The sequence below is a fragment of the Spermophilus citellus genome (genome assembly GCF_964194105.1).
Source record: "Spermophilus citellus genome assembly, chromosome: 3".
Lineage (NCBI taxonomy): Eukaryota > Metazoa > Chordata > Mammalia > Rodentia > Sciuridae > Spermophilus > Spermophilus citellus.
In genome coordinates, this window is record NC_138184.1 from 80,488,871 (window position 1) to 80,777,228 (window position 288,358).

General features: G+C 41.1%; 4 protein-coding genes across 8 annotated transcripts; 2 read left to right on the top strand and 2 right to left on the bottom strand.

Annotated features, from left to right (window-relative positions):
- Positions 1-16,716: 16,716 nt before the first annotated feature.
- Positions 16,717-49,328, bottom strand: SUDS3 (SDS3 homolog, SIN3A corepressor complex component). Its single transcript, XM_081284680.1, has 12 exons — positions 49,080-49,328; positions 47,073-47,142; positions 44,568-44,623; positions 42,760-42,831; positions 39,722-39,741; positions 38,177-38,333; positions 30,310-30,422; positions 29,061-29,117; positions 28,888-28,909; positions 27,539-27,644; positions 21,279-21,363; positions 16,717-18,262 (listed from the first exon to the last, which is right to left on the bottom strand). The coding sequence occupies exons 1-12, from the start codon at positions 49,219-49,221 to the stop codon at positions 18,164-18,166; spliced, it is 999 nt and encodes a 332-aa protein (XP_081140806.1). The 5' UTR covers positions 49,222-49,328; the 3' UTR covers positions 16,717-18,163.
- Positions 49,329-52,956: 3,628 nt separating this feature from the next.
- Positions 52,957-242,971, top strand: TAOK3 (TAO kinase 3). 5 transcript variants are annotated; one of them, XM_081287950.1, is made up of 23 exons: positions 52,957-53,219; positions 54,532-54,543; positions 85,010-85,040; positions 142,173-142,275; positions 160,014-160,220; positions 165,843-165,914; positions 166,580-166,681; positions 170,632-170,677; positions 171,571-171,667; positions 174,149-174,262; positions 175,808-175,899; positions 186,697-186,790; positions 187,902-187,983; positions 194,552-194,719; positions 197,836-198,042; positions 209,503-209,637; positions 218,060-218,296; positions 219,913-220,041; positions 225,367-225,570; positions 232,402-232,641; positions 234,016-234,228; positions 240,603-240,785; positions 241,718-242,971. In XM_081287950.1, the coding sequence occupies exons 5-23, from the start codon at positions 160,101-160,103 to the stop codon at positions 241,877-241,879; spliced, it is 2,697 nt and encodes an 898-aa protein (XP_081144076.1). In that variant the 5' UTR covers positions 52,957-53,219; positions 54,532-54,543; positions 85,010-85,040; positions 142,173-142,275; positions 160,014-160,100; the 3' UTR covers positions 241,880-242,971. The 5 variants fall into 5 exon arrangements, with proteins under 5 accessions (XP_081144076.1, XP_081144074.1, XP_081144077.1 ...); XM_081287948.1 differs by lacking the exon at positions 85,010-85,040; XM_081287951.1 differs by lacking the exons at positions 85,010-85,040; positions 142,173-142,275.
- An 11,604-nt stretch (positions 242,972-254,575) lies between these two features.
- PEBP1 (phosphatidylethanolamine binding protein 1) lies at positions 254,576-261,475 on the bottom strand. Its single transcript, XM_081287953.1, has 4 exons — positions 261,233-261,475; positions 260,071-260,180; positions 259,303-259,403; positions 254,576-255,504 (listed from the first exon to the last, which is right to left on the bottom strand). Exons 1-4 carry the CDS (start codon positions 261,365-261,367, stop codon positions 255,287-255,289), a joined length of 564 nt encoding a protein of 187 aa, XP_081144079.1. The 5' UTR covers positions 261,368-261,475; the 3' UTR covers positions 254,576-255,286.
- Positions 258,361-258,986, top strand: LOC308645654 (NHP2-like protein 1). The gene has a single exon (XM_081287954.1). The coding sequence runs from the start codon at positions 258,376-258,378 to the stop codon at positions 258,859-258,861; it is 486 nt and encodes a 161-aa protein (XP_081144080.1). The 5' UTR covers positions 258,361-258,375; the 3' UTR covers positions 258,862-258,986.
- Positions 261,476-288,358: the final 26,883 nt, after the last annotated feature.

Below are 288,358 nucleotides of genomic sequence, written 5' to 3' on the forward strand. Positions count from 1 at the left end.
CCTAGGATCATCTCCAAAATAAGATAACTTGTCCCCGGGGATGCTTTCAGGGTAAGTAAGAAACACACCCTGCCACGTACAGGGACCCATCCTGACGTCTCTCTCCTCCCACACAGTCTGCACTTGATTCAGGAGGGAGAACATTTGAGAAGCTGGACCCGGGTCCTAGATTCAGGAGCTGACTCTGATCCACGACAGCAACCGGTGTTTTGTGGGGAGGACACTTTGAATGGGAGTGAGGCTGGTGCCAGTCCTGATTCTCTTGTTTATTCTCCTCCTTGTGAACAGAGCTGGCAGGGGAAGGAGAGACAGCCTATTCCAGAAAACCCAAACAAAACACTTTCCACAAAGCTCTCTCCCTTTCCCATTAGCCCTGTGCTTGTGCTTTTTGTGCCTGAGATGAGCAATTGTGCAGATCACCTGGGGAGGGCCAGCCTGCCTCCCGGGAGCATCAGTGACCGCCCCAGCCCGGGTCCTGCTGACACGGCAGGGTGGTGTGGGAAGCGCCGAGCAAATGAACTGCAGCTTTCAGGATGAGCATAAACCCAGCCACCACTCAGTCCTTGAAAACAGGCAGTTAAATCAACCAAACAGGAACATCCAGGAAATCACCTCAGTGCCCCAAAGAACTGACACTTTGGCAGAACTACCCACTCTTTCCTTTGTTAGTCCCCTTTGTAAGAATGAAACCTTAAAAACAGAAGTCCAGAGCCAGCTGTGCTTGAAGAGTGTTTGCCACAGTGTCTAGAACAGGGCTGGGCACACAGTCATATTCAACCATAAGTGTCTGTTGAGGAAAAAAAAAAAAAGACTATGCCAAATAAAGTACAGTCATGTGTCCATAATGCCATTTTTTTGGGGGGGAGGGCATTACCAGGGATTGAACTCAGGGGCACTCGACCACTGAGCCACATCCCCAGCCCTATCTTGTATTTTATTTAGAGACAGGGTCTCACTGAGTTGCTTAGGGCTTCGTTTTTGCTGAGGCTGGCTTTGGACTCACAATCCTCCTGCCTCAGCCTCCAGAGTCGCTGGGGTGACAGGCATGCTCCCCCACTCCCAGCCATAATGCCATTTTGGTCAACCATGGACCACATATACAATGGTGAGTCCATATTTACTAATGAAACTGTGAAATTCCTATCACCTAGGGATAAATCAAGGCCCATGTCTGTGGTGATGCCAGTCACATAAAGGTACAGCACACATAGTCAGGTAGGGCGCCTAACACCTGACCAACTACGGTTACTGTTTTATGCCTTTATTATATTATACTTCCTATTTTAAAATGTATGCCCACTTATCAAAAAACAGTTTTACTGTGAAACATTACGCCACTGTGATGCAGCAGCCTCATACACTTGTTTCCTGGGTCTCTCTGCTGCATCAAGAAGCCACCCTGAGGGGCTGGGGTGGTGGCTCAATGGTAGAGTGCTTGCCTCACATGTGTGAGGCACTGGGTTCAATTCTCAGCACCACATATAAATAAATGAATAAAATAAAGGTCTATTTAAAAAATTATTTAGAAAGAAAGAAAGAAGCCACCCTGAGTGACTGACCTGCGCCTCCTAGATATGTTTGAGGACACTCCTGGGATGTTCACACAACAGCAAAATGGCCTAGTGACGCATTTTTCAGAGTGCGTCACAATTGTGAAGTGGCACATCGCTGTGTTTCCCCTACAGAAGATCAAATTCAAGAAAAAAAAAAACCAGGGTGCCGGCCAAGGAGCCAACGGTCTTCTTGGGGGGCCCGGCTGGAAGTCGTACCCGACTCGCCCTTGACCTTAGGCAGGATTCTGCCCTCAGTGAGTCCTCGCAGTCTGTGATGATGTATGGGTAGGTTAAAGAGCATTTTTGTCATTTATTCTTATTTCAAAGGTCCTGTTATGATTTCGAGGTAAGTTCCCTTAAAATACATAGAACCAGGGAATTTAGGTTTACTATCCATTCAGTTCAAGGGATTGGGAAGCACATTTTCTGTTGATGATGTTCTTTCTCATGACCAGCTCAAATCTCTCCTCCTTCAATGTGGAAGTTCAAATTCAAATGTCTACAAGGACCAGAGTATCAAGTAAGTGACTAAAACGGGACATTTTAAATAGCAGCTGACATGGATCCAGGGTAAAGAAAAAACAGACCCCAGAGGTGACAGGAAAATGTGCTCCCCTCACCCCATGTGCCCAGGACAACAAGCCCCAGGTTACAAGGGGAGCTAAGTATTCAAGAGAAACTAGAAAATCCCAACATTTAAAACTTTTTAAATTAATTCACTTTCTTAAAATCCACAGTGTTAGCCAAAGAAAATATCTCTGGGTTGGATCCTACCCTCAAACTGCCACATCACCACCTCTGTTTAATATAAATTCCCTTGTTCAAGATCTCATACACTCTGAGAATCAGAAGATGTAAAAATGGGTATGCTTCAGAGATAGGGAAACTGAGTTACAAAAAACATCTAAGATTTCAAAACCATTGGAAAGTTGAGAAATCAACCCTAATCAATCTGTTACCGTGTTCATTAAATTGAAAATAAACTTTAAACAGTTTGTGAGCTCTTGGAAAACAAATTCACTCTAGATTGAAAAAAAAAAAAAGAAAGAAAGAAAAAAAAAAGTACCATGAATTAGGAGCAGTATCTGATAAGAGTGGTGCTCTATAAACGTATATTGGCGGAAAATGCCATATGAAAGTCAGCTCAGACACAGGTCACCGGGGTTTATCACAGCAGTGCCCTATGAAGTGTTTTGCAATCAAACCAACTTGGAATTACACTAACTAGCAGCTTAGCCGAATGGCCATCTAGGCCTCAGTTTCTTCACCTGTAAAACAGGCACAATATCTAACCTGACCATCTATCTGTTGGGAGGATGTGAGGTAATACACTACCCCCCCACCCCAATAGGTAGAGATAGAGATATACATTTGACCCTCCACATCTGCTAGTTCTGCAGATTAACTAGCCACAAATCTCACACTGCATACTTAGGTTTATAATGGTATCTGTACTAAACACACACACACCTTTGTTTCTAGTCATTTCTCCCAAAACAATACATTGCAACAACTATTTATTGAACATTTACATTGTATCAAGTATTATAAGTAGCCAGTGTGATCTAAAGTACACAGGAGGGTACAAACACTGGCATTTTACACAAGGGACTGAGCATCTGCATGTTCGAGTGTCTGAGGCTGGTCCTAGAGCAAACCTCCTCCAGATACTGAGGTGTACTTGTATTTATATAACGCCCATTGTTATCATTATTTGACAGATTACTACACTGGCAAGTCAGAAGAATATCCTAGAAACAGAGATGGCTGAATGAAAAGACACCAAATTTCTGAACCCATCCGAATTGAGTTAGAATCTACTTGTGCCACTTACCTGCTTGCCTACTCTGATAAGCTACTTAAAACTCATTGTTTCATAATACCTACCCCTTCCTAGGGCTGCAGTAAAATTTAAAAATAATCACTGAGTGCTCAACCGCCTGCCAGGCACTAGGCCAAGCAATTCAATGACTGTTGTTCCCTTAATTTATGTGGAATGCTTAGCGTTGCCAGGAATATAGTAAGTGCTCAACCAATAGTGGGGTGTGTTATCATTAGCATCTCAATGGCAATGGGGCACTTTAGGTTGCTCAGGAGGCCTTGAGCAATGGAGAAAAGCAGGCTGGAGGAAAGGATAATTAAGTGGGTTAGTAGAGGAGTTCAAAGTGCACGGAGTAAATACTGGATGACAGCTAGGAGCAAAAGGCAGCTTGATAATTTTGAAAGAGACCAGACAAACCCTTTCTGTAAAGAGGAGGCAAATATTTTGTTTTGGGCTGGACACTCTTTTGCTACTCTGCCCTTCAGTGTGAAAGCAGACATAGACAAAGCATGTGTTTCAATAACACATAGCTGTTCCAATAAAACTTTATTTACAAAAGCAGGTAGTGGGCTGAATCTGGCCTGTGAGCCATGACCTGATGACCCCCTAGAGTTCAAAGATGACAACATCTCAAGGGTAAATCTCAAGTGTCTTGAAGTTCAAGAAAGTAACTCTACACGCACCTAGACGCAGGGAAATCATGAGATGTGGGAGCATAAAACGAAAACTTAAAGCTATTTTAGGCCACAAAAAAAAAAAAAATTCTACTCTCCTCTGTTCTGGAAGGATCATGCCTACATCAGGTCTAGGTATAGTGATGTGAGCTGCAATATGTCCACCTGAGGTTGGTGATAAAAGACCCACCAGAGATGGCTAGAGATGGCTTATATGCCTCTTCTGCTATGCCCCCCACCCCCTGGGCAATTGCTCCCCACTGCCAAGGAACACTGTGGAAAAGGATTCAGAGATGGCACATCTGAGCCTGGAGAGGATGAAGGCCATGATTGATTAGTAATGTCTGCCATGGGTACAACCAGGAAGAATTGTGATTAGTGTGCCACATAATTGCCATCCCTATCACATGAGGAAGGCTGGGAGTAAATGCTAATAAAGGACATGGCAAATCCAAAACAGTCTTTATCACAGTGGCGGCAGGGGGCTGGATGAGGTCACCTCTGAAAATTCCTCTGAGCCCTGCTTAGGACTCTGATTTTCCAGGATGCCTCATTGTGTTAGAATAGTTGTGTTCCAGGTGGCTTAGCCTTTTCAACAGTTTGGCTTTGAAGACATCATGAATATGTAAATATACTTTAGGCTAAACATTTTTCATGCTTCTCAATTCACCCACAGTCCAAAGGTGGGTTTTGTTTGTAAGAAGCTCATTTTGGAGATGTGCCTATTGCACATATATGCATCTACACCCACAGGCCTTGTGTTAGATACACACATTCAGACCTTCAGTGTGTGTATGTACATTCCTCTCTTAAATCCTGGCACTCAGCTCTGAAGTCAAAGTCTGTAGTTAAAGGCCACCAACATGACTTCAGGCACACATCGGTGGCTTTGCAATAAGTAAAGATGTACTGATTACTAAGGAACCATCTACTAATGTTCCCACTGCAGTTATTCATAGACAATGACCTCAGAACCACAGTGACTCTAAGACAGCCAATGTCCCCTTTATTGTCTTGATGAGCAAGGGCTGGATGAGTCACAGCAGGTCCCGCAGAGATGGGGACAGGCAAGGCATTAATGAATAAGGTAAACTGGGTCAAATACACATGTGTTTTTTCTTTTTTCTATGAAATCCCACTAAAACCAATGCAAAGTTAAAAACAAAAATTAATGTCACTGAAATGGAGAGAATTGGAAAACAAACTGTAGAAGCTGCATGTAAATTTTAAAAACACGACTGAATCTTCAGCTGACAGAAGAGAAAACTGAGAACTGTGCATCAGCAGCACCAGGTCCCTCTTGAAAAGTAGGTAAAAGGGGCTGGGGAATGTGGCTCAGCGATAGAGCCCGCACCTACTGTGCCCTGAGCTCAACCCCCAGCACCAGAGGGAGACGGACCAGGTGATAACTAACCTGGCATAAAGCCGGGAGGTTTCATCCCAGTGTGATGGTGCATACCTGTAACCCCAGCGGCTCGGGAGGCTGAGGCAGGAGGATCCCAAGTTCAAAGCCAGCCTCAGCAAAAGTGAGGTGCTAAGCAACTCAGTGAGACCCCGTCTCTAAATAAAATACAAAATAGGGCTGGGGATGTGGCTCAGTGGTCGAGTGCCCCTGAGTTCAATCCTGGGTACCCCCCCAAAAAAAAAAGACTGGAGATTTCTTCAGAGAGGATAAAACAATGGGTTTCTGAATTAAAAGACTTAAGAACAGGATAATACTTTTAAAAAGAAGAGATTTAAAAGTAAAAATAACTTCTAGCAATTTTTTAAATGCAAAAGCAAATCTCAATATAAGGATTAGAAAATAAAGTTGAGAAATCTCCTATCACATAGACTAAGAAATGGAAAACAGATTTTAAAAACTGTGAAGACTGTTAAAGGAGGTCTAAAACCCATATAACAGAAGTGCCGAAGCAAAGAGAGGGAAAACTGAGAGGGAGAAAAATCACCTATTACAGGAGTTACCCATTGCTGCATAACAAATGATTCCAATTACTCAGTAGCTTCTAATAAAAAGCATTAATTAATCAGGCCCAGTTTCTGGGGGTCAACCTGGCAGCAGCTTGGGGGGGGGGGCAGGAGGGGCTGTGGTCCATCTTCCGGCAGGGACTGCAGTGTCATCCGAGGGTCGACTGAGGATGGAGCATCTACTCCCAGCTACCTGCTCACATGGCTACCAACAGGAAGCCTCAGTTGGATACTGGCAGGAGGCCCCAATTCCTCGCCATGTGAGCCTCCCAAAGGTCTGCTGAACATGGCAGCTGACACCTTCTAAAGCAACTGAGTCAGAATCTATCCTACAACATGCTCCTGTTGTAGGATATTGTAACAACAGCCAACCCAATCTAGGGTGAGCACAAGGGTGTGAGGCAAGGATCACTGGGGGCCATTGGAGGCTGGCTGCCACATCCACAAAATATGCACAGTCATTCCCCAGTATCTGCTGAGCACTGGCTCCAGGATGTTCCCTAGCCCTACCAGATAACCAAATCTGCAGGATGCTCAGACTCTTCTTAGCTTAGTGTTTGAATATAGCCTGCACATTTTTCTGTGCAGGCGATATTTAAATAATTTCTTGATTACTTATAACACCCAATATCATGTAAATGCCGTGCAAATGGTTGTTACACTCTATTGTTTAGGGAACGACAAGAGAGAAAACCTGCACATGTTCAATAATACAGCTATAACTACTGCAGACCTGACTACATCCTTACTATGTGCTTGGCTAACTCTGGATGCAGAACCCACAGATTCAGAGTTCCCAGAACTTAAGGTCACAAGTTTCCCAAATTGGAAAACCCCTAACTGCTTAGCACACAGGGCCCTAGTCAAGGCCCACCGTCACGAAATCTCAGTACACTAAAGATCTCATGAGCTCCCAGCGACGGTAACAGTCAGACCAAAGACTCAGTCATCAGAATGGCTCCCGACTTCTCAACATTGGAGCCAGAAAGCAATAAGCAACACCTTCAAATCTTGAAGGAAAATGATTTCCAAGCTAGACGTCAACCAGCCAGAATGGAGAGCATTAGGGGAAACGACCAAACATTAGAAGCTGAAAAGTAGATTCAACACAGACACATACACACGCGGGCGCACACACATACACACGCACACACTCTCAACCGTAACACTGACAATGGAGAAAGGCAAGAATAGTAACTTAGCAGCCCAAGGAGCCTTTAGAAATGGAGGTGAAGCAATGGGGTGCTCATTAAAATACACATTGAGGGCTAAGCACTTATGAGCCTTTTCAATTCTGCAATGTAAGGACCTACCTTTGGGGAATCACAAAATGCAGTTACACCAGCCAAACTTTCAATGAAGCAAACAGAATAAAGTATTTTTTTAAAAAAATTTTTTTAAATAGATAAGTAGATAGACACAATACTATCTAAAGTAGATAGATACAATACCTTTATTTATTTTTATGTGATGCGGAGGATCAAACCCAGTGCCTCACACATGCTGGGCAAGCACTCTACCACTGAGCCACCACCCCAGCCCCAGAATAAAGCATTTTAATCATGCTTGGGAAGGTTCTAGAAGATGTGTTCTTCCACACCGGGGGAGTAAGGCACAGAAAGGCACACCAATGAGAAATGGGTGATCCCAACCCCAAAGAGGGAAAAGGACATCTCCAGCAGGGTGGTGAAGGGGGACCCTGGTGTGACAGCTGGGTGTAAGCCCAGAGCAGAGCAGCACAGGCCCCCAGGGAAGAGGCTTTTCCAAGGTGACAAGATCGATGGAAAACCTGGCACGAGGCAACATCTTGGGGGAAATGTCAACACGTGGGGGTTGAATTAGCCCTAAATACACAGAAAACTAGGCAAATGACAAAAAAGACAAAAACCCAGAAGAGTGATCAACTCCTGGGAGAGGGAACAGGAAGAGCTTCAAGGAAAGAAAAGCAACCGTGGTTTACAATGTAACTCGGCTGTGACCGCAGTTGACTTAGTCAGAACGTAAACACTGAGTATTGCCCCGCTCAGAGTAATGAAATCAATGTTGGGTGGAGAAAGTGGTGGGGGACTTGTACGACAGGAACTGACCAGGTGGCACCTAGAGCTGAAATACCTAGCTTTCCCAAAAAGACTAGACACAGATGCTAAATCCCAGAATAGTCAGGTTAAAGAAGGAAAATAATCCCCAGGAGGGGGGGGGGACAGGGACAGTAGATCATGGCCACCCTTCACAGTTCACTGTGTGCACCCCTTCGATTTTTAGAAAGATTAGCAAGCCCCTACGACAGGGCACGAGGCAGTAGCCATTCATTCATTCACTTAATGTGTACCAACAGCATACTGGGGTCCCTGGGGATTTGCGGTCACTGGGCCAGTACCTCCAGAGAGCAGTTCAAGGTCTCCTCCAAGGTCAGCGAGGGGAACAGATGCCTGCACAGCTGCTTGCCTTGGATTCGTCAGCTTATGACGGAGCCTCTGTGGGCTTCCTCGGGTGGGGACCCTGGACGGCATGATGACCCCAGCGGGTGGGACAAGAGTGATCACAACCCGGGATAATGAGGGCCACTAAGCCTGGGCCTCTGCAGCAAGAGTTCTACTTTCTGAAGCACTCACGGACCTCGGGCTTGCTTTAAGCATGACAGTCACTGTGCTGTCAAACTTATGACCTCATCGAATCCTCACAGGAAACCTGACACGGGCACTATCATCCCGCTTTCTAAATGAGGAAACTGGAGCCCAGAGAGATTTTGCGATTTGCCTAAGGTCACACAGCTTACAAGCAAGCAGATTAGATGAAATTCAAACCTCAGTCTACCTGGCCATGGGTACACTCTCAACACTGGTATTTTTCTCCATTTTGAGTTCCTTGACTTGAGAAGAACAAAAGCTGAGTTCTAGCTCCAGCTCTACCATTAACCTCTGTGACTGGGCACATTCCTTTCTTCTAGGTGTTTCCAGGTGTAAAGATGGGGACGGCTGGCTCAGATGACAGCTGAGCATCCTAGAGCCTTGGCAGCATGCATCAGGACGAGGGAGCCAAGGACAGAAACAACGGGTGAATGTGGTGCATGGTTAACACTCTTTCCTCCTCCTGAGCCTCAATTTCCTCATCTGTGCAATGGAAATCATTCAGACCCACATGGCATGGTAGTCGGGTGTATTAAACAACGAATGGAAAGTAGCCCTTGCCCAGACCCATGACCCTCCATCCACGGGAGCCCCAATTTAAATTCCAAAGCGGATGCTTGCAGAGCCCCACTGTGGCTGGATTCTGGGAGCTTCCGTGTCTGGAAAGGGCAAATCACCAGGCCTGAGAGAAGAGTGGCGACAGAGGGAGAAGAGAGGCAGCCCAGCAAAATGACTGTCTAACAGGGACGCGTGCTGTCGCCCTTTATTGGTTTTACATACGAGTCAGTTTGCGAATACTTTCAGGAGCATGTAAGTGTGAAATTGGAAAGCGTCACTGCAGGACTGCCACAAGCCACCACGCTGGCGATATGAGAGGGGAGGAGGAGTGAGCCGGTGGGCCGGGGAAAGGGAGGAGAAGGGAGAGGGGCAGAAAGGAACAGCAAGGTGAGCCTGGTGGAAGGAGGAAAGGACACTGACTGGGAGAGAATGGATTTCCAAGTTCAAAGCTGGCCAGGCCGGCTGGGTGCTGAGCACACCTTCAAATGACTGTGAACACACCCCACGCGTTGTCACCTTGTGCTTTGCTCCTGACACCTCCTCTGCATGGAATTCCCATTCCTGACCACAGACAAGGCTCAAGGTCTGCCTTCCTTTCTCTGAATCCCCCAAAAGAACCTAGGGCAGAGGCTGAGGCAGGAGGATCGCAAGTTTGAGGTCAGCCTCAGCAATTTAGCAAGACCCTGTCTCAAAAAACAAAAAGGGCTGGGGATGGAACTCAGTGGTAAAGTGCCCCTGGTTCAATCCCCAGTACCAAATATAACAAATAGAAGAATCCAAGACAACACCATGCACAAGTATTCAATAAACGTGACTGGAATTGAATGCAATGACTAACACACTCTTCAAGTTCACGATGAGTTACCTTTTCAAGTAGAAGAAGAAAAAACCTAAACAATTGGCTGCCGGTGACCAAAGATGGTCATGCAAAGGTGTCTATTTTGTTTGGGTTGACAGTTAAGTTCTCCGAGATGTACTATGTAGTGGAGATTCTTTGCTCCAATAAAAATGGAAATGATAAATATGTATTGAGGGCTTACTATGTTCCAAACACTACTTCTTTTTTAATATTTATTTTTTAGTTTTAGGTGGATACAATATCTTTATTTTATTTTTATGTGATGCTGAGGATCAAACCCAGGGCCTCACAGGTGCTATGCATTATGCGAGTGCTCTACCACTGAGCCCCAGCCCCAGCCCCAACACTATTTCCGATTGCTTAGCCACAAGCATTTAATCCTCAAATCAACTATGTGGAAAAGTGGAAATCCTCACTTCCTTCTCAGGAAGGAGGAAACCGAGAAGTTGGTCCACCAGTTTCCTTTTTTGTTTGGGTCTAAAGGGTTCCTGGGATGCAAGACTTTTGGTGCTGTTAGTCGGCTTTGTGTCGCTGTGACTGATGTATCTGAGAACTTAGAGGAGGAAATGTTTATTTTAGAGGTTCAGTCCATTGCTGGCTGACTCCAATGCAGAAACATCATGGCGGAAGAGGGTGGCGGAGGAGAGCTGCCCAGCTCATGGTGGCCAGAGAAGCAAAGGGAGAGGCAGGGGCCAGAGACAAGAAACACTCATCCGGGGCACACCCCCAGCGACCTACTTCCTCCTCCCTTCCTGCCTACAGTTACCACGCAGTTAACCCATTCAAGTGGATTAATCCACTATGAGGTCACAGCTCTCATTATCTATTTCACTTCTGAACATTCTTGCCGGGTCCCACACATGAGCTTTTGGAGAACAGCTCATATCCAAATCATAACAGGTGCTAAAACAGCCCAGTGTGCATCACCTGGACTTGGGCTCCCGAACCCTTCTCTCCTCTGCCCTGGGACAATCAGAACCCAGCTGTCGGAGCTGATGCCTAGAAAGACCTCCAAAGCCAGAAGCTTTACCTTCATGGCCTGTTGGTGTTCAACCAGCTTCCTGAACCTGTTCTGGTCTCTCAGGATTTGGCACTCAGACTAACAGCAACTGTAATTGTGGGGACAGTCTCCACAGACTGAGCGGTCCTGCATTTCATCTTTTCCATGTATGCTTCAAAGTACAGCACAATGAAGACGGACAGGGACTCTGGAGAGACCATCTGGGCTTAGAATCTTGGCTTGCCATTTACTAGCTGTGTGACCTTGGGCAAGTGACTTCACCTTTCTGTTTCCTCAACTATAAACTGAGGATTATTATAGTACCTAACTCAAAGTGTCATAGGGATTCACTGAATATGTGCAAAATACTTAGCACATAGAGTTGTTTTATATTACAAGACTCCTCAAAAATATACAAGGTAGAATTTAACAGATGAGAAAAGTCAAGTTCCAGGAAATTAAATTGCCAAAGGTCAAGTTAGGCAGCCAAGCCAGATTCACATCCTGCCTTTGCTCTCGGCCGCATCACACTGCGTCTCAGTGAACACAGATCATTAGGAGAACCCTTGGTGAGAGAGGTGATTCCTGGTTCCCTGCAGGGGCTGCTGGCCTGAGCTGCCTTCGGTGCCTCCTGGGGCCAGGCCCTGGGGAGCTGGTTGGCCTGGCTCTGGAAACCCGCCTGCCTTAACCACCCCCTGCCCCTCATCATGAGCCTTTGGAGGGGAGATTCCAACAGATCCCAGCCTCCCCCACAGGAGGGACAACACTCTGCCAAGTCCCCAGCTCCTTCAGAAAGGGACAGGGTGGGGCGGGGCTCAGATTCGGTTATTGGTCTTCTCATATCAGCAAAGTGAATTTTGTTACTTTACAGATCTGTATCTTTAAGGTAATCGAGCAAATGCAGATTAGAGAAAATGGGCAAAGGGATTAAGCACCTGTGCTGTATCTTATCTCCTCCTTTCCCCTAGCGTGTCTCCTGAAACATAGATATCTTTCTGCCTTAATAACCAGTTATTTCGAAAAATGTGTGTTCTGGTAAACACCAAAGTCTCTAAAGGTAATATATTCCTCACTCTGATATTATGTCCAAAGAGAGTGACATGGTACCCATGTTTCTAGCTCTTTCTTTTAAGCAGGAGAGGTGCCCAGCCTCACCAAGGACAGGTCTTGGGACATCTTTAACAAATAGAGACTGGAAACAGGTTTCATCCCTGTCTTTGCCCAGCACTGCAAATCCCAGGCGTGGCTCATAAGCAGGTCTCTGATGACCTGAGCAGACGGTCTGAAGCAGGTGACCTAGAACTGGGGCACCACCAGAGGAGGACAGGACGTGAAAAGGCCCCTGACATCAGGTGGCTCTGTCCAGCTCTCTGCCTACACTTTTAGAAACCAGTTCCATGGCACCACCCTCCTCCCTACTCCCAGATAGATAAGGCAGAAGTGACCTAGAAAAATCTGGATGTGTCTTCCAAAGGCCCTCTCATTGTTCACTGTATAAGTAGGTCCCAGGAAGACCAGCAACTGTGGACAAAAGGGCTTCTCTTTCTAGAATGGTCATAATTATGCAATGTCAACAAAAGCAACCTCCTGCTGACTCAGTGGCCCACACCTGCCATCCCAGGGGCGTAGGAGGCTGAGATAGGAGGATTGCAAGTTCAAAGCCAGCCTCAGCAATGGCGAGGCCCTAAGCAACTCAGTGAGACCCTGTCTCTAAATAAAATACAAAATAATGCTGGGAATAGGCTCAGTGGTTGAGCACCCCTGAGTTCAATCTCTGGTACCCAAAATACCAACCTCCTAACCGGCTGGCTATTCTTCCAAGGGAGAAACCAGAGCCACCCAGCAGAGAAACGGCTCCAGCACACTCCACCTCCAGCACTTGCTCTGTGCGTGCACGGAGAAGAGGCAAAGGCAAATGTTTTCAGCTACCAGGCTCTTGCTTGGCTTGTGCCAGCCGCTGGTTCCATCTCCAGACCCAGAAACCAAACCAAACTTTCCCCTCCTGGGGAGTAGCTCACGAACCACGGTGGGCAGGCTGACAGGATGTGTGTGCCTTTGAGATGGGGGTCTCCTGTGTTGCCAGGTTGATCTCAAGGGATCTTCCCGCCTCAGGCTCCTTAGTAGCTGGGATTCCAAGTGGCACATCATTGTCCCCAACTCCAATGTAACTTTTTTTTCCTAATATTTATTTTTTAGAAGTAGTTGGACACAATACTTTTATTTATTTTTATGTGTGCTGAGGATCCTACCCAGGGCCTCGCAGTGCTAGACGAGCGCTCTACCGCTGAGCCCCAGACCCTCCAATGTAACTTTCACCAAGGGGTGAGGAAAAGGACTGCAAAATACAGTGGTGACGGGAAACAGTGTGGGATTGGAAAGATCCAGCTGTGGCTCACCCCTTGGACAGTCACTGAACCTCCTCCTGTGACTAGCCTTGGTCCTCCCCCCGCTCGTCCCTGAATGCTGGCTGGAAGGAGGTCTCTGCTCCTTAGGGCTGTTATGAGACTTCACAGAGAATGCCAGCAAGGACCAGCCCCTGGACCTGGCTGTTACTACTTAGCCGCTGGCCTTCACACCTTATTTATTTATTTAATATTGGGGATTCGGCCCAGGGGCCCTCACCCACTGTGCCACACCCCAGCCTTTTTTTTTTTTTTTTTTTAATTTCAAACCTAGAAACAGGGCCTGAGTTGCTCAGTGCCTTGCTAAGTGGCTGAGGCTGGCTTTGAAGTCTCGATCCTCCTGCCTCAGCCTCCTGAGTCATGGGATTGCAGTGCCACGGCACTCAGCTTCATACCTCATTTAACATTTATGGTGTACGAGGCACACTGAGTTTAAAGGAGAACTGAGTTCCAGGCTTCACTATATTAATTATTACATTAATTCATGGGGCAGTCTTGGATCGGAACATTAGGACTTTCACCCATTACTGTCAGGACCCCCGAGAAAATGTCTCCCATGGGAGGTTTTGCACAAGCCTGGCGCACACACGGTGCTCAGGGAAAGGGAGGCCTCTAACGTCAAGGGCAAGCCTTGCTGGTCATCCAGGAGGGTGGGAGGCTCAGCCTGAGTCAGCTTTGTCTGCTCTGCGTTCAGCCACATCCCATGTTCTGCCACTTATCACATCCCTGCCCATTCCCGGTGACAACAGGAACCTGGCTGTCCTGGAATTACAGGAGGAAAGAGTCCTGTGTGAAGAGATTTACTTACTGAGGCTCCCAATTCTGGAGCTTTTGACCCACTTCCCTGTGAGCCTTCAATGACTCAGCACACCCAGGTCTGAAGGACACCAGGGTCCTTGCAAGTGGGAGCAAGTTGCTCACCTCTGGGCCACCAGTGTGGGGGGGGGGCAGGACCAGTGACCCACAGTCCCCTTCAACACATGGCCACAATGATCTAAACTGTGGCACCAGGCCCCACCTCTTTGAAATCCCACCAACCTCTCAAGAGTACCAAGATGGGGACCAAGTCTTTAATACATAGGTCTCTAGAAGGACACTTCAGAGCGAAAGAGCTTTCTGGTTCAGGTAATTAAAACAGAAAACTTGGGGCTGGGGCTGGAGAAAAGATAGCCTCTTCCACACACGGAGCTGGGAAAACCGGAAATCCATCTGTAGCAAAAGGAAATTTAAACTCCTCTCACCACGCACAAAACTCAACTCAAAGTGGATCAAAGCCTCAGGCAGAGAACAGAGACTCTGCACCTAACAGAAGAAAAAGTAGGCCCACATCTTGGCCACGTTGGCTTAGGAACTGACTCCTTCACAACATCTCTCATCCTGAGCTAACTTCAAGGTCTTCCACCTACGATCGATTTCATTTACTCAATTTTAAATTAAATTATTTTATCATTCCCAGCAAGTAATGGAGAACACACTACTTTTAAGGGTCTACAGCCCTCTACTGCTCTTTAAAACCTGAGACATCAGAACTCGCCTTCCCGACATCATGACCTCACTCTTCCCTGACGATGAGCGAACATAAGTGTACTCCTCCCCAGCCCAACGCCTCTCCCTACAGTCCACAGGAGGAGAACCTAAACACTTTCAATCATCTGTCAGGCCAATGGATACAACAGACTACATGCTGGTTTCCTCTTTGAAAGTTTATTTTTAAAAAAAGAAAAAAAAAAACCTATACATTTTACATTCACTTCTCGGAACATTTAATGGTACCAGCTAATAATGTTTTATAAAAAGCCCACCAGCTGCTTGAAATGGCTGCAATTTTACCATGTTCTGGTATTAAAAATGGTTTGAACCCTTTGGGGAAAAAAACGGTATAACACAAAGTACCAAGATGTCAAATCCCAAATGAAACAAAAAATTTAAATAAGGAGGAAATTATTTAGTAAAGATTCAAGGCTAAAAGGAAACATTAAAAGAAAAAAAAATACTGTAAAAAATAAAGTATTCCCCCTGCACCGAGTTAGGTAAAAAATGCAATCAACCCCACCCAGACCAGCCCCTGGATCTCACACTGGTCCTAGCTGGAAGTTAGAACTGAGCTGGGCAGGCAGACACCCTCGAACACGGGCACCCGCAGGAACGCAACCACCTGGCTTTGGCATGGCTACAGAAATCTCTCTGGGAACTGTGTAAGAGGACATGGACTTGGAAAGGAGGGCAGACTCCCAGGCAGAGGGAAAACACACACTGGGGCACCCCCCAGTGAACACTGAGGCCAGCCACCAAAACCCAAGTGCAGCTGCAAGGGCCAAGCTGCGCGCACCACCCTGTCTCAAAGGGTCACCTGCAGGCCCTGGGACTGGAGTCCAGCTGGTGTGCTGAGGTCAGCTGAGACAAAACACTGTAGGTAAGAACCGCCACCTGGGTGGAAAGCCAGCCTCCTCCTTACACAGGAACCTCGGCTCCACTCCCTCTTTAGCGTCCGTCCATCACAGAAGGACCTTGATGTACTAACAGTGTTTATCCCGCCCCTGGTCACCACAGAGGCCTGTCAGAAGGGTCCAACTGCCCATTTTTCACCTCTGAGATGACTAAATAAAAATTAAATCTGGGATTAGGAATGTGATTTCCTGTGCTGCGTCAAGTCTCCCTCGCCTCTGCCCGTTCTCACCAGATAGTGATTAAGGGCTCAGGACGTGTAGAAGCCAGTGGCCGGGCCGAGACCAGGCTTGTCTCTGTGGGTCTCAGACACCCCAAAAGTGAACAGGAGAGAGAAGGCAAAAGCACTACACCTTGGTCTTCAAATAAATGGTTACTTCACAAAAGCGCCCCAGACAAGGCAAGGACAAAAGGCAGCTGGACGCCTCGGTGCAGAGCCCCAGTGGCCACGGACACGCCCTCTCCGTTACACACACTTTGGTACACTGCTCCTAAGGACAAGGGAGGTATCAGCTACAGAAAAGCTCAATGGCCAAACATACTAAACGTATCTGAGTTAGTTTCCATCACAGGGCACCTGAAGATAAAGCACAGCTGCGTGACGGAGCTGTCACACACCAGCAGTGAGCCAAGCAATCCTCCTTCAAACCAAAGGCCCGCGAGGACAGGTGAGGCCCACGTGCCCTGGGCTGGGGTCACTGTAGTGAATGTCGTAACACTGGGGGGCTGGAGGGCAGGGAAGAAACAGAACATCCAGACAACTTTTCAAAATAGACCCCAACACCAGAAAAAATGAGAAAAGTGGATATAAAGACAAAACGGTCTCTGTACAAGTCTTTACTCGGAGTCAGGAGGGTTTGCTCCTTGTGGCAGCTAGAACCCAGAAGGTGACTGATGTCATCATAGCCCCAACTTGCTGTGGGTTTGTACATCAAGAGACAATATGGAGAGGACCCCGGGGACCGAGGCCAAGGGGATTACTCACAAAGATTTCCTAAGATGGGTAAGGTCTAGTCACTGCCCAGGAACGCTGACCGTGGCTCCAATCCCATGTTCTAAACATCTCAAGATGGCAACTAGACCAGACAACCCCGCCACCCATGGAAGCCTTTTTCCAAACAAAGGAACAAGGGGAAGGAGCAGGGAGCACAGGGAAGGGTTTCCTGGAGCGCATCAGGACAAGCGCAGGGGTCTGGCAGCGGCCACAGCAGCCCTCCTGTCTCTAAAGCAGACCAGGTCTCCCAAGAGGCTGTGAGTGCCCAGGGCCTGACAAGGTTCCACAAGTGTGGAACGGTCAATCTGCAGTAGTGGCATCAGCAACACGAGTGACCCTTGAGTCACGTGAGTCTACAGATCATCAGCGCTGCACTGTCATCTCCACGCCCCACCCCAGGGATGACCCAGATCAGCTGCCTACGCCATGTGCTCCCTCAATCTACTCAGGAAGTGGGGGGAGAAAGAAATTATGAATAAAAACTTCCGAAATTACCACTTCTCATTCCAGCCCGAGTTGGAACAAATGTGTGCAGATAAATCGCCTGCATTAAATAACGTTTAAAATATGGTAACTTCAGCACATTATGACATGAAACGTCCCATCCCCCAGCCCCATTTACTTCAACGCAGTCTCCCCAGCAAATGTTCCATAGTTCAGCCAGGGGAATGGATGGCATGTGCCAGATGTCACACAGGCATTTCTCTCTCCAAGAAGGCCGAGAGCCAGGAGAATTCATCTCCCTCTGCTAGGACCTCTGCCCCTCGCTTCTGGGGAAACAGCGGATGGGGCTCGGCCAGGTCAGTAGCTGTGTGATCCACTAACCAGAATCAAACATGAGAATGTAGCACAGAGTGAATTCCTTCCCACTCTTCTTCATGGCAGAAAGACCTAAAGATAACTGACAGGAAGAGCTGTTTCTTCAACCTCAGAGGAGGTTTAAAAAAAAAAAAAAAAAAGGACAAAGGATAAGCAAAAAAATAAAGAAATAAAAAGAAACTAAATCAAACACCCTAAATACTCCTGAAAATGAGCGTTCCCTGGTGACTGCTGACTGGGAAGAAGCTGAGGCAGGGAAGAATGACACATAGGTGGACGTGACCAGCCACAGAAGTGCCCCACAGAATCCACACGGTGTTCTTCATGTCCAAGGCCAAGTAGTTATTCCCAGTAAGTTAAAATTTTTCTATTAAGAAGTAAACAAAACAAAAATAAAAGCCACTGCAGAAAAAGGGTCAAGGGCAGAGAGCTCTGCGGGAGGTCAAGCCGCTGACCGCCGGCGAATCACGAAGAGCCCGCGCTGCAGCTGGCCCAAGTAGATCCTCATCTTGGTGCTGTCGCTGGTCTTCCTCACCCAGATCTGCAGGGACAGGAGAGAGCAAGGTGAGAGGCTGAGAGACGCTGAAGGGAAAACCTCCCAGGCATTAAAATAGCTGCATGAATTAGGTATGGGCAGAAAACTGGCCACCCCAGCCTGAGTGAGCTTGTCCTTGACCACTATAAAGGCGCACCTCCAGACAGGGAGCAGGTAATAGCCCTGAACTTATTTCTCCCCACCATCTCCCCCACACTCTGACAAAGAAAATGGAAAGCACACCAATCCTGGGTCCTCTTTTTGCCTGGACTACAAGGACTCTTGATTAGGTTTGATTACAGCACTATCAATACACAAGAGACACACAGTGAAAATAGACCTTTCAAATCTGGAAATACTTTTCCTCACCCCATATCATACACTCTCTCCGTACTCTGGGGTCTTGACAATTAAGGCTAACAATGAAGGTTACTGTAAGGGAACAAAATGCCATCCATAAAAGGTGTCCCTGAGGCATCTGGGCCCAGCAAGGCCTCTGAAGAGTGGAGAGCTTCAGACAGGGTATCCCTCCCACAGCCTCCACCTCCTGCAGGTGGACTCGGACTTCCCTCGTCCACAGGACAGCTGCACTCTTCTGTGGACTTGGGAATGAACTCTTGCAGCAGGGGGACTGCCAGAGCTGACAAGTGCACTCAGTAAGTGGCCTCCTGTAGCCACGGACGGGGAGAGGAGCTGCCACTGCTGTCACCTGAGCAAACGAGGAAGGGCTACCGGCGCTCACTATGCCACTGCGTCGATCCTACTCGGCTGCTTCCCCTCAGTCCTGGAAGGAAGCAGCACTGTTGTGGGCCCCATTTTGCAGAGGAGAAGACCAGGTTCAGCAAGGCGGAGCTACCTGTCCCCATGTGACGCTGGTGCCTGATATCACAGCCCTGGCTGTTCTCCACAAAGCCTGCTCTCTGAAGGAGCAATTAAGTGGAGCTGAAAGCACCATGTTTTGAAAGGTCTGCACCTCAGCCATACGTAGAAGTTTATAAATGGATCTCCTTCCCCGACTAGGGTCTCAGGTTTTTAAAAAAGTATATTCTCAGCTTCATCTCAACTTCTTCAATGTGATTATTAAACACGAGAGAGAGAGAGGCTTTAAAGTCAAACACACTGGTTTAAAAATGAAACAAGTTGGGCTGGGGATATAGCTCAGAGGTAGAGCTCTTGCCTTGCATGCATGAGGCCCTGGGTTCAATTTCCAAACTAGGATTAAAAAAAAAAAAAAAAAAAAAAAAAACAGGCACAGTGTCACCCACCTATTATCCCAATGACTTGGGAGGCTAATATAGGAGGACCACAAATTTGAGGCCAGCCTCAGCAACTTAGCAAGACCCTGCCTCAAAAATGCTGGGGATGTAGCTCAAGGGTAAAGCACCCTGGGTTCAATCCCTAGTACCCCCCCCCAAAAAAATTTTTTTTTAAGTGAAGCAAGTTAAAGATTTCACATGAAGCTGAGATTCTAAAGGACCTTGAGGAACCATTTTAAACTGAAAACTGATTCCACAGAGGGCTGAACTGGCAAGGTCACCAACACATTCAGACCCACCCACCAAACCTGCCCAGAGCTGAGCAATGCAAAGCCACAGAGCTCAGTGTCATTTAGGCTTTGGGCTGAGAAGCTGAAACACTTCTAAGCAGGGGATGTGAACTATTCCCACCATAAGAGTCACACACCTCCAACGCCTGAGGCCTCTCCCCTCCAGGACACAGCTGCAGTGCTACCACTCCATCAGACCTTACCGTCACTCCCTTGTGACACAAAGTGCCAATCCTGAACAAGGGATAGGGTGTCAAACCTGAATTTCTATTTTTCTTGAGGCATCACAGAAGAGAATAACAGACTGGTTCTGAAGCTGGGCTTGGGACCAGGAAGCCACATGTGCTTTCTAGCTCACCCAGCCAGCCAGGGACAAATGCTCTGTGGTGAAGTGGTGACGCCCTTGGACAAGGAACACTAGGCCTCTATTAGATGTCCTGGTTCTGGTTTGGCTTGGCTTGGGCGAATCTCACAGATCCTGAGCCCAAAGAAGAATGACATTCACTTATCTGGAAGGCTCTGCCTAACTTCTAAGTAAATAATCATTTTGCAAACTAGTCACATTTGAGGGCATTTTCAATTCAGAAAACTGGGAGAATACAAGAGGCTTAAGTTATTTCATAATCCAGTTTCATTAGATTTACTGCGCATTGGCACGAATAAGTTACAGAGAATGGACATGTGAAAATCAATTTCTTTGCAGACATCTGTGCCTGATAAGAGATCAAGCCAATCTAGCTATTAAAGTTTTCAACTTTTTAACTACCAACAAGACAGACACTGTCAACATCCTCTTAATGAAGGGCCAGGGGAACTCACAGGCAGCCACGTCATCCTCGGGTATTGACCACATAACTAAAACTGGACCCGATCCTGCCGAGTGTCTCAAGGAGACCAACAACCAAGGGCACAAGCCTGGCAGCCTGCTGTTCAGAGACGCAGCAGGACACCTCAGGAGGCTACCAGGCAGAGAGCTGCATGCTGGCTGGACCAGCACCAACGTATTGAGTACTTAACTCAATGCTGGCCCTTGTGCATTCTCATATTGAGAAACAAACCTGTTGGTGCATATCAAAGTCCTAGAGAGGCAGCAAGGCAGCAACACAGACACAGAGTAAGTGGCACAGCCTGGTCCGTTCTCAGTGGACGACAACCTTAGAAAGCAGCCACAGATGAACATACTTGCCCTGCTCAGTCTAGCTCGGTGGCTCCCAAATCCATCACGGCCTGGGGAGGTCACCAGCACCACCAGGAAAACACAAGGTCGCAGGCACCCTCACAGCAGACGGAAGGCATTTTTCAAGGGTGTTTCTGACTGCGTAATTTCTGCCTGAAAGTGCTGACCTCAGAAGCTTGCTCACATGAGACGTGACTTCACCGTGCTTTGTTGGTGGCACCTTCATTTTAGGTTTGTCATATTTTCCACACTTCAAAGAGCTCATTTGTCTTTCCTCAGGGTGCAGAAATTCGCCCTACCTCATTGGCTCCGACCGAACTGATCACGCAGCTCAGTTTCTGGTTGTCCTTTGACTCCAGATAGATGGCCTGGCTCTTGTGGTACCTGCCAAAAACAGGGCACAATGTGAAAAGGGTGGGGTGGAGGGGGGAGACAAAACAAAACGCTATCACTGTAAGAAATGTAATGCAGGAGTCCACAGAATGACTCGAGAGCCTGGATTCCAGGTGTCATTTACATCCTTGGATGGGGTGACCTCCTAATCTTCTGGATCTAAAACTTAAGTTCCTTGGCCCCTCTGAAAAGAGGAAAGGGGGATGAGGAAAGGGTCAGAATATGATTTACTTTTTGATTTGGACTATAGAACCCAGTTCAAAAAGCAAAATAAAAATTTTGAGGTAAAATATCTCTGTTCCCACTTTATAGTGATAGAGAGGCAGAGTGACTTTATTTTGTTTATTTTCATGTGGTGCTAAGGATCGAACCCAGTGCCTCACACTTGTTAGGCAAACTCTCTGCCACTGAAGTACAGCCCTCTGTTCCCACTGTCTGGACAAAATAAATACATGGGCTTAAACATCTGTCATTTATTTTGTATTTGTCCAAATTAGTCATCAACAAGAAGGTTGGATGAACTCAGCCCTTCTTTTGTCATTCATTCAAAAGTAATCATTAAGGGGCTGGGGTCGTGGCTCCGTGGTAGAGCGCTTACAAGCATGTGTGAGGCCCTGGGATAGACTCTCAACACCACATAAATAAATAAGATAAAGGTATTGTGTCCATCTATAACTAAAAAATATATTTTAAAAAAAATTTAAAATAAATGAATAAAATAAAGGTACAAACATTTTAAAAAGTATATATTAAAAAAAATACTCATTCAGCTCTGACTATGCAACACTGACTATGCCAGAGGATAAGGCAGACAGTGCATGGGCCTCAGGTCCCTGCTGTCACAGAGCTTCAAGTGCAGTGGGAGAGGGAAGATCAAGTGCCACGCCTGCAAATGCTCATTAGGTGAAGTGCCCGGTGTCCTGACATTTGCTAAGGGACCCCGATCTGGCCCAGACAGTGGGGAAAGCTGCTGTGAATGGAATAGGTAAGGCACATGCCCCCATTCCGGCCCCCACCATTACTCTCTTGGCCTACTGTCGCACAGGGCCACTTCCAACTGACGGACAAGGCCGAGGATGGAAGGTAGGAAGCCTGGACCAAACCCAGCTGGACAACGGGGTGGAAGAGCAGCCACCAGACTGCAAGAGCTGGATATATCAGCTGACCCGCTGCGGGAAGCCCTGCCCAGGGCCGGCTCCACTTGAATCAAGAACATAATCTTGGGGCTGGGGATGTGGCTCAAGCAGTAGCGCGCTCGCCTGGCATGCGTGCAGCCCAGGTTCGATCCTCAGCACCACATACAAAGATGTTGTATCCACCGAGAACTAAAAAATAAATATTAAAAAAATTCTCTCTCCTCTCTCACTCTCTCTTAAAAAAAAAAAAAAAACCATAATCTTTGGTTCATGCTGGCTCATATGTCCAGCTAAAAAGATCCACAAATTCTTGTACATTCCACCAAAACTCATCTCCCAGCAGAGCGCTGTGTCTTCTTATCCCTCTGGAGGAAGAAGGCAGATTCTGTTTTGCTACTGCCAAGCTATCTCAGTAAAGGCTGTACTTCTCTCCCACAGTGAGCTCTTTCCAATCTAGGTGCTAAGTGCTCTCTGACCTGCTACTTAAGAGCTGAAAACTCAGGTTTCCAAGTCAATTCACTTTCTGAAAACATTGTTAAAAGAAAATAAATCATAAATGCAATTACAGCAGTGAGACAGGGTGAGATCCAAGACATAAAGTTGCCGTTGGCCATGTATTAGTTGGTAGACTGGGTCAGAGGACCTTCGTTATGCTAAACAGTTAATATCACAAGATCAAATTATACAATGCATGAGGAAAGGCTGAATGATCCACAACACAAAAACTTCCCTTGGTTTCTTTCCCACATTTAAGCCAACTCTCATGCGTAAACAGCAATGTCTTGAATTATGGTTTGAATAAAAATCAGAAGAATACTCAGTTATCCTATGAGGATTATGAGGTACTAAAGAGAAACACATAACAACATGCAACTAGCCTCAAGCCATTCTGATTCTACTTTCTCAACACTTTAATGAAGAAAGGTCAAGGGCTGGGGGCCTAGCTCCATGGTACAGCCCTTGCCTAGCATGCATGAGGCCAGGGTTCAACCCCCAGCACCCCGCAGTACACACACAGAAAGGTCATGGTAAGGAGGAAATGTGCTCAATATAAAGCCAAGTGAAAAAAAAAAGTCCCCTTTGTTCCTTTGTTTGTAATAAAACACACGTTTGATGTGCACTCTATACTCAAAGAAAAAAATGGTAAATTTACAAATTAAAATGTATATTAAATGCATATAAAAATGTAACACTAAATGAAGAATGTTATTTTTTTATGGCATATCTTTCTTTTTCCTAGGATAAGCAAGTATTATTTATATTTTTAAAAAATAATATAAGTTATGGTATTAGAAACAAATAAGATGGATGAGCAAAAAAAAAAAAATGTTAGGAAACTCTGTCAAACAGTTAATTCTGTAACACCATTCAAACAGTTCTCAGGAGATGTGTTGTATTTTCCTTCAATTATGCTTAGAATCCAAACATCTAACACCCTCAACGGTGAACATCAGGAGTGAAGGTGGCAGCGTGGCTGACATCTCTGGTCTCTTACTCCACGGTGGTGCTTGGCCGGCCAGCACGCTTCCCAGGGCAGCCAACTTCCAAATCAACTGACCCGCAGTCTCCAGGACATTCGGGGGATTCTCATGCACCACACAATGGTCTCTGGGAATTATTAACCCCAGACAGCAAACCTATTCAATTATTTGAATTCTCTGAAAATTCTAGGGTTTTTAAATATAAACCAAAAAAAACAAACAAAAGATAGCCTTAATGTATAAATTTACTTTTCAATTTCTAAAAACTAATAAAGGGGGAAACAAATTCAAAATAAATTTAGAAAAAAATGTTAAAAAGCATTATCAATAGAACTAATTTAGTGAAAATGTACGTCTTCTCTTGCCAGTTAGCCCATTTTACACGATACAACTCACTTGCTTGGCAAAAAAAAAAAAAAAAAAAAATTCTTAAACAACCTCAGAGAATAGAACCTAAATGTCCAATTGACTTTATTACTAATGAAAATTCTGATCTGGGAATCCCAACAATTAAGCTCTTGAAGCTCTGTGCCTCTACTATTAAACCCAACGAACTAGAATGACTACCACTATTTTGAAAGAAAGCAATTTCTTTAGCAGGTAGATCTGAAAGTGGAGCAAGGTGGGAAGTAATTGGATTCTGAATCTAGGAGCAATCCTGACATTAACACTCCACTTCCCACAACTGAATCCACATCACAGCTATAGAACCTCCAGGGGTCCCAATGCCTGTTGGAAATATTCACTGTTCGGAGTTAACATTCTTTTTTGTCAGCTGAGAGCTGGAGGGTGAAATCTACTTGAGCAAGTGGTGACTTCATTTATGATTCACATTAGCAGCTCCAGCACCAGCAGTTAGCTATTTAAAATAACAGCTACTCCACAATATTTCCTGAGAGGGGTCATTAGCCCATATCAAAATGGGAGGCAAAGGCCTTAATCTCAACTGAAGATCAGGCAAAGAGAAGATGCTTATCTTTCAAAATGAAAGGTAGCTTGATAAGTGTTCATGCCAAGATGGGAAGCCTGACTCTAGACTTATTTTGCTAAAATAAACTCAATGAAACATGTTTTGCCAAAAATACCGTTATACCAAAATATGCCATGTCAATGGACACAGCATGCAAGAAATTCACCTCATCTCTCCACCATGGGCTGTGCCTGCAATAAAGATAAAAAAAGGATACAAAAGCCCTGTGAAAGCTTTGGCCAGGACCCCAGGAATCCTTTCAACAAGTCTCAGGGAAGAAAGGGACTCATCATGAACTGTGACTCCCAAGGCCAAAGAAGAAAAACACACAGAATAATGAAGAAAACAACATTCCCAAAATATATTTAACAGCAGAATGAGTAACTAAAAATTCACTGAAAAAGTAAAACACTTCCAGAGATATTATTCTGCAAATGTCTTCTGCTAACATGGGCAGGGTGGTGAAAATTCCTTTACACTGCTTAGTAGTTCTGACACATCATCAAGCCCAATCACTTTGTTTACATTACGAAACACCAGTCACTGGAGATCTTTGCCAAAAAAAACACCAAGCATTTTATTTTACTGCATCTTTACCCTCAGGACACATCTCATAAAGTCGTAAGGATTAAGTCAAGAAAGAGAAAGATCTGAAGCAACGTAATTATAAAATGAACATCATTTGAAATATCACATGGCTTTAAGACTCATAGATCCATAAAAATGTTAGTGATAAATCTCATCATTTTCAAAGGCAGTTCCTATATGTGGGCTTGATCTTTAAAGGTTATTTGGTTTTCATTATTAGAAACATTTTTCATCTGATCTTGACCCACTGTGATGAGCAGCCAGGGCCTGCCACCTAGTGGTGATATGTTCTGATGAGCAACATTAAGATACCACACCAACTGAAGAATGCCCAAGAACAGCCAAATTACAGGGGCAGAAGTCACCAAGGTCAGGCTTACAGACAAAGCAAGCCTCCTTCATCTGCTAGGTAATTGACTCACTGTTATTTACTAGGTGGAAATGATTTATTTCAGGCATGACCAAATCTCCAAGCATTTCTGAAGAACACTTAACCCTCTGGTTCTGCAGGTTCCACACCCGTGTTTCAATCAACTACAGATCAGAAATATTTCGGGGGGGGGGGGGGGGGACGACAACAACACTGTGTATGGAATGAACATTTTTTTTTTCTTGTAACAATACATTGTAACAACTACTTTCACAGCATTGATATTAAGTATTATAAGTGATCCTGAGAAGATTTAAAATATACAGGGGGAAGGATTTAGGTTATATGCAAATTCTATAGTACTTGATTTAAGAGACCTGACCATCTGAGAGGGTTCCTGGAACCAATCCCCCCGTGGTTACAGAGGAATGTGTATTCAATATTGTATTGTGATCAACTAACATAAAGTAACATAAAACTCAAAAAAGTTGCCGGGCATGGTGGCGCTTACCTATAACCCAGCAGCTCAGGAGCTGAGACCCTAAGCAACTTAGCAAGACCCTGTCTCAAAGCACAAAATAAAAAGTGCTAAGGATAGAGCACCCAGGGTTCAATGCCTAGTAACAAACAAACACAGTCAAAAAAGTCAAAACAACCACTATCCTGATCTTTGGAACTTTTGGCTACACAAAAGTATTAAAACTCGGCATTATTACTAGCCATTAAAAATGATAACTACAGAGGGCACAGAGGGACTGAGAAAAAGACTCTCGACATAACCAACTACAAGAATACCTATAACCTGAGCTGAGTAAGAGGCTATCTGCAGAGGGACAACAAATAGGAAGAAATATTGTCTCCGAGTCAAAAGAGCCGAGAAGATGGCAGGGCCCAGGGTGATCCAACGCCCAGTGGACGCCTCACACAAGGCTGGCTGAATGAATAAATGCATGAGCTCTTAAGGTTCTACGCTTATTGCTTTGCCATTTCCTTTCCAATGAAAAACACTGGCAGTCTAAAGGTTTCAACAGTCTTCAATCTAAATGAGTCAGGTTTTAGGATACAATTCCCCCAAGAAAGTTTCCTGGAACACTTTGGCAGCAGGATAATGCATGAGAAAACAGTACAGCTGTCAAATAAAAACCACCCAATAACACCTTGGAAATTCACAGCACACATTAGCATGTGACAAGACCCAGAGAGTGCGATAAGAAGGGAACTCATTTATCTTAATTAACATGATCATCCCTAAACTGATATGACCACAATCTTTTATCCACAGAACACCTATTAACCTTAGCACATAGGACCAAAGTTTATAGGAGGCAGAACAGAACGCGTACCCTGGCTCCACGGGCCAGGGACACCGCAAAAAAAAAAAAAAAAAATAGGCTTCAAATTCTAGTGTGATGACAGCAGCACGGAGAGGAAGGGACCGTGGCCACCCACATTTTGGGAAACAGTCTTCAGAAACCTAACAGAGGTCTATCAAACGGCTGGTGACACACAGGACGAAAAGTGGAATCCCATTTAAAAATTTAAGTAGCAGGCATGCTCTGAAACCACCACAGGAAGCCCCAGAATGGCTCTTTGGAGTGGTCCCTGTTTTCTCATAACTTACCATCTCTTATCATAATACAGTTTACCATCTTCTATCCGAGCCTCAAATCTCTGGGCTGGAGACTCCGCAGGGGTCGCAGGCAAGTGTTCAGGAGAGGATGGGGATGCTGGAGGAGTCAGAGACAGTTAAATGACTAAGCGTGCAACAAACGTGTACGTCCACCAGCTACCATCCTTTAACTGAGACACATTAGGGTGTGGTGATAGTCATCACCATCAAATTCTTACAGTGATAACTCCTGGGAATTAAACACACACAAAAAAACATTTTAAAGAGATGGGGGTCTCACTATGTTGCCCAGGTTAGAGTACAGTGGCTGTGCACAGGCGAGACCCCAGTACTGATCAACATGTGCACTCCTGGGAGGTCACCACATTGATGCAGACCTTAGTGTGGACACCTGATTAGCACAAACAAAATTCTTATACATCACACCAAACTTTGTCCTCAAAACATTCCCAGAGACAGGCAGGGCACAGATTAACCTCACTGAACAGAGGAGAAACTGGAGGCTTAGGAAGGCCAAGGTCAAATGCACCAATGCACAAGACCACTTAGAGGTGGATTAAATCCTATTGACCATCAGAAGCCCAAAAGGGCAAGTATCATGATTAAAAATTAAATCATTTTTAGAGATAAAGTAGGTTTAAATGATCTAAATGTACATACTTACTCACATAACCCTCCCCATCATGCCTCAGAAGCTCAGGACTTCTCTGTGGACTACAGGGGCCCACAGGAAGACATTATCTAGAGAAAGAAGAATCTGGGTTTTTCTTCCACAAGACTAAGTAGAGGAATGTGTGACTTATCACAGCACTTAGTACAAGAAAAGACATTGCTAACTTAGAATTCCAGTTTGCAACTAGCGTTGACTCTCATGTGCTGCTCTGGAAGGAATCACTGTGAACAGTGACTGGGCCTTGGCCTCGTTTATACCTAGGGACTTGGCACAGCCTTACCAGAGAACCAGGCCATGAAAAGTCACTGGTATAGCAATACCTAGGATTTAATTCCAGAAAGTAAGGAATACTGAAAAATTCTCTGGTTTCATTTTCAAAACTGGAAACTTTAATCTTGTGCCTAATGCCTACACAGAAGGAAACCTTTAACAGCTGATCAAATGTCTATTTTTATAATAAATCCCAAGGAAAAGACAAAAATAACAGGTTGAAAAAATAAAATAAAGCGGGGTGAGGTACACTTAAGATTCCCTTCAATTTCACTCATAGGCAAATGACAAACACTTTACTTCTGAAAACTGCAACAATTCCCTGACAGGTATTCACATGCTTTTCCAACAATATGATAAAAAGATTGTACAAATGTCAATAACATTAAGCACTTACCTGGTCTCTTGGGTGACTTAAGCTGTAGGAAGAACAACAACAAAAAAAATCTTAGAGAAAATCATTTGGATAACTGTAGGTGTCAGAGGCATAATGACTTAACAAGGATCATGTGAACATAGTGAAGAAACCATGTCAAGCCTGAGCTTTCAAATAAATGAATAAAACTGTACCTTATTTAATGTTCTCAGATCCTCCATGATCTGTTCGTCTGTTAACAAATAGTTTAGCTGAGGTGTTGAGAGTTAATGGAATGCATCCAAACATGTATGGTTTCCAAGGAAACAGAAATCAACAAACTGGTACCAGTAGTTCAGAACTGACAAGGTATGACATTTTTGCAATAACTTATTTCTCAGAAAGCTGACTCTCCAGCTAAATGTCATGGTGACCAAGTATATTAAAGAATTCACACACCCCACCTTACAAACTACTAGGAGGAGGTAGAATAAGACTCATTAGGTCTCTACAACAACAGCAAGAGCACAGAAAATAGAAAACAACTGTGTCCCAAATTTATAAAGTGCTTTTGTTCCAAATATCTTGAGACTTACACACACACACACACACACACACACACACACACAGATTAGTTTTTCACAGCAAATAAAATTCTGTTTTAAAGCTGAAGGAACCTGAAGTTATGTCCTTTCCTGGTGGCAGACAAGTGACATGACCAAACCATTCTGAAAAAACACCCATTTATGATCTCTTTTGGGGGAGGCGAGGGAGAGTACTGGGCATTGAACTCAGGGGCACTCGACCACTGAGCCACATCCCCAGCCTTTTTCTGTATTTTATTTAGAGATAGGGTCTCATTGTTGCTTAGCATCTAGCTGTTGCTGAGGCTGGCTTTGAACTGGTGATCCTCCTGCCTCAGCATCCCTAGTCACTGGGATTACAGGAATGAGCCACATGCCTGTAATTTATTATCTCTTGAATAGAAAAAACTTTTCTTCATGTGTCCCATTCTCATTAACCATTTTTAAAATTAAAGAACTTTGTTCTTTTAATTGTTGATTAAAATATCATTTGCTTTCATTTAAAAAACAGTTTGCAACTCACTATTTTAGGGATGAAGTAACTGAGATACCCAAAGTCTGATACTACTGTCCTCATTTGACAGGTAGAAAAATTAACACACATCAAGTTTTCAACTGCCCTTGAATCTTGAAGTGTTAAACCCAGGTTCAACATCGGACATAAAGTATCTTTCCAAATGATACCTTGGTATAAACATCTCCCACTAAAAGAAGTAGCAGCTGAGGACTCCAATATGGCCAGCCCTTGACCCAGTCATAAAAATTTTACATATGCTTTTCCACCAAATATTTTTTTCTGCAGGACAATGCCCACATATACTCTATCAGATGGATCAATAAGAGAGTCAATAGTCTTAAGGGAAAAAGAAGTGATTGAAACTTGAAGCAAATGGATATCGGGAGCAGGTTTTCTCCTCTTGTCTGGGATGGGGACAGGATCATTTGGTCGCCTCCGCAACTTTCTGGTCATGATAGGTTTCACTTCCATAGAATCTATGACAAAAACGGAATGGGTCAATATATCCAATTCCCACTGGAGGTCAGTAAGAATTCCTACAGTGTAAGAATATCTGCCCTAGGCCACCCAATCAGAATCACTTTATTTCAGATGTCCTGTCTACACCTGGCCCAAGCCAGACACCCACATCAGACTTTAAAGAAGGTCTGTGCATATGAAATTCAAACCAGCAGTACTAGGTCCACATCCCTCCCAGAAATCCAGCCCTGGAGTCTAACATTATGGCCACTGTAGAAATCTCCCCAGCACCCTCAAAAACTAGGGGTTATGCGGCTGGGGCTGAGGCTCAGTGACAGAGCGCTTGCCTAGTATGTGTGAGGCACTGGGTTTGATTCTCAGCACCACACACACATAAATAAAATAAAGGTCCATCGACAAAAAAAAAAAAAAAAAAAAAAAAAAAAAAAATCTAGGGACAATTGCTCCTCTCAAATTAGGAAGCCAGAGTTGTGAACTCTTGGGAAGAGGAACCTCACCATCACCTCACGGGACTGATTGCCGCTGTTCCCAGAGGGTGGATGCGCACAGCCACTAGCACAAAAGGCTCTTTTAAGGCCACTGGCCTTGATGCCAGCATTTTTTAGTAAGTCTTTATTTACAAACTTAAAACTTTTTTCTTTTATAACCTTTGATGGCTACTTGACTTCAAAAATGATACAATGAAGGCACATTACAAAGACTCTTTTCACTCTTCTTAACTTTCTGACAGGCCTTCTCTCTCTTCTCCCAGAGAAGAAGATATGGGCCTGCTCAGTAGTCCCTCCTGTGACCCGCTCATTCCCTCTCCCAGTACCAGGGCATTTGTGCAACCCTCCAGCGCACCAAGTGCCACACCATGTGGAACTTGCTCCCCATCAGATGCTGGGATTCCGCCACAGCATGAAATCCATCTCCACCCCAGCACCTAGCAATAGTCCTGGCACACAGCAGAGTCGGCACAAAGTCTTCTTCAGAATGATCAGAATGATCATGAGATAAGGGTGCAGGGCCTTAGAGTGAGGCGTCAAAAGCATTTCAGCATGCTGCTCTTCAAAAGAAATGGGTGACACTGAATTATTTCTTGTAGTGGAATGGAGGTGATATAGGAACCCTGGCCTAATGAGATGGGGGAAGAAGGAAGAGGATGTGCACCCACACCCCTGGGGAGGGTGGAAGCTTTCTTCCTAAAAAAAAGTCCTTTCTCTCTGTTCAGATGCCACCTTTCTCCTCTAACTCACTCACTGGCTGGTGGCACAGCACCGTCACAGGAGCAGGGCTACCACCCTAAATGGGCTTGAGACCCTGCAGCAGCCGAGCACCCAGAAGCGGGCTGTGTAGATGCTCCACGTCCCCAGCCCCCTCATCCAGAGGATGGAAACACCAGCACATCCTCCCTCGTGGGGCACCGTGACGAGTGCATGAGAGGACACAGGAGAAGCCTGAGCACGGTGCCTGAGGTGACAAGAACTGAAAGGAGGCTGGCTCTTCTTATCATATTTTCAAGGAGGAAAAAACTACAGAGGTCTTTTTTAAAAGACAAGGTGCAAACAGTCAAACAGAAGCCACCCACTACACCAAGCATCAGTATCCACTGTGAGGCTTGCAACACGCAGACCTAACTTGGAAACCAAAGTATGAAAAGAACCCAACCCAAGAGCGAGCCAGAGAAAGGAGGAGGCAGCCCACGAACATTAGGGAACATCCTGTCCACCAGAGAGTGGCCGAGTGCACCCTGCTCTGCGGGCTGCCCAGACTGCAGCGTGGGGAGGGTGGGCAGCACCCAATGGAAAGAAGCCAAGAGAAAGGGGGAGCCGAGGGGACAGCAGTTCAATCAGGCCACTAAACTCAGAAAATCATAACGGCATCGGGCACAAACCAGAAAATACAATTAAATTCTTCTTGTAAAATGTGAAAATAGCTCCACTGAATTAGCCTGGTCATGGCAGTGACCTGAAGAATTCCATACAAGACTACCCCTGCAGAACCAGGGTGCTCTGGAGAAGCCCTAAAATCCATCAGCAAATCTCTCACACCACCTAGGAAAGGGGGGACAGCAGAAGGCAGTGCTGGCCGGTGGCCATGAGGAAGTGATTAATGGAGAGAGCAAGCTATGCATCACAACTCCAATAAGACACACTCCACCAAGTCACCTTGCTCCAATCCCAGCTTTGCTTAGTTGGCTTTGAAATTTTTCAAAAAAGGAGAGGGGCTGGCCTGGCCAGCAGGGCCTGAATCTACCTGTCAGTTCTATTTCTACTGCATGCAACAGAGGGCTTACTGAGTTTACAACACCAGCCTCCAATGAGTTCAGTTGATAAGAATCTTAGGGGTTCAAGCTGAGGACGCTGATGAAACTCCCACTTCCAGAAGTGAAGCTCAGATCCTGGACTCTGACCACCCTGGAGAAGATCCCTGAGCAGGGAATTTCAGACACCAAGCACCAACCCCAAAACACCTCCAACTGGCCAAAATTAAAAAGTGTCTCTGATCCAGAGGACTCTTCAAAGATCTGCTTAAGAGGAGATACTATCTGTAGAATCCCACAGAACATCTAACAATCAAGCCAGTCTTGGGGGAAGTTTATGTGGGAACCATTCCTCTCCACACTACCCCATAAAGGACCTTTAATAGCACAACTCCTAGAGCTCTGCTCACCAGAAAACATGACAAACACGGGCATCCTCACACCCACCTGGGTAGCACCGGGCCTGCCTGCTAAGAAACGGGAGCACAGGTTGGATTAGAGGTAGGCAGTCATCACAACACAGTCCCTATGGGGAGAGATCCCTGACGATCATTTCCTGCAATTGACATGTGATTACCAGTTTACCGACTGGCCTCTTGTTCTGCACTTTCTTAGGCCTGTTCACTCATTTCCAACAACTCACCTGCCTACAGCATTCAACTGCAATAAAAGCTTCATTTTAATACAGCCTAACCACTAAAACAAGCTCCTATGGACCTCACTCAGGTGGAATCTGAAGAAGCTGACCTCAAGAAGCAGCGTAGTGCAGGGGAGGGCATCACCAAGCTCCAATTGGACAGGGGAGTAAGCTTTGGGGTCCTACTGCACAATAAGGCGTCTACGATTAACAATATTATATGGAGTATTTCAAAACAGCTACCAGAATGTCAGATTTTAAATGTTCTTTACCCAAAGATAGTGTGAGTTGATGGACATGCTTATGACCTCATGTGAGTACTACCCAATGTCAATGTATATATCAAAACATTCCTGCACCTATAAGCATGTACAATTATGTGTAATTAAAAACAAAAATTTAGGAAAAAACAAGCTCATATCTGTTCAGCTATTGGGGGGAAAACGAGCGGCAGTGATTCAAAGAAGGATCCATAAGAAACAAGATGTGTATGGTAGGAAAAAAAGGCACTGCAAGCAAACCTGCAGCCGATTGGCAACCCCTCCAAACCAGGGGCATCGCAACACGGGGTCAGTTTGAGGCCCAGCAAAACCCTGGCCCTCGACAGGCTCACCTTGGGGTCACAAATCAGTGCTGCCGTGGTGGAGACAAACGGGAGGTGAGAGCATGCAATGACCATCCAGGTCAGGATCTGGGCATGGTGGCACCTGGCTGCAATCCCAGCAGGATGGCAAGTGTGAGACCAGCCTAAGCTACTTAGCATGACCCTCAGCAACTGAGCAAGATCCTGAATCAAAATAAAAATAAAAGGGCCATGGATGAGCTCAGTGGTGGAGCACCCTTGGGTTCATTCCCCAGGGTCAAAAAGAGAATCAAGGTCAGCTCCTTGCAATTCAAATCGGAATAGGAATTAAGGGACCAACCTCCATTAGGCCAAAGTTGCCCACAAGGAAGGGATGACAATTAAAGAGCGAACCAACTGAGCCCTCCTTCTTACGTCTCAACCACCAGAACACCCTGGATTCCACAGTCAGCAGCAGAAAGAATGTTCCAAGGAGAACCCACCCCATCCCAAATCCAAATCTCTTCCTCCCTTCTCCCTTGCCAGGTATTGTGCAGGACCTCGTCCCCTGGCCTTGACTCAGGGCGCTCCTCACTGGCATCTCTGTGTACTGTAGTAGACTCTCCTCCTGCACAGTCCAGCCACACTACCTTACAGTTTTAAAATCACTCGGTCAAATCTTTACCTTCGTTTGGGGGCCCTCTCTCTCCAAACCACCTTACGCTGGGAAAGACGTGGAGGCTGTGTCGGTTTTATAACTATCAGAACATAAGCCCCTTGAGTACAGGGACCTTACCCATCAGCCAAATTCTGTGATTCACTTACTATCACATGTACTGTTACCAGTAAAAGTCAGTATAATATGGTGGTAAAGAGAATCCACTTGCAGCCAGACAAATCCTGGCTTCAGCACTACGTAGCTCTGTGGGGGACTGAGCAAATGGCTCCACCTCTGAGTCAGCTCTGCCATCTGTAAACTCAGGATGACGACACCCAAGTAGAGCTACCCAAACTAAATGGGCTGCACTTCCCAAGTCCTGCCAGCCACTTTCCCAAGCACACCTCACCTCCTCTCTGGCCCTCTCCCCATAACAGGTTCTATCACCTCTTTGCTGAAGGAGGAACTCCCACTTCAACTAAGTTAGTAGACAAAGCCAGGATCCCCCAGGTCTGTCAGCCTGCAGCGGTAGGTAGCTCTAAGGTTTTTACACAATGCCTCACTGGATAAGTGCTCAGAAAATGAGACTTCTAATTTGACATCATAATGAGTCATGTACTAGTTATGAATCTAGTATTTTGCGGGGGGGTGGGGGGCAGTTCTGGGGGTTGAACTCAGTGGTACTTGAACCACTGAGCTATATGTCAGTCCTTTCTTTCTTTCTTTTTTCTTTCTTTTTTTTTGAGACAGTCTTGCAAAGTTGCCCAGGCTGATCTCAAACTTGCAAGCCTCCTGCCTCAGCCTACTGAATGGCTGGGATTACAGGTATGCACCGCCATGCCTGGCTACATCCAGTTTTTTCCAAAAGAAACTCACAGGCTTTAATGAGGTTTGAGTAGCTTCCACAAGGGCCTCAGGGTTCAAAGAAGTCCCTGGTGAGCAAGAACTTACAACAGAAAATGAAGTGGCAGTTAGCAAGCTGTTGGAAGAAGGGAGAAAAGGAGACCACTCTATAATAAGAAAAATGAATTAAGTATGACACATTTCAAAGTTCATTAGGTTCTCATTGATTGAGTGGGTTACTTATAATCTTGGCCTCAACATTAGAGAAAACTCACTCTCAGGTAATTTTATCTACAACCTCACTACTCAAAGTGTGGGGCGACCAGCATCCTCGGCAGCCCTGGCAGGTGAGTGCTTGCCCCTGTCTGCCTGAAACAGAGTCTGCCCATCAAGACCCAGGTGCACGCTGAGGCAGCAGCAGCAGTGACAGACAAGCATCCTGGAGCTTCTCCACCACGGTACACCACGTGGCCCGCAGCCCAGATTTCCAAGAGGTTTGGGTTCTGAGAGTACCTTCTGCTATTCCCAGGAAGGCTGTGACGGCTCCCGTGCCACTGGATAACAACCATTTTCAATGGGTTCCTGGGACAAAGCTTCACATCTCATCAGCCTCTTATTCTACTTCTTGGGGAGGCTGGGGATTGAATCCAAGGGCACTTACCCATGGAGCCACATCCCCAGCCCTTTTTACTTTTATTAATTTTATTTTGAGACAGGGTCTCACTAGGTTGCGTACAGCCTTGCTAAGTTGCTGAGGCTGGCTTCGAACCTGTGATCCTCCTGCTTTGTTTTAAAGAGATCTTCATGTTGAAACAGAAAAAGAGACTTTAAGAAATGTCTTTTCTGGGCAGTGCTGGGCAACACTGATATTGGGCATCAATCCACCAAGGTGAAGTGAGTCACTCAATTAGAGGGAGGAAATCAGCCTTTAATCCAGCACCATAGCAGCACCATCTGTGGAGAGCTCATTATCCTCCCAGCTCCAGTGCCTTTTCTTTCCACACCTATCATTACCTTGGCAGCACTTTCCATACCAAGGGTACCAAATGGCTTGAGGAAGGACATTAGCACCATTGATGTTCATGGCTAGCTTTAGACACTTCTGTAATTTGTGTGTGTGTGTGTGTGTGTGTGTGTGTGTTACAAATGATTTCACTGCATATATTTGTCTTCTCTACCCTTGCAGGTTCTGCTTCAAGTCACTGAGGATGTCTCCTGCCCCAGATAAGATTCTGGCTGTAAAACTAGCTGGCTAAATAATGTCCATTGCTTGTCAATAATTAGGATGCCAAATCACAGGTAAGGTGATAATACCCTTCCCTGCAGATGGAAAGGGAGCAGCTATAAACGGACAATATTTCCCACTAGCCTAATGAAGACTCCCGAGCATCTGGTGGCTCTAGCAGAGAGCGATGAGGCATCAATGCCAGTCACAGCCACCATCAAAGAAAACAGTGTGTGGGTCAGGAAACAGGCAAGCAGACTGGTACTAGACAGGGCACTGCAGTGCTAGCCATCTAATTAAAAAAGCATTTCAACAGGAACAAGACAGCGCTGTCTGAAGATGCTGTTTTCACATGTATTCTTGCCAAAACGACACACACAAAAAAGCATTTTTGAGCTGCTTTCAGAGGTCTTCAAGGAACTCGCTCCTTTTGCCAAGTCTCCACCAGAGGAGAGATCTGTCACAAGTCGGACCCCCCCCAGCTCCAGACACAGTCTCATTCTCATCAGGGTATCATGGGGACTGGAGCCAAAAGACTGTGTCAACTGGAGGGCCAAGCTGGTTCATAGAACCCAAAATATATAGGGAGGTTACTTCTTAACTGGTTACATTGTTTCAAGTCAGCTCAGAGGACTTCCATACAAACACTGTACTTCCTACGGAACCCCATTAAAATAAGACCTGGTAGAGCCCCAGGACCTTCTGAAAATGACTGTGGAAGTTAAATTCTGGGGTGTGCAGAAGGCATGCCACCTACTTGTACCCAGGTGACAAACTCACTGCTGACTTGCTCTGTGGTATTTGCCAGGTTCAAAATAGGCGGTTCACGCCAATTCCCCGCATCCTTCTAGGACTCATCAGACTACATATGGCAACAGAAGAGTCGGCCATATTGCCTCTCTCTGAAACTTGCCTCCAACCTGCCGAGCTCCCATATGCAGATCACTGAATCCTAGAAGGCTAGGGAGGAACTGGCACCGAGTCTCATGTAACTTCACTCCCTTTACAAGAGAAGAGTTAAGTTTAGCTACCCTACTGGAATGGCACAAGCGCTTTCTGAACACTAACACCTGAGGGCAGAGATCTAATAGCACAGATGATACAGCCCAGAGCCACTGTTCTCACATCGAGGTCAAAGGAATATGATGTCCTTGCTATAATTAAGGTGACTGAAAAAAACAGCAGAGTGAGTGCCCCCATCACCACAGGTGGACGGGGGTAAGTGATTCAGGAAGACCACCAACTGACAGCCAACCCAGGCATTAAGTAAAGCACAAGCCAGAGCGTGCGATTACTATTAAAGGTCTGCCATTTACTGAACACCTGTCATGCAGAGGTCACTACGTTAGGCACCTGTATTTCTACCCACAATACTATGAGACGAGATTCGATCAGCCTCACCTTACGGCGTGGGGAAGAGCTTGACGAAGGTGGAGCCAGAACTCTGATCCGAGATGTCAAAACCTACTCTCCTCCCCGCGCTCTCTTCTGGAGGTCTGAGACCTACGTAATCACTAGAGCACCCAACCAGGGCCCTCAAGGTCCCCAGGGATTATTATCCCATCCCTTGGGTTTCATACCTCCAGTCAGTTCCATTGTTAGCTTTTCATTTTCAATCATTTTCTTCTTTTCTTCTAGTTCAGCAATTAGGTTCTCTTTCAGCTCAACCTTCTTGTCTTCAAATTCTTTCACTGCTGCCTTCTTTTCCTTAATGTAATTTCTTTCCACTTGCTCGGTCTAAGTAAAAGAGAAACACAGGCTAGGGGGACACAGCCAGGCATCCAGGGCTCCAACTTGAAGTCCAGCTCTGTCCTCAACAGCAAAAAAACCCCTTCCCCAGAAATACAAGTGGTATCTCACTGACACACGAGAGCAAAGGGGGTCTGAGGGCAAGGCCCGGGGAGGGGGGAGGGAGGACACAAGACCACCACTCGCATGTCAGTATCCACACTTGCTATGAGGTAACTCCCCTCTCCCACGCCTCAAATTTTATAGCTTTTATGTTAATACAACATAAATTTCTCAAGGACAGTAAATAATCCCTTTTAAAGTCATAATTTTAAGGAAAATAGTTTATTCCAAATGAAGTAGCTATCTTGAAAATTACTTACACAATATAATGGCCCGATGACACAAACTAGTAACAATAAACGTGGACGAGGATGCGAGAAAAGGGAGTATGCATACACTGTTAGTGAGACTGCAAGCTAGTTTCGACTCTTACAGTGAGAAATGAACAAGTACAGTAGATCATTGATTAGGAGACTGAATCCTGCAGGATTCAGAGACGTTGAGATAAAAATTGCAGGGCTGGGGCCAGGGCTCAGCGGTAGAGCACTTGCCTAGCAAGTGTGAAGCACTGGGCTCGATTCTCAGCACCACATATAAACAAATAAAATAAAGGTCCATCAACAACTAAAAATAAATATTAAGAAAAATTGTGTAAGCAGTCACTTTTACTATCTCACCACTGTGCTGTGACAAGGGGCCTGCAGGGGGCATGGTCTGGGCTGTGTGAATCTCTAGGCTGTGGCCGCATGCGCTGAATTTACTTCATTACTACAATGGTTTCCAGTAATACAGCTCTGATAAACCGTGACCTTCTCCAAAGCACCCCCCACCAGCCACCAGCAGCAGCACAACATCCGATACCCAGCCTCGTCCCGAACACAGCACTGTGCCTGATGTGGCGGCAGCACTGGGGTCTCTGTGGAGTGAAAGAAAACATTCAAAATATTTCCTATTGGCCCAGAAAGTTTCAGCTGTACATGGAACTGTTGAGCCAATTCAGAAGCTGCACTGAGGACCAATAACAAATTATCCGTCCACCACAACTCAAGACATACTCTCAAAGGGCTTTGGCAGAAGCTAAAAGCCAGCAAAAAAGCAGTGGAGTGTGAGTGTCCCCAGTTCCCTGTGATGCACAGAGGCTGCCCAACAACAAAGAATAGACGGAACATCTTAATCAGGATCAAGTGTCCTTCAGTCAAACCGAACGGTGGCAAAGGCTTCCAAGCCATCTACTTGGTGACAGAAGGAAAGGCCACCAGATCGGCAGAGTCAAATTCCAGTCTCAGACCACAAACCCGGATCCCGACTACAAACCCGGATCCCGTGGTACTCACTTCCAGCTGGAGGAAGAGTTCTGAAAGAGATGAAAACTGCAATTAGATTCCCGAGGCTGTGTCACCTTTTTAGACAGGGATGTTGGGTTCATTTAGAAGCAGTAATTGCTTTCTGAAAGCAAATTACACAAAGCAAATGTTTTCATCAGTAAAGTGCTGATATACATGAAAGGACCCAAGCAGCACCCGTGTGGCGTCAAAATGTGGCCCTCAACAGAAATAGCTCTGGCAGCTCTGCCTGAGGGCCAAAGCCAGCTGTGGAACCAAACTGCTAAATAAGCCACTCCTCCCTCCACTCGGCCCTCCCCATCCCTCAGTCCCTGTCCAGAGACTGCAGGACAGGCCAGGAAGAAGCAACACGACTCCTGGACAGAGTCCACGCCCATGGTCCCATGGGGTGTGAAGCTCTCTGTAACAAGGGAAATCCAGACAACAGAGGTTCTTGGGCTTTCTGGGACTTTACTCAGGCCTCTACACTCTGCCCACACCAATGCCTCCGCCAACAATACCACCAGGCCTCCCCAGTCACATTGCCCAGCTCTGATCTAAGGCAGCCCTTTCACTCATCAAGCCCCCAGCAGACACACTCAAGGTACCCCCAGCAGTATCCAGTGACTTACTCAGCACCTCTCTGCCGGCGGTAGTAATCGTCTACCCAGCAGCCTATCCCCCCTAAGCCCCTCTACAAACCCCTTACTTTAAACAAAATAGGTCTTTGGCCTCTGAGCTTTTCTGGGTGACAGTGGTCCTGCTACATATGGTCCACAAGGACTGCTGGAGGACCAGTAACTCCAAGGCTGCTGTCTTCCGTTTAAAATGGTCCCCTTTGCAAACCTGATATATCCTTTAGACCCATTCTCAAGAAAAAAAGCACACTCGTACATGTTCTAGAATTTTCAGAGTTCCAGGAACCCCAGATTAAAAGCCCCAACCTGTTAAATGGAAACAATTAACTGAGGAAATTTTCTGACCCCCAGAAGTCCTTATCACTTTGGCCCTGGGAGTCACTGGGCACCGCAGCCCAAGCACACCTAGCCCAACATGCTCACTCCTATGCCTGCTTCGGACTGAATGGGCCAGACATTTCCAAGTCCTGGGCCACCCGAGAAATCACACCTGAACCAAGTCAAATGACACTTAGCACTTAATTGGTGGTGGTTGTTTTAAAGCAGCCAGAGACCAGACACAACAAAATCAGGTGGATTTTCTCTGCATGCAATGTGCTTTTTAAAGCTCAAGTCATGACTGATTTAGGAGCTCTTCTGCATGTTCACCTGGGAGGAAGAGGTGTTTACGAAATAACACAAGGACAGCTGCTGAGGGCCATTGCCAAATAGGAATGATGCATCGAAATTTCCTTGCCAGCGTACCCCATGTTAAATGGACTTGCCTTGGAAATTCGCTGTGACATTGCATGTGTGTTTGAGAAAGGTGACCCTGCTCAAGGATGAGGGTGGATCCAGGTTTAGGGTGTATCCTGCAGGTTTTAGGAAGTATCCCGGTTTAAGACAATCTGGGTTTAGGGCAGTTCCAGGTTTAAGGTTATTGCTGCTGGGAATAGGGTGTATCCTGCTGCCCGAGTTCCCATTGAGTTCTCGTGGAATTGAGAAAGTATTTTGGGACGTGAATTGTGCGGCAGAACTTGGATTTCCCCAGAACGTGTGTGTAGAGGCCGGTGTGAGTTCGGGAATAAAGAATTGCTGTTTGAATCTACAAGGTGTATGGTGGCTCGTGATTCTGTGTCCAGCCAAGACTGCGGCAGACAGTGCTGAGAGTCGGTATGAATTAAGAAAAACAACTCAATACTCACCCTGCTGTTCCAGCTTAGGAAAAATGGCTCACTTCAATTTTTTTTTTCCTTTATTTATATCCTAAGCCAATTCCCTGGGCAATTCGTACTCCCCTCTACAGACAGGGAAACTGAGGCTTCAAGAACCAATAACCTGTTTAAAGGCACTGACCCAGCGTGATGAGGGTGGCCTGAACGTAGGCCCTTCTCCTTCCACAATGCCACCTCCTCCATCTGTAAAGGGGAGCCCTAGGAAGACGGCTTCCAATTCTAATGCTATCCCAAGGAGGTGCCTGGGAACTCAGAGTGGACAGCGCCAGCAGCAGGGACAGGCAGGATGTGGGTGGACAGAGGGCTAATGGCTGCAGCTCCATTTTCCCAGCACCCACCCTCTTCTGTTCCCTTCCTATCTGCTGGTGCACACCGCACACCTTCTTGCTAGGTGGAGAGGACAAGGGTTTCCACAACAGGAAGCTTGAAAGTCACTGGATGGAACTCAACAGGAAAGCACAAGGAGTGGCACTCAGACCTTCTTTTAAAACCCCAAACTACTTCTCCCACGACGGGAACAAACACCTGCTGGCACTCAGAATGCTGGCTGGTGACGCACTTTTAAAATTTGGCACACATAAAAAAATTTCCTGTAAGCTCAAGAATTGTTCATACAATTTAGAACAGTTGTCAAATCTTACTTTCTTACTTTCTTTATTCCTTAACTGCTCGTGTGGATAGCTTTTGTCAATGAAACAGCAGGTTCCCTAAGTCAAGGACAATGTGTTACAACTTCATGCTGCTCACGGTGCTCCCATGCAGATGTCCAACAGACAGGCTGAGTGAGTACACTCGCCCTGTCCAACAGACCAAAAGCAAGCTCCTCCTCCTAAATGCTTAGGATATTTGGGGAAATAACAAGAGGACACCTCCCCACCCCAAAGCACAGAACTCCAGAAGAAACATTTAAGTGGGTATGAAATGACCCACAATCCTTTCCCCTCTGACTGTCTGTTAAGTCAGCCACAGAAATAAATGCGAAAAAGTGCAAGACTACTCTTGGGGCACCCGGGAGAGCCACTTGACTACAGGAAGCCACCGACTAATTCCTGTGACTACTGGCAAAAAAGGTGAACCAATTTTATAGAGTCTCTCCACCCCCATCCTGTCCCAGCAGTGAAATGTCTAGGATACATATGGAAGATGCCCTTGGGGCCACATGGCAGGGCTGACGAGGTGTGAATCTACAGAGCCTCACCTGCATTTCGGATCCTCTCTTTGTACTGCTGATCCAGCTTTCTCATTCTCTTCTGATACTCCTGCAACGTTCCTGATGGCCATTTATAAAGCAGAAAGTGATTTTAAAGATCAATCTACTCTAAATTTTGTCTCTTAAAATTATTTTCTCACACCAATCATGACAGTTTTAACTCCCAAGAAAGCCACAGCTGAGCAGAGCTTACTGGCTTCTGGTCCTCAGCTAAGGCACACAGCAGGCCCTGCCGGGGGCCTAAGCACATCGAAACTCCTAGTGAAGTGAGTGCACTGGCGGCAGCCTGGAATCCCAATAACTCCAAGACTGAGGCAGAAAAATCAAAAGTTCAAGGCCCACCTGGGTAACTTAGCAAGAATCTGTCTCAAAACAAAAAATATGAAAAGGGCTGGGGATGCAGCTCAGTGGCAAAGTGCCCCTGGGTTCAAGCTGTGGTACCAAAACTAAACACAACTCTGAAGTGAAGTGGGGGGAGACTGGAGGTGTGCAGACACTCCACCATGTGATTCTGGTCGCTTGCTCCTATAGTCCAAGGCGATAGACCTCCCTTTCCTGGAAAAAGTACCTTCTGCAATAGGGTCTAGGCCGAGGCCGTCCAGCAGAATTTTCTGAAATGGTACAAATGTACTATATTTGTACCATCCGCCGGGTAGCAGCTAGCTCCATGTGGCTCTTATAGCACTTAAAATATGGCCAATGCCACTGAGAAACCAGATTATCAATTTAATTAAATGCAAAAAGCCACATGTGGCTAGTGACAATACCAGAAGGCTTCTGAAAATCTCGCTCATTCACTGTTCTTCTCCAAAGCAGCTCATTATCAGGATCCCAAATTTGTGGGGAAGTGTCTCCTGATCCTAACACCTGCTCACAGGCTAGTCCAGGTGAGTGCAATCCCCCCAGCAATAAAGTGCCTAGTGGAAGGGCTGGGATGCAGCTCTGCGGGAGAACACTTGCCTAGCATGCCTGAGGTCTTGGGTTCAATCCCCAGCACTTCGGGGTGGGGAGTGGCAGTACCACTGACAGGGGACAGCGCAACAGAAAATCAGAGTGAATGGCAACAGCGCACCATGCCCAGGTCCTCATGCTGCATCCAACGTTCAGTTCCACACGCTCCCTCTTGTTTTCATTTCGCAGATTAGAAAACAGATTGAGAGAAAGGGCCATGCCCAGAGTCACATGCTGGACAGCAGTGAAAATGGTTCCCATTATGGAACCTGAGTGCCTGCGCTCATCCCCACGCCACCTGGGCCTCAGCAGCCAATGACTCAGCCCACTTGTAATTCAACAAACAAAACAGAAAACAGCATGGCTGGTCCACAGTCCATTGAAGCTTTGTTGAGAAGAGGAATAAAACTTCATTCTTTGATAACATCTCCCTCAAAAACACACAGCCTGAGGCACAGAGGTTTTCAAATTGTGCCCTACAGACAGCCCCAAATGAGAGTTCACTTAAAGAAATTGCTACATGTTGAAACTAAATTTAAAATAAGAATTTGAAAAATCAACCCTTTACTGATAAAAGAGAGCAACATGTGTACTGATTAAAATCAGTCAGACTAGGGGCTGCAGTAATGCTCAGTAATAGAGCATTTGCATAGCACATGAGAGGCACTGGGCTCCATCCTCAGCACCACATACCAATAAATGGAACAAAGGTATTGTGTCCATCTACAACTAAAAAAATTTAAAAAAAAATAAAATTTTCAATCATTCCCACAAAGAAGTAAAATACAGATTTCAAGGATGTGTAACACTAAGAATGTTTAGGAATAAAAAAGCTGGTCACCAACCTTCCTGCAGCTGTTGCAGCTGCCTCTTGAGAGAAGCCAGTTTGTCCTGATACATCCTGAAAAAAAGAAAAGCCACACTGAAAGACAAACACTCAGTACTCTATTCCGAAACATTCTACGCACAGGAACGGCCTAGCTTGTTGGATTTAGCAGAAGGAACACACCCATAACGAGGACATATAAATGGCATTAAACACAACTCTTACATCAACTCTGTAATTAGACTCTAAATGGCAAAGGAGTGAGTCTATGCCCCCAGCCTGTCTTTCCATACAGACAGCATAGCTGTCTGAGCACAAGTCAATAAACCTTCATGTGATTGCTGAAAGCACTCCTCTTTCAGGATCAGAAAAATAATACACATTCAGAAACAAAAGTTAAAACGCAGGATTTACTTGCAGCCCCAGCTGGGTGAGAACACACAGCACACAACGGCACAAGAACACCGCATGGTATTTTTTGCCTCCCATACCCAGTGGATTAAAGGCAATTACACACTCTGGCAAGTCTGCCTGAACCATGGATTCTACACATAAATTACATTTTGACAATATTTTTGCTTCTACCTGAAAAACACCTCCCTTTTCTCAGTGACAAAAATAGGATCTGCAACCCCCCAAAAATACTGTCCAACATATAAAAAAGGATCTGCACCCCCCCAAAAAAATACTGTCCAACATATAAAAAAGGTGCAACAAGCTGTGGGGGGGGGGGGGCGCGGCGGTGGCAGTACTAAGGATGGAACCCAGGACCTTGCACGTGCTAGGCAAGTGTTCTACACTGAGCTACAGCTACAGCACCCCTTTTCATTTTATTTTGAGACATGGTCTCACTTATCCAGGTTGGCCTTGAACTTGCCATCCTCCTGCCCCAACACCCTCCCCCAGTAGCTGGGATGACAGGCACCACCAAACCCAGCACAATGGCCCTTTAATTGTTCAAATAACCAATTCTCTGTAGGTGGAGGAAAGGATAGGAAGAATCTGAGAACCCCACAGAAGGTCTGCCCTTTACAGCAAATTCCGAAGTACTCCTCAGGCTCACCTTAAATCACAGGAAGCAACCAATTTTAATCAAAATTATTTTTTATCTCACTAAATACTAAGGAGGCACTTTCAATCAAAAGATTGTCTCTAAAATTGATGCTCAAAAACATCAAGTACAGGAGGGATGTATGAGCCACACATGAGAAGTCAATATTTGGAACCCAGGGCATTAAATTTTTTACCACATGGAGGGTGCCAGCTGGTACTCATGTCTGAGTATGTCTTCGAAAGGGAATACTAGCAAATTGAAGAAGGAAATAGAAAAAAAGAAAATCAGATTCACTGAGATCATGTACAGGAAAACGGACAGATGTATAAGAATACAACTCAAACAGGTCAAGTAAAAAGCTTGCAAAGAAAAAACCTAGCAAAAAGAAAAAAAAAGGGAGGAACTGGGATTGTGGCTCAGCAGTAGAGTGCTCTCCTAGCACGCACAGGACCCGGGTTCGATTCTCAGCACCACATAAAAAAATAAAAAGGCATTGTGTAAAAAAAAAAGAAAAAGAAAAAGAAAAAAAAAAAAAAACAAGCAGTTTCAGGGATGAAACAGCACACAGGGGCTGGGGATATAGCTCAGGTGGTAGAGTGCTTTTGCCTCACATGCACAAGGCCCTGGGTTCAATCCCCAGCACCACAAAAAAAGTAAGTCCAAGAGCACGTGAATTTTTAATCCTTCATTCAACACCAGTCAGACTTAGCTGAACTACCCCTTTCAGGTTCCAAAGCTTGAAAGGGATGACAGAATCCAGAGGATGGCCACAAACATTTGCACACAGGACTGAAAAGGGGAAGAAATGTGGATCATCTAGTTTAAAAATAAAGATTTTTAAAAGTTACATCAAGATCCTTAAAATATCTCCAATAAATACTTATTGAGCATGTATCTTGATACTGTCTTCTGTATGATAAAAGCAAGTAGGGGGCATAGGGGTGCAGGCCTGCAATCCCAGCTACTCAGAAGGCTGAGGCAGGAGAATCACTTGAGCCCAAGAATGGGGGGGAGGGGTGGCGGGCTTGTCTGGCTGGCGGCAGGGTTTGGTGAGGATGACAAAGACCTGTGTGAACATGCACAGGGCAGAGGGACAGACAGCAGCAGCCTGCTCTGCAATCCAGTTTCCTTGGGCCCACAGAGTTGGCCCTCAGTGGTTCACATCCATTTGAGAAGACAGTTGTTTTGAGACACCTCTCTGAACATTAGTTTTCACATCTAAAAAAAAAAGCATGGTAAAATATGGCCTTATTTCATCCTCTGTGATTACCTCCACCAAGGTTCCTTTGAGACTACCCTTCAAGAGCATCTTAGGAAAACTAATTAAATTTGATTAATTTAGAGGTAAGAAATTACATATATACACAGGCTTTGAAAGCACTAATGTCAAAACCATGTACACATGGCGGCTATAAAAAATTTTCTTATCAATTCTACATTTCAGAAAAGACATACAAAAGTCATACTCACTGTTCCTTCATTTCTACATAGTCTTCTTCGTCGTGCTTTGCCAGGTCAGTTTCACTAGCATCCTCAGTGTCTGAGTAATATTAAGGAAAAGGGGTTACATAAAAATCATAATTCATAGACTTGGTATCACCTGACAATATAAGTACTTAATAAGTTTCTGTAAAATGAATTTCTTCTCAAGGCAGGCCTGCATGAGCAGTCAGTGAAAAAGACAAAATATTGTTAAGACAGGAAAGAAAATGCCATTTCTAACTTACACAGAGTCATATTTACAGAGAGCTTGCCTTTACCTGAAATGCAGCCTGAGAAGAGGGTGCATCAGACACAGGCAGTCATGATCAAGGCTGCTACTCTTCAGAAGCAACAACACTGGCAGTTCAGGCAAGGAGGTGTAAGCTAAGACTGGACACTGTAGGCAGTCAAGCCCTACTCGCTGTCAAGAAAAATTCAGTGGGGCTGGGACGAGGCTAGGTGGGAAAGTGCTTGTGTAGCATGCACAAGGCCCTGGGTTCGATTCCCCAGCACAGAAAAAGGGAAAAAAAAAAAAAAAGAGAAATCCTAGCATACACATTCTCTTCTGATACTTGCTCATTTTTAACCCCCTCTAACATTTTACATTAAAATATATACAATAAAAAAGGAGAATGCCCCCCAAACAAATTGAATTCTAAGAACTGAAGTGCAAAGTTACAATCAAAGGAAGCAGGACAGAGGCAAGAATATAAAACAAAAACATTTTAAAACACCGTTCTCAGAACAAGCAAATGGCTGGAGTATCTACATAATTTTCACAGCCCCTTATACTTTCAAGGAGGAAAAATAAAATAAAATTTAGCTTCATCACTCCCCCTGGTGGGTATTAAAAGCATTACATGTATTTCACATTGTAAATCTCTGGTTCAGTCTTGCCTTGGGATGTGGTTGAACCAAATGTAAGTTTCTTCAACTTTATTTTCCCTATATGCAGCTGCCTTTGAGAGGCTGTTGTAGATCCGATTCTCCACAAACTCTTCTCCCTTCCTTCAGCGGAAGAGACCTTCACCTGTCATGTGCCAGCCTGCCACATTATTTGGCACTGGGGAGACTGAGATGATTAAAACAGACTTCATTCCAGACAGCTGGTCTAGCTCTTGCTTTTACGGCCCTATTTTGTGCCAGAATATTCCACCGGTTCATCAGTCTCTCTCCATCTCCTCTTTCTTGCTTGCCCTTTTTACATTTCTTCACCTTTCTCCTCCTGCAGACAGTTTCCTTCCTCAATGCCTCCAAAACAGTTTTGCTCACACTTGCCAATAGGTAAAGCCCAATTTGAAAAGCAAGGCTGAGAGGCAGTATATGATAATATAAAGAGCATGGAACCGAAAATACGTCTGGGCGCCATAAAGTAAATCCCTACCTCCTCCTGTGCCTGTTTTTCCAGTGGTGACCGGCCAAGTACTTGATGCACGTTATCTCATTTAATCCTCACACCTTCCCCAAGAAAGGGGGACGACTTGGGACACCACTGCAGTTGGTTCAAGTTGTCTACGGTTACGAAGCTGGTTTAAATGACAGCCAAATTCAAACCTAGGCTAGCTGATTGCAGGTCCCGTCCTTTTAACCTGTATTCTCTATCGCGCGCTGTACCGCGTAAATAAAGCTCATTTAAGCATTTCAGGGGACTTGGGACCCAAGAAGCCAAACTGGCCTCCACTCTGATCCTCGGGGTGGGCGGGGGGAGTACTACTCAAGGAACTCAGTGGATGACTTTCCCATTCCAACCCGCGAAGACTCTGAGGTTCAATCAAAGACGGTTGGGCTGGGGGGTGGGGGCTTGTCTTAAAGGGACCTGCAGCTCTCACTACCTCCAGCCCCCTCCTCTCTTGACTGGAGGGTACGACGCACCCGGGCTGCCCCGTCCCCCCACAGCGGCCCCTCCAGCCAGCCCCAAGCCCCGGAGGCCGCCCCGCCCCTCTCCCGTGCAGCCCCACCCCAGCCCACTGCCGTCGGACGACCTAGAGGACGCACCTTCGTCAGACTCGCGGCCCCGACAGCTGCGCTCGTCGTCCTCGGCGCTCTCCAGCTCCTCGTCCTCCTCCGGGTAGTACTCCGGGGCCGGCGGCGCTCCAGCCGGGGCCGGAGCCGGAGCCAACAGCCCCGCAGCACTCATGTCGTCTTTAGCTGCCGCTGAGCGTGCCCCCGGGAGATCACGGCCACCGGCTCTGGGGACTCGACGCCTGCCTAGCAGCGCCGGAGGGAACCCCTAACCCAAGGAGCTGGAGCCCCGGCGACCCCTTCCCCGTCTGCGCCGAGCTCCGCCCCCCGCGCCCGCGCTCGGCAACGGGGGCCTCGCGCCGCAGGCGACTTCCGGGTCGCGAGCTGCCCGAAGACGGCCTGACTCCGCCATCCTTGAGAGGGTGGGGAGGACGCCAGACGCCCCTTTTGCGGGAATCCCTGCCCTTTCATCGCCGACTTAAAATCATCAACAGGCAGTGGAGGAAGGGCGGAGGCCGGCTCCCTGGAGTTAGGCAAATATACGGACAGCCCTACCCGCAGCCAGGACCCCGAGTCTCCAACGAGACTTCCGGAAACAGCCGCCAGGCGGCGCCCGGAGCCAAACCTAAAACGAGGATAGTAAGCGACCTGAGGGGCGGAAGGTTTGCCCCGCCTTGGGCAGGTGGAAGTGGACTCTGATTTTAGCAGGTGAACAACATGCATATCCTCTTAATAGGTCAGGAATCTGGACGGCCAGAGTATGCGTTGTCTTGCAGGGGGCGTGGTGGGGGAGCCTGGCTCCTCCCCTAGATGAAGAACTGAAATAAAGACAAGGATGCTGATATTCGGTCCTGGGTCCGCAAAACCGTACTTTCCCAGTCCTTGGGAATCCTTTCTGTTGCACAGCTGGACTCCACACGGTCTTTTCCTGATTTTACGAATGGCGAGAAGAGCTGTCATTTGTCTAAGGGGAAGAAAATGGCAGCGTCCAGTGTGTTTGATTTATAAAGACCACCAGACCCATGCTTCTGCCTCATGTTTCCTTGAATATTAATTTTTAGAAACCGTTTTTGCACCAGTCCAGTAGCTTACTAGCCGACTCTCAACTGAATGAGCAGAGCATTTGCCTACAGGAAGCAATTTGGCTAAAACTCTGGGGTAAAAAGCTGAGTGTCTGCATGAGTTAATTTGTGTGATTCCCTCTGACTAGAAGGGGAAGACAGTGTAGCAGATTTTGCTTAGCAAACGAATTTAGGGTATCCCTTTTGCTGAGAACAGCGTGGTCTAGTTGTTTGTAACAAGAAACAAAAATAAAGAAAAGTGCCCAGAGGTGTTTAATGGTCTGTCCAAAGTAACCTCATTCTATTTTAGATACAAGTCTTCGTAGAAAAAGTAATAAGTAATAAAACCAAACATAGATGTGAAAACCAGGGTGGAGCCTAACACAGCATTCTGATACTTAGAACCCCTGTGATCAAATTTATCTCTAAATTGGCCCCCAGAGCCTTCTAAAAATGTATAATTTTATTCTCCTACCATTTATTTTGATGTTTCTTATTTACTACCTTGTTTTAATTAAAATCTTGGCTCTCTCTGTAAGGGATAATTCCTCCCAACAAAACACAAGAATTTGCAGAATGGAATGCTGAGATGTCTTTCCAGGAGTTCAGCAATCTTCTGAAGGTCCTTCTCAATAAGAGGCATTCTCAGCTCACTGTAGGTCTGCTGTCTATATTTAAACTAGAATTTCAGGATTGTCTCTTGTCCAAAAGATGAAGTCATTTTCCTTCTCTTTTTTTTTCCTTTTTCTCTCCGAGTTTTAGCCAAATTTTTTGGATCCCATCTAAATTATTTGTAATCAACTACATGGAGCAACTAGAGTTCCTATCAGTAACAATATTCATAAAGCAAAAAAGGACCACCATGTTAGAAGTCAGAGTTCATTGATATAATGAATCAGAAAATAGTTGATTTCATTGCTGAATGTTGACTGTTTTTTTTTTTTTAAGAGAGAGTGAGAGAGGGGAGAGATTTTTTTTTTTTAATATTTATTTTTTAGTTTTTGGCGGACACAACATCTTTGTTTATATGTGGTGCTGAGAATCGAACCCTGGCCGTATGCATGCCAGGCGAGCACACCACGCTTGAGCCACATCCCCAGCCCCTTGACTGTTTTTTTTTTTCCTTCCAGTCAGGTGCAGTGGTACATGCCTATAATTCCAGTGACTTGGGCAGCTGAGGCTGGAGGATTGCGAGTTCAAAGCCAGCCTCAGCAACTTAACGAGGCCCTAAGCAACTAAGTTCATGAGACCCTGTCTCAAAATAAAAAATAAAAAGGGCTGGGGATTTAGTTCAGTGGTAAAGTGCTGCGTTCAATCCCCAGCTGGGGGGTGGGGGGCGGAGAGAGAGACAGGGGTTTTTGTCTTGTTTTTTGTCCAGAGAGAGACTGGGGTTTTGTCTTGTGTTTTGTCTTCTTGGTTGCAAACAGCATCTGTTAATGGTCATGCATTTTTTTTATATGTAATGCAAAGACACAACTAAACTCTTGGGTGGTGAACATTTACCCCATTTTTTCTATTCAGTCTTTCCAGCTGCAAAGCTGATGGGATGAGCTCTAAACTAATAAATGCTCTTTGGTGAAGGGAGAACCTACTCAAAAAAATTCATGGCTTTAGTCTTACCCATCCTTCATGGTGGTTTAATATGATTTTGTTCAGTCTTTATGCCTGTAATAATCAAGTTATGTCAAAATCAAGTTTGCCACTTGAAATCTTCTACTGCATCTGTTCCCAAAGTGGTACTGGGCCACACAACTCTGGAAACATCTGGTTCAGAACCTGACTGAAGCAAAAGTCCTGCCAGCCCCACTATGGAATTTAAAATGCCAAATTGTCAAAGTCCACTAACTTACTCTGGGTGGGTGAGGAAAGCAGTTTTCAGTGCCCAGTCCTGATTTAATCAACATATCCAGTTTCACAAAAATGTAAGAATGGCCCTGAGTAGCATGGTGCCCTTTCACCCCTGGCACTTTCATTGTGGGTCAAGATGGGTATCTGATTATCACAGGTTGCACTTGGGTCAAAGCTCGTTATCCTTTGGCCATAAATTCACACAGAATCATTAAAACCTGTGACCCTGAGAAAAAGGTTATGTTGAATATGCTTGCTGAAATCTTGCTGAGCTAACAAGGATGCCCATGCCACAGTTCCTAGTTCTACTGTCATCAAAACCCACAAACTGTTTATTTCCTTTTTTTTTCCCTTGAACCTATCAAAGTGTGCCCCGTCCGCGTTGAACGTTCAGTGTGCACAGTATGCACCTAGTACATAACTTTTCCCCAAACAGCATTAAACTGACGTCTGCTGAACGCAGTACAAGGAATGGCAACTCCCTGTCAAGAGATCCAGGAAATATTTGCAGGACCTAAGCAAATAAATGGTGCACAAATTGAGGGCAGAATGACTAAGAAATCCGCTCAAGATCTAGCGAGAGAAGGGCGTCCTCTCCCGACGCTCTCACGTGGTGGTCTCCGGGAGTCTCCCAAAACAGTGCAGGCGTGGGGAGGAGGGCTATGAACTTTGACCCCAGCGCAGCACAAACAAGACGGACCGCGCCCCAGGCGGGCCCGCGGGTAACTAAAGTTGCAAGGTCTTCCAAGTCCGAGGAAGCCCCGCCCCTCTCCGTCCGGCCCCCCGTCGACTCTGCCAATCCTCGGGCCCCATCGACCGCTCGGCTTCCCAGGCACTTCCAATCAAATGACTATATCCAGCCTCGGCCCCGTGCTTCGCGATCAGGGAAGGTCAGTAGAGAGCCTATCGGAGCCGAGTGGGGGCGTGGTCAGGGGCAGGGGGCGGGCAGGCTAAGGAGGTGGGGCGGAGCGCGCTCGGCGCAGTCGGGTGCGATTGGCCACCCCTGGCAGGAGCCGCACCTCGGACAGCAGCAGCAGCGGCCGCGGGAGGGTTGGTGTGGCGCGGGGCGGTGGGGTCCTGTGTGGAGAGTGGGGCGCGACTCCGAGACCGCGGGCGGAGGCTGCGCGCAGCCGGATCCGGCACCCATAGACGCTACCCGTGGGTCCGCCAGGGTTCAAGCCGCAGGAGAGCGACTCGGGAACAAGTGTGCGAGAGGAAGCGGCGGTGGCGACGCCGGGCCCGGGGTGGTGACAGCAGGTCTAAGGTGAGAGTCTCCGGGTGCCGAGTGGTGACAACGTGAGCCCAGGCTTGGGGACCCCAGGCGGAGTGAGGTCGGGGGGGGACCCGACCGAGGGGAGTTCCGGGAGAGGGTTGACAGTGCGGTCTGTGGGGAGAAGACCCCCAGAGGGACCGGGACAGCGGGACGAGCGGGGACGTCGAAAGGGGCCAGGGCAGTGGGGCGAGGGGAGAGGTCCCCTAGAGGGCTCGGGACGACCGGGTAAAGGATGGAGACCCGACGGGGACGGAACAGGAGGGTGAGGAAAGGTGCCCCCGAGGGGGACCGGGACAGCGGCGTGAGGGGAGTGGAGCCCGTGTGGACCGGGACAGCGGGGCGAGGGACGGGCACCCCTAGAGGTCCAGGACAGTGGGGTGCGGGGTGGGGACCCCCAGAGGGGCCGGAACAGTGCGACGAGCGGAGGAACCCTGAGAGGGACCAGAAGAGCCGGGAGAGGGGTTGAAAAGATCCTTTTCAAACCCGAAAAGGGTCCAGAGTGAGAGTATGAGGGAGGGGACCCAAAAGGGACCTGGACAGGGGGTCCGAGAGAGGGGACCCCGAGAGGGGCCAGCACAGAAGTGTGAAAAGGACCCCAGCAAGGCTTAGGACGACGGGGTGAGCGGTGACTCCGCAAGGGGCCCGGACCGAGAGGCGAGGGGCGCGGACCCCCAGAGGGGCCTGGGCGGCGGGAAGAGAAGAGGGGACGGGGCCAGCGGCGGAGCGCGGCACCCAGGGTCGACCTGGCACGGAGGGGCCTGGGGGTCGCGCCGACCGGGTCGTGACACCCCGGGACAGCGCGTCCTGGAGCCTGGGTCGGGGTCGCTACGTCGGGCGAGTGGGGACCATAGGCAGCGCCCAGCGGGCTAGAGACGCTGCTCCCGGGGTCTGGAATCCGCGATCTTCCCTCAGGAAGAGTCCTGGGGACCCGCGGAGCCGGGATTATGTAACGAAGCATCTCGGAGCAGAGCGCACCGGCTGGAGGGCAGGCGGACCGCGGTGGGAAGGATGGAGAGTCGGGCGGCCTCGCCTCGGCCCGCCCGCGCCCACTCCTTTCCTAGAGTCGCAAGTAGATACCTTGAAAGTGGGGGATTCTTGACCCTAAAGAAAAGGTCCGGTGGAAAGTTGGAGGGGCTTCCTTCAACCCACCCCCAAGAAGTTGGAAGGGAAAGGGATGCTTGCGGAGATCCAGCTTTTGGTTTAATTAAGTTGTTTATTTTGACTCTTGTATTTTCTTGGATTACTATTTGTTTGGGGCGGGGGTGTTTGACTGGGTTTTGGGTTTTTTTTTTTTCCATTTTAGTTCAGCGAAGAGGTAAGAAACTTTTTCGGATTTGGCAGCATATCGGTATCCATGTTTACAATGCAGATTTAAAGGAGCTACATACCAGGTTTGGAATTGGGGTTGTTTAACTTTGATGAGTTGGAGATAGTTGGAAGGTCAAAATAATTAAGAAGAGATATTGGATTCTCTAAACTAAATAGTACTTTCCAATTAGATCCCAAAAGCTACCAGGACTGAGGTTTAGGCATAATTCCAGGACAAACTGGAGAGAGAGATAAGCCTATTTAAACCAGACACTGTATGTCCTGGTGGGAGGCAAGTGTATGTCTATTAACATGCTGAAACTAATAGTGGGAAGCAATAAGAGGAGGCAATTGAGGGGCAGCCTCCTACTTTGACAGATGTGAAAATTAAACTAATGACCAGGCTAATTGTTCACAGTAGTTGGGATATGTTAATATTTCCCTAACTACCTTTCAAATGTTCTCTCAAATGCATATGCTATGTTCTAACCAACCATTTTGTATTTGAATTTTTAAAAATCTTTATTTGTGTATTGCTTCTCCTCACTTCTTTTCTTTTTTTCACTGCTTTCTTTCTTTTTTTTTCTTTTTTTTATTGGTTGTTCACAACATTACAAAGCTCTTGACATATCATATTTCATACATTAGATTGAAGTGGGTTATGAACCCCCAATTTTACCCCAAATGCAGATTGCAGAATCACATCAGTTACACATCCACAATTTTACATAATGCCCTATTAGTAATTGTTGTATTCTGCTACCTTTCCTATCCCCTACTATCCCCCCTCCCCTCCCCTCCCATCTTCTCTCTCTACCCCATCTACTGTAATTCATTTCTCTCCTTGTTTATTTTCCCATTCCCCTCACAACCTCTTATATGTAATTTTGTATAACAATGAGGGTCTCCCTTCATGTCCATGCAATTTCCCTTTTCTCTCCCTTTCCCTCCCATCTCATGTCTCCGTTTAATGTTAATCTTTTCTTCTTGCTGTTCCTCCCTGCTCTGTTCATAGTTGCTCTCATTATATCAAAGAAGACATTTGGTATTTGTTTTTTAGGGATTGGCTAGCTTCACAGAGCATAGTCTGCTCTAGTGCCATCCATTTCCCTGCAAATTCTATGATTTTGTCACTTTTTTATTGCTGCATAGTACTCCATTGTGTATAGATGCCACATTTTTTTTTATCCATTCATCTATTGAAGGGCATCTGGGTTGGTTCCACAGTCTAGCTATTGTGAATTGTGCTGCTATGAACATCGATGTGGCAGTATCCCTGTAGCATGCTCTTTTAAGGTCTTCAGGGAATAGTCCGAGAAGGGCAATAGCAGGGTCAAATGGTGGTTCCATTCCCAGCTTTCCCAGGAATCTCCAAACTGCTTTCCAAATTGGCCGCACCAATTTGCAGTCCCACCAGCAATGTACAAGTGTACCCTTTTCTCCACATCCTCGCCAGCACTTGTTGTTGTTTGACTTCATAGTGGCTGCCAATCTTACTGGAGTGAGATGGTATCTTAGGGTGGTTTTGATTTGCATTTCTCTGACTGCTAGAGATGGTGAGCATTTTTTCATCTACTTGTTGATTGATTGTATATCCTCCTCTGAGAAGTGTCTGTTCAGGTCTTTGGCCCATTTGTTGATTGGGTTATTTGTTATCTTATTGTCTAATTTTTTGAGTTCTTTGTATACTCTGGATATTAGGGCTCTATCTGCTGCTTTCTTTCTTTTTCTTTTCTTTTTTTAAGAAGCAATTTGGAAAATGGTGGCATGAGGTGTAGGGGGTGGGGGTTATGTAGCTCAGTTGAAAAGCACTTGCCTGGCAAGTGTGAGGCCCTGGGTTCAATCCCCAGAATGAAAAAGGAAAAGAAAAAGATAATGGACCATGTAATACCATTTCAGTTATTTAGAAATCTTTGTTTCACGTTTAGAATGTGTCTTAATGGAAATCTTTTGCCTGTGTTCTGTAATGGACAGCTTCAAGTGAAAGGAAGAAAGGAATGCTGTAGTGTTTCCCAAAAACATAACTTATACAGCATTTATTTATTTATTTACTTAGGTGCTAGGGATCAAATCCAGGGCCTCACTCAAGCTAGGCAAGTGGTCCCAGGCCCTAGATTTGCTATTTAAATCCAAGTCAAAAATTACTGAAGTCATTTTTATAGATGAGAAGTAGAGGACAGGCTCTGATTAGGGATTTAATTTGACATTACGTGATGCAGTTCTTATGTGGCTACAGAGAGTGTGGAACTTGATGCAGTTATGAAAATTCCACTAACTCCAAGTCCTCCCCTGAGAAGAAGTTAGGCCAACATGAGAAATAAGAGCAGCAAGGACACATTTAAAATATGAGATATACTATAAGATGTTTTGAGTATAATTTTTTTATATTAAATTTATTATTCCAGAAAGCTAGGTAGAGTTCAAGTAAAAATGAGGTCAATTAACTTACAAGGTTATTTGGAGGGGGCACAGATTCATTATGAAGTTCATATAATGTGGAAGGACTGGTGATCTCAGCACCAACAATCCTACAAAGTAATAGAAATGTTTGAGCAGATAAGTCCTTTCACTGTCTTGTTAGCTCATTTCTGACTGGTATAAATGGTCATTTCTGAAGACAAAACATTAAATTTATTTCCTTGTAAGAAAAGAAAGTGCTCTGATACTCCCCTGAGTGATTACTAAAGCAGTCATTTTAACCACATTACGTTATGGTATTGATCCAAGGATGATGAAGAGAGATTCATTGTAATAGAATTTTTTAGTGATAAGAAGGGCCTATAATAACTTTATTCCCTGGAGGGGGAGGGGATAGGAGGGTAGGGATTCGGTGGGAATTTTTTTTCATTTGTTTCAAAAACTAAAATGACACTCCAAGAAACTATGTGAAATCTTTATACTCTGTTCTTTAAATTATTTTCTATCTAAAAACAGGATCACAAGAAGTTGGAGCTTTACATTTCCATATGAATGGTGATGGCAACCACAGAATTTAAGTTCTTTTTGGTTCTTTAAGTGTTCTCAGTCTTAGTTTAGCAGGATGCTAGGATTGCCCAGTAAATACAATAACCCATTTTACACTTTCTTTACCACTTGAGTCCTATACAGTCAAACCATTGTAGTCTCAGAAACTACCTTGATATCTAAATTGGTTTAATGTTTAAGCCAACCTGAATAAATGTTCTCATTGCTTGCCAATATCCATGTTCATTGGTTTTAGTAGTACAGGAGAATGCATGAAAGCTAACTATTGATACTTTTTTTCTACATAGTCAGCTGAAACCTCTTTCCTTTGTAGTTTTTCCAGTCTTCATTTCTTCCCTCTCCACCCCCTCCAAAATACAGACACAGGAAGGAAACAGTGAGGAAGAGAGAGAGGGGGGAAAAAAAAAAAAAAGAAAGATTCCATCTAAAAGTGTTTTGTGGCTGGACTTCTTTCTTTTCTTTTCTCTTTTAAAAAACATTTATTTTTTAGTTGTAAGTGGACACAATACCTTTATTTTATTTTTATGTGGTGCTGAGGATTGAACCCAGTGGCTCACGCATGCTAGGTGAGCTCTCTACCTCTGAGCCACAACCCCCACCCAGTGGCTGGACTTCTTTCAATAAGAGATTCCTATCTGTCAGATTGCTTTTTTTTTTTTAAGAAAGAGTGAAGGGGGGGGGGAGAGAGAGAGAGAGAATTTTTAATATTTATTTTTTAGTTTTCAGCGGACACAACATCTTTGTTTGTCTGTGGTGCTGAGGATCCAACCCGGGCCGCACGCATGCCAGGCGAGCGCACTACCGCTTGAGCCATATCCCCAGCCCCCTGTCAGATTGCTTTTTAATTATTATTTTTGAGTTGTGGGATATTATATAATGCATTTTTTTCTTACTGAAGCTTTATAATGTCTTGATATCTTATGTAGTTCTAACTTTTCAATTTCAAAACTGTCTTGGCTTTTATTGGCAATATACATTTTCAATGTTTATTTTATTTTATTTTTTTTAAGAGAGAGTGAGAGAGGAGAGAGAATTTTTTTAATCTTTATTTTTTAGTTTTCGGCGGGCACAACATCTTTGTTTGTATGTGGTGCTGAGGATCGAACCCGGGCCGCACGCATGCCAGGCGAGCGCGCTACCACTTGAGCCACATCCCCAGCCCTATTTTTTGTTTTTTAATTAGTTGTACATTGCAGTAGAATGCCCTTTGACACATTATATACAAATGGAGCACAACTTCTCATTTCTCTGGCTGTACATGATGCAGAGTCACACCAGTAGTGTAGTCACACATGTAAATAGAGTAATAATATCCATCTCCTTCCACTGTCCTTCCCAGTCCACACCCACTCCCCTCTGCCCAATCCAGAGTTCCTTTATTCTTCCCCTACATGCTCCCCCTCTTGGCATTATGGATCAGCATCCATTTATCAGAGAAAGCATTCTGGCTTTGGTTTGGGGGATTAGGCTTATTTCACTTAGCATGATATTCTCCAGCTCCATCCATTTACCTGCAAATGCCATAATTCATTCTTCTTTAAGGTTGAGTAATAGTCCATTGTTATACAATGCATTTTAACTTAAAGAAAACAATTTAAACATTTGTGACTTGTCTAATTTTCCATTTAATTGGTTGCTTTACTGTTTGTGAGGATTTGTTAAAAGCTTGTTCCTGTTTCTTAAGCTCAATAAAAGAAATAAAAGACATTTATTGATCAACTATACTTATCATTTAGTTATAGTTAAGGTAAATTTGTGGATCAAAATGTAATCTAGCTCATTTCTAAGCCATAATAACCAAATTTAAAAAAGAACTACTAAATGAGTTATAACCAGTAAAAATTAAATCAGTTTTTATTGTTCCGGCTATATGTTGTTAAAGTTACATAAATATAAATGAACCTAAAATGTTTTTTTCTGTCCAATCTGAGATTTGTTAGTGATATTAAAATATAAAGTCTTCATAACATTTTTTTTTTTTTTTTTTGGTACTGGGAATTAAACTCAGGGCCCTCAACCACTGAGCCACATCCCCAGCCCTATTTTGTATTTTATGTAGAGACAGGGTCTCACTGAGTTGCTTAGCACCTCACTTTTGCTAGAGCTGGCTTTGAACTTGCTATCCTCCTGCCTCAGCCTCCCAAGCCACTGGTATTACAGGCGTGTGCCACTGCACCTGGTACTTATTTCTATTTTACAAGGTAAAGGGCTAGTTTTTTGGCAACAGAATCACTTAGAAGCCAATTCATTTGTTACCATAGGTCAGTCTTCCAAGCATTGTCAGCTGTTTCACAAATAGACATTTTTCATCCATAGAGTGAGTAAAAGAGGAAGATGGCTTGCAATAAGCGTTTAACACCTAGTGAAACCTACTGCCTTTCACCAAAGAGGTGTGCACCACGGGGCGTGATTCTAATAGTGGGAATTTACCCGCCGGAGTCAGGTGTTTAGGCCCTTTTACTTCACCTCTGGCCTCATTGAAATGATGGCTAGCAAAACCAACCCCACCTTATATGTTTTGTTTTAATATTGTAATCAAAGTACTCATTGGAAGAGCTCAATAATTTCTTTCCAGATCAAACTGGGTCTCTAGGCAATGAGTATTTATTGTTAGATGTTTCACTTTCTGTCTAATGACACTGGCTTCCGTCCATAGAAATCAAGGGTTATGACAATTCAAACACATTTTATTTACCCATTACAATAGATGGCACTAATCAAGACAGAATACTTTCTTTCTTTATTAATTTTTAGTTGTTGATAGACCGTTATTTTATTTATTTATATGCAGTGCCAAGAATCGAACCCAGTGGTTCACACGTGCCAGGCAAGTGCACTACCACTGAACCCCAGCCCCCAGAATATTTTCTTAAGTAAACTAGTAACCTCATTAGGCTTGTAAGTAGATGTACTGAACAGAATCATAGTTCATTTCCAATTTTCCATTCTGTTGTGAACATTAGCCTTTATTTTTTGAAGGGTGAATAGATAAATACACAAATACTTTCCAAAACCATATGAATGTGGTTTTAAAATGATCTAGGTTAAGATTTAATAGTAGAGAGATGACATTGCAGTAATATGCTTTCTATACTTTTATGCCTCCATTGTCTCTGCAAACTCTCTTCAGCCATTCTATCCCAGTCCCCTATTTACATTGTGTTTGTCATTTACTAGCTTGTGAGCACGTTGAGAACAGAGATGGATGGGTCTTTTCCACCTTTGTGTCCCCCACGCCAGGTATAATGAAGCACAAAGTGTGGAGATTGCACAGTCAATGTGAATTGAATGAGTGAATGAATTAATGATCAACAAATTAAAAGATGGTATTTCTGTGCATATGATTTCTAATCCTTATTGAGAGCTTATAATTCATCAAAAGAGTATTAAGAGACTGGCATTATCTCTGGAATAGAAGAATAAATGTCAGCACTATACATCTCCCACATGAAGCACCAGGATCCAATGGAAAGAAAAAAGAACCTGAGACCCAGAGACACCTATGCACCTTTTTTTAGCTCTGTTACTATGTCAGCTGCCTGACCCTGAGTAAGTTAATCAAGGCTTGAAGCTCTCAGTCATCTCCTCTTTAAAATAAGAATATACAGCCTCGCAGGCACAAGGCCCTGGGTTCAATCCCCAGCACCAAAAAAAAAAAAAAAAAATATATATATATATATATATATATATATACATACATACACACACACACACACACACATATACTCACACACACAAATATATGTATACATATATATGTACATACACACATATATACACACACAAACTTCTTGGGATTCTTGGAAGTAATGAATGAAGTGATTTATGTAAAGTGCCAAGCACAGTGACAAACATATAGAAATTGCTTAATAAATGGTCACTGCTTCTTATTTTACTTACTTGAAATAGTTGTTCATTGCTATTTTTCCTCTACTTCCATTTCTAATGCTTTGCTGAACCCCATGGCTTCTGACTCCAAAAAGAAAGATGAATAGATTCACACAAAGGTGAACCGAGACTCAGAGGGTAAATGACTTCCCAGAGTCACACAGACAATGGCCATCAAACACATGACCACTATGACCTAGGTCTTCTTTTGGTTTTTGTTGTTGATGTTGTTGGCATGCTTGAGGTCAAAAACCCAGGGCCGGCTGCATGCTAAGCATGTGCTCTACCATAGAGCCACACCCCCAGCCTATATCTGGTTTTCCAATGAAGCACAACTTCCACCCTTTGCTATCCAAGTAGGATCCAGTGAAGGCCTTAATAGGTGCTGTGGAAGGATGACTGTGACAGTTTCCCAGTCTCCTCTTGTTTTTTGTCCTTTCTATATACGCTTGTCTTATTCTCCCTAAAGTACAGCTCTGATTTTGTCGTTCACTTGCTCAAAGTCTTTTATAATTTCTCATGGCTTACTGAATTCAGTACAAATCTATCAACCCGTTTTTTAGGTTCCTGTCACCCCAGTTTATTACACACACACACATATACTCACTCATATATGCACATATCCTAATATAGTCTTAGATATACTCATGCATGTGAGTGTATATGTACATGTATACATATGTATTTATATGTGTGTATGTGCATATATTTGTGCTATATATATATATATATATATATATATATATATATATATATATATTTATGTATGCATGTCCTTTGCCACAATCAGAATGACCTGTGCGCCTTTGTTCCTGCCCTTTCTTTTGCCGGGACACCTTCTGTGCCTCATTCTGGAGGCATGCCTCTAATGCCATTTTTTTAGGATCCTCCTCTGATCATCCTCCTGATGCTTCTCCTTTAGATTACCTAAATATTTAATCTGTACTTCTTCTCATTACGTGCTGTTCTCCTGACAGCACACTATAGGGTTCATACTTGTCTTAGCCTTCTCAGACATCCATCTTCTTTTTTTTTTTTTAAAGAGAGAGTGAGAGAGGAGAGAGAGAGAGAGAATTTTTTTTTAATATTTATTTTTTTAGTTCCCGGCGGACACAACATCTTTGTGCGCGCTACCGCTTGAGCCACATCCCCAGCCCCAACATCCATCTTCTTGATGCTAAAAAGAGTGTCTTAACACACATTTAACAAGTGCCTTGTAAATGGTATCTTAATTGTTGAATTATGTTAAATTTAAATACTCAGTTCAAAATAATATTCAATTATATTTATACAAATAATTATAAAACAAAGTTATTGCTGCCAGTGAACATAACAAGGATAATTCCTAAGGGAAGAATTCACTTCTGACCCTGACGGTTGGTAAATTGATGCCTGTGGTATTAAATATACGGAAACTTGTATGCTCTGTTTAAGCATCAGTGATATTCCCTAAAGTGCATTTTGACTCTAATATTTAGGATTTGTTATTTTATTTCCTTAGGTGATGGTTTTATTAGATGGGTCTTTGGAATTTTGCTTTCCTTCCTGTGGGTATTAGCAACAAATGAAGTAAGAATCTATCATTTGCAAGAGAGATAGTCGTTCACTTGAGTCTGTCTGGAAAAAGCTTAACACTCTGATCTTTCAAAGCAAAGCAAGTGCCCCACTTTGTAGTGGAAGCAATTTGCAATCACACACAGATAAACTTACTGTTGTCTCCATCTTTCATATTGAATTCTTCTGCATAGCACTTGCCACCTTTTGACATACCAAAATACATTGTCTGTTTGTCTTAAATTCCTGTGGTGGAATTTAGGGTCCCTGAAGATAGAAATTTTTTGTTTCATTCATTGCCATAGCCCTAACTCACAGAACAATTGACTAGCATGTAGTAGTCACTTAGTAAGTATTTGCATGACTAGCAGAGAAATTTGGCTTTGGGAATTCCTCCAATTTGTTAACTAAAACAGGTTTTGTTATTTTAAACATAAAGAAGTAAAGTTCAAGGCAGTTGACTTTACTGGCTAGGAAGAATAGAGTATATTTATATACTTTACTCGGGGTTTTACTTTTTTTTTTTTCCTGTTTATTCTTGTAGGAGAGATTGAACTAAGGGCCTAGCCCATGCTAACTAAGCAAGCGTTCTACCACAGAGCTGCATCTCCAGCCCTTTTTATTTTATTTTGAGACAGGGTCTTGCAAAATGGCCCAGGCTGGCTTTGAAGGTGTGGGTCTCCAGCCTCAGTATTCCAAAAAGCTGGGATTATATAGCCACCACACCCGGACTACATTCATTTTCCTTGAGCAGCCTTGAATTTGCTGTATTATTATTTAATTGAATGCAAATAAAAAGTCATTGCTACCATCATACCATATGTCCAAGCTGATTGTGTCTCAGTCTAGCTAAAACCTAAGAAAACTATTCTTTGGAACAAAGTCTAATGGAAGCTCGCTGACATGGCCTTAGGCATTAAAGACTCATAAGACCAAAATAATAATAAGATTCGGTACAGGAGCATTATCCCTTTAAACATTTCACTTGTTTTTCTTAGATGCTAATATTGACCCTGAAAATTGGTCAGATCAAGCTTCTGATGTTAATTTGGGGTTGTTAACAGTTTTCTGCATGTACTATTAATTGGGTTTGAAATGTGTTTTAAGCCTGAATTAAAAGAAATTAGTCACTGGTGACTCATGGTGAGAAGTTTTTCCCTTTCCCTGCTGGAGCATATGCCATTGCCTCCAACATGCTTTTTTTGAAACATTGAAAATGTACAAATTCTTATTTTTATGTACTAGGTTCTGGAAAAGTTCTTTTTGGCTTAAAGCAGCAGCGTTCATTTCAATGCTTTTTAATAGTAAGTGCTAATTACCATTGACTTTCCAAATTTCCATCCAAATTTCTTTAGTCTCTGCTTTTATGAAAGTGTTCTCATTATATACAAAGTTCTCAACCACCCACTACGTGAATGACCACCACCAAGACTCAGTTTTGTTCATTATCATTTTCTAGTGTCTAGAACTGCGCTTTGGGCAAAGACGGGAATAAGTATCTGAAGTCACATACATTCTTGATAATAGTGCACCTTGAAAAAAAAATCAGGAAACCCTGTTAAAGTAGGATTTACTCTAGCCCTTGAATTGAGGTAATCACCAATTCCTAACCAGCCTAGTTTGGGAAGCTCAAAGCTCTCAGCATTCTCCCAAGGTAGTTCTGTCTTTTCTGCTCCAAATGTTCCAAACATGGGTTGTGTCAACCTTCAAATCCCCTTTAGCGGATCACTTTTGGAAGCCTAGAGAGGCGCCGCCCATAGGCACTGCACCTGTGAGAGCCAATGGGCGGTGCGACAGGAAATGCTTCAGCTCACAGGGCTGATAGCAACGTGCGGCACCCTCATGCTCTTTTTATCTGCAGTTCCTTATTGTAGGAGGTTTCTGGAAGTTGCTTTTTTTAAAAAAATAAATATATAAACTTAAGAGAGAACTGTAGATTTGAAAGTTAAGATGTGAATGGTTATTTGCCTTTTCTTCACTATCAAGGAATTGGTGAGTTGTCCTTTCATTTCTGTTCTTTTTCTTTCTAACATTGTATCCTGTGAAATGTTACTCTAGCGCATTGGGCAGGGGAGCAGAGAGTGCATAAATGTAAAATAATTGGAACTTAAACCGATATTGTTATCAATAACAGTAACCCATTCTGATTTTATATGCTACCATAGCGGTAAACACTGATAAAATATCATAGATTTTTACAGGAGATTTGTTTAGCTTGAGCAAGTTTTTCTCTTTTAAAGGGACTAGGAGGAAAGTTCTGGAAAAGGTTTTCAGAAAATTCTTTCCAAAATGTTGAAATATAAAGCTGCATAAAGTGCTGTTGACGTTAACTGTCTGACCAGGAAGTACTTTAAGTCTCACTTACAAAAAACTAAGTGTCTATAATAACTTCCTTTCTCGGGATGAAGGTGCTTAATAGCCTAGTGGTGTTCTCATAACTTGAGTGTAGTTCAATTTTATCTTTCCTGTGAGTAAGAGGCAGCTGTTTAAAGAAAGCCATCTCTGGGGCAGACTTAATGATTGCAATGGCTAAATAAAGAATTTTTACAGTTTTTAATGTGTTGGATTGGAAATAATAGAACATGCATTTGAGAAGATCGACTGTGAGTAAGCATAGTTGGAATTTTTACTTTCAGTGTTTTACTGTGAATATGGTTTGTGTGTAAGCATTGTGAATAAACAGGAGTAAACCCCCTGTTGAATTTCATGTGAATATTTATGGCCTTAACCCAAAGTCCCATTAGGCACAATCAGTCTTGAAAGGCATTGGATTCATATCCTCTATTTTAATTTGTAGCCTGATATTCTACAAGTGTCAATTTTTTTTAAAAAATCAGGCTTTTAAAATTTTTCCTTTCTTCTGGATAAGTAAGGTAAATGCTGTGTTGCCAATAAAATATCAAAATCTTAGCAGAAGACTCCTTTAAACAAAACAATTTTTAAATGCTAAAGGTTCATCTTTATTAGATGGATGCAGTTTATGCTAATGAATGATATTATTACTTTAAAACATATTTCAAAATTAAGCCTCTCAAAATGGCCAACTATCCATCCTAGAGATCTTTAAAAATATTATAGTTAATATTTGTATTCTCTCACAGAAAAAAAGAAAACAGGAGAGAAAGCAAAGAAATTTCTTGAATATAATACCAAATTACATTCAAAAACAGACAAAAAGATCAGAGCGTCTACTCATATTTACTTTGCTTTGTAATTTTTTTATCATTTTAATACATAGGGTCAGTTACTAAAGTATAAAATATTATATATGATTATAATGCACCAATAAAACATGTGGAAAGTGGGGGGAAGTATGAAAATAAAATAGCCATGAGGAAACTAATAATTTATGGGGACTACTCTAATTCATAAAATGAAGTTAGATGAAATAGACAAGTAGAAGACAAGTAGATGATTTTTTTTTAATTTAATATCTCATAGTTTGTACATTTTTAAAAGTCAATGCAAAACATTCTATAAAGTGGAAAAGCTGTTTTAATGGTTTCTCTGCCAACTTTGCTAGGCTCTTTGAACAAAGTTTAAATGAAATGTGTAAGCTAATGTAACCCTGATGTCCAGACTCCTAATATTTTACATACTCTATGTGTAAATTAGCTCTTAATATTATACATAGGATGAGTTTTTCATTCAGCCGTCATTACAGTGGCTGCTACTCATTGGGAGGGGGAGGAGCTGTCTAATACATAAAAAAGGAAATTTAACATTTCCAATAATCCTTGAAATGTGGAGCAGGTAGCATGTGCTTTTTCTCTCAAGATTTATGACTGTCAAAGACTGAACAGTACAAATTATGTCAATTTCAGTTTTCCTAGAGAGAGGGGCCTTTTGTGGTCATATGAATGTTAGACTCCCAGTCCAGAGGATCCCAGTCATAGTTTGGGTGGGGGTGGGGCAGGGGCAGAGGAAGTGGGTGGTGCTTCACGGTGACAGATTATTGCAGATTATCTGGATGCCTGCCAAAAAACGCCACCAGTCAAGGGAAAAGTGGAAGTTACTAACTGCATCCTATTAATTTGTGCATGTTTATTTAACCAGTCCTAACAGTTTCCTGGTTGCATACGCTCCTGAGTGACTTGACATGTGCTTAATCTTCTGTTCTTTAGTTTCCCGTGGTCATATTCCTTATCTCTGGTCTGCAAAGATCATACTGACCCTTTTGTGGAAGGCCACGTGTTAGCTGAAAAAAGAAGGGGGAGGGGAGGCAGAATTTAAAACCACAACTGCTTTATTTTTTATTTAAGAATGTTGTAGAACTAAGATGTAAGGATGTCCCATCACATTCGGACTATTACAGAAAATACTCAAAAAAAAAAAAAAAAAGTGATCCTCTCCTGTGAAGAAGTAAGTAGCTCTAGATTGTTCTGGTTCAGTTAGAAATTGAGATTCTTACTGTTGCAACATAAAAGGAAGCTTTGTAGAGGAAATATGACATCTGTGCCCAGATGCATAAGGAGGGAATTACAGTGGAGAGTTATTTTTAGAAGTGTCTTATGAATATATTTTTTGTACTGAGAAGTGCCTTTAGAAGGTTAGTTTACTGGCAGGAGTTACACAAGTTGCTCAGGTCACTGAATAATCTAAGAAAATACTTTTAAAAGAATTTTCATGTCACCAACTAGCCTAGTTCATCTGCTAATCTAAGTAGCAACATTTTTTTATTTAGTTATTTTTTGATACTATCGATTGAACCAAGGGGCACTTAATCCAGGAGCTACATTCCTAGCCCTTTTTGTTTTTTATTTAGAGGCAAGGTCTCACAGAGTTGCTTAGGACCTTGCTAAATTATTGAGGCTGCCCTCCAACTTGCTGTCCTCCTTGCCTCAGCCTCCCCGGTTGCAGGGATCACAGATGTGCACCACTGCACCTGACAGTGTATTTTTTTTAATATAACCAAACTGAGGATATGGAGATTCTGTGGATATCTTCAAATAGTATACGTCATATAAATTGTCCTGCTGAAAGAAGGGCCTGTACAACTCCCAATTCATAGTGAGATCCCACTGCTCTTCCTGAAGAGAGTGCAGTGTTTTCAGCTGAAGGAGCCAGGCAGCCTACCATTTGTGTCACTGACAACACAGCTCTTGGATCTGGTACCCCTCCCTAACCTTACACGGTGACAGCATGCCCAGCTTCCTTATATTTCCTACTTTTGGTTTTGATCACTTATATTTGGAGTTGGCACCATAACAACTTACAGGAGCAGGACAGATGAACGTGTCTGCCATCTACTAGTTTTATGACCTTGTACAAATCCTTTAATGTCCTCGAAACCTCAGTTTCTTCAGCTATTAAGTGGACATTAACCACAGCATCCACCTTACACAATTGTTGCAATGATTAAATGAAATAATGTGTGAAAAGCACAAAGTTGGTCACACGTGACAAAGGAGTAATAATGGTGATGTTCCCTGTTGTTCTTTTTGGCTATTCCAATCCTCATCCGTGGCTCCACCAGAAAATGATCATGAGCAGAGAGATAATAACACATGAAACATGCATAGGCCATAGAATCAGTGTTATAATGACAGAAATTTTCAGCAAATACCGCAGGGCCACATGAATGACATCCACTGAGTGAGCCACTCCTCTAACTATATTTTGTGCTACCCATCCTAAGGGGGTGGCAGAAAAGGGGCCATTGGCTGTAGATTTAATAATGATTAGTCAAAATGGTTCCATGTTCCAACATATTTAGCTTTAGCAACATTTTTCTCTGTTTCACTTAAGAGAATTTCCTCGCGGTTGGATAGAACTCAGGAAATCAACGTGGCAAAGTGTTGATTTTCTTTTTAAATTCATTTTTCCTAGGGTATGTGCATGTTTGTGTATTCATTTTCTTCTGAGCAGACCACTATCAGAAAAAGTTAGGACTGTGTCTTAAGATCAGCTAAAAAAGACAAGTTTTTGTTCTTTGCCTTGGTGAAACCAGACCACAGAGAATATATATTTGAGCATAAAGAAGAATATTTTTCTGTTTCTGCTCTGCATCCCTGGGGGTTCACTGTCCTGTGATGGGTCAGCTAACTTCAGTCATGAATTGAAAACAGTACAGCTAATTCTTACACAAGCAAATTTTTATGGAACGTGTTAGCGAAGCAGATGTAAAATTTGAGGGACACCTGCAATAAATTGACTAAACCAAACACTGAAAATGCCTCTATCCTACTTGAAAGATGTTTAGCCTTTGTGAACATATTTCTAGAGCTTGAAGTTTCTGGGTGTTAATCTGTAGCCCAACCCTTCTGCCCTGTGGCCTGCTCCTGAATTAGTCTGTCTTCCCCATTTCTGGTAGCCCTTAACTTTATATTCACAACATTGTCACCTAGATACCCTGTGTGTTTGGGTCCCTGTCCTGTTTCTAAAGCTCCCCGAAGATCCTTCTTTAAAGCTCCTTCCAGTGGGCCACTCCCCTGTGCAGGGAGCTTCAGTGGCTGGCAGTTTTCCACTACATTACATCCACCTCCTTCTGTCTTACTGTCAACACCCTTCCTAATCTGTCCCCACACTGTTCATCCCGCTTCATTTCCTGTGTACTTGGACTCATCCTTGCTGGTCTCTGAAGTCAGCCTCTCAAACATGGAGTCTCTCAAACTTGGAATCCGTGCTTTTGGTGCTGCTATTTACTGGATCCAAAAAGCCCTCCTCCGGAGCACCTCTGCCTGCTCCTTTCCTTCAAGACCCTGTGACAAGTTCACTTTCTGTTTGAAGCCTTCCCTATTTCATCTCTTACTGTTTTTGCTGCAAACTTCCAGGGAATTTTTAAAAAATATTTTGTTGGTTGTCCATGGATCTTTATATATTTATATGTAGTGCTGAGAATCGAACCCAAGGCCTCACACATGCTAGGCAGGCGCTCTAGCACAGAGCCTCAGCCCCTGCCCTGCAAACTTCCAGGTGATTTTTAATTACACAAAGCAATGAACAAAAATGTGTGTGGCGTCATATATTATTCACTGTTATATCTTCACTCATGTAAAGATTTTGAATATAGGACCTTATCTTACAGTTATATCTTTCACAGTTCCTATCATTGGTATCTACCATCTGAAGGGAAAGAAGACAAATTAGATCTGTTCCATCATGTCTTCCGAAATCAAGTCAGTAATCCTGGTGATACTGAAGGGATCCGGATATTTTTCCAAATGGGGCCAAGTTTAATATAAAGGAAAATGATTTTGTTTTTGGTTATAGATTGATATGTTTGCTTTTCACTATGAAAAACTATGTGTATTATGCAAATAAGTATATATACACATACATATGATTTTTTTCTTTCTTTATTTCTTTTATGGTGCCTGGGATTAAATCCAGGGCCTTATACATGCTAAGCATGTGCTCCACCACTGAGCTGTACCCCCAACTTACTGTCTATGAAGGGATACTGAAATTAATTGCAAAAGAACACTGCTTTCAAAAATTAAAAAAATAAATAAATAAAAAGAAAAAAGAAAAAAAAAACACCCAATCTGCTGGAGAACTCTACTAGGGAAGATGAAATATAGCTTAAACATAGGAATGCTTGTTACTTAAGTTGGGTGTTTTTTGCTTCAGTTGTCAATCAGTCATCTATCTTTTGAAATACATTCCTTTGTGTTGATTACAAAGAGCATTTAGGACACCCAAATAAACATAAAAACCTTGAAGTGCAAAATGGATAAGAACATAGAGACACTGTCTAGTTAATGCCTTGATTTACATGAATGTTTGGTTTTGGATGCAGCCAATAATACCATGCTTCTTGTACATTTATTCAGTAAATAGTGACCATTTATTTGTGTCAAGCTGTGTACTAGTTCTGAATAAGACTGTCTTTTACTTAATTAATAAGCAGAAAATTAAACTATTTGGCTAGTGCAATGCTGTAAAGACCCATATGATTGATGCTAGGAAAAACATACAGAAAGCGCACTTAATTGAGTTAACCTAATATAAAAATGCCTTTTTAAAAAAATTCCTGGTTAGCCTTAAACATACCTTGTAAAATAAAACCAGCCATTAACTCCACAGTTTAGACCACAACAATAACAGTTGCTGATTATCCAGCGCTCAGTGATGCCAGGTGATGCCAAGCGTTGCAATTTGTGCTTTATATGCTAAAATATCTCAGAAGGTATTGATGGCTTCTTCTATGTATGGACACAGGTGTGCTTGCACACACACCCACACTCTAAGGGGATGTGCCCTGATGTTCAGAGAGGTTAGGTGTTTGCTCAAGGTCAGTAGCAGAATCTAGACTTGAACTCAGTCCTGACCTGTGTTTCAAACTATTGTACCGTGCTTCCTCTGTGTTTTAAAAATCCATCCATGTCGTAGCATGCTTCAGTACTTCACTCTTTTTACTGCAAAATAATATTCCATTGTATGGACATACCACATTCTGTTCATCTCTTCACCAGTTGATGGACGTTAGAGTTCTTTCCACTTTTTGGCAATTTCTGAATAATGTTGTAGTAAACATCCATTTACAAGTTTTTGTGTGAACGTGTTTTAATTCCCTCGGGTATAATTCAAATGAAAATGCTTTTAAATGGTTTCTTTTGAGTCATTTATTCAGCATCTCTTCACACACACACACACACACAAATACACACATGCAATATTGTTTATTTAGCTGATTTATTTGCTAGTCCTTTTCCTCAGAAATAAAGCAGAGGCAGGCTTAGGCTTAGATGCTGGCCAGGTAGTCCTTCATTCCAGATGAACAGTCTGAATTTAACTGCTACCTCGAAGGCACTGTGGAGCACAAATAATAAAGACCCCGACTGCTAGTCATATTCAGTTAGTGAAATTAAGAAGTGAGCATGCCCTTTAAAATCAAGGGGGACATCAACACCATCAAGAAATTGTCACGGACTTTCTGTATGTGAGGAAAGAAGCCATGACTTCTGTCACTTGGAAATGGAGTCTGAATGAGTCTCGAATGCCCTCAGTTTTTCTGCAGATAGGGTGGGACATAATCGGTATATTTTTTAGCCCTGTTCAGACGTTGTGAACAAGTGCAGAATACTTAAGGACAGGGACAAATCAAAGGCCTTTGAATCACATACCAAGAGTTTGAACTTTGGACGGTAGATAGTGGGGAGCCATTTAAGATATTTGAATAGAAGAGACAGATGCCATCAGAGCCTTTGAAAGACTACTCCATGGACCGTTTGTAGACTGACTTAGAGGAAGAAAGAGATTGGGAACGAGAACTTGGACTGGCAATGAGTTTCCAGAACTAGGCCAGCCTCAGTGGAAAAAAAGAAAAGCAGCTTGGGAGAGATTTATCGAGAGCATTAAGAGCTTGGGAGCTAAAAAACGCAGAAGTGGATCAGATGAACCAGAGAAAGCCTAACGAGCTGAGCCCAGCACGGTAAGAGGGGAGGGGAGGAGGACCAGTAGCCAGCAGGTGGTTGGAAAGGAGCTCAGGAGCACCAAAGCAAGAAGCAAGAGCCTCGCAAGGAGGTGCTGCCTCCAGGTTACAGGAGAATCCTCTTTGCATTTGGAGCTGAGGAGGCTGGAGCTGGGGAGCTTGCTTCCCATGAGGGAGGCCGCCCCCTCCTTCCCTCAGCAGACCAGACCTTGAGCAGACTCAGGCCAGAAAGGAAGCGTGGGTCAGGAGAAAAGTAAAGATTTAAGAAAAACAATGGAAAGAGAAGGTCAAGGGATCAAGAATTAAGAGGCCAGTTGTTCTTGTTCTTTTGAGGTAGTTAACCTGAAAAGAAGAGGGAGGGATGAAGGTAAGTATTGCAGGGATTTCAAGGTGAATGGAGAAAAGCTGAGGAAACTTATGTTGAAAGGCTTACTTTAGAATTTATGCTATTACTGCTGCTTGGTTTTTTGGAGTTTAGTTTTGATTTGGTACCAAGGATTGAACCCGGGGCGCTCAACCACTGAGCCACATCCCCAGCCCTTTTTTATTATTTATTTTGAGGCAGGGTCTCAATAAGTTGCTTAGGACCTTGTTAAATTGCAGAGGCTGGCCTCAAACTTGGGATCCTCCTGTCTCAGCCTCCCAAGCCACCGGGATGACTGGTGTGAGCCACCACACTTGGCAGTATTATTGCTTTTTAGTAGTACTGCAGATAGACTAGTGAGAATTAGAAAATACCTTGTATTACCTCAAGGATATATAGGAAGATTAATCTCTATCCTCCCATTCTCTATAAATATTTCATTCTTGGTGATGTATTGAACATATCTTTGCTCATTCTTTTAAATGCATCGGCTCCTAAAAGCAGTTACATGGTGTAATTATATGGACCACTAGTTAGGCCCATTGAGTCCAGGTTTCTTGTGATTATTCAAGGTGTGCATTTTGAGGGCTAATATTAGTGGGAAATCAAGTACAGTATTTTGTTTCAAAGTTCATAATCGTCAGTTTAAGTATTTTTATAAATTTTAATACAAATGCTTTTCTCTTTCTAAAAGATGCCCCAAATAATATTTTGTATTTTCTGTAGAATATTAATTTATTAGTAATCTGTTCTATAGTGTAATAACATCTGCAGAAGTAATGATGACTATGTATCACTTTGAAATTATAAATTCCCTGTCTTCAGAAGTGATAAAAGTCAGTTCTTTGTTAGTCCTGGAGCTGGGGGTTCCCAATAATAAGGCCTCGAAAATGCAGATGTGGAAGCAAAGATCTCCCTTCTTCTTCTTAACTCTTTTTTTCCTCTCTGCAACCAAAGACAGGAAGTCCTAGTTCTTTTGTGTGTGTGGGGGGGGGCAGTACCAGGGATTGAACTCAGGGGCACTAGACCACTGAGCTACATCCCTAGTCCTATTTTGTATTTTATTTAGAGACAAGGTCTCACTGAGTTGCTTAGCACCTTACTTTTGTTGAGGCTGGCTTTGAACTTGGGATCCTCCTGCCTCAGCCTCCTGAGCTACTGCAATTACAGGTATGTGCCACCGCACATTTTTTTAAATATTTTTAAAAATTTAGTTGTAGATGAACACACAGTATCTTTATTTATGTGGTACTGGGGATTGAACCCAGTGCCTCACACATGTGAGGCAAGCACTGTACCACTGAGTTACAGCCTCAGCCCCTCTTATATCTTTTTTTAACAATTGTACAAGTAATGCATTCTTTTTTTGCAAAATTATCAACAGAAAACACATGTGAGCAATTGAAACATAAATTATATTCTATTCCCAGATATATTTAACATGTAACTTTCCAGACTTTTTTTTTAGATAAAGTATTTTTAAAAATAGTAATTAGGATGGGTTCTCTTGCATATATTATTTTATAAGTTGCTTTCTTTCATTTGAACAGAGTACCACCATTTCAACAAATATTCGTCTTTCTACCTCAAAAGATACTTCTTCCAATTCATTTCAAGCCTGCAGTATTGTGGATTTTTTTCACAGTCACTGTTCTTGCAAAGGGTCATTCTTTCTATCTCCAATATAGACTCTAGGTTTCTCTCCAGTCACAAGAAGATTCTACAGCAGATAGACCATGACAGTGTGGTTTCTAGGAACTTTTTTTTTTTTTTTTAAACAAGGGCGAGTAAATGCCATTATTTCCCTGGGTGTGGTAACAAAGGCACTCACTGTATCTCCTTTTTTCTCCACCCTCCAGAAACACATTCCAGTTTCTAACAGTCCCATCCAGTAGCAAGGACTTGCCTCCTTATCTCCCTGAGCACATGGCTCTCTGCTTAATCTTCATTGTGCTCCAGACTAGCTTCAGACCAGCTCCAGCTACACTTCTCCTAGACTGTCACCAGCCTTCCTTCCTTCCTACCTCTCCTATTCCAATCTATTCTGATTCTTCTGTTGTTAGTATTCAAATTTTGCACTCAAATCTCATGATTTGGAGCCCTTTAAGAATGTCACTCAGAAATGAGAAATGTTAGACATATCCAAAGTAACCAATAATGCAGACTTTTAGTTCATGGATATTTCTTGTCCATTATTCTAAGGGCTGTATTTCAGCCTCCTTAATCTAATCTGCTTTAAGTTTTACGTTTCTAGCCTGATCTGACCCTCAAATATAGATTTTCATTCTCATATTCAGTCGAAGCTGCTTTCGAAAAATATAGATATGGCTCACTTTTGCTAAGTTTTAGTTAGTGACTAAGTGATTGAATATGCTAAGCTTACGAAATTTGCTAGTGATCCTTAACTAGCCAGCACCTTGGAAAAGCAGATTAAAGTTCTAATTATCCTTGACAAGGTGAAAGGGTAGATGGACATTAACAAAAGAAAAATCACTAAAGACATTCGATGAGTGATTTAATAAAGGACTAAAGAAATATATATATACACACACACACACACACACACACACACACACACGCAGGCTGCAAACTTTGATAAAGCATGACAAAAAGTATAGGAAACTAAAATATTATCATTTCTAAAGCCATTTAACAGTATTAGTATTCATTTACCATGATTTGTTTTGCAGTTAAGAGGATTCTTTGATTCCGCTGTTTCAAATATGCATTGAGGGAGAGGCATGTGCAAATGGTAAAAACAAGACCGTAAGACCAAAAAGTTCGAATTGCACATATCCTTCGTGTTATTGAAAAAAAGTGACCCTGTCAATACTGCATTTCTTAGCTGACATTTCCAAAACTGTCAGAATATGCATAGGTATTTATGTGAACACTATTTCTCCTTTATGAGCCAGGTAAGATGGATAGATGTGTTAGAATGTGGTATCCAATTTACCCCTGTGTTTTTGTTTGATAACTGAACAAATCAACCCTGTAATGGCCTCACTGGAATCTAGTGGATTCTGTTTACTATGACTCCTGCTTTCACTTCGTTGAGGTTGACTTTAAAAACATTTTTTTCCTTTGTCATAGATGGACACAATACATTTCTTTTATTTATTTATTTTTATGTGGTGCTGAGGATCTAACCCAGAGCCTCACACATGCTAGACAAGTGCTCTACCACTGAGCTACAGCCCCAGCCCCTCGAAGTTTTGTATTTTGGTAAATCAGGAAAATAGACAGTACACAGGATAAAAAACAATTCATACATTAGGGGTTTTAGGAGAAAATGAGTGAAGTCAATCTAAGCAATAAAAATGAACAGGATTGAAATCAGAGCATTGTTGGTATTTAAATTTGTTAGGTTTATACTGGTTTGTGTGTGTTTGGGTTGTTTAGGATTTTGTTTATATTGTAGAGCTTGGAACAAATAAATTCTAGGGAATTTTTTTCACATGACAGTAGAGTATATTTTGAAATATTGTACATACATAGAATAAGTATAACTTGTTCCAATTAGGATCTTTAGGGAATTTTTACAGGACTGCGTTTAAAAAACTTTTTCAAAAATCCCCTTTTCTAAATTGCTACCTTTAAGTATTTCCTGTAAGCTAATTAATGCTTTAATTTGGTGTCATTTTAGTTATTTTAGTGTGCAAAATGTTCCTAATACAGGTTCCTACATATATGAAATACTCAAGAAGTATTTTTTAATTGTTTTACTGGGCATTCTAATTCTTAGGTTTAATGTAAAGTGTCACATACGTGGATTGTGCTCAGACTCCTGATTTTCCATTCAATTTTTTTTTTTTTTTTTTTGCTTCTAATTAGTTAATTTACTGCACTGTGAAGTGCTACCTAGAATTTACCAGTAGATGTGCAAGGAACCACTATGTAATAATTTAAAAAAAAAAAAAACCTAAGAACTACTATTTAAACTTGATATGCACATTTCAGAAGACCTATTAATTCCTAACTAAGGTTTAGAATGGCTTATACCAGTGTACCATCACATAGTTTATATTGCATGTTTTACTTGTTGATAGCCCACAAGGCCATTTGTTCTAGTATTTGCTGAGGAAAGACTCTGGCATGCTTCTGTACATGATAGGTGTCCAGCTTTATTACTTCAAATCTTGAGCTAAATGTACTACTTTATTACTTGTAAAATAAGGTCATTTCAACACGTCAAAGGAAATACCAACTTTACCAACCTTTATAAAACGATCAAATTCAAAGTTATTTCCTGTTACACTACTAAAACTGCTCCTGATCATATTTGCAGGGAGTGTCTGAGAACCAATGAGAACTTGGTCTGCAGCATTAGCAGGTGGTATCCTCGTGGTGCCCTTCTCACTGGGAGCACCTAGATTACCCTAATATCAAAGCTGCCTACTTTCTGAGATCAGAAAGCCACGTGATCCCTTCCAACTCTGAAATCCTGTGATCTCGAGCTAATTTCAGATGAAGAAACAAGTATTGGGCCAAAATAAAAGAGAAAATATGAAGCAAGCAAATGAGAGATCACAGAAGGGTTTTGTTAGCAGGGTTTATTAAACTTCCTCAAAAACAATGGTATTAAAAACTATGAGTGTTAAAGGAAAGGTTTTGAAAAAAAGACAAAAATGAAATCACCCCCACTTTCCCTAAGTGTGCTTAATTTGACCAGGTGTCTAGGCTTTCATAACACAGCAAGTCAGCACTGCTCGTCGAGGGTGACTTCCTCTGATTCTTTACTCCTGTTATATTGGATATAAGTATTTAAATTTCATTAGAACATTTACTTTTTCAAATATGTTGAATTATTGCTATTAAAACAAAAGTCGGACACATTAACTAGCTGCAACATTTGGACATAATTTAGACTTATACAGAAACAATAGAACAAAATTTATAAGGCATTCTGGAAAATGTGAAATTTTGATTTTTGTATTTGGTGATGTTAAAGAATTCTTGATAAATTTTTAGATGTATTAATGGTGTACTTATGTTTTTAAAAAATCGTGTGGGGTGTGTGTGTGTGTGTGTGTGTGTGTGTGTGTGTGGTGCCTTGTAAGTGCTAGGGAAGCACTCTACCACTAAGTGTCTTTTAAACATACATGCTGAATATTTACAGATGAAAAACATACTTAGGATTTATTTCAAAACATGGGTGGGGTGGGAAATGGGTGGGCCGCGAGGCCACGGCTGGTAAAGGTGGGCATGAGGCAGTCCATCCTGCTTTTCTGTTTACTTTTCCTTATGTTTAACATTTTCCATAGTAAAAAGATCTCAAAAATAACATTTAATATCCATCTGTGAGGTTTACAAAAGCTATTTAAATGTCTCTGTTCCTTGTAAAATGAAGCAAAAAAAAAACCTACAAAAATGATTTTCTTTGCATAGAAGAATATGTTCTTTTCATAATCATTTTCTCTTTGTACTTCGTACTCCTGAATTTCTCTTTGCTGTTAGAAATTTGTCATGTGGAGCCAGGTACGGTGGTGCACACCTGTAACCCTAGCTACTCTGGAGGCTGGGGCTGGAGGATCACAAGTTCAAGGCCAGCTCGGACAAATTAGCAATACCCTGTCTCAAAATTAAAAAGGCTGGGCATGTGGCTCAGTGGTAGAGTGCTTGCTAAGTATGTGTGAAGCCCTGGACTTAGTCCCCAGTACCAAGAAAAAATATTGTCACATGGTGTGAAAAGAAAGCCAGGGGAATAAGGAGTCACTTTATTGTATCCAGAATTAATTGTTTATTTTTAATTTTTTTTTGGCGGGGGATACTGGGTTTGGAACTCAGGGGCACTCAACCACTGAGCCACATCCCCAGCCCTGTTTTGTATTTTATTTAGACACAGGGTCTCACCGCGTTGCTTAGCATGTCACCTTTGCTGAGGCTGGCTTTGAACTTGCGATTCTCCTGCCTCAGCCTCTAGAGCTGCTGGGATTACAGGCGTGCACCACCGCGCCTGGCTGTTTTGTTTATTTTTATGTGGTGCCAATGATCATACCCAGTGCCTCACATGTGCCAAGGCAAGCACTCTGCCACTGAGCTACAGCCCCAGCCCCCAGAATTAATTATATTTAACTCCTTTGCTCTTCTTCCCACTCCAACCTGCTAGAGTTTATTGTTTTAGGGGAAGAAGAGGGGTAGCACTGCCAACCTATTACATTATAGAGTTACCATTCCACTGGTTCTACATGTTGTCATAACCATTGCATTTATAGAAATATACAGAATGTACGGAAAATATTTAGTTATTCTCTATAGTTCAGGTTTTCAATTCATTGTCTCTGGAGGTCAATATTTTAATTACTGAAACTCCATGTTTTTTCTTGCTAAAATAGCCACTACATTTTTAGGGGAAATGAGTGCAATTCCTCAATATCATGAATAGTATGTGAAAGTGATAATTTTTGTAAAGCTCAAAATATTAATAAAGTTGACCACTACCTTGCCAGATTTCATGAACTTTGAAGAGTTGTTTATTTTTCAAGATTTAAAATTGTTTAAAACTGGGAAAAGAAGATCTGAAACTAAAAACTGTAAAGCAGTATGCTTGTATTGGAAGACTGCAAAAAAGAGCAACCAAAATGTTCAATAAAATGTTCTACTTCCCAGCCTTATGATATGATTCATTATGCAGACTTAAAGATAACCATGTTGCAAACCTTTTGGGTCAGGACTTAGGAAGACCTCACTTCCACTAATGCAGTGCACTTGGGGATGGAGTTTTCTGGTTAAGTTGAAGGTTATGAAGAGCAGACTTTTCCTTCCCCTCCAGGCTCTGCCTTTGTATCTCAGCTCCTCTCTCCTCCCTGCTGTGCAGCCATTCACTGGCTTCAGAGCTCACTTTCTAAAAGACAAATGGGATCATCCTTCCCTGGCTTCAGAAACTCCAGTGTGGCCGCATGCTTCACTTGTGAGTCCAAATTGCTTTAGTGTCGCATCCACAGTCAGGCTTCTAGATTGATCCTCTGCCACTTCAGTAGAGAACTGTGGGCTCCAGACTGCCACTTCAGTAGAGAACTGTGGGCTCCAGAACACCGGGCTCTTGGCTGGTCCCAGGGAGTGCTCTGCTTTTCCTAATCCCCTGTTATGTCCAGCGCTCTGTTCTCTCTGCCTGGAATGGTTTTCCTCCTCTTCCCTCTCACATCTTCTAAGACCCAGCTGACCCCCATCATGGAGGCCTCTCCAGACATGGCCAGTTGTGCCTTCCTCTGTTTCACAGACATTCTTCATCAAGTCACAGTTTTTTTCTATTATATTATAACTATTTAGGGCTGTTTAGCACCTCTTCTGTTGATTCAGTCAATCATTCATGCATTTATGAGGTGTTAACTGAATGTTCCAGGCACTCTGTGTGATACTGTAGATAGAGTGGTAATTAAAATTGTCACCATCTTTGCCCTCTGTTAGTGAAAGACACATATTTTAAATAAACAATGGCAACAACCCTCCCCACAAAAAAATAAGGCAAGCCAAAGTGCAGCAGGTGTGTCCTGCAGTTCCAGTCACTCAGGAGGCTGAGGCAGGAAGACCACTGGAACCCAGGAGTTGAGGCCAGCCCAGGCAACACAATGTGACCTATATAATCACCACTGTGACATTTGTGAAGGTGAGATCCCTAATCAGTACCCACCCTCTGTCTCCCCACCACTCCACTAATACAAAAAACAGTGTCTCACACATGAGAGCAACTGAAAAAAATGGTTAAAGGAGTGAATGATAGCTGGGCATGGCAGCACATGCCACAATATTGGCTACGGGGACTGAGGCAAGGAGGGTTGCAAGTTCAAGGCCAGCCTGAACAATTAGCCAGACTCTTTCTCCAAATGAAAACTGGCAAAAGGCCTGGGGATGATGAATCTCAGTAGTAGAGCACCCCTGGGTTCAAACCACAGTACCCACACACAGAAAAAGGAGATGATAAGTATGTAGCCATATGTGAACTACATGGTTTTTTTTATATTAAACTTTTTAGTTTGAAATAATTGTAGATGATTCACACAGTTAATAAATAAAGCAGAGAGATCCCATGTACCGGTTACTTGATTTCCCCAACAATAACAGAGTGCAGTATCATAACCAGGATATTGATATTGCTACAATTTTCTGGTCTTGTTTGAGTTTCTTGTTTTATAGTGTGTGTGTGTGTGTGTGTATGTATATGTGTTTGTTTAGGTCTATCAATTTTTCTCATGTGCATCTATACCACAGTCAGGATTAGGGCAGTTCTATCACTAGACTGCGTCACCATACCTACTTCCTTCTCATCTCCCATCCCCCACCATCTGTCATGACCCCCTGGCAATCGCTGATCAGTTCTCTATGTTCATAATTTTGTCATTTCAAAAATGTTATACAATTGGATAAATATAGTGTGAAACCTTTAGGAACTGACATTTTTTCACTCAGTAAAATTCTCTAGAGATTTATCCAAGTTGTTGTATGTAGCAATAGTTATACCATTTTATTGCTGAGTAGCATTTCATAGGATGGATGGATGATAATTTATTTACTCATTTATCCACTGAAGGACATCTGGGTGTTTCCACCTTTTGATTATTGAGAACAAAGCTTCTATGAACATTTATGTGCAAGTTTTACTGGGAGCATAAATTTCCATTTCTCTGGGATACATGCCTAGGAATGCAATAGTTTGATCATGTGGAAATTGCATATTTAGTTCGATAAGAAACTGCCATACTGCACCATTTCACATGTAAAAGAAAGATGGAAGAAAGAACTAGTTTCTCATGGCCTCACTGGTATATGGTGTTGTCACTTATTATTATTTTTTTTAATTTTAGCCATGCTGATAGGAATGCAGTAATATCTCATTGTAATTTAACTGTTTTTGTGGTCCTGGGGGTTGAACCCAGGGCACTCTATCACTGAGCTACATCCCTTCCCTTTTTCATTTCTTTATTTTGAGACAAGGTCTCACTAAGTTGCCCAGGTTGGCCTCCAACTTACAATCTTCCTGCCTCAGCCTCCCACATGGCTGTGTGTCACTGCACCCTGGTCCACTGTAGTCTTAATTTATTTTCCTAATGGTTACTGAAGTTGAACATCTTTTCATGTGCTTATTTTTCATTCAGATGTCCTCTTCAGTGAAATTTCTACATACATCTTTTTCTGATTTTCTAATTGGATTTTTTTTTTTTGCTTTTATATAGTGTTGAGTTTTGAGAGTTCTTATTCTACATACTAACTCTTGATTAAATATGTCTTTTGTAAATATTTTCTCTCAGTCTGTAGCTGTCTTTTCATTGTTTCATGGGTGTTTTGCAGAACAAGGGTTTTAAATTTTTATTTGGTACAATTTACCCGTTTTTTTTTTTTTCTTTAATGAGCTCATAGTTTTGATGTTAAGTCTAAGAATTACCTGTTGCTAGATCCCAAAGATTTTTTCCTATTTTTGTTCTAAATACTTTATAATTGATGTTCATATATTTTAACTGTAATAATTTGGGGTTAATTTTTTATAGACATGAAGTTTCAATCAAGGTTTATATTTTTTGCTTATGAAGGTCCTATTGTGCTAGCAGCATTTGTTGAAAAGGTGTCCTTCCTCCATTAGGGACTCCTTTGTCGAAAATCAAGTGGGTGTATTTGTGTGTATCTGATTCTGAGTTCTCATTCTGTTCAATTGGTCTATGTATCTGTCTCCACCAGCACCATACTGTCTTGATTACTAATGCTACATAGTAAGCCTTAGAATTGGTTCAAACAATCCCTGATATCTAGTCTTCATTTCAGAATTGTCCAGCTATTCTAGTTCTATTGTCTTTTCATTTAATTTTTAGAAAAAGCTTGCCTATGTATACAAACATCTTTACTAGGATTTGGATTGAAATTGCTTTAAAATAATCCATCAATTTGGGGAGAATTGGCAGCTTTTCTGTGTTGAGGCTTTTGATCTGTGAATGTGGTGTCTCTTCATTTGCTTAGGTTTATTTCTTTCGTCAACATTTTCTGATTATCAGCATGCATATTATGTATGTGTTTTGCTTTTGGTTTTTCTTGTGTTGCTACAGATTGAACCCAGGGCCTTGAGCTAGCTGCTAGGCAAGGACTCTACTGCTGAGCTATCCCAGCCCCTAGGTACATGTTTGTTAAATTTATAACTAAGTGCTTAAATTTCTTTGGAGTGATCATAAATGGTATCATCCAAAATTTTCAGCTTTTGCATGCTTATTATTAATATATAGAAATGAATTTTTATGAGTTTATCTCACATCCTGTGACCTTCTTCAACCCACCTATTAATTCTAGTGTTTTCAGACATCTTTGAGATTTTCTATGTAGTAAATTGTTATATGCAAATAGGGACAGTTTCATTTATTGTTTCAAAATCTACATGCTTTTTTTTCTTTTTAGTTTTTATTTATTTTTTGTTTTGTTTTGTTTTTTGCCTAATTGCCCTGGCTCAGACTTCCAATACAATGTTGAATACAAGTGTCAAGAGCAGACACCCTTATCTTGTTCCTGCTCATAGGTGGAAAGCATCCAAATTTTCACCATGGAATACTGTGAATCTGATATGATAATCCAATGTTATCATTTTTTGTAGCTGTTCTTTATCAAGTTGACGTCATTGTCTTGTGTTCTTTACTTGCTGAGAGTTTGTGTGTGGGTTTGGGTGTGGATGTTCTGCATCAGTTGAAGTGATCATATGAGTTTTCATCTTTAGTCTGTGGATGAGGTGGATTACATGAGTTGATTTTCAAATACCGAACCACTCTCACATACTTTAAATAAATTCCTCTCCTTTATGGTCTGTAATTCTTTTGATAGAGTGTTGGATTAAATTTGCTGATATTTTGTTGAAGTTTTGGGGGGTTTGGGTTTTTTTGGGTTTGTTTTTAGTTTTTTTGCAGTACGGAACTAGACCCAGGGCCTCACAATGCCAGGCAAGTGCTTTACCGCTGAGCTACGCCCCCCCCTCCCCAGCTCAGTATTTGTTGAGGATTTTTGTGTCTAAGTCCATGAGAGGTTATTAGTTTGTAATTTTTTTCTTCCTTTTTTCTCTCTCTCTGTACTGTCTTTGTTTAGTTTGGGTTTCATGGTGATACTGACCTCATAAAATGAGTTGGAAAGGGTTCCCTCCTGTTTTCTGAAGAAGATTGTGCAAATCTAATATAAATTCTTCGAATATTTGGTCAAATTTTCCAGAAAAGACAATTGGGCTGGGGATTTCTCTTTCAGGAGGCTTTTCATTACAAATGTAATTTGTTTCATGGTTATAGGATTATTCAAAGTATCTATTTTGTGTTGGTGGATTTTTTTTTACATTAGTAGTTTCTAAGTTGTCATATGTGAGAACTAAATTATCAAATTTGTTAGTTGTTCTAGTAATCCCTTATTGTCCTTTTAATGGCTATAGGAGCCATAATATCTCCTGTCTCGTTTCTGATATTAGAGATTTATTTGTTCTATCTTATCGTAACTTTATTTTACTGTGACAAGAACTGTTAGCGTGATATCTTTTGACTCTCCATTTCTTCCTACTCCTGGCAAACTTTGCTTCTTCAAGTTCAAATATTGTATTGCCTCTGCTTTTGATCATTTCAGATGCTTCATATAAAGGGAATTGCATAATATTTGACATTTGGTACCTGGCTTACTTCACTTAGTGTGATGTCCTCAAAGTTCACCCACCTTGTCACATACTCATGGATGCCTCCTGTTTTTTTTTTTTTTTTTTCCTTTTTCAGTACTGAGGATGGAACCCTTTAACCCAGGGGCACTTTGTGTGAGTGTGTGTGTGTACGTGTGCTCATGTGTGTCCATGCATGCTCACATGTGTATTCATGTATACAATTTTTAAAAAATCTATTAATCTGTTGAGGCACCCATAGAATTTTCACATCTTAGCTATTTTGAATGTTGCTGCAATAATCGTGGAATTGCTAGTATCTCTTCAAGATCCTGATTTTAGTTCTTTGGGACAAATATCCAGAAGTAGGGGTTGGGGTTGTGGCTCAGTGGTAGAGCACTTGCCTAGCCTGTGTAAGGTGCTGGGTTCAATCATCAGCACTACATAAAAATAAATAAATAAAAGTATTGTGTTAAAAAAAATCCAGAAGTGGATTGTTAGATCATATGATTAGTCTATTTTTAACTTATTGATGACAATATGCATATTGTCTTTTATTTTAGTCAAAAAGATTTATCAATTTTATTGTTTTTTCCCACAGAGCAGTTTTTAATCTATATTTTTTCTTCTGTTTTCAATGTTATACATTTCTGCTTTTGTTGTATTATGTCCTTCCCACTGTTCACTTTGTTTTTTTTCCCATTATTTTCTAGGTGGAAGCAGATTATTGAGACCTTTCTTAAGGTATTTATTTAGGGCTATACATTTTCCTTTTGGTGCAGCTTTAGTTGCATTCCACAAATTTTGATATGCTGCATTAATCATTTTCATTCAGGTCCGTGTTTTTTAATTTCCTTTGAGACTTTTTAATTCATGCATTATTTAGAAATGTGTTGATTTCTAAATATTTGTAGATTTCTGTCTTGTCTTTCTGTTATTTCCAGTTTGATTTCATTATGACTTAAAAACATATTCTTTATGATTTTTAGTTGGCTTACATTGGTTGAAGTTTGTTGTTTTCTGCCTGAGGTTTGGTTTATCTTGGTGAATGTTTCATGACAGTTGATAAGAGCCTGTGTTCTGCTATTGTTGGAAAGAGTGTTCTGTAAATGTCATATAGATCCTCTTGGTTGATGGTATTGTTTAATTAGTTTATATTTGCTAACTTTTTGGTCTGGTGATTCTATTAGTTGCTGAGAGTGGGGTGTTAAATACCCCAAGTAGAAGTGTGCATTTGTCTATTCTTTTAACTCTATCAGTTTTTAAAATTAATTAATTTACTTATTCTAACTTGTTATATATGACAGCAGAATGCATTTTGATTCATAGTACACAAATGGAGCACGATTTTTCATGTCTCTGGTTGTACACAAAATAGAGTTACACCATTCATGTCTTCATACATGTACCTAGGGTAATGATGTCCATCTCATTCTACCATCTTTTTTACCCCCTAGGTCCCCTCCCTTCCCCTCTTTCCCCTCCAAAGTTCCTCCATTCCTCCCACATCTATCAGTTTTTGTTTTGTGTATTTTGAAGCTATTTTTGGATGCATGCATCTTTAAGATTACCATGTCTTAGTGACTGATCCTTCTGGGTAACATCTTCAATGTCCTGAGTAATTTTCTTTTCCCCAAATCCTACTCTATCTGATATTTATGTAACTACTCATGCTTTTTTAAGTTCAAGTTTGCATGATCTTCTTTCCATTCTTTTATTTTCATTCTCCTTATGATGTTACTTGTGAATTGAGTTCCTCACATTCTGCGTATTGTTTTGTGGTGCATTTTTATGCACTCGGCCGGCTCCTATCTTTTATGGTAGCCTGGTTTAAAATCTTTTTTTTTTAATATTTATTTTTTAGTTGTAGTTGGACACAATACCTTTATTTATTTTTATATGGTGCTGAGGATCGAACCCAGGGCCTCGCACATGCTAGGCGAGTAGTCTACTGCTGAGCCACAACCCCAGCCCTGATTTAAACTCTTTATCAGCTCCAATATCTGATTCATTTCAGTAAGTTGGCATTCATTGAATGTCTTCACATTCAAGTTGTGGTTTTCCTAGTTCTGGATATGACAAGTGATTTTTAAATTTTAAAAATTATTCATCCTGAATATTGTGGATATTATTTTTTCAACCATTGATCCTCTTTCTGTCTTTTCTTAGCCAGCTAGTTGTCCTACTTTAGGTTTAATGTGTGACCCTCCGCTCCGTGGGTGGTAGGTTCAAGGGCAATTTAGTTTCTGAGTGTTCTCAATGCTGTTTTAGTCTACTTTGTTGTTCTGGCTGTACCTGAGCTTCCCCTGGATCCCTGCTGGTGCCATCAATAAAGGCAGATGGCACTTCCCTGGTTCTCCTGGACTTCCCATTGTCAATAGTAGAGGGGTGAATGGTGGTTCCCCTGGAGTTTCCATGCCAGCTCTTATAGTGCCAGGCGAAAGGGAACCACCTACCTGTACCACCATCTGCCGCTGCTGCTGAAGAGTAAGTAGCCAAGGGGTCTGGGTGGCTCTCGCTGCTGGGTAGAGAGCAGGTAGCCCTGGGCCTGCTTCACCTTCTGCTGAGGGGGAAAGACTGGGAGATGCCTGGTCTGAATTATATTTTGCCAGTGAGTGGATGGCCAGGAATCACCAGTTTGAGGTGGTTCCCTGTTACTGGTTTGAAGACTGGGAAACATTATACCTCCAGGCATAACTAGGGTGTGTGGCAGGGCGTGCCTGCAATCACCTGATGGGGGACAAGAATGGGGGTCCATCTGCCCAGGTTCCACGGTTGCCTTTTCTGCAGCAGATTGCTTCTGCCGATGCCCCTGGAATATGGGTTTTCCTAAGACACTGCTGCACTTCTCCTTCTGCATCCTTGATGAGAGAGAGCATACTTTTTAAAAAAAAAAACCCTGTTTTTTGTGTGCCAGTTGGTGGTTTAGGGGTGCAGATCTTTCTCATGCTGAGTCTGGGATGTAAAGGAGATAAAGTAAAACCCCTGGGAACTAGTCAAGGTGTCTACATCCTGAGGTTCCTGGCCAGGCTACCTCTTCTTTCTGCAGTTCAGAATGCTTCTGATTGTCTATTGAATTATTTCCAAGTTATTGTTATGTTTAGAGGGGAGGAATGAGGAATATAAGGCAGCTTGTTGTGGAACCAGAAACCTATATAGATTTTTGAAGAAGAGGAATATTAATTAATTAACACTAAACAATACTGAAATAATTGAGGTTCTGATAGTGTATCTGCTGCTTCAGGATTTTGGGGGATCTGGATCATCATTCTGTGTCTTTTAATCAAAGTAACTGTATTAAAAGAAGTACATACAAAGGATATTTTTAAGTATGAAACTTAGAAGGGTTTTTGTTAGGGTTTGTTGGCTTTCTTTCTTTTTTCAACAAATAGCATAGAAAATGGTGAGCTTACAAAACACATTTTTCTTATCCAAAGATTTCTTCATAATTTCTCCGGTTTTTAGTATAACAAATCTGGAGTTCCTCCAGCCTCTCAGTTCTTTCTCTACAAGTTGAGGTACAGTAGCCTCGTCAGCATTGTGTGTCTCGTGGAAGTCCAAGGTGCTCCCTAGTCCTTCCCAACACAAGCCCCTCCACCCCAGGGTCAGTTTTCACGTGCAGTGTAGAGTAGAGCAGGAGCTTTAGTTGAATTTGTGATGATCAGTTGTTGTAATCCGTAAATTAGTAATATCCATTCATTTAGTATTTATCTTGGTTTTATAGAAGTAGAGCTCAATTTTTAAAAATCGTATTTTACATTTTCTGGTTATATGCTTTAGTTCAGATGAGAATTTAGTGTACTTGGTGATTTCAAATGGTTAATTTAAATGAAGGAATCATTTCATACACCATTGTGTAAGAGAGGATGCATGCAGTTCCTCATCGTTTCTCTCTGTGAACTCTAAAGAAGGAATACACCAAAAAGGAAAAAAAAAAAATCTGTTTAGTCTTTATTTATTTATTTATTTTTTATCTAACTATAGCCTTATGGGAAAAAAGAAATACAAAGTATGTGGGTGCTACTGAGGTGCTGGTTGGCCTGCAAATAGAGTATAAGGTTTTATGTAGTGACACCTTAAAAAGAATGGCTAATTTTTTTTTATTTATTCATTTATCTATTGATTGATTGATTGATTTTGTGAGAGTCTCACTAAGTTGTATAGGCTATGCTAAGTTGCTGAGGCTGGCCTCAAACTTGTGATCCTCCTTAGCCTCTTTTGTTGCTGGGATTAATGAGCCACCGTGCCTGGCTGTGACTTTTAATTTTTTAAGTTAAAAAAAAAAAAAGATCCTACAGGGCAGGTTTATCGCTGAAAAATGGGACAGGGGGAATGAGTGAAGAGTATCTGAGAAAAGATAAATTGTTAAAACCAAAGTATGAGATAATAAAGTATCATATAGTGGAACATGAAGGCCGCATAGTGGGTAAGGGTGGATAGCAAGAAGAAAATCCATAAAGAAAGATTATCTGTGGTTTTTAAGAAATAAGAAATTAGTATTACTACTAATTATAAATACTAGAAATTCTTCCTAATTTTTTAGATTTCATAGATTTTAAAAATAAATATATTCTTTCATAATGTGATAATTGTACCTTCCTAGGTTTCTAAATGCCCTTATGAGTAGCTCATTGTATTTGGTTGCAGTTATAAAGCACCTTTACATGCTTATTTTAAAATTTGGTCCTCAAGATTACCATAAGGTTGCCATCGTGGTGGTGCACACCTGTGATCCCTGCAACTGGGGAGGCTGAGACAGGAGGATCATAAGTTCGAGGCCAGCCCCAGCCACTTAGCAAGACCCCATCTCAAAATAAATAAAATGGACTGGGGATGTAGCTCAGTGATAAAGTGCCCTCACATCCTGTCCCCAGAACAACAACAAAAAAAATTACTATTAAAATCGGATAGTATTATCCCCATTTTACAATAAATGATAGACCTAGCATCCCAGGGTTACCACGTGTTGCGTCCGGGGGCAGCACCTAGCTCTTTGCTTCTGAATTCAGCATGGTATTATTTTCTGGAACTCCAAGCTGTCTACTTGGTACATTCATTCCCTTTCTACATTAATTTTCTTATCAAAAGTACATTATACTTCATTCTGAAGGAAATGGAATTGAATTCCAAGGTATTTTATATTCTCTAGTAGTTGCTCTTCTAGAAACTACCAATCATATGTAGTGCAGGATGTTCACGAATTTCCCCCCCTTACAAAAAAATGAGGCTATTTTAGACCTTTGTGTACCATACCTAGACCTTTGCTTGACTTGTTTTCCTCTTGGTTTTGGTAGTGGCAGCTAGGCCCAGAGGAGATCAATTCCATATTCTTGTTCTTCATACCAAAGGAAACAGATGTCTCTCATTTTTAGGAGGTCTGTGTCCGTGTCAGACTTAGGAACCTCATGAGGTGATGTATACTGTCTAGCCAGGGAGCATGGCTGACCAAGGCTGCTTTCTGCAGCTCTCTATCCCTTTCAAGCTTTCCTTCTCCCATTTTACCTTCTTTTCTCTTTTTTTCCCTCTTTCCCTCTTTTCCTTTTTGAACTTTTAAAAAATCTTGGCTTCCTCTCTGTTTTTTCTTATGCACTAACCCACTTAAAATGTAAGGACCAGCTGTCGTCTTCTGTAATCCAAAGGAGCTGCCGTGCAGGGTCCTTCCCTCTGTGGCAATTTCCTCTTTGCCCAACTCTCACATGGGCCCTGGTCTCCACCACGCTGACACGCATCTTAACCAGAGGGCTGGCACCTGGGTTTGTGGCACTGTAGTTTGGGTCAAGAATCTGAACACTACCTAAAAAAAGCATAAGGCTGCCTTGACACATTTATTTATTAATAACTTTAATAGACAAATAAAAACATAAAATTGTATATATTTATGGGGTGCCCTGTGACAAGGCATATTTGAAAGTTCATTTGGAAACTAGGCACTTTTTTCTATCCCCAGTAGATCTATTTAGTGTTAGAATATATAAAAATATATACTGCTGTTCTTTGTAGACAGGAAAAGGGGATAAAGACTTTTCTGATTAACATCACCTAAGCAAACCACTCTGAAATAGTTTTATTCTTGGTTGAATAATCTTTCCATTTGATTATGATCTTTACATTTATTTTCTCATCTGTTATTCTGACTTTTCATAGTGAAGGTTTTATTTTGTTTTGTTTTCCCTGTTGGCCTCTCTAGAGAGAAATAATTTGTGAAGAAAAGGGACAGGAAATGAGAGTTTAGATTTTATTCTAGGATTTTTGTCATTATTTTCTAGAAAGCACACACCATTAAATACCTTATATGTTTTTCTCTCAAAATATGGAAAATATCAAATATTTCTCTGTTGTTGTCTACCCAGAGTTTTGATTTAATGCCAGTGACTGATAGTGTATTGTCATTCTTCTGTCACTATTCATGACAGATAAAAGCAAATACCCAATTGATCTACCTTGTGTTTCTGGTTAGCCACATACCAGTGTTCCCCTTTTAAGTCATGGTGGGAGTAGTTGTAGGCAGATACTTATGCAAATCTTTATTGCATTTTTTTTTTTTTTACCAGTATCACCTCAGAGAAATTGTCATGGATCCATGTGTGAAATATCAAAATTCAGGGACTATTTGTGTTCCCAGGACCCTTGTTTTCATTTTGCTTTGCAGTAGTTAGTTGAATGCTACTTCCCATTTTTAAAGGGCAGAGAGAATGCCCTTCTCGAATGTCTAAGTCGTAGAATATAGAAGATTTTTTCCATCTGCCAGCCCCATTTTTTTTTTTTTTTGATGGTCTTGCTTAGTTGCCCAAGCTGACCTTGAACTTGTGATCCTCCCACTTCAGCCTCCCAAGTAGCTGGGATTACAGGTGTGCACCACCATGCCTAACTCAAGGTTTGTGTCTTGATGTAAAGAGCATACAGAAAATGACTCATGATGTAGAATACAGTCTTGTTGCTCACCATGATTCTAGCAAATGTTTAACATTAATCTTAGTTGTTTCTTTTTTTTCCTTTTTTCTGTTTTTATATTTTCTGATTATATTCTGAAATAAATGGGTTTTTTTGTATGTTGCTGGATTTTTAAAAATTGAGAATAAATTTGAATTGCTTTGGAATTTAGTTCTTGGGACACAGAATCCTGGTACTTCCACATTAATTTTGGAGAAAATAGTCTGAGTTCCAGTAACCAAATCACCATTCCTACTAGAACCAGCCATTACACATCACATAGTGTTTGAAGTTTCAAGGTCCAAATATTGATGTTGTATAATTTAGCCTGTCAGTTGTGTTTATTACTCATGAATTGTCTCCGGCCTTTGCATTAACTGACCTCCCTCCCACAAATACTTTTTGGTGTCTCTGAGTCTTTCTTACCTCCTGTCCTCAGGAAACTGGGTTAAATATCTTTTATAAGCACTACAGTGTTCTGTTACTGCCTGTATTTCAGGCTAGCTTTCTCACTAGATCTAATCTCTTTGAGGACAAGACCTTAGCATGTTCACGATTATTATCTTTGCTATTTGGCATGAAGCCTGGCACATCATAGATATTAAATAAGTATTTGTGGAAGGAATAGATAAAATTACAGGGAAAAATTGTTACTTAGTTTCATATTTCTTCCAAATTTAAAAGCCACTATAAATCCCTTATGCCAAAATATCCACTTGTTATCTTGATTAACATTATACTTCTTTATGTAAGTGGAAAGTTTCAATTATTTGGTTACATTTTGAATTTGGGACTAGCAAAATGAGTTCTTTAGTGAGAGACTTCTAGTTTCCCTTGAAGAAAAAAATTTGTAGCTCATCTACCCAGAGGAGATAATTAGCATCACATGTTACTCATTAATGTAAATTTCTGAAATAGCTGTACTTATTTAAAAAAAAAAAAAGATGCAGAGTTTTTGTACTCTATTTGTAGAGCTTTGAACTTGAGGGGGAAGCAGGGTCCTGTGCTCCCTGCCCATGTAAGTAAACTTGTAATGTAAAGATTCCGTTAATTAAGTGTTTATTCTGTAGACTGCAAGGTCCCTGAGAGTAGGCTTTGTGTCGCTTGTGTTTCTGTTTGCCACCTAGCACAAACTCTGGTTATTTTAGGAACTCAATAATGATATGATGAATAAATTCCTGGAAGAGGAAATACTAGAGTGGAGGTCTTTGATCTGCATGTGCCCTGTTAATGGTAGAATGTATCACGACCAATTTAATAGGTGGAAGTTACTGTCTACATGTCATATGCTTTCTGAAAATGAGTTAAAAATATCCTATTGGGGTTGGGAAAATCACAGTTTGGGGGTTTCTTTTACATAATGTATCATACTTTCAGTTAAAGTGGGTTTAAAATTAATCCATACAGATCAAATGGACTTTTCAAATTTCATCTAGCAAAAGGAATTGAGAAAGATGGTGTTTGTGGCCTCTAAGTAGATCTTTATTCTGGAAGACCTAAGATAAAAACTCTAAATGCCAATAATCCTGAGGCTTATTTGTGAGAATTATATTTTAGGATTTTTATAGAAGTTCCTCTTCTGCCAGAAAGGAAACTTGAGTTTGAGAACCAATCTCCAAGGACTGGAGAGTGAATGAACTTAACTCTGTCTTACTCGGATTGATTTCAGTATTTTTGGCAGAAGATCAAAATAGCTTACACATAGCATTTCCATGAATGTTTGAACCTTTTCCTTCACTATTATTATTTCTCAACACATGTAAGTGTTTTTCTTTCAAAGTGACACATGCTTATGTTATATAAACAACTGGTTCAGACTTGTTTAGACTTTAGCTTTCATGCTATGATTAGAAAGTTAAGAAATTAAACTTTCTCTAGTCCTGGTTCTCAGCCTTTTCAGAACATCAGCTTCTCTGTAAAATTGAAATAATAGTGACAACGACTTGGGATTCATGGGGGAATTAATTGATAGCAGGTACATAAAACCTCCATCAAAGTGACTATATTGCAGATGAGGGCGAGAGGGTGGAGTCAGCCATGGTTTTTATTATTAAAACCAGATGGAGAGACTGAGTTAGGTATTTGGCTTGCTTGCTTGTTTTTGATCACTGTGATCCCAAATTAGTCCAAACGTGTCTTTTAAATAAGAAATACTATTAAGTATTAAGTATTACTGTTAAGTAATACTATTAAGTTATCAATTTAGACTGATATGTGTAGTCAGCAAGTTATTGATCATTATTATACTATGACTTTATTCATGCAATAGAAAGGGGATGATTATTGTATATATTTATAGAAAAATTATTGAAGAATACACAATGGTTTCTTAGTAATACATCTGAGGAGTGGGAATGGGAAGGCCAAACGGAGAGGGAAACTTTTTCTATCTACACCCTTATTGTACTGCTCGAATATTATTGAGCACATATTACTTTTATAAGAAAAAACAAAAAGACAGTTGAAAGTTTTTAGCAGCAAGTGGTATAGTGAAGGTTGTAAATGGAGCTAATAAACTGCCTAATATGCTGGCAATATCTAAGAGTAAATTTTTTTTGTCATTACAAGTAAATAGAATTATATCCATGACCATAAAAATGAAATAATGCAGAGAGGTTGCGTTAAAATGGTAATTTATTTTTCCCCAGTAGCTGACTCAATTTTGGATATATTCAAAGTGTATCTTTGAAAGTTTTAAGAGTACAGAACCTGCAGATATGCAGGACCATCTGTAAGGGACACAGGTTTGTTATCCAAGGGGCTCCTCAAACCAATCACCCATGGATACCATAGGATGACTATAGTTTCTTATCTATAAAAGAAAAAAAGCAAACAATACATAAAAGTTAAAAATGAAATTCCTTTATGGTTACACGCCATTTCTGAAGTTTGTTTATTGCAAGTGATTTGGTGTATTTTTTAAAATGGAACTCTCCCTATGGAAATGGACACACCCACACACAATTATATGCATATCACTTCATTTCTTTATTTCTTTTTTGATGTTGCTGGGGGTTGAAACCAGGTCCTCACACATGCTGAACACGTGCTCTAACACTGAGCTACATCACCAGCCTCACGTATCATTTCTTAAATAAAAATGGGCTTTTATTATATGCACTGTTCTGCAACATGCTTTTTCACTTAATGTTAATATATGATCATTACATATACACTTAGTTGTTCCATAATTCACTGTTACTGAAGTTCAAGTTCAAGTTGTATGCACACTTTGCTACATTGTACATTCCTGGATAGCCTTCCTTCTCCACTTACATATTTCAGTAGGGCAAATAACTAGAAGCAAAATTGCTAAATGAAAAGATGTCTTGATTTAAAAATGTTGATAGGCAGTGCCAGATTGCTACCAATGAAATTACGTTGTTATACTGACACCCAGGCCAAATTCTAGTAGTGCCTGTCTTTTTTTCCTCCCACCCACCCCCCAACCTTGCTCCTGCAACATGAAAAAAGTATAATTCAATTTATGTTTCTTTGATGATTACTGTCGTTGAAAATCACATTGCATATAATAATATAGATTTAAAATTATAGTTATAAATGTTGGATGTTTACCTTCTTTTGCCTATTTTCATATCTCTTTTCACTTTTTCTTTTTGATTCATAAATACTTTATATAGGATTTTTTGGTAATATAAAAGCTAATATTTCTCCATTTGTGTCTTTATATTAATAGTGTTTTATGCAGAAGAATCAATTTATTGTAATGTAATTCTGATCAAAATTATACATATCTATAATTTAAAAAGCCAAAATTTTCTTCAAAGCTGATAACAAAAAACCACGGTCTCCTGCCTTACATCTCTTCTCCCATTCCCAATTGCTGCTTCCCAGTGGTAACCACTTTAAAGTTTTATCGATGTATAATGGTCTCTTTTTTTTCTCTATATACATTTCTAAGCAACATTTTTATATTGCTATCTGAATATTTCAATTTTAGATGAAAAATTAGACTTTAGCTTTCTTACATACACAGCTCACATTTTACCCCCATCTTCCAGAAATAGTTATATCATAATTTTTGGTTAGCTTAACAGACAGTGCTTGCATTATTATGATACATATGTTATTCACAGCTCTGGCTTTTAGAGGACTATGACTAAGTTCTCTTTCTGAGTAACATTTTGTTTTCCCTAGAGTCAATAATTGCTTCATTTCTTTTATTAATTCACATAATTCATTCTCATTTCCTACCCCACAATTTTAAGTATCCTCTCAATATGTTCACATCTACTAGGTAATATATCAAGTTAATCTTTTTCTTGAAAACTCTCTATAGAATCCCTGTGTTCTGCAAAACACAGTAAGATACCACTTCTCTCTCTCTCTCTCTCTCTCTCTCTCTCTCTCTCTCTCTCTCTCACACACACACACACACACACACACCCATATGCAAGTATGTATATGTCCTTTCTTAAGTAAAAGTGGGATTTGATCATATATACTGTTTTCCAACATGCTTTTTTTCATGCAATATATTTATATAAGATTAGTGCATATGTTCTTTTTCATCATTAAACTGTTATTCTCTCAGGCTCCTTTTTGCAGTTATTATCCTGGTTATTTATCTTTAACATCATCCAGGAGGTATATATTTTTGCAGCAAAATTAAAGAAACTTTAGCTTTCTTACATACACAGTAAGTGGTGTTTGTTTGCTTTTTAGTTTCTGCATTTTGTGTCATTAAAAATTATGAGATTATAAAAATATTTGACCACATTTCTATTGGTTGAACAGTTCTAATTTTCTATATAAAATTATAAATTATTTTGTTATAAAGAATGAGATATGGAAGCTTCCTTTGTTTTTTTTTTTTTTTCAATCTTTGAATGACTGTCCTGTGTCATTGTATTAAGTAGTTCGTCTTCCTACACTGATTTGAAACACAGCCTAGATCATATATCCATGTGGACTTGTTTGGTTTTGAGACCCTTCTGTTCTGTTTCATTGATCTGTCTATTCCAGTCCCAGATTTTAGCCATTCATTTGCTCTGGTTTTACAACTAATTTTAATTCCTGACTGGACAAGTTTCTTCAAGGCTCCTTACCTTCGCTTGATCCAAATTTCCCTGGCTACTTATTGAATGTTTGTTCTTCTAGATCAGGAGTTGGAAAACTTTGAACCTACAGATCAAATCTGTCTGTTTTTAATAATCTGGAAGCTAAAAATGATTTTTAATTTTTTACTAGTTGGGTGGAAAATAATATATCTTAACATGGGAAAATTATATGAAATTCAAATTTCACTGTATAAGTAAAAGTTTATTCTAGCACATGCTCATTCATTATGTTTTATCTGTGGCTATTTTCATGCTATGAGACAGTTGAGCAGTTACATCAGGCAGTATTGCCCACAAAACCTAAGATGTAGTAGAAAATTTACAAAAAAGTTTTGCTGGCCCCTGTTCTAGACCAAATTTTGAACAGTTTAAAAGGAATCCTATTTGAATTTCATGTAATATACAGATTTAAATTTTAAGGAGAAATAACTTTTTCAGTGTTGTCACCAAAGAACAAAATAAGTCTTTCGTTTATTCAAATTTTCCATTAGCAACATCGATTATATCCATTAACGATAACAATATAGTCATTATTGGGATTTTTTTTTTTACTCTATTTCTTCATATATATTTAATTCATATAATTCTTTTAAGATAAAATATATCATAAAACAGTCAAGACATATCATATCTTCTGTTACCATCTCAATCAGATAAATGAAACATAAAATAACATGGAAATTATATTCTTGGCAAAAATATAAATGAAGATAGAAAAATTATTTTCCTATAGTTTTCATTTACATTTTTTTTTTAGATATCATGCTGCTTGTTGCAACATACACTTTAATTATGGGTCAAAGGCAAAATGACGCACTTATTAAAATTTTTATTAAAATATATTCACATATATTAAAATTTTAAACAGTACAATAATGTACAATATAGAACATAAATGAACTCAATCAAGATAAAAACTACCAGTCAAGCTGGGTGGTGTGGTGCACACCTGTAATCCCAATGGCTCGGAGGTTGAGATAGGAGAATTGCGAGTTCAAAGCCAGCCTCAGCAATGGCGAGGCGCTAAGCAACTCAGTGAGACCCTGTCTCTGAATAAAATACAAAATAGGGCTGGGGTTGTGGCTCAGTGGTTGAGTGCCCATGAGATAAACCCCTGGTACCTAAAAAAAGAAAAACCTACCAATCATACACAATATAGTAGCAAATTCTTATCATATACCTTGAAACTGTTTGGGTATATGCTTCTAGGTTTTCCTTTATCTTTCCTAATGTTGTTCATATTATTAATATTACTTTAAAATGTAATGACATTACATATATTACATATGCATATTACATTTTCTTATTACTTATCAATACTTTAGTAGGACATCCTTCTTATAGATCTGCTTCTACAGTAATCAAGTGTAAAATTCTACCTATTTTTATTTTTCTTAATACTTTTTTAGTTGTAGATGGACATAATGTCTTTATTTTTATTTATTTATTTTTATGTGGTGCTGAGGATTGAACCCAGGACCTCACATGTTTGAGGCAAGTACTCTGCCACTGAGCTACAACCCCAGCCCCCTACCTATTCTTTTTTGATGGACTTTTGGGTTGTTTCCAGATGTTTTCCATTACAAACCATGTTGTAATTATCATTATAAATAGCAGTAGGATTCATTTTCAGTTCATCTACTCTGATTCTAGACTATTTCAATTCTGGGACCCACTTTCTTCATATACTCCTAGCAATGTAAAGGACCTCTCATTTTAGTTTAAAAAAAAAAAACATTATTTAAGTAGTTACTATTTATAAAGCAGTGTGCTTCCCAGAAGTCCTTTTTGGTTTTTGTTTCTTTAATAATGAAATAGTCCTGATCTCTGTGAGCTTACAGCCTCGTATGGCTGGCCAGCATGTACCCAATCAATCATAACTATTACTAATTATGTAGTTTGTAAAATGTTAGTTATGACTGTGTGCTGATAAACTTATTTGCCTTGGGCTTTCAACAGATTACAGGGAGATTACACTTTAATTATGGTCAAAGGCAAAATGACGCACTTATTAAAATTTTTATTAAAATATATTCACATATATTAAAATTTTAAACAGTACAATAATGTACAATATAGAACATAAATGAACTCAATCAAGATAAAGGGGTTGATAAAGGTACGTGAAACAAAGTGCATATTGAAGAGTAGCAAATTCTATTTATTGGTGGGCTTGTGCCACCAAAGCTCTCTCATCAGGTAGACAAATTATAACACAGAGAAGAGATTAAAAGATGTAATGTCCTATCCTGTATCCTATGTTACCAACATGCTATCTGGTTTCACTTTGCATGTGCTGAAGTTGCATTAGCTATAAGAAATACTGGTAAAAATTAAGTTATATAAACCTATTTTTTAAAAAAATTCATAAAACTTCATAAGATCACTAGATTTCACTAGAGCTTCCACCCTATATGTTACTAGATGTGATAAAAAGTGATTACAAAAAGTTAATCAGTAAGTGGGAAAATGTTAACCTTTATTAATGACGTACCATGTAAATTGGAGTATTGTTCCATGTTCTATTGTATACCTTTTGATACATTGGGTTCACTTGTGGAAATTTATCATAAGGAAATCATTATGGGTACATCACCATGATCTGTTTACAGAACTCTTTCATCATCACAAGCAGAGGAATCTCTATACCCATTAAGCACTAACTCAGCATTCCCCTGCTTTGCCAAGGTAATCTGTCACCCTTCTGTCCCTATGAAAGAAAAGATTGTTTGTCTTGTTATTGAGTTGTAATTAATGTTCTGAACATTAAACCCTTATCGGACACATGATTTGCAGACGTTTGCTCTCACCTCTGATAGTGTCTTTTGATGCAAATAAGTTTAATCTTATTGAGGTTCGGTTTTTTCTGTTTTGTCTTTTATTACCTGTGCTTTTGGTGTCGTTTTGTTGGAATTTTCATTGTTGCTGTTCACTTTGAATTTTTTTTGTAATTGACAAAATATATATCTGGTGTACAATTTAATGTTTTGATACATGCACACATTGTGAAACTATTAAATCAAACTAACATACCTGATTTCAACTGAAATTTTGTAACCTTTGGTACGTGTCCTCACTGCCACTGGTCCCTGGTAACCAGCATTCTATTCTACATATTCTGTTCTGAGTTTGACTTCTTAGACTCCGTATATAAGTGAGATCATACACTTTTGGCCTTTCTGTACCTGCCTTATTTTACTTAACATAATATCCTTTGTGGTCATCTTCATTGATGCAAATGACAGATCTTCTTCCTTTTTGTGGGTGGTGAGGGAGGAGTACCAGGGATTGAACTCAGGGTCACTCGGCCACTGAGCCACTGAGCCAGCCACTGAAACACATCCCCAGCCCTATTTTGTATTTTATTTAGAGACAAGGTCTCGCTGAGTTGCTTAGTGCCTCGCTATTGCTGAGGCTGGCTTTGAACTTGAGGTTCTCCTGCCTCAGGCTCCTGAGCTGCTGGAATTACAGGCGCATGACTCCTTCCTTTCCCCTGTAGTGCTGGGGATTGAACCCAGGGCCTTGTGCATGTGACACAAGCACTCTACCAACTCTACCTGAGCTATAACCCCAGCCCAGGCTCCTTCCCTTTTTTTTTTTTTTTCCCAAGGCTGGATAGTATTTCATTGAGTAATGACCCACATTGCTTTCATTCATTCATCCATCGTTGGACATTGAGGTTGATATCACAGCACAGCTATTTTGAACAATGCTGCAGGGAATGTGGGAATGCAAATATCTCTTCACTATACTAATTTCATTTCCTTTGGATATGAAGTCCCGAAGTGGAATTGCAGTTCTTATTTTAATTTTTTGAATAACCTCCACACTGTTTCCATAATAGCTGTACCAATCACATACTCACCACCATCTTACAAGGGTCCCCTCTTGCTAACATTGGTTATCTTTTGTCTTTCCCTTCCCCCACCCCCAATCCAGGGAGTGAACGAACCCAGGGCCTTGCACATGCTAGGCAAGTACTCCACCACTGACTCTGTCCCCAGTCCTTATCTTTTATCTTTTTGATGAGCACCATTCTTACAGGTGTGAGATGGTATAATAGTTTTAATCTGCATTTCCCTAATTATTTTGATGTCATTTTTAAGAAACCATAGCCAAACCCAAGGTTTATTACTATAATTTTTAAAGAGTTTTATAATTATTTAGGTCTTTTACATATATATTTAATATTTATTTTTTAGTTATAGGTGGACACAGTATCTTTATTTTTATGTTGAGGATTGAACCCAGTGTCTCACACCTGCTAGGCAAGCACTCTACCTTGAGCCACACCCCCAGCCCAATATATATTTTGAGTTAATTTGTGTATATGGTATAAAGGTCCGGTTTAATTCTTTTGTATACGTATGTAGTTGTCCTAACATGGTTTTTTGAAGAGGCTCTTCTTTCCCTGTTGAATGTTCTTGGTGCCCTGTTGTGGATTTCTTAGCTGTAGAGATAGTGAGGGTTCATTTCACAAGCTCTCTCCATTGGCCCGTGTGTGTCCTCTGTTGGCAAGTATGGCACTGTCCTGTCTGCCCTAGCAGTGTTCTAAGCCACAGGAAGTATGGGGACCTCCAATTCTGTTCTTTTTCAGTAGTACCTTGGCTTTTTGGGGTCCTTTGGAATTCTATATAAATTTCAGACTGAGTTCTTCCATTTTTTGCACACAACACTTTTAAATTTTGATGTAAATAAATATTAAGTTTTCTAGTCCTTGAACCCACACTATCTTTCCACTTATTGTTGTCTTTGTAGATTTCTTTTGGCAAGGTTTTGTGATTTTTATTGAATAAGTGTTTTCCTTCTGGGTCTGGGGCTTCACAGGTGCCAGGCACACACCGTACCATGAGCTACATGTCCAGCCTTCGTTGTTCAAGTCTTTGTGCCGCCTCAGTGAAGTTTGTTCCTAAATATTTCCTTCTCCTGATGACATTGTAAATCAATTGTTTCCTAATTTCCTTTTTAGGTTTGTTCATTGCTGTATAGATAAATGCACTGATTTCCTGTGTTGGTTTTGTACTCTGCCACTTCGTTAAATTCATATAAGCTCTAACAGGTTTCTATGTGCATGTGAATTCCTTAGGGTTTTCTAGATATCAGATGAGGATATCAAGGCAGAACATTTTAATGTAATGTTTTTTCTGAATAAGACCAAAGAAAATAATTTATGACTAAGAGTCCTTTCAGGTTTATGTTTTTTTTTTTTGTTTGTTTTATTTTGGTTTGTTTTTTGTCTGTTTTGAGTGGGAAATCATTTCTTTTAAAATAAGGATCACTAGTAATAAACAGTAAAATTTCTAAAGGACAATTAGTAAACTAGTACACTTAAATAAATTCTAATGAGTAGAAGCAGGTATGCTATAGTTAAAAGGACATTAAAGGATAAGATTTAGGGCTGGGGCTGTAGCTCAGTGGTAGAGTGCTTGCCTAGCATGAGTGAGGCAGTGGGTTCCATCTTCAGCACCACATATAAAACAAATAAATAAGCAATAAAGGTTAAATTATTTTTTTAAAAAAGTAAGACTTATGATAACAAATCCATGATCAAGATTAACTAAGTAAACCTTTTTTTGATTCCTTTAATTGAGCATTTTAAAACCTGACACTGCTTATCAATCCATGTAGAATGCAAGTCTTCCATTACCATTAGGAATTAATTGAGGGTGATCTGAGAAATCAAACAATTGGAGACAATCTCCATGTCACGCATCTGGATGTCCATCCCGTCCCCTGTTGGAGCTTGACCTGTGTGCTTCTTGGCATCAGTGCCTCCTAATAACTCCTCTCCTCCTTTCCTCCTGAAATTATCCCAGCAGCTACTGGACAATTTGGGGTCAGTATCATCACTTATGGTGTAACCTTAGAGGACTATCTGATCCAAAATTCACCCTCTTCGTTATTTACTATTTCTGCTTCCTTTGTCATTTATACTTAAAGCTAAATTCATTGTACCACAAACAAATCCCACCACCCCCCTCATGTGCATTTACATAGTCTTCCTTTCCCCAATTCTCAGAGTTCCTTCAAATAATTGTTCAATCTGGTCTCTTCTGTTTTTTTAGTTCCTCCTCTTTTTGAGGGAGGAGAATTAGCTTTTTATATATCAACAAAATATTTCAAGCTTGTAGTCTATAACCAATATTCAGGTCGGTCGCTCTCAGAATTTTTTTAAACATTTTCTTTTTAGTTGTCAGTGGACACAATACCTTTATTTTATTTTTATGTGGATCGAACCCAGTGCCTCTCATGCCAGGCAAGTGCTCTTCCTCTGAGCCACAACCCCAGCCCCATCTCAGAATTTTTTAAAGAAATACACCACATAGGTAAAGTATCTTTTGTACTCCTTCCAGGTCCCATTACTTCCCATTTACCCCCAATGCATTCACTTTCCAGAAATTGGTGTGTATCCCTTTCTTTACCAGTTGAACTTTTATTTATACATCCTTCTACAAACAGTGTCTTGTTGTTTGTGATAAATTTAGATTGAGTTCATTGATTTAAAGTATGACTTTTTATCATGTAAGTATATTACAATTATCCTTTCTCCTTTGGATGTATTTAAGGTGTTTCTCATTTTTAAACCATTACAAACAATGTCTCAATTCATGTGCCCGTGCAGGAATCAAGAATGTACATCCTCAACTTTACTAAATATCGATAACTCATGCTGATAGTCTTTATAGTAATGTTTCCTTCTACTTTATTTCTGAGCAAAAATATGGTCTTTATAATGGCTGGTGAGCATTGATATAATGGATGAAATTTAGGATGGGATTTCACCTTCAGAACCAATTGCTTAGATAACTTGAGTCAAGTCATTTCATCTCTCTGAGTCTCACTTTCTTCATGTCCAAAGTAAGGCCAGATTAAATATGACCTCAGATGTCCTTTCTAACCTTGATGTCCTGTAGTTTTAGTTCTAATGATGTGAATATCAAGAGAAAGAATTTAAAATGAAATTATATATAATAAAGAACTTATGTAACCAGTCCCTAAATCCCGAGGTCTCTCTCTCTCTCAAAATCCAAAAGTTCAGTTAAGAATATCTTCAAGTCTGTATTCACCAAGTCATTTTTATGTATTCTATAATCAAGATAGTTTTAAAATTATTTCTTAATTAAATGTATTCTGATATACATAATTAGTTGTATTTTAATGACACTTTTTAAAAGATAATTAAAATACAAAATAAAGTATTAAATCTTCATCAGAGTCAAAAAACTCTTTTGTGGACTAACCTGAGAACCTAAATTCCATATGAAACATTGATTTGTGGCTAAAAACATGTTCAGAGTTGCAGATATGTAACTTGGAAGTGAACATTTGGATCCCAACTCATTTGCAATTTGGAGACTTCCTGTAATGTTAATTTCAGGAAATCCCAAGCAAATATGCAGTTACTGCTCTGAAAGATATATATGTGGTGTGTACTGTGGAAATTAAAATGTCACTGCTAAATGATTTGCATGTTGTGGGTTTGGAAGGGCCTAGAACTTCCTTCTTCGGCTTTTTCTCCAGTAGTAGACTGCTTCATCTTCCTCCTCCTGGAGAAAGGCAGACAGGATAAGAGGCATCACAAGGAGAAACTTTTAACAAACTTTTTGCAAAAAGGCAAAGACAATTTCAAGGCACTGATGGTCAGTAACATCTCTGGCTGAGTCCTCAAATAAAATAGAGCTTAACTCTTCCAGGTTGATTTCTTCATGAGAAGTTGCTCTGGTTGTCCTTTAATATAAAAAGGTTGGTTTTCATTTCCTTAAATGTTGGCTACAGATTTCCAGGCAATTTAGTCAATCCTGTTGTATAAAAATTTACCGCTGATTATCTGACCCAGTCATAATGCTGTTGATTTAAAAAAAAAAAAAATGCTCTTTAGCTATTAGAGGGTCCTAGTCTTAGGTGAAGTACAAGAGGCAGCTTTTCTCTTTCTTTGTAATGGAGCTGAAAATACCTTCTTTACTGCCTTGCCCAACCTTCCTGCTAGGATCCAGATTACCTTGAGTCGGTTGTCTATGTATGAGTTTTCAGTTCTCATTTTTTAAAGATTTCATTTTGTTTGCTTTTAACTCTTTTTAAATGGCTGCTTAGACTCTTTTCTGGATTGTTTCCTGGTAAATTATAGGGATTTTTTTTTTTTTTTTTGGTCAGTTTCATTTTCACTCTAGATTTTAATACAAGGCTCAGCAGAAGAGAGCCTCACAGATAAGCACTTTTGATTGATGGCTGCACATCTGCTGTGTTTCCCCAAATGTATTTTTTCCTCCACAGTCTTTTGGCGCTCTTGTGATGATTTTTTTGTGCTAGATCATGATACTACAAGCCTCCGGTTAAGATTGGTGTTACTCAAAAGCCAAAAATAATGTCTGAGTGCAAGGTTGTGACAAAAGCTGTTAAGGACAAACAAAAAACTCATAGTTGAAGTGATACTCTCCTTTTTCTGTTGATTCAATATGCAACTGTGGGCGATTAGTTTCCTTAAGCTTGGCTTTCATTTCTTCATTTGTACAATCAGGCGAACATAAGCTGTCTTGTAGATTTTGTGAATAATTCCATGATAAAACATTTGTAGGTTGTAATACTTGTTGAAATAGATATTAGTAATAAACCTTATTTGGAGAAACTATCTCTTTGCCACTCACCACCTCCCTAACCCCAGAATAATATCTGACTTTATTATAATTGTGCAGAGCATGGCTAATTGTATGTTTTAATCCAAAATTACAGCATTGCTGTATGTTTTTTGTTTTTTCTTTCTTCCTTCTTGTTCTTTTGTTATTTTCTTCCTTTCCCTTTTGTAGTACTGAGAATTGAACCCAGGGCCTTACATGTGCTAGACAAGCAGTAAAGTACATCCCCAGACCTTTTTGATTTTGAGACAAGGCCTCACTAAGTTGGCAATGGTGGCCTTGAATTTGACACCCTCCTGAATCAGTCTCCTGAGTTTCTGGGATTACAGGCATGCCTGCTTTGCTCACCACCACCCCCATCTTGCTGAGGATGGAACCCAGGGCTTGGTGCCTGCTAGGCAAGCACTGTACCTCTGATCTAACCTCCAGACTTCGTTGCTGAATATTTTCAAAATCACAATTGCTTATTTAATTTAGACAGACTTCTTTCGTAGACTTTTAAGTAATGCTAATAAATGTTAAATTATAAATTAAAGCACTAAATTAAAAAAATTTAATTCTTAATAGTAGGGAATCCCTTAGTATTTAATCATCTCATCGGTTTTGATTTTTCCATAGCTATAATTTTTATCTCAGGCTTCTCATATGAAATAAGTAATACACACATGGAAAATATTTGATGATAAATATTAATTTTAAACTAGTAATTGAAGCAGAATATTGGAATCATGGTATTTTTAGGTTGTAAATATTCTCAGATTTGCCCTTAAACTTTTTTTTTTTTTTTTTTGCTTTCATGACTGAAGTATTTATTTTTAGTCTTTGGAATTCATTAACTTAATTAGGATGTCTCAGTGCTTAATCCTATGATCACTGTCCTTGGAATACTGTGTTATTTTCTGTCAATAGTGTCAAGTCTTTTCTTACTTCTAGAAAGTTTTTTAATTACATATTTTAAAATTACATTTATATTATCTTCAAGATACTGATTATAATGTGTCCATTTTTACATCTAAAACTTTCTGTCTCTCTCTCTCTCTTTTTTTTTTAACTTTGTTTGGGGTCCTCTTCTGTTGCTTTTTCAGTTCTACACTGCAGGTCCATCACCATGCTTTTTTAACCTTTACCAGATCTTTGTGCTACTTCCAGTGCATGCTTCATTTCATTTGATTTAGTAGTGATTTTAATTTTTTTTCTATAAATCTCTTATTTTCTATAAACTCATATTTCATTTCCTGTTTTGGCTCATGGAATCTTTTATTAACTTTTGGTTTGGGGGGCTGGGATTGTGGCTCAGTAGTAGAATGCTCACCTATGAGGCACTGGGTTCCATCCCCAGCATCACATAAAAGTAAAATAAAGATATTGTGTCCACCTAAAACTAAAAAATAAATATAAAAAAAAAAACTTTTGGCTGGGCCCCATACCCACATTATTAGTTTTTTTCAAAATTTTCTTTGTGCATTATAATTTTACATAATGGTGGAATTTGTTGTTAACTATTTGTATCTGCACACAGTATAATGAATCCCCTTGTCCCTGTCTCTGGCCCTTTTTCCTTTCCTTTACTGATCTCCCTTCAGTTTGCATGAGATCCCACCACTATTCTTTCCTTTTTCCTCTCCAACTTCCACTTCTGAGAAAAAACATATGACCCTTGACCTTCTGAGTTTGGCTTATTTTGCCTAATAATGTTCTCAAGGTTTTATCTATTTTCCTGCAAATGACATAATTTCATTCTTCCTTATGGCTAAATAAAACTCCACTATGTACATATACCACATATGTTTCTGTTCATCCACTGATGGACACCTAGGCTGGTTTCATAGTTAGGCTATTGGGAATTGTGTGCACTAATCATGGGTATGCATGTATCTCTATAAGTATGCTGATTTGAATTCTGTGTGTGTGTGTGTGTGTGTGTGTGAGAGAGAGAGAGAGAGAGAGAGAGAGTGTGTGTGTGTGTGTGTGTGTGTGTGTGTGTGTGTGTGTGGTGCTGGGATTGAACCAGGGCCTTGTGCATACGAGACAAGCATTCTACCAATTGAGCTATATCCCCAGCCCCTGATTTTAATTCTTTAGGATAAATACCCAGGAGTGGTACAGCTGGGTTAGATGGTGGTCCATTCCTAGTCTTTTAAGGAACCTCAATTCTGATTTCCATAGGGCTGTACTAATAGACAGCCCCATCAACAGTGTAAAAGTGTTCCTTTTCCTGCACATCCTCTCTAGCATTTATTATTATTTGTATTCTTTAAAAAAATTTTTTTTATTTATTCTAATTCGTTATACATGACAGCAGAATGCATTTTGATTCATAGTACACACATAGAGCACAATTTTTCATGTTTCTGGTTGTATACAAAGTAGAGTCACACCATTCATGTCTTCAAACATGTACTTATAGTAACGATGTCCATCTCATTCCACCATCTTTTCTACCCCTATGCCCCCTCCCTTCTTCTCCTTCTCCTTTGCCCTATCCAAAATTCCTCTATTCCTCCCATGCACCCATCCCAACACCATTATGGGTCAGCATCCATTTATCAGAGAGAACATTTGGCCTTTGGTTTTTGGGGGGATTGGCCTTCTTCACGCAGCATGATATTCTCCAACTCCATCCATCTACCTGCAAAAGCCTTGATTTTACTCTCTTTTAATACTGAGTAATATTCCTTTATGTATATATACCACAGTTTCTTTATCCATTCATCTGTTGAAGGGCATCCAGGTTGGTTCCACAGTCTAGCTATTGTGAATTATGCTGCTATAAACATTGATGTGGCTGTGTCATTATAGTATGCTGTTTTTAAGTCCTTTGGGTATAAACTGAGGAGTGGGATAGCTGGGTCAAATGGTGGTACCAATCCAAGTTTTCCAAGGAATCTCCAAACTGCTTTGCAGATTGGTTGCACCAATTTGCAGTCCCACTAGCAATGTATGAGTGTGCCTTTTCCTCCACATCCTCGCCAACACTTATTGTTGTTTGTATTCTTAATAGCTGCATTCTGAATGGAGAGAGATGAAATCTTTGAGTAGTTTTGATTTGTATTTCTCTAATTGCTAGAGATATTGGACATTTTTTCATATATTTGTTGATCGATTCTATATCATCTTCTGAGAAGTTTCTGTTCAGTTCCTTAGCCCATTTATTGATTGGGTTATTTGTTTTGTGTGTGTGTGTGTGTGTGTGTGTGTGTGTGTGTGTTAAGTTTTTTAAATTCTTTATATATCCTAGAGATTAGTGCCCTATCTGATGTGTGTGTGTGTGTGTGTGTGTGTGTGTGTGTGTGTGTGTGGTAAAAATTTGTTCCCATTCTGTAGGCTCTTTCTTTACCTCACTGATTGTTTCTTTTGCTGAGAAGAAGCTTTTCAGTTTGTTGATTCTTGATTTTTTTCTTGCACTATAGGAGTCTTGTTGAGGAAGTCAGGGTCTAATCTGACATGATGAGGATTTGGGCCTGCTTTTCTTCTATTAGGTGCAGGGTCTCTGGTCTAATTCCTAAGTCTTTGATCTACATTGAGTTGAGTTTTGTGCATGGTGAGAGACAGGGGCTGCATATGGATTTCCAGTTTTCATAGCACCATTTGTTGAAGAGGCTATCTTGTCTTCAATATGTTTTTGGTACCTTTGTCTAGTATCAGATAACTGTATTTATGTGGGTTTGTCTCTGTATCCTCTATTCTGTACTATTGGTCTACATGTCTATTTTGGTGCCAATACCATGCTGTTTTTGTTACTATTGCTCTGTAATATAGTTTAAGATCTGATATAGTGATGCCACCTGTTTCACTCTTCTTGCTAAGGATTGCTTTAGCTATTCTGGGTCTCTTATTTTTCCAGATGAATTTCATGATTGCTTTTTCTATTTCTATGAGGAATGTCATTGGGATTTTGATTAGAATTGCATTAAATCTGTGTAGTGCTTTTGGTAGTATGGTCATTTTGACAATATTTATTCTTTCTAGCCAAGAACAAGGGAGATCTTTCCATCTTCTAAGGTGTTTTTTAATTTTTTTCTTTAGCGTTCTGTAGTTTTCATTGTAGAGGGTTTTCACCTCTTTCGTTGATTCCCAAGGGTTGTTTTGTTTGTTTGTTTGTCTTGTTTTGAGGCTATTGTAAATGAGGTATTTTTCCTAGTTTCTCTTTCAGAGGATTTGTCACTGATGTATAGAAATGCCTTTGATTTATGGGTGTTGATTTTATATCCTGTTACTTTGCTGAATTCATATATTAGTTCTAGAAGTTTTCTTGTTGTAGGTATAGAATCATGTCATTGGCAAATAGTGATAGTTTGAGTTCTTCTTTTCCTATCCATATAATTTCTTTCATCTGTCTAATTGCTCTGGCTAAAGTTTCAAGAACTATGTTAAATGGAAGTGGTGAAAGAGGGCATCCTTGTCTGTTCCAGTTTTTAGAGGGAATGCTTTCAATTTTTCTCTATTTAGAATGATGGTGACCTTGGGCTTAGCATTAGTAGCTTTTATGATGTTGAGATATGTTCCTATTATCCCTAGTTTTTCTAATGTTTTGAATATGAGCAGTGCTGCTTTTTCTGCATCTGTTGAGATTATCATATGATTCTTATCTTTGATGTGATGAATTACATTTATTGATTTCTGTTTGTCAAACCAACCTTGCATCCCTGGGATGAACCCCACTTGATCACGGTGCACTATCTTTTTAAAATGTCTTTTTTTTAATTCAATTTGCCAGAATTTTATTTATTTTTTTAAATTTATTATTTATTTTTTTTAATTTTCGGCGGACACAACATCTTTGTTTGTATGTGGTGCTGAGGATAGAACCCGGGCCACACGAATGCCAGGCAAGTGCGCTACCACTTGAGCCACATCCCCAGCCCCTGCCAGAATTTTATTGAGAATCTTTGTGTCTATGTTCATTAGAAATATTGGTCTGAAGTTTTCTTTGTTTGATGTGTCTTTGTCAGGTTTTGGGTTATAGAATGAGTTTCGTATTTCATGGAATAATTTGAGGAATATTGGTATTAGTTTTTCTTTGGAGGTCTTGTAGAACTCTGCTGTGTATCCATCTGGTCCTGGGCTTTTTTTGGTTGGTAGGTTTCTGATGGCATCTTCTGTTTCATTGCTTGAAATTGATCTGTTTAACTTATGTATATCATTCTGATTCATTTTGGGTAAATCATATGATTCTAGAAATTTGTTGATGTCTTTGAATTTTCTGTTATTGGAGTATAAATTTTTTAAATAATTTCTAATTATCTTCTGTATTTCTGTAGTGTCCGTCATGATATTTCCTTTTTCATCCGAGATTTTAGTAATTTGAGTTTTCTCTCTCCTTTTTATTAGCTTGGCTAAAGGTTTATCAATTTTATTTATTTTTTCAAAGAACCAACTTTTTGTTTTGTCCATTTTTTCAATTGTTTCATTTGTTTCAATTTCAACTCCAATTTTAATTATTTCCTGTCTTCTACTACTTTTTGTATTGATTTTGTTCTTCTTTTTTCTAGGGCTTTAAAATGTAATGTTCAGTTATTTATTTGTTGAGTTTTTCTTCGTTTAAGGAATGAACTCCATGCAATGAACTTTCCTGTTAGTACTGCCTTCATAGTGTCCCAGAGATATGTTTTGTTTTGATATGTTGTATCAGTGTCCTCACTTACCTCTAAGAATTTCTTAATATCTCCTCTTTGATGTCTTCTGTAATCCGTTGATCATTTAATAGCATATTATTTAGTCTCCAGGTGTTGGAGTAGCTTCTATTTTTTATTTTATTGTTGATTTCTAATTTCATTCCATTATGATCTGATAGAATGCAAAGTAGTATCTACCTTTTTGTATTTGCTAAGAGTTGCTTTGTGGCATAACATATAGTCTATTTTAGAGAAGGCTCCATGTGCTGCTGAGAAGCAAGTATATTCACTCATTGAGGGATGAAATATTTTATATATGTCTGTTAAGTCTAAGTCATTGATTGTATTGTTGAGTTCTGTAATTTATTTGTTTAGCTTTTGTTTGGAAGATCTATCCAGTGGTGAAAGAGGTGTGTTAAATCACGCAGTATTATTGTGTTGTGATCTATTTGACCCTTGAAATTGAGAAGAGTTTGTTTGGTGAATGTAGATGCTTCATTGTTTGGGGCATATATATTTATAATTGTAATGTCTTATTGATGCGTGTGTGGCTCCCTTAAGCCGTATGTAATATCCTTCTTTATCCCTTTTGATTAACTTTTTGGCTTGAAGACTACTTTATTTGATACGAGAATGGAAACCCCTGCTTGTTTCTGCAGTTCATATGAGTAGTATGTTTTTTCCTAAACTTTCACCGTCCTTCAGTCTGTGGATGATTATTTATATTTTTGATGACTGCCATTCTTACTGGAGTGAGATGAAATCTCAGTGTACTTTTGATTTGCATTTCCCAAATTACTAAAGATGTTGAACATTTTTTTTCATATATTTCTTGGCCATTTATATTTCTTTTTTTGAGAAGTGTCTGTTTTAAAGTTCATTTGCCCATTTATTAGTTGAATTTTTTTGGAGGGGTGTTAAATTTTTTGAGTTCTTTATATATTCTGGATATCAATCCTCTATCAGAAGAGTAGCTATGAAAGATTTTCTTAAATTCTGCAGGATCTTTCTTCCCTGTCTTGTTTCCTTTGCTGTGTAGAAGCTTTTTAACTGATACCATCCCATTTATTAATGCGTGGCATTGTCTCCTGAGCTTTAGGTATCCTAAAGTCAATTGAGAAAGCTTATGCCTCTATGTTGGAGTGTTGACCCTATGTTTACTTCTAGGAATTGCATAGTTTCTGGTCTAATTCCTATGTCACTGATCAATTTTGAGTTTTGTATAAGGTGAGAGATAAGGATGTAATCTCAATCTTCTACATATATATAGCCATTTTTTACATCACCATATGTTAAAAAGGCTATTTTTCCTCCAATTTATGTTTTTAGCATCTTTATCAGGATCAGATGCTGTATCTGTGTGGTTTTGTCTCTGTGGCTTCCATTCTGCACCATTGGTCTATATGTCTGATTTTTATGCCAGTACCATACAGTTTTTCTTACTATAGTTCTGTCTATAATTTGGAGCCAGGTATTGTGATGTCTCCAGCATTGCGTTTTTGGTTTATAATTGCTTTGGCTATTCTGAGTCTTATTCTTCCAAATGAATTTAGGAATATTTTTTTCTAGTTTTGTGAAGAATGTCACTGGTATTAATGGGAATTGTATTGAATATGTTTTTGCTTTTTGTAATATAGCCACTTTAACAATGTTATTTCTGCCTATCCATGAACATGAGAGGTCTTTCCATCTTTGTATGTCTTTTTCGATTTATTTCTTCAGTGTTCTATATTTTTTATTATAGAAGTCTTTCACCTCCTTGATATTTTATTTTTTATTGTGAATTGGGATTATTTTCTGATTTCTATTTCAGTGGATTTATTATTGGTGTATTGATTTTTGTATGTTGGTTTTGTAATCTGCTGCTTTGTTGAATTTTTTTTAATAGCTCTAGAAGTCTTCTGGTGGAACTTTTTGGATCTTGTAAGTGTAGAGTCATGTCACTGCAAATTTCTATTAACTCTTGTATCTCTGCGCTGAGCTCCTGTTTTATATAGAAATTACTTCATTGGGCTTTTCAGATTTTAATTTATCAGCAATATGTTCTGACATAATGTCCATCTGCTACAAAAACAATATTCTTCTGAAAAGAGACATCACCTGTCATTTTTTCCAATTTGTTTTCATTAATTTCTTTTTAGTTGTAAATGGGCACAGTATCTTTATTTTATTTTACTTTATCTTTATATGGTGCCAGGGATTGGACCCAGTGCCTCACATGTGCTACCAAGTGCTCCACCACTGAGCCACAACCCCAGGCCCACAATTTATGTTTTGTTGGATTTTTTGCAGTGTCTTTAACATATATGATACCATTTTTTTTTATAATTATCAAACTCCAAATGAGATTAATTTTCCTTTGTCTTTGGGGATTCCTGTGGGGAAGGACCCAAGGCCATGTTTCAAAGAGTTTTCTTTATTTCCTTGTAAAGATCCTTATAGCAATTAATTTGTGAATTCTTTTAACCTGTATTTTCACTAAGACAATGTTTTTGCAGTTTTATTGCATTAATTTTCAAATAAAATGGCCAATATAAACCTATTTTAGATTCTTTTTATTAATTATAATATAAAAGTTTCTGCATGAATATATATGAATATATGTAAGAAAAATAGATTATAGAGAATCTGTGGACATGTGTACTATTTTTTTTTTTTTTAAGATATAGCCAACTAGCTATTATTCTTAGGGACAAACTGGGGCAATGACCCAAAATGTCTTATACCTCGAACTAGTTGTCCGACTGCATTAAACTCTAAATCTAGAATACATTAAGATTACCACCATTCTGTGGTTAGCACACTCTTGACTTCTTTCTTATACTTTAAATCCGTCCTCCATACTCTCCTCTGTAATAGGAGAAAATAGCTCTCAACATCCCTAAGCAGATGTGGTAAACCTGTTTATATGACTGGTTACAACATAATAAAGGGTTATTATAATCATTTTATAGATTATATTAAGTAAATATTTTAAATGGACAGATTACAGAAATCTGTCAAAGCAAGACTTTAGATTATTTTTTGTTTGTTTTTTTCTCAGTGCTGGGAATTGTACTTAGGGCCTTGTCCATTCTAGTTGAGCGTTCTTCTACTGAGCCATATCTCCAGCCCAGGATAATTTTTATATTATCTTTTTTTTTTTTTTTAACCATGAACTCCAAGAAAAATGAGATACTAATTTGGAACAGATTGAATATTTCTGTTTTGACTATTCAAGGATGTGCCCCAAGTTCAGTAATTTTGCTAAGACACAGATCAAAATAGAAGCCTCTGTGAAGCTTCCCAGCATATGAAGGACTTACCTTATGTGTGTGTTTGGAGATGTACATATTTCACATTTCAGAAAGGTCTATACATAGCTCACCAAATGGCAAAAACCAATTAAAACCACATTGTTAGAAAACAAAGATCCTAAGTGAGAGATGAGGTGGAGAGCATTTTCCTATGGGAGGAAAGAATAAAGAAAGGAAAAGAAGTCGTCCAGGAAAAGCTCCCAATCTGAGCTTCAGCTAGTAACTATGGGTCATCTGCCCCCCTGCACACACTCAGGAGGAAGAGCATAGTTCCCAGGCAGGGGAAGGGTGACTAAGGCATTGCTTTAATAAGTAAAATGAAAGTAAAGAGATGACAGCTTCAACATCTGAGAACTTAGGCCATGTCTAAGAACTTAGGACATAACATATTTTTGTCCATATAAAATTTCCCTGGGGCTGTTGTCATTTTTAAACAATATAATCCAAAACAATATAATCCAAAGGAGAGAGAAAGTTTCAGAACCTAAATTTGAGAGCTCTATTAAGACTATCCAAACACAAGCTCAAGCAGCCTGGTCTTTGTAAGACCCTATTTCAGAATAAAAAGGACTGGGGATGTAGCTCAGTGGTAGAGCATATCTGGGTTAAATCCCCAGTACAGAAAAATAATAACACCAATGACAATTTAAACATTAAGAGCCAAATAAAAGGAAATGTATGATATATATTTTTTTGAGTTCATTTTTCCCCAGAGTCATTTTTGGATTGCGTCCTCATCTTGTAAAAGTATGGGTACCCTGAAAAACTGGCCACTGGGAATCAGATGCCACTTATAAAACATCAGAGAAATAATAATTGATCTTCCTGTCTTACCAGGATGTTAATATAATTAAATGTGACTAAATATGTGAAAGCACTTTATACAAATATAAGTGTTTAATGTTGTTATTTTTAAGATGTGAAAGGAGGCCAAACTTGATCCCAATAGCCTGTTTTAAGCAGCTGCTAGGAACATGTACTGGCAGCTATCATGTGGTGCCAAACCCCTTTTTACTACACCAGTGCAGATGCAAACAGGTCTGCAGTATGTAGCCTAGCATTTTTAGCATATGAGTAATAAGATGCCATCTCCTCCGATAGAGTTCAGCATTTAGAAATCTCCTTTTCAAGGAAAAAACTTCATTAACAGTTCTTGGAGGAAACTATCACCTCTAGCCAGTGATAGAACTCTACTCTCAAATGTTTAGAAATGTGTCTAACAGCAGGAAGAAAGAAAGAGTGGGTGACTACAGCTGCTCCGCTGTACCCTGAAGAAAATACACACACATACCCACCCTCACCCTGCCCTTGCTACATGATACTGTATGTAGTCTTTTCTGTTTCCAGTAGAGTATTCTTCCATTCTGTTTAAAACAAAAAATGGCAGACCAAGGAGTTAGTCCAAGGAGAAGGTACGGGATGGAGTGTAGGTAGTAATAGCATCATCATCGCTCTGAGGTTAGGTCACCAAAACAACTGAATTCCTGTGGAAGCAAAAGGTTAGGGTTAGAGTACTAGTTGATTTCCAACCTTTGCTTTATGTTTTTACAAATGATTTCAAAACAGACTAGGAGGACACCATAGTGGGGGGAAGGGGAAGGCTGGAAGGCTGATTCATAAAGTGGTGAAAAGCAGTGTTGAAAACTCACTACCTCTGGCCCAGTTAGTCAAAGAGATGTGTCAGCAATTCCTGAGGCAGAGGTACAGCCTGCAGAGTCTAGTTACAAGTATTATTATTATTATTATTATTATTATTATTATTATTCAACTTCAACATAATTACCAGTGTGTTTTGAACTATCTAGAGCTGTGTTATCCGACAGAGTAGCTGTTAACCATACAGCTATTTACATTTTAACAAAATTAAAATCATAAATTCAGTTCCTCTGTCACCTAGCCACTTTTCCAGTGCTTAATCGCCACTTATAAATGACTACCATAGTGGACAGTGCAAAGAGAAACTGTTTCCATCATCATGAAATATTTTGTTTGGACTTTATTTATTTATTTATTTATTATGAACTTGGGATTCTTGTGAGGAAAAAAAATTTGCTCTAACCTCTTTTTTTTTAATACTTATTTTTTAGTTGTAGTTGGACACAATACCTTTATTTTATTTATTTTTATGTGGTGCTGAGGATCAAAACCAGAGCCTTGAACGTGCTAAGCAAGTGCTCCAGCACTGAGCCATAACCCCAGCCCCTTCTTTTTTTTTTAACACTTATTTTTCAGTTGTAGATGGACACAATACCTTTATTTTATTTTTATGTCATGCTGAGAATTGAACGCAGTGCCCCACACATGCTAGGTAAGCACGCTTCCTCTGAGCCACAACTCCAGCCCATGCTCCATCCTCTTAAAACCCCAAGAGGTCCTCGTGATTAAGAAAAGTCTGTCCCCATCTCTCTTCTCTCTCCAACAAGTTTATCAGGTTGTTCTTTCATTCTGAGAGCAAAAGTTTAATGTTGAATATACTCTATTTTAAAATCATAATTTAAAGTCCATAGTGCAATGTATAAAATAATTTCCCTTTTAAAACCCAACCTACCACTCTGTCTTAATTATTTTAGGGATAAATAATATTTTCAAATGAACATTGGGTCCACAAAAACTAAAATCCTAAAGCAGTGTGGATGATATTTATTACAGACTTGTAACATGGTCTTAATTGCAGATTACATTCTTTTTTACAAGACATTGCAACCATGTAAACTGACTGAAGAATATTAGAGATTTCCTTACTGTAAAACATAAGTTATGGCAATTTTTCTAAACAATACTCAGTTACTATACCAAGAAGTCCAGGAAGATGCAGTTAATTATTCAAGAACAAGTGGTAGAAGCCTCATTTTGGTTAGTTTATTTTGTAGTCGGCCTAGTTCAGACAGCCCGTGTCTCTGTTCCCTGAGTCCTTTGAGGATTCTAATGCTTAGAATGAGAATAGCACCAAATGTGAAACTTCTGGAGAGCAAAAATTAAAGAGAAGTATGTGCCCTTTAGTTTTCTTTAGTGGAATTTCCCTCTCCATGAATGAAATGTAATTCAGCCCGTTGAATCCTTGAATGATTTTATTGCATTGGAACTCCTAAAAGAATTTTCTGAAAAACACTGCTTGCCATTTCAACAACTTAAACCTGTTGCCTGTTCAGTCCCTTCATAACAGACTCGTGTAGATAGTGACTGACAGTGCCAGGCTTTTTAGCACAGTGTTGCTGGCATGCCACAGCAGAAGGGAAGGGCAGGACCAGTAGGGTTAAGAGAGGAGCCAGAGAAGAGCTTGCTGCCCTTTATTTATTAGCCAGCATTGAAAACTGCAGAAAGTACAAGGAAATAATTAAGAATTTATATGTGGAGCCCACCTTCAAGAAACTTAAAAGTCTAATCAAGAGAAACTAATTCCTCTGACTTAAGAGGAAACTTGCAAAGTAATATTAACCTGAGAAAAATGATACACAGTTAAAAGTCAATGCAAAAGAAACTTTTTACATTGTTTTGTTGCAACAGAGTTGATTGTTCTTTTAGTCTTCTAGCCACACAAATGTTACCTGCTCAACACTGTTGCAGGCAGTGGAAGTGCAACAGTGTTGAGCAGGTAGCATTTGTAACCAGAGCAGACTGACAAACCTGCCCTTAGATAGCTTACCTTGTAGACGGGGAGAGAGAAGAGAATATTCCAGGGTGATGAATGCGAAGGAGTGAAAACACAGAGGAAGTTAGGGAATGGATTGCGATTTTAAGAAGAGTGGTTAGGGCTTGTAATAGGTCTTTTATTTAAATCGTATTATCAGCCAATGTAAGGAAACAAGAGCAAAAGGGATACGTTTATTCCTTGGCTGAAGTGGAGCCAGCTAAGCCCTCCTCTGTAGTGCAGGAGAAAGTGAAAGGCATTCAGTGGAGGAGGGCGAATGGCGCAGGTGTAAAGGAAGGAGCAGTGTTTCCTGTTTCCTGGTCCTGGATGCTTCCTTTGCTCAGGAGTAAATTTGGTTTTAGGGAGGGTCACTTGGCCCCTGAGATAAAATGGGGTGGCCGAGTTAGAGATGCTATTCCTTATTATGGAACACGGTTCCACTCATCTTCCCCTGAGCTCAGCACACACTGTGCTCTTATTAAGGGCACTAGTACATTATGAACTTGGGGTGCTGGAATTTTCAGTTGTGAGAAAAAATGTTGCTCTATCCTCTTAAAATCCTGTGAGGTCCTCGTGATTAAGGAAAGTCTGTCCCCATCTCTCTTCTGTCTCCAACAAGTTTATCAGGTTGTTCTTTCATTCATTCATTTATCCTCCACATTCATAGAGTGACCATTATATAGAGATGTTTTCTTTTTAAAGCATATATATTTCTTTAATTGCTGGGAGTTTTTGTTTTTGTTTTTTAATGACTATTATCTATTCTTGTCTCGTCTTTTTCTCTTGACCCTTCCTTCTTTCCTTCCGGCAGGCCTAGATCTCCTCTTAGTTACATAAGCCTGTCTTTGATCCTGCTACTTGCTTGCTTGGCTCTAGAGTGAGCGCCTGTGAGACTCCTCCACCTTTGTTTCCTTCCATTTTTATTCCCCCATCCCAATTGATTAAGTGAAACAGTTTTCTCTAAGATCACTAGTAATTTCCATTTTGCCACCTGCCTGTGGTCTTTTCTAAATCTTTATTTTAACTTGCCCACTGAGCTTCTTGGAAAATCTCCCACCTTGCCTCATATTCCTTAAATGAGATAAATGAAAGCGTGTCCTAATGCCTGCCACACTGAGGCATTCAGCAAATACTGGTTGGATGTGAATGAACTCCGACCATGTGACTGACCTCATCTTGGTTCTGTTCCAGCCCAGTGCCCTGCCCTGTGTACATACCCAGTGTACTTTGACTTGCTTTATGAATAAATGAAGGAATAAATTAATCACTTTTTCTCTGTTTGCTTACACAGTTTTCCCTCCCCTTTCTTACCTCAAGTATATTCTTAAGAACTTGTGGGTCCCCAGTAAGGCCAATAAATAAATAAATAAAACTATTGTATTAAAGGCTCTCTATCGATTATATCACACTTCTCTCAGCAACTTGATGTAGCAGTTATTCTTTACAGTGTTTATCTTAGAACTCTTAAATGACTTATGGGATCACACAACTAACTGGTATATTGTGGAGCCACCAGGTTTACTGAAATTATTCTAGAGCATCTCCTTATCAGCTCTCTGCCCTTAAAGAATCCATTCATTCTCCTAATGTCAGTTGTCAGTTTTATGTTAGTGACACTGAAATTTATGGCTTTAACAAATGACATTCTAAAGCTGGTACAGTGCTGTTCACCTGTACTCTCAGCTATTCAGGAGGCTGAGGTAGAAGAGCTTCTTAAGTCCAGAGGTTCAGGGCCAGCCTGGGCAGCATAGTGACACCCTGACTCTTAAAATTTTTTTTTTTTTCAATTAACATTCTATCCTGTTCTTTAGCTGCTGCTCTGGGTTGTCTGTCCACCATGTTGAACTTGTTTAGAACAGCCATTATCAATAATACCTCAAATGGTACTCCCTTTTCCTGATTGAGTTAGTGAGAATCTCACTATCCTAATGACTCAGACTCAAAACCATCTTTAATTTCTTTTCTCTTTTCCATTTCCTTATACGTCAACTGATAAAGTATAATTTCCAAGGGGTATACAAATACATGACTAATCCTTCCATTCATCTGCCACAGGTAGAAGAGTCAATCGGTTACTTCCCTTTAATTAATTACTTATTTTCTCCTGTCACTTTAGAAATATACTGTGACAAGACTAATGAGAACTGTTGAAACTTTTATAATTTCTGTGAAACTACTTCTTCACAGTTGTACATGTTGGATAAATGACACATGTTGCCAACTCACCAATTCTTCCTACAGTTAGGGCTGATTTTCTTTTTGCCAAATTACATAACCAGAAATCTCCAGAAGACACGTCCTCAGGTTCTGTTGGGCAGAACTGGGTCACATACCTATCCCTAGACTAATCACTGGTCATTGGCATTAAAAAATTGCATACCTAGCTTGCACCTGTTGAGCCTCACCCTCTATAGAAGGGCAGAAGACTGTCCAGTCGGCAGAATAAAGGGGGGATTGGCTGCCAGGAAGAGAAACAACAGGCAGAGTCTGCCAGAATGTTCTTTCTTCATTTTGGATTTATCCAATTCAGAACATTCACATCTTAGCAAACAATCCTTCTGAAAATAAATATTGTGATTGTTTGCTTCAAGAGTGGATTGGGTGTGTGCCACTGTGGGGCACAATGGCACACCTATAATCCCAGTGGCTGGGGAGGCTGAGACAGGAGGATCATGAGTTCAAAGCCAGCCTCAGCAATGGGGAGGTGCTAAGCAACTCAGTGAGACCCTGTCTCTAATAAAATACAAGATAGGGCTGGGAATGTGGCTCAGTGGTTGAGTGCCCCTGAGTTCAATCCTCAGTACCAAAAAAAAAAAAAAAAAAAAAAAAAGGATTATAACCCCTGTAAACCCAGTGACTCAGGAGGCTGAGGCAGGAGATTCACAAGTTTAAGGCCAGTCTCAGCAACTTAGTGAAACCCTGTCTCAAAATAGAATCAACAGGGTTGGGGGTGTGGCTCAGTGGTAGAGCATCCCTAGGTTCAGTCCCCAGTACTACAAAAAGAAAAAAAAAAAACTTCATTACAATGCATAGAACATGTAGAATATTTGTCGTAAGGAAATAATTTAAGGAATTAGAAAGGTATCCTCCCTGCTGTTGTTGTTCTTTAACCCAACATTTATGGTAGTATCAATAGATACAGGAACTTGCACTTAATTTGGCAATAATAGCTAAGAGCTTAAAAGAGTTTTAAAAAAAAAAGATTGATTTGTGATTTGATACAGCCAGCCTTTTGCTTGAACTATCTCACATAATCCCTACAACAATCTATAAGGGATGTATGTTTATATTTTCCCTTTTGTAACCACTAGAAAACCAAAGCTAGGAGAGGTTAAGTTACTTCTCCAATTCAAAACATGAGTAATCTCGCATCTGAGTCAATGCTCTAAGCTGGCGCTAGGCTGCCTTCAGCCTTGGATAAGAATGAGCCAGCGCCAAATCCTTCCAGGATGCGCTGTCACTTATCCCGACACCTGGAGCTCTTGACCTAGTTTTCCCACTTGCCAGTGGTTTTGCATTGCCTGCCACCACCTCCAACAGTGTGGCGCTGTGATCAGTGAGGGAGGGTGGTGCAGGTCACCCTGACTTCCTGTTCCTATCTGGGCAGAAAACCATGTTTGTCCCCCCACTTAGGAGTGAATCGGGACAGAAAATGACAGGAGACACCTACTAGAAAAATACCCCAAAGCCCACAGATATTCTAGAAGAGGTATTTTGAATGTGAGTTTTGGTCATAGTGGTGTAATTCTGTGAGAGTTAGAAGGAAATATTCTGAGAGGAATAAAACATGATCATAAAAAAATGACCATCTCCCGCCTTTCTTAGTCTTGATGCACTTCTTCTCGTCTTGAGTTTAACTTTGAATATTTTGATGTCTACTTCTGGCTTTAATAACTGCAAGTTTAATTTTTTAAAAAAGAATAAATGTCGTGATAAAACCCCATTCCCGAATTCTTCTGCCTTGGGGGAGGACTCTGGCTATAAAGGATAGGGTTGCTTATGGTGATAAAGGTCCTTAAAATTTCAACAAACACTTAAGAAAACTATTATTATTATTATTATTATTATTATTATTATTATTACTACTACTACTACTACTACTACTACTACTACTACTACTACAGTGCTGGGGAGGGAACCCGGGGCTGAGCAATTGCCCTGTACCTCTGAGCTATGTCCCTAGACCACAAACATTTATTATTAAATTCCCTCTGTACCAGGCACTCTATGTGCTAGAGTTTTTCATTTTTTGTTTTGTTTTTTTAGCTTCCAGGAACTATTTTTGCTTTGATATTTCCCACTCATGCAGCTTTAATGGAGCCTTCCTTGATGGTGACATTTGCAGCTGCTGTTGGCATTATACTATCAAACATTTATCAAGCAACAAGAAAACCCAGGCAGGTGTATATGGAGAGGGAAAAAAAATGTAGAACTAAACCATTAATACTCAAAGAGGAACTGCATTTGGTTAATTCTGGCTGTAGGAGAAAGGTAATAAAATAAAATACCCAGTGGCTCAGGAGGCTGAGGCAGGAGGATCACCAGTTCAAAGCCAGCCTCAGCAATTTAGCGAGGCCCTAAGCAACTCAGCAAGACCCTGTCTCTAAATAAAATACAAGAAAAGGGCTGGGGATGTGGCTTAACTTTCTTTGAAAAGTTCAAAGAAAGGAGAGAGGTGAGCAGAGAACAAGGAAATAAATCAGGCTACTGACACATTCAAGTGTTGAGCAGAAAGGATAATAGAATTCAGGAATAAACGGGTTCTTTGCAAAGTAGCCCCTACTAAAGCTTTCTTTTTCCTGTGTGTTCATGTGTAGTATAGAGAAATTATTTAGAAAACTTGCTCTGTGTTCATTTTTGTTTAGGGGAGCTTCTAGGTTTGTAAACTTCCTTCACTCTGCTAACCCTTGTCTCTTTGGGGCTCAGATCCCAGCTGTCTCACACAAACAGCATCTCTCAGTATTATCTCTTTTATTGCTTGATATTCAGCTCACATTTACTTTCTCAGATGTTTGGAAGTTACCAGACAGATGCAGATTCAGGGCCGTGCCTGCCAAAGTGCTGAGCAGAAAAGAGACTTTCTTTTACACCTTCCATCTTTTGAGCCTTTGGTCCAGCCTTTGGAGTCTTTGCTAAATAGTAAAATGGGAGGTGGTGGTTGTTCAGATGACCACGGTGCATTTGCATTACTGAGCTTGTTGTCTCTAGTTCTAAAAAGATTTTTTATAATTTCCTTATCGTCAAAGGAGCCGCCTTGATTTCCTTTGAGAATGGTTCCCAGCTGACATTATAGACCTAGCACAAAAGCAATTCATACCCTCGTGAAATGGCTCTAGCCCAGCAGCTAGCCCAGCAGCGCAGCAATCCTGCTTCGTTTGTACATACTAGGCTTTAATTACAGGTTAAGGAGATGGATGGAAAAGAGAGCCCAAAATACCCACTGCCCCCAAATTGAGCTCCATCAGAGAAGCTGAGCACTCTCAACAGAGACCTGCAGGAGCTTCATGTCATAACTGGGAGTCTTCCCCGCTAGTTGATAGAGACAAAGATAAACATTTAAAGTTTTTTTTTTTTTTAATAACCCCCAGTAATTTAAACATGACACAAATAGAACTGTTAGTAATTCACAAAATTGTGAGAATGCCGAAGTACCTTGGACCTATTGAAAAGCATCTCAAGACATATATCGAGCCCTTTTTGATTTACTATTGTGGACTATTGTTTATTGATTTTTAAAAGATGAGCACTGTATTCCAAACTCAAAATAGCTGAAAAAGGCAAATGCTTGCATAAGTCTGTTATGTGTTTGTATTAAATTGAGAGAAATCAGTGTGGAGGGAGGAAAGACAGCGCTGAAACAGATGAATATTCTTCAAAGATTTTGGAAGATTTTAATGTTTTTATATTAAAGGGGTCCTTTTTAAATTTTAACTTTTGGGTATAATCAGCCTTTCATTTAATCTCATCTTTTAAACTACAATCATGTGTGGCTTTAACATTGGAGATAAAGTCTGAGAAATGCATCTCTAGGCAATTTTTGTCCTTGTGCTCACACAGACCTACATGGTTGCGCTCACTACGTACCTCTGCTGCCTAGTGCAGCCTATTGCTATGGGCAGTGGTAAGTATACATGTATCTGAATTTTTGTACCTAGATTTGTTTGTACTATCATCACCATGATCACGAGAGTGATGTATGGGGGACATATCACTAGGCCATACAAACTTTTCAGCTCCATTAGAATCCTATGGTACCACCGCTATGTGTACGGTCCACCATTGTCTATTGAGGTATATGACAATTGAACCCAGGGCTTCACGCATACTAAGCATGTGCTCTGCCATTGAGCTGCATCCCCAGCCCCACGTGCAGGCCTTACCACTTCCATTCCTTAGTTCCAAGCACCTTCATAGTTCTCAGCCTTCTCACTGGACTCCCTGCTTCCGTTTGCTCTCAACATGGCAGAAGGATCCTTTAACATGGAAGTTAGATTACAGTTCCCTTAAGACCCTGTAGTTTGCTCCCTATTTCAGAGTAAGAACTGGAATCTTGTAACAAGATTCCATGAGGCCCTGTATGGCCTGCTCCTTCCCATTTCCACTCTGGCCTTCCCTGCCCCAGGAGGGCATTTGCACTAGCTGGTCCTCTGCCTAAAAAACTTCCCCCAGATTTTAGCACCCTCTTTTTGAATTTGAGAAGGATCAGATTTCACCTTTTTGAGCTCTATCCTGCTTACCCTGTTTAAAACTGCAGCTTTTTTTTTCTTTTTTCCAAAACACTCATCATTCTTTTATTATACTGATTTACTTTAACATGCTTATTGTTAATTATTCATTTTCCTCCAATAGGATTTGAGCTCCACAAGAATAAGGAGCTTTGTTTTGTTTCTCCAGGTACTTAGAACTGCACATAGTAGGCACTAAGTAAACATTTGTTCAATGAACTATAGATAGGTTGAAACTGCAATTCAAGTTACCCATCTAAATCTTTATTTTTAAAAATTGTGTCAGGCTGCTATAAGAGCAGGAGAGAAGAATCACTTCTGTGTGAAGGAAAAGTTGAACGAACCTGTTCTCCAGTGGAGGGAACGATTGTGTTCACAGTAAACTATTAATATAATATCAGCTAAAGATGAGATTTATGAAGACAAAGTTCCATGGTAACTAAATTCTGCCAGAGGTAGACTTTAACTGGGTCTATAAGGAGCAATTGGATTTTGACATCTAAAAAGTGAAAGACAAGCAGAGCCCAGAGACTATGTAAGTAACTAGCACACTCAAGGAATAACTAGGAAACTGGTAAACTAGAATTGAAGCCATGTTGGCAGCCTTGACTAGGTTGGTATGGAGTTTAGGTGTCTCCGTCAAAGATTTTTGAATGTGGGGTGATGCTTTAGCACCTTCTGCATTAGGAAGATGACCTTTGGGGCGTGGATGAGAGCGGTTGGAAGCCAGAAGATTCGGGATACCAGTCTTACTCTAGGTGTCATTATATGCTTACGTGGCTCCTCTCCTTCTATGTCATACACATGGTAAGGTTAAAACTTCCCTGTGCTTTGCTAATATTCTTCTAAATATTAATTATATTCAGTTCCTTTTACAATTTTCCTAACCCCTCCAAGTTAATTTAAGGACACAGAGCCATCCAAAAGTCAGTTGTTATGGGACTGTTTACTTTTTAAAGGCAACTGAATATTGATTTTCTGTGTTGGCTGGAATAACATGGGCTCATAGGCAGTGCCTGCGAGAGACACCTGCTGAGTCTGAGTATAGTGACTTGCAATAGAGTGAAGGGCGTTGGCGTGTGTCCTACCTGCACATATCAGAGCCGGCCATGTCTGCCAGTGGCAAAGCAGAATTAAAAGGGATTAAGAATGCTGAATTGTCTCACCATTAGAAATCAGGCGAGAGTTTCAAGTTTTAAATGCTAGCATTCGAGTGTGTAAAGCCTCTCCCAAGGTCCCTGTACAGGATCATTTCTGATTTTGGAACTCTCAGGCTTCCCTTGTCCTGAATTTGCACACCACTTTTCACAGAACAGAAATTCTTAATGATGACATTGCCTTTCTTCTTCTTCTCCAGATCTGGGTCTCTCTCTGTTTCCCAGGCTGTTCTTAAACTCTTGGCCCAAGCAGTCCTCCTGCCTTAGCTTCTTTTTTTTTTTTTTTTAGAGAGGGAGAGAGGAGAGAGAGAGAATTTCAATATTTATTTTTCAGTTATCGGCGGACACAACATCTTTGTTGGTATGTGGTGCTGAGGATCGAACCCGGGCCGCACGCACACCAGGCGAGCGCGCTACCGCTTGAGCCACATCCCCAGCCCCCTCCTGCCTTAGCTTCTTGAGTAGCAAGAACCACAGGTGTGTCCCACTTTGTGTGTGTGTGTGTGTGTGTGTGTGTGTGTGTGTGTTTGTTTGTTTTAAGCACAGAGTGAATGTTTTAGATGAGGAGGCTGAACCTTCTGGGTTAGCCTTAGGAAAAACAAATCAAAATGATGAAGCAGTTGGTATTCGGGCATCTTGTAGGCTCGATGGACTCCTGTATAATTTAACAACTCATTAATTTCTGAAGTCTTTCAAATAATAATTTAACTAAAAACTCTCCCATAGTGGTTAAAAGACTGGGCTTGAGGTTCAGCAGCCTAAATTTGAATCCCAGCTTTGCCCCCCACTAGTCTGTGAAGTCAGCCCTTGGATTTTTATCTGTGAAATGAGATCCATGATAGTTCTTTCACTGTTATCTAAGGCTTGAATGAAGTAATATGTGGTGCCTGGCACAGAGAGAGGAGTGAGTAAATAAATGTTAGTGTGGTGTCGACGACATGGATTGCATTAAACTAGACCCGTATGGGATGAACTCGCCTTTCTGTGCTCAGTGCCTGTAGTAGTCTAAGACAAGTGCTTGCAGATGTTCTCTTTCCTATTTGTTCCGAGATTGGTTCATTTACCAAAAGCAACAATGAATGAATGTTCAAGATATCCTAATATAAGGCTGAATGAAGTCCTACAAATCAATATAAGTGATATTTTAGTCTTGCTGACTAAAAGCAGACCTAAGTAATGGACTCTAAAATACTTAATGCAAAGACACAGTGTATTATGACTTTCATGTGGGAAAAATATATAACAGGATTACATTTTTGTTTAATATGTAGTGTACATTTTATTTTACTTGTATAAAACTAATACATCTAGATTCTGACTCCAAGGGGGTTTACAGATGATTCAGTAAGTTCCAGCTTTTTGTTTTGTTTTGTTTTGTTTTGTGATACTGGGATTGAAGTCAGGGCCTGGCACAGGCTGGGCAGTGCTTTACCCCTGAGCCACACCCCCAGCCCTCAAGTGCTAGTTCTTTAGGAGACCCATAAAAACAGATTGGTCCTTTAAAAAAGTAAGTTAAGAGTCCTAATACAGTTGAAATGATTGATATTTGGGTATCATGTAGCTTAGTATAATAGTACATTTGCAAAGTAAAGATCAAGTTCATTTTAAGTAAAGCAACCTGTGAAATTAGTATTTTTTTTAAAGGAAGAAACAATGGATACGTGCTTTACAGAAATATTTATCATTGTGTTCCTTAAAATAGTAAATACCCCAGTACATTTGATATATAGATTAATGTGCTTCAGCAGTATATTTTGGCCATGTATCAGGTAATCTGTTAGGCTATGGCCATATGAATATGACTCCTGCCCCTTAGTAGCCTATAGTCTAATGGGGAGGTATTTCTCTAAGACAACCTAAATTGTTTCTGGTAAATACTGTACATTAAAAATATTTACAGTACACTTCTGCAGGAATGTAAAGGAACATCTACCTTAGCTTAGGGGACAGCCAGGAAAGTTTCCCATAGGACATAAGTTCTTGGAAGATTCCTGAACATTTGGATAGCTAGGAAGAAGAGCTTTCTTCCTTTCTTGTCAGCAGGGGCTTCTCTATATGGCAGGGAAGTAATAGAGGTAGCTGAGGCATCTAGTTTGAAGCCCAGAGTTACTAAGGACAGGATGGGCCACAGAGAATCTCATATGCCAAGTCCAAGGAGCTTGGGTTTTCTGTCCTATACAGATGGGGATTAACTGGCTTTAAGCAAGGGAGTGGTGTGGTCAGGTTTTACTCTCAGGTCGATGTTGGCAGAGGTTTAGAGGATGGATTCCATTCATAAACAGCTTTACAAGGTATTTATAATCAGATAGCATATGGAGGGCTCCTAGGGTTCACTCTTTCTAAATTTCAAGAAACTCACTCAAAGATAAAGAAACTACTTTACATACCCAAAGAGAAAAATAGTTGTAATCGCTTTTATCTTGAGGAGCTTAACACATCTTAGGTTTATATTCAGAGGCAGAATTCTTTAAAAGTCAAATAAATTTAAAGAGTCTTTGGAAAGCTGGGGATGTGGCCCAGCAGTAGAGCATGTTCTTGACATGTGCATGGCCCTGGGTTCCATCCCCATCATCAAAAAGTAAATAAAAGCATCTTTGAAAACAGACTTTAGGTCAAGGTTGTACACTTAACCAAGCACATGTTCTCTAATAGCCTTTATTTGGGAGGGTTGGTTTTGTTTTGTTTTATTTTTTCATTTATTGGGCAGAGACTCAGTACAGTTATAAACTTCCCCTTGATTTTCTTGATATTCTTTAATACCGTTTTTACCACCCTTTGAATTATCAAGATATAATTTGAAAAGGAAAAGGATTATCAAATATCAGTTTTTCTGACCCTAAAGAATACATTTTGACTACTAAATTAGTAATCCTTTGAATATTGTCCAAATAGTTCTTCAGCATGCTGTCTTAGTCTTCTCTGGCTGATGTAACAAAAGACCTCAGAGTGGGTGGCTTACAATAGAAATTTGTTTTCTCACACTTGGGGTGGCCAGAAGTCCAAGAAGGTGCCTGCAGATGTGGTTTCTGGCAAGGGCTCTCTTCCTGGCTTGCAGATAGTTGCCCTCTTGCCACCTGGTCACATGGCCTTTCTCTGGTATTCTTGCTCTTCCCCTTCTCAGGGCACCAATCCTGTGGGATTAGGGCCCCACCCTTATGACCTCACTTAATCTTAATTGCCTTCAAAGTACTGAAGTACTGTATCTCAAAATGAGTCAGATGGAGCATGAGTGTTTCAACATATGAACTGGGAGGTGGGGTGGTAAGAAGACATAATTTAGTCCAGAACAGAGGCCAGATAGACACTTTTCAAAGAAGTTAATATAATCTTAAGTATATATAGTTTAATTTTGAAATCTTTGAGTTTTTAAAGCTGGTTATGCTTAAGGAAAACTTTTCAAGGCAACAAAGAAAAACAGTCCCAAACAAACAAACAAATAAAAAACAACTTGCTAATAGCTGTGACATTTTAGCAAAATTGCATGCTAGATAATCCTTCATTAGCTGTAGGAAGGTTTATTTTCAAAGCTTTTATTTCTGCATGTTCTATTATCTTTAATGCCTGGCATTGTAATTGTGTAGCAGGGAGTGAATAGTTATAAATACAGAGCTCTTACAGTGCTTTCTTGTACTTGGTGATCAGTGTGGCAGCAAAACTTGCAGAAGCTAAAGGTGGTTGTGTCTTAGCCTTTTCTTTTATTTGGCTTTAGAACAATTAAAGTGAAGATTGCTGGGAATTTTAGTTGTAAATTGAATTCAGGCCATTTGTGTGTGTCAATCTGAATGAAAGATTTTTAAGCTGAGCAACATGCCAAAATCACAGGCTTTGAGTTGAAACAAAACTTAGAAATTGTATGAACCAGCCAGGCACAGTGGTGCATGCTCGTATTCCCTGGGTAACTCAGTGAGACCCTGTCTCAAAATTAAAAAAAAAAAAAAAATTTAAAGGACTGGGGTATGGCTCAGTGGTAGAGCACTTGTCTCCTATGTGTGAGCTTCTTGGTTCAATCCCTACTACTGCTTAAAAAAAAAAAATTAAGTTGAAAAAGAAAGGAAGTTAAAGAAGAAAAGAAGAAAGGAAAGAAGGAGTATCTCAACCAGCCCAACACCAGGAAACTGGGGCTTAGAAAAAAATTAAATAACTTGATCAAGACCACAGAGCCAGACTTCCGTCTTCCCATTCAGAATTCTTTTCACTACACCATGTTTCCACCCAGCTGTCAAGGAATTCACCTAGGCTACCATGGCACAGTTACCAACTCATTATGCTTACGCTACTTGGGAACAACTTAAACTCCTTGAGCCCCTCTTAGATCCATTTCAAATCTAAAATTCTGATTATAAAGGGAATGTAACACCCTGGCGCAGAGGCTCACACCTGTAATCCCAGCACCTCGGCAGGCTGAGGCAAGAGGATCTTGAATTCAAAGGCAGCCTCAGCAACTAAGCAACTCAGTGAGACCTTGTCTCTAAATAAACTACAAGATAGGGCTGGGGATGTTGCACAGTGGTTGAGTGCCCCTGAATTCAATCCGTGGTACCAAAAAAATAAAATAAAGGGAATGTAACGACGTATATGAAACATGGATCAATTTATCAACTAAAAGATCAGTTTCTTCATTCTATTACTTTTCCATTTCCTTTTTAAAAAATATATTTCCAAAGATAGACAGTGGCTGCCTCTATATTCCCCTTTATAACGACATGAAGCAAATGTCAGAGTGATCTTTAAAAAATATAAGAACCTAAATTTTATTCCTGTTAGTATTCTTTTGATCACGCACCTCAATTTGTTGGACTTGAGGCAGTCATTTTACTCTTTTGATTATTTATTGAGTGGGGTAAATGCCTAATTATAGAAATTCAATATTATATGTTTAGCATTAGTCTAGCATTCACAAAGGATCTAACTTTGGGGTTTTCCCGAAGGGGTTGTCCTTAGCTGTGTGACTCCTCCACAGTCTTCCCTGGAATCACCACAGCTCCTTGACCTTCTTATCAGCCTGCACAAGTGATTTGCAGTCCTGACCTGGCTCCAAAATCCGCATCCCCCCAATCTCTGCTTCTTTCTACCTGCTGTGTGTCTCCTCCACCTGAACGCCCATCTAGCGCCTTAAAATCAATTTGGCTAGAAAACACTCTTCATCTTTTCCCCATTAAACCTGTTGCTACCAGAGATTCTCTATTTTTGTTCAGAGATCAAACGTCCTTCCTGTCATTTGCTGTGAAGCCTCAGAGCTAATTCTGTCTTTTCTGAGCTGCACAGCCAATCAACTGCTCATTTCATCACACTAGTATTATGTTTCTTGCATCCAGATTCATGGACTCACGGCAAGATATCTACCTCTGCTTTCGATTTTATTGCCAATATTCTAGAATAAACTGTCTTTCTTGTTTGAGATCCCTCCCCTGACCCCCGCCCCTCCCCACTTCAGTCTCCTATTCCAACTCAGTCCTTAACAAACATCTTTTTCTTCCCCCAGTGCTGGGCATTGAACCCAGGGTCACTTTTCCAATGAGCTACATCCCCAGCACCTTTCATTTTTTTTATTTAGAGATTTCACTAAATTACTCAGGCTGGCCTCACATTTGCAATCCTCCTGCTTCAGCTTGCAGACTTGCTGAGATTAAAGGTTTGGGCTACCACACCCAGATTAGCCACCACCATTTCTTGGCTGGACTTTTACAGTAGCTTCTTTCAGGTCTCCTTGGGGCTTTTTGTTTGTTTTTATTTGGTTTTAACTTTTTTAACTGATCCATAAAAACAAAAATTTTATATATATATATATATATATATATATATATATATATATATATATATATATATTGAGCCTGAAGATATAAACCTCTCTACAAACATTTATCATTTCTTTACAGTGAAAATGCTTAAAATCTTTCTTCTCACTTTTTGAAATACACAGTATGTTTTCATTATCTATAGTCACATTCTATGCAATCACACACTAGAACTTCTTGTTCCCATCTCAGTGTACTAAGTATCCATTGATGATCCTCTCCCCTACTCTCCCCAGCCTCTGGTATCCACCATTCTTTACTCTAAACTTCTTTGAGATCAACTTTTATAGATTGCAGCTATGAGTGAGATCATCTGGTGCTTGTCTTTCTGTGCTTATCTTACTTCACTTTAATATAATGATCTTCAGTCCCATCTGTGTTGCTACAAATGACAGGATTTTATCCTTTTTATAGCTGAATAGTATTTCGTTACATATATGTACCACATTCTCCTTATTCATCAATTGATGCGCACTTAGGTTGCTTCCATTTCTTGGCCATTGTGAATAGTGCTTCAAGAAACATGGGCGGGTCAATGTCTCTTCAACATACTGGTTTCACTTCCTGTGGATACATACTCAGTAGTGGGATTGTTGGATCATATGGTAGTTCTATTGTAAATTTTTTGAGGAACCTCCATATTGTTTTCCATAACGACTGTACTAATTTGAATCTCACCAACAAGAGTTCCCTTTTCATCCTCTTGTTACTTTTTATGTTTCTTAAAATATCATTCTTGGGCTGGGTTGTGGCTCAGTAGGAAAGCGCTTGCCTAGCATGTGTGAGGCAGTGGGTTCGAATTTCAGCATCACATATAAATAAATAAAATAAAGGTCCACCAACAACTAAAAAATAATAATAAGTCATTTAAAAAAAGAATACCGGAGGCTGAATTTGGCCAGCCTCAGCAAGTTAGGGAGGCCCTAAGCAACTTAGTGAGATCCTGTCTTTAAAAAAAGGACTGGGAGGGGCTGGAGATGTGGCTCAGCAGTAGCGCGCTCGCCTGGCATGCGTGCAGCCCGGGTTCGATCCTCAGCACCACATACAAACAAAGATGTTGTGTCCGCCGATAACTAAAAAATAAAATATTAAAATTCTCTCTCTCTCTCTCTCTCCCCCTCCCTCCCTCCCTCCCTCTTTAAAAAAAAAAAAAAAGGACTGGGAATATGGCTCAGTGGTAAAGCACCCCTGTGTTCAATCTTCAGTACCTTAATAAATAAGAAAGTATAAGGTAGCATCTTTCTGAGATTAAAGAAAAATCACATTAAGGCATAAAAATTCTTCAAAATTACAAAAGTATAATTTATATAGAATTAAGTTGTTACAATTGAACTATTACTTGATATATAATCACCCATACTTACAAAACAGATGTGACAGGCACAGTAGTCTCTTATAATTTTTAGAAAATAAATTTTTGAGCCAGGCATGGGGATGCATACCTGTAATCACAACAACTTGAAAGGCTGAGGCAGGAGGACTGCAAATTCAAGAAGAGCCTCAGCAACTTAGCAAGACCCTAAGTAACAACAACAACAAATACCATTCATGCTGCAGTGAGTTGATATCTCATTATGGTTTTGATCTGCCTTTCCCTGATGAATAGTGATGTTAAATTTTTTCATGTACTGGTTTGTCATTTATATGTCTTCTTTTGAGAAGTATCTATTTAGGTTTATTGCCCGTTTTTTAATAGAGTTATTTTAGTTTTTGCTATGGAGGTTTTTTGTTTGTTTTTTAGTTCCTCCTGTATCCTGGATGTTGACCTCTTTGTCAGCTGTAGAGTCCACAAATATTCTCTCCCTTCTGAAGCTTGTTTCTTTACTCTGTAGATTGTTTCCATTGCTGTCGCAGAAGCTTTTTACTTTGATCTAATCTGATTTGTCTCTCTTTGCTTCTGTTTCATGTGCCTTTGGGATCTTGCCCCCAAGTTTCTTGCCCATTCCTGTACTGAAGCGAACCCCTATGTTTTCTTCTAGTATTTTCATGGTTTCAGGTCTTACATTTAAGTCTCTTAATTCATTTTGAGTTAATTTTTGTAACTATGAGAGATCAAGGTCCAATTTCATTCTTCGGCATATGAATATAGATTTTTCTTTCTTTTTAGATTTCTCTCTTTTTTTTTTTTTTGACCTTTGTCCTTTACAATCTATTTTCCACAGAGCAGTCCAGATGACTTTAAATATAGGTCACTTCCTTACCAAATAGCCTCAGTGGCTTCTCATCTCACTTATTAAAGAAAAAAAAATCCAAAGTTTTCTTTATATATTGACAAATTGTAAGGTATACAAGTGATATTTTATAAGGGTACAGTTTGGAATGATTAAATTAAGAAAATTAACATAAATCTCACATTTTATTTATTCTTTCTGTCCAACTGAAACTATCTTTGTTTTTGTTGTTGTTGTTATTGTTTTGTTTTGTTTTGTTTTTGTATCAGGGATTGATGTGAACCACATCCCCAGCCCCTTTTTTTTTTTTTTTTTTTTAAGAGACAACAGAGTCTCACCAAGTTGCTTAGGGCCTTGCTAAGTTGCTGAGGCTGGCTTTGAACCTGCGATCTTCCTGCCCTTGCGACTGAGATTACAGGTGTGCACCACCATGTCTGGCTAAAACTGTCTTTTTTACCCAGCATCTCCCCATTCTCCTAACGTCAGGGTCTCTGGTAATCATTGTTCTATTTGGCTTCTGTGAGTTCAGTTGCTTTAGAGTCCATGCGTAAGTACAGTATTTCTCTCCCTGTGCCTGGATTTTAAATCTGTCTTAATTGTGTCGGGGGAGGCCTTAGCCCCTCTGCCGCATTGTCGCATCACCATTGCTCACTCTGCTCTGCCCACCTTGGCCTGCTGGTTGTCCGGGCTTACCCAAAAAAATCTTGTCCTCCCCTCTGCTTGGAGCACCCTTTCCCGCTAGATCTTCAGAGCTTATTCCTGCTTTTTTCATTTTCACATCTGTTTCCTTATCTGCCAGAACCCATCTGCCAATTCACCCTGTTTCATTTAAGTCTTTCTTCTTAATATTTGTTAGTAAATGCCATATCCACATGTGTCTTCCTCCAGTAGAATATAAGCTCAGGAAGAACGTAAAGCCTTGTTCAGTGCTGGACACATACTAGGTACTTAATATATATTTGCTGGGGCTGGGGCTGGGGCTCAGTGGTGGAGTGCTTGCCTCACAGGTGTGAGGCACTGGGTTCAATTTTCAGCACCACATATAAATAAATGAATAAAATAATTCCATCAACAACTAAAAATTTTTTTTGAAATATATATTTGATGAATGAATGAATGTGTAAATAAATGAATAAAGCAATTAACCAAAAGAAAATTTAAGAAAAATGTTAGGGATCTTTAAAATTTTTTCAATATAGGATATAAATGAATATTAATCAAGTTTGAGAAACCTTAAGAGTCAATTATTATTCGTGTGTATTATAATTATTCAGTTTTCATATCATATTCTTGATATAAATGAATATATATATATATAAAATAAAGACTTCAGAAGTTGGTCAAATCTATTAGAATAACTTGGAATTTATGCAGACAGATGATCACCATTTTTATACTGGTCTTGATTTTAAGACCCACATAAAGTATCTTTTTTTATGAAATAAATGTATAACTGATCTCAAGTTGCTGGCCTCGTGTCAAAGTAGTGGACAGAACAAAACAGAGATATTGAGAACCCAATGGAGCCTTTCCTTTTCCATCTGTCTCTTTTTTTTTAAGAGAGAAAAGTAATACTTAGTAATAAACCGAAACAATTGATAGTTTTACTTTTTAGCATACATAGATAAATCTATAAGGACTGACTAGAAGAATCTTCATATAATTTACTGTCAGGTGACCTGGGAATGGCCTAAAGATTATTATTATTATGAACATCAATAAACCTGGCCACTTCTGCATTATCCGACAAGTAGAACTTAGATGAACGAAAGGTCCCTTTCCAGCCATCAAATGCCATGATCTCTATACATGATGGGCTGTCTGATCATAGTGCATAAAAGCAACTGTCATCTAATTTTATTTTCAATGTGAAAGTACCATAAAAGCAGTTTCCTGACCTCATAATAATAGTTAAATATTGGTGGCAGACTCAAGCAACAACTAACAAAAATAAGTTTTCTTTTAGTTTCTTGAAGATAATTCTTTTCAAGTCTGTATGGAGGGTTACATGGTAGGAATAGAGGGTTGAGGAAAACCAACACTGTACTAGTCCTTACTGTGTGGCTTTGGAAAAGTCATGCCACCTATTTATAGTTCACTTTTTATTATAAAATGAAGATATTTTTTAAACCTGGTCTAGTCTATTCTCTGTGAGAAAGATAATGAAAAAAATAAGTTATTTACAGAGACACATTTACTATGAAGCATAAGATCTAGGATCCCTTATTTGCCCCAGACCCTTCAAAGACCCTGCCTTAGACATGCTATGCAAGCACTCCAGCACTGAGCTACATCCCCAGGCTTCTTGTTGTTGTTTTGTTTTGAGACAAGGTCTTGGTAAGTTGCTGAGGCTGGCCTCAAGCTTTTGATTTTCCTTCCTCAACCTCCCAGATCTCCGGAAGTTCAGTGTATACCACTGCACCTGGCTTATATTCCTCTTCCTTAAAGAGGTCTCCAGTCCTCAAAAGAACTGAATCCATCACTATGTATTTAAGTTATGAAATCCTTGGTAAGAATGATGACACAGAAATCCAATCTTACATTAAATCATAATTTTCTTGATTATTCTCCAAAACATAGCAATTGTTTGGTGTTCTAAAGACGGACTTGGGCAACATGGTTCAGGGCAAAGCCTTCAGGACTAGGAAATCAGAAGTCTTGGGTTTGAATTTGAAGTAACATTGCACATAGGTGTGATGTAGTGCTTAGCGTTCCTGAGATCAAAGGCACCAAAAACATACATTGGAGAAAAGATAGCCTCTTCAACAAATGGTGCTATGAAAACTGGAAATTCATATGCAGCAAAATGAAATTAAGCCTCTTATCTCTCACCATGCACAAAACTCAACTCAATGTGGATCAAGGACCGAGGAATTAGACCAGAGACCCTGCACCTAATAGAAGAAAAAATAGGCCCAAATCTTCATCATGTCGGATTAGGCCCCACTTCCTCAACAAGACTTCTATAGTGCAAGAAATAAAATCAAACATCAATAAATGGGATGGATTCAAACTGAAAAGCTTCTCAACAAAAGAAACAATCAGTGAGGTAAAGAAAGAGCCTACAGAATGGGAGCAAATTTTTACCACACGCACATCAGGGCACTAATCTCTAGGATATATAAAGAACTCAAAAAATTTAACACCAAAATAAATACATAAATAAATAACCCAATAAATAAATGGGCTAAGGAACTGAACAGAAACTTCTCAGAAGATGATATAGAATCGATCAACAAATATATGAAAAAAAATGTTCAATATCTCTAGCAATTAGAGAAATGCAGATCAAAACTACTCTAAGGTTTCATCTCACTCCAGTCAGAATGGCAGCTATTAAGAATACAAACAACAATAAATGTTGGCAAGGATGTGGGGAAAAAGGCACACTCATACATTGCTAGTGGGACTGCAAATTGGTGCAACCAATATGGAAAGCAGTTTGGAGATTCCTTGGAAAACTTGGATTGGTACCACCATTTGACCCAGCTATCCCACTCCTCAGTTTATACCCAATGGACTTAAAAACAGCATACTATAGTGTCGCAGCCACATCAATGTTTATAGCAACACATTTCACATTAGCTAAACTGTGGAACCAACCTAGATGCCCTTCAATAAATGAATGGATAAAGAAACTGTGGTGTGTGTGTGTGTGTGTGTGTGTGTATGTGACACACACACACACAAAGGAATATTACTCAGCATTAAAAGAGAATAAAATCATGACATTTGAAGATAAATGGATGGAGTTGGAGAATATCATGTTAAGTGAAGTAAGCCAATCCCCAAAAACCAAGGGACAAGTGTTTTCTCTGATATGTGGATGTTGATCCATAATGGGGTGAGGGGGAGCATGGGAGGAATGGAGGAACTTTGGATAGGGCAAAGGAGAGGGAGGGGAAGAGAGGGGTCATGGGGGTACGAAAAATGGTAGAATGAGATGGAAATCATTACCCTAAGTACATGTATGAAGACACAAATGGTGTGACTCTACTTTGTGTACAACCAGAGACATGAAAAATTGTGCTCTATGTGTGTCTGTGAATCAAAATGCATTCTGCTGTCATGTAAGACAAATTAGAATAAATAAATAAATTTAAAATAAAAAAAAATAATGAAAAAAAAGTTGAAATGGCTAATCTTAAATTTTTTTCCAATATGAAACATTGTAATACTTATTGCCTTTTTAATGCTAAAATATTCTGGGGTGCTCAAATTAGTTGGCTCTTGGTTTATTGTTGAAGAGGTGTTACTGAAACATTTGAAAGGCCACTAAGATCCTCTGTGAATCATCTTTCACGAAAGCCTCTAGGAAACGGGAAATTATGAAAAAAATGTATATTTCTATTCTCTACCAAGTGTTCTCTCTTAAATTGTTATTATAATATCTGTGAAAAATAATTTATTTGATTACCATTGTTGGCAGGTTTCCATTTCTTAGAATAATGAGTGAACAACACTATTTTAGTTGCTTGTCTCTGATGAAATCTACTCTAAGCTAGCTGGATTGTCCTGTTGGCCCAGTGGCCCAAGACCCTAATGGTCTACATTCTTGGCACAGTTCTCAGTTATCACTGTAAATGTAACCCTTGAGGTTCCAAGAGGTCAAGTAAGTGGGAAAAAATGATTTCTGTGTATATCATTTTAGTTAATTTTTAAAATGCTATCCTCTTGGAAGGAAAAATATGTCTTGTTCATGTTTTGGGAGGAAGAAGAATTCAAATTATCATTTTTAATTCCAAGAATGGAATGGAAAGAACAGGCGATTTCAACAGATTTTTGTGGAGTATATGCTATATAAAAATGCTGTAGGTGGGCTGGGGTTGTGGCTCAGTTTCAGAGCCCTTGCCTAGCATATGTGAGGCTGTGGGTTCAATTCTCAGTACCACGTATAAATAAATAATATAAAGGTCCATCAAAAACTAAAAATATATATATATATATATATATATATATATTTTTTTTTTTTTTTTTTAAAAAGATACTTTAGGTCCTAGCAGATCCACTTTTAGGTATATATATGCTCCAGAGAAATGAAAACATGTCCACATAAAAACTTGTACACAAATGATTATGTCAGCATTATCTATGATAATCAAAAAGTGGACAGGGCTGGGGTTGTGGCTCTATGGTAGAGTGCTTGCCTCACATGTGTGAAGCACTGGATTCAATTCTCAGTACCACATATAAAAAATTAATAAATCCATCAATAAGAAAAAAAATATATTTTTTAAAAAGTGGAAAAAGTCCAGATGTCCATCAACTGATGCATAGGTAAGAAAAATATGGTGTCTTCATATAATAGAATATAATTTGGCAATAATTGGAGTGAAATACTGACCCAGGCAGTACACTGGCTAAGTATTAAAAACATTACGCTAAGTGAAAGAAACCAGCTTTAAATGACCACATCCTATGATTCTGTTCTTATGAAATGTCCAGAGCAGGAAGATCTTACAGAGCCAGAAAGCAGATTAGTGTTTGCTTAAGCTGGAGGTAGGAAGGTGATGGCTAAAGGGTATAGGGGTTTTTGTTTGTTTGATAATGTAAATGTTCTAAAAGTAACTGTGGTGTTATCTGTAAATATATTAAAAACCATTGAGTTGTTCACTTTCAATGGATAAATTATATATTTTAATTATATCTCATGAAAGCAGAGATATTTTTTAAAAGAAAACTTGAAGATACAGGAATAGATCCAAATAGACAATTCCCTTACTCTGAAGAGGTACTTGACATCCATCAGAGCATTGATACCTGTGAATTTAAAACTGAAGGATACAAGAATAGAGAAAATGATAGGTTTTATAGGAAAAGATGACATTTAGCTGGACTGTGAGTGTGGGTGGTATTGGGACAGTACAGACAGGGGAACTAGCACAAAGAAATCAAGTATGAAATGAAATGAAAAGCATGAAGGGGCATGTGATAGAATAGTAATTCATTTTTTTCCCCAATTATTGAGTTTTAGAATTTAATTTAGAGTAAAAGTTATACTTTAGGAAGGATTCTGCATTCTTTGTACTTTGAAGGATTTTAAGCAGAAATGTGATATTTCTGAACTGTGTGCTTTAGGAAGACGATTAAGGTAATACTGTTTTTAGGATGAATTGCAGAAAAGATAGAATTGAAGCTGAAAGAGCAGAAAGCCGAGGAGAGAAAACTAATGCCACAGAAATGGAGAGTTAAAAAACGTGTGGGGAGAAATATTTGAAGCAGAATTGAGGATTAATTGAGTGTAAGGGACAAGGGAAAAGAAGAGTCGAAGTTAATGTGAGGAGTTTGTGAGCCATTTAGGGGAGAAGCCAAATAGATGTTTTAAAACACGGGACTGAGGCTTACAATAGGGGTCGGGATCACCAGTGACACAGTGTCATTCAATATCATTAAATGGACAGAAGTGAAGATAGCAGCTTGCACTTATGCAGAGAACTTGGCTAATCCTTGGAGGAACACACCATGGAGGTCATCAGAGAGAAGCCAAGGAACTTAGCAGAAATAGTTCATGGGTCAGTTTCTTGGGATGCTGGAGACATTTATGGAGTAAGAAGGAAGGTGTTGAAATGGAAGGAAACAGAAAGGACCCTTTAGGTTTAATGCATCAAACTTGGGAATACAAGCTTTAGCCCCCTAGCAATGCAGTGTCCTAAAAATAAGAAAAGGTAAAATGGAGAAGTTTAATTCCTAGAAATCCAAGGGAGTTCATTTTAAGACATTTATAGAGATGTGTAGCCAAAGATGCAGAGAGGATGCATTTTTTAAAAATTGTGTAAAAATGAATAAGCATTTAAAGAGAAGGTAAATAGTAAGCCTACGTGGCCAGTAGCATGAGAAAGCTATTTCCTAGGAGTGAACATCTCTTGCATTTGAAACTGGGCATGAGGATGGTGACATATGCCTTATTTAAAACTATTTTCTTAGGAACATAGTATCTAGTGTTATATAGGGTCATAAGGAACATTTTAATTCATTGAAGGTATAGTCAGACTAGAAGAGCAAGGTAGACATGTAAACATTCCAACAATTGATTGGTGTTTTAGTCAGTTTTTTTTTTTTTTTTTTTTTGTGATATGACTAAAAGAACAATTGTAGAGGAAGAAAGGTTTATTTTGGGGCTCACAGTTTCAGACATATCAGTCCATAGACTGCAGGCTCCATTCCTTGGGGCATCATGGCAGAAGAGTGTGGCAGAGGGAATCAGCTCACATGGTGATCAGAAAGCAGAGAGAAGCGGACTTCACACTCCAGATACAAGTATATACCCCAAAGCCACACCACCAATGCCCCACTTCCTCCAGCCACACCCTACCTGCCTCCAGTCGCCACTCAGTTAATCCCATCAGGGACTAATTCACTGATTAGTTTAAGGCTGTTACAACCTGATCATTTCTCCTCCAAACCTTCTTGCATTGTCTCACACAGGAGCTTTGGGGGGACACTTCACATCTAAGCCAAACCCTGTGGATAGGTAAAATGTAATGATACAGAATGCAGGCAAATTTTAGCTGCCAGTTGCTCTAAAGCCTTCCATAGCCACAGAGGGAATAACAAAAATAATCAAAAAAGTGCAGTTTGTAAATGTAAGCATGAGAGGAGATTTGGGATATCCTCAGCAAGAAAAACTTGAAAATGGAAATACTGTTTTTTACAATTTTTTTTCTGTAAGGCCATCTCCAAAGCTAGCCAGACACCTAAAAATTATTCTAATAAATACAAGTTCTAAATTGTTATATTCATTGACCCAATAACTATTTCAATAAATCTGTTTGAAAGAAAGCCCCCCAAACAGATAAGTAAGATACACAAAGATCTTTAAAACGCTTTATTAAATAATGCAATAACAAAACAAAGGATTGACTACAGCCTTGGTTTCCAGTTGTGGAGAAACAGTTGTGAATTAATTGTGACTCTTCCATTGAGAAGTCATTAAATGATCTTTGTGGACAGCGTTGGGTGATATGGCAACATGCTCATAATACCGAATTAGATTAAAGAGGTAGGTTATGAAATTACATGTAGAGCTCAGTTGTATAATGAAAGAAATGATGACAGGAAGAAATAAATATCCACATGGAGACAAGTATGCACATTGTTACAGGGTTTTTTAAAAATAGTATATATGAATGTATACACACACATGTGTGTGTGTGTATTAGATTTTCTACATTGGTCATGTGCTTCTTTAATAGACAATTGAGAAATAATCATTACTTCCAAAATGGGGGAAATGGTTATGGGAGAGCCTCAGAAAGGGATGAATCAGTGCACATCATCAGCCTTTTAGAGAAGCTATTGAAAATATAAGCCTTACTGACAGAGGATCCACAGCATTGCCGTGTGCTGTCACATTAGTGCTGGCTGTTGTTAGCTTTTATTGAGTTGCTCTGGATGCAAATAAACCAGTAGAAGCCTCAGTAAAGATTCTGAAATCTACTGACACATTTGTTTCCTAAGTACTGCCTGTGGAAGAGTATCCTGTGTCTTTGTTGTAAAAGTCATAGCTTTTACGTTTGTCATCCATGAGTGAAGATACAATTTTAACTTTGTAATATTGCATTTGTGTTTAAAACTACCATATTAGCAATTATTGCTGCTGCTTCTTTCTTCTTCCTCCTCCTCTCCACCCTCCCCCTTCTTCTTCTTCTTCTTTTTTTTTCCCCTTTAAAGAGATGGGGCTTCACAGTGTTGTCCAAACTGATCTCAAACCTGGGATCAATAGATCCTCCTGCCTCAGCCTCCCAAGAAACAGGGACTAAAGACACATGCCAACATGCCCACCTTAATTATTGATTCTTTAATTTTGTTCCGATAATTACATATATTTATTCTTTTTTTTCCCTCATAGGTACACCATAAGTACAAAATACTAAAGTTATAAAAGAGAAAAAGAAGATTGCTGCTAACATGAATCTGAGCAATACAGCGCATTTTGTGCCACATACAAAAAGGTACTGTCCGTAGATTTATGACTTAGCTTTCTCCTAAAAACTGGGAGTGGATTGTGGATTCGATGATGAATTTTTTATTAACTTTGTAAGAAAAATGTGAGGTGAAGTAAGAATATAAATCGACATAAAACGTTCTTTTTTTTTAACAATGTTTGTTTCAGATTATTTCCATATCAATTTTTCATCCTTTTCAGGCACAACTTACAAAATGGGAAATTACTTAGTTAAAAGAAATGGTCTTACTTAAAGTTTCTTGATTTCTGTTATCAAGAAGTGTTCTCTAGAAATATGTATGTGTGTATCCATTTTTTGTTGATATTGTTTTATATAAATGGTGTCTATATTTGTAAGCTTCCCATTACTATAGTGAAATACTTGAAATAATCAACTTATAAAGAGAAAAGGTTTCTTTTGTCTCACAGTTATGGAGCCTTCAGTCCATGCTGTCTTAGCCCCCTTGCTTTGGGTGCGTGGCAAGGCAGCACATCATGGCGGAAGCTCGTGGTAGTGCACACCTACTTACTTCATCACCAGAAAACAAGAGAGTGAATGAGGAAGAGGGGTGTGGTCCCATAGTCCCCTTCAAGGGCATTCCCCCAGTGAGTTAAAGACCTCCCACTAGGCCCCACCTCTTAAAGATCTCCCCCAGTAGTACCACGATGGGGAACAAGCTTTTGACTCATGGGCCTTTGGGGACATTCAGAACATAGCAGTTTCATATCACTTTTCCTCTAATTACAGAATTATAGGGCTTTCAAAAATTTTTTTTAATACAGATAAGCAAAAAAAGAATTAAAATTTTACTAAAAACCCAAATACTTACTTCAGATAAAATACAGGTGGCTAAGAAATCGAGACGTGTAGATTAAAGAAGCCACATGTCCCATCTCCACTGTCACAGCCTTTCTGTGTGCCACCTGCTTACACCACATCTCTTTTGCTAAAACAAAATAAACAACAACAACAAAAAAAAAAAAAACTGCCTTGTACAAATTCCCAAAAGGGCACTACTGAGCCGAAGGACTTGCCCATACTATACTTTCAGCAATGTGTTAGAGTGACTGTTTCCTTATGTTCTTGCCAAAACATTTATTCTTTTTTTTTCCTATTATTTTGCCAATTTGGTAGGTGAAATAAGATGTCTTATTATATTAACTTTTACTTGTTTAATTACTAGTGAAGTTACATGTATTACATATCATTAGTGACCACAGATATATATATTTTTTTCTATTCTTTTTTTTCTTTTTTTTAATTGGTTGTTCAAAACATTACAAAGCTCTTGACATATCATATTTCATACACTAGATTCAAGTGGGTTATGAACTCCCATTTTTACCCCAAATACAGATTGCAGAATCACATCGGTTACACATCCACATTTTTACATAATGCCCTATTAGTAACTGTTGTATTCTGCTATCTTTCCCATCCTCTACTATCCCCCTCCCCTCCCCTCCCATCTTCTCTCTCTACCCCATCTACTGTAATTCATTTCTCTCCTTGTTTATTTTCCCATTCCCCTCACAACCTCTTATATGTAATTTTGTATAACAATGAGGGTCTCCCTCCATTTCCATGCAATTTCCCTTTTCTCCCCCTTTCCCTCCCACCTCATGTCTCTGTTTAATGTTAATCTTTTCTTCCTGCTCTTCCTCCCTGCTCTGTTCTTAGTTGCTCTCATTATATGAAAGAAGACATTTGGTATTTGTTTTTTAGGGATTGGCTAGCTTCACTAAGCATAATCTGCTCTAGTGCCATCCATTTCCCTGCAAATTCCATGATTTTGTCATTTTTTAGTGCTGCGTAATACTCCATCATGTATAAATGCCACATTTTTTTTTATCCATTCATCTATTGAAGGGCATCTGGGTTGGTTCCACAGTCTAGCAATTGTGAATTGTGCTGGTAGGAACATCGATGTGGCAGTATCCCTGTAGTACGCTCTTTTAAGGTCTTCAGGGAACAGTCTGAGAAGGGCAATAGCTGGGTCAAATGGTGGGTCCATTCCCAGCTTTCCCAGGAATCTCCATACTGCTTTCAAATTGGCCGCACCAGTTTGCAGTCCCAACAGCAATGTACAAGAGTACCCTTTTCCCCACATCCTCGCCAGCACTTGTTGTTGTTTGACTTCATAATGGCTGCCAATCTTACTGGAGTGAGATGGTATCTTAGGGTGGTTTTGATTTGCATTTCTCTGACTTCTAGAGATGGTGAGCATTTTTTCATGTACTTGTTGATTGATTGTATGTCCTCCTCTGAGAAGTGTCTGTTCAGGTCCTTGGCCCATTTGTTGATTGGGTTATTTGTTGTCTTATTGTCTAATTTTTTGAGTTCTGTGTATACTCTGGATATTAGGGCTGTATCTGAAGTGTGAGGAGTAAAAATTTGTTCCCATGATTTAGGCTCCCTATTTACCTCTCTTATTGTTTCTCTTTCTGAGAAAAAACTTTTCAGTTTAAGTAAGTCCCATTTGTTGATTCTTGTTATTAACTCTTGTGCTATGGGTGTCCTATTAAGGAATTTGGAGCCCGACCCCACAATATGTAGATTGGAGCCAACTTTTTCTTCTATCAGACGCAGAGTCTCTGTTTTGATATCTAGCTCCTTGATCCACTTTGAGTTAACTTTTGTGCATGACGAGAGGAGGGGATTCAGTTTCATTTTGTTGCATATTGATTTCCAGTTTTCACAACACCATTTGTTGAAGATGCTATCCTTCCTCCATTGCATGCTTTTAGCTCCTTTTTCAAATATAAGATAGATGTAGCTTTGTGGATTAGTCTCTGTGTCCCCTATTCTGTACCATTGGTCCACCCGCCTTTTTGGTACCAGTACCATGCTGTTTTTGTTACTATTGCTCTGTAATATAGTTTGAAATCTGGTATCGCTATACCGCCTGATTCACACTTCCTGCTTAGAATTGCTTTTGCTATTCTGGGTCTTTTATTTTTCCATATGAATTTCATGATTGCTTTATCTATTTCTACAAGAAATGCCGTTGGGATTTTGATTGGCATTGCATTAAACCTATAGAGAGCTTTTGGTAATATCGCCATTTTGATGATGTTAGTTCTGCCTATCCATGAACAGGGTATATTTTTCCATCTTCTAAGATCTTCTTCTACTTCTCTTTTTAGGGTTCTGTAGTTTTCATTGTATAAATCTTTCACCTCTTTTGTTAGGTTGATTCCCAAGTATTTTTTTTTTTTTGAGGATATTGTGAATGTAGTGTTTTTCCTCATTTCCGTTTCAAAGTTTTGTCGCTGATATACAGAAATGCCTTTGATTTATGCGTGTTGATTTTATATCCTGCCACTTTGCTGAATTCATTTATTAGTTCTAGTAGTTTTTTTGTAGACCCTTTTGGGTCTTCTAGGTATAGAATCATGTCATCCACAAATAGTGATAATTTAAGTTCTTCTTTTCCTATTTTTATGCCTTTAATTTCTTTCGTCTGTCTAATTGCTCTGGCCAGTGTTTTGAGAACTATATTGAATAGAAGTGGTGATAGAGGGCATCCCTGTCTTGTTCCAGATTTTAGAGGGAATGCCTTCAATTTTTCTCCATTCAGAATGATGCTAGCCTGAGGCTTAGCATTGATAGCTTTTACAATGTTGAGGAAAGTTCCTGTTATCCCTAGTTTTTTTAATGTTTTGAACATAAAGGGATGCTGTACTTTGTCGAATGCTTTTTCTGCGTCTATCGAGATGATCATATGGTTCTTATCTTTAAGTCTATTGATGTGGTGAATAACATTTATTGATTTCCGTATATTGAACCATCCTTGCATCCCAGGGATGAATCCTACTTGATCATGGTGCACAATTTTTTTGATGTGCCTTTGTATCCGATTCGCCAGAATTTTATTGAGGATTTTTGCATCTAGGTTCATCAGAGGTATTGGTCTGTAGTTTTCTTTCTTTGAGGTGTCTTTGTCTGGTTTTGGAATCAGGGTGATGTTGGCCTCATAGAATGAATTTGGCAGAGTTCCCTCTTTTTCTATTTCCTGAAATAACTTGAAAAGTATTGGTATTAATTCTTCTTTAAATGTTTTGTAAAACTCCGCTGTATACCCATCCGGTCCTGGGCTTTTCTTGGTTGGTAGTCTTTTGATTGCTTCTTCAATTTCATCCATTGATATTGGTCTGTTCAAATTGTGTGTATCCTCCTGACTCAGTCTGGGCAAATCATATGACTTAAGAAATTTATCGATGTCTTCACTATCTTCTATTTTATTGGAATATAGGTTTTCAAAATAATTTCTAATTGTCTTCTGTATTTCTGTAGCATCTGTTGTGATATTGCCTTTTTCATCCCGTATGTTAGTAATTTGAGTTCTCTCTCTTCTTCTCTTCGTTAACATGGCTAAGGGTCTGTCGATCTTATCTATTTTTTCGAAGAACCAACTTTTAGTTTTGTTAATTTTTTCAATAGTTTCTTTTGTTTAAATTTCATTGATTTCTGCTCTGATTTTAATTATTTCTTGCCTTCTGCTACATTTGCTGTTGTTTTGCTCTTCCTTTTCTAGGGCTTTGAGATGAAGTGTGAGCTCATTTATTTGTTGGTTTTTCCTTTTTTTGAGGAATGACCTCCAGGCGATGAATTTCCCTCTTAAAACTGCTTTCATTGTGTCCCATAGATTCCGATATGTTGTGTCTGTATTTTCATTTATCTCTAAGAATTTTTTGATTTCCTCCTTTATGTCTTCTGTAACCCATTGATCATTCAGTAACATATTCTTCATTTTCCATGTGATGTAGGATTTTTCCTTCCTTCTTTTATCATTGATTTCCAATTTCATTCCATTATGATCAGATAAAATGCATGGTATTATCTCCACCCCTTTATATTTACTGAGGGTTGCCCTATGGCATAATATATGGTCTGTTTTTTGAGAAGGATCCATGTGCTGCTGAGAAAAAAGTATATCCATTTGATGATGGTTGATATATTCTATATATGTCAGTTAAGTCTAGGTTATTGATTGTGATATTGAGTTCTATAGTTTCTTTATTCAACTTTTGTTTGGAGGATCTGTCCAATGGTGAGAGAGGTGTGTTGAAGTCACCCATAATTATTGTGTTGTGGTCTATTTGATTCTTGAACTTGAGGAGAATTTGTTTTATGAACGTCGCAGCACCATTATTTGGTGCATAAATATTGATAATTGTTATGTCTTGTTGGTGAATGGTTCCTTTTAACAGTATATAATGTCCTTCCTTACCCCTTTTGATTAACTTAGTCTTGACGTCGATTTTATTCGATATGAGGATGGCCACCCCTGCTTGCTTACGAGGACCATGTGCATGGTATATTTTTCCCAACCTTTCACCTTCAGCCTGTGTATGTCTTTTCCAATCAGATGTGTCTCCTGGAGGCAACATATTGTTGGATTTGTTTTTTTAATCCATGTTACCAGCCTATGTCGCTTTATTGGAGAGTTTAAGCCATTAACGTTTAGAGTTACTATTGATATATGGTTTGTACTTCCAGCCATGTTTGATTATTTATCTTTTTTTTTTAATTTAGTTTGTTTCTCCATGATTAGCTTCCCCCCCCCCACCCTCTGTCATTACTGAGGCACTTCCCACTGATTGTTTTGGGTGTTGTTTTTCATTTCTTCCTCGTGTAGTGTTTTGCTCAAGACGCTTTGCAATGCTAGTTTTCTGGCTGCAAATTCTTTTAGCTTTTGTTTATCATGAAAGATTTTTATTTCGTTGTCGTACCTGAAGCTTAATTTTGCTAGATACAGAATTCTTGGTTGGCATCTATTGTCTTTCAGTGTTTGAAATATGTTGTTCCAGGATCTTCTCGCTTTCAGTGTCTGTGATGAAAAATCCGTTGTTAACCTTATTGGTTTACCCCTGAATGTAATCTGCCTCCTTTCTCTTGTAGCTTTTAATATTTTCTCTTTGTTCTGTATATTGGCTATCTTCATAACAATGTGTCTTGGCGTTGGTCTACTGTGATTTTGTATGCTCAGTGTCTAGTATGCATCTACAATTGTATATCCGTTTCCTTTTTTATTTCTGGAAAGTTTTCTGTAATTATTTCATTCAGCAGGTTACTCATTCCCTTGGTTTGAAACTCTGTATCTTCCTCTATCCCGATGACTCGTAAGTTTGGTTTTTTTATGTTATCCCATATCTCGTGATTTTTTATGAGCCTTTCTGAGTTGGCTAGACTCTTTTCAAGATGATATATTTTGTCTTCATTATCTGACATTCTGGCTTCTACTTGCTCCACTCTGTTAGTGATACTCTCAATTGAATTTTTAATTTGGTTTATTGTTTCCTTCATTTCTAGAATTATTGTTTGATTATTTTTTATAATCTCTATCTCCTGATAAAGATGCTTAACTTCTTCTTTTATCCGTTTATGTAATTCATTCTCAATGTGTTCTTTCGCTGCTTGAATTTGCTGTCTCGTATCCTCTTTAAGGTTCCATTCCATCTGTCTAAGGTGTTCCTTGAGTTCTTTATATGACCATTTTTCTGATGGCTCTAGGTCCTCCTGAATATTTAGGCTGTCCTTCATTGTTTGTACTCCTTTTCTTCCTTGATTTTTTATGCTGCTCATGTTACTTCTTGTTCTGTTTGACTGCTGAGTTACTGTTTACTCTTATAAATTTATTTGATGCTTGGGAGGAAAGATATTAGAAGGGAAGGGAAGAAGTCACTAAAGAGAATGAGAGTAGGCAGGTAGAATTCAAGGAAGGGGAATAAGAAAATTGAAAAGAAATGAAAAGACAAAAGAGAAAAAAATAGAAAATAAAGAAAGAAAGAAAAAACTTTTTTTTTAAAAAATAATGATAAAAAATGAAAAATTAAAATTTAAAAAATAATAATAATAATAAAATTTAAAAAATTAAAAGCATTTAAAAAAGTTAAAGAACAACAACAAAAAAGAAAATGAAAGAAAAAAAACAAATTAAAAATAATAATAATAATAATAAATGCAGTCATAGAGTTCGATTAACTTCTCTTCCAGTAGGTGGAGCTGTGCCCACTGGGCCAAGCTTCTCCTCTCAATAGGTGGGAACCAATCACTGTGCAGAAGCTCTTCCTCCCAGACTGGGCGGGTCTCCAATCCTGAGTGTCTAGGGCCTTCTCTTGTGTTTCCTCAAGCCAGGCCCCCGCTCACCGGTGATGCTCACCACAATAATGGCTACACGCCAGGTCTGCTGCTCCTGGGAGCCCTGTTTTCATGAACGCCTGGGCACACTCTCCCTGTTTGCCTCCCTCAGACCCTAAGTTTGTAGAGCTTGGGGCTGAGAACCCCCAGCGAATTTCCTTGCCCTCCAGTAGCCACACCCCCGGTAGCTGGTGCAAGAGACCTCAGTTGTGAGCACTGGTGGGAGCGGTAGCCGGGAGTTCTGCGCCGTGAGTCCCGCGCCACTCCTGATTCCCTCGGTCTGGCTATCGCGCTCACGGAAGAGCTGGGAGGGGCCCTTAAGTTTTCCCCGCTGTGTGGAGAGGGATGGCTAGGGGATTACACACCTGTGGCCGCTGGTTTCAATGAAGTTATCTCCTCCGCCCGTGACGTCAGTTCTCTGCCATGGTGGTATCCCATGCAAATGGTGACCGTTGGTTCCCTTTGCCGGGTGACCAATACAACGGGTGGGTCCTGACTGTCTCTCCCAAACCCCGTTTCAATCCTGTGGCCACTGCCTATGAAGGCTCGGTTGGCTTTTACCTCTGTAAGTTCATTAGGGCCGACCAGTTATTTCAGTGGGATCGTTAGTGCTGAGTCACGAGAAGCAGGCGAACGGGAGCTTGAATTCAGCCGATCCGGGCTCAGTGTGTGTTCTGAGAGGCCCAAACTGTTTGCCCCAGATCCACGTCAGCTCACCATTGCCTAGTGATCCTGAGCAAACAGCATTTAGACAGTTTACGACTCCCTATGCCTGCGCAGCTGAAGAGGTCAGAGACTTGATCTCTCTGCGCCCGCCGCCATGTTGGATCTCCCCTTTTCCTTCTATAAGCTCTTCAAAATGTCAGGTATTTTGGTCACAGTGATGCAAAAGCTGACCAGTGTGGTTCCTGTTCCCTTCCACACCATAGCTTCATCAATGCTGCAGTGTTACCAGGTCTTAGTAGCCGAGAAAACCAGCAGATTTCTGACAGCAGGTAGGGTCCAATGGTTCCAGAGGTAACAGCCACATGTGTGAGGCAAGATATCCTGGACTCCCACAGCACCATGGGGCATGTCCATCCAGCTACACCACACAGCTACAAAATCAGATATATATTTTTTTAATTTCCTGTTTAATTCTTTTGAGTTTTTTTTTTTTTTTTAAGAGAGAGAGAGAGAGAGACAATATTTATTTCTTAGTTTTTGGCAGACACAACATCTTTTTTTGTATGTGGTGCTGAGGATCGAACCTGAGCCGCACGCATGCCAAGCAAGCATGCTACCGCTTGAGCTACGTCCCCAGCCCCTTCTTTTGAGTTTGTTGATGTGTATGTATGTGCTCACCTCTCAGGTGTTAAGAATAACTTTTAAATGGCACATAGTTTTCAGGAATTCCTCCCAGTTTATTTGCATATACACACACACACATATAATGCTATATGAAAGTGTTATCAGGATGAAAATAATAAAAACATTCATCACTCGAAAGCTTCTTCTTGCCCCTTTTAATCTCTCCTTCCTAGCTCTTCTCAAACCCACCCTGTCCCTAGGCAATCACTATGTGCTTTCTGTCACTATAGTATTTCCTATAAATGATATCATAAAGTATATACTTGGTTTTGTATGACTTCTTTCACTCAGCATATTTATTTTGAGACCCACCCATGTTGCAGCATGTATTAATAGTTCATTTTATTGCCGAGTTACATTCCATTGTCTGCATATACCATAGATTGTTTATATATTCATTTGTTGATAGACATTTGGGCTGTTTCCAGTTTCAGCATTAAAAATAATGCTGCTGTGAACATTTATGTACAGGACTTTATAAAGATATATGCTCTTATTTTTCTTGGGTAAATCCCTAAAAGTGGAAAGGCTACATCATATGATAGGTGCATGAATAACTTTTTAAGATACTAGCAAACTGTTTTTCCAAAGTGTTTGTACTGTTTTACATTCCCACTGGCAGTGTGTGAGAGATCCAGTTACTTCACATCCCTGCCAACACCTGATGTGGTCAGTTCTTTTATTATTAGCCATTATAATAGGTATGTAGTAGTATCTCATTTTAGTTTTAATTTGTATCTCCTAAGGAGTAATGATGGTAAGTACCTTTCTCTTGCCATTCACTTATCTTCCTTGGTGAAGTACTTATTCAAATATGTTACCCAGTTTAAAATGGACTATTTTCTTACTATTGAGTTTTGAGGTTTCTTTATATTTTTAAGCCCTTTATGAGATATGTTTTGCAAACATTTTTTCCCAGTATGTTGCTTGTCTTTTCATTAAGCATCTTTCAAAAAAAACAGGCATTTTTAATTTTGATGAAGTCTAGTTTATCAGGGTTTCTTTTATGATTCCTGCTTTTGTTTTTGATGTCAAGGTAACAGCCCTCACACAAAGAGTCCTAGGAGCTATTTCTCTTTTTCTGTTTTTTGGGAGAGTCATGTAGAATTGGTTTCTCGCTTAGATTTTGGTAACTAAGAGATACCAAAATCACAGATGAAAGCCTGGAGTTTTCTTTGTGGGAAGATTTTAAATTACAAATTCAATTACTTTAATAGATACAGGGTCAAGCAGATTTTCTGTTTCTTCTGAGTAAACTATAGCAGTTTGTATCTGTCTGTCTGTCCCCCCACCCTCTTTTATATTTGTCCATTTTATCTAAGTTGTTGAATTTATTTGTATAGCATTGTTCATGGTAGTCCCTGATTACCCTTCTGGAATCTGCACCAATGTCACCTCTCTCCTTCCTGATATTGGTAATTTGCATTTTCTGATGTTTTTACCCTGATGAGTCTGGTAAGAGATTTATAAATATGATTCTTTTTCTCACTCGGCTTTGCATTCATTGATTTTTTTCTCTTTTGTATTTTTTTATTTCATTGATTTCTGCCTTAATCTTTATTATTTCCTTTCTCTGCTTACTTTGTTTAATTTGCTTTTTTTTTTTTAATAATGGAAGCTGAAGTCATTAATTTGAGACCTTTATTCTTTTCTAAGACCAGAGTTTAGTGCTATACATTTTCCTCTTAAGTTCTGTTTTATCAGCATCATACAATTATTTATTTATTTATTTATTTTTGGTGGTGCTAGGGATTGAACCCAGGGCCTTGTACATGCAAGGCAAGGCTCTACCTACTGAGCTAAATCCCCAGCCCGCATCATACAAATTTTGATACAATGTACTTGCACTTTCATTCAGATCAAATTATATCCTGATTTCTATTTTGCTTTGTTTTTAGACCCATAGCTTATTTTATTTTATTTTATTTTTAATTTTTTTTAGTTGTTTATTGACCTTTATTTATTTACTTATATGTGGTGCTGAGAATCAAACTTAATGCCTCACACATACTAGACAAGGGCTCTACCAAATGAGCCACAACCCCAGCCCAACATAACTTATTTTAAATTGTGTTATTAATTTTGATATATCTGGGATTTTTCAGATGTCTACCTATTTATTTCTAATCTAAAATCTGCTATACTCACAGAATATATTAATATGTCTTAAATTCTTTTAATTTATTAAGTATTATGGCCCAGAATATGCCATTCCTTAGTAAATTTTCTGTATGCCTTTGAAAAAGAAGATGTATTATGATATCGTTGGGTAGCATATCACACATATCAGGTAACCAAAATGGCTGATAGTTTTGGGGCTGGGGTTGTGGCTCAGTGGTAAAGTGCTCGCTTAGGTGTGAGGCCCTGAATTCAATCCTCAGCACCACATAAAAATAAACAAATAAAATAAAGGTATTGTGTTCAATTACAACAACAAAAAATTATTAAAAAAGAAATGGCTGATAGTTTTGTTTCAGTCTTCTATAGCCTTACTAATTTTCTATCTACTTCTATCAATTACTGAGAGCAGGATATTAAAATCTCCAACTGTAATAATGAATTTGTCTATTTCTCCTTGTAGTTAAAACAGTTTTTAATCACATATTTTAAAGCCCTTAGGTGCACAAACATTTAATATCATTGTGTTCTATTTTAGGGAGATGGGGGGGACTGGGAATTTAAGCCAGAGGTACTTTTACAATGAGCTACTCCTCTGGGGCCCTTTTTATTTTTTATTATGATAGTCTCACTAAGTTGCTGAGGCTGGCCTCAAACTTGGATTCTCTTGCCTCAGTCTCCTAAATCACTGGGAATATAGGTATGTGCCAGCACACCTGGCTGTTATGTCCTCTTGATGAGTCAATCCATTTATCATTATGAAATTACCTTCATTATCAATACTAATATGCTTTGAAATCTACTTTATCTGAACATCAGTTCATCCCATTCTTCTTTGATTAGTTTCTGTTTTTCTCTATCCTTTTACTTTTGGCTTATTTGTGTCTTTTTTAAGTGTGTATACTATATGTAAAAACATATGCATATATAAATACATATGTGCGTATTTATACAACCAACTGATATTATGCCACTTCATTGTCATATAACAATTTCACAACACCATATTTCAATTTCTCTCCTCTCACACTTTATGCTAACGTACAGTTACTTCTACATATGCCCTAACCTTCACAGTGTTGTTATTTTTTTTAAACTTTTTTTTTAACTTTTTTTTTTTTAAAGAGAGAGAGAGAGAATTTTTAATATTTATTTTTTAGTTCTCAGCGGACACAACATCTTTGTTGGTATGTGGTGCTAAGGATCGAACCCGGGCCGCATGCATGCCAGGCGAGCACGCTACCGCTTGAGCCACATCCCCAGCCCCACTGTTGTTATTTTTGTTTAAATATTCAATCGTAGTATAAAGAAATTTAAATAATGGGAAAATCTGATATACTTAAGCAAATATTTACCACATTTGCGGCTTTCATTCTTTTATGTAGATCTATATTTCTCCTAGTATGGTTTTCCTTCTGTCCAAAGGACTTCTTTTAACATTTCCTGTAGTTCATGCTTTCAAGTCATGAATTCTTTCAACATTTGTACATCCTAAAGCCTTTATTGTGACTTCTTCTTTTTTTTTAATATTTATTTTTCAGTTGTAGTCGGACACAATACCTTTCTTTTTATTTATTTATTTTTATGTGGTGCTGAGGATCGAACCCAGGCATCCCACATGCTAGGCCAGCGCTCTACTGCTTGAGCCACAACCCCAGCCCACTTCTTTTTTCAAAGATATTTTCAGTGTGTATAGAATTCTAGTTTGGCAAGTTTTTTTTTTTTTTTATTTCAACACTTTAGGAATATTGTTCTACTGTCTTTTCATTTGTAATATTTATAACACTACCATCATTGTTGCCTTTGTTCCTCTGTGCATAACATATTTTTTTCCACCTCTGGCTACTTCTTTTATGACTGTATCATAAGTTCCAAACAATTTATGATGATGTGCCTCGGTGTAATTTTCTTCATGTTTCTTGTGTGTGAGTTTCATATACGTTGTGGTTATGGGGGGGTTGTGATCATCCAATTTGTAAAATTTCCCATTGTTATTTCTTCAAATAATTTTTCTCCTGGGTATGGTGGCTCACGCCTGTAATCCCAGCAGCTTGGGAGGCTGAAGCGGAAAGATCACAAGTTCAAAACCAGCCTTAGCAATTTAATGAGACCCTATCTCAAAACAAAAAATAAAAAGTTGGGGTGTAGCTCAGTGATAAGCACCCCTGAGTTCAGTCCCAAGTACGGAGGTAGACAGGTAAGTAGGTAGGTAGATTTTTTTTTTTTTTTCTGTCCTGACATCTCTGTCCTCTCCTTCAGGGACTCTAATGAGACATATACTAATCTGCTTGAAGGTGGTCCACAAGTCACTGATGTTCTGATTTGTTTTTCTTTGTTTTGTTAGTACTTTTTTTCCATATATGTCATTTTGGATAGTTTCTATTACTAGGTCTTCAAGTTCACTAACTGTTTTTTCTGCCAAGTCTCATCTGCTATTCATTTCATGCTGTATATTTTTCTTCTCAGACATTTTATTATAGCTTTTGCCTCTAGAGATTTGACTCTCTTTATTTCTTATATATCTCTATTTTACATGTTTAATATTTTCTCTAAATTTTTATATATATAGAATATAGTTATAATAAATATTTTAATGTCCTCACACTGGTTTCAATTATTTTTCTCCTCATTATGAGTCATATTTTCCTACTTCCTTATTTACCTGTTTTGTTTTGTTTTTGATAGTGGAGGTTTAATCCAGAGACATCTTTTTTTTTTTTTTTTTTTTGAGATAGGAGCTCACTCAATTTACAAGTTGCTGAGGCTGGCCTCCAACTTGCAAACCTCCCACTTTTGACTCCCAATTTACTGAGATTACGGGCCTTTGCCATTGCACCTGGTATTGCCTTGTAATTTTTTTTTAATGTTAAACATTATGAATTTCACCTTTTTGGATATTGGATATAGTTATTTGTTTTTGAGATTTATTCTGAGGTATAGTTATTTGGAAGTAATTTGGTCCTTTTAAGTTTTACTTTCAAAATTCGTTTGACATCACATGGCAGCATTGAGTCTAAGGTGAATTTTCCACTACAAAGATAAACACAGATTCTGAGTAGAGAATTTCCCATGAACTTAGGAGATTTTGTGTTCTGGTTGGTAGAAATAAGTACGGGGCACAGCCCTTAGTGAGCTATAGGTGCTGCTTCCCTTGTCCCCTTTCAGTTGGCATTTTCCTGGACCAGGGTACTTTCCGGGGCTGCTCTAATCAGTACTCAGCTGAAGACCAGAGGGGAACCTTCTGCATATCTCCAGCCTCTTTCTGTGCTGCTGTCTTCTGCAAACTCCAGCTACCTTGCTCACCCTGGGCCCTCATCTGTCTCTTCAACTCGGGGAGTCCCCCAGGCTCCACCTGGACTCCTTCTTTCTCTGGGATGGCCTGAAGACTCTCCGAGGGCACGAAGCTGAGACGGTCCTGGCTCTCTCTCATCGCTGACTTCTCTTGTCAGGGATTATCGTCCTTCTTGGCTAATAGCCATTATCTTGAAATACCATCATTCATATGTTTGATCCAGTATGTAGATGATTCTTGTGCCAGATGATAAATCTGGTCTCCATTAATCCATCTTGGCCAGAAGCAGAAGTCCCTTTGTTATAGTTTTTAAAAGAAGTTATTAGTTTTATGTAGTCACACTTATTGATTTTAGTTTATGATTTTTTGCTGCTGGTATGTTGTTTAGTAATTAGAAATTCACTGGTAATTTTTCTAGAAGTTTTTGATAGTCTCTTTTTCACATTTAGATGTTTATTTTAGAGTATAACATACTCATCTGTTTTTTCCCAAATGATTGTCCACAGGACGTTAACTTTATTCACATCTAAGTCAAAATATTCAGAAGTTTAAAATGCCCTTCAGTGATTGAAAAAAAAAAATTTGCCTTTTGGGTATGGGCTCCAAAAAGGCCCCTCATTGATTTCATCCATTGTTTCTCTTTTCTCTTCTCAAACAGTGAACACAAGCACTTTTGGAGTTTTCATTTGGAGCTTTTAGGTTTAACATTCTTTTCCAACAGAGTTGAGGTCCTGACTTTATGCTTGATTCCTGTTGTGTCAGGGACTGGCTGGACAACCGTCCAGGGTGACAGGTGCAGTGCTGGCCAGGAGAATCCTTGTTCCTATTTAAAGCCTCAGTGGCACCCTGTCACCCTCAGGAGAAAGTCCAAATTTCTTAATATGGTTTGAAAGGCCTTTTGTGATCTTTCTTGGCTTCACTCCAGCTTCACACTCTCTCCTTCCAGCTCTCCCATCATCCCTATGAATGCATTGCATTTATTTTCCCTAAAAAGGCAGGCTTTCCAGTTCTGAGTAAAAAACAGGCTGGGTTAGCCTGTTGTATTCTTATATTTAAAAATATTTGCTTTTTCCTCATAATGTCAATCTATTATAACTATTTTGGTGCTGTTTTAGTTTAATATCTATTACCCCTTTGACACTAATCCCATAGGAGAGGGACCTCATCCCGACCCAATAAGGTGTCTGACAAACAACAAGCTCTCGGGAAGTCCTTATTGAATGAAAGAGTAAGTGGACTAGGTGGCTGGGTAGCAGGCTGTTGACCTACACCTGCTAATGACTTAACATATGAAGTAATGTTCATTGTCACTTAAGGTTGCTATGCTACAAGAGAAAAATACCTCTGGGCACTGTCAGTTTTGCTTCTTTAATTAATGACCTTTTTCTCTTCTAGAGTGAAGCCCATTGACTCATGTTTTGAAAAAAAATAGTTTTATTGGCCAGTAGCCGGGTTTGCAGCTTAGTTAGCGAGTGGGTCAAGGAAGAGACAAACTATGCTGTTGATAGGTTCAGACGTTGAAATAAAAGGCTATCTGTTTGTGGGAGGGAGAGGCTGTTTACAATAAAAAATATAAATGAAAACTCACATTTCAGTATTTTTTAAAAAAAAGAGAAAGTAAAGGACCTACAACAAATAAATATGTGACTATTAATGAAAAGAAACTCAAAGCATTTTATAAAGCAGTGGAACAACTTGCTTGTTGAAGTGGATATTTAGCATAGTCTCCACATCCTTGGCATTTCTTCCAGTGGCTAATAAAGAGTTGTCTAGTTCCTCATACTGAGGTATGGAGATATCATATGTCAGTCAAGAGCATGAGCTTTTCTGGATTCAGATCACAGTGGTGAGAAGCACTGGCTTCTGACCATGAGGAAGTAGTTTCACTTCTTAAAGTCTTAGTTTGTTCTATAAAATTAAAATAAAGTCATTATCTTATAAAGATGTTGTAAAGATTAAAGGAGATAATATATGTAAGCTGTTCAGTGTTGTCTGACAACCTAGTACTTAATAAATGTTAGCTGTTATTATTAAAATATTAATTTCATCAAACCGCTTTTTAGGGTACCAAGAATTGACTCAGGGGCACTCAACCACTGAGCCACATCCCCAGCCCTATTTTGTATTTTGTATTTAGAGACAGGGTCTCACTGAGTTGCTTAGAGTCTCACTTTTGCTGAGGCTGGCTTTGAACTCATGATCCTCCTGCCTCAGCCTCCTGAGCTGCTGGGATTACAGGGGTGTGCCACCTCACCTGGCTAATGAATGATTTTAATGAAGTCACACTTATACAATCATTGCCTCAATTTGAGGACATTTTTAACCTCCTAAAAAGAAAGTCCATACCCTTTAGTTGTCACTTTTCAAACCCCCATTCCTAGATCATCAATAATCTATTTTGTGTCTCTATAGATTTGACTCTTCTGGAAACTTTTAAAATATATATTAATGGGGTTGGGGTTATGGCTCAATGGTAGAGCACTTGCCTAGCATGCATGAGGCACTGGGTTCAATGATCAGCACCACATATAATTAAATAAAATAAATATCCATTGACAAGTAAAAAAATTATATATATATATGTATATATATTAATGGAGTCATAGAATACGTAGTCTCTTATGATTGCCCTTTTGCATAATGTTTATAGGGTTCATTATGTTATTTATCAATAGTTCATCCTTGTTTTTTAATTTTTTTTTTTTTTAGTTTTAGATGGACACAGTATCTTTGTTTTATTTTTATGTGGTGCTGAGGATGGAACCCAGTGCCTTCCACACATGAGACAAGCAGTCCACCACTGAACCACAACCCCAGCCCAATAGTTCATCCTTTTTATGGCTGGATAATATTCCATTGTATATGGAGATACCACATTTTGTTTATTCATTCACCAGTTAATGGAAATTTCAGCTGTTTCCACTTTCTGGTTATTATGAATAATGCTGGTATGAACAATGCTGGTATGAACATTTGTGTGCAATGTTTTTATGAAGACATGTTTTCATTTGTCTTGGGCATATACCTAGGAGTTGAATTTCTGGTTCAAATTCTGACTCAGTGTTTTTAAGTTTTTTCTGATGACTCTGCCATGTTACTTCCCTCCTGCAGTGTGGGAGAGTTCCCATTTCTGCATGCCCTCTCCAATACTTATCTGACTTTTTTATTACAGCGGTCCTAGTGAGGATGACAATATGCCATCGTGGTTTTAACTTTCATTTCCCTAATAACTAATGATGGTAAACATCTTTACATGTGTTGATAGACATGTGTGTGTTTCTTGCAGAATTGTCTATTCAGATCTTTTGCCCAGTTTTTTCATTTGAGTTACTTGTCTGATTATTGTAAAACAGAGATGCTTTGTGCACGTGTGTGTGTGTGTGTGTGTGTGTGTGTGTGTGTGTGTTGCTGGGATTGATCCCAGAGTCTCATGCATGCATGTTTGCAAATAAGATGCTTCTTTAAAAAATATATATATATGTTGTAATTGGACACAATACCTTTATTTTATTTATTTTTAAGTAATGCTGAGGATCAAACTCAGGGCCTCACAGGTGCTAGGTGAGAACTCTACTATGGAGCCACAACCCCAGCCCCAAGATGCTTCTTAATATTAATTTGTATTTAGGGGCTGGGGTTGTGGCTCAGCAGTATAGCACTCACCTAGCACGTACAAGGCCCTGGGTTCAATCCTCAGTACCACATAAAAATAAATAAATAAAATAAAGGTATTGTGTTCAATTACAACTAAAAAATAAATATTTAAAAAATATTAATTTGTATTTATATTACCACCAAAGAGTGCTAGACATCATTTAACAGCAAACCTTATTTTATACAGGTACTGAAGATCTTTTTTAAAAGTTGTCAATGAGAGCTACGGTCGACTGGGATATCAAAAAGCAAAGCACTTTCAGTACTGGTCATCATGCGTAAAGGGGTACCAAAGGACCCAGAGATTGCTGATCTGTTCTACAAGGATGATCCTGAAGAACTTTTTATTGGTTTGCATGAAATTGGACATGGAAGTTTTGGAGCAGTTTATTTTGTAAGTAATTTTAAAACATATCATTTAGAAAAATCAGATTTAAAAAGTTGGAATTCTACATTTTCTCCACACATACAGCTATTACTTACAAAATATGCTTGATTTTTTTCAAATTAAATGATGTCTGCTGTCATTTATGGTCATTGTGGAAAAGCTAGTTCCAGAATTTGAGGCCTTCTTCAAGGCAGTGGTGGTACAAGGGAGTTGGAAGCTTGAAGTTGAGCCCTGTGTGGTTCCTCAGCATGCCATGCTCTTTCTGCCTCAGGACCTCTGCACATGCTACCCCGCTCATGCAGGAGATTTCACATTTTATCCCCATCCCCTCCAGTCCCTGTGCATCCCACAGGTTTCAGCTTGAATATTACTTCTACAAGACAGCATTTATTCTTCTGTCCACCAAATAATCAGGGCTTTTGCTTATGATCTCCTAACTGTGTTTGTTTTTCATTGAATACATCACAGCTGTAATTTTAAAATGGTGTATAAGGTTTTATTCATAACTGTTCCTTCTAAATAATATGCATCATGAGAACAGGGGTTATGTCTATTTCATTCATTGTTACACTCCCAGGAACTAATATTTTTTGAGACAAAGTAGGAATTCAATATACACTGGATGGATGGATGGATGGATGGATAGATGGATGGATGGGGTGGGTGGATGAGGGAGTGCGTAAAGAGTCAGAAATGGGGCTGGGGTTGTGGCTCGGTGGTAGAGCCCCTGCCTAGCATGTGTGAAGCACTGGGTTCCATCCTCAGTATCACATAAAAATAAATAAGTAAAAGTATTGTGTCCATCTACAACCAGATAAGTAAATAATAAAAAAGAGTCGTAAATGGATAAATGAATGAACAGACAGCTATTCAGAGAAATGGATAAAGGCTTGTTGGTGATAATCATGTCAACATGTTAAGTTGGTATTTTAATTGAAAAGGTATAAAGGTGTCCCCAGTTACATTCCAAGGATGTGACTGTCTCCTGATAATAAAAATGAGAAATAACTGATATGTTAGGGCAGCTCATTTGCCTGAAATTCATTAATTCATTATATAAAATATATTTCTTTAATTAGATAACCTTAGAAGTTTGCTTCATCAAAGTCATGAATGTTTCCTTCAAAGTATTAATCTATTAAAGCAAATAACAAATCAAGTACTGATTACTACCAATTTCTTTTCCAACGCTTTTGTCAAATAACTTCTTGAAATCAAGCAGTATTTGACCGTTTGTTTTTAGTGGTCCTTCTTTACATTCTTCTGGTTGGGTGGATTATCATCAGGGGCTTATCATTCCTTCCAGATGAGAATTTATGTACGTGTGTTCCACTCCTTCCTTTGCTGTAGCTGACTCTTCAGGCCGAGTTTTCCCTGAGCTCTTCCTCCTCCCCTGGGTCTGCACTCAGCATCACGTTCCTTCTCCTCCTTTGTCCTTCTAAATTCAACCCCTATTCAAGTATGTCATCAAGAACTGACTTTCTATGACTGAACAGGGTGATACTTTTTAAGACTCCCTCATTAGTCTTTGATCTTAAAATAACATTGAAGACCCAGTTAAAGTCCTGTCTTCTTTATTCACGTAGATACTTTTTTAAAGGCATTTTTAATTATAAACATATCATACATAAATCAGTGTGCATAATACACGCACATGTATTTCGATATATAATTTAAGGAATAATTAAAAGGTAGGGGCTGGGGTTGTAGCTCAGCAGTAGAGCACTCGCCAAGCACATGGGAGGTTCTGGGTTCGATCCTCAGCATCACATAAAAATAAACAAATAAAATGAAAGTTATTTGTGTCCAAAAACAACTAAAAAGAAAATATATTTCAAAAAAATGGTAAATCTCAGCTGGGCATGGTGGTGTACGCTGCAGTCCGAGCAACTTGAGAGACTGAGGCAAGAGGATTGAAAGTTCAAGGCCAGCCTCAGCAGCCCAGCAATTTAGCCAGACCCTGCCTCAAAATAAAAAAATAAAAAGGAATGGGAGTATAGCTCAATGGCAGATCTCCTCTAGGATCAGTCTCAAGTTCTGGGTGTGGGGTGGGAGGGGAGGTAAATCTCTGTGTAAATACCCCAGGGTTAAGAAATAGAATACCACTGCACCCCAGAAGCCCCTTGTGTCCATCTAAAACACATGTTTAACCCACTTACCTTTGTACCTCTAAACAGTGCAATTTGGTTTTGCCTAGTTTTAACACTTTCAAAATGGAAGCATTCTGTATGTATTCATTTGTGACCTGTTTATCTCATCCAGAGATTATATTCTTTGGTCATCTTTTCCTACTTTCCTTTTGTTTACTTGATAATAAATTCATCCTCCCTGAATCTCTCTTAACCAGAGTCAGAAAGTGGTCCCAATCTGGTTTGACTCTTTTCTATTTATTTGTATGTGGTGCTGAGGACTGAACCCTGTGTCTCACACATGCTAGGCAAGCATTCTACCACTGACCCACCTCCCCAGCCCAGTATTTGACTCTTTTATTTTAAAAAGCAGCCAGACCTTCTCAAAGTTTTAATATTTCAGAATGATAACAACAACCCAAGCCTGTTTTGAGGCTCACTAACAAGCCACTTATAATAGGGGCAAACTGAGCCCTACCTTGCAGAGAACCCAGTGACTAAGTCTGTTAACAGTAGGTACTAACTATGTGTTATGTGTTGCTAATGATAGGAGAACTTAGGAAGATGCTTGGGAGCTTTGACATGGAAATGTAATCATTAAGTCTGTATGCCTGTATACAAGTGAACAGTCCAGGCCCATGTAAACCCATAAGGCATTAAAAAACAGATTGGAAGGGAATTAATGACACTTCGTATAAAACTACAAAAAGCCACTTTAACATTTTATCTATAGTGAACACAGAAAGAGTCCCCTAAAAATGAATTTTTCCCACTTGCTACAGTAGTATTTATGTGTTATTCATACCACTGTACCCAAGATTGGCTAGTACCTTACATGCAGGAGCCCACGTTGGTCTCTCTCCACCTCACCTCAGTAAATTTTTAAAAAATGTAAATCTGATCACTTTCCCCTGCAGGGCTCTCCCTTTTTCTTAGGCTAAGACCAAAATTCCACCATGGCCAGCCTATAAGGTCCTTCTCTATGGTCCTGCTTTCTGCTCTTCTCATTGCTCTAGTTGGCTGATTTTTGATTGGATCATCCATCCTGGGATTCTGCATAAGCTTTTCTCTCTGGAATCTTTTCCCCACCATTTGCAGCTTCTTGTCTCTTATATGCCCTTCCTCTTTCTTCCACACTGAGCTTAAACACTATGCCTTCAGGGAAGGCTATCCTGACCTCCCTAAGTCATGTCCTCTAGGTTGGGATCTCAGAAGAGCACATACCTTACTTTACAGCATGTCACAATTGCAGTTTTACATTTGTTTGTTATAATTTTATTTTATTTATTTTTTATTGCCTATCCTACCAGAGGAAAGATAGGTACCCCTGGGTGTATGCACTCCCAATTATTTTTTAGAGGGGGGCGGGGCCTGTAATCAGGGATTGAACTCAATGACACTCCACCACTAAGCCACATCCCCAGCCCTATTTTTTATTTTGTTTCGAGAGAGGGTCTCACTGAGTTGCTTAGCACCTCACTTTTGCTTAGGCTGGTCTTGAACTTGTGATCCTCCTGCCTCAGCCTCCCGAGCAGCTGGGATTACAGGCGTGCACCTGGCATTTACTCCCAATTCTATCCCTAGAATTTAGCCCAATACCTGACACATTGTGAATACCTAGCAAGTACTTGTTGAATGAATGAATGATGGAGAACTTGGCATGGCTAACTGGTGCTTTTCTTGGATCATAGTCATTCTAGCAACCAATGGTTTTGTACCTAATACTATAATTCTGGTAGATTATTTGTAGTTTGCAACTTTACACAGAATGATGCCAGCTCTTGCAGAACCAATCAGCTGACAGTATACGGTATACTTAGAAAACAGAAAGTGGTCACTTGCTAAAATATCTGTGTGTGTTTGGATTTACATAGTTAATTCACAACTTAGCATTAGCAACAAGATAGTAAGAAACTTTAAAGAAAAACAAAAAAGGGTTGAGTATGTTCATTTTTTTATTCAGTTGAACACACTGTAAATTTTGTGGGTTTCTTGTGCTCCTTTGTGAGACTCAGCATATCGTCCATAATCTACCTAGAGCAAATACTTAGGTCTTTTCATCTGGGCATAGTTGCCTTTCGGTTTTAGCAGATGCTCAATAAAGAGGGCAAAAAGAAAATAGCAAAAAGTCATGGCTGGGGAACAGTTAAAATATAAACACATAGTAAGAAAAGAAAATGATCATGGGCTGGGGGTGTGGCTCAAGTGGTAGCGCGCTCGCCTGGCATGCGTGCGGCCCGGGTTCGATCCTCAGCACCACATACCAACAAAGATGTTGTGTCCACCGAAAAAACTAAAAAAATAAATATTAAAAAAAAGTGTTAAAAAAAAAAGAAAAGAAAATGATCATGAGTTTTCTCTACAGTTGTGAATTCCAGTCTTTTACCTCTGAGCCCTGCTATAACTTTATTGGTCCACAGTAATAAGTCATGCAAAGTAGCTTATTTACATCAGGGATATGGCCCTGAAGCAGATCCCTGTTTTTAGAAGAAAGCCCAAATTTCAGAATCTTTTAATGGCTTATTTTTCTGAAAATTTTAAGAAATTTAATTTTAAATCTCTTACGTAAATTGAGAGGAAAAGACTATCAGGTGAAGCTTCTATGTGTGCTTTAAATGAACTTGTGTCTCTAGTATGATGAAGACAAGTAGAGAGAATTATGAGACAAGACAACTTTCACAGATAGAAAAACTGCACACATAGGCATACATAAATGTGTGTATGTAATACATTCTTATCACAAATCATAAGTAATCCTTCAGGTGAAAGTCAGTCTTGGGATTAATTTTGCCTTCTGGTACACTGTTAAATATAGTAGTTACTAGGCACATGTAGCTATTTAAATTTAAGTTAATTAAAATTAAATAAAATTTAAAGTTGATTTCTTCAATTATACTAGATACATTTTTTAAATGTTTTTTTTAGTTGTCAGTGGACCTTTATTTTATTTATTTGTATACGGGGCTGAGAATCGATCCCAGTGCCTCACGTGTTCTAGGCAAGCACTCTACCACTGAGCCCCAGCCCCAGCCCTTGAAATGCATTCTTCCATAATTATTTTCTACATGTAACACTACTGACACTCTTAGTATTTTGCAAAAATAGGATTACAGTGTACATTTATTTTTTTTGTCATGACAATTTTTACATTTTTCCATATTAACACATCCTTATTCTTCAATGATTGTTTCATTATGTAACCACACTGTGTTTATTGAACTGGTTCTCCATTGATGGATATTCTACAAAGTAAAGCCAATATATTCATTTTGGAAAATAGCCTTATTGTTTACTTGTTTCAGTGTGTGTGTGTGTGTATAAAGAAAAGCTGTTCCTTAAAGTTGGGGTGGAAACATCTGTCTGGCCTATCAAATGTTGGAGCATCTTGAAATGGTGATACTCAAGTGTGAGCATAATATTTTTAAAGTCTCAAGTCAAAGAGTTAAACCAACTGAAACGTAGTTATTTCTTTTTATTTTCCTCTTCCCTCTTAACACAGGCCACAAATGCTCATACCAACGAGGTGGTGGCGGTTAAGAAAATGTCCTATAGTGGGAAACAGACACATGAGGTAAGATGAGACAGTTGAATGCCTACACATACTTACAGGAAATAAGTATGAAGTTAACAAAATGATAAGTTCTGGTGTTCTGTGCACAGTAGGGTTACTAGAGTTCACAAGGTTGTAGTGTGTATTTCAAAATAACTAGAAAAAAAGATTCTGGATGTTCTCATCATTAAGAGATGATAAATGTTTGAGATGATGGGTATGCTAGATACTGTGATTGGACAATTACATTTTGTATATATGTATCGAAACATAACACTGTATCCCATAAATGCATGCAATGATTATATGTCAAATATTTGAAAAAAATAAGGCTTACAGAAAAGAAAAGTAAATAAAATTCTCTAAACATTTACCTCCATTCTTTTTCCCCCCTCCTGCTTATGGAGTAAATAATAAAAGCTTCTAATATTCCAGATCACTCAACTATTTTCAGAAATAGAACACAGGTGTGTGTAATGGCTTCATTATAATGTCCTCAACAATAGATTTGTATTTACACATACTCAAACTGGAGGAATAACACAAGCTTAAATAGCTTCTTTGTTTGTTTAACATTTACCTTATATCCATTTAAAATAATAAAAATAATATTATATATGTATACTTGATAATAAAATACTATTTTCAGCTTCTAAATCAAAATATTTCTTTTCTGACTTCAATAGAAATGGCAAGATATTCTTAAAGAAGTTAAATTTTTACGACAATTGAAGCATCCTAATACCATTGAGTACAAAGGTTGTTATTTGAAAGAGCACACTGCTTGGGTAAGCCAGTCTCTGTTATCTTCCTTTTTTCTGTTAAATTTTCTCTATTATTTATTTGAACTGTACAATTCTCATTCCCATCTCTGTCCCTTAGACTTTTGTTAACACTTTAGAGTGTGTCATGGTATAACTCTCGTGAGATTAAATATGATCACCAGCCTTTTGGAAGTTTCATTCTGTACACTCCACAAAGAGATGGGGAAAGTGGACCTCATCTTATAAAGAGGGATTTGTAAAGACAAAATGCAAGGGCTTGCACTCTCATCCTGAACCTTCATCACTGCCATTTCTCATCCCCTACTCCACCTCACCGCAGAACTGGAACTGTGCTTGCCATTGCCGTGACTGAAATGTTTCCTAAACAGAACCTACCATCTGATTAAAGCAAAACTGTCTCTTGTTCCACTCCATCCTCGTGTGTCTTGATATGACTGTATTTCTGTTTTTAAGGCACATTAGGCACCATTTAGAACATGAAAATGCTAAATGTGCTACTTTGTCAGATGGTACATTCTCCCTCAAAGTCCAATTTAACTGTCATTTATTGAGTGCTTACCATGTACTGAGTTCTTTCCTGTACATGGTCGCTAATTAAGGAATGGAATATTGGTGCCCAAGCAGTATACTAAAACATTTCTGTTCAAGTGATCTGTAAGATATCTAGGACTATCATTCCCATGCCGAGCAGAAGAAATTAACCAAAGGAGCATCTTCTTATCTGGAAATCAGTTTTTCTCTGGCAACCTCAGCAGACTTGAAGGAGTCTAGAAACAGATTTAAATCAGGTGGAATAAATGTTACAAAATACAAGTTTGAAATCTTCAGAAAATCCTCTAAGCTCTCATTCAAAACCTGTTTACTCTTAGATTATATAGAGTGCTAATAAGTTTGGTTACCTGATTTCTGTCTACAACTGATTGAATGAGCTAATTAAAAGGTGCTTTTAGGGCCAGGTATAGTGGCTCACATCTGTAATCCTGGAGACTTGGGAGGGTGAGACAGGAGGCAAAATCAAGGCCAGCCTGGGTAGCTTAGCAAGACCCTATTTCAAAATAAAAAATAAAAAGGCCTGGGATGTGGGAAGGCACCCCTCAGTTCAATCCCCAGTAATCAAATAATAATAATAATAAATTTTACAAAAAGTCCTCTTAGGAACTGAGCTGCTAGAAACATACATACAAACAGACATAAAAATAATTTGCCCATAAAGAAGAAGTCAGGGAAGCTAGAAAGTAGCCCTAATAACCTAAGGCTGAGCAGCTACAGCTGCCTCCTATAAGGAGCACACATCAATGTCCTGCGCCCCTGTGTTACGGAATAACAGGGAAGCAAATATTTGTGAAAAAGGCTCAGGTTTTTAAAATAGAATTAAAAAAATATAAACACTAAACCTATTTATTCATTCCATTCAGTTTTAAAGTTGTATAGATTGTACTTGACATACAGTGGTTTGATTTCAGACTTTTTGACTTTACAATAGTGCAAAACCAATACACAGTCAGTAGAAACTGCACTCTGAATTTTGAATTTTTATCTTTTCACAGGGTAAGTAATATGCAGTATAATCCTTTTTCATGATGCAGGGCAATGGCAGCAAGCTGCATCTCCCTGTCAGCCTCATGATCACAGGGCAAACAACCAGTACTGTGTATTATAGTAGTCTCCTCTGATCCATGGGGAATACGTTTCAAAACCCCTAGTAGAGCCTGAAACCACAGATGGTATTGCGGTGTTTCCTGTCTCTCTGAATTGAAGGAATCTGGAAAGAGATTTCCATCAGGCAGAGTAAATGTTTAATTTAGAAATTAGTTTGAATTCATCAATTAGGCACAATAAGAGATTAACAACAATAACTAATAAATAAAGCAATTACAAAAGTATATGCCACCGGGCACAGTAGCTCATGCCTGTAATCTCAGCAGCTCTGGAGACTGAGACAGGAGGATCACCAGTTCAAAGCCAGCCTCAGCAAAATCGAGGTGCTAAGTAACTCAGTGAGCCCCTGTCTCTAAATAAAATACAAAATAGGGCTGGGATGTGGCTCAGTGGTCGAGTACTCTGAGTTCAGTCCCCAGTACCAAAAAAAAAAAAAAAAAAAAAAAAAAAATATATATATATATATATATATATATATTGCTATAAAAATGCCAGCATTACTACTTATAGTTTGGGATTCATTATTAAGTAAAATAGAATTAATTGGAGGAAAAAGAGAATTACTTGAATACAAGCACTGTGATATTGTGATAGTTGATCTGATAAGCAAGATGGCTACTAAGTGACTAATGGTTGGGTAGTATACACAGTATTACACTCTGACCAAAGGGATGACTTACTTCCAGAGAGAACCATACAATGAGATATTTCATCATGTATTCAGAATGATGCACAATTTTAAACTGATAAATTGTTTAATTTTAGAATTTTCCATTTAGTATTTTTGGAACACAGTTGACTGTGGGTAACCGGAACAGCAGGAATCAAATTTGTGGATAAAGGGAGACTACAGTACTGTATTGCTAAGCTATAATGTTCAGTAAATAGGTGTATTAAATGCATTTTTGACTTATGATATTTTCAACTTATGTTGGGCTTATCAGGACATGACCCTCTTGTAAGTCAAGGAGGACTAGTATTCCTTTTTTGCATATTCAATTTAAGGAAGTTGTGTATGCCCATCCAGTTATTCAGTTAAAAAAAAAAACTAGAAAATTATGTGGTACAACTTTTTAAAATTTTTCCATCAAAGATGGCTAAAGGAAAAAAATAGACACAGAAGGATAATGTTCATTATAATATTATGTGGAATCTTTCATTTCTCAATAAGAAATAAAACAAATGTTTCTGAATCTAGTATGTCAAGCAGAAACCACAATCAAGTTTCTAAACTTCTTGTAAAATGCTAAATTATCACAGTAATGCAAGTTAGATCATATATAAATATGTTTTCACATTAATTTGTTTAAAAATGAAAAGAACCAGTAAGTTGATATTGGTTATATCTAGTTGATGATAGGAAATTTATATTTCATAATGAGCTTGTGCTGGTTTTTAAAATAACAAAATGTTAATTAGTAGGAGTGTGTATGCTTGCACGTATATGTGTGGAGATGGTCCCTGAGCATTCATAGTTTTGATCTTGGCTACAGATCAGCAATCTGGGACACCTGAAATATCTAAAAGAATAAAACAATGTTTCTTTATTTTTGAGTTAAGAAACTCTCCCAAGATTGTCAAGAAATATCAGGAGTATTTTAATAGAAATGTCTCCAGATACAAATTAAAATATCCCATATCTCTCTGGGATTCCAGATAATGACACAGCAGGCTACATCTCTCCCCCAACCCCCAGGTGCTGGGGATCAAACCCAGGGCCTCACACATGCCAGGCAAGCACTCCACCTGTGAGCTCCACCTAAGATGTGTTTCTTATTTAGAACTTCTTAAAACATGAAAATAAGGAGTCCCTACTTACTGGTTTGGGGAGGTTGTTTGGTTTGTTTTGGTGCTGAGCATTGAATCCAGGTCTTTGCATATGGTTTAATTAGCTACTATTTCTCAATATAAATTTTACTGGCTCATGTATTTTTTAATACTCTCTAAGTTACAATTTTTAATTTATAATGCAATATAACCACTTTAAATTCTTTTAAAAATAAGGTGGTGTGGAAATTGGTAAGTAAATAAATTGGCAATCTCAGCTTCACCATTGACAAGGAATATTTCCATATCCAGCCCCCTTATAGTCTTAGGCCAATGCAAGTTAAGTAGTAACAAAAACTGAGATGGTGAAAATCAATTCATGTCAGACAACCAAGATAATACAGGTTCAGGTGAGTCAGAATATTTATTCACCTAATATTCTGAGTTCCTTGGTCGGTCGGTTGGTTGGTTGGTTTCAAAAATTAACCCTTATTGTTCTGACTGGTTTTTTTTTAAATCTATTACAGTTGGTGATGGAATATTGCTTAGGCTCAGCATCTGATTTGTTAGAAGGTGAGAATAAAAGCACTAGACCCTCCTCTGTTTCACCTTGGGCAGAATGTTATCTACCCTACATTTGAGTGCAGTTTGTGCAATCTGATTAGAGAGTGACTTGGACCTAAGGGTTGTGTGGATAAGCTATGCAAACTTCATCTCTGCAGCATCACTGAAGGTGTCTGAGGGAGGATAGCAGCTTCCCTGCTGTTTCTTTCAGGGCCCATCCAGGGAAGGTACCACTTAACATGATGTGGTGTATGTAGCTGGAAACATCAAATTTCTCTCTATGTATCAAATTCTATTTATGTTTAACCCTTTCCAATACTGTGTTTGACCCAATTCTCCTCTGGAAATGCTATTGTAACCAGAGACTGTGTTAAAAATATACATTAAAAAATATCTTACATCATCCTTTATCTCTGAATAGAAATTGCTTATTAACTGCTTTCACAAATAATGAAAATCTGTAGTTGGAGGGAGTAATTATAGATGGCTTTGTGGCAGAGGAGAATAATATGACCTGGAACATTCCAGGCATTTAAAGTGTCAGAAGGGACTGATAAATTTGAGCCTGGGCAGTTGGAATCAGTGTGGCATTGACTTGCCACTGACAGGTAAATTAACAACACGTCACTTAATGAATATCAGGCTTTGTTTGTTTTATTTGGTTTTGAAGGGTTTTTTGTTGTTGTTGTTGTTGTTTTGTTTTTATACACTTGGTTTTCCTGTTACCTGATCATTCGTGGCTTTCCTTTAGAAAATATATATATCGTCTATATTTAGGTAAATGTGTTCCCAAATTGTCATTTGGGAAAGTAGATAATTAGTTTGATATAGCTGTGTAAGATGATGAAAAGAGCGGTAAGACTGGTCATTACTCCTGACCTTTTTTTTCCCTCCTTCCTCAGTTCATAAGAAACCACTTCAGGAAGTAGAGATCGCTGCCATTACTCACGGTGCCTTACAGGGACTAGCCTACCTACATTCTCATGCATTGATTCATAGGTAAGATTAGAGAACATTTCCGTTTTCATTTCAGTTACAGGGTTCTCTGTCTGTTCCAGGAACCTTGAAAATTAGTGCATGCTCCAATTTTTAGGGTGGCTAAGGATTTATAGGAAGCAAAGAATTTGCTGCTTTTCTGGATAAAGGAGGAAGATTGCCAGAATTTAGCTCTGACCACCTGATCTCTCCGGTATAGCCACAATTCTGTCACCTCTGCTCTGTAGGGAGCTGTCCTCCAGGCTGAGTGTTAAGGGAAATTTGATGAAGAACCCAGTGACCTTTGGATACTGTGTCAAGAAGAAAAGAAAATTAACCTTCCTGGCATATATTTATTTCTTAGCTGAGTTCCTTCTTTCTGCCTTTCCTATTGTAAATGGCAAGTTACTCGTACATAAATAGATATTAAAATATTTTTCATTTCTATAGTCCATATAGATATGAACTCCAAAAAGTATAATCTTTATTTCAATGGAGGCCGAGATGGGGGCTCAGAAAGATTTCAATAACATTTAGATAATAGCATTTAGATAATAGGGACTGAAATTCAAATTTCTTAACTCCTAATACAATCATCCAGGGCTTCTATTTTATATTCCCTTTATTTCTTCTTTTCTTTCTCCCCCTGTGCTAGGGATTTAACAGAAGCCTCATGCATGCTAAGCAAGTGTTCTACACTCATCTATACCCAGCCCCCCTATCTTATATTTTCTGCACCATAACCCTACTCTTCTCTCTCTACTAACCACTCCTAAAGAGTGATGTTGTTCCCAAACTTTGCTTCCCTCAGTAAAGAGCTTCTGGCAGTTACTGTACTGAATAGTGGAAGTAGTGGAACAGTCAGTAGATATAAAGGATCTGACTTGGCTCACAGACAAAAGGAAACACTTGGCATTTACTAGGAAGAAGTGAAACTATTAGGTCATAGTTCCCCCTTTTGCTTCTGTTTCAGTCCCCCTACAGGAGCCATCACCAGTTACTAGCTGGTTTATTTATAAAAATGAAGTATCATGGGCTCAGGGTGTAGCTCAGTGGCAGATTACTTCCCTAGCATGTGTGAGGACTGGGTTCCATCCCAGCCCTATGGAAGGAATAAATAAAAAAATAAAGATGAAGAATTAACCTAATCATGGCTGATAAATATTGATTCAGTACATTTACCATGATATCTACGGAGTTGACAACTTTTCTTTCAAATGTATTTCTTTGGTACTAAGATGTTATTAATGAATGTTGACTTACTTATAACAATTTTGCTGCTTTTATTGAAATCTAAAGTTCAGCTTTTTGGGTGTCATTATTACCTTAAATCTGCACATTGTTTTACTGTTTTATTCTGTATAATACATTATCTTCTTTAGTTTGTAAAAGAAGTTGAAAAGACAAAACAATTGAAAAATGTGCTTTAAATTTTTAAATGAGGACCATATCTCAGATTTTTGTTACTAAAGAGAAATAAATGATGCTTTTTTTTTTTTAATTCTCTTTGCCAATGCCTAAAGTCATCATGAGGAAGGTAACTGAATTTACAAGGAAAGTTTTTATAAAAGTTGTTTTGGAAGCATTCAAACCTGATCATTTTCAACTTGACATAAGTTCCTCATTTTCTGTTTTATCTTTCCATGGCCCATCAACATACAACTCTTAGTTGCTAGTACCCATTACATATCATGTCTTTAAAAAAAAAAAAAAAAAGAATAAGTACATCCACATCTTCTCATTCTAAATTATCATACTGATGAATAAATTTTTAAATCATATTTTTAAAACATTTTGCTGCATAAAACATCTGATATCCTTAGTAGTGACCACTTGATACTCATTGTAGTAATACAAGAGAAATGCAATTTCCTAACCCCTAATCCTTGTTTGTTTTGATCTTTCAGGGTCTTCTTTTTACTGTATGGTGTTACTTTAAAATAACACCTTCTATATAACATGTACCCTCAAATGCCTTAGAGTGGCAGTTACACTTAAAAGCAAAGAGAAAGGGTCACAGGCAAGAAAGAAAAGGTATGTGTGTAGTTGAGGACTATTGGTTAGGTAGTCAACACAGAGTCATCACAGTTTTATTTAGGTTCCAAAAATGTCGTGGAACTTGGGAGAGAGAAAGAAAAAAGGCAATTCCACATTTCACCAATCTTCCCAGCACTGGGAATACTGCTGGTGATGGGATTTAGCATTTAAGAATATGCCTTTATAAGTAGCACCTGGTGAGATTTCTTTGTCTGCCACCTCTGCCTTTTTCCTCACTGTGCCCCCTCCCTCTGAAGAAATCCTCACCTTTAAGTAATGACTACAACCTGCCCATAAGTACACCCAGGAATCTGGGCCCCTTAGAACATGTGGTTCTTCCTAAATCCCTTTCTGGCTAAGTTTTTTTTTTTTTTAAACAAAGTTTTTGCCTTATTAATTGCATGTTCTGACCTTTTCCATAATCAAAATTGAAAATAATTTTCTAACCCTATTATTTTTTTCCTATAGGGATATTAAAGCAGGAAATATTCTCCTAACAGAGCCAGGTCAGGTGAAATTAGCTGATTTTGGATCAGCCTCAATAGCTTCTCCTGCCAACTCCTTCGTGGGCACACCTTACTGGTATGTAAGTTAGCAAATATGACATTGTTTTCCCTAGCATTGGTTTGGAGGTTGTTTGTTTTTATTTTTGAGATAGGGTCTCCCTCAGTTGCCAAGCCTGATGTTTAACTTGTAATTCTCCTGCCTCAGCCTCCCAAATAGCTGAGATGACAGGTGCCAGCAGGCCTAGTAATGGTATCATTTTGTTTTGTTTTTTGACAGTGTCTTAGCAGTGTACCCCAAAGGGAAATTTTGTTTGAAAAGATTAGAATTACTCAGTAGAAGAAAGAGAGAGAGAGAGAGAGAGAGAGAGAGAGAGAGAGAGAGAGAGAGAGAGAGAGACTCTCTCAGTATAAAAATCACTTTACATTGTTCCAATGTGGTTGATGTCACTGTGTGTAAACTGAGCCAGACTATCAACACACCCACTAAGCTCAGGTTTTCTTTTTCATTTGAGGTTTATTTGAACTTTTCTCTTGAACCAGTTTTCAGGTAAGGACAAGAGGACTTCTTTAGGCTTATCTGGCTAACAGCAAGCGTAAGTGATACTTTCTGATGAAAAAAAATCTCAGTTCAAGTCTTTGTTGAGTTCTCTGATGCTTCACCTAGCATGGCATTCCCACTCCAAGTTTTTCATCCTATTCCCTTCTAGATTCCTTTATTTTCTTTCATAGACACATTGGAATTTCAGTATATTTTGCAGAATGACTTATATCCCTGCAAAATTACTTACCTACTAAAAAAATCAGTTGCCATTTGGATTTTTCCCCTCATAATCAGATAGCATTTACTAAGCAAATGTTTATACATAATAACAGAACACAGTACTGCTCAAAGCAAACCCAACCTGATATAACCCCTGCCCTGCTAATGAAAATGTATTAAGGACAAGCCTGTGAGGTGACATCCATTACCATAACCTATTTGTTTTATAAGTTGTAGTATCTTTGGAATAGCTGATGACTTTGGTTTATGTTGTCCCACAAGATATTTTTTGTGTTGTTTAAAGTAATTTATTTGTTTCCTGAGCATAGAGGCACAGGCCTGTGATCCCAGCAACTTGGGAACCTGAGGCAGGAGGATCATAAGTTCAAGGGCAGCCTGGGCAATTTAATGAGACCCTATCTTAAACAAAAAATAAAAAGGGCTGAAGATGTAGCTCAGTGACATAGTACCCCTAGGTTCAATCCCTTGTACCAAGAATAAATAAATATTTTTTAAATTTCATATGTATTAATCCTTTATGAATCTCTATGAGATAACTACTAGAATTCTTTCCATTTTGTAGATAAATTAACTGATGTACAGATAGGTTAGATAACTTACCCAAGATCAAACTGATAGTGAAGCACGGAATCAGGATATATTGAATACAGTGTCATTTCATGTAGATCATTAAATATGCTGATATTTTGAATAGTGTTCTTTAAAAACAATTTATCGAAGGAAATCTAGCAGATAAAAAATGTTGAATACCCTTAAGAACTGCTATTTCATTGACTCACTTTATAAAAAAGAAATGTTCTTTAAAACTTACAACTTGAGTTTTGCACATTTTGTTGACAGGATGGCTCCAGAAGTTATCTTAGCTATGGATGAAGGACAGTACGATGGGAAAGTCGATGTTTGGTCACTCGGTATCACCTGTATTGAATTGGGTAAGTGAAGAGGGTTGTTTTGGTTGTATTTTTGAGACTCACTCCTTATGATTGTCAATTAACTCCTCCACCTTTTATTTGTTTCATTTTGTTTTTGTTTTTGTGGTTCTGGGCATTGAACTCAGGATCTCGTAACTACTAGGCAAGTGCTCAACCACTGAATGACTTTCCCAGCCCTTCATCCAGTTATTATTTAATTTATTATTTAACTGCTACATGTGTGCCAGGCAATGCGAATTTATTATAGATTTTCTGTGCTCTTGTACAACACAGAAGATTGCTTTCTCTTAGCTGCGTTTCATGTTATTATTTTAATTAAAAGAATTTGAACAGACATAGGTATTCACAAACATGGAAATATAAGACAGTGTATACTAATATTTGAAAAACATTAATTCTCCATACTATGAGTAACATGTGTCCTGTCTTCACAGTAGTATTCATTACTTTAATTTATACTTCAACTTGAAGAAGGAAATCCAAAAAAGTGATAGAAGGCTTCTGAGCCTGTACTCCAAAACTGTATATGACCCACATAGAGTACAACCTTGGAGAAAACTTCATATTAGAAGATATATCAACCATAAAATTGTTCCCCAAAATATTGTTTGTGAAATTATCTAAAATTCCATGGAATCTCTTCTCCAGTTGTATATTTTGAACTTCAATATATCTTGAATTACCTTTATCCAATAGTGAATTTAACAAATTTGCCAACTAGTAAATTTAGCAAATGAATCTCTTGGTGGTGGGATGGGCCTCTGATTTGTAACCCTTGCCAATTCCCCCAGTGTAAATACTCCCACTGTGGCACTTCCAAGCTACCGGTGTGCTGTTTACTAGATGTGAACTTGAGGAAAGATATATACAGTTGGCCTTCCAAAGCCAGGATGAGCTGGCTCATAACCCTGACTTTATCTAGATATTTATAGATTTTAAATTAAAAAAATTTTTTAAGTTTAAGATCAGTTTTTGAAAAGTTCTTTTGTCTGATTTTCTAAATTTAGACTTTGATTTTTTTCTTTCCTGGTCTCCAAATTGATCCTGTAAGGATTTTCTGAGTTCCAATTTGATTCTCGAATTCTGGTTTTCTTTTTCTAAAATGTTTGACCTACAAAGTACATTACCAGTGCTTCATTGACCCCTTTCAACCAAGGAACATAGGATAAGGATGTAGTTTTTTCTATTTTTCTAACATTAAAGAGATATTAGTGGAAAAAATTCCAAGAGAAAAATTAGAACAGTCACTTAATTTGTTTTAATTAAGTGATAGATTCACATGGTTTTTAAATTAAAAAAACTTCAAGTCCAACAAAATGGTGAGACCCTGTCTCAGAAGATGGAAATTTTTAAATGTATATATATAAAACAACATATAATAAAAGGGTATCTTCCTCTTCTATTCCTGGCTCTATCCACGTATTTCCCATCCTCCTGCTCCTCCCCATCGACACACAGAGAATCACTATCACTAATTTCTTATGTATCCTTCCAGAGTTTTTTATTAATATACAAATGAATGAGAATCTATGCTTTTTAGGGGGCGTGCTGAAGATTGAACCATGGCCCCTCAGCTATATCCCCGTCCCAGTATATACTGATTATATTCATTTTCACACCCAAGTTTACATATACATGTGGTTCCATGCTTTGATTTTTTAATTAATAATACCTTGAGGATTTAAAAAATATTACTTAGTGATCTTTTCCATTGTTTTGATGGCATTGTTTTATTCCAGTGTATGGATACATAATAATTTATTTAATTGGTTCCATACTACTAGACATTGAGGTTATAGATTTCTTTTTTGAATTCTAATATTTTACTAGTCTTTTTCATTGCAAAGGATATTATTAAGATTTATTCTACTGATTTTGAGTTGCTCTCATCAGAAATACTTGCATATTTAAAAAAGACTTAGGATGGACTTCCAAAAACACTCTGCAGAACTTGACTGAGTAATGGTAAAACTCTTACAGCCCAAACTAGCCAAAGCAATTGTGAACAAATAGAATTCAGGCAGAAGAATCACTGTACCAGAATCCATACCATAATAACTAAATTAGTAAAGTGTTGATCCAGGTAAAGACTAGTATCCAATAGAATAGGGGGAAAAAATCTAGAAACAGACTCATATGAGTCAGATTTTAGTATAAGAAAAATCTTTGTAGATTAATGGAGAAAGGGTGGCTCATTTGTTAAACAATACTGATAGATTTTGTTAATTATATGATAAGGACTAAAATTAGATTCCTAGGTATACCATACATTAAAATAAATTCCAGATTTGTTAAATATCCAAAAATTAAAAGTAAAACTTTAAAAGATTTAAGAGAATACCCCTCATGTCTCAGTTTTGAGGTCTCCCAAATAAAATTAATAATAACACCTACTTTGTGGGGTTGTTTTGGTGATGGATTAATTAATAAACAAAGCAATTAATTGAACTGGTATATAGTAAGCATTGTGTAAATATATTATTACTTTCAATTGCCTTTATAAGTATAGGGAAGAATTTTTTCCAAACAATATTTTTAAAACATAATGACAAATTTTAATGACAAGTCATGGACAGAGAGAAGGTAGGTGAAATGGATCTAACCAGCAGAGTGTTGGTTCAGAATTTATAAAGAACTTTTACAACTTCTTTACTAAAAAGAAAAAGACCAAACAACCAGAAGGAAAAAGAAAAAAACTGAGTACAGAATTTGATCAAACAATTCTTTGAAGAGGAAACCAAAATGAACAGTGAGCATTGGGAAATGTTCATTCTCATTAATGTTTGGGGAGATCCGAGTTAAAACTATTTTAAATCTACCAGATTAACAAAAGGTTTTAATTCTTCAAATAATAAATTGGGAGAAGCTGCTAGGGAAACAAGACTTTTTCCTGCCATTGGTAGGAACAACACTGATAAGACCCCTCTGGAATGTCAACTGGTCAGCCATAGCTAGAAAAACTGAGGAGTGGTCTCAATGACCCAATGTTCCACTTCTCATAGTAGACACAGAGAAATATTTTGCAGGTGCATTGGAAAATGTGTTCAAAGATGCAGCCCTGTTGGTAGGAGCCAGAAAAGGTGGAGATGACCTAAATTCTTATTCAAAGGAGAATGGATAAATAAATTGTGGCATCCTATATCACAGTTAATAATGAACAAGATCTACATATACCATCATGGATAGATCTAAAATCAGAGTATCTAAAGAACAGAAAATTGAGGAAGTACATATACAGTATCATGTCAATTATGGAGGTTATATAAGTGCTTTTATATGTTGTTAAGATCCTATGAATACTAATAGAGTATAGCATAGATATAAAAGATACAACTCCAAAATAGTAAGTTGGGAGAATGGAAGGGAAGAGATATCTTTTTTTTTTTTAAAGAACAAAGATCTGAAACAAAACAAAAAATGATAATCTAATTGTAGGTATCTACTATAATATTCTACAGATTTTTTATGCTTTACATATTGAGCATTTAAGCTTTTGAAAAATTAGAAATAAAAGCACATCCTTTGTAAGGGGACTATTCTCTGCATAGCAGAGAGTTAGCAGTATAGAATAAGTTTCAGAATTAAACACCCTGGGTTTGAATCTTGGCTTCACCACCACTTAGCTGGCAGGATCGCCAGGTATGGCTGCAACATCATGCCAGCAGGTATTCACATAGTCTAGGATGTAAGTGATACCTCCCGGAGCTACGTGACATGTTGATGCTGGCTGTGTGATCTTGGACCATTTTTTTTAACTTCTCTTACGCTCAGTTTTCTCATTTGCTAAGTGGAAATAACAATACATAGGTATTTTCAGGTTTCAAAATAAGTTAAAATAAATATTTAACATAGTGATTGGCACATACCAAATACTGAATAACAGCTAATTATACTCATGTAGATTATTATTTTTTTGCAGTTTAAGTTTTAGGAAATACAAATGAACTGAAATTTTACTTATAATGCTGAAACCAGAGCAGCAACTCCTTGGTTGATATTTTAAGAGAATGTACCAGCCAGGTTGAACCTCATAGCTAATTAGTGCTCACCCATAGTTTTCACAAGTGTTTTTCTTACCAAAATCCTTCTGGAATGTAACATGGATTCCATCCTTCTCAACGGGACAAAAACAACAACAAACGCCCTTTTCTGATGATTCAAGATCATCACGTTAGGTTTTACACCCTATAGAGATATAGTAATGACTCATGTTTCACGCATCACTTGACATTGGGCAAACAGGTAGAGATGCCAAGAAACATCTGAAGTCTTCCTCTCTTGCAACAGCCCCTGCCCAGTGCCTGTTTCCTGATTTTGTCTTTGTTTAAAAATAATTGAGGGCTGGGGATGTGGCTCAAGCGGTAGCGCGCTCGCCTGGCATGCGTGCGGCCCGGGTTCGATCCTCAGCACCACATACCAACAAAGATGTTGTGTCCGCTGAGAACTAAAAAATAAATATTAAAAAATAAAAATAAAAAAAAATAAAAATAATTGAAATATGTGTAATGACATGCTGTCAGCCTAATTCTGATTACCATTTATGAAATGACTTTCCAAATTAAAAGACAAGATGGCCTTCTCCCCAAGGGTTGTTGTCATCTACAGTTAGAAAGACTTTCACATTGAAAGGTGATAGTATCAAATTGTGATTAAAAAAAAAAAAAAAAGTCTGCAGTCAGATAAACTCATGTTCTAACTCTAGTTCTGACATTTCTTAGTTATGTGATTTGGGTCAAGTTATTTTAACTGTCTGTGAAATTTGTATAATAAGATTCCCTACCTTATGGGAATTGTCTGGATTAAATGAAAATATGGATTTCAGGTGCTTTTTATTGTATTATGTGTTCTTAATAAATGTCAGTAATCATCAGCACTATCCTGGGACAATGGTAGTTCATCCAAATTTTTAACATCTCTTTAAAACCAGGAGGTAACAAGGGCTGGGGGAAGTTAATAACAATACATTGTATACTTGAAGTTGCTGGGCATAGATCTTAAATTTTCTCACAACAACTAAAAGTTGTAACTATATGAAATGGTAAATATGTTAATTGTGGTAATCACTTTGCAGTGTAGATGAATAACAAAACATCATTTTATATATACCTTAGAATATTTTAATTAATATTTTTAGAAATAATGTTTGTCAAAAATCCAATAAAATAAATATAATTTTTTTTAAAAAGCAGGAGAGGGCTGGGGATGTGGCTCAAGCGGTAGTGCGCTCGCCTGGCATGCGTGCGGCCCGGGTTCGATCTTCAGCACCACATACTAACAAAGATGTGTCCGCCGAAAACTAAAAAAAATAAATAAATTAAAAAAGTAAAAAAAAGGAAGGAGATATTTTATAGGCCATAGCATATTATAATTGGCAACATTTTCTCTAAGTTATAAAATAAGGGTGTATATTAAATAGTTATACATCTTATAATCGATGGCATCTTAGATGCAGAGTCATAAAATAGTAGAATATTTACTATTACAAACATTCACAAAATTGTTACTTGCCAGGGACTCTTAATTTCTCAGCCATTATTTAAAAATTATATCAGTAATATAATAAATAATATAAGTATTTCTTTAACAGCTTTATCATATATCTTCATTTCCCTAGCATTGATTCTGTTAATGTAAACACATAAGAAGAGTTATTTTCCCTTTTTAAATAAAAGAAAGTTAAGCTATTTCAGATATACCGTATGCAGTGGTTTTTCTGTATGTTTGAGGTTTAATGAAATTACAGGTGCAAACAAGGTACTTTAAATTGTACTTTTAATGTTGAAATTACATTGAAAGTGTGAATAAATAGTGCATGATGTCCCCTTTTCTTTTTGATATCTAGCTCTTCTGTAAGTGTATATTTTTTAAAAACACCCTAACCTAGAAATCAAATTGCTGAGGTCACATTACAAAGCCAAACAATGGTAATGTCATTGCCACTGCTCCTCTGTCCAAAGAGCAAGCCTTAGAGTCCCTACATGCATAAGCCTGTTTTAGAAACCATCTTCTGCTGAACTCATCATCCATCAAAAGCTAGTTAAATGCATGACTTTTGTGAAAACTCGTGGACATTGAAAAAGTCCAGTCACCAGATACTGTTTTTCAAGATTTTTTTTTTCAAGAGAAACTAATCTTGATGCTCCAGACACTTCCTTCACCAAAAAAGATCCACTTTGAAGAAACTGTGCTCAGAAACAAGTGGAGCTTGTGGCTTCTCTGCCTGGAATCTTCATCAGACAGCCATTCTAATCTGTCAGGTGCTGTGATGGCCTGGGGGAATGGAGTTAGACTCAATCTTCTACAACTGCTGCTTTTTCTTTTCATTTTGAAATTCTAGTACTATCTATCCATAAAATGAACAGGGCTATTAAAGAGGTACTGTGACCTAGTAAAAGGACCACAGACCTTCGAATCTTACAGGACTAGGTTGAAATTCTGATTTAGCCACTTACTCTGTGACTGGGTTTCACTGTTTAGCCTAGAGGAACCTTGGTTTCTGCAGTTAGAGAATTGGAAGAATGAAACTTATTTTGTCAGGCTCTTTTAAGAATTAGGAATAATAGATGTGATAGATGGAAGGCAGTGAGTGCCCAGAACAGGAACTCAATAAATGGTGGCAGTTATTATTATCATTAATTGTGATGGTTGTCAACCACATCCATTCATAAGAAACCTTTTGCCTTTTTAAGTGGTATTTATCTAAAAAGAGAGGCACCCTTTGATCTCCCTCAAAATAAAGCCCAATCCAGTCACTCAGATTTAGCATGATCCTTGGCAAGCAGTGTGGTTTGCTGAAACTTCATTGAACTGACCTCTCTGAACCTTGATCTTGTATAACACAGATGAAGCAGCCATAAAAATGTTATCATTGTCTTTAAGTTCAATAGAAACTGGTACTTTTTCTTTTAGTATAGTTAATTTACCTTTTTTATGCTTCTACCCTCTCCTTTCATTTAGGAAAATATGGATTCCTTATTACAAGGTGGCTTTAGAAGCGCTCCCAATCCCTATTCTGCTTCTCCTATAGACTCTCTAAGCCAACTGTCATAACCTACAGGAGGGGCGATAAGCTCTCTGTAAAGAGCCAGAATACAAGTGTTTCAGGCTTTGAAGGCCACAGTGTCATCACAACTACTGGTGAAAGCATCTGTAGACAATACATTAATGCACAGGCATGGCTGTGTTTCAGTAAAACTGTTCAAAAACCAGCTGCTACCAGAATTTGGCTAACAGGCCACAGTTTTCCAGCCCTGGTATGCTGGCTCTAGTATGCTGGCTCAGTGATGAGTCCTGTCACCACAGCTCAGAGGATTTATGTAGTGCACCTAGCCTTCCTAGGCTTGATCATGGATGAGACCTTCCAAAGCCCAGATTTAGTAAATGTTTCCCAGACCTCGGCGCTCTGTGTGGCTGGAATACCTTTAGTCAGTGCTTCTTTGGTAGAGTTATTTATTCTACCAGCATATGGCTGGCTATCTTCGTTCATGGGCAGAGGGCTTGCTTCTTACAGACCTCCCCATTCCTGCTCCAGTCTGAGCTCCTGCTGTTCTCATTACTACTAAGTTTTGTTATTGTTTTATTCTTATCGTCTTCCTAAATTTCTTTCATCCCCTTTCTCTGCTATTTCTCCTGTGCAATTCAATGTTCTAAAGGTTTTTTGACCTTTTGCCAGCGAATAAGAGGTTCCTGTCCTACTGCTAGTGAGAAGCATCACATAGTGTCTGGCAACATCCCCAAGGCTTAGTCTCTTCTCAGTCATTTTTGTGACTGTTTGTTGCACAAGGATTCTTTATGGGCAGAGTTTCTTCCTTGCTTCAATTTTCCTTGCCTTCATTTATTTGCAGTGGTTTTTCTGTATGTTTGAGGTTTAATGAAATTGCAGGTGCAAACAAGGTACTTTAAATTGTACTTTTAATGTTGAAATTACATTGAAAGTGTGAATAAATAGTGCATGATATCCCCTTTTCTTTTTGATATCTAGCTCTTCTGTAAGCGTGCAACCAGACGCTATTCTCAGCACTAGAAATATAATGATGAAATAATAGACACATCACTGCCCTCATGAAGTCTAGCAAAGAGGACACATGTTAAATAAAGAATTCCAAGCTGGGGATGTAGCTCTGTGGTAGAGCACTTGCCTGCAAGTGTGAGGCCCTGGATTTAATCCCCAGCACCTAAATAAATCGATAAGTAGAATTAAAAAATGATGAGGGTTGTGATATGTGGTAGGAAGGAGAAACATAATTTGCCACAACAAAAATCTAATGGAAGACCTAGTGGAAATAAAATTTTATTCAAGATGAAGTCTGAAAGATTGCCAAGAATGAGCCCGAGCTGGGCGTGGAGGCACACCCCTTTAATCCCAGCTGCTTGGCAGCCTGAGGCAGGAGAATCACTAGAGCCCTGGAGTTGGAAGCCAGTCTGGGCAACATAGTAAGACTCCATCTCAATAAGTTAATAAATAATAAGCCAGATAAAGTTTAGGGAATGAAGGGAAGTTTAGGGAACTCACACAGAGCAAACAGCCCTGTGAAAGATTGGGGTTGGTACTTTCAATGAAGTCAAAGATGGCATGAGACAGAGGGCAACGAGTTGCTTCTCAGAACGAGGCTCTGGAGGTAGCCAGGGCCATGTGAACAGAGGACGAAGGCCTCTGTACCAGGACTTGGACATTGTCCCAGGAATCATGAGATTTCCTTGATGTTTACATGGTGAATACCTTGTTCCACGTGGTATTTAAAATTTTATTTATAGATTTAGATACCAGGAATTGAACCCAGGGGCACATTACCACTGAGCCACTTCCCCAGCTATTTATTTTTTTTAGAGACAGGGTCTTGGTAAGTTTCTTAGAGCCCTGCTAAATTGCCCAGGCTGGCCTTGAACTTGGGATCCTCCTGCCTCCCCTTCCTGTGTCAGTAGGATTACAGGCATGCCCCAATACACCCAGTTTCTCGTGGTTTTAAAACAGTTAAAGTTGCCAGAAGGCCAGGTTCTAGAATCTTTTTAGTCTACCTGAACCAGTTTGTCTTCTCATCTGCACTTGAAACCTTCATCCACACTGCAACTTTCAAGTTTCCATTTGTTAACTATTCTGTCCCTAATGTGCCAGTATCTATTTGGTGTGAGTGTAAACAATATTCTGTGGACAGGTCTATAAGAAATATTCATAGAATCGTAGACTATCACATTCCAGAGATCTCTACAGAGATCTTTGAATGAAGACTGTCAGAGATCCCTCCAAAATGTCACAGGTGAACAATGCAGTCTGCCTTCTACCCAAGTGCTACCAGTGACTAGAATCCACTGTTTCTCAATGTTGTCCATCCTGGTGTTGGGTGTTATTTTTTAACTATTCTGCCTTTTACAGATTCTTATTCCTCTGAGTGAAAATAACTCCCTTTATTTATTTATTTATTTAATTTTTTTTTTTTTTTTTTTTTGCTACCAGGGATTGAACTCAGGGGTTCTCGAACACTGAGCCTCATCCCCAGCCCTATTTTGTATTTTATTCAGAGACAGGGCCTCACTGAGTTGCTTAGCGCCTCACAGTTACTGAGGCTGGCTTTGAACTTTCCATTCTCCTGCCTCAGCCTTCCAAGCCGCTGGGATTACAGGCGTGTGCCTCCCTGCCAGGCCTCTCCTTAGTTCTTGTTCAGTTTCTTAAACCTGCATAGGATAAGCCCAATTTGTCATTTTAGAAGTGATTAATCTCAAAACTAAGATGCTCACGTGAAACCAGAGATCAGATTATGAATTAGAAAGTAGGACTGTATTAAAAAAATCCATTAGGGTAAGCATGGTGGTATAAGGTGGTGATTTATCTTCTATGCCATAATAACTAATAAATAGCATAAAATTAAATGTGCTCAGAACTAAAGTTCTATTTCTTTTCCTTGGTCAATGAATAGAGCACCTGATATGTGAATAGCATTTTATTACATATTCTAAGAGAATAAAAGAATTCAGGTTATAAGATTGTGCTCTCTTGGAGCACGTGATTTCTTTAGAGAAGAAAGATTTGTGTGTTTATGTAAATAATAGGTGAACATGTACTAAATGTGCATACCAAGGAAGAGCCTAAAGTTGTCTTATACTCCACTAAGGTGGGGTGAATGCTCTAGAAAGAAATACCTCCAGCTGTCGGTGTAGCTCAGTGGCATAGGGTGTGCTTAACATGTGCCAGACCCTGGGTTCAATCCCCTGCTCTGCAAAGAAAAAGAAATACCTATCTTCTTGAGTTTGTCTTTATGAAGGGATGGACAAGCCCTGATGTATTATCTATTCTTCTCTTCTTTCCAAATCTCCCTCTAGCCCTCCCCCATTTGGTTTTTGACCTGGATGAGCTACCAAACAGTATTCATTGAATAGAATTTTCTTCTGTACTTTTAGTGATGTTTAAAATGTTCCATTCTGTAATAATGGTATTTATTCTACTTTGCCTTCTGAATTTTTAAAACACGTACATATTTTTAAATTCACATACATGCAAAGATGTTCATACTCCTAATAGGGAAACAGGCAAAGGTCCGTCTTTTGAATATTCGTGAAAAACATAAGGAATTTTTCTTTTATTCTTTTGAAGTGGGTTCTGTGAGAAACATGGCCAATGTATGTTAAATGACCAGGAGCTTCTGAATGGCTATCCTGGACTGACCTTAGAAATTAAAATAAGTGGATTACATGGCATGATGACAGTAACGAGCTATCAATATAGCTGCAGAGCATTGCTCCCTAGTTCACTGTCTGCCTGACTTCTTTCGAGAACTGCCTTGCTATGGTTGTTTCCTCTTCTAGCGGAACGGAAGCCCCCGCTTTTCAATATGAATGCAATGAGTGCCTTATATCACATTGCCCAGAACGACTCCCCAACGCTACAGTCCAGCGAATGGTAAGACACTGCTACCATCTCCCATCTCTAAGAAGGTCTCCATAGGTATTTGACACTTTAATTGAATAATATTTTGAATATCTGACCTAGAAAGCATTTTATTCCTCCATTGTGTGTTAGAGTAACACAAATACTTCATGAGCAACAGCTGTCTATGCACACATGTGTGTGTGCACATGCAAACACATAGAGTTTCTGCTTCTCCTTGGCTTGACTGTGTTCTTATTTTTTTTATTTTTTAGTTATACATAGATGCAATATCTTTATTTTGTTGATTTATTTTTATGTGGTGTTGAGGATGGAACTCAGTGCCTCAGATGTGCGAAGCGAGTGCCCTGCCACTGAGCCACAACTCCAGCCCTTTGACTGTATTCTTTCTTACTGTGTGCAGTGACTGAAATCCCCCCAGGAACTCACCCCAGCTGTCTTCCTGGCCAGTCTAGTCACTCAGGTCCTGACGTCTGGTATTGATCATCTCATCTCTTATCACTTGTCAGCAGAGATAAAGTGCCCCTGCTGATGTCATTATTTTTCCAGTTGTCTTTTTTTCCCCCCTGTATGTATATTTAAATATTTGGGGGCAGAGAATATACTATCCACTCAAAAGATAACAAAGTGTAACATTTTGGGGGCCACAAGAGTTACAGAAAACTGGCCATTTTAAGGAAGAGTAGACAAAGTGGACCATTCAAAGTAGGAAGTATTCTTATTCAGAAAGCATGTTCCTGGCTTCTCTGTCCCTTACACAGCAAGTCATATGTCATGGGTAGTGGAGGAGTTAACAGGCAACAAGGACTACAGGCTTAACACAATGAGGAGAAAAATGGGTATTAAATTAACATAGAAGATAGTATTTTTAGTTTTCTGATATATTATTATATGTGACCTGACCTTACTTCTTTAAATGTAAAGATGTATGTATATGTTAACTAACTGGAAACTTTGTCCACGCTTATTACGCAAAAGAATTAATTTTTTGGTACCGTAAACTTAAAAATAGTTCAATGCTACTGATATTCCAAAATATTTGATTTTTTAAAAAATCTTCTAAGATAAATCCAAGGACTCTACAGACCCTCATTTTATCTTCTTTTGATGTATTTGCACACAGGACAGACTCCTTTAGAAGATTTGTTGATTACTGCTTGCAGAAAATACCTCAGGAAAGGCCAACATCAGCGGAACTATTACGGGTAATTTTTCAAATTTATATTTGAGGAGGGGGCTTTAAAGTGCTGTTGTGGGGGAACATGGCAAATCATTCTCCTGGCAGCTCATGGTGACACACTGGCTTAGAGCATGCTGCCTCAACATTTACCCAGAGAGAGCAGGAGGCATAGAAACGGCAGGATTATCACGGTGTGTGCACTGTATGTTTCCTGTGGATAGTTTTTTTCCCATCATGCCCCTTTCTTTCTCACTCCACCTCCTTTATTGCTTTATGATAAAGAGTATTTCCTCTTCTTGTTCTGATCATCCTCGTAAAGTTCTGACGACTGACATCTGCCCTTTAGTGGAACTTAAATGCGGTATCCTCAGGACAGTCTGCTGATGGGTCACATGCTAGCTCAACAATTTCGAGTTAGTTTGTTGCCACATCTTGAGGCAGTGGAGATGCATGATAACTATACAAAGCCCAAGTTTACATAGTATCATGTCATGCACTCAGTGACAGTAGTTTCACAGCACTGCCTTTATTGGAAGTGAACATCACAGTTTTATGTGTCCATTTTGTGTAACATTGTGCTATAGACTTTGTACAGTGGCCACACTGGTTCATGGACATCAGCAAAGCATGTGGGAATCTTTTACAATATAAATATCCTTTATTTGGCACAGAATGACCCAGGTGTCTAACCTTTTTCTGAATGTGTATTTTTAACTCTTGTTTATTTCATCTCTACATTGACTGGATTTTGGTACTGAGCAGGTTTTTTGTTGTTGTTTGCTTGTTGGTTTTTTTTAAGAATGCCTAAGAAGGACTGTTTTACCTAAATTATATAAAACTTAAAAATATCAGTTGCCTTTATCATTAAAGACCACCCTAACTGGATCACAAATTATTGGTTTATATTTTCTTATCTTTTCTTTTTGGAACTCTGTAAATATTATTCTACTATTTTCTGGCCTTGAGTGTTCCCAAAGAGATAGACCTGAAGCTAACTATTTTTTTCAGCTAAAAGTAGGTTTTTTCTTCTTGTAAGTAACAGACCACAAGAATATGGTAACAGAAACAACAGGCCCAGGGACTTGGTCTTGTTCTGCTTTGTGGTAGAGCCAGCTCATGTTCTAGACATGAAATGCTTTGTCCATCTGAGCTGCAGCTCTGCATTTCTGTAGGGAAGACAGCAACCAGAGAAAGCACCAGAAACACAAGATGGTATAGTTATCTTTTTCTCTGTATGTACAAAATATATATTTGTATATATATACATATATATATATATTTTACATACATATATATGTCACAAAATGATAACTTAAGCGGGGGGGAAGAAATATATTGGGGCTATATTAAAATTAAGGATAAAAAACTCCAGAAAGATAGTACAAAGATTCAAAGATAAAATTTTAGGAAAGCAGACAGTCATAGGATATAAAGCAGAAGTATGCAGAGATAAAGATAGAAATAAAAGAGTTAAAGAAGAGAAAAAACATAACAGAGGGTAAAATAGCATTCTAAGCACTAATATAATATAGTAGACCAACCCACTTAGGATGTTTCCACTGGTGGATAGTTTTCAGTAATAAAACCAAATTACATGCAAAAAGTAAAGGTTCTAAAGGTGGTTATAGATAAAATAATATATACGGAAGATTAAGGAGGTCTAGGAGATACCAACAAATATTTCTGAAAAAGAAAATAAAACACAAGAAGGAGAAAATATTTAAAGATATACCTGAAGAAATCCTTCCTGGAAATAAATGTTCTGATCTTTCTTTGATCTGATTTGGTGTTTATTTGATTTGGTGGACCAAATCTAATGCATCCTCTATAAAGAAAGAATATATGTACATACACACACACACACACACACACACACACACACACACACATACTCATATATACATCTGTACATATACATGTAAATATAAATATACATATATATGAATGATATGATGCCAGATAGATTCTTTGCAGAAAAAAATTAACCAGGAACAAGGAACTAGAGTGACAGAAGTCACTGTTCTAGGTAAGGTCTGTCTGGGAGGTGTAAACAGAGTCCTGAAGACAGGGCACCATGGACCCAGTCTTTGGGGTTCAGTAAATCAAACCCTGAGGATAAATACGTCCCTCTTCAGGAACATGCAAAGCTAGAAAATAATAGGACAATGTTTGCAGAATTCTAAGGCAAAGAAAATGAAAACGAAGACTTGGTGACCGAGCCAAAGTGCTCCTCAGTGTTAAAGATAGCTGACATAATCAAGTCTCACAAACTCAGTCAACCCTTCTGGGCTTTTCATCCCCCCAAAACTGATCAATAATGCAATCCTGCTGATCTGGAGATGAAGCACAAACAGTACCAAAATCCTGCCAATCTAGAGACGAAATGGGGAGGAGAAAGGAGGCAGACACGTAGCAAAGAATGGAGTAGGGACTAGAAAAACTAGCAAAAGGATCAGTGGTAAATGCTGGGAATTTAAATTGCCCCCATAATATTTATTTAGCATGACTAAAGAGATTGTACATTCTTTATTTTGAATAAGCAACACAGATTTCAAAAGGTAAAAATGTAGCAGAAGGCAGAACATAAGCAGTAATTCTCCTTCCCATCATCCCCATTTTAGTACATTCACTTTCCAGAGAGAATGCACACATATGAAAGTTAATATTCTTTTTATTTTTACACATGTTAGTAAAACATACAAATCATTCTACTTTTTTTTTTAACCTTGTAGTGTATTTAGGATACTGTCCCATTTTACTGCATGCAGAGCTACCTTTGTTTTCAATAGCTCCATATCTATCATTCTCATATCTACCACAATAATTGTTTAACCAGCCCATTTAAGGGTGTCTCTGGTCTTTTCTATTACCAACTGTGCTGCATTGAACATCTTGCACATATGTCATTTTGCACCTGTATCATGATATCTAAAGAATAAATTCATGGAGGTGAAATAGCTCATTAAAGGGAATTTAAATGGATGGACTTTAAATTTAAATTGGTACTGCCCAACTGTCCTCCAGAGAGGTTGCACCAAGATATAGTCCCACTAACAAAGTCTGAGTGGTTTTGAACTATGCTGATAGTCAGATCATTAAAAAATGTTGCTTATTAGGAGTTAGGTTAAATATCTTTCAAATACTGAAAATAATTTTTATTTCCTTTTCTGTGAACTCTCCATGATCTTTGCCCATTTTTGCCCATTTGTCTATTGGGTTGTTAGGTGTTTTGTTTTGTTTTTACTGTTTTATAGGAACCTTGAAAATTACTATTTTCCCACTCCATGTGTGTGTTTGTGTGTGTGTGTGTGTGTGTGAGAGAGAGAGAGAGAGAGAGAGAGAGAGAGAGAGAGAGAGAGAATGTGTATATGGTGCTGGGGCTTGAACCCTGGGTCTTGTACATGACAGGCGAATGCTCTGCCGCTGAGTTACAAACCCAGCTCTTTTATATTTTTATTTTGAGATAGGGTCTAGCACTGTGGCTAAGGCTGACCTCAAACTTGTGATCTTACTGCCTTAGCTTCCTGAGTAGCTAGGAACCTGGCCTTCCTATTTCTATTTTTACATGCTGGCCTTTTTTTTTTTTCTTTTTCTTTTTCTTTTCTTTTTTTTTCCTCTCTCTCTTATCTATCCTATCTAGTTATTCCCAAATATTTTTCAATAATCCATCTTTTCCTCATATTTTCTTCCTGACATTAAAAGTGTCACTTTTAGTATTGGAGATATAGTTCAGTGGTAGAGTGCTTGCCTAGCATGCATGAGGCCCTGGGTACAAACCCCAGTGCCACCAAAAAACAAAACAAAACAAACAAAGTCTCTTTCACGTTAAATCCAGGTATAAACATTGAAATGCTTTAAAAACAGAATGAAGATATGATAAATATTAGCAATATAAAAAGAATAATGCAACTTGAGAAAATTAGGAATAGGAAATTATAAGTACACTAATTTTTCTCTCTGAGAGTAGATGACCAATAATATTTATCAAATAGAAATATGTAGTTTAAAAAAAAGTAACTACATATAAAATACATATTTATACATACACTACATACACATACATATTTTTTGTAATCTTTTCTCCCCTTAACTTTGGAGGATCTTTTAGTAACAGATAATTCTTTTCATGAAGAGATTATAACTAAAGTTAAGCAGATATTTTAATTCAGTCTCTTCTAATTCTGTTAAATTCAAATGTATTATAATTTCACAGATTATACTTAAAATTAGCAGGTACAGTCAGATTTCCAAGCAGAATTATTTCTAGATAGCCATTGTTCTGAGAGAAAGAGGGAGGGATGATCTCTAAAATGATATTTCCATAATTTTACAATATTTATTTTTGGATGATGGAATTTAGAGTGATTTATTTGTATTTTCTTTTATGCAGTTTTTTTATATTATTTGAATCTTTATTTTCAGAAACAACTAAAGTATTCTTTTTCTACAACTTTTCTTTCATATTATTTATTGATAGTTATCAAAGAAAACACAATTTACCTTTGAAAAGCCTTTTTGTGACATAAACATGTATATATGTACATATAAAAATACATATTTATACATACACTACATATACATATATTTTTAAATAGTGAAGCACTGGTATATAGTATTTAAACTAAAGTATTCTTTTAAGGGGGTCTCAGTTCCTTTTAATTGTAGGGGTTTAGAAAACCATGAGTAAGTGGGATTGTTGGCAAAGAAGATGATCAAAGGCATAGAGATGGAAAATGCGTAGCATGAGGCCAGAATTAAACCTCAGAATACAAGCAGGAACCCAGCTATACAAGGCCAGACTTTATCCAAGAGGCAGTAAGGTATTTTTAACATGTCAAGTGTCTTCACTTTCAAAAGCTTTAAACAGGTAAGGGTTTAATTATTTCATGTAATATGAAGCCCAGGATAGTAGGTAAAGGAGTGCAGGTCTCTGGGCAGCTCAGCACTGTCACCGTTAACCTAAGCATTCCACCATCCCTAGCATGTGGCTTTTATCTTCCTTGTCACCAAATGACTGCTACATGTCTAGAACTCAAGTCTTTAGTCTAGGCAAGAATTACGGGAAAAGACAAAGGGTAAAACCTCTTCTTATGTGCCTTGACTTTTTATTCTAGAAAACAAAACCTTCCTCATCAGCTTCTGCCTGTGTGTCATTGGCCACACTTGTGATCTCTGACTACAAGGAAGGGGTGGGGGCAGTTATTTCCCCTCCTCAGAGAGGCTTTCCCCTCATTTCTGCTTTTATATCTGCATGGGGAAATGAAGTTGCCAGAAATCTGACCTCTAGATAGACTGAACAGCTGCCATATTTTCAAGCATATATAATGTGACCCCAGGAGCAGAAAACAAAATATGCACAACTCTGTTTTACAAAAGATAGTGTGTGGTAGAGAGGAGGATCGAGGCAAATTATCAGCAAGAATAGGCTCTGCTTTGCTCTGCTCTTGCTTATTATATTGTTTCAGGTTTGAAAGGTACAAACCTCTCTGTTACTATTGAAGTTCTAGTAATTTTTGTTACTTATGTGATAAAGTAAACCTCAGGAGATAAGAAGGACTGGCAAGGATGTGGAGAAAAGGGAAGCCTTGTTCACTATTGGTGGGAATGTAGATTGATGGAACAGCACGGAGGTTCCTCAAAAAATTAAAAGTAGAACTGCCGTATCATCCAGCAATTTGTCTTCCGGTTCTATACCTAAAGGAAATGAAATCATATCTGGTAAAGATATGTACAGCCCCACGTTCCTCTCAGCATGAGCCACAATAGCCCAAATCAGGAAACAGCTTAAGCGTCCATCAGTGGATGAAAGAATAAAGAAACTGTGGTGTGTACACACACACACACACACAAAAAAAAAAAAAAAAAAAAAAAAACACATACACATACACATTTTTCAGCCTTAACAAAGGAGAGCCTACTATTCGCAACAACATAGATGAATCTAGAGAACATCATGCTAAGGGTAAAAAGAAAGCCAGATACAAAAAGAAAAATGCTGCAGGAATTCTCTTAAGCATAGAATCTAAATAAAAGAAATGTTTTGTAGAAACAGAGTAGAAAAGTGGTTGCAGGGCTGGAGAATGGGGAGATGAGATCAAAAGTTACAAACTTGCAGTTAATTTTGTGTAGAGAGCCAAAGTGCAACATTAAGACTATAGATGATAATACTGTTTTATAATTTCATCCTGGAAATTTGCTCAGGCAGTAGATTTAAGGTACTTTGCTGCACACAAAACACACAAAGTGATGTGAGGTGGATGGACATGCTCATTGACTTCACTGTCGTTATCATTTTGCTGTGTCTATGTATACCAAAACACCTCTTTGCATGTCTTAAATCTGTATAACAAAAAGAAGACTTCTTATACAAACTCTCAGTCAAAATCTACAAAATGGAGCTTGAGGAAGAAGACAAAAGCACACTTATCTCTACATGAGATTTATGGGAGGGTACCTGACATGAAAATCATATCTGGTTATTTCTGCAAAATCCATCATCTTGTTTTATACTTCTCTGTTTACTTTTATACCATCATCTTGTACCTAAAAATGTTTCTTCATTATCGGTTTCTTTTTTCTCCTCCCTCAATCAGCATGACTTTGTTCGCCGAGAACGGCCACCGCGTGTCCTCATTGACCTCATACAGAGAACAAAAGATGCTGTGCGCGAGCTCGATAACCTCCAGTACCGGAAAATGAAAAAGATCCTTTTCCAAGAGACACGAAATGGACCCTTGAACGAGTCCCAGGAGGATGAAGAAGTAGGTTCAGTTTATTCCAGTGGGCAAAGCACCTACTATGTGCAAAAGTTCTGGGCTGGGCACTGTGAGAAAGACTTTCAAAGATAAAAATGCTCCCTTAAGAGACATTCGGGGTTGCAGAAGAAACCATCTTAAAAGAACTCTTCTGAAGGCCATCTAGGGAAAGTGCTGAAGAGTGTATCAGCCTGCCTTTGTGGGATGGGATGGGTCTGCTGAAGGGAATTCATGGAGGTTCCTCTAGCACCTGACGTGGGTGGGTTTTGACAGATAGGCTTAGGCCACCTTAGACTCAGGGGAGGAGGTGTTATAAGCAGAGCAGTTCTCTGCAGCTCAGCAGTGTCACCCTAAGCAAGTGTCCCTCTTCCACCATCCTTAGCATGAGGTTTTTATCTTCTTGAGCTTTAGGAGGATTATCCTGGCAACCTGGGCCCCACCTAGATAGCAATCCTTGCCAGAGGTAGTAAGGACAGTGACAATGGGAATGGAGGAGGGGGAGGAGCACATCGCAGAGATAGATTTGCCAACACATGGCCTCTCACTGAAACTGACAGTGACAGATGAGGAGTTTAAGGTGACTCTAAGAACTTGAGCCCAACTATTTAAGAGGATGTTAATACCAAGAATGGACAATAAGAACCAAGGAGAAAGAGTAGGTTTAGAGCTAGGCTTGGTGGCGCTTGCCTGTCATCCCAATGACTCGGGAGGCTGAGGCAGGAGGATTGCAGGTTCAAAGCCAGCCTCAGCAATGGCGAGGCACTAAGCAACTCACTGAGACCCTGTCTCTAATAAAATACAAAAAGGGCTGGGGATGTGGCTCAGTGGTCGAGTGCCCCTGAGTTCAGTCCCTGGTACCAAAATAAAAATTAAAATTAAAAAAAAAAAAAAGAGTGGGTTTAGAATGACTTCATCGTGGTGCCTAATGAGTTTAAGGCCCCAGCATCATATACTACTGACATGGTATATAGAGGAAGTTCTCAAAGGAGAGGCAGCTCCTGGTTTTCCTGAAAAGAACTGCTCAAAGGCCAAAGTGGTGACGGTTGGGACACATGAACAGTAATGTCCAGCAGATGCTTGGGGTATACGAACCTGGAGCACAAGAAAGAGGTCTGGGAAAGGGGGGAGCAGGCTGGGCATCAAGAGCAGTCAGATGGCAGTGAATCACAGGCTTGAGTGGAGAATGGAAAGAGGGCCTGTGTCACGGGAAATAAAGGCATTGCAGACCTCTTCTGAAAAAAAAAAAATTCAGAAGATCTGAGATGGGATGCTGTCAGATGCCAGAGAGGTCAGGATAAACAAGGAGATATATTTTACACACACACACACACACATATATATATATATAACCAGGCTTTACAATTAGGGCATCCTTGATGACCTTAATAAAAGCAATTTTACAGGACTAGGTAGGACACATTGTAGATTAGGAATAAATGAGAGGTGAGAAAAAGTGGAGACAGCAAAAGTCCATCATCTTAAGAGTCAGAAGTTTGGCTAAGAAGATCAGTATGAAGTAGTCAGCATGTAGAAGGTTCGTAAGTGTGGGGCAGGCCTCAGGTACAGAGGACGTGGAGCCAGGACAGAGGCATTGAAGGTGAAGGAAGGAGATGCAGTTTAAAAAGTGGGATGGGTTGAAACGAGTGCATTGCTGCAAGAATTAGCCTTGAACAACAAGAAGGACCCTGCTGGGCACGGTGGTGCACACCTCTAATCCCAGCGACTCAGGAGGCAGGAGGATCATAAGTTCAAGGCCAACCTCAGCAACTTTAGGAACACCCTGCGTCAAAATAAAAACTAAAAAGAGCTGAGGAGGTAGCTCAGTGGTAGAGCACTTATCTAGCATTTGTGAGGCCTGAGTTCAATTAAAGAAAGAGAGAAAGAAAGAACTCCTTTACCTCTAAAACTAAATAAAAGGGAAGGAAGGATGAATGAATTTAGCTTTTTAATATATAAAAAAATTAACTTATTTTACCAATAATCATAAAAATAAAACCCAGAAAATGACATTTGAGCTATACAAATCTCTTGTTTACATACATAGAAATGATCCCCTTTAATTGGGAAAATAAATCTATTAAAAATTTATTATCTATCATTTTTTATTACCCTGTGATTCCTTATATTGCCATGACTAAGTAACAATTCATTAAAGTTATATGTGTACAGTGTGGTTCTATGAAAAGAAAGTTTATTTGTAGCCAAGTTCACTTAATTACATTATTTAATCTTATATCAAAAGATATGCCACTCTGATAGATAAATTATATGTTCAGATTATTTTATCACTTTTCAAATAGTAGTCTTTGGACCAGTAGTGATAAATATCAATATTATTTAACAGATATGTTTAATAAGATTACAGAGGTAAGCATGATAGGATTGCTTAAGGGAGGCAGAATTTAATTACCTGTCTAGGACAGTAGAATTAATATCCCTGCTTAGATATAAAGTTACTCAATAATGACTTGCAGAGGAGCATATTGCTTGTCACATTGCTGAAAAACTCTTTCCACTCTACTTCAGTTTCAGATGACCACTGCCCTATTTGCAGATGTCCTACGTGTTTGGTGGCCAGCAGTCTCTCTCTAGCACCATGATGTTCCAAAGATCTCTTACAGACCCAGAGAGATTCTGCTTAGTGTAGCAATCTGATGACAGCAGATGTGTGTGACAGGGGAAAACCCGGGGATGGAAGCCTTTGGAATCTTCTATCCCATGTCTACAATAGCCCCCGGGGAAAGCGTAGAGTGAATTTGAAATGTCTGGAAAAGCGACCTGGTGCATACCTGTAATCCCAGCGACTCAGGAGGCTGAGGCAGGAGGATTGAAAGTTTGAGGCCAGCCTCAGCAATTAGCAAGACCCTGTTTGAAAAAAATAAAATAAAAAGGTTGAGGATGTTGCTCCATGGTAAAGCGCCCCTGGGTTCAGCACCCTCCCAAAAAAGATACATGAAAATGGTGGGAGACTAATGGAACCAAGACCCAGAGTGTTTATCTTTGGAGACTGGCAGAAAAGCGAGTTGGCACTGCAGGATGGAGCATGCTTCAGAGCTTAGTCATGGATTTCAGCTTGGTCTACAGTTATTTTTTTTTTTAACCCTGATGCCCCATTTTTATAGGACAACGAACATGGGACCAATATGAACAGGGAAGTGGACAGCCTGGGCAGCAACCACTCCATCCCAAGCATGTCGGTGAGCACTGGCAGCCAGAGCAGCAGTGTGAACAGCATGCAGGAGGTCATGGATGAGAGCAGCTCGGAACTCGTCATGATGCACGAGGAGGACAGCACAGTGAATTCCAGTTCCTCTGTGCTGCACAAGAAGGTGGGTTTCCTGGGAGTGTCCTCTGCACCGGCTTTATCACTCACACAAAAGTGGCTCAGACACCAGGCTTGTCTGGTCAGTTCCCTTTTGCAACTGAAATGTGGGGCTAAACCTAGCACTTGAGAGTCTTCTGACAGTAAAAGGATACTCAAGGACTATGTGGGCTCTGTCTCTGCTATTTCTACCTCTTCCTCTCTTACTGCTCTGATGTCCACCAGCATCAATAAATAAAGGAAAATAAATCCATAACTCTAAACATTAACAAATCCAGGACGTCCTTTCGCTAAACCAGTGACCTTCCTGCCGCATACCATCAAAGCTTCCTAGGTATGACCTGTTGGTGGTGCCCCAGGCCATCTGTTTTAAAAAGGGTTCTACTCTTCTGTTTCTTGGATTTATTACTTATATTTCTAAGGCTAGCTTCCTGCCGGCTTAAGTATTCTGACTTTGGAACAAATATTTCTGTTTTTTTAATTTTGGTTTACATTCCCAATTAAATAGTCTCCTTTTGTATGAGTGTTTTAAAGGTGACATTCTTTTTTTAATATATTTATTTAGTTGTATATGAACACAAGTATCTTTATTTATTTTTATGTGGCACTGAGGATTGAACCCAGTTCCTCACACCTGCGAGGCAAGCGCTTTATCACTGAGCTACAGCCTCAGCCCCAAAGATGACATTCTTTATGAAAAAAATATTTTTAAATTTTAAGCATATTTCAAAGCAGTTCTGTATAGTATTTTATAGAATTGTCAATAATTAACTAAATTCTCCAACAGTGTTTTGAGAGACTTTTTGGGTAAGCAGCCTATAGTATGGTATTATAGAAAAGGATCTCTTGTAACTTTTTTCTTGTTAGGGATACGTGAGGAATGTATATACTTGTTTTAATGAATTGCAATGATCATTCTAATTCCATGAAAAAAACATGTTTAATGTTATTTTTTCACTTAGACTTTTCTCATTTCTGCTTTTTTCTTGGGATTAAAAGGAAACTGGGGAAGGGTAGAGGGCAGGAGGGAGGACAATGGTGCCTGGTCATGAACAGTGGAGGGATGCATGTTTATTTTCTAGAACTGATAATCGTTTACTCAACAAATACAGGTGGGAACCTTTACTGTGTGCAAGGAACCATGGTAGACCTACGTATACAGGGAAGGCAAAATAGTTAAGGCGTCTTCATGGAGCTTGTCATCTGTGGGGGAGATAAAACAAATAATCCCACGAAGAACAATATAACATTTTTAAGAAATTTGCAAGTGGAATGTATCTTTTTACTCCAGAACCTCTCAGATAGAACCCCAGATTGGGAAAAGATACTCCTGGTGTGGTAACGAGATAGAAGGCCCTGGCCTGGAATTCTTTGGGGATTTTAATTTTAATTTTAGCATGCTACTATAGAGCTACCTTGTGATAATGCAGCTTTTTCAATACTTTCTCTCTTCTGATCACTGAAGAAGAATAGGTACACTTTATCATCGGAGATAGTACACAGTTGCATTTGATGCACACATACACCCCCAAAAAAGTAGGCCTTAATCTAGAGAGAAATACTGAAAAGCCTACCTGACAAGAAAATTTAATCTTGAACCTGAAAGACAAGCAGAAGCTAGCGACCTTGGGGGATACACTGGGCTAAGTCAGAAAGCAACAAGTCCAAAGGCCCTCAGACAAAAGGAGTACTGCATGTCCCCCGAAGAGGGGAAAGGCCCGAGACATTAAAGCCTGGGGAGTTGTGGTGGACAGCAAGCTGGGGGAGACAGCAGGGACCTGGATTATCAGGAACCACGGAAGTTTAAGGAAAGAAGTGATATCGGGAGTACAGAAAGCCTCTAGGCTCAGCATTGCCGCAGCTGCCATTGAACATGGGCAAGTAGTCATGTATTTGAGGAGTAGGAAAGGTTTCCTAGGTTGTTTCTGGAGGGAGCCATCATGGGCATTTACAGGTCTGGCTCTCTCCTTTCTGTTACCTGTGGAGCTCCATGAATACGGGGAGTCAAAGAAGGGCAAGTGGAATATATCTTTTTACTCCAGAACCTCTCAGATAGGACCCCAAATTGGGAAAAGATACCCCTGGTGAGGAACAAGAAAGAAGGCCCTGACCTGGAATTCTTTGGGGATTTTAATTTTAATTTTAGCATGCTATTATAGAGATACCTTGCGATAATGCAGCTCTTTCAATACTTTTCTCTCTCTGATGTGATCACTGAAGAAGAATAGGTACGCTTTATCATTGGAGATAGTACATAATTGCATTTGATACACACATACACCCAAAAAATGGTCAGGACGACTTTCATGTAACGTATTTCTATTTTATTATGAAATATATAAGGAAATTGTAGTTCCATGGAATTGAAACATTTGCAAATAAAAGGTTGAATGGGTTAACTTTGAAATACAAGTAGGCTAGAAAAATTTTCAATATAATATACAAAAACTTAATGTCAAATGTGCTTTCTGTGCATAGCATCTATTTAGTCCTACTACCTGAGCTTTTTAGTTTTTTAGTTGTAAATGGACATATTTATTTATTTTTATGTGGTGCTGAGGCTGAACCCAGTACCTCACCAATGCTAGGCAAGCGCTCTACCACTGAGCTACAGCCACAGCCCAAAAACACTTTATCTTTAAAAATAATAAAAGTGCAAAATTATTCAGAAAGTTTATATTTATTAATCTACTCAAGTTCCTAAAATTGGAGAACATAAATGAAATAGGATCTTAAACTCTCAGTAGAAAATTCCGTGTATCAGACTATAGGAATGAGGAAACTAGTTTCCGGTTCTTTCTGCCACTCCTAGTTGTATTTTATTTTGGACAAGTCCCAACCCTCTCTGGGCTTCAGTTTTCCCAACTAAGAAATTAAGATTTATTCTGCATGATTTCAGAGATTCGTTCTAGGTCTAGAATTCTGTGCTTCTATTCTTATAATCCTGAAAAAAGCAGTTCTCAACCACACCTCAGCTAGGACAACTATGCTTTGCTCTCTTCCATTTTCTACTTGGAGTCTATTAAATTTCCCTAGAAAGAAGGGATCTAGACGCCACTGGCCCAATCAGACCCTTCTCCACACAGATGGATGGCAGCTCCACTGTGTCACATGTAGGTGTGGGGAACACTGTGATCTAGGTTGGATTCTCCAGGAAGAAATGAGACAGCGTAGCCCTGCTAGATTTTCTTTAAATGAGGAAGTTTTCCTCAGAAAGCTAAGAGTCCTGTGTTTTCTGTCATATGTGGAAGGTAGAGAAAAAAAGTGGGAAAAGGTGTGTGGAGGGAGTATGTGGGGGGTCTTATGAAAATAGAAGGAAGATCAGTAGAGGGAGGGGAACAGGGGAGGGAAAGGGGAGGTGATGGGAAACAAACTGACCAAATTACATTGTCATACTGTGTGGATGTGCAAATACGTAACAACAAATTCCACCATTATGTGTAATCATACTGCACCAATTAAAAAGAAAAAATAGGAGCCAGGCACAGTAGCACAAGCCTATAATCCCAGCAAGTCCAGAGGCTGAGGTAGGAGGATTGCAAGTTGGAGGCCAGCCTGGCAATTTAGCAAGACCCTATCTCAGAATAAAAAATCAAAAGAGTTGGAGATGTGGTTCAGTGCTAGACCACCCCTGGGTTCAATTCCTAGTACCACAAAAATAAATAAAAGATGGAAGTTCCCCTTGGATGAACACCTGTGGGAGGGAGAGGACTGCAGTACGGGCTGAGATGCAGGTCTGCTGGACGCCTCCGTCCACCCCACAGTAAGCACTGGCTGGAGGAATGGCCAGGTCCAGATGCCACAGTCTCCATCAGTCATTGCACATGGGCAGCTGGAAAGGTTGTGCTCTTGGGCAAGTTTGCTCTGCAGCTGACATGATGCCTGAAGGGGCTGACAACCTAAGACCATTGCCACCAGCTCTCCATGCAGGTGGAGCAGGAAGATTTTCTTCAGGGAGTCTGGACAGAGCATATCTGAGTCTAGTCTAGTTTCTGACCAGGGGGGGAAAAAAAAAACTTATTTTATTTATTTATTATTTTAATTTTTGGTCCAGGGGATTGAACCCAGGGGCGCTCTACCACTGAGCTGTATCCCCATCCCTTTTTTAATTTTTCAGTTTTGAGAAAGGGTCTTGTTAAGCGGCTAATGCTGATCTTGAATTTACAATCCTCCTGTCCTAGCCTCCTGAATGACTGGAATTACAGGCATGTGTCTCTGTGCCTGGCCACAAAGGTTATTTTAGAAAGAAGTCAAGCAATATAATTTTTTTAAACATTGACCAGTTTTTCCTGGATTCATGCCCAAAATCTTAGAAAAGCCAATATATTATTAAATTGTCATACAATAAGCAATTTTCTAACCTTGATCTCATTATCCTGTTTTCTTTTTAATTTTGTCATAATATAAAATCATATTATTAATAATTTGTTTATTATCTCATGATTAGAATGTAAACTGTTGGGCAAGGACTATGCCTACTTTGTTCAGTGCTATATAGTGCTTGCCATGGTGTAGACACTCAGTAAATTAATTGTAAAATGAGTGAATGGGTGGATGGATTAATTACCAAATGCTAACCATCCTACCAATCTGGTTCTGGAACATAATTGATTAAAGGGTTAAATAGTCGTAAGTATGATCTCTATGGTTTGAAAGAATTATTTGTTCAATAATAATGCCCAAGACAATAAGAATATTCTTAATAAATACCAAAATATAAGAAGAGGGATGAGGAATTTTTTGTTTCTCTGATTGTTATACTCAAGCAGGTGTACACCAAGTTAGTTAATCATAGATGTAAAACAGATTACCATTTTATACAAGAAGTAACCTGACCTTCTGCTACCAGGGATTGAACCCAGGGGTACTCAACCACCGAGCTACATCCACAGCAATTTTTTTTTTTTCCTTTTTCATTTTGAGACAAGGTCTCACTCAATTGCTTAGGGCCTCACTAAGCTACAGAAGGGCCTTGAACTTGGCAATCCTCCTATCTCAACACCCCGCTTCCCATTGCTAGGATTAGAGGCCTGCGCCATGGTGCCCAGCTAATAAACTGACTTTTAGGCCACGTGTAACTAGTGCCCATGTTACTTGCAGTTAATTGCTCTGCGTCAGAATACTGATGCCCTTTGTGCTGTGGATGTGGCTCAAGCGGTAGCGCGCTCGCCTGGCATGCGTGCGGCCCGGTTCGATCCTCAGCATCACATACAAACAAAGATGTTGTGTCCGCCGATAACTAAAAAAAATAAATAAATAAATATTAAAATTCTCTCCCTCTCTCTCTCTCTCAAAAAAAAAAAAAAAGTTAAAAAAAAAAAGAATACAGATGCCCTGATTTAGCAGGACAGGTCTGCTATCAAGGCTCACCCTCATTTTAAAGCAGGATGCTGAAAATTTACCATCGGCATCAGATTTTCAGGTTACCTGGCTCTCTCCCTATTGCTTACCTCCACTCTAGTCTTTCCCAGCCCCTAGAGAGATCCTAAGCTAATCTTTTTGAGCAAAATTGATTTGATAAGTCTAAAAGTATATTCTGACAAAACAGACTTTAAGTTCTTATTCCACTTCCTCTCCCTAGTTTTCAGTAGCAGAAATGCCACCTGTCCCTGAACTGGTAGCCCCTCGAGGACACCTCTCTTCACCTCCAGCACTCAGTCATACAGGAAGCATTCAGTATGTGTTCTGTGAACTCTTTTGGTGATGGTGATGGTGGTGGTGATAGTCCATTTGCTCAGGGTCTGTTTAAGCCGCAGAGCTGGACTCAGACTTGGGATCCTCCTGCCCCAGCCTCCCAGGTGCACATGACCACACCCAGCCAAAGGAAGACTCTTAGGTACACAACTTCATATCTCAAATCTTGATTCTTCGTAGTGACTCCAGAACAAACTTCAAATCCAATTTAGTTTCTCTGCCATCATCTCACATGCTTCTGGATCTCCTCCCTACTGCTTGCAATCACTGCATGCATAGCAGTAGCAAATGACCTTTAACCTTGTCCTACATGATAAAATCTATTTTTTTTTAATTTTGTGAATTAAAAGGTGTACTTAGAGGCTGGAAACATAGCTCAGTGCTGGAGCACTTGCTTGTCATGCACGAGCCCCTGAGTTCCATCCCCAGCCCCCCCAAAACAAACAAAAAACCAGGCAGATTTGCATTTTGTTGAAGTCTAAAAGCACCGCTTTTGCCTGATGTTTCCTTCTGTTCTACAGATCATGAGGGGTCAGTATCTTAAAGGCATTGTTCTTCAATCAGTGTTATTTCAGGTATGATTAAATTCAAACACAATGGCCCTTTTTTAATGGGAATTACTTATGGAAAATATTTTTAATCATTCTTTTCAGTTGTTTCTCCCCTCTTCTTAAAAAAAAAGAAAATAAAACAGCTTTCACCATTTTTGTAGGAGGAAAAAAAAGAAGAAGAAATGTCCTTGGGGGATAGGATGTTCTGGTTTAATTTTCACTTGCTCTGGTGGCCTCTCCTGTTATTTTGCTGAACAGAGAGGCAAGTTCTCTGACTCTTGGACTCACATTTGGCAAAGTAAAAGTAATTTAACGGGGCTGGGGTTGTGGCTCAGTGGCAGAGCACTGCCTCTCACACGTGAGGCACTGGGTTCGATCCTCAGCACCACATAAAAATATTGTGCTCATGTATAACTAAAAAAATATTTTTTAAAGAAATTTAAGTAATTTAATGTGTGAATGTCCAAAGCAGCCACCCCTCCCTCTAGTCACATCTTCGCCCTCATCTCCTTGTCATCCTTCCTCCCTGACTGTCTTTCCATCGTCTGTTCCCCACACTCCAGCCCCAGGTCCTGATAACTGTACCTGCTTCAACCATCAGGAATGGATTTGAAAGGAATAAAACAAAGGAGAGATGGTGGGGTCTACCAGTCCCTTTTCTGCAGCATAAAAAGTGTGGGAGTCTATAGAGGCCTTCACATCATGGGATAAAAGCCATTTTTAGACACACACACACGCACGCACCTACCCCAGAAAGGTGTGCTCATGTGTGCTTGTGTGTGTGTATGTGTATGTAACTATTTTATGACTTTCTTAGAGTACAGAGTGGCAGGTTTTATGAAATACAAATTTGAATTCTGTTAAATAATCCAAGAGAAAATGTCATTTTCTCAAAAATCTCCTCAAAGCTCTATTCTGAGCTTGTTTATTCAGCAAACATTTACTGAATGCCTACTAAGTATCAAGCACTGTGCCCGGTGCTGGGGAGACTGAGATGTTTCAAATCACATTTGCTCTGCCTTCAAAAAGCTCACCCTCTCACGCAGAGCCAGACAAGTGAGTATGATGAGCGTTGTGATAAAGGAAGACCCCAAACATACTGGAGCCCTCAGAAACGGCTTACAGGCCAAGTTCAAGGTAGCATAAACTCTAGGCAGGTGATTGCACCATGAATCTGCATCTCAGATGTGTAATACCAGATGCTTAGTGGGGACCTCTAGATAAGAGCAAAAACCCATTGTCCCGGGCATGAGAATAAAGTTTATGTCTCCTAGTTCATATTTTTCACTATATCGTAAAATATTCTTTCCACTAAAGATTTTGAACAAACATTACAACATTTTTTTAATCTGTGGAAATTTATTTTTTATCACGGAAGAGTGTTGTAATTTATCAGGTTAGCACACATTGACTTAAAGCAGATCCCTAATCATATTGGAAATTCAAGGAACTATCTTATTGGTTCCTGGATGGTAATGGTTTAAGGTTAAATTATACCCAAGCCATATATTTGATCTTGGTAAAGTAGAATGTGATATTTCTTCTTCATCTCCTGAAATAATTCTTCAGAGTTAATGTTGGCCCTCTCATCTTCATTGGCAAATAATCTGCATATGCTGCCTAACTGCATAAATTAGCAAATTGATCCTTTCCATCATGAATCTTAAAATGTGTGCAGTTCAGAGCTAGATACAGTGGCACACACCTGTAATCCCAACTTCTCTGGAGCTGAGGCAGAAGGAGCCAAGTTTAAGGCCAGCCTGGGCAAGTTAATGAGACTTTGTCACAAAACAAAAAAATAAAAAGTGCTGAGGATGTAGCTCAGTGGTGGAACACCGCTGGGTTCAATCTGCAGTACCAGGAAAAAAAAGTGTGCAGTTCAGAAATTCTGGGAGCGGAGTACAGTGGTCATTTTCAAAGGGACTGTTGCCTGATGGGACAGTGTAACAAACAATATTTAATTTGTTTGGGCCTACTTCTCAAATCACATTATCCTCTTTTTAAAATTGGTTCATTAAGGTCTGGGGCTATAGCTCAGTGGTAGAGCGCTTGCCTAGTACATGTGAGGTACTGTGTTTGATTCTCAGCACCACATAAAAATAAAGATATTGTGTCCATCTACAACTAAGAAAACATTTTTTTTAAATTGCTTCATCAAGTTACCTTTGGAGTTTTGAATGTATTTTATACAGTGAAATTGAGTATTTTTAAAAATTTATTACCTGAGGCTGGGGATATAGTTCAGTGGTAAAACAAGTCCAAGGCCCTGGATTTGATTCCAACAATACACACACACATGCACACACATGAAAACGTAGCGTGCGCACACACACTTTCTAATTCACTCAAAGTGGGTATCTACTGTTAGGCTAAAGTGTTACCTCATTTCATTGCCTTTTGCATAATATTTGAAGACTTTTAATTTCTGATAGAAAACTGCCCTGGAAAACTAAGAATTCTTTTATAAAAGAAAAAAAAATTAGGAAGAAGCAAGGAATTATGCCATTATCATTAATCATTATATTTAAAGTAGATTAAAATTTTGGACCTGTTTTTTAGCTACCTTCTAAAATAGCATTGTTTGTAAAATATATCTTAGTGGGTAATTTCATTACACATGTATCAACTAAAACAACGTGATTTTGAATTTCTAACTTTTCCGCTGTATTCCAATTTCTTTATGTTTAAAAAACTTACAAAATATAGCATGGCTTTTAATTTGATAATCAGGGTTCTAACCCCAAAATACTGATTTCTATTAGAAATGAAACAAACTGGGGCTAGGGATGTGGCTCAAGCGGTAGTGCGCTCACCTGGTATGCGTGCGGCCCGGGTTCGATCCTCAGCACCACATACAAAGAAAGATGTTGTGTCCGCCGAAAACTAAAAAATAAATATTAAAAAATTCTCTCTCTCTCTCTTCTCTCTCTCTCTCTTCTCTCTCTCTCTCTTTAAAAAAAAAAAAAGAAAGAAAGAAATGAAACAAACTAATCAATTTACACTAATTTAGGCATGAACAAGTTTTATTTTGACCTGACATGTGGGTGACGTGAATTCTACTGTCACTAGTTTATCTTCATAAACCACATTTTTACATTTAATTTTTGTGAAACTTAGCTGCTACTGCATATTTGAGGTCTCCCGCTCAATCAGTGTATTTAATTTGTTAGCCAACTAATAGTCACCAAAACTATGACTTGGTAAAGTTATGTATAAAACCACAGGCATCTGCCTCCTGTCTCTCTTGTGTCTGCTGGCATTTAAGGCTGTATGCCTTTCTGTGGCTGTCATATTAAGGAAGTTCAATTTTGGACATGAAGATGATTTATAAATAAATGTACAGTAATGAAATGGTAGCAGATCCCAGGGCCTTCCTCTTTAGAACCTTACACCTGGTGCAGGAATCCCAATCATACACCTTATTCCCTATGAAATTAGTTCAGATTTCCCGGAAGTAATACAGAGTAATTTTAACTGACCCCCTGAAGCAGTTTCTTGTAAGTTTCAATTTTTAACCAATTGTGCATGGTCTGGTAGAACTTCTGCAATGATGGAAATGTTCTACATTGGTGCTGCCCAACCTGGTGGCCACTAACTCTGGCTACCGAATGCTTGAAATGTAGCTGGTCTCACTTAGGAACTGAATTTTATGCTTTGTTTCATTTTAATTAATTTTAAATTAACTTAATTTAATTCATCTTAATTAAAATAGCCACATGTGGCTAGTGGCTATCTTTTTGAATAGCACAGCTATAGAATATCCCAGGATGGCATGTTTATTAAAGATCTCTTCATTTTTGAACTTTGACACATAAATGGAAAAAAAAAGGTCTAAAAATAGATGAAATAGATGTAATGGGAGATACCTTCCCAATATATCAAAACATTTTAAATTATAAGAGGAAAAAGAAAATCAGTCCAGTGATAAGTTTAATCTAGAACTTTTGCATAAAAATCTGGGTGTATAATTTAATTTCCTCCAAGAAATATATGTGTTTTGGCTTTTCAAATTTTTAGACAATAATAAAATTTTATGTTTTGTAAGCCTCTGTAGTTCCTATTTTCTGAAAAAGGAAAGGGCAATTATTAAAAATTTCAAGGAATCATGGACAAAATGCAAAACTGACTTCACAAATGGTTTTCCTTCTAAAACCCTAGGGAAGTAAGGAATGAATTTCTCCTTCCCCATCTTGAATGTGTTGCTCTTTTAAAATCCCCCACAGTTGTACATTTTTTAGCTGCAAATTACTCGAGTACCTTTTTTACCTGAGGGGTCAGAGCTACTCACTAACTGACCACCTCATCTTTATAGAGAGGAGCTTTGTCCTTTGAAAGCATTTTCCCCTTTAAAAGTCATTTCAGTTGCGTTTAAGAAACATCCATTATTATCCTTCCAGGGAATGTGATTTTTCACTGGGCGTTAGAATAAGATTAATCATCTTCGCCTATCAAGAAACACAGGCTTGATTAAATCAGACAAGGACATTAAATTCCAGCTTTACTCACTCTGGTGACATACCGACACCGAGTTGAGGGAGAATTTGTGAAAGTATCATTTGGCTGAAATTGTACGCCTGTCTCTTTAAATCTAAAAAAAATCCTTTCAGAAGCTGTAGAGAGAAGGTGCTAGAACTGTGTACGATCATGACTGGAAAGCAGGATCCCTCAGTGACTGCCGAATCTTCCCAGCACAAGATAGAGAGGCAGTTCGGCACACGCCTCCACTGGTTCTAGACAGAACGATGATCCTACCGACCAGATCTCAAATAAAATTCAATTGAGAACGCAGATCTTTCAAGGGAATGAGGCGGAGGCTCGCTTTTATGTCAAAAGCCACCAGCATCCTCCTTGCTAGACATGGACATGACATTTTTAAAGGAATTATTTGGTTACAGCGTTTTAAGCAAACTGTTCTGAGAAGTCTGTACATTGCATTGTTTTTTCTGTTCTTTTTTTCTTTTGCATATATGTAATTCTGGAGGTAAAGAAAAAGCCTGCCAGGGATTCAGAAGGCATCCCACTAGCGATCAGCTGACATTCCTAACTGAAGGCTGCAATGTGTTGCTTATTCATTTTGTACCGTGGGAGCTGCGGGGACTAGCAGAGAGCTAAACTATGCATTTCAAACAGCAGTGCTTGTGCAGAAAGAGGGGTGAGAGAGAGGCAGCCGGCGAGGAAAGAGCACAGCTGGACTTTCTCCTTGTTTTTATCCATTTCTGCAGGATCATGTATTCATAAGGGATGAGGCGGGCCACGGCGATCCCAGGCCTGAGCCGCGGCCTACCCAGTCAGTTCAGAGCCAGGCCCTCCACTACCGGAACAGAGAGCGCTTTGCCACGATCAAATCAGCATCTTTGGTAAGCAAACACCCCTCTACCCACCTTCCCTTCCTTCCCCTCCTCCCCGTCTGGCAGCCTCTCGCCCTCCCTGAGCCTCTCTCGGCTTCATGGATGGAAGGAAGGGAGTCAAGAATGTTTTCTCCCTTCTAATAATTTTATTCATTTTAGAAAAAAATCTGTTGGCATAGCAACCTGAGCTCAGATATTTTAGCATTGTCTATGGCATGGAAAAAAAAAAAAAACCTTTGTGTGTGTGTGTGTGTGTGTGTGAGATGTGTGTGTGATTGTGTGTATATATTTGTATCTTCTGTATGTGCAAAATATAAGGCCTTTGGGATGAGTGGCTAGCCTGTTTAATTTTTTAAAAGCTATCTGTCTTTTCATTGAAATAAATAATGCTAAAAATGTTCTTAAAGGTATTGATGTATGTGCATGCAGGGCACTGCTTATTTTTGTATATTGCATGTGTGTCTGTAATGTACACACACACATGAAAAGATAAAAGACAATTTTTAAAAATATATGGTTGCTGGCTGATGTCTCTAATTGGAGAAAAATCAGATACTTGCTACCCAGGGATGGATTGCTGGTTCGTTCTGGTTCATTCATTTATTTATTGCAACAATGGTAGTGGCTGCACTTCCCCATTTAACCCCTAAAGAATTTCCGGCACCAATAAAGCAAGAAGGGCTCTTAGGAGAGGAGAGGGCTGATCGTGGAAGAAAAGGGGCTGTAGGATTCTTCAGCATTTTTACTATTGCAAATGTGATTGCTGGATGCCCTTGTAGTAGCAAAAGGGGTGTGTGCTGGAAGAGTTAGTTTTCATGCCTCCTCCCCTTGGCCCCCCACGCGTGCGCGTGCGCGCTCACACTCACACACACACACACACACTCACACACACACACACACACACACAGACATCGCTTCATCCTTGGCATTGTAAACTCTCTTTAATCTTTTCTTCATTCATCTCACTTCTCAGCCAAAAAATTATTGAAATATTAGTTGTTTTGCCCAAATTGATGTTAGAGGTCACATGGGCAGAAAGAGTTAGTATACACTGCTTGGCTATTACATTTAGAACCTATGATGACATCATCGGAGGCCGACCCAGAAATGATCATTTTTCTTGTCCTATTTTTCAAACCCAATTTCTACTTTTATTTCTCAAGTCTTCCAAGGCTCTGATTATCTTTGAAATTTAGAATGGATCATACTCTTGAAAAACCCAAATATAGGGAAAATGGAAGTTAAAGCCCCTTCATATTTTGCTCATGCCTGCTGCTGTCTAAAAGCAAGCAATTTAATTTAGACTGCTTATAAATAATCCTACTCTTAAGTTCCTTTATGGAGAAGTTTCTTGTAATGCTTTGAAAGGTAATTTTTTTATTTTCAAGGAATGCTCTGCTGTGTAATGGAGATCTTAAAATGTCCACTATGTAGTTGCTAATGATTGTTAAGCACCTAGAAATGTGCTTTTGAGTCTAAATAAAGCATCATGGGATTATTAAATAATAATTATCTTCCTGCCATGATGTCTGACAAAAGAATACATATGGTATTTGAGAGCACCATTGCTACTTACCACAGACTCTGGTGAGACTTATACCTTTATCCAAACCTGCTCATGTAGAAGTGAGAGGAGGAACGGTGAGGGAGCCCGGAGCATCGGGACACCATGAGCTGGTTTCTGTGGAAGCGGACATTGTACCAGGTGGCCTCCCCCCTCCGGGACAGGTTCTCCTTTTCCCACGTGCCACACCCTCATTCCCACATCATATATTCATGACTCTCCTCCCTCCCTCTAAGCTACTACTACAGTCATGCCAGGATAATCTCACGCTGGCATCTGTGAACTCACCCAGGGCCACTCTGTGTATCAGCCATCACAGTCTTCCTGTCTGGGGAGGATAAAAGCTGCTTCCCTACCAGGCCATTCAGGCGAGGGGCAAGGTCCTCAGGAGCCCCTCTGAATCCTACAGGCTCCATAACGCCCATCCAGAGAACTGCCCAGCTCCATGTCTCGGATGGAGTTTTGATTTGCTGAAGGGCCCCTGTCCTCATGTAAGTTAAAAACAGAATAGCTGATGGGCTGTTGCTTCAGCCACAAAAGCAAGTGTTCTTGTGGCTACCCTTCCAAATGTGATGCCGGGTCATGACAGGATGGATGAAAGTTTTGCAGAGCTCAGTGGCATTTATATCTAGTGATTTTGAGGAAGAAAAATAAATCGATGGAAGGGAAAAAGGGTATGGGATTATATGATTCCATGCCCCATTTTGGACAATCTAACTATTGGTGTGGCTATTTTAACATATATTATCAAGGGCTACTGCTCTACCACCCATTATATTATTTTATTTTAAAACCTTCCAAAAGAAGTATATAACCCAGGACACTGAAATATTTTATGATGAATCCTCTTGTGTTTTTATGGATCCCAATTCAAATGAAAAGGACTAAAATGGCATAAATAACTTCAAAGTAAGAGCAAGATCATGGGGAAATGAAGGTCCAGTGTAACAAATAATCAAATTGTTGTTGAAGTCTTGCCTCACATCTCATAGCTGGTAGCAACACACATTGATTGATATGGGTTTTACTCTTGCTTTATACCCTTCCAGTAGAGGTTCTATCAAGCCACAGAGGGTTCCAAAAGTGAATACCAAAGAGAATTTAGAAGTTAGTTTTTTAGTTATGAGGAACAAAGCATGCGAGTGTATTTTACATTGACTTGAAAATTAATTTTAAGAAATTACTGTTCCTAAATTTGTTTTACAACACTACCTCTTCAACATACACCCCAAAGAGGCCTACCTTTGTGGCGTCTCCCCTCGTTAATATCTTCTAATCATGCTTCTGACTAAGGTGATTCACAAGTGTATGAAGATCATGAGTGACAGGCTCACACTGCTGGCTGCTTTTATTATTTGGACACCTCAAAACTGAGATCTGGGGGTCCTCACGCACTGCTACACACTCCAATTTATAACAAAGGAAAAGGAAGGAACACCAACCTGGAAACCAGAGGAAACTTTAGAATAGTAATTTTTTTATTATAATCTTCCAAAGGCAGAGATTATTGGCCTTACTCTGAAGAGTTAAAAAAAGAAGGACATTTACATTTTTTCTTTCATTTTCCTTCTTCTGTGAGAAAGTTCATACTAAGCTGATTTGTTATCTGGAGAAAGTTGTTTATATAGCTCTTCAGAATTATGAATCTGTCTCCTTGGCCCTTTGAGATGTGCATTGCTTAAATTTTTATTGTTGGTGAATGGAGATCCTCATGTTCTAATTATATTAATGACCCATGAGAATGTTTCAGCTCTTGCTACATCTGATGCCATCTCTTCTTAAAATTTTGTAGTGTGTGGGTCCCTGGAAGTTGCCATAGTAGACATTAATGTAAAGGACTCCAAGACCATATATATCTACCCGACAACTGAGTTGTTGGCCTTACAAAGGAATTCCCAGTGGACTGCAATGGTCTCACTGCACAGGTATGGTAGAACACATTAGGGACAGCCGCGTAAGGGGGACACTCTGATCTGGGAGTTCCCAGAGAAGCACAGAAGAGAAAATGGTTATTGTTCTGTCCAGGCAAATTCTTTTACTTGACTTTACTAGTTTCAGAAAGGGGTATACACTTGGAGTTTTCAAAATGTAGTCTAATTATTCAAATAATTGTGAAATTGGATATTTGAATCTATTTGATGCATAAGAATACAAATATATTAGAGCCTCCACAGTAAATGCTACTGTTTCACCTCTAATGAGCCCAGTTTTTTTTTTTTTTAAATACTTGAAAATGTGTTCCCTTCCTGGACAGTGTACCAGAGGATACTTAGGGAAATATTGCCTGTCTCCTTCCTTATTCTTTACTTCTTAGCTCTCTGAGGTCATTACTAATAGATACCATTTTTCACTGTGCCCAGCCCACGTGGCCCAAGTCTCTCAATAAACATGTGCCCAATGAATGAATAAATGAATGAATGAGGTCTCTTCCTGCCCTGCTGTCACATGAGAATTTGGATTTGAAGTGTGCATTGCTGAGTTATTCATATAATATTTTCTGTTGCAAGGCAGAATAGCCTAATATCAGTCACTCCTTTCAGTAAGAACTTAAAGCACCTTTTCCTTAGGTGTTCTAAAGAGGGGACTGTCACATCTCTAATGCCAAAATGTGACTCATTGTATTCTTTTTAAGAACTTGCCATAAATTTCATTTGTGCTAAGTGCTGAGGTGGCCACTTTTAACATACACATCATTTTGATTCTTACAAATAATTAATCTCGTAAATTGGCTTTGATCTCTTAAGAGGGTGACATTATCAGCCACCATGCTGAACATCTACTATGTTCAATAAGTTGCTTATTGGCCTTCTAGTACAGCATTTTGTTCATAATAGGCACATTTTATACTTTGTATAAAATGGTTTATTTTAGGGCCAAATTTTGCTGGGATTAAATAAAGAAGCTTTGGACAACTTTTTTTTTTTTTTTAAATTTCAGTCCTCCTTTGGGTCGTTATTTATCACTTGCTCTTTTTTTTTTTTACACAGCCCAGGTATATGAAATAGGTAATAATTCAGATTCAGAAATTATATAAGGACTGGGGATGTAGCTTAGTAGTAGACTATGTGCTTAGCATGCTTTAGGTCCTAGGTGGTTTGGTCTCCATCACCCTAAAGAAAAGAAACTGCACATACTTTTTTTTTTTTCCTTTTTTGTGATGAGCATTGAACTTGGGCCCCACATATTGTAAGCAGGTACTCTCCACTAGCTGCACCCTTACCCTGGACTTATTCTTACAATCCACAAGCTGGGTACAGGGAGAATTTTATTGTTAAACGTGTGCTTGCTCTTGGACCCATGCACTGTCATCTGTATCTCTATCACCAGACATGGTGAGCAGAGGGTAGAGACACACTGCTCAGCCTCGCAGGAGGAGGGGAGACAGCACGCAGTGAACCTTTCCTGTGTGTCGGGGACACCTGGCCAGGCACTTTGACATGTGTCATCTCACCCAGTCCTCCGGTCCTGTGGAAGATCATCCTAGGTCCTCTGTACATGTGAAGACCTCATGGGGTCAAGTCCTTTGTCCAAGGTCAGTTGCATAAGTGAAGGACCCACTGGGTGTGGCATGATGGCACTACCCCTTTGTGTTTTTTCACATGCTGAGGCTACCATTGTGAGAACTTGTCACTGCATCTCTGTAACTTTTTTCTCCTTTCAAGACTTACAAAAATCGTAGTTTAAACTTACCCCTCTCACCAACTTTGACTTTTGGCTGATTCCCTCTATTACTTCATGACAGAGAATAATCATTCTTTTTCTGCCTTGGTGATGTGAATTCCCTCAGGCAATTCAAGAATCATAGGACCCTGGTTAAAACCCCAGGCCTTGTAAAAATTAAAGAGGTAAATTATATGTGAAAGCCTTTGTAAACCATAAAGCATGATAAAATTAATGGCTTTTTTAAAAAATTCTTTTTACCAAGTAGCATATTGTTTAGCCACACAGTGTAAACTTAAAACACACAGGCATATATAATGTAATTAACATATTTTTAATATATTTCATGTTAAGCTTCACAAATGAAACATCTAGTTATACTTTTATTTAAATTCACATGTTCACCTTAAGCATGTATAAAACTGAGTGTCTCCCTGTGTGCCCAAAAAGACAATTTGCAATTTAGAAAGTTTGGTTTTGACAAATGGAAAGAGGGAGGTGATATTCTGAGGTTAAAAAGGTGATTATCCAAATCATGGAAAGGGTCCGAAAGCAAAATGTGACTCCTGGAATTAATGTACAGTGACAGCGTGGCAAGCTTTGTCACCAGGTGTACTCTGGTGAGCAGTAGAATCAGCCCTCTTTACAGGGCCCACCCACCAGTTCAGCTAGGAAATATTTCTTGGCTCCATTTTCTTTTATCCCTAGTCTCTTGGTTTAGGGAAATGGCCACTCTGAGAATATCTGGCTGGCCACACACCAGTGCTTGCGACTTGTTTTTTTAAATGTGTCATGGTAGCCTTAGTGTGTGTCCTGCCTCAGCTTTGGGAATTCTATTATAGAGGGAATACTAAAATTAAAAAAAAAAAATGGGGTCTGGGTAAGCCTATCTCTTAACTTGTTACCTGGGAACAGGAACTACTGGGATGTTTACCTGAAATTAATTAATTAATTAAATTCAGAAAGGGCTAAATGGTATCCTTTCTTTTTTTTAAATATTTTTAGTTGTTGATGAGTCTTTATTTTATTTATTTGTATGAATGTGGTGCTGAGAATCAAACCCAGTGCCTCATGCATGCTAGGCAAACATGCTACCACTGAGCCACAACCCCAGTCCCTAAATGGTATCCCTTCTATTGACTAAAATTACTTTTTCCCTAAAGTTGTGCTTCAGGAAAGCATAAGCATGAAGGAGTGAAGTTTATATATACATCCCAAACTACTTCTTTCCTTGCCTCCACTGAGAAATAAAACTATGTAAGAAAAAAATAACAGCAGAGCTGGAGGATGGCTCAGGGCTTCGCCTGCTCAAGCTCCTGCCTGAGTATCATCCCCAGCACCCAAAATAAATAAATAAACAACCTGCTGTCATGATGACTAAATAGATCATTCATTTTCTTTAGAGTGTTAGATGCCTTTTCAGAGTTGCTATCCTTTTTTTGATCTTGAAATACCTTCTGTTCTTACTCCTCATACTTTAAGGAGGTTTGTCCTTCAGAAAAGAAAAATGAATTTGAACCCTTGTGTTTGTTTCAGCTGGAAACATTTGAAAGTTCAGCTAACGTTTAATGGTCTACAGTGATAATACTTTCCCGTTACAGAACAGCACTTTCTTGATAGTAAGGACTCTGTCTAGTGTGCAGGGACACCTTCGAAAAAGAGCAGAGAAACAAACTGTTCTTTGTATAAAATGCTCTTTGACCCATAAACTGAAAATAGTACAGAGCATTAATAACAGCATGAAAATTTCCAGTAAAACTTGTTTGGGGGTTAGGATGGGAAGAAATACCTATGTCCATGGGAGTGACTGAATCACCTCATGAAGTACAAAACTAAAGTTATAATCTTGTAATTAATTTTTTTATAAAATAGGAAAAATGAGAAAAAAACTGATCTAACAGGATACTCTAACAGAAAAATAAGGAAGGATGGTAAATTGAAGGACGGTCTAGAAAATCAGAGAAGTTTCCTCAGAAAGAAACTAGAGATTCTAAGATTTTTGTTCTTACTGTTCAACTTGTTGGATATTTTCTAGAGGATAAGTTAAGGAAAAGTTACCAGGAAAAGCAGCTACCCAAAAGTCATAGAAATGCTTTCTCCTTTGTAAGAAAAAATTATTATAATTTGTTAACATCTCTTTTGTGAGGAAGAGGAGGAAGGACACAGATGATTTAAAAGAGCTCTCTCACCCCCACTTTCCCCCCTCTCCCTCTTCACCCCTGGCCACAAGAATAGGAAATAAATCATATTCAGACCATTTTAGAGGAATATTTAAAGTCCTTTTCACTGTTAGAGTCATAATTCTAACCAAAAAACAAAGAAGAAGAAACAAAACAAAACAAAATAATACAGTGCTTCTCAACTGGAGGGGATTTTGCTCTGCACGGCACATCTGGCACTATCTGAAGGTTTTTTTTTTTTTTTTTTTTTAGTTATTGATTGACCTTTATTTATTTACTTATACGTGGTGCTGAGAATCAAACCCAGTGCCTCACACATGCGAGGCAAGCGCTCTACCAACTGAGCCACAACCCCAGCCCTGGACCTTTATTTTATTTGTATTTATATATGGTGCTGGGAATTGAACCCAGTGCCTCACATGTTCGAGGCATGCGCTCTACTGCTAAGCTACAACTCCAGCCCCATGAAGACAGTTTCGATTGTCATGACTTGGGAGCTGCCACTGGCTGTGAGTGGGTCCAGGGATGCTGCTCACCGCCCTCCTGTGCATCTCCCACAACACACAGTTATCCAGCCAGTTGTCAGTAGCCTCCAGGTTGAGAAATGCTGGTGTGGTGGAAATAGCATGGCTCTGGAATCTGACAGAAATGGGTCTGAATCCCAGCTCCCCACCTCTCCCCGTTACTAGCTGTGTAACCTTGAGCAGTGTATAACTGGCACAGCAAAAATGTGTTAAAGCCTATTTTGACCAAATATAATAAATAAATAAATTACTTCCCTAAACTGCTCAATGTCTTCATCTACAAAACGGGAGCAGTAACACCTTTCTTGTGACTGCATAAGATGAATGGGATGGTTTTGAGGGATCAGAGAAGTGGGAAGCATACCCAGCACTGCGCCCCCTACAGGAGAGTGTTGGCTGTATGGACGGTGCCAGGACGGGGAACACCGGAGGGTTCTGTTCTGCCTGGAAAGTTTTCCCTCGTGAACCTGGTGATCTGAGTTCTGTTCCCTGACCCAATTCAGGTTACACGGCAGATCCATGAGCATGAGCAGGAGAACGAGTTGCGGGAACAGATGTCAGGTTATAAGCGGATGCGGCGCCAGCACCAGAAGCAGCTGATCGCCCTGGAGAACAAGCTGAAGGCTGAGATGGACGAGCACCGCCTCAAGCTCCAGAAGGAGGTGGAGACGCATGCCAACAACTCGTCCATCGAGCTGGAGAAGCTGGCCAAGAAGCAAGTGGCTATCATAGAAAAGGAGGTCAGTGTGTGTCCCGCGCCCTCGACAAGCCCTGTCTGTCCCAGTCAGTGGGGAGCAGGAGCAGGGTACCTAAGGGGCACCTACGGGTCAGGGGGAACAGGATTGCTGCCAGATGCTACTTAAAGTTCTCATTCGGAGATAAAATACTAACTGAAAACTCATTCAAATACATCCTCGCTGGTGTGTCTCTACCCAGAGGTTGTCACTCCCTTCTGGGGACTCACAGCAGGTTTGGTCCTGTACCTGCTGTGTCCAGTTCTCTTCAAATGGTCCCATTTAGAGGGGATAGTCCCTGCCAGTGGCCGATGCACTCAGGATGGACACCCTCCCAGTGGTGGCAAGAGATTCATCTAGCCAAGATTTGGGTTTTCTAGAGGGCACCTCCCTTCCTTATGCAAATTTTAAGCTAAATTAATTATTTTAATTTATTACTTTTTGATGATGCTGGGGCTCAAACCCAGGGCCTCACACACACTAAATATGAGCTACACCACTGAGCTACACCCTTAGCTCCTCTAAGCTAATTTTAAAACAGACAAAAGGGTAACACAAGCAGAAAGTCAAAGTATCACCTTTGTACTGATAAGTGTTCCATATGAGAAAGGTTTTATGTCTGCAGAAAAATGGGCCTAGTGACATGAACAAGATTCAGATGACTGATTCTGCTAAAGCTAAAACCAGGTCCCCTCCTCTCCTGCCCCCATGAGACTCAGCTGCTGTGGAGAAGCAGGGGCGGACATATACACCCTGGCAATGGAGCACACAGTGCCGGGGCACTTCAGCAATTAAGCCGCCTCTCCATGTGGAAGGAGCATTTCCCCAGCGGCCCAAGTAGGGGTGATGTCGATTAAATAAACCAGTCAGATTCTTTCTTGGGAATTTGACTTGGCAAATGTGTGTCAAGAATTGTTTCTAATGGAAGGATCTTTGATAATGGAAGCTAAAGGTGAAAAGATGTATGAAAAGAATCATGAAGCCTAATTTCCTGTCTCCTAAGTTCCCTATCTTCCACATACTTCATCTGGAGGGCTCTCCGAAACTTAGATTTGGTTACTTTCAGGAGTCACTATTGGTTGGGTGACCTTTCGTATGGTCTGTATTTTATACATGTAGGACACCCCCCGCCCCCGCCCCAAATGCCACATGCCTGACTGTTGTGGATCATAGCAGGTACCTAAGAAAACAAAATGTCATTAGCCTTCCTGTATACTTGAGATGATCCCACTAGGGAATCTGATCATTGGAATAATTAATTGGTTAGCGTTTGATTCTCAGAATAAATCATGGTTATTTATCCATTTTTAAATTTAACCCTTGGGCTGCCAACAATGTGATAAAAATCCTTTATTATAATTCTTGGTTTTCTTTCAGTTCGATGAATGTTTTTGTGTTCAATAAAACATGTTTATGGGTCCAACCTTCATACTTTTCCCATAATTGGGAATGTATTTTTCAGTGATAAATTTTTTAAGATATGAAAATCACAGAAGCTATTATTTTTTATTAATTATTTGTTCAAAATATTACATTATTCAGCACGTAGGACTCTTCCTGCACTGGGGAATGTAGACATCTGAATTCTGTGTGAAAAACAGGCAACTTTGTTGTTTTCTCAGGCAAAGGTAGCTGCAGCAGATGAGAAGAAGTTCCAGCAACAGATCTTGGCCCAGCAGAAGAAAGATTTGACAACTTTCTTAGAAAGTCAGAAGAAGCAGTATAAGATTTGTAAGGAAAAAATAAAAGAGGTAAGGGTACCGGTGTTTTAGTCACCAGGTTGCCATTAAAATGTTGGGGACTCAAAAAATCACTCAAGTGCCTTGTGATGGGCATATTCTCATCCAGCTCACACTTGACATTAGAATCACCTGCGATGCTTATTAAAAGAAATAGCTAACCCACTTGTAAATTTTTGGATTCAGTGGGCCTGGAGTGAAGTTTGAAAATGCATGTTGTAACAGGTCCCCACACAATGCTGAGGCCACTGGACACCGTTCTTGCCTGCTTCCAGCTTATCCTCCACACTTCAGCCACAGGGGTCTTTTCCCAATTCAAACCCAGGCTTATTACCCCAGGGCCTCTAGTCCCCTGGCTTCCCATTATTATTAGGACAGATCACCAAGGTCTCCTGCTAGAGGAGTCAGCTCCTGCCCTGCTTCCCCCACTGTGGCCCTGCACTTGACTACTCCACCCACAGTAGTCACCTTTCAGTTCCTCAAACATACAAAGCCCCTCCCTTCCCCCAGGTCTTGGCACACTATGTTTCTTCCACCAGGAGGTTCTCCCTACCCCAAGCCCTCCCCAGCCACAGTTCGTATCTATCCTTTCCTATTCCTCCTCCTTGTAAGATTTAAGATTGATTATAAGGACCTTCACTGAATATCACTTTCCCTGGGAAGATCTTCCTACCTGCCTCACCCCAAACAAGACAGGTATCTCTGGTTTCATAACACCAGAGTGTTTACATATTTTCTTTTAATATTTTTTTTTAGTAAATAGGTTGGTTCCATAGCTTAGCTATTATGAATTGAGCCACTATAAACATTGATGTGGCTGCATCACTATTGTCTTTATTTTTATGTGGTGCTGAGGATCAAACCCAGTGCCTCATACATGCTAGGTGAGCACGCTACCACTGAGCCACAGCCCCAGCCCTTTTAAGTATTTTTTTAATGATCGTTTGAGTTCCTTACCATTAGCTGGTAAGCGTCATAAAAGAGAGGAAGTCCTTTTTTGCCCACAACTGTATCCCTGTGGGCAGTACATGTGAGCATTGGACAAAGGAATGAATGATTCTGGACCTGTTGGTTGAAGACCGCCAGTGGACTCAGCACAGTGAACTCCCATTTCAGCTGAATGCTCAAGTTTCTTCAGTTCTCCCTTTATCAGTCCTCACAGGTGAATTGTCTGCAGTTAGATAGACTTTCCTTATCATATGACTTAGGATTTTTTATTTGTAGACTTACTTAATGTATTAAAGTTTAATTAAATATAATATGAGGAATTTCTTTTTTTATATTGATTTTTCATTTGTAGTTGGACACAATACATTTTATTTATTTATTTATTTATTTTTAGGTAGTGCTGAGGATCAAACCCAGGGCCTCGCACATGCTAGGCGAGCTCTCTATGGCTGAGCCACAACCACAGCTCCCCCAGGGCGTTTCTTTAGTAGATGAAATCATGTATTGCCATCATATTCTGATTTGTAGATTAACAATACAGAACTTACCAAGGCTCCTCTCCAATTCTTTTTCAATTAGGAAGGGAAAGCAAGAGGCTTGGGAGTGGGCCTCAGGATCTTATGCCCTGCCCAGGTAAGCCTCTGGTCACTTTTGGGCCTGACAGAAAATTGTCTCTGATTCACACTGGCTGTCCAGGAAGAATCTCTGGAACCAGCAGGTCTAGAAAGTTGGGGTATAGACAAATAGCCCAATGAAGAAAGTCACATTCGCTCCACTTTCTCCAAGTGATTGGCTTGTTATTATAACTGAAGGATATTTCTGGAGCACAGAGCCTGCCTTGATTTTTCTTTTTGTCATTGTTGTTGTTATTATTCTTTTTAGTCATACATGACGGAGTCTATCTTGATGTATTTATGCACATATGGAGTACATCTTACTCTAATTAGGATCCCAGTCTTGTGGCTGTACATGATGTGGAGTTACTCTGATTGTGCATTCACATGAGAACATAGGAAAGTTCTGTCCAGTTCATTCCACCATCTTTCCTAGTCCTATCCCCCCTCCCTTCCCTTCATTCCCCCTTTTCTAATCCACTGAATTTCTATTCTCTCTGCCCTCTTAACGTATGTTAGCGTCTGTGCATCAGAAGGACCATTTGACCTTTGGATTGAGGGGATTGGCTTAGTTCACTTAGCATGATAGTCTCCAGATTCTTCCATTTACTGGCAACTGCCATAATTTCATTCTTCTTTATGGCTGAGTAATACTCCATTTCATATATATACCACATTTTCTTTATCCATTCATCTGTTGAAGGACACCTAGGTTGGTTCCATAGTTCAGCTATTATGAATTGAGCCACTATAGACATTGATGTGGCTGCATCACTGTAGTATGCTAATTTTAAGTCCTTTGAGTGGTATAGGTCAAATGATGGTTCCATTCCTAGTTTTTTGAGGAATCTCCATAGGTTAACAGTAGTTTTTAATTAAAAACAGTAGGTTTTAGTAATGCACTATGCATTACTATTTGTACGATAACAGCAATTATTGAAATTAGCATTTAATGAATATTTTCTAGGTGCCAGGCACTGTGCTAAAGGATCTACATGCACTGATTTATAAAATGAATGCATCTGCATTACACACCACAGGTACGCTCTAAGCCCCTGCATAGAGCATTCCCTGTGGTGTGTAATGCAGATGCGTTCATTCATTTTGCCCTGATTTCTCAATAAGAAACTCTTGAGGTCTTCTCAACTGGGAATAGAAATAATCTAACTCTCTGTGTTTGCTGGTGCTTCAGAGGCCATGTTTTCCAACTGCAACCACCCTTTTGAGCTTTTATCACTCTGAGATACTAGGAGATTGCGTGAACCCTACCTTTAGGAGATTCTCCCACAGAACAAAGGCCCCACTCAACCTGATTGGGTGGCATTTGCTTATAATCCCAGGCACTTGGGAAGCTGAGGTAGGAGTATTGAGTGTGGTGGTGGTGGGGGGGGGGGGGTCCCACTCCATCTCCAGGCTATTCCTGGTTCACCATACTCAGATTCCACAAGGGACCACAGGCCTAAACTTCCTAAGTGTCTCAGTGTGCTCCTGAAGGTGGAAACCCAGAGTGAAATCTAATTGAAGAGAGCTTCAGTAGATCTTTCTGCGCAAAGCTAATATTACGCCTTATGAAGTAAAGCTTAGTTCAAAGTACATATATATATATATATATATAAAGATGTTGAGATACTTGAAGGGATTATCCTTGGAATGGCAAAGCCATCTCCCTTTTCTCAATTATTGATGATAAGGGCTGTGGGTAACACAGGATGCTGGTTGATATCCATGATTTGGGAGTGAATTTTCATGGTGATATTTGAATTGAGGTGTACAAACCAATGGTTAATGCCAAACCTCATAGTGAAGTCAGGGTGTGGAAAGATGAGTCACCCAGCCTTCCTGCTGGCCCAGGCTGCTCCAAGCTGGAAACAGCTTTCTCTTAGAGTTTTAAGTGAAACTTGAAAGCCTCACTGGACCAGCACAGGCGAAAGCCAGTTTTCGAAGCCTTCTTGGCTAAGGGTAAAACAATCTGAATAGTATGTGATGCCCGTGTCATGAAACATTAAGTAGAATAGGTGCTAGCAATTAGGAGAGTTTAGCTGTGTGAGTAGTTAGCCAAATATAGGTCAAGCTGCTCATATGAACAAAGAAGAGTACACTGTACTTTTAAAGTAGTCTTCTTACTTTGTCATAGAGCAACATCTTTTTTTTTTAGTTGTAGATAAACACACAGTATCTTTATTTATTTTTATGTGGTGCTGAGAATCAAACCCAGTACCTCACACATGCAAGGCAAGTGCTTTGCCACTGAGCCACAACCCAGCCCCAGATTAACATCTTAACTATTCTGATTCACTGCTTTCTTTCCTTTGCTCACATCTTCTAGAAAAATCATGAATTTTTCCCTTTCAAAAATACAGATGAGGACTGGGGTTGTGGCTTACTGGTAGAGCGCTTGCCTAGCATGTGTGAGGCACTGGGTTCGATTCTCAGCACCACATATAAATAAACAAAATAAAGGTCAAGGGGCTGGGGTTATGGCTCAGCGGTAAAGCGCTCACCTTGCATGCATGAGGCCCTGAGTTCAATCTTCAGCATCACATAAAAATAAAAATAAAGATATTGTGGCCACCTAAAACTAAAAAATAAATATTTTTTAAAAATGTAAAGGTCGAGAGGCTGGGGCTGGGGCTCAGCAGTAGTGCACTTGCCTGGGTTCGATTCTCAGCACCACGGTAAATAAATAAAATAAAACTCTATCAACAACCAAAAATATGTTTAAAAAAAAAATAAAGGTCATGGACAACTAAAAAAATACAGGTGATTTCTTTACCCTCTAATCCCAAGTGAATCATGCTTTCTCCTGAGATTCAAAACTAGTGCTGCAGTCACCTCTTGTCTTTGGAATCTGCCCACCTCCCTCAGTCTTGTCACCACCTCCTTTGTCCAAGCAGTGGCAGCTCCCCTCCCCCACTCCTCTTCCTCCTCCTCCTCTTCCCCTTCTTCCTCTCTTTCTTCCTCCCTCTCCTGCGCCTACCTCTCTCCCTCACCTGAGTCTGGGCAGCAGCAGCCCCCAGCTGTCCCCATGGACTAGGGGATATTCAGACTCTTGTCTCCCTCAATCTGCTCTCCACCTGACAGCCAGAACCATCCCTCTGAAGTGCATTCCACCAGGACACCCCCCCACATGGACGATCTGCTGAGGTTCGGCCCTCACCAGGCCCGCAAGGTCCTGCCTCAGCACACTGCGCCCAGCACCCTGGCCTCCCACCCTAGGGGCTGCTCAGGCTGTCCCCTTACCCAGGTGTTCCCCCCTCTCCTTTTGCACTGGTTAGCTCCTCCCAGTTTTCAAATTTCAGCTTGGTGGTCACTGAAATCAAAGGGTCATCATCACACTTTCTCAAAGGACCAAGTTCTTCCTCTTCACAGCAGTTCTCCCGGTGATTTTCAGTCCATTCCTGTGGTTCTCTGGTCAGTTTTCAGCTCTAGACTGTGGAGTCCCCAGGTAGCAGACACCGTGGTCTTTTGCTCACCCTTGCGCCCTGGGGCCTGGCACCTGAGAGGGGCTACATGAGTGTGTGGTGACTGGCCAGGGAACAAATACTGCTGAGTACAAGAAGCAAGAGATAGGACACCTCACAAGGGCCCCTCTCACTTCACACTCAACGAATGGATCCAAATCATTAAAAACTGGAGTCGGGGATGTGCCTCGCCAAGCCTTCCCATACTGTGTCTTCTGATTTCCAAACAGCTGCATCTGCAGTTGCAGTAAGATGTCATATAGTCCCTTTCACAAGACCCACTTGGGTTCGTTTTTTGTTTTTGTGTTTTAAAGGAAATGAATGAGGACCACAGCACACCCAAGAAAGAAAAGCAAGAGCGGATATCCAAGCATAAGGAGAACTTGCAGCACACGCAGGCTGAAGAGGAAGCCCACCTTCTCACTCAGCAGAGACTGTACTACGACAAAAACTGTCGTTTCTTCAAGCGGAAAATAATGACCAAGCGGCACGAGGTGGAGCAGCAAAACATTCGGGAGGTATTTGTCACATTCATAACTATTGGCACTGGCTCGGGAGGCAGTAGGTCGTTTGAGGGTGGTGACCTTGTCTGTTTTATCCATTCCCATGTCCTTCACCTTTAGCACAGCCTGACACACAGCAAGCATGCAACACAAGTCAGGGAATGTGTTTACCATTGATAAGAGAAAGCCGAATTCGTAGAACAAGAAATGGATTTTTTCTTAGTAAATGAAATGGAATTTTAGTGAACACCTATTATGAGACATGTCACACAGTGAAGAATCAAAAGAAGTAGAAAGAGAATTTTTGCTTCCTGCCTGCTTGTCAAAGACTTGTATTTCTGTGATTCCACAGGAAACACAAATGATAGCACGATGTTCTCAAGTTGATTCATTCAGTCATCCTCCATTTCCAGAGTACATCCTCTATGCTAGGCACTGGGGCAGACACCAGGGCCACCAAGCAGCTATGCTCCTGCCTTCGAGTGGTCCTGAATGGATCTAGGAGACACAGACATGTAACAGATCAATCACAATCTCATGAGTCAGGGGCAACAACTGACATGTAGGACGGCTTGCAGTCCTCTGTAGCCCACACGCACAGACACAAAGGGGTTCTGTGGAATTCCCATCTCAGGATAGGAATAATGAAAGGGGAAAGAAATCAGAAAGGCTCCCGATGGGGGCAATAATGGAATGTAAGTTTGACAAATCCTGGGATCACAGGGGAAAGACTTAGGAGCAGAGAGTGGAGTGATGGGAAATAGGGTGTGGACATGGCTGTCAGTGGTATCCAAAGAAAGGTAGATTTGAAACACAATTTGAAGTACAGAATAAGTAAGACTTGAGAGAAAAGAGGGAGGTGGACTCAGAGTTACTTCTATGGTTTAAGACTTGGAGAAATGTAGATCTGAGTAGAAACAGAGATGCTGAAAGAAAGGTTTTAGTAAGAAATGGATTCATCTAATACATTTGAACTTGTCAGAAGTCAAAAAGTCAAAATGAATAAGTTCAGTAGCCACTCAGAAATAAAGTATTTGGGTTTCTTTAATTATCGTTACTCTAATAGCACATATAGGAGGAAGTCTCAGGCTATGGGGACAATTACCATCAATACAAGCTATAGAAGGGCAGGGGCTACGGCTTAGCAGTAGAATGCTCGCCTAGCATGTGCGAGGCGCTGGGTTCAATCCTTAGCACCACATAAAAATAAAGAAATAAAATAAAGGTATAAAAAAATCACATCAATCTTTTAAAAAAAAAAAGCTATGGAAGATAATTACTCCCCTAAAATAATACAAACTACATTCGTGACTTCATCCATATCGGGTTTTGACCAACTGAGCTAAGATCAGCTCTATAAGGTTATTTTTCTTGAAGTCCAGAAAATTTCTTTTTATTTAGTCCTATTCCAGAGCCTCTTTCATGAAAATGTTCAAAGTTTTTCTATCTATAAAAGTAATAAAAGGACATTGAGAAAAAGACATACAGAAATATATAAAGCTCAGTAGTAAGTCCTTTTAGCAGCTTTACTGGGAGATCACTGACGTACAAGACGTATATATATTTAAGGTATACAATTTGACGTTTTGATATATATACACAGTGTGAAAGGATCACTACATTCGAGCTAATTAACATACTCATTGCCTCTACATAGTTACTGTGTGTGTGTGTGCGTTCACGTGCATATGTGTGTGCGCGCTCATAAAATTCAACTTAAGATCCATCCTCTCAGCAAATGGTAAGTATGCAGTACGGGACTGCTAACCATTGTCACCATTGTCCAGTAGATGTCCAGAAAATATTTATCTTGCATAACTGGAATTTTGTACCCTTCCACTAACATCACCCCATTTTCCCCTTTTTGATAATCTCATTTTACCCAGTATGTACCCCGAGACAGTCAATCCTTCATTTGGCATATATTATTTCAGATTTTTTTTTTGGGTGCCCATGCCATACAGCTTATATATCAGTGGGATTTTTTGATTTGCAAACAATTGAAACAAACTCTGGCTGACTTAAGCATGGAAAAGAATTTACCAGAAGGAAATGGGGTAGGTGACAACACTAAAGAAGAGAGCCGGAAAAGTTCAAGAATCACCGTGGAAAAGCAGTTTCCTCATTGTAGAGGGCAGGAGCTCTTGGACACTCCTCAGGGCACCATCATGTGGCCATATCTCCATTTTTTTAATGTTCGGATCATTTCTGAACATGATTCAGATTCCTAGGAGAGAGAACTATATTGGGTGGTGTGCCCAGTCCTTCTGCGACACTCTCTCTGCAGAAAAGTAGCAGACGTCCACTCCACTATCCCCCTGTCTTCTGTTGCCACTTACTGTCGAGCACATAGCGCTGCCTCATTCTCTTTAACCCCACAGTGTTTTGTTGTTTGGCCACATGGTCATTTACTTTGTGAGGCACTTCCCAGGGGGCATTTTGTTTAAAATATTACGATATTGCTAACAATGCCACAGAGAATATCTTTGTGCATATTTTTTAACATATACAAGTATTTTTGTAGATGTAGTCTCAGAGGTGGAAATTCTGGATCAAAGAATGAATACACCTGAACTTTTAAATAAATATCCCCAAATTGCCCTCTAAAGGCTGCATGCTCCCACCACAGAGCAGAAGAGTGCCTGTTTTCCTGTATCTTTGCCTCAACTAATTGAAACATGTGAAAGGATCACCACAGTCTGGGTTGAGCCTCTTCTCTCTCTACCACACACAGATGCTCACCCTCTGCCTCCAGATGTCAAACAAAGGGCTGGACCTGAGAAAAACTTTAAACGTCAGAGGCTAACAGCATGTTCGTCTGAATGTCTGAGTCTGGTTTTTCCTCAAGTCTCAGTAGCCATGAGGATAAAGAGATCCACTGCTTTTAAAGAAGCCACACCACTTCCATTGGGACTTTAGAATAAAGTGCTTGGACGTAGTTCCAGCCGAGGGAAAGGCAGGGAGCAGCCCAGAGCCATGTCTCACCCAGCAGGTAGACGCACAGGAAGAGGGTCTTGTGTTTAGCAGCTGTGTCATAAGAGGGACATGTCTGTCAGCCCTGAGCTTGGTGAGCTGTCACGGTGGGGTAAGGGCTGAGGAAAAGGGAGCCCTTTGTCCCTCACCCTGCACTCCCTCCAGGGCAGATAGAGTGCTTTTGGCAGGCAGAATCACCTGGAAAATGTTTGTAAACCTAAAAACCTGAGTTTTAGCTTTAATTTTACTTTATGGAAGTTGTATGACCTTATGATAGGCCCTCCATGCCTTCCCAAATGCCTTTTATGCCATCTAAACTCTTTGCAAGGTTACTGCCTCATGAGGTTGAAGTTAGGATTAAATGATATGTGAAATAAGCCAGGTGCACCCAGCAGCTCGGGAGGCTGAGGCAGGAGGATCACAAATTCAAAGCCAGCCTCAGCAACATGGAGGTGCTGAGCAACTTAGTGAGACCCTGTCTCTAAATAAAATGCAAAATAGGGCTGGGGATGTGGCTCAGTGGTTGAGTGCCCCCAAGTTCAATCCCTGGTACCCACCCCCCATACAAAAAAAAAGGTACGTGAAATGATTTTTAAAAATTGAGAGCCCAGCGTGGTGGCATGTGCTTGTAGTACCAGCTTTTTGGAGTGCTGAACAAGGAAGATCCCTAGTGTCCAGAAGTTTGAACCAACCTGAGCAACACAGTGAGACTCCAGTTTTTAAAATATTGAAGGCACATTACACATTATTATGTAGGTACAGGATTCAAAATAAGATGAATGATTAATAATGTTTTTTCCATGGTTTGAAGTATTCTAGGGAGCTTACCATTTACACCCCAGCAACTCAGATATACAAAACAAAGATAATAGTCAGTATCATGTTTCTCTCATTCTTTGAATAGTTTATTAAAACTAGATTTAAGATATTAAATGCCAAATATTTATTTCTGAATACAGAAAAAAGACATATTTATGTATTCTGAAGCATTTTCTTATGATTTTTCCTTTCACTTTTACATGCCTAATAATGCATGGTGGGGCCTGTGATCCTCTATTCCTGAAGATGCTAACATGTCGATTAAGAGATTGGTCCAAGGCCTGGCACAGTGGCACATACCTGTAATCCCAGCAATTCTGGAGGCTGAGGCAAGAGGATTGCAAATTTGAGACCAGCCTCAGCAACTTAGTGAGACCCAGTCTCAAAATAAGAACTAAAAAGAACTGGAGATGTGACTCAGTGATTAAGTGCCTCAGAGCTCAATCACCAGTACCAAAAAGAGACACTTGCCCAAAGCCATAGGTAAAGAGTGGGGTCACACCCTGAGCATTTTCCCATGGATTCCCAAACTTTAAGATAAGTCAGAATTAGCTGGGTAGCTGCTTATAGATCACTTATAACCCAGGTAATTCTGATGCAGGTATTTGCAGGTATCCTGAATCCTTCCATTAAAGATGGAGAAAAGCCCATCCTCTAAAAGTGTTCATTTGCTTTGTTATCCCCGCCCATGTCCCCATAAATTTCAGGGCACGGGGCAGCTCAAACTCAGTTTGGACTTAACAATTTAGGAAATTGTGGGTCTGTAAATGCTCAATATTGGGACGCCTGGAACAGAGGCCAGGGAACAGGACCTTTACCCACTCAGGGTTTTCTTGGGCGTTCTCTTGGCCCTGAGTCCTGGAGAGCTCCAGTCTGTAGGAGAGCTCTCTCGCTTTGGTGCCCCCTAGGGGCCAGTTACTGATCTAAAATGAGAAATCTGGTGGGGGGGTCCAGAGGAAGAAGAAAAACAAGACAGAGAAAAGAAAATCAGGAGGTTGGGAGTGATGATCTGGGAGACTTCAACTTCTTTGAAACAAATTTAAATGATGTGCATACTTTGGGTATTTATGAGCTAGAAAATAAGCCCCACGAGGGGGCTGCTTGTTCCCAGCTCTGTCACCAGTGCCCACAGTGGTGCCCAACACCCAGTAGGTGCTCAACAAATGCTTGTTGAAGAAACAAATGAATGATTTGTGACTGTGCTCGGGTTCTAGAGGCTGTAAAGGACTTTCCTTCCAATGAATAGAAGGCCCAGTGTGCAGGATATTCTCTCTACACCAATGCATACATCTTCTGATGCTTTATGAACATAAAGGAGTTGCATTTTCCCCTATAGGGTATGCCAACAAAGAGGAGAGTCAATGCTTTCTTTTCCTGATCTTCTTAGCTAATAACTCTACTCCCCTCTTCAGAAATCTTATAGAAAATCTTGACCTCTTTCCTAGCCCTCATCACTTCCAACCTTTCTCTTTACACATAAAAGTGTTTTCCCTGTATTAAGATTATTTTTTGCATGTTAACTGAAATTTTATTTGGACTAGCTTAAGCCAAAGCCAGGAAATTTATTATCAAAGTATAGGAATATCTCGTCAAACTCAGCAGTGGTGACACAGGTGGACTCAAGGCAGTTCCGGGACCGTCAGGAACTTGAGCATGACTGCGTTCCCTGCACGTCTGTCTTCTTTTTAATTCTTCCTCTGAAACCCAGATTTCTCTAATCCTCAATCCTCATAGCAGCAGACAACTACCACATCTGTCGTCTTTATATGACCCTCAATTCTGGCCTCCCACAGAGATTAACAGGCTCTGAACCTCAACTCCAAATTCCTAGAAAAGAAACGGGCACAAGTTGGGCCCCGTTATGATTCCGTCAGCTGTGAGCCACGTGTGTCCCTCAATGAATACCTATAACACTTCCCTCTCAGAGTGTCAGCCAGATGAGGACGGAAGTCATGGCTTGGTAAACATCTGTATGTACCCAGAGCACATGGTTCAGGTGTTTGTACATAGTGCATTTAGGAAATAGTCTTGAATTGGTAAATGAAGAAAAAAAATTTGCCCAACTTCCTTTTTTTTTAGTTTGCTTTCCTTCCTCCTTTCAACAACAGGGAGGAAAGGCGGGAGGGAGGAAATAAAGATGAAGAGACAGACAGGCATGAGCAGAGCTGAGAGAACAGAGTGATTAGATCCAACAACGATCAGACAGACTGTAATGGAAAAGATGAAAGGGAAGAGCTCTTCTCTGCTTTGTACCAGCATGCCCTAAACTCAGATTTTAAAAAATAGATAATTGGCCTACTTCTGACATGTACAAAAACTGGGTATTTCCCAGAAAACTAGGAACATTGAAGATACCCATTTAATCAAGTTTCTCAACACTGACTGCATACTAGAGTAACCTGGAAAAGTCTTTAAAATTGAGGTCAGGTGCCTTGTAGTGGTGCAGGCCTGTAATCCCAGCTCCTCAAGAGGCTGAGGCAGGAGGATCACAAGTTTGAGGCCAGCCTTAGCAATTTAGTGAGGCACTGTCTCAAAAGACTGAGGATGTAGCTCAGTGGTAAAGCACGCCTGGGTTCAGTCCCCAGAGCCCCCCCTGAAAATAATTGAGGCCAGGATCCCACCCCAGAGAATGATCAGAATTTCAGGTTTTAAGCATCATATATTTGAACAGCTTCATCACATGATTTTAAAGGGCAGCCAGGGTGCAGAACCAGAAGCTTAACTGAAGGAACATGTATTTAGATCTAAACAAACATGTCGCCTAATTAAGGGTCCCAGCAAGGTAAGAGGGCGTCAGGTAGAACCAATCCCATATTACAGCTAGTACAGTGGTGGCTGCTAGCAAGTTGCCCGCCTGGTAAGCAGTGAACCCCGCAGCAGAGCCTGAGGCTGCAGGGATTGTTCATCCGCTCCCATCGAGTCCTGCCTCCACAGACACTGACAGGTTCCCGGAGGGCCGGGCGGTGCCATCTTTGCCATCCCTCCCTTAGTTCGCAGTCTTTCCAGTCCCTCTCCGCTCATCCCTCTCCGTTTACTGTTTGCTCCTGAACACAGGAACTGAATAAAAAGCGGACGCAGAAGGAGATGGAGCATGCCATGCTGATCCGGCACGACGAGTCCACCCGAGAGCTCGAGTACAGGCAGCTGCACACGCTGCAGAAGCTGCGCATGGATCTGATCCGGCTACAGCACCAGACTGAGCTGGAGAACCAGCTGGAGTACAATAAGAGGCGGGAGCGGGAGCTGCACAGAAAGCACGTCATGGAACTCCGGCAGCAGCCAAAAAACTTAAAGGTAAGAGGAGAGAGCAGTTCCCATTAGCGTAAGCCCCGGGACAGAGTTGGGGAGGACCAGTGGTTCCAAGGACACCTGGATGACTGGCAGTCTCCCGTTTCTGGGCCCCACACCCAAGTCACAATCTCCAGATGCAAAGCTCCGGCATCTGTATCTTGCAAACTGCTTTGATAACCGCCGTACTCCGTGATCTCTTGATTTTTCCCTTTACTCTGCTCTGTCATTTCCCTGAACTCTGCATGACCTTCCTCTCTAAACTTGGATGAGTAGCAGCCCATGATTCTAATTCCAGGAGACAGAGTTATATTGATAGTAACTACCTTGAGAGCTGCTGTACACCTGAGAAGGACCCTGAAGCCACATTCCCACTGAGTAGGAGAGTGTGATTTGTCAGAGGTGGCTGGCATGAGCATGGGGATCAGAACGGAATCCACTCGTGCCAGGCCTTCACTGCCCCTGCGCCAGACCAGGGATAGGAGGAACTCCTTTAGCCCGCCTCTTGCTAATTTTAGCAGCCTGCTAATTAACAAGCTCTGTGTACTAAGCCATTGGTACGTGTCACAGAGGACACTGTCAACATTGGCACAGACACGAGACCAACCTCAGTCACACTGGCCATGTGCCTCTTCTAGCCAAATCCTAAACTATCTAATTAGTGATCTCTGTCACTATAAGTCTTCAGAGTGTTCATAAAAAGCACACGTGACTATGGGGGCAGCCGATGGAATGCCTTCTGGCCTTAATAGTACATCCCCTGGTCTCCTGGCCAGAGTACAAATTTGACACTGCCACATGTAAGCACAACCTCTTAATGGGGGGCAGGGGGGCCCACAATCACTGTTCTCTCAGTTCATATTGAAGTACAGTGGAAACAGGCTGGAATTCGAAGATTTTCTCCTTCATTGACTGGTGGAGGGAGCGGGTTATATCACATCACCCCCTTCACACTCGGAAATGGGGACATGGCTTACGTGACACACACTCAAAAAGGGAGGAAGAAACAACACACGATAGGAAACACTAAATACTTGGATGGGAAACCATAAAAATAATGGCTAACCTTTTAACAAGCAGAGCTTCATAATATTCTGCAGTCTGCTTAGAATTGCTACCCCCTTATTATAATTCATTTTTTCTTTGAGGTCAGTTGCAAATCCAAAATTATTTCTATCCATTTACTATAAACACAGAAGCACTGGTAGAGTTTGCTATTTTTTTTCTTAGAGTTTGCCCTTGTCTGCGTTATTTTCATGATTGTGCTGGTCACAGCACCAAAAGACAGATAGCCCTGGCCCTTGTATTGTATCATCATAACAGAAACTTTCTGTTTTCACTGACACATCTTTATTTTCCCTTTGTCACTTTTTCTAACAGGCCATGGAAATGCAAATTAAAAAACAGTTTCAGGACACTTGCAAAGTACAGACCAAACAGTATAAAGCACTCAAGAATCACCAGTTGGAAGTTACTCCAAAGAATGAGCACAAAACAATCTTAAAGACACTGAAAGATGAGCAGACGAGAAAACTTGCCATTTTGGCAGAGCAGTATGAACAGAGTATAAATGAAATGATGGCCTCTCAAGCGGTAAGTGGTTAGGTTGGGTGCCACAACTTCAAGAGCTTTGGGATTCAAGAAAAGTCAAGATCCAGCCTTTGGTTCCCAGGATGCACAAATTTAGGATCTGGGTGTTTTTCTGCCCAAAGAAATGAGGAAATGACGACGCTGAATAAAGCCAAGCCCCTGTGGATACTTGCTGGAGTGTATCTTATAAGCTGGAGCTCAAGAAATGATGTGCTGAATCCAACCTGTGGCACATAGGGTCTTTGAGGGCAAGCTGGTATAGATACCGCATATGATGTCCTGTGTCCATTCGTCAGAGATTACTGACCAGCACCCCCAACGATACCAGGCACCAGTGAATAGAGTCTTAACAGAGTCTTAACAGAGCTCACAGTCAAGTGAGGAAGACAGATACACAGACACGTTCATTCAATAAACTTTTGCTAAACCTCAGTGTCCAGCCCTCTGCTGGGCTCAGAGATAGAGTGATGAGCCAGATAGACAATGGGTCTCTGTCCTCACCCTTCTGTCATGGAGCCAGGAAGTCAGATAATTAAGCAATAATAATAAAGCATAGTGAGTGCTTTGAAGTGGGAGGTGCTGGGGGGCAGGGAGGACAAGTAGGAACAAGGAATCTGGTCTAGGGAAAGTCTCCCTATGGGAGCCAGGGCTCGGTGGAAGTCACTGAAGCCAGCAGGTTCCACAAAGAAACCCAGATAGGCACAGATCCAAACAATGGAAAGTACATCTGGGGCACTCCCTGAACTTGAAGGTGGGCCCCGAGTTCAAGAAGGGGGATTATGGGAACCCAAAAAGGGAGGTGGTAAAGGTCCTTAAGCCAGGGATGGAGCGAACCTGGAAATTCAGTGAAGGTCTCACAAGGAGAAGTGTCTTAGAGAGTACTAGCTAACCAAGCAGGCAGAAGAGGAAAAGTGAATCCTGGCAGAGGACACAGTCTGTGCAAGACTCCGGCCCGACAGAGGGTGGCACAGCTGAGAAGCAGTGAGCACCTGCCATGGTGTGAAATGCTTGTTTAAGGAAAGCAGGTAGAGATTCGCAGTCAGATCTGCAAGAGCAGGAGTCTACTCGTGATTCCAGAAGCAGTGGAGAGCTGTTGAAGCCTGTTTAGGAAGGAAAGTAATAGGATCAGATCTGTGTGCCAGAAAGCTAGTGGCAGTCGTGCAGCAAATATAGGGAAAGAGACCTGTTGGCAAGTTATTTCAGTAGTCCAGGGGGAAATGTCCAAGCATGGTGCCTGGGGCTCAGCTCAGTGGTAGAGTGCAGGCTTCTTGTGTGAGTCCCTGGTGCAGTCCCCAAACCAAAAATGAGTTCAAAAAACCAGAAGGAGGGTAAGCTAAAGGAAATGGTAAGGAAGAGAAAGATTTGAAAAATATTTAGAAAGCATATAGAGAGAACTTAGTGACCAATTTGAGAGGTAGGTTTGACAACAGACTGGAATAAGTCATCACTTTACCAAGGTAGAAAAATAGAAGGGGGTGAGTTTGGATGCCTTGGGGGGGGGGGGGTCATTGGCTAAGTTGTGGACATGGTATCTGAGCCAGGCAGGTATCCATAGAAAGATATAAATATGGAAATCTGTAGTTCAGGAGAGAGATCAGGATTAACTCATTATGTCCCATCATCCTATAAAATTTTATAAGACATCTATAAAATTGCTCAATTTAAGATTTTTTTATTTTAATTGTTAGTGGACCTTTGTTTTATTCATTTATTTATATGCCATCCTGAAAATTGAATGCAGTGCCTCCATGTGTGAGGCAAGTGCTCTCCCACTGAGCCACAACCCCAGCCCTCAATTGAAGTTTTTACAAGTGTCCCATAGATAGGATGATAAGACATAATGGGTTAAAGACAAAAAAACAGACATCTTTGCCAAATGGGTTAGAGGTAGCTGTTAGAAATGGATAAGATCTGCTGAGGACAGCAGATGGAATTAGAGAGAAAGGGGACCAAGGACAGAGTCTGGTGGACACCCGCATGTGAGAGCTACATAGAAGCAGTCCAAAGGAAACAAACACTCGGCGACGTAAGGGGGGATCAGGAGAGAGGAGGTCGAGAGGCCAGGACGTAGGTTCTAGCTGAAGATTTCAGCTGTCACAGAGACCAATTAGAATCCCAACCTTTGGGGCTGGGGAGACGGCTCAGTTGGTAGAGGGCCTGCTCGCTGCACAGGGCCCTGGGTTCAGTCCCCAGCACCACAAAAATAATAATAATAAGCTGTGGGCTCACCCACTGCTGGTCACAGACAATCCCCAGAGCAGTGGGAGTGGGAGACGTGATCCTGCATTGAAAGGGGGGCTGCAGGTGAGGCAGACAGTGTGAGGCGGCCTCTCAGAGGCTGGTCAGTGGAAAAGGAAAAGAGCTGCAGGGCAAGCAGTGGCCGGGAGTCCACTGCAAAGGGAAAGAGCTGAAGGAAGACCTCAGGACCGGGCCATCCCGTGGGTTCTCCCTGGGCTGTGCCCCAGGCCTCCCAGGATGCTAGGGTGAGTGAGATAGCCATCAGGACCTCATGGAATCTACCCAAGAGTGGAGGACACCAGGCTGAAGAGCCCACTCCATAGCAGCAGAGTGAGTGCAAGAATCCAGTGGAGTGTGAACAGGAGGCTGGGTGGCCCAGAGTTGGGAAGGGCCTCTTTGACAAGAGTATTTAGATGTGCAAAGATGGGAAAACGTGGCACTTTTGAAGAACTCACAGACGTCCATTGTGTTTGGAAAGTAGTGATCCAGGAGGAGACCAGCCTGGGAATCAGCCTGCAGGGCCATGGGCTGGGGCGTAGGGGCCTGCACCCATGCAGACTGTTGGTCTTTACTCTAAATGCAGCTGGAAGCCGATGAAGAGTATTGAGCAGGGGCCTGGCACCAGATTTGTATTTTTAAATGTTTACTCGGTGACTTGTAGAGAATGGCAAGAGCAGGTATGAGGAGATTGTCTAAATGCCACTGCTTTTCCCTGGGCACCAGGGAGTGGTGGCTTCACCAGAGAGCAGCAGTGGGGGTGAAGCTTGAAAGAGCTGGGCAGGAGGGAAAGTCGAGGCACCTAGTTAGTGACAGGCAGAGATGATGGCCAGCTACCTACAGGTTGAAAAGGAAGTGGGCAGGGCTGGGGAGGCAGGAAGGGAAGATAATGAGTTGACTTGGGCTGTGTGGAGCCGGAGCGTGTGTCTGTAGGCTGGATACTTTGGTCTGGGCCTCAGAAGGGCAGTGTGAACCGAGGGGTCCAGGTGGGAGTCATTTGCATGGCCAGTGGCAGAGTCAGAAGGCAGGAGGCCCTGGGTCTCACCCCCAGCCCTGCTGGGGATCAATCCAGGGAACCATCTCGGGTGTTTGCAGTGTCTCAGGAGGCGAGAAAGGATTTCCAGAAGGAAAGGTAAAGTCCACAGTAGCCAGTGCTGCTAGGAGTCAGGCCAGGAAGGACAGGATCATGATGGCCAGCAGTTGGTGATGGCCAGCGGAGGCCTCCTTGTGAGCCATATAAACAGAAGGGTCACCTCAACCTGAGTGTGAAGTGAGGAGTGTAGAGAGAGGGAGGAGGGGCGAGCTTGGGGGTTTTGTCTTGTGATAACTGCAGTAGCCTCTGTGACTTGGGCACACCCCAGACATCCCGTGCCTGCAGGTCACACAGATGGGAGAGGAGGGGAGGAGGGATAGAGGTTCATGACTGCCCTTGACTACAAGGAGAGAAATGCCCTCTCCTGAGACAGAAGATCAAAGCAGGTTTGACCATAGCAGCTGTCTTTTAGTGACCACATCCCACTGTCCCTGCTGTGTTGAGTATTGCGGGTGGGTAATATTTCATTTTTGTGACACCCCTTTCAAGTAGTTAATATTTAACCCTAAATTTACCTGTGAGGTTTTCTTTTTTTATTTTTTTTAATATTTATTTTTTGGTTGTAATTGGACACAATATCTTTATTTTATTTATTTATTTTCATGTGGCGCTGAGGATCCAACCCAGGGCCTCACAATGCTAGATGAGCGCTCTACCCCTGAGCCCCAGCCCAGCCCACCTATGAGGTTTTCTAAAGGAAAGCCACTCAGGTTAGCTCCTGCTTAGGACAAGGAGTTGGCAAACATTTTCTGAAAAGAGGCAGATAGGAAATATCTCAGGCTTTATGGGCCACAGTGTCTATCACTACTGGCTGACTCTACACTACAGTGCAGAAGTAACCCAGACCCCGGTAAATGAACGAGTGTGTCTATCTAGTGAAGCTTGTTCGCAAGGCCTCACCTCAGTGGCCCTCAGGTAGCACACCAGCCCTGGGGCGGGAGCAGCGCAGCCAATGAGCGCTGGAGGCAGAATTTGAACCCTCGAGGGGTCCCTGTAAGCCTGAGGGGTTGGCGCCCACTATACTGCCACCTGTCTTCCTTTTCTTGCACTGAAGCCACCTTAGAAAACAGACTGATATCTACCTATAATCTTATAAAACTTTTTAGTGGATTTGGTGTGTTTAGCTTCAGGTGATGAATACCAAAACCTGGAGTGTCCCCCTGGTTTCTGGCACAGGGACTTTCGTAGTCAGAGCTGGGACAAAGCATAGTTATGGACGACAGTAATAAAGAACCAGAAACCAAAGAAGATGCCCTGAGGATGGGCCTCTCGCCCACTTGCTCAGGGATTCTAGCAACTCAAACGGGAGAGTAGGAAAGAGCAGGGCTTCCATTTCCTTTACTGGTAAGAGGCCTGCATATCAAGAGGGAATTAGTAACCTCCCTCACTGGGAGCCACAGAACTCCTCAGCGTTCATTTGGAAGGCTGCTCCTGCTGCAGGTCAACTGTGCATTGGGAAAATAAGAAGAGAGTGAGCCATCCTCTTTAGTGGGTTTTAATGAAAACTGGTTAGGATTAATTATTAGAAGGTACCTTGGAAATATAATTGCATAATTTATTTAAGGTTCCTTTAATCTCTATAGTGTATTTCTCCAAAAGTACTAAAGAAGATAGTAGGCAAATAACATTTCAAAAAGTCATTTCTCAACCAGGAGATTGTAAGACATTGTTAATTATTACAAGTTGTAGATAAGGTAGAGAGTAATATCTTGGCAAAATGGAAACAAAAGAAAATGTATGGAAACATGCAGATAAGCTCAGGGTAGACTGGATTATCTCATTGAAGGTTTCTGATCTCAAAGTTCCCAGCCATACTAAGGGCCAGTATGTTTGGACAAAGCCAAGCCTTGGGCAGAGCAAAGAAATCCCTGAATTTAGTCCTGCTAATGGCCCAGAGCCTTTAGGCCTTTCTGAGAGTGGGCCCGCGTGTTCCCCACACAAGATGTGGGCACGTTGGTATGTAACGCCAAGTTTCCATACCGTGGGAATCAAAGGAACTTATAAGGCCACCTTATAATGTAGACTTTGTTACTTCAAATCAGACTATGCCCCTTAAGATTGACAAGGATGCTTTTTGGGAACAAACTCTGAACCACTTGAGTTATTGACCAGCTATCCAGATGACTTGGGTAGTCCTCAACAGGCGCCAATATTGCCTAAATGAACTGTGGCACGTGTCCTAAGTGTTATAGATGTTAGATTGATTGATTTAGAACTGAGCATATTAAATGGCTTTATGGTTTGGGGGTTAAAGATATCCAGATATGGAAACAGTCTTGTCAAAACCAAAATAACAACAGACACGACTTACTGACTACTTAGCCTGGGATTATTCTCTACCTGGGATGGTGTGTATTTATTTGCTTATGTATTCATCTGTTGATTTTTTGCAGTACTGGGGATAGGACCCGTGGATGCTCTACCACTGAGCTATGTCCTCAGACTTTAATTTTTTTATATTTTGAGACAGGGCCTCACTAAATTGCCCAAGCTGGCCTTGAATTTGCCATCCTGCTGCCTCAATCTCCCGACTTACTGGGATTGCAGTATACCTGGGATTGTTTACGAATCCTTTCATGTAATCCTCACATCGATCTCAGACAATAGGAACTGTTTTTGTTTTCTTGTGATGAAGCAGGAGAAGCGAGGGGCTGGGGGTGCATTCAGTGGTGGAGCGCTTGCCTCGCATACATGAGGCTCTGGGTTCCATTCCTAGTACTGGAGAGGTTAAGTAATTGGTCAGGTGACACTTCTAAGTGAAAGGTGGTGTGGACATGCCATCTGCACATCCATAGGCCTTGTCACTAGCGTGAAGAGCTTCCTGACACCTGCTACAGTGGCTTCAGACCATATTTAAAAGACTGTGTTTTTAGGACTTTGTAGCCCATTGGGCAGATTTCACTGGCTCTGATCCTACCTCCGAATATACCCAGGGCATCTGTTTTTCTGAGGGACCCTTTTCAGTAAAAAAGAGGAGACATCTCCCAGTAGTCCCCAAGTGCAGCCAGCGGGGGGCTGTGTGACAAGTGTGTGTCTTCTGTGCCCGCAGTTACGGCTAGATGAGGCTCAAGAAGCAGAATGCCAGGCCTTGAGGCTACAGCTCCAGCAGGAAATGGAGCTGCTCAACGCCTACCAGAGCAAAATCAAGATGCAGACAGAGGCACAACACGAACGTGAGCTGCAGAAGCTAGAGCAGAGGGTGTCTCTGCGCAGAGCACATCTTGAGCAGAAGGTATGAGTTACGGGGGGCCGTGCAGCTGGGGAAGGGGTTGCAGGCCAGGAACCTGCCGTTTATGGAGTCCCCTGGTCACAAGGGTCACACCAGGCAATGTTCACTTAGATCTGCATTATACTGCTGGTCTTCCTGGGGGGCAGACTTGGACCACGTTCTGCAGGCCAGGACGCTAAGGCTCAGAACAGCTCGCTGCCTTGAGAAGTCTGAGCGCACTGCTTAAGCCCTTCTGCTACTCTGTTAGGAAGCCCCAGGCCTTCCCTACAGGCTGCTGCCTGGTAATCATGACACACAGAGAGTACTGCTAAATGGCATGAGGAAGTCCGAGATTTGGCTTCTTGGGTGTTTTTAAACCAAGAGAGATCATCAGCAGGGCTCTTAAAACAAGAATTAAGACAAATACAGGCTGATACCGCCACGCATAATGGACGTCATCCCAGTTGAAATATTCAGTGCTTTAGATAGATATTCTGGGGAGCATGGAGGAGAAAGATGTCACAAGGCACCTCAAATATGGAAGCATCTAGTTGCTTAACCAGTTACTTGCCCTTTCTTCCAGTGGCTCCCTGAGACAGCAGTTTTTTTAGCTCCAGTTCTTAGAACTAAATATCTAAGGACCCAAAAGGCAACCAACCGGTGCACGGTGGGAAAGCAGCGCCATCTGTGCTCTAGTGTCTTGGCTTCTGCTGAGACAGGACAGAGCCGCCCAGCTGCTGAGCTGGTAGGGTGGCGCTGCTCACACCAGGCCACCCCAACATGTGTATTCTTGCAGCAAGTTTTAAGCAGAATGGATTAGGCCAGACACCTGCCTCAGGGCTGCCCCAGCCTGGGCCCAGGTGCACATGCCTCCTGGGCGTGCATGTGCCTGTTGCTTATCCTGTGGGCATCTGTTGGGAGGCCCTTTCCATCAAAGGCCCCTTACTGTGTTTCAGATTGAAGAGGAGCTGGCCGCCCTGCAGAAGGAGCGCAGCGAGAGAATCAAGTACCTACTGGAAAGGCAAGAGCGAGAGATTGAAACTTTTGACATGGAGAGCCTCAGAATGGGATTTGGGAATTTGGTTACATTAGATTTTCCTAAGGAGGACTATAGATGAGATTAAATTTTTTGCCATTTACAAAAAAAAAAGAAAACAGAAAAAAATTCAAACCCTGCAAAACCACATTCCCCATTTTAACGGGCGTTGCTCACTCTCTCTCTCTTACTCTTACTGACATCGTGTCGGACTAGTGCCTGTTTATTCTTACTCCATCAGGGGCCCCTTCCTCCCCCCGTGTCAACTTTCAGTGCTGGCCAGAGTCTGGCCATCTCTTCTATTCATAGTACATGTCACAGTATTGATGTGATTCAAAATGTTTCAGTGAAAACTATGGAGACAGTTTTAACAAAACCAATAAACCACCACCACCAAAAAAGTGGATATATATGTTGCTTTAAGCAATCACTCATTACCACCAATCTGTGAAAGTAAAGCAAAAAAAATAATAATAATAATAATAAATGCCAAGGGGGAGAGAGACACAATATCCGCAGCCTTACACCTTAACTAGCTGCTGCATTATTTTATTTTATTTTATTTTTTTGGTATTTATTCATCAGGAATAAAAAAAAAACAAAGTTTTATTAAAGATTGAAAATTTGATACATTTTACAGAAACTAATTGTGATGTACATATCAGTGGTGACATATTACTTTTTTGGGGCTGGGGGGGTGGGCGGGGTGAAGAGATCTCGTGATTTTTAAGAACCTGCTGGCAAGAGTTGAACTTGTCTTCAGCATATTCTGATTGTATCATAACCATTTTCTGCTGTTGCAGAGGATGTGAATACACTTAAGGAGCTCACAGAATCCCAGTAGCACAAATTGGGCTTTGGCAAATCGTGTATTTTGTGTATAGAAGGAATTTAAGGAGAGGTATTACTTATTTTCATATTGTATTTTAACTGTTTCTCTGATCAAATTTTTTTACTTCCTCCTCCTGTTCCTCCCCACCTTCCCCCTTTTCCAATTCAGTATTTGGAGTTCCACTCTGTCTCTCAGTCAGATCATCTTGACCTTTTTCTTTATTTCCCTTCCCCTTCCTGAGTCCCATATCTTGGTCATAAATACTGCATTATTCACACTTTCAAACTGTGTATTTTCTTACAATAAAAAATGATGAAAAAAAAAAGGCTTTACTTCTTTTGCATGCACTTTAAAAACAAAACATTTTTCAGGTTCCAAGGAAGAGCATGATAACTGTCAGAGCTTTTAATTATATTTGTAAATAAAAGTGTTCATCACATGGCCTTGCTGTGTTATTGTGACAGGTTTCCCTTCCAGGTTCACCAGGTGAGCATTCCCAGGGAGAGCCACCCTCCCAAACCACTCTCTGTGGCCTCAGATGCTCCACGAAGGCTCCGTTCAAGATCCTCAGGTAAAGCCGTGTCTTCCAGGTTCCTCTCCAGGGCTAAAGATGGTGTCGCACTGTTCCTGCTCAAGGGGCCCATGGCACCTCACACCCTTAGCAATAGGAGGCGCATACGCACATGCACATACACACACATACACACACACACTCCCCAGTGTGCCTGTGGCGTAGAAGCAGGTATTGCTGAGAAGGTAATAAGGTACCCTTAAAGAAAAGCAAGGTGGGAAAAAGCATAATCAAATATTTAAATGATCCCACTGTAATGTAGATCACACTCCTTCATATTCTGCTTTTATTAGAATAATTGTATATGTATAACAGTGAGATAGTAAGCATAACTCCTAGAATATGATTTCAGGACCAGGACCATCTCAAAAGAGCTCAGATTCTTCCATCTGTAAGTCCTAGACATTGAAAATTGCCCTTTGGAATGATGACCTCAAGGTCATTCTCAAATCCCGTAGGAGGATCAGTTACCACAGACAAGTGTGACCCGACACTGTCACTACGATAGACTAAAAGCAGGAAGGCATATTCATGAAATTACCAAATAGTTGTCAGCATGGGTTAACCCCAACCATAAGGTTCCACTAATTATCACCCAGTTTCTGAAGCAGCTTAGTTCCTTGGCGTTTCTGTATTAGAAACACAGGAAAATAATGTTTCAGAAGGCTCACAAGGAGACCCAGAATTGCTCTAATTTGGATCTGAAATATCCTCAAAGGCCCATGTGATGAAGGCTCTGTCCTCATGCCATAGGCGTATTGGAAAGTCTAGCACTTTTAGGGGGTGGTGACTAGTGAAAGGAAGCTAGCTTGTTGTGAGGTGGGCCCTTGAAGAAGACTTGGGACCCCAGCCCCTTCCCCATTTTCTGTCCCTGGTCATGCTGTGAACAGGCCTCTGCTGCCACAGGTCCAAAGCAACAGGGTCAGTTGAATGAAACAATAAGCCAAAATAAATCTTTCCTCCTTTAAAGTTGATTATCGCATGTGTTTTGTCACAGTGACAGAAAGCTAACCAACCACAATAATCATCCCCCAAAACAGGTGTGTACTGCACACTGTGCTTACCATGGAATACCACCCAGCACTTCACACTCCAGGAAGGAAGCTCTGATCAGGGCAGTGGCCAGGCGGGGTTGAATCAAGACCTGTCTGAACTCAAAACCCAAAAAGGGCATCCTGGGCAGAAAAGCCCTGTCATCTACTTCATCCTTTCCTCTGTGGTAAAAAAGGTCTAGGCCACCTTTTGAAAAGGCCATGAGACTGAGATTGCAGGTGCTGCTGTTATAAAAGCCTCCTGTGACCCAGGGCCTAGTTATCAGAAAGACTGAATTAACAAGAATTATTTGTTATAGGTTTGTCACACCTATTGGTAAGGGCAGACTTGGATTTCTCCCTCAGTGAATAGTCACCGAGTACCTTGCATGTTTTACCAGGGTGCGTGCATGGCCCACGTCAAACAGGCAAAGATCTGTGCTCTCCCACAGCTTCCATAGGGCTGGGAGGAAACCAGTGACAATAATTACAATAACAAGGATATTATATGGTAACAGGTGCTCTGGAGATAAGCAAAGGAAAAGAGGGTAAGAGATCACAAGGGCAGGAGTAACACATTCACTCCTTCTCTCAAGGAATATTTCTTGAGCACCTATTACATCCCTGGGGTGTAGCAGTAAGTAGGATGATTGAAGGTGCTACTGTGCTCAGGCTCAAGGTTTAAATCTTCAGTGGACAGAAGGCAGGCAGCAAAAGACTTGGTAAGCAGTGACTTAGTCCATGACAGTGCAGGTACTGGGTGCTACGGACGTTTAAAGGAACTGCAGCAATCCCAGTCATGGGGACATCAGAAGATCCCTAATTCGCTAGGTAAACTTATTTCTTGAATTCATCACAATCAGTTATCCGCTTATTTATGTATTGGAAAAGAGTATTCCTGGGCCACTGGAAATGTGCAGAGGTAAGAATGGCATGGAACCCTCTGATTTTTGTGTGTGTGTGTAGTTGTAGGTGGACAGAATGCCTTTATTTTGTTTATTTTTATGTGGTGCCAAAGATCAAACCTAGGGCCTCACAAGTGCTAGGAAAATGCTCTGCCACTCAGCCCCAGCCCCCCCCCCCTCTGATTTTAATCTTAGCACTTATTTTGTCACAGAAATACTGCCTCCTCCCAGTACTGTGAACCCAGGGCCTCCAGCACGCTAAGCAACTGCTCTGCCACTGAGCTACACCTCCAGCCTGTTGGAGAGATATATTTAGGTTGTTCCTGGTTAGCGAGGCAGTGTAAGTCTCTCTCCTGAAGATTAAAACTAAAACCAGGGAGAAACGCAAAAGCATCTACCTGAGGATGCTACGAAATAAAAGGTGTCTAAGAGCAGCCACCTAGACAGAAACGGAGATGAAACCAAACCATCGGCAGTGAAGAAAAACCAGGAGAATCATTTCCAGCATATTTGCCCTGAAATAAATGCTGTTGCCAGGTGTGGTAATGCACACCCATAATCCCAGCAGCACCGGAGGCTGAGGCAGGAGACTCACTCAAGCCTAGAGTATCTCTCTAGGGGGGGAAAAAGTTAAAGGAAATCCTTCATACTAGGGGAGTAAATTCAAAAGAAAACTTGGATTAGTAGGAAAAGCAACAGAAGTGGTAAATATCTGGATAAATAAAAAAGACTTTCTCTCTCAAGTAGTCTAAATCTATAACACTGTAGAAAGCAAAAGTTAAAACACTGGTAAGCATTTTAATGTCTGCAGATAAAATCCATAAAACTATAACAAAATGTGGGGGTTAAAGATCTATATGGTTGCAAGACATCTACATTTTGCTTGCAATGCTACAATTTCTGTTCTAAGGAGACTATGAAAAGTAAAAATGTAACCCCAGGAACCACCACCAAAAGAAAACCCAAAGAATGATAGCCAAAAATCCAAGAGATAAAATATTTGAATAATCCAAGAGAAAGCAAAAGACAGGAAGAACAGAGAAATTTTTAAAACAGATAAATAAATCATATCATAAAATAGAAGACCAAAAAAGCCCACCATATTAGTAATTACATTAAATGTTGATGGTCTCTGTTCAGTCCAGTAAGAAGGCAGAGATTGACAGTGGATAAAAGGATCGGTCACATGCTGACTATAAGAGACAGAATAAATACAAAAGCACAGAGAATTTGAAAATAAATGGATGGAAAAATGCCAAACAAATAGTCAAAGTCTGCAGGGGCTATGCTGATGGCAACTAAAACTGCCTTCAGAATAAAGAGTATTACCAGAGATTTAAAAAAAAAAAAAAAAAGCCTCAGTCATAATGAGAAAAAAATTCAAGAACTCATAAATAATTTTAAATATATATACACCTAACAACAGTACCTGGAAATAAATGAGTCAAAAATTGACAGAATTAGGGCTGGAGTTGTGGCTCAGTGGTAGAGCACTTGCCTGGCACATTGAGGCACTGGGTTCAATCCTCAGCACCTCAAAATAATAAATTAAATAAAGGTGTCCATCTAAAACTAAAAAATACTTTTTTAAAAAAATGAGAGAATTAGGGGCTGGGATTGTGGCTTGGTGGCAGAGTGCTTGCCTTGCATGTGTGAGGCACTGGATTCAATCCTCAGCACCACATAAAAATAAATAAATAAAAGTATTATGTCCATCTACAACTAAAAAAAGGGGGCTCAGGTTGTGGTTTGGTGGTAGAGTGCTCACCTAGCATGCATAGGGAACTGGGTTTGATCCTCAGTACCACATAAAAATAAAATAAAGATACTGTGTCCACCTAAAACTAAAAAATAAAAATTAAAAAAAAAATTTAATGACAGAATTAAATGGAAAACTAGGAAAAAAATATATCTTTTAACTCCCCTCTCTCAGCAATTGACACTAAACACAGAAAAATAAGAAAAAACAGATGTGAACACTATCAGTGACCTTGACTTAATTGACATTTATAGGACACTGTCTCCACAAACATCAGAATACACTTTATTTTCAAATATTCATCATATGTTCACCAAATTGAGCCATATTCAGGACCATAAAATGACAAATTTTTAAGAATCAAAAATCATACAAACGGGCTGGGGATGTGGCTCAAGCGGTAGCGCGTTCGCCTGGCATGCGTGCGGCCCGGGTTCGATCCTCAGCACCACATACAAACAAAGATGTTGTGTCCGCCGAGAATTAAAAAAAAAAAAAAAATCATACAAAGGGGCTGGGGTGGTGACTCAGTGGTAGAGCGCTTGCCTGGCATGTGTGAGGCACTGGGTTCAATTCTCAGCATCACATGTAAATAAATAAAATAAAGGTCCATTAACAACGAAAAAATATTTTTAAAAAATCATACAAAGTTGGTGGCTGGGGTGTTGCTAAATGGAAGAGTGCTTGCCTGGCATGCTTGAGGACCTTGCTTTGATCCTCAGCACTGAAGGGGGAAAAAATTCCCATCACAGTACAGATGTTTCTTAACTTAAATGGAGATATATCCTGATAAAGCCATTCATTGTGAATAAAGTGGAAAAATTTCTAAGTATAACCATTGTAAGTCAGACCATCTGTATGCCATAAGAATATGCACTACTTAGAAATAAAAGTAAAAATGGAGTTCTGAGATCTCTATACTGAAACAGATTTAATTTTTTCCCCCAGTGCTAGCAAAAGAACCCAAGACCTCACACAGGCTAGTCTAGCACTTGACCTCTGAACTACATCCCCAGGCAAGATTTAAAGTTTAAATGGAAGAAAAAAAAATGTAGTATATTTGTGGATCAAAAGACTATTAAGAGGGCTGGAGATGTAGCTCAGTATTAAGTGCTTTCCTGCCTGCGTAAGGCCCTAGGTTCAATGCCCAGCACAATTAAAAAAAAAAAAAAAAAAAAAAAAAAAAAACTACTGAGATGTCAATTCTCTCCAAACTGATCTATGGATTCAAAGCAATCTTAATCAAAATCCCAGCAAACTCTCTTGTAGAAATTGGCAAGTTGATCCTAAAATGTATATGGAAACACAAACAGAATAACAATAGCAATTTTTTAAAAGAACAAAGTTGGAGAACTTACCCTACTTGATTTTAAGATACCTGGGTGTTTGTAAAACAGTAGATGTAAAACAATTGGCCAGTACAGAAAATTCAGAAATAATGAATTTATTGGTGAACTGGCATTTTACAATGATGCCAAGATAATTTACTGAAGAGAGAAAAATCTTTCCAACAAACAGTACTAGACCAACTGGATATGCAAGGTAGAAAAATTAAAGCCTATTTTTATCTCACTATACACACAAAAAAAAAATCAATTCAAAATAATGATAGACTTCAAGAATGTAAAATAAAACTTCTCAAAGAAAACACAGGAGAAAATCTTCATGGCCTTCAACTAGGCAAATGTTTCTTAGAACAAGTATAAAATGTAAGAGAAAAAATAAGTTTGATTTTTATCAAAATTAAAATTGTTTACTCTTCAGGGGCTGGGATTGTGGCTCAGAGGTAAAGTGCTTGCCTAGCATGTGTGAGCCCTGGGTTCGATCCTCAGCATCACATAAAAAATAAATAAATAAAGATATGTGTTCACCTCTAAGTAAAAAATAAATATTAAAAAAAATTGTTTACTCTTCAAAGCCACCATGAAGTCAAAAAGACAAGCCATAGGCTGAGAATTTTCATAGTACATTTATCAGGCAAAGAATTAGTATTGAGAATATGTAAAAGACTCTTACAGCTCAATAATATGAAGAGAATCCCCATAAGAAAATGAAAAAGGGGCTGGGGATGTGGCTCAAGTGGTAGCGCGCTCGCCTGGCATGCGTGCGGCCCGGGTTCGATCCTCAGCACCACATACAAATTAAGATGTTGTGTCCGCCGAAAAACTAAAAAATAAATATTAAAAAATTCTCTCTCTCTCTCTCTGTCTCTCTGTCTCTCACTCTCTCTTTAAAAAAAAAAAAGAAAATGAAAAAGGATGAGAATTCTTCCTAAAGTAAGATACACAAATGATCAAAATGCTCATGGAGGGCTGGGGTTGTAGCTCAATGGTGGAGCCTCTCACACATGAGGCCCTGGGTTCCATCCTCAGCACCCATAAAAATAAATAAAAATAAATATATTGTATTCATCTACAACTAGAAAAAGAAAAAATATTTTTTTTAAAAGAGAGAGTGAGAGAGGAGAGAGAGAGAGAGAGAGAGAATTTTTAATATTTATTTTTTAGTTCTCGGTGGACACAACATCTTTGTTGGCATGTGGTGCTGAGGATCGAACCCGGGCCGCACGCATGCCAGGCGAGCGCACTACCACTTGAGCCACATCCCCAGCCCAAGAAAAAATATTTTAAATGCTCATGGAAAGTTTAAATGCTCATGGAAAGTAAGATGGCATCCACAACTGTAAGAGTGTGTTGGAAAACACAAGTTTTGTTGAGAATGTGGAACAACTAAAACTCTCATAAAGAAAGATGGTACACCCATTTTTGAAGATAGTTTGGTAGTATTTTATAAAGTTAACCCTATCTCTTGCAAGCCCATTCCTAGGTTATTGGCACAAAAGAAATGGAAACCTGTGTTCACAGAGAAACCTATACATATGTCCATAACAGCTTCATAGCAAAAGTAATTAGATATACCTTGTGCCACCACCAGGTAAATAGGTAAATTGGGTCAGATCCATATAATGACTGTTGTTTGACAATAAAAAGGAAACATAGCTATATGCAGCCACATGGATGAATCTCAAAAAATGAGCCTAGATGGGCTGTGGAGGTAGGTCAGTTGGCAGAGTACTTACCTTGCATGCATAAGGCCCTAGGTTCAAGCCCCAGCACCAAAAAAAAAAAAAAGCAAACTAGCCTAGATTACAGTAATCTCCCCTTATCTGTGGTTTTGTTTTCCATAGTGTTACCCTTAGTCAACTGGGGTCCAAATATATCAAATGGGAAAATTCCAGAAATGAACAATTCCTAAGTGTTAAACTGGGTGCCATTCTGAGTAGCATGATGAAATCTTGTGCCATCCTGCTCCATCCCACTAGGATGTCAATCATCCCTCTGTCCAGGGTATCCACGCTGTATATGCTACCTGTCTGTTAGTCATTTAGCAGCCATCTCAGTTACCAGATTGACTGTCAAGGAACCACAGTGCTTGTGTTCAAGTACCCTTATTTTACCTAATAATGGCCCCAACACCTAAGAATACTGATGCTGGAAACTCAAATATTCCCAAAAGAAACGGAAACATTCTTCCTTTCAGTGAAGTTCTCAACTTAGTAAGGAAAAAAAAAACAACAACTGTTGCTGAAGTGCTAAGATCTACTGTAGAAATGAATTTTCTATCCATGAAATTATGAAGAAGGAAAAATAAATGTGTGCTAGTTTTGCTTGTATACCTTAGACTGCAAAAGTCACAGCCTGAGTATTACACTGCATGATAAATACTTAGTTAAGACAGAAAAGGCATTAAATTTGTGGGTGGACAACATATAGCAGAAAAAGCATTTTGACAGGCTGCGCAAGTGGCACCATAAAGACTTTAAAGGGATTCCAAGTACTTCAGCAAAGGATCCCTAACACAAATGAGCCTGTCATTTACTGTAAGGGGTGGTTGCACAAACTCCGACACAGGTTTGAACTGACTTCCATAAAAGTCACTGGAAAGATGGGTGCAGGTGCTCACTGTAATCCCCACAACTTGGGAGGCTGAGGCAGGAAGATCACGTTTGGGGTCAGCCTGCACAATTTATGAGACCCTGCCTCAAGATAAAAGTAGTTTTTAAAGTGTTGGAGGCATGGTGCAGTTGTAGAGCCCTTGTCCGGTACCACCAAAAAAAAAAAAAAAAAAGCAAATTACTGAAGTCTGCTGGTGAAGCTCCTGCTGCCACATTTCAGGCAGAATTGAAAAAAGAGAAAAATGCCATCGAAATCAAGTCACCAAATGTGATGCAGCTGGGCTCTTCTGAAGATGCCTCATAGAACCTGCATTCAATAAAGTGCCAAGGAGAGGGGGGCTGGGTGGGGCAGGGTGGAGCCCGTGTGCATGCACAGGGCCCTGGTCGGAATTGGGGTGGGGGGTGTAAGGGCATAAACCGTGGTTTTCAATGGCAATGTTCTTTCAAAAGGCTTGGGAGGAGAAAATAAACTTCAACTGTTAATGAACCCTAGCCATCAACCTCCTCTTGGCTCTGTGATCAGAATTACCGACAGAAATAATCTCCTTCTGATATATGTCAAAAGGCCAATAGTCCCTAAGGCAGCATCACGAGGCCAGCGTCACTCACAGCTCTTCTTCTCACAGAGGCATCTGTCACCTCAGACCATCACAGGAAGAAGGGCGAGTACAGGCCAGGAAGTTGTTCTGAAAGATCCACATAACTTGTATTATAGTGTACCGTGATCTTTACCATAGGTCACCATTAGTGACTGCTGATCTCTAGCTGTGCCTAATTCATAAATAGGTTGTCATCATAGGTGTGTGTATGTACAGCAGAATAAAAGTACTTGTGGGGTTTGGCACTAACCATGGTTTAAAGCCTCGGCGAGGTTCTTGGAACATATCCCCGACAGATAAGGGGACTACGGTTGCTACTACATGACTTCGTTTACATATGTCTCATATATATACACATATATATGAAAATGGAAAATATAGTGACAGAAAGCAAAACAGTAGGTGATCAGGGGTAGGTGTGGAAGGAGGAAGGAAATGTGAAGACACTAGGAAACTTTGGGGGTGATGGAAAATCCTACACTTATGTGTGATAGTGTGCCAACATTATACTTCAATAAAAGTTGAAAAATGTGTACTCTATTTATTGACAGGCTAAGAAGTGAGCTTATCAAAGTAGAACCCCAGATATGGTCCTATCGGTACTCATGAAATGTGGTCTTAAGATTACTGGAAATTTTCTTACCCATTTGAATTTCTTCAAGAAAAAGGTGTGTTTGGGCTGGGGTTGTGGCTCAGGGGTGGAGCGCTCGTCTAGCATGTGTGAGGCACTGGGTTCGATCCTCAGCACCACATAAAAAAATAAACAAAATAAAGGTTAAAAGAAAGAGGTGGGTTTGGGGAAGAGGGATCAGGAGTAGGAACAAAAAAAAAAAAGAATTTGAGCCAGACACAGGGGCGCACACCTGTCACTCCCCCAATTCATGAGGCTGAGGAAGGATCACAAGTTCAAGGCCAGCCTGTGCAATTTAGGAAGACCGGCTCAAAAGAAGTGGGGGTGGTTGGGGCAGCAGCTCAGTGGTTGAGCACTTGCCTAGCATGCATTAGACACTGGGTTCGATCTTCAGCACCACATAAGTAAAAATAAATAAAGGTATTGTATCCATCTACAACTAAAAGAAAAAAATTTTTAAATTTTTTTTTAGATGTTGATGGACCTTTATTTTATTCATTTATTTATATGTGGTGCTAAAAATCGAACCCAGGGCCTCACTCATGCTAGGCAAGTGCTCTACCACTGAGCCACAACTCCAGCCCTAAAAAACAAAAAAAAAAAGGTCTGGGGATGTGGCTCAGTGGCTAAGTGCCCCTGGATTCAATCCTCAGTACCAAAAAAAAAAAAAAAAAAGGTGTGGGGAGGAGGTGGCTGGGGAGGCAGCTCATGTGGACAACATGAACAGAAAAAGCATTCTGATTGGCTGCAGAATGTGGCACCAGAAAGCACTGAACCTATACAAAGGCTTCAGCCAGAGATCCCTGAGACAAGTGACACCATCACTTAACTGCAAATAAGGGATGGTTCCAGAGACTGCAGAAGGCTAAAGCATCCCTGGGTTCAATCCTCAGTACCACAAAACAATAAAAAAATAAAGAGAGGAAAAGGGGGAAAGATGGGAAGCCCCAAGTGGAGGGACCACCAGACCAAGAACCCAGGAATGAGAGCGGCTTTTTCATGTTCATAGCCATCAGAACCAGGGAACTGATGATGGGCTTTAGGGGGCTCTCGTGTGTGGGGTGAATCCACGAGAGGAAAGAAAGAACTTTTAAAGTATAATGTGTGTTATAGAGAAGTCCCTTCCTGTAATCCCAGCTACTCAAGGAGGCTGACGGACAGAGGACTGCAACTTTAAGACCAGCCTCAGCAACTTGGTGATACCCTATGTCAAAAACTAAAAGGGCACGGTGGCACACACCTGTAATCCCTGCAGTTTGGGAAGCTGAGACAGGAGGATCGTAAATTCAAAGCCAATCTCGACAACAGTGGGGCACTAAGCAACTCAGTGAGACCCCGTCTCTAAATAAAACACAAATAGGGGTGAAGGTGTGGCTCAGTGTTAGGTACTTGCTCAGCATGTGTGAGGCCCTAGGTTCAATCCCCAATGCCACCCCCACACCCCCCGAAAAAAAATCACCTTTACAGTAAATTCAGTGATCCACGAGGTTTCAGTTTATGTGAGGCGTGTCAAGGGCTGGGGTTGTTGAGCAGGACCTTCTCAACGACCCTTGTGAAGGAAAGGGTCTAGTATAATAGAGATAAATATTAAATTGAAAATTAGACACAGAGGCATACTTAGCCTCCTCAGAAAAGCCCAGTTAGTATTACTGTCAGAGGGAAAGAGGACCAGCAGCTGCACTGTAAAGTCCAGCCCCGAGCAGCCAGCACGTGCAAGGGAGTTTAACGGGAACACAAATTATGAGAGGTGGAGACAAATGGGGGTCAGGTGAGAGGATGCTTATAGGTCACCCGTAGGATCTGGACTCCATCCTCAGAGCACCTGCAGATTGCCAAAGGGTTTTCAGTAGACAGAGCCCGATGGATTTGGCACCCATCTAAGGACAGATTCAGGCCGCGTGCTGCTGGTCCATACTGGAGACACACCAACTCTGCTGCCGACACCTGGATTCCTGTAAGCATGTTTTATTCAGGGCTCCAAGTGGTGGCTGTGGTGTTGCACATTACGTTCTGCTATGAGGTCAGAAGAGCCGTCCCAAGGTCCCTTAGAAAGGCTGGGCTCTGGCAGGGCTGATAAGGGCGCCCTGTAATAGACGCCCATCTTTATTAAACCCTCGTGATCACACTCTGGGTAAACACGTACCAGAAACAGCCCTGTGGAAATGGGGGACAAGCCTTTTGCACTCTGTCCCTCTGGCAGGCAGGTACAGTTCGCCACTTACACACATTAATTCCATCCATCATTCCTTCGTCTCAACAAAGGATTGTTTTGTTATTCAACAACCCTGTGAGGGGAGGGGAGGCCGACTGAGGACTGGAGGTCTCTCGCACTGTAGATCACCAGCACCTGTAGAGGCCATTCTGGAGCAAGGAGACCCTCTCTGTGGCCCACAGACTAAATCCCGAGAGCTACTGGCACTCAGGGCCCGCAGAGGCTGTCTCTTGACATCCCCCATTTAGAAAACGCATGCCCAGTAAGGCAAAATACCTGGAGGTCTGGATCATCCCATGCTTTTATTTTTATTCAACAATAAGCGAACAGCAGAATTAACACAACATTAAGCAACTCCAGATCGCTCTTAACCAGGACATGTGATCGGCTCAGATTTCAGGACCCCCAACAGCTGGGGCCCAGCACCGCCACCCTTCTAGAGGGCTAGGCCTCAGTGGCAGCAGCAAGCCACCCTCCCCCTCTTGCTTTATCCAGCTTTGTTCTTTGAAGGAGCCAGAGCAGAGCGCTCACACCTCCTGCGGTACCTGAGTCCGTGCTGGGGTACAGCTGAGACGCCAGCCTCTGTCTTGCCAGAGACAGCACTGTAAAGACACATCTCAGAGGTGTCATCGTTCACAATCTGGACTCAGAATCACAAAGGTAAAGGCAGCAAATCATCTGCTTTTTTAAACTTTCCTTAAAGATTAACTGACACTTGGTTCCTGTAGTATTTTTACCTGGGTTGCTACTCTTTGACTAACAATGCATTGACCCCCTCGCAGTACCAAAATATCCCCCAACAAGAAGTTCAAATTAGATCAAAGCATAAACTGGGATGTGACTATCTAAAATCATAAAGAACAGGCAACAGAAGTCTCCCTGACCACCTAAAGCGCAGCCCTGCCCTGTGCCCAGGGAGTGGGAGGAGCCCTCCATGTGTCACTTCACTAGAGAACACTACCCAGGCCAGGGCCACTGCCTCACGGAGCTTCCCCTACTTCCCAGACAGCTGCTCGTACAGTTTGGGCACATAGTCGTCCCACTCAGCCTGGTAGCACGTGCCAGCCACAGGGGACCCCAGTTTGTACTTCTTGCGGAAGGCCGACACCTTGAACTTGCCACGGTTGTCTCCAGAGCGATTGCTGAGAATGGGCTCGTCACACTTCAGCGGCTTGTCCTGCTCGTACACCAGCCAGACATAGCGGTGGAGGCCTGGAGGGAGAGGCAGAGGGAAGGTGGACACCTGGGGTGGACCTCACCCATCTCCACACGACATTTCAACTCAGAGGGACCGCGCCACCCTATTCACCAGGACACTGAGCCCAGAGAGGCAGGACGGGTCAAGCCCCGCACCCAGGGAACAAACCCTTCATTCAAGTCACTGGGGACCTGCAGGCTCCAGCCTTGACCCATCCCTTGAGCCTCACCTCCAACCCCCCTGCTGCTCAATCCAGCCCACGCCACACTTCGGCCACCTCAAGTCCCTCCCAACACCCCATCAGGACGCCCATCCTTCTTCCACCACAGTAACATCGGAACCTAAAATCTAAGTAAAACACTAACTTTGTAACCTAATCTCCTTGTTAGAAATAATAGCTCTATTAAGCGGTGGTATTCGTTCTGTTGCTTCTCATCTCCCTGAATTACCCTGAAATGCCCGGCACATAGAAATGCTAAAAAGAGGAAAAAAGAGAGAAATAGATGAAGGAAACAGCCAGTCAGGGGCTGGGGCCGTCATACCACACTCAGGCCTCCAAGGTACCAGAGAACATTATGGTTCTACCTCCAGACTTATCTATTGGAAGATGAGAGATCTGCTTTGAAATGACCCAAATCCACTTTTACCAACTAAACAGCAAAAAATGTTTTAGAATTAGCAAGCCAGGTGTGGCGGCACACACCTGAAATCCCTGCTACATGTGAGGCACAGGCAGGAGATTGAAAGTTGAAGGGTGGCCTTGGCAACTTAGCAAGATTCTGTATCAAAATAAAATTAAAAAGGCTGGGAATGTAATCCAGCGGTACAGACCCCAAGGTTCAATTCCCATTTTGAAGGAGGGGAAGCACCTTATTAACTGCAAATTAAGTAACTCTACTTAAGTACTAGACAGAAATGAGTACCATAAACTTGTTAAAAAGTTATTTAACAGGGTTGTGGCTCAGTGGTAGAGCACTTGCCTAGCATGCGTGAGGCACTGGGTTCAATCCCCAGCACCACATAAAAATAAAAACAAATAAAATAAAGGTATTGTGTCCATCTACAACTAAAAAAAAAATTATTTTTAAAAGTTATTTAAGTATCTACACATCTATGTACCATTCACAACAGCTGAGAGCTGGAAGCAATCCAAATTTTTAGCGATGGGAGAAATGGATAAACAGAATGTACTATATCCATACAGTGAAATATTATTCAGCAATAAAATGAAGATTTTGATGCATTACAACATGGATGAACTCTGAAGAGATCATGCTAAGTGAAATAAGCCAGTCATAAAAAAAGAAACAATATATGATTCCACATGAGGTATCTAAAGAATCAAAAGCATGCACAGAAAGTGGAATAGTGGCTCCCAGGGACAGCGGGAGAGGGAACTGCTGAGCTCTCGCTCAGTGGGCGGAGTTTCCTTTCCATTTGGGGAGATGGAAATTTCCAGGTAGGTTTTCCAACAGTGTGAACGGTTAGCACTACTGAAGTATCCAAGTAGTAAGTTTTATGTTATGTTTTTAATATAGTTTAAAACATAAAACATTTAAAAAGCAAGTTACAAAAAATCATGGTCAATAAGGAGACCGGCTCAACATCAGCCACCAGATCAGGGACCAGGACAACGCAAATGCTACCACTTCACATATACCAACCACAGCACCTAATCTCAGTATGGGGCTAGGGGTTAGAATGTAAAACTGTCAGTTGTTCTGGAGAACTCTGGGGCAGCTCCAAGAGGAACTGTCCACATGAATGTATAGAGCCACTTATTCATAAAATCCAAATGCTGGAGAAACCTGAATGCCCAGCAGGAGAACGGCTCCACAACCGTGCCGTCTTGGAACTGGGAGATGCTACTTAGAAACCAAATGGAATGAACTACTCATATAAGCAACAGCCTGGAAGAACCTCAGACATGATCTTGAATGAAAGAGACCAGTCACCAATAAATGCACCCTGAGACTCCATCTGTATGAGGTAGCAAGATACTCTGTGGAGAAAGGGGTCAGAAAACTGGTTGGCTCTCAGGGAATGTAAGTAAAAGAGGAACCTTCTAGGGTGATGGAAATGACCTATATCTTTTTGAAGTGTTTCTATGTGTATGCATCAGTCAACTCTGCTGCCTGAAAACTTACAATCTATGTGTTTATTATATGGTAGTTAAAACTTAAAGAATCTGAAAAGAGAGTGACTGAAGCCTTTTTTTTTTTTTTAATGAGAACACAGCTCCTGCTCAAGAGAATTGCTTTATTCTCATGTGTATTCTCCCCGTAATTAAATTGGCTAATTTAATAACTGCCCTAGAGAACTTAATAGAGCTCTAGGAAATCTGTCCCTTTACCCTCCCTATTAGGAATGCATAAGGGGGTTAAAGCCGTCTGGAAGCTTTTAGGTCTAAAAGTAAAACATGAGCCCATGACCAGCAGTCCTCACTCACCAGGTACTTCCTTATATCACTCTGTACTAACTCAAAGCAGAACAATGTGTGCAAAAGCTGGTATTCTGCCATGCTTCACCCACCACTATGTCCCCTTCCCAGCAAATGGGGACATCTTGTAATGAACAACAGGGAACAGCAACCCCCTATAGCTTACAGAGCTCTTATCTAGCTGGAGAGCTGCGATGCAGGAGTCTCTCACCACACATGCTTACACACAGAACAGGACACTGCACAATGCATGCGCAGACCTCCAGTATAGTTCTGTTGCAGTCTTCTACATCTTTCCAAGATACCAAACCAGATTTTTGGAAGGACCTCCAGTGATAAATAAGGCAATTTTTTCTAATTAATTTGAAAACTATGATCACTTAAAACTTTTTACAGGAATTAGAAATTGAAACATCACATGGGAAAAACTGCACACAGAAAAGACATGGTTTATCTGTGTTCAACCCACGTGGAACCACCCAAAAAGTATCTAAAACATCACTCTCCTGCAGTTGGAGAACGGCGAGCCAACGGGACCGCAGCCATGACTGAGGCTGATGTAAATCCGAAGGCTTATCCCCTTGCAGATGCCCACCTCACCAAGAAACTGTTGGACCTCGTTCAGCAGTCATGTAACTACAAGCAACTTCGGAAAGGAGCCAATGAGGCCACCAAAACTCTCAACAGAGGCATCTCTGAGTTCATTGTGATGGCTGCAGATGCTGAACCTCTGGAGATCATCCTGCACCTCCCACTGCTATGTGAAGACAAGAATGTGCCCTATGTATTTGTGCGTTCCAAGCAGGCCCTAGGGCGGGCCTGTGGAGTTTCCAGGCCTGTCATTGTCTGTTCTGTCACCATCAAAGAAGGCTCTCAACTGAAGCAGCAGATCCAGTCCATTCAGCAGTCTATTGAAAGGCTCTTAGTCTAAACCTGTGGCCGGCCTCTGCCCTGCTCTCCCCACCAACCCCACCCCCAGGTTGTGTATCATATTGTCTGTCTTAGCATATAGTCAGCGGCTTTCTATTATAAAGTATTGTACTAAATCTGAAAAAAATAAAATAAAAAATAAAACATCACTCCCTTATCCCTGGCTTCCCTGCTTATTTAAGGCCCAAAGCCCAAGAAGCAGACCTCTACAATGAGAATCCATCTGACCAGAACCCAAAGTCCTAGCCCCCCACTCCTGCAGGTCTGAGCGAGCTCTGGAAGGCAGAGAAGCAAGCAGCCTTCTGTTTCCAGTAGGGTAAGGGATCTTGTAAATAAAAACAGTACAGCCTGAAAAAACAGACTCAAAATGGCAGCACTTTGGGCCAACCCTGCTGTGTACCTAGCCTCCCTTCTTGCCTCCCCAAAAGCAGCCTTTACTGACCTGTGCCACTGGGAGGCCCGGAGCCCACATAATCAGAGAGGACAGTACCACTGCTGATGTCGTTGCCCTTCATGTTGACCACCAGAAAATGGTGCCATTCCCTGTGCGGAAGAACACAAGACCGTCAGCACCACAGGGGTTAGCAGTCACTGCACACTAGCAGCTGAACATCTAGCACATACTGAATGCCAGGAGACAGAGATGAACACTGCAGGCCCCGCCAGTGCAAAGCTTATTCTAGATCTGCAGAGAAAGGACCCAGTCCCTTCTCTGCCCTGAGATTCTCTAGGGCAGGGATCAAAAAGCTTTTTCTGTAAAAGACTAGAGAGTCAATGCTTGCAGCTTTGCAGGCCATACTTCTGTGTAGCAACAACTCAACACTGCCACTACGGCTGGAAATTAGCCACAGAGGACAGATATATAAGGTATCATGGCTGTGTTCCAGTAAAAACTCTTATTTATGGACATTGACCTTTGCATTTCATATAATTTTATATCTCACAAGGTATTATCATTCATTTTTTCTTATCCATCTAAAAATGTAAAAGCCATTCTTAATTCATGGTGTCGTACAAAAACAGGCCGCAGGTAGGTGGATTTTGCTATTGGTTTTAATTTACAGACTGGAGAGCAAAGGGGCAGGAAATGCACACCCCGGCTTAAATAAGGCACTAACATCCCACACTAGGTCTACTTCTTCACATTCTGACAAGAGACTTATACCAGGTAGGTCAGGTCTCCACCCTCCCCCCTCTTTCCCCAACCTGCCTGTATTTGGGAGACTGCCTGCTGGGAGCATCCGGGTCTGTCAGGACCAAGGTGTAGAGTTTATCTGGATCAAGACCATCCCATGTAATGCTGGTGGGTCTGTTCTTAACCTGTAGGGAGGAATAGTTTGGAGTTCAAAAGTCAGAAAAACTGAAGAAAACAACTCACTTTCTTTGACCTCAGGCTCCTCAAAGTAGGAGTCAGAAGCAAAAATGTTTATATAATTTTATTTTCAACACCCCATGGAGCTAGTATATCCTAAGTGGTGGGGTCTGGATTAAACAGGACACTGGCTTCTTCTCATAACTAAAACTTTACACTGTCTGGAATGACAATGTCTCTGGATTGGTGACCAGGCAGTCACTGGAGCCTGCCAAAGTGAAGTTGGCATCAATTCAACATTTAAAAGCGCAGAGAAATGTGGCTGAGAGGTGGACAGGAAGTCTGGGAGGGGAGGCTGGCACTGCTGCCTAGCTGCGCGGTTTCTGTGATTATCCAAAACAGTGAATGGTCTGGGCAACTTATTCGAATCTTGCCAGAGACTTAATGACCAACAAGGAGCAATGGTGTCGAGAATACCAGTTTCTCCACTTTGTGCAGCAGCCTTAGTCCTGGAGTCAAGAGTCCAAAAGCAAAACCGTAATACGAGGCGGCGGCTCTCAAGCCTCCGGGCTGCAGAGCGCACCCCCTCGGGGAAGATGCACGCTCTAGAACGCTAAAACAAAGGAGAAACCGCCGGGCGGCACTCGTCACCGGTTACATAATGCGTCACAAAACTCCCGGGTGCGGCGTCGGCTCTCCAAACTGCGGCCTTAAGCACGGAGACTCGGTGGAGGCTCTGGGGGCGTCCAGGCGGTCAGGGCCCACCCCGTCCTGACTGCGACCCCCGTCCCCGACCCTGCCCGAGGAAGGCATTGCTTGTGTTAGGCCCCTCCTGGGCCTTGATGTCCGGGAAACGAGCTGGATTTCTCCAGCGGGTCGATCTCCACCCACCCCAGGCCGGGTCCTCGGGGTGGCCCCCAGGCCTGTGGCGTGGACACAGCGACCCCGATCCCGGGGACGCTGCGCACGCAGGCTGGAGCGGCCTCCGCGCCCCCGTCTCACCGGCTCCCACCCGATCCCCGCAGAGGCCCCGGCGCGCACGCCCACCGTCCTGAGGCACCTGGGTCGGCGTCAGCACTTTGCCCAGCTCGTCCACCTCCAGCCCGGCGTAGACGACCCGCAATGGGTGCTGGGGCTGCTCCTCCACCTCCTGCAGGCTCAGTGGCCCGTTCCACTTGCTGAGGTCCGCCGGCATGGCGAGGAAGGTCAGGCGGTGCGGCCGGGAGGGCGGCGGGAAGCCACGGACTGACACACGGCGCCGAGTCCGAGCGAACTGGATGGAGGCGGCGGCGTGGGCCCAACGACCAAGGGAGCGCACGCACGCGGGTGCAGACCCGCCCCGCCCCTCCAATCAACGGTGAGGCCCCGTCCACTCTGCCCTCTGATTGGTCGAACCCTGAAGCGCGGGGCAACTCACGCTCCCGGGTCAAAGCAACCTGCTACCAGCAGCAGCCGGGTTTTGTAGTACTGTTTGAAAGGCCTTTGTTTCCGAAAATGCACATGAGCTCGTCTGAGTTTTTATTTTTGTTTTAATTTTTTTTGCACAAATATTTGCCCCACATCCTCAATTCAGAAATAGTACGGCCTTGCTTTTCTCTTGCACTTCTTAAAACGAGCCAGAATATTTCACTAATGGGCACCCTCCCCTGGTGGTAATTGCCTAGTGAGAAGTCCTGAGTAAACATTTGGCCATTTTCTCCACAAATGCGTTTGCACGGATAGCTCAGGCACCATCCCCACTTGAACTCACAAGTTTCCTGAGAAATTTTTCTTTTTTTCTTCTTTTGAGAAATGAATTTTTAAAGCATAATTAATCCTATTTTGCTGACAATCCTTATTTTTGTGGATTCTGTGACCACCAACTGCTTTCTTTTTACTGAATATAATGAGCACTACTTAATGCGCGGCATGGACAGAATCTAGAGATGTGCAAACCAGCGCCCCCAGTTCAGTTTCCTGATCATTACCACTGCAATGTGCCAGGCCCTGACATTCAGCCTCTCATTTTCATCCTTACACCAACCCTGACATTATTCCCACTTCACAGATAAATAAACTGAACCTTGGAGAGAGACGCAGAAGTGAGAAAGCAGCATGAGAGCCTGTCTGGCTGTAGAAGGTGGCTCTCACTGCTCTAGCTAGAGAAGAGTCGGGTGTAGTCTCTGGCCTCTAGGAAGCTCTCCCCTAGTGCAGGTGTTACATGGCAAATTACCTGGAAGACCCAGAGGCAACCAAGAGAATATGCCACTCAGATCTCTGATAGCTGGGGAAGAAATTGACCAGGGTCCCAATTGCTTTTAGGACCTGGGCAGGGAAATTAAGGCAGGCACTGCTCCAGGATGCATGGGCTTCCTCTGCTGTCAGGACAAACTAGCCTGCTTTCTACGAACCTGCCCTGCAGGCTTAGATGCCTCAAGTATTTAGGTCAGCTGTCTCTCCCAGCCTCCCCTTCCCCTTCCCAGTTCCCTCACAGCCATTTCCCCCAATAAATTCCTTGTACATCTAATCCCATCTCATCATCAGCTTCTCTAGGACCAAGAGTGACACTCCAAGGGTGCTGGGTGTGGGCCAACTGGCAGGCAAGGCTGGATACGGCTGAGGGGACAGGGAAGGAAGTGCTCTTTAACTATTGAATCGAACTCAGGGGCACTCAGCCACTGAGCCTTATCCCCAGCCCTATTTTGTATTTTATTTAGAAACAGGGTCTCACTGAGTTGCTTAGCATCTGGGGGTTGCTAAGGTTTTGAACTCAAGATCCTCCTATCTCAGCCTCCCCAACCACTGGGATTATAGGTGTGCCTGACTTACCTTTTTTAAACTACAAAAAGTTTTAAAATGTCTGCGTTACACAATCTGCCACGTAGCATAATCTAAAGCCACAGGTATGGAAATGAGTTCAGATTCCAAATCATCACCTAGTTCCTGTGAAACCTTAGGGGAGGGTGTTTGGCAGAAAAATGGCTTCTCCCTTTGCCCAAGTCCTGATGCCCAGCGTCAGTGACGACAAGGCAAGAAGAATTACGGCTGCATCTGGATTTAAGATTGCTAACCTCATGACCTTAAAATAGGGCCATTATGCTGGACTATGTGGGTGTGCCCAACACCATCAAGAGGGCCTGAAACAGGGAAGAGCAAGGCAGGGTTGTCAGAACCAGAGTGAGGCCTTGTGAGGAAGACCGGCCCAAAGATCAAGGGGACCCTGAGCCTGGGAAGCAGGAAAAGGAAGGGAAGTGGATTCTCCCCAGAGCCTCCAGAAGGAACGCAGCCCTGCTGACACCTTTAGTCCAGTGAGACCCCCTTCTTCATTTTTTATTGTTTCTGTTTCCTCAAAGTTGTATTTTTATGTTTTTATAATACAGGTATAATATATGATCCACATGAAAATACATATATAATCTGCATTGTCTCTGGCTGAATATTTTATTTGAGGATAGGATATGTTCTAATATGTACATGTTCATGTTGGCTATGTAAATGGCCGGGGTTTGGGTCCCACCAAGGCGCAGGTGTTACAGGCTCTGTCCCCAGCTTATTACCAGGAGGTGGCCTTGTAGGCAGGTATGCCCAAAAAGGGGGTTGCAGGACCCAAGCCTCTTCTTGTGCTCTTTCTCTTTCTGGCCACAAGGAGAGCAGTTTTGTTCTGCCATGTCCTTACCACCACACCATGCTGCCTGTCACAGGCCCCACAGCCAAGGGATCACAGACTGGAACCTTCAAAACTGGGAGCCCAAACAAAACTTTTCTCTTTATAAGTAGATTGTCTCGGGTACTGGTTATAGTGTCAGAAAGCTCACACAAAAATATCTGTTTCAAACGTGTATTTTTAAACAACTGCTTACCATGACAATATCATGAATTATGTAATCGTGAACTTGCTGTTAGATGTTGAGACTGTTTCTCGTTTACCCCTTCATTTGGCAGTTCAGGAAGCTGCCAAAGGCCTTAATCCAGCAGAGAGGGGACCACGGTCCCCTCTCAGCAGAGACTGATCCAAGGTATCCTCAGAGTCAAGACAGTACAGGGCACCTGAAGGAGCACCATTTCCCAGGCAGAGCGAAGGAGCCAGATGTGGCCACAAATGTCTATAGAAAGTCATCTGTATTCAGAAACCACAAAATGCCCTGAAGTCCAGTACAGATGCAGCCCTGGGGGAGTTTGGGCGCTCCTGGCATGGAGCAGACACTGGACGCTTGCTGCTTACTCAGAACACGGTTTCCGGATGGTGTGGGTCTGGTCATCTTCCCTTACTATGACAAATATCTGGTGCACACCTGTGATCCCAGAAACTCAGGAGGCTAAGGCAAGAGGACCTCAAGTTCAAGGCCAGCCTCAGCAACTTAAGGAAACCCGTCTTAAAATGAAAGCAATAAAAAGTGCTCGGGACGACATTGAAGATCCATGTATTAAAGGAGGTGGGGAAAGCAAAAAAAAAAAAAAAAAGGAATGAAAAGAGAAATAAATTTGGCATTTGAAATTTTTTAAATTTATTTGTTCTAATCAGTTATGCATGACAGCAGAACGCTCTTTGATTCATTGTACACAAATGGAGCACAATTTTTCACTTCTCTGGTTGTACACAAAGTTGATTCACACCATTCATTCAATCATACATGTACCTAGAGTAATGATGTCAGTTTCACTCCACCATCTTTCCTACCCCCAGGCCCCCTCCCCTCCTCTTCCTTCCCTTTGCCCATTGCAAAGTTCCTCCACTCATCCCATGCCCCCTCCCATTAAATTAGAATCCACTTATCATAGAAAACATTCAGTCTTGGGTTTTGGGGGATTAGCTTACTTTGATTAGCATGGTATTCTCCAACTCCATTTATCTGCAAATGCCATAATTTTATTCTCTTTTATTGCTGAGTAATATTCCATTGTGTGTATATACCACAGTATCTTTATCCATTCATCTGTTGAAGGGCATCTAGGTTGGTTCCACAGTTTGGCTATTGTGAGTTGTGCTACTATAAACATTGATGTGGCTGTGTCCCTGTAGTATGCTGTTTTTAAGTCCTCTGGGTATAGACGGAGGAGTGGGATAGCTGGGTCAAATGGTGGTTCTATTCCAAGGTTTCTGAGGAGTCTCCATACTGCTTTCCAGAGTGGTTGCACTAAATTGCAGTCCCACCAACAGTGTATGAGTGTGCCTTTTCCCCACATCCTCGCCTACACTTATTATTGCTTGTATTCTTGATAGCTGCCGTTCTTACTGGAGTGAGATGGAATCTTAGAGTAGTTTTGATGTGCATTTCTCTAATGGTTAGAGATGTTGAACATTTAGAAATTTGGCATTTATTAGTACCCATCTAGGGTCCGTTAGCCTTTCTAGGCTGCTGTCTGTCCGCCTGCCTGTGGAGGCTGGGAGCCTCAGGAGACTGCTGCTGGTCAACCCAAATGAATGAGCCATAAAACCACAGGTTGTTTTTGTTTGTGGAGCGAGGGCAGGAAGTCCACTGATGTGGTTCTCTGTGGAATGGCTTCATACCAGTTTCACTCTTGTGTTTCTCCTAGGGACAGTGGGACAGTGTTCAGTACAGGAGGATTGAACAAAAGTAATGCTCCATCCTATAGCCACAGCTTGAATTCAGAAACTGCCATTGGGGTTCTACCAGGGGCTTGGAATGGTGCCTTTAAGGGACAGAGAAACCAGCTGCTGGCCAAAAATCTGGGCTGAGGCGTCATTCTGGAAATGAACCTCTACCTGGTCCCTTGGATCCCACTTCTTGGGATTTTTTATATTGAGATTTTTTTTTTTTTTTTGGTGGGGGGGTGGGTTACCAGGGATTGAACTCAGGGGCACTTGACCACTGAGCCACCTCCAAGCCTTATTTGTATTTTATTTAGAGATAGGGTCTCACTGAGTTGCTTAGCACCTCACTAAGTTGCTGAGGCTGGCTTTGAACCCACAATCCTCCTGCCTCAGCCTCCCAAGCTGCTGGGATGACAGGCATGCACCACTACACCCGGCTTATATTGAGATTGTTGTTTCTCTCTTTGAGAATTTCAAAACCTTAAAAAAAAAAAAAAACACCATACTTGACATTCTCATTGACATCTTCTACATGAAATATTTCTTGAAAAGAGTTAGCCAGAAAATTGGGGCTGGGGACATAGCTCAGTTAGTAGAGTTCTTGCCTCACATGCACAAGGTCCTGGGTTCAATCCTCAACACCACCAAAAAACAAACAAACAAACAAACAAAACACCACAAAAAAAAGAGCCAGAAAATTAATTTAAAAAGCTGGCAAATTCTAGTTCTGCAAAACATTAAAAAATAGAATAACCATATGATCCAGCAATTCTACATATGGGTTTATTCAAAAGAATTAGAAACAGAGTGCAAAGAAACACTTGCATCACCACGTTCATCACACCCATATGCAAAATACCAAGAGTGGAAGTAACATCTGTGGACATGCCGCCTGAGAAGGAATGGATAAAGTGTGATGTACACACAGCCAAACAGTTCCCAGTGTTAAAAAGGAAGGGAGATTTGGTGCATGCTGGAGAATGAGTGACCGTCATGAAGTTATGCTAAGTGAAATAGGCCAGTCATAAAAGGACAAATATTTGGACAGTGAGTTTTTTATTTTTGTTGTTGTTGTTTTTGTGGTGCTGGGGATTGAACCCAGGGCCTTGTGCATGCGAGGCAAGCACTCTACCAACTAAGCTATATCCCCAGCCCTGACAGAAAGTCTTTAATGGGTATAGAGTTTCAAATTTGGCATGATGAAAAGGTTCTGAAGATTGGTTGTGCAACAATAAGAATACACTTAACACTACTGAACTAAAAATGGTGAAGAAGTTCCATTTGATGTTATGTCTGTTTTACCACAGTTAAAATTGTAAAATATGAAAACAAGCAAATTCTAATTCATAAATATTATGGAATTTAAAAAAAAATATTTATTCATTTATTTTAGTTGTAGTTGGACACAATACCTTTATTCCATTCATTTATTTTTATGTAGTGCTGAGGATGGACCCCAGGGCCCCGCAAGTGCTAGGTGAGTGCTCTACCACTGAGCCACAGCCCCAGTCCTTATTATGGAATATTTTTCATGAAAAGGAATGAAGCATGAGAGATGCCACCGTGAGGATGAAGCTTGAAGACACAGTACTAAGAGAAAGAAACCAGGCACAAAAGGTCACAGATGATGTGATTCCATGTCTACAAAATATCCAGAATAGGTCAGTCCCTGGAGACAAAGAGCAAATTAGTGGTTGCCAGGATCTGGGGCAACAGGTAAATAGGGGATGAGTGAGGACTAGGTGGGTATAGGGCTTCTTTTTTGGGTAACGAAGAATTTTTAGAACTTGATCTAGGCGGTGGTCACATGGCATTGTGAATGTACCAAATGCTACTGAATTAAATGCCTAAATTGATATTAGGTAAAACTCACTTCAATAAAAATAATCAAATTTTAAAAGTCATAGGCAAACATATTTGCAGGCAGGATTTCCCCCACGAACAGAGCATCCCTGCAGAGAAAGGAAGGTGAGCATGGAAGAGGAACAGATGTAGACACCATTGTTACTGGTAAAAGCCTCCATTTCTTTCTTCAATTAATAGCACCTCTTTTTCCTCTGGGAAACCACTCCTCTGTCACTCTCAGTTCATGTGAGTTAGGCATGGTCATGTGATTCAGACCACCCAATCAAAGCATTGCACGCCTCTGGCTTCAGTGATTGGCTGAGGGACATAAGGCTAAACTAAGCTAGGCCAATGAGACTGGGTCCTGGCACTGTATTAGTCTCCTTAAGCTGCTATAACAAAGTTCCCTAGAGTGGTGGGCTTAAACAGCAGAAGTTACTTTCTCACAGTCCTGGAGCCTGTAAGTTTAAAGTTGAGGTGTCAGCAGAGTTGGTTTGATTTTGTTTTAACTTTATTCTTATTTATTTTTTATGTGCTGCTTAGGATTGAACCCAGTGCCTCACATGTGCTACACAAATGCTCTACTACTGAGCCCCAACCCAGCCCAGGGTTGGTTTTTTGAAGACCTCTCTCCTTGGGTTACAGATGTCTGTCTTCCTCTGGTGGCCTCACATGGTCCTTTCTCTGTATCTGTCTTTGTTCTTCTCCTTTTTCTCTCTCTCTTTCTTTCTTTTGATGGTACTGGGGATTGAACCCAGGAGTGCGCTACCTCTGAGCAACATCCCCAGCCCTTTTTAATTTTTTTTTTTTTTTACTTTGCAACAGTCTTACTAAGTTGTCCAGGCTGACTTTGAACTTGTGAACTTCCTGCCTCAGTCTCCAGATTCACTTGGATTACAGGTCTGTGTCATTGTGCCCAGCCTCATTTCCTCTTCTTGTAGGGACGTGGTCTTATTGGATTAGGGTGTACCAGTAGCCCCTTTATTTGCCTTTATTACCTCTTTAAAAGCCCTATCTTCAAATCCAGGCACATTCTGAGGCACTAGAGTTCAGACTTCAATATCAGTTCTAACTCATACGCTTGGTTGGAACCCCTGGAAAGAGGACTGTCTCTTCTAGTCAGTGTTGCTGAGGAGAGAGGGTGTCCACATGGAGCTGCTGGTCAGCCTTGCCCTTGGCACAGGAGAGGCTGCCCAGGAATGGAGCCAACACTGAGAAAAACAGCGGAGATGAAGACAGAGAGACCCGATGACAGTGGCATTGTTTGACCCCTGTGTCGAGCCAAGCATGGAGCAAGTCTGCCCTTGAACTTTTCAGACACGTGGAGCCAACAAATTCCATGTCAGCCTTGCATCTGTTTGAGTCGAATGTTCTTCACTTGCAGGAAGAGCCCTTGCTTAAAACAGGGGACCACCCATCAAAAAGGAAACCAGGCCTCTCAGATCACAAAACACTGTGGGCTCATTCATTCAGACATTAGTAATGCCAAATTAGTGATCACTCAAAACGGAAACTTTACCATGGATCTGCAAAATGACTTTGCCTTGTGTCTTAGACAATCCACAGAATGCATACCAGGCTCACAACTCTGGGACATCCTCAAGGCCTGTCCCCTGAGGTCCCTGACAGCCAATTCATGGGCTTGCCAAGCCACCTGTGAGGTACCAACCTCTTGAACTATCACTCGTCTAGAAGGAATCACAGGTAGGAGTGCACAGTAGGAACTCCTGCAGAAAGGGGGTGATGCAGAGGGCACACAAGGGCCATCACGAGCCTTGTGCAGCTGGACAGAGAGACATGCACCTGTAATCCCAGCTACTCAGGAGGCTGAGACAGGAGAATCACAGGTTTGAGGCCAGCGAGACCTGTCTCAAAATAAAAAGGGCCAGTGATGTAGCTCAAGGGTAGAACCCTGGCCCAGCAGGTGTGAGGCCCTGGGTTCAAATCCTGATACTAAATTATAATAATTTAAAAATTTAAAATGCCTTGTGCAGACAAAAGATCAGAGGCAGCAGGAAGTGAGGGTGGAAGTTTCGATGGCGGGAAGCAGAAACTGCCTGCCGTGTCCTTGGCAGTGGGAAAAGAGACCAAGTGCTCAGCAAGAGAAGGAAACACGCGGAGAAGTGCTGTACCCCTGACCTGCAGATCCGACCCATTGCACAGCAGCCTCCAGACAGGGCCAGGCCGACACCTTGTTCTTAGGGTCACCTAGACACATCTCTCTTTCTTGAAGCCCAAAGAATCTGACCAAATTATTTTTTTATAATAATCAGGATTGTTTCAGTTGCAATTGATGGAAGCCCAGTGCGAACTAGTGTTTTTCAAGAAGAGAATACATTTGTTCTTGGTTTGGCACACAGTGGGTGGTCTGGATCCAGGTGCTTAACTGATTCCACAAATATCTGCCTGCTCCCCTGCTTTGCCTTTAGTTTCAACCTCAAATAGACATTCCTTCTTACTGGGGGTGAGGATATGGGAGATTGAACCCAGGGGCACTTAACCATTGAGTTATGTCCCCAGACTTTTTTTTTTTTTTTGATACAGGGTCTCACTAAATTGTTTAGGGCCTTGCAAAGTTGCTGAGACTGGCCTTGAACTAGCGATCCTCCTGCGTCAGACTCCTGAACTACTAGGATTATAGGCATGTGCCACTGTGCCTGGCCAAACTCTGTTTTTATGTGTCCAGAGAGCCACTGTGATAGGCATATTCCAAGATGGCCCTGGTGATTCCCATGTCCTGGTATTCACAGCCCTGAGTGATCCCCTCTCCTTGAATAACTTGTTTCTAACCAATAACATATGACCCGTTAATGGGATATCACTTCAGATGGGGTTGTGTGACACTGGGACTTCCATCTTGCAGTGCATGCTCTCTGTTGACTTCTCAGCTTGCAGGCTTGCTGGCTTTCAGCTGTCAGCTGACATGTGGCAGAGGCCCACCTGTAAAAAGGCCCAACCCTGCCAACAACCACCCCGAGAGCTTGGAGGTGGATCCTTCCCCAGTCGAGCCTTCAGATGAATAGAGATCAGATCCTGATTGCAGCCTCTGGAGAGACCCTGGGTTCATAGGGGGTCCAGCTCTGTCATGCCCAAACTATGAGGCCCTGGGTGGTGACACACACCTGTAATCCCAGCTACTCAGGAGGCCGAGGCAGGAGGATCCCGTGATCAATGCCAGCCTGGGCAACTTAGACCGTGTTTCAAAATAAAAAGGACTGGGGATGTAGCTCAGTGGTCGAGTGTCCCTGGGTTCAATCCCTGGTACCGTGAAACAAAACAACAAACAAGCAAAATTCTGAGATTTTTCTGGCTAACTACAGGCAATCACAGGGGCTTCACTGGCGGGTCCCACAGGGTCCCCTCCCACACCAGCCTGATGCCTTACAGCCTGTGGGGGGGCTTATAGTTAAAGATTCAGGCCTCATATCTGGTAATGCCCTCACCATACTCATGTTCGTAGCCCAGGCCCTTCATTCTGGGGTTTGTTGACCTGAGACCTGGGCAGGGATCCTTTGAGCACTTCTGCAAGGACTCCTGCCGGGGTGGGTGGGGCCAACCCTGTGGACACTTGGCTCCTTTCTGACTCAGCACCCAGGGCTTTCCACCTGTAGCCTTTCCCCCATCACAGTGGTGAGTGCTAACTCTTTGGGCTGCTGCATTAACTGGCTCAGACACCTGACAGACCCTGTCCCAGCTCAACTGAAATGAACCCTCAGCCTGGGCCCACACCTTGATTGCAGCCTCTGGAGAGACCCTTGATTCATAGGGGGCCCAGCTCTGTCATGCCCAAACTACTTAATCCACAGAAATTATGAAATAATAAATCTGTGTTGTTTTAGGCAAGGTTGTGGCAATTTGTTTTACAGCAAAAGGCAATGGAGCCACCGATAGCTTCCGGCCTGCGTGCATTCCTATTAGCAACCCCAGGGAAGGAAGGCTTCTCCCTCCCCACAGCCCTAGAAGAAATACAGTGACGTCCTGCCACTCATCCAGGCTGCACCCTGTGGCCAGGTGATAATTCTGACCTGCCTGTGTCCTCGCCCACCCCAGGCTCCATAGGGTGTGAAAGGGGGTCGCTGTCCAAAGGAAAATGAATGTGCATCTTCCAGGGTGGAGAGAATTAGAGGCAGAAAAAACAAAAGCAAAACATATCCTCTGTGACTAGCGACAGTGATATGCCTGTCCTCTCAGAGACCTTGTTAATCAGTTGAAGAAACCAATATTCAAGTCCCATAGCAGTTAAGTGTCTTGTACACAGCTAATATTAATTATATATATATTGGTCACTTAATTAAAAGACTCCATCTCTGCTTATCAAAATGCAATGAGCTTACTAGAATTTTCTACACACTCCGGATATTAAGAAACTGTATTTAGGACTGGGGATGTGGCTCAAGTGGTAGCGCGCTCGCCTGGCATGCGTGCGGCCTGGGTTCGATCCTCAGCACCACATACAAACAAAGATGTTGTGTCCACCGAAAACTAAAAAATAAATATTAAAGTTCTCTCTCTCTCTTTAAAAAAAAAAAAAAAACTGTATTTATGAGAAAACACCGACCCAGAATTCATTTTGACTTCCCAACTAGTTTGAATTGCCAAGGATTTGCTGTAATTGACATTTGTCCAAAAGTTCAAGGTAAGTAAGCAAAAAGATTAGATAATAAGAGGGTACCAACCCAATTCCATGAGTTGGATCAAAGTCCTAGAAGAACAAATGTCACAGATACAGAAATACAAATTTTTTGCATGTTAATCTGTTTTGCTCTCAGCTGAACTGAATTGGGGTTGCTAGTCGCTGCAGACACAGGAATGTTGATGGGGGGTTATTCGCATGTTTTGTGGTGGGAGGAGGAGTTCTGGGAGAAGGGGAGGAGATGCTTCAGTGAGGTACAGCGTCTTCATTCTCTTTACAGCCAGTGGAATGTAAAGTCACGGTCCAAGGGCTCACAGGAACCCCAGACTAACACTGCACTAGGTCTTTTGCATAAGCTTGGGCCGAATGTCAGTGTGAAAAGTCATGGTTAAGTGCAGTTCCCAAGCTACTTACACTGTTTCTCTCCTCCCTGTCTCTCCCTCCAGCCCAAGGTGAATACATTGGAATTCACATGAGTTATACATGTAGATGTTCCATTGTACAATAAGGAAAAAGAGGTCCAAAATAGTCGACAGATGGAATAAGTTTAGCAGAGGGAATACTTGCTTATATACAGGCAAAGAAAGTTCTTTTCAGTGTGGAATCAGATATTAATATCCCCAGTAGGCAGGGTAGCTCAGCAGTACAGTGCTTGCATGAGCCCCTGGGTTTAAGCCCTAGCACTGCAAAGTGAAAAATTATAAAAATTAAAAATTTAGTAGCAACACTGGAAAGTGAAAAGAAACAGGTATAATTGATTTTATTTTAATTATTTTACTGTACCAGCGATTGAACCTGAGCCTCATGCCTGCTAGGCAAGTGCTCTACCATTGGGCTATATGTCGAGTCCTTTATAAAATTTTTTAATTTTGAGGCAGGGTCTTGCTAAGTTGCCCAGGCTGACCTCCAACGTGTAATCCTCCTGCCTCAGCCTCCTGAATTGCTGAGATTACAGGTGTGTTCCACTATACACACCTTCAATTAATTTTAATAATTTTTTTGTTTAACACAATATTTCCAAAACATTATCATTTCTACCATGTAATCAATTTCAAGTTGGAGCGATTTCAAGGGCATGTCCAGGATGTGGGGAGAGATCCAGCTCACGTAGCTGAGGAACGAAGTCTTTTGAGGGGGCCATTGGCAGGACTTACTGAAATTTCACAATTCTTGTCTTTTACCCAATTATACCTGTTTTGAGAATGTGCCTTTGTGATATTGTGAAATATATATTTGGTCTTCGTCCCATTTCCTGGCACACAAATCCTAAAATCCTTTGAGTATCCAGAGTGACAAGTGGTTTTTGTTTGTTTGTTTGTTTGTTTGTTTTTTGTTTTTTTTTTTTGTTTTATGTTACCGAGTTGTCTGTTGGCTGGCTGCCCCTAGAGACTTTCAGGATGGGGGTTGTCCCTGGGAAGACCAAGTCAGGGTCAGAGTCATCAGGATCTTCATCCCCAGCTCCCCAGGGAAGGGAGAGGGGCATAGATCACCCCTGGCTGATGATTTAGCTAATCATAATGGAATGTAAGCTTATGTAATGAAGCCTCCATAACAAACCAGACGGGACAGGGTTCAGAGAGCAGGTGGTAGCTGAGCCCAGGGTTCTTGCAGGATGGCATGCCCAGAGGGCGGCAGCTTGGCACCCCGCCCCACAGGCCTCGCCCCGTGCATCTCTTCTTCTGGTGTTTGCTGGTATCCTTTGCAGAATGTCCTCTCTCATAAACTGTAACATTTAACTAAACTTTTTCTCCAAGGTCTGTGAGCCATTCTAGCGAACCCAGGGCACCCAAGGAGGGAGCTGTGGGAAGGAAGCTCCACTGACGGCCACATGGTCAAAAGCCCAGGGACAGCAACCTGGGGCATGCCATTGGCGTCAGAAGCAGAGGACTGAGCCCCCAACCTATGAGATCTGACACCGTCTCCAGAATTATAGGAGTTAGAGGCCACCCAGCAAGTGTCTGTCCCAGAGCTGCTTGCTTGCCGGCTTGTGGGGCGGGAGATGGGGTGGGTATTCCGAAAAAATAGGGGATGCACAAAGAAACAGTAAGGTGGACCCCTCTGGCAGTGGGTTCTCCCCACTCCCGGCGCTCATTGCTTTGTTCTGTGTTAGCTGATGGAGGACAGACCTCTACGGCCACCATGACAGACAGCATAGACTACTGAACTAGTTTAGAACAGTCACCTAACAACTCTATAGCAAAAGCAACAACCACGTGCTCTCCCAGGGGGGAGTGACGGGAACCTGATGACCAGAGTTGTTACATCATCATCATCACCATCATCATCATCATCATCATTATTAAAAATGTCCACTTTAAAAATATTAGGAGATATGAAAAAAAAGAACAAGAAAGTAGGGATCATACACAGGAAAATCCAACAGATATAAACTGTCTCTGAGGAAGCCCAGATGTTGGATTTACTCGACTTGAAGCCAGTTACTCTAATAAGGCCAAAGAACCAAAGAACCAAACCCAAGAAGCTCAACATCACCCAGCATCACGGAAACGCAGCTCAAAACCAGGTGAGAAGCATCTCAGGCCCGTGAAAACAGTCACTCAAAAAATAAGCAGCAGCAAAAGAAAGTAAGAAACCTGGTGTCTAGGGTGTAGGGAAATGGGGGTCCTGCACCCCAGGGTGGGCCTATGGGAGGGGCAGCTGCCATGGAGACAGTGTGGCTGTTCCTCAGCCAACTAGCCCAGCCGCCTCCACCCAGGAGCCTACTTCAGGACATATTCAAGAGAACTTCAAGCAGGATCCCAAAGGGCCATGGTCCTTCACGGTAACCAAGAGGTGGGAACGACCCAGTCACCTGCTGACAGGTGAGTAGATGAGAGTGGCCAACACAAACAGGAGAGAGGGAAGGAGCCCTGTCCCATGCCACCCCGTGGCCACACCGGGAGGACATTAGGCTAAGTGAGATGCCCACCTGCCAAAAGACAAGTGTGTAAGACCCCACTTACATGAAGAATCTAAAGTACTCAAATTAATAGAAACAGAAAGTCCAACAGGGTCAGGTGGAGAAGAAGTGAGGAGTTGTTCAATAGGTTCAGAGCTGCAAGACAAAGAGCTTCCAGGTCCATCGCACACTTTATTGAACCACACACTTAAAAACAGTTGAATTTGGTGCTTTGTATTTTTACTACAACTTAATCATGTGTGTGTGTATGTGTGTGTGTGTGTGTTGAGAGGGATTTAACTCAGGCAGACTCTACCATCTGAACTACCTCTGACTCTACCTCTTCCCAGCCCTGTTTTTTTATTTTATTTTGAGGGCCTAAGTCGCTGGGGCTGGCTTTGAACTTGTGATCCTCCTGCTTCAGCCTCCTGAGTTGCTGGAATTACAGGCACACGCCTGTAATGAAACAAAGGTAATGAAGTATTGGTGCTATCACAGCAGAGATGGATCTGGAAAACACTACGGTAAGCAAAGGAGGAAGGTACAGAAGACCTCTGATCCACAGAGGCTGCTGTGGGTCAGCGGTTGTCAGGGGCTGGGTTGGGGGATGAGGAGTGACCACAGGCAGTGTTTCTTTGTGGGTAGGGGGTTAAAATGTTCTGAAATTAGAGAGTGGCCCTGGTTACACAAAATATATAAAACCTCACCAAATTGTACACTTCAAGAGGGCTTTTTAAAAAGCACATCGCTTAACAACAGGAACAACAGGTGACCAGGGTGCATTGTTATAAAAAGAATAAGACTGGCTGCTCCCTGGTCCCTGGCTCCTGTCCCACTGTGTGATCTCCCCCTCAGGATGCCATCTGCCATGCTGGGACACAGCCAAAGTGGCCCTCATCAGAGACCACATAGAAGGGGGCCACCCAATCTTGGACTTTCACCCTCCAAAACTGTAAGCTAAATAAACCTCATTGGGAGGTTAGAGTTGTAACTCAGTGGTAGAGCACTTGCCTAGCATTCACAAGCTCCTGGGTTCCATCCCCAGCACCACAAAAGAATAAAAAGTCTTTTCGGGGCTGGGGATGTGGTTCAAGCGGTAGCGCGCTTGCCTGGCATGCTTGCAGCCCGGGTTCGATCCTCTGCACCACATACAAACAAAGATGTTGTGTCTGCCGAGAACTAAAAAATAAATATTAAAAATTCTCTCTCTCTCTCTCACTCTCTCTCTATAAAAAAAAAAAAGTATAAAGTATAAAGTATCCAGCCTCAGGTATTGTGTTATACAAATGGAAAAACAAACTAGTATAGTGTATGAACTCATTTATGATTTTTTAAAAATCTCTGGGTTTATGTGCCATGTACAATGCAAATACATGAAAATGCATATCTGGAACGATAAATATCAAATGATATTTTTTTTAAATATCTTTTTAAAATTAGTTGTTAATGGACTTATTTATTTATTTAGATGTGGTGCTGAGAATCAAACCCTGTGCCTTGCTCATGCTGGGCAAGCACTCTACCACTTGAGCCACAACCCCAACCCTAATAATAGTTTTCTTTAGGGAGAGAGAAAGAATTTAGGAAGATTTATTATAGAGACTTTCACTTCCCACAAATAAATGGATTTTTTTATTATTCTTTTACAAATTTCCTTTCAAGACAATTAGCATAATTATTTTTAGTTGACTAAGAAAAAGAGTTTTCTTTTTCTTGAGTTCCTTTTTTGAAAATTTGTTCTTTTGGGCTGGGGATGTGGCTCAAGCAGTAGCGTGCTCGCCTGGCATGCGTGCGGCCCGGGGTCGATCCTCAGCACCACATACAAACAAAGAAGTTGTGTCCGCCGAAAACTGAAAAATAAATATTAAAATTCTCTCCCTCTCTCTCTCTCTCTCTCTCTCTCTCTCTCTCTCTCTCTCTCTCTCTTTAAAAAAAAAAGAAAATTTGTTCTTTTTAGATATACATGACAGTAGAGTGGATTTTGACATACTACACATACCTGGAGTACAACCCATTCCAATGAGGATCCCATTCTTGTGGTTGTACATGATGTGGAGTTTCACTGGTCATGTATTCATGCGTGAACATAGGAAAGTTATGTCCAGTTCATTCTACTGTCTTTCCTTTTTCTATCCACTCCTCCCAACAAAATTTTAAAAGTTGAAGGGAAAAAGCAAGCTAAATAATTAATAATTAGGGCTGGGGATGTGGCTCAAGTGGTAGCGCGCTCGCCTGGCATTCATGCGGCCCAGGTTTGATCCTCAGCACCACATACAAACAAAGATGTTATTTCTGCCGAAAACTAAAAAATAAATATTAAAAAATTCTCTCTCTCACTCTCTCTAAAAAAATAATAATTATATGGAGATGTCTAGCAATTGACATATGAGACATAGGGGACAACTTATAAGGCAGCGTACATATTCTACTCATGCAAGTGGCACAACAGACTTAGTATCCTACATGCTTTGTCCCATATAACCCTGTTCTGAGGTTAGAACCATAATTAGTTTCCCATTTTACACTTGAAGAAATGCAAAAAGATAAGTTGTTCAGGTCTCAAGGCTAGAATATAAATCCAAGCATATTTGATCCCAGAGTCCAGATCAGAGAAGACTAGAATGCAGTTGGGAAAAGGCAGGAGAAAGAGAGGAAGTCACTAAGGAATAAGAGTTTAGGGCCAGAGCAGTGTATCCCTATCTAGGACACTGTATGAACTTAGGTGCAGACACCAGTAAAGCCGGCCCACGAAGGACAGGTGTAACCTAGGGTAGAGAAGACAAGCGACTCCTAGAGACCAGACGTCCCCCGGCAGGAGAGGCTGAACTGATTGCCAAGGAGATGGTTTCAGGCAAGACAGAACCAACCATCTGCGAGATGCTAGAGCTTTGTGAGCAAGAATCTCCAGATCAGAACCTCTCCTGAGTGCTACCGTTGGCATCCTTCCTGCTTCTGTTTGGTCACAAAGCTCTGTTCACTTAGCATTCACTGAATGCACTATGTGCCACGCCCAGGAGGCGCTGCGGCTTCGAGAGGACCCAGGAAGACACGGGCGAAGAGACATGAAAACCCAGAAAGGCAAGGGTCGCAGCCGTTTTCCGCATGTGCTTATGAGAATGAAAAGAGGGCGCCAGTCCCCGCCTGTGCACCAGGGAAGTCCTCTTGGCAAAGGTGACGGCATGAGCTTGAAGAATTGCTGGGAAGTCGCCAGCTGGAGGGAGTGGAGGAGCAAGAGCAGGGCTGGGGGTGCTGGGGCAGCAGGGATAGTTCAGCCTCGAGGGCACAGTCCATGTTTTTTTCCCCCAGGTTACCCCAGGACCCGGCACCGTAGCTGGCACTCGGTAGGGGCCAGGGATGCAGTGAAGATGGTAGGACCTGGGAGGAGGGGTTGGACCTGAGGCTGGGATGTGGGAGCGGATGGCGCGCACCTCGCAAGAACCCTGGCTGGAAAGTGAAATTCCACATCCTTGAGGTTTTGCTTTTTGGGGAGCCGTGGTTTGGATGTGTTTGGGTGGTCTCCAGGGCTGGAAGCTCAGTCTGCTGCTGCGTGGCAACCGGAGGCGGTGCAGCTGTGGAGGGGCGGAGCCAGGTGGACAGTGCGGGGGGCGGAGCCAGGTGGACAGTGCGGAGGGAGGAGCCAGGTGGACAGTGCGGGGGGGCGGAGCCAGGTGGACAGTGCGGGGGGCGGAGCCAGGTGAACAGTGCGGGGGGCGGAGCCAGGTGGACAGTGCCGCTGAGCCAAAAAACAAAGTCCACCACGTCCAAGGAAGGGGCTGGGATGTGGCTCAGTGCTAGAGACTTTGCCCAGCACTCAAGAGGCACCGGGCTTCTGTGATCATCCGGGCTCTAAAGGTGAATACATATTGCCAATAGGTAGGGACGGGGAGCATAATTATATTAACAAAGACAAATTCTTGCTTTTCTCCTGCCAGCTGAGAACTTTTAGTTACCCCCAGAAACTGAGGCTCAAAGAGGGAAGAATACTTTTCCCGAGGACTCATAAGGAAACCTGACGGCTAGGAGGACCTACAAGCAGGTTAGAGGGACCTCCTCCCTGGAGGGGGGAGTCCCCTCTACCCTGGGAAGTCGCCAGCTGGAGGGAGTGGAGGAGCAAGAGCAGGGTTGGGGATGGTGGGGCAGCAGGGACAGGTCAGAGGTGCACAGAGCTCCCCACACACACACCCAGTTTAGAAGGACCTCCCACCTGGAGGGGGGAGTCCCCTCTACCCTAGGTGCGGTGGGGAGCTCCCCCTGACACCCAGGTTACAGGGAACTTTCTCCTGGAGGGGAGAGTCCCTTCTACCCTGGGTTCATTGGGAAGATCCCCAAGACACCTAGGTTAGAGGGACCTCCCCCTGGAGCATGGAGTCCCCCTTACCCTGTGTGCGATGGCATACCAGCTGCCCCCAACACCCAGGTTAGAGGGCCTCCTCCCTAGAGGGACCAGTCCCCCCCTACCCTGGGTGCGGTGGCACACATGCTGCCCACGACACGTAGGTGAGAGGGGTGTCCTCCCTCAAAGGGGGAGTCCCCCCTACCCTGGGTGCCATGGCATACGAGGTGCCCCTGACACCGAGGTTAGAGGGATCTCCACACTAGAGGGCGGAGACCCCCTACCCTGGGTTCGATGGCAAACAAGCTGCTCCCGACACAGAGGTTAGAGGGGTCTCCTCACCAGAGGGGGGGAGTTTCCCCTACCATGGGTGCGGTGGGAGCTGCTCCCTACACCCAAGTAAGAGGTGTCTCCCCACTAGATGGCGGTGTCTCCCCTTGCCGGGGTGCGGTGAGAGCTGCCCCTGACCCCCAGGTTAGAGGGATCTCCCCACTAGAGAGCCGAGTCCCCTCTACCCTGGGTGCGGTGGCATACGATAGGTCTCCCCAATAGAGGGGGGAGTCCCCTCTACCCTGCGTCTTGTGGGAGCTGCCCCCGACCCCCAGGTTAGAGGGGGGTCTCCCCTCTAGAGGGTGGATTCCCCCGACCCTGGGTCACGTGACATACGAGCTGGCCCCGATACCCAGTTTAGAGTGGCGTCCCTCCTCCAAGGGGGAGTCCCCCTACCCAAGGTGCAGTGATAGACGAGCTGCCCCCTACAACCAGGTTAGAGGGGTCTACCCCTAGAGGGCGGAGACCCCCTACTCTGGGTTCGATGGCAAAAGAGCTGCCCCCCCGACACCGAGGTTAGAGGGGTCTCCCCACTAGAGGGGGGAGTCCCCCCCTATCCTGCGTCTTGTGGGAGCTGCAGCCGACACCCAGGTAAGAGGTGTCTCACCACTAGATGGCGGTGTCCCCCCTTGCCTGAGTGCGGTGGGAGCTGCCCCCTACCCCCAGGTTAGAGGGGTCTCCCATGAGAGGGGGGACTCCCCCCTACCCTGGGTGCGATGGCATATGAGATGACCCGACAACCAGGTGAGAGGGGTCTCCCCCCTAGAGGGCGGAGTGCCCCCGAATTGGGTGTGGTGGCATACGAGCTGCCACCCCATACCCAGGGGAGAGAGGTGTTGCATCTCGAGGGGAGAGTCCGCTCTACCCCTGGTACAGTAGCTTACGAGTTGCCCCCGACACCCAGGTTAGAGGGGTCTCCCCACTTGAGGGCCGAGGCCCCCCGACCATGGGTGCAATGGCATACAAGCTGCCTCCAATACCCAGGTGAGAAGGTCTCCCCACTAAAAGGGGGAGTCTCCCCTCCCCTGTGTGCCATGGCATAGTAGCTGCCCCCGACACCCAGGTTAGAGAGGTCTCCCCCCTAGAGGGTGGATTCCCCCGACCCTGGGTCAGGTGACATACAAGCTGGCCCCCACACCCAGTTAGAGGGGTGTCTCCCCCCTCGAGGAGGGAGTCCCTCCTACCCAAGGTGCAGTGGCATACGAGCTGCCCCCGACACCCAGGATAGAGGGGCCTCCCCACTAGAGCACCGAGTCCCCCCTACCCTGGGTGTGGTGGCATAAGAGCTGCCCCAGACACCCAGGATAGTGGGGTCTCCCCCCTAGAGGGCCAAGTGTCCCCTACCCTGGGCGTGATGCCATAGGAGCTGCCCTGATACCCAAGTTAGAAGGGTCTCCCCCCCTGGAGGGTTTTCCCCCCTACCTTAGGTGCAATGGCATAAGAGCTGCCCTGAACACCCAGGATAGTGAAGCCTCCCCCATTGAGGGCAGAGTCCCCCCCTACCCTGGGTGCTGTGGCATATGAGCTGCCTCCGACACCCGAGTTAGAGGGGCCTACCCCCTAGAGGACTGAGTCCCCCCTACCCTGGGTGTGATGGCATAAGAGCTGCCCCCAACACCCAGGATAGTGAAGCCTCCCCCTTGAGGGCAAGTCCCCCGACCCTGGGTGCGGTGGCCTAGGAGCTGCCCCGACACCAGGTGAGAGGGGTCTCCCCACTAGAGGGGGGAGTCCCTCCTACCTTGGGTGCTTTCGCATACGAGCTGCACTCCCACCCAGGATAGAGAGGCCTCCCCCATTGAGGGCGGAGTCCCCCCTACCCTGGGTGCGATGGCATATGAGCTGGCCATGACACCCAGATTAGAGGGGTGTCCCCCTTCCAGGGGGGAGTCCTGATACTCTGGGTGCGATGGCATAGGAGCTGCCCCGGACACCCAGGTGAGAGGGGCCTCCCCCCTAGAGGGCGGATTCCCCCTGACCCTGGGTGCACTGGGAGCTGCCCCTGACACCCGGGTTATAGGGGTTTCCCCCCTAGAGGGACGATGGTATACGAGCTGCCCCCGACACCCAGGTTAGAGGGTGGTCTTTCCCCTAGGCGGGAGCTCCTTCCGTACTCAGGTTAGAGGTAGCTCTTCTCTCGAGGAGGGAGACCCCTCTAATCTGGGCGTCGAAGGGGAGCTCCCACTGCACCCAGGGTAGAAGGGACTACCCTAGAGTTGGGAGACCCCTTTAACCTAGGTTTCGGGTGTACACCATCGTTCCCAGGGTAGAGGCGACACCCCTTCTAGGGGGGAGTCCCCTCTAACCTGGGTGTTGGGGGGCATTCCCTTCACATCCAGGGTCGAGGGGAATCCTCCCTTGAGAGGGGAGTCCCCTCCACCCTGGGTGCGGTGGGAGCTCACCCCAACACCCAGACTGGAGGGGTCCTCACCCCTAGAGCCGGGGAAGTGCCCTCTACCCTGAACGTGGTGGGGGCTCCCTCCCAACACCAGGGTAGATGGTTCTCTCCTCTAGAGAGAGAAGTCCTCTCTACCCTGGGTGTGGTGGTACACGAGCTCCCTGACACCCAGGTTAGAGGGTCTCCTTCCTTGAGCGGAGAGTTTTCCCCACCCCGGGTTCAGCGGGGGTCCCCTTTCCGAAACCCATATTCGAGAGTCTCCTTCCTGGAGGGTGGAGTCCCCTCTACACTGGTTGCGGGAGGCTCCCCCCTTCTATATCCAGGTTTGAGGAGTCTTTCTTCTGAAGGGGGGAGTCCCCTCTATTCTGGATGTGGCAGGGGTGCCCCCCTACGCCCAGGTCAGAGGGTTCTCCTTTCTGGAGAGTGGAGTCCCCTCTTCCCTGGGTGCATTGGGATTCTAGCTCCCCCGGACACTCCCGTTAGAAGGGTCTTACCTTTCGAGGGGGTAGTCCGCTCCACCCTGGTTGCACTGGATCGAGCTCCCCCAACACCCCGGTTAGAGAGGTTTCCCCCCTTTACGGGGGAGTCCCCTCTACCCTGGGTGCAGTGGGAGCTTTCTCTCCCCGCCCACACACACAATCTGGTTAGATAGTCCACCCCTCACCCCCGCCCCCGACGGATGAGTCTCCTCTACCCTTGGTTAGGTGGATGGGAGCTCCCCGGACACCCAGGTAATACATCCAATCAGCAGTCTGAACTCATTGCCCTCATCAGAGCCTTCACTTTTGAAAAGGGAGCATCCCTAGATGTCTACATCGACTCTAAATATGCTTTTCACATACTTCTCCCCCACTCTGCTATTTGGAAGGAGTGCAAATTCCTTACCTCCAAGGGAACTCAATTACTAATGTCCCCTTTATCTCAGATCTCCTTCAGGCCTCAAAGCTTCCCACTGCCATTGGAATCTCACATTGTAAATCCCATCAGACAGACACCTTAAACTCTCTGCAGAGGACCTACAATTTCTCTCTACCCTCTTTGCCTCCTGTGAAATTTTCCCAAAAAACCAATCCCACTTTCAATCTCCGCCCACCTGTTTTCCTTTTACACCAAGCAAGAGGATATCTCCCTTGCTCTGATTAGCTGCTGAATTTCACCCTTATGCCCCTGGTCAAGTGGTACAAATTTCTCTCCGTACTTTCGACACCTTCTTGGGATGGGTCAAGGCTTTTCCTTCCACCAATAAATATGCCCCTACAGTGGCCAACATCCTCCTTGAACACATTCTTCCCCAATTCGTCCTCCCCTCCTCACTCCAGTCTCATAGTGGTCCTGAATTTCCTTCCCATGTTTCACGGTCTGTAGCTAAGGCTCTCAACATCCCCTGGCATTTTCATATCCCCTACCATCCCCAGTCCTCTGGCAAGGTGGAGCATACCAACCATACATACCTTGAAGAACATTCTCACTAAAGTGTCTCATGAATTATATTTAGATTGGACTAAACTCCTTCTCTTGGCTCTTCTTAGGTTATAAGCCCTCCCAAAGAAGCCACTTAGTATCTCCCCTTTTGAGCTCCTATATGGATGGCCTATATCCCTGCTCAGCTCACCACTCTCTGATTATCTGCTACCCCTTGTGCCTCGTCTTTTCTGGTCCCTTCTTGCATACACTGGGAACCTTCTTTGGCAATACGGTAATGCTGTTCTGGCAAAGCCTCGTTCTGCCTCTTCCCCTTCTCCCACTCTGTCTCCTGGCGACCTGGTACGTTTTAACTACCCCCCAACAGGCTCACCTCCTCCTCTCAACTCTCTGCAAAACGGACTGAACCCTATGGGGTTATTCTTACGGTCCACCTTTAGGGCATCCCATGTTGAGTTCATAACTCCCATTTAAAATGGTTTTATCCACCCTTTTATACAGTGACACCCACGGGCCCTCCCAAGCTACGTTTCTCCAAGGCCAGAACTCCCAATCTTCCTTCGGTCTCTGAGGACCACGAGGACCATGAATACCATCTGCAGAACCATGAATACCATCCTTCCCTTTTTTTATTTTTGCCCTCCTTCCTCATTCTGTGCTCGCTTCCCAGGGGTACCATTACCAGGAATTACCATTCCAATTTCTAGGAGACTTAGAGTCACTTGCTAACCATACAGTCCCAGCTTGATTCTTTAGCTGCTGTGATCCTGCAGAATCGAAGGGGCTTGATCTTTTTATGATTGAAAAAGGCAGACTTTGTTGGTACCTACAGGAGGAATGCTATTTTTATGTCAATCAATCTGGTATAGTAAAGGATAAGATAAAACAACTCCAACAAGACCTTGAGCATCAGAAAAAACAGCTCTCCTCTGCTGAAGGATGGCAGCTAAGTAACCGCCTTCTCCAGTGGGCACTTCCTTTCCTGATCCTTCTCCTTGTCATAGGCCTTCTGTTAATGCTTTCCCCCTGCATCATTAGACTGGTTCAAGCCCAGATCCAAAAAAATATCTAATCAAACTATAAACCAGCTTTTGTTACAGGAATACCAATCCCTCCCTAAAAATTGGGGCATGGAGAACAGCATTCCACCTGTTAAACCACGACACAAAGAAATGACCACTGACTCCAATTTAAATCAAATAAAAGCAAGCTTGTAATTCCGGCCAGCCAGGGCTGTCTCTCCAGAAACCCGTGGGAATAGAAGACAGCCCCTCAGCTCTCTAGAAGGAGTGCAGTTTTATAGCACAGAAAGTTGCAAAAGAGTGGCAAGGGTGGAGAACTTACAGATAACAGAATTTTGACAAGCACAACACAAAGGCAGGTAGTAAGTTAATGGTCTAAATGGTTCAGCACTTAGGGAGTAAATTTAGATCCCAACATCAGAATTTATGAGGCACCACTAGAGTTTCAGAGAGGGTTGTTATCTGGCCAGGGAAAGCCAGAATTTATGAGGTGCTATAATGCCTGCCAGATTTGTGGGACCCCAATAGATCTCCAGGATCCGAATCCATTGCAATCACAGAGTCTTTATTGCAAGCTCGAGCCTGGACTCACAACCATTTCCGACCCAGAGGTCCTGAGGAGTGAGTCCTGGCCCTTAGTTCAATGAGGATCTATAGGTTTTGGGGGGGATACTCTATGTGTCACAACATCACACAGCAAATCATTTCATACCACGGGAAAATCAAACAACTCTATTTTTTTTTTTTAAGGACACAACACAATGCCTTTATTTTTATGTGGTGCTGAGAACCAAACCCGGGTCCTGCCCGTGCTAGGGAAGCGCTCTACTGCTGAGCCACAATCCCAGCCCGAAACAACAACTCTTAACATTGATTAGCACATTCGCTGGCGGGAACAAGTTGGGTAAGACTGATTGGTTAGTACAAGAGGTGGATACGTTTGAATTGATTGGTTTAAACCATGAGGGGTGTATGCGCTAAACTACACTGTTTCCTAGCATTTTATCAATCACCGAGACTACTGGGAGGGTCACCTGGCATTTCAGGTATTTTTGCTGTCTCACACTGATTGCTGGTTGCTAGGGGATTGCTATGGGTCCTCACAAAGGGTAACTGAGTCAGGGACACCTGGTGCTGCAGATCTCTCCTGTTATTTACAAACATCTCAACAGGGTGGGTAAAGGCCCCGCTGGACAGGCCTTTAGGTAGAAGCTGATTTCTCAAAAATGGAGTCACATCAGTTTCTCAGTGCCACTAAAGTTTCAGAAAGTTGTTATCTGGTCAGGGAAAGTCAGGCATGGGTGAGTTTAAGGCACAGGCAGGAATTCCAAGCAAGTTTAAAACATTAAAATCCAGCCAGGCTAAATAGAATCCTAATATTTTACAGAAAACAGAAATGAATCTTTTATAACTTGTGACAAGATAGCTCCTGATCTTAAGAGAGAATTAGGCTGGGTTTATCACACCACCACCAACCTCCATCATCCTTCCAATGACATCCTGCACCCCTGATGAAGGGTTCAAACGCCAACCTTTCCCAGCAGGAAGCAGTTCTAGAAGATTGACCTATATCCCTGTTCCCTAAGGTACCCAATTAAAAAAAAAAGCATCTGGATGGCCATCTTAAGTGTCAGCCCTGCCATTTTAAGAAAAAAAAAGTTTCTTTTTTCCGCCCAAGAGCCTTTCTGAGAAAGATTCACCATTTCCTCGTACCAACCAAACCCCTAACCGCCCACATTAGGACCTGCTTGGCTCTGATTCCTAAGCCTCCCCCATAAAAATCCCAGAACCCAAGCCTGTTTTGCCTCTCTCTCCTATAGAGAGATGGCCCTTATTTATCAGCTCTGACAAGTTAACTCTCGTGTGTATCTCTGCCTGGTTTGCATCTTTCATTTCTCGCTTACCCATCTCCTCAACTTCCCAGAGGCTGTGATTCTGCCCATCAGGGGCTTTTAAAGTGACTCACAGGCTACTTTCCACTTGTTCTTGTTGTGACAGTCATTTCTGAGATTTTCTGGTATGATTCCCAAAGCCTGGACAGATAAATTTTCCTAAGTGTGTGTAGAGTGCCAGTGAGAGTTCAGGAATAAAGAGTTGCTATTTGAACCTACAAGGCTTTGTGGTGGCACGGTTATTTGTGCCCAGACAGACTGCGGCTCTTGTGCATTTAAAAAATAAACTGTAGGGATTTTGACTGTGGAAATGTACAGGGAAGCATTCCCCTGGTGAGAAAACTCCCTGGTGAGTGGTAACTCGCACCCTGTTCCCCAACTTTAAAATGCCCTGTGCCACTCTACCACCTTCCCTGCCTCTGCACCTTGTCTCTATGTCTCCTCTTTATTATTATTTCTTTATAACTGGTGACCAATGTTGGGGCACGAGAAGACTTTTCTCCCCACACAGCCACTTGCTCCAGAGAGTTTGGGACAACAAAATCTGCCCTAAGAGAGACCCCTCCAGACGTTGACAGGTAACAGGGAAGGGAATAGTTACTTATGCCTGGAGTAGGCTTTTAACACATCTGTCAACGTCTGGTACGGATCCCTTATCAGTAACTATGGGAAATTCTCTTTCGGATGCTCATTGATGTCATTGGGCAGAGCTTTCTTTATTACTTTGCAAGGCTGGACCTACTACTGTAAGCAACACTGAACTTACTGTCTTGCTGACAAAAATAGATTCATCTTGTTCTTGGTACCTAGAAAGTGGCTCATTATGGTCAAAAGATTGAGAGGAGGTAGGTAAGATATTCCATGAGGAACCTCGTGCCCCCATTTCTGTGTTACAAACTCAGTTTCTTTGTAGAGATACTATTGATAAAGCTTTTTTCAACCTGCCTGCTCTTTTCCTCTCTGTGCCTGGCTATGCGGTCCCTTTAAATCCCCCACCGCTCCTGTCACAGCAGCAGCACAGCCCTGACAACAGCTCTCTGCCTGGAGCTGTCCTGAGAGCCTCCCACACGTGTGACTCCTCTAATTCATTGCCATCGCCTCCATGGCCAGCTGTGGCAGCTGCCCTGCCCCTAGCTAAATCCCAGTTGATTAAGTGTTTGGGACAAGCGGAGGAGCATGGTGAGTCTCCTAACTTAACTGTCTGTCCTATTAAGATAAATTCTGCTAACCAACCTAAAAATGAACCGTTACCTTTGACTATATTTAAAAAGTTACAACTTTCAAATAAAAGAAAAAAATACAAGTTTGGACTCTACTGTCATTGAAACATGTTTATCAGTTACTGTTAACTTAAAATGCCCTGGGCCACTCTAATTAACAAATTAATTCTTTGTTTAAATAAACAGTCAATTACAGGGTTATTGGACACAATACTAAAGTCATGGTAATAAATACTTTTATGGTATATCTTTTTTTTTGAGAGAGAGAGAATTTCAATATTTATTTTTTAGTATTTGGCGGACACAACATCTTTGTCTGTATGTGGTGCTGAGGATCTGAGGATCGGATCGAACCCGATCCGAGCACGCTACCACTTGAGCCACATCCCCAGCCCCTTTATGGTGTATCTTTATGTATGGCCTCAAGAGGCCACCCCAGTCTGGGACAAATAAATAAATAAGTGTCCAAAACTTCCCTGTGGCTACCATGCTCTATTCTTTCCAATCCACAACAAATCATTACTTATATTCAACCATATGTAAGATTTACAAGATTTAAAACAAAAAGAAAAAAAAAAAATAACTGCACAAAATATGTAAACACAATATTTTATAACACAATACTTTAAAAAATTATAAAAGAAAAGGGGAAAATAGTTACA

Coding starts and splice junctions, on each gene's coding strand:
- SUDS3 (XM_081284680.1), bottom strand. CDS start 49,221: ATGAGTGCTGCGGGGCTGTTGGCTCCGGCTCCGGCCCCGGCTGGAGCG. Junction 47,143..49,079: donor GGGCCGCGAGTCTGACGAAG/GTGCGTCCTCTA, acceptor AATATTACTCAG/ACACTGAGGATGCTAGTGAA. Junction 30,423..38,176: donor AACAATGGAACTGACTGGAG/GTATGAAACCCA, acceptor TTTTTGTCATAG/ATTCTATGGAAGTGAAACCT.
- TAOK3 (XM_081287950.1), top strand. CDS start 160,101: ATGCGTAAAGGGGTACCAAAGGACCCAGAGATTGCTGATCTGTTCTAC. Junction 225,571..232,401: donor AGCAGCAAAACATTCGGGAG/GTATTTGTCACA, acceptor TCCTGAACACAG/GAACTGAATAAAAAGCGGAC. Junction 240,786..241,717: donor GAGCACATCTTGAGCAGAAG/GTATGAGTTACG, acceptor ACTGTGTTTCAG/ATTGAAGAGGAGCTGGCCGC.
- LOC308645654 (XM_081287954.1), top strand. CDS start 258,376: ATGGTTTATCTGTGTTCAACCCACGTGGAACCACCCAAAAAGTATCTA.
- PEBP1 (XM_081287953.1), bottom strand. CDS start 261,367: ATGCCGGCGGACCTCAGCAAGTGGAACGGGCCACTGAGCCTGCAGGAG. Junction 259,404..260,070: donor AGGCAGTCTCCCAAATACAG/GCAGGTTGGGGA, acceptor TCTTCCGCACAG/GGAATGGCACCATTTTCTGG. Junction 255,505..259,302: donor CGGGCCTCCCAGTGGCACAG/GTCAGTAAAGGC, acceptor CTCTCCCTCCAG/GCCTCCACCGCTATGTCTGG.